Source organism: Vipera berus (genome assembly GCF_964194415.1).
Source record: "Vipera berus genome assembly, chromosome: 4".
In the NCBI taxonomy this organism is placed as follows: domain Eukaryota; kingdom Metazoa; phylum Chordata; class Lepidosauria; order Squamata; family Viperidae; genus Vipera; species Vipera berus.
Window position 1 is genome coordinate 14,163,118 of NC_138206.1, and position 288,358 is coordinate 14,451,475.

The following is a 288,358-nucleotide window of genomic DNA, read 5'->3' on the forward strand; positions in this document are numbered from 1 at the left end:
AGCGTCAGGAGGAAATGGCGGGAAGAAAGAGATAAAATAGAGTGAGCAGAGAAAACGGCTCCTTCAACTTGCTGCAGGCACTCTCAAGATTCAGTAGCTCCTGATGTAAACAGGAGCAGAAGCAAAAAGAAATCCATCAAATAGACCAACAATTTTGTAAGGTACATTTAGCTGGTTGTATGTGGGGTCCCTTGCTACTCTTTTTCCCAGTAGGATGCCTCTGTAATGCTTGATGATGTACCAAATTACTTTTGCCCTGTTGCTCAAATAAATTGAGCAGACATTTGAGGAACTCTTAATTTTACATCTCAACCATCCAGAAACCAGAAACCTTCATGGAACCGATGAACTGAGTTTTGTTTTGTTTTTCTCCCAAGTAAGCAATTTAAAGGGTAAAAGAACAAGAGTGGTGCAAAATATATTCGACACACAAACTACGTCTTACTTTGTTTGCCTGCTTAGGATTCAAGGGTGAGGGGTGACATGATAGCAGTGTTCCAATATCTCAGGGGCTACCACAAAGAAGAGGGAGTCAAGCTATTCTCCAAAGCACCTGAAAGCAGGACAAGAAGCAACAGATGGAAACTAGTCAAGGAGAGAAGCAACCTAGAACTAAGGAGAAACTTCCTGACAGAACAATTAACCAGTGGAACAACCTGCCTCCAGAGGTGGTGAATGCTCCAACACTGGAGGTTTTTAAGAAGAGACTGGACAGCCATTTGCCTGAAATGGTATAAGGTTTCCTACCTGAGCAGGGGGTTGGACTAGATGACCTCCAAGGTCCCTTCCAACTTATTATTATTATTATTATTATTATTATTATTATTATTATTATTATTATTATTATTATTATTATTATTATTATTATTTATGGATAGCAATAGGAATAGCACTTAGCCTTATATACCACTTCATAGTGCTTTACAGCCCTTTCTAAAAGGTTTACAGAGTCAGCCAATATCCCCCAACAATCTGGGTCCTCATTTTACCAACCTCAGAAGGATGGAAAGTTGAGTCAACCTTGATCCAGTGAGAATCGAACTGCAGTCGGCAGTCAGCAGAATTAGCCTGCAATACCACATTTTACCCACTGCGCCACTAACGGCTGAAATTGGAACCAGTAGGAGTTTCTGATAAAATCTCCTTAATTTCAAGATGAAATTTAATTTCAAACAAGCAAATATATTTGACGTACAAGCTATGTCTTACCGCATTCGCCAGCTTAGGACGTAAGTATAGAACTGTAACCAGTCAGAGTTTCTACTAAAAATCTCCTTAATTTCAAGAAAGCTTTGTTAAGTTAATTTCCTCTTTATTGCACCCAGTGGCTTGCAAACAACCATTACCAGATTTTGCCAGATGAAAGACTATGAAGTCACCATCCATCGCATAAACAGGACCATATAGCTGGATCAGAGTCTGTAAAATGTCTCATTCAGGAATCTTCTTATGCATGTCTTTATTTTAAAAAATGTACATTTTGGCTTTTCAACAAAATTATGTGGTGGGCGACTCACCAATGAAAACATTCACAAGGACAGGTTTCATAATGCCACCTTAAAACAGTTTTCAAGTGTTTTCTTGGGTTTTTGTATTGACTCTGTTTGTTCAAGCATTTCATAGGCATTGGAGAGTTATTATGTTTATATCTTATCCTGTTTATTTAAATTCCGCTTTATGATTTTTAGAAATAACTCAAGGTGGTGAACATATCCAACACAAGTTCCTCCTCCCATTTCCCCCACAACTACCCTGTAAGGTGGATTGGGCTGAGAAGGAATGACTGATCCACAGTTAACTAGCTGATTTTCATGGCTAGTTGTTGTTGTTGTTAGCTGCGAAGTCGTGTCCGACCCATCGCGACCCTATGGACAGCATTCCTCCAGGCCTTCCTGTCCTCTACCATCTTCTGGAGTCCATTTAAGCTCACGCCTACTGCTTCAGTGACTCCATCCAGCCACCTCATTCTCTGTCGTCCCCTTCTTCTATTGCCCTCAATCTTTCCCAGCATTAGGCTCTTCTCCAGTGAGTCCTTCCTTCTCATTAGGTGGCCAAAGTACTTGAGTTTTAGCTTCAGGATCTGGCCTTCTAAAGAGCAGTCAGGATTGATCTCCTCTAGGACTGACCGGTTTGATCGCCTTGCGGTCCAAGGGACTCGCAGGAGTCTTCTCCAGCCCCACAGTTCAAAGGCCTCAATTCTTTGGCGCTCAGCCTTTCTTATGGTCCAACTTTCACTGCCATACGTTGCAACTGGGAAGACCATAGCCTTGACTATACGCACTTTTGTTGACAGGGTGATGTCTCTGCTTTTTAGTGTGCTGTCTAGATTTGCCATGGCTTTCCTCCCCAGGAGCAAGCGTCTTTTAATTTCTTGGCTACAGTCCCCATCTGCAGTGATCTTGGAGCCCAGGAAAATAAAATCTGTCACTACCTCCATTTCTTCCCCATCTATTTGCCAGGAATTGAGAGGGCCAGATGCCATGATCTTGGTTTTCTTAATGTTAAGTTTCAACCCAAGTTTTGCACTCTCCTTCTTCACCTGCAACAAGAGGCTCTTTAGTTCTTCTTCACTTTCTGCCATTAGAGTGGTATCATCTGCGTATCTTAGGTTGTTGATATTTCTTCCGGCAATCTTAATTCCAACTTTTGATTCATCTAGCCCTGCCTTTCTCATGATGTGCTCTGCATATAAGTTAAATAGGCAGGGCGACAGTATACAGCCTTGCCGGACTCCTTTCCCAATTTTGAACCAATCAGTGGTTCCGTGTCCAGTTCTCACTGTTGCTTCTTGACCCGCATATAGGTTTCTCAAGAGACAAATAAGATGGTCTGGTACTCCCATCTCTTTAAGAACTTGCCACAGTTTGTTATGATCCACACAATCAAAGGCTTTAGCATAGTCAATGAAGCAGAAGTAGATGTTTTTCTGGAACTCCCTAGCTTTCTCCATGATCCAGCGTATGTTGGCAATTTGATCTCTAGTTCCTCTGCCTCTTCGAAATCCTGCCTGCACTTCTGGTAGTTCTCGATCCACATACTGCTGAAGTCTAGCTTGTAGGATTTTAAGCATGACTTTACTAGCATGAGAAATGAGTGCAATGGTGCGATAGTTTGAACATTCTTTGGCACTGCCTTTCTTTGGAATTGGAATGTAAACTGATCTTTTCCAATCCTGTGGCCATTGTTGAGTTTTCCAAATTTGCTGGCAAATTGAGTGTAGCACTTTTACTGCATTGTCTTTTAAGATTTTGAATAGCTCAGCTGGAATACTGTCACTTCCACTAGCTTTGTTGTTGCTCAGCTTTTCTAAGGCCCACTTCACTTCACATTCTAGGATGTCTGGCTCGAGGTCAGTGACCACCTCATTGTGATTATCAGGGACATTAAGCTCATTCTTGTATAGATCTTCTGTGTAATTTTGCCACCTCTTCTTAATCTCTTCTGCCTCTGTTAGGTCCCTGCCATTTTGGTCCTTTATCATGCCCATTTTTGCATTAAACGTTCCCTTCATTTCTCCAATTTTCTTGAAAAGATCTCTGGTCCTCCCTATTCTATTATTTTCTTCTATTTCTTTGCACTGTTCATTTAAGAAGGCATTCTTATCTCTTCTAGCTATTCTCTGGAATTCTGCATTCAATTGGGTGTATCTTTCTTTTTCTCCCTTGCCTTTCGCTTCCCTCCTTTCCTCAGCTATTTGCAAAGCTTCCTCAGACAGCCATTTTGCTTTCTTGCATTTCTTTTTCTTTGGGATGGTTTTGGTTGCTACCTCTTGTACAATGTCGCGAACCTCTGTCCATAGTTCTTCAGGCACTCTGTCTATCAGATCTAATTCCTTAAATCTATTTGTCACCTCTACTGTATATTCAACAGGGATATGATTTAATTCATACCTGAGTGGCCTAGTGCTTTTCCCTACTTTCTTCAGTTTGAGCCTAAACTTTGCAAGGAGAAGCTCATGGTCTGAGCCACAGTCAGCTCCTGGTCTTGTTTTTACTGACTGTATAGAGCATGGCTAGGCAGGGCTTAAATTCAGTCTTTCTCCTTCTAGCCCAGGGGTAGGCAACCTTGGGTCTTTTATGACTCATGGACTTCAACTCCCAGAATTCCTGAGCCAGCTGGCTCAGGAATTCTGGGAGTTGAAGTCCATGAGTCATAAAAGACCCAAGGTTGCCTACCCCTGTTCTAGCCAAATGCCTTAGCCACTAGATCAGGGTTCTACAAACCTGGCAACTTTAAGACTTGTGGACTTCAACTCCCAGAATTCATGACATGGCTGAGGAATTCTGGCAGTTGAAATCCACAAGTCTTAAAAGTTGCCAGGTTTGGCGATCCCTTCACTAGATCCAACTGGCTTTCCTATCCTATGAGGGTAGGGTGAAGGGATGTTCTGTCTGGAGAAAGGAAGACTGAAGGGACACATGTTAACCATGTATTCCTTTCTCATGACTTCCAGTTAGCTGTTTTGAAGACCATCTATATTTCCCCTGGCTATGGAATGTGGAAGAAAGAACTGAAATTGAAAATAGATATGGTGGAATTGTAGATAGATAGGTAGATAGACAGATAGATAACCTTTATTGTCATTTTTTACTGTGGGCACAATGGCACACATTAAAAATGAAATTTAGTTGCTTGCTCTCAAAGTGTACACATACATAACACACATTTAAGTCTACTACATTCAACATATGTATAGACCTACACCCTTACTGTCATCTTGAATACATAGCGGAAGGAGGAAGCTTTAGAGTTCACAAGGTTAATATTGTATGGGACAAAACTGTGAGTGAATCTGGATGTTCTGCTTCAGATACCACGGAGCCTCCTCCCAGAAGGTAACAAGGAAAACAGGTTGTAAAGAGGATGTGTAGTGTCCCAGACAATCTTGCAGACCCTGCTCAAGCAACACTTATGTGCCACATCCTGGATGGAAGGGAGGGAACTGCCAATGATCTTTTCAGCCATCCTCACCACTCTCCGCACCGCCTTCCGGTCTGAAGCAGTGATGCTTCCAAACCAGACTGTGATGTTTCCAGCGATTGGATTTCAAAATTTTGGGAGATATGCCTGATCTCGATATGCACGTTACTTCATCTTGAGAAACAGCTTTGCAACTTGAGAATCTTTCTACATTTGGCTGGATCTTTCTTATGCTACACTCTGGAGTCTAAATCATATGACGAACAGTTGAGGGAGCTAGGATTGAGGGAACACAATAACTGTCTTCCAGTACTTAAAGAGCTGTCACAAAGAACTGACATCCTCTAGGGCACCAGAGGGCATGATAAGAAGTAATAGGTAATGGAAGCTTGTTAAAGAGAGATCCAGCTTGGAAGTAAGGAGAAATTTTCTGACAGTGAAAGCAATTAATCAATGGAATAGCTTGCCCCCTCGGGTTGTGGATGCTCCATCACTGGAAGTTTTCAAAACTAGACTGGACAGCCATTTGACTGGGGTGATAGAAGAGTCAGACTAGAAGACCTCTGAGGTCCTCTCCTGCCTTATGATTCTACTAAAGGCAAAGGCACTAGCTTTGGCTCAGGTGCACCAATTCCTGGAGATGTCAAGCTGGTGACATACACAGTGGAAACCAAAAGGTTGGACTACATCAATGCATTTTCCCTAGGATAGTTTTTGAAGACTCTGATCACCAGCCCAGGTACTGACTGCCTAAGTGCCACATTAATCCGCCTGTTGAAACTGTTGTCCCTTTCTTATTGCTTTCAGTGTTCAAGTTCAAGGTGTGTTTTCTGTAACGTTAAACTTCATGTAGCTTAGACCAAGAATATGTGCAAGGAACCTTGAATTCCTACAGTCCACCTTTTATATGCGCCACCATGGATACAGTAGGCATTAACACACAATTTTGCTTTTTCCACGATAGGATCTGGATTTTGCAACAACTTAGAACTGGAACTTGGAAAGGCTTATTACTGGTTAGGAAATTATTTAGATACCTATATATACCAAGGAAGAACCAGTTTGGTGTAGTGGTTAAGGCATCAGGGAAGAAACCAGGAGATCATGAGGACTAGTCTTGCCGTGGGCATGAAAGCCAGCTGAGTGACTTTTGGCCAGTCACTTTCTCTCAGCCCTAGGAAGGAGGCAGTGGCAAACCATTTCTGAAAAACCTGGCCAAGAAAACTACAGGAACTTCTCCAAGCAGTCTCTGAAAAGTGGATATGATTGAACAGAAAAATAATTATCAAGTCTTTGCAAAATTGGTTTCCTGGACTTTTAATTTATGTTTTGATACCTTCCATAAATATAGGGAAGCTCCCTACCCTACTGGCAGTCCTCGACTTACAACCACAACTGAGCCCAAAATTTTGGTTGCTAAGTGAGACATTTATTAAGTGAGTTTTACCCCATTTTACGACCTTGCTTGCCTCAGTTGTTAAGTGAATCACTGCAGATGTTAAGTTAGTAACACGGTTGTTAAGTGAATCTGGCTTCCACATTGACTGCTTGTCAAAAGGTCAGAAAAAGGTGATCACATGACCCCGGGTCACTGTAACTGTCATAAGTATGAGTCAGTTACCAAGCATCTGAATTTTGATCACATGACCATGGGGATGCTATAATGGTTGTAAGTGTGAAAACTGATTGTAAGTCACTTTTTTCAGTGTTGTAACTTTGAACAGTCACTAAATGAACTGTTGTAAGTCGAGGACCACTTGAACCTTATGAATGAGTATCAGATACATTTTAAAATAAAAATAAGCAAGTACATGCATTTTAATTTAACCTGGCACATGTATTTTACTTAAAAGCTTCTTGGTTTCTCCTTCTATCTTTTTTAAAGGAAGAAAAACACCACCTAGCGACTTAGAAATAAATAAACAAGGAATCCTGAAAGGTGTCTCAGGTATAATGCAAAGATTATAAATTTAATTCATGCTTTTTCTTGATGGGAACACATTTATATTTCATCGTTTCAGAACTCAAGGAAGCATAAATAGCCAGATACCGGGTGACTTGCTTTCAGAACAAAATGATAAACTGCATTGTCCCTTGCAGTTAGAAACATTTCTGCAGAGCACTCCATACTGATTTATATTAAGTAGGAAAGTCATATTAATCTTGCCTAGGTAGCGCTGATGTCAGAAGGTTATTTGAAATAGAAGGTGAAAAAAGAAAAAAAACCCAGTAAGCTAGGAGACAACAAGGCTGATTAGATTTCAGCCCGAGAAACCAATAATGGCAGAAAGATATCGAAAAGGAAGTAAATTGTCTGTGTGCACGTGAATGATTTAGGATATTTTTCTGCTGTTGGATGGAAAACTATATCAACAGTTGTAACTGGAAATAAAGGATGAAGGGTTAACTGGTTATTGCTTAAAAAAAAGTGGGCTGCTTTATCATCTACCATTTAGATGACACTCAACTTGAAGGGACATATATTATGGGATCACTAGTTGAATCTTGGTGGATTGTTGTTGTTGTTAGCTGTGAAGCCGTATCCAACCCATCGCAACCCCATGGACAATGTTCCTCCAGGACTTCCTGTCCTCTACCATCTTCTGGAGTCCATTTAGGCTCACGCCTACTGCTTCAGTGACTCCATCCAGCCACCTCATTTTCTGTCCCCTTCTCCTCTTGCCCCCAACCTTTCCCAGCATTAGGCTCTTCTCCAGTGAGTCCTTCCTTCTCATTAGGTGGCCAAAGTATTTGAGTTTCAACTTCAGGATCTGGCCTTCTAAAGAGCAGTCAGGGTTGATCTCCTCTAGGACTGACCGGTTTGGTCGTCTTGCAGTCCAAGGGACTCGCAGGAGTCTTCTCCAGCACCATAGTTCAAAGGCCTCAATTCTTTGGCACTCAGGTGCTTTTGGGATGTTCTCTTCTAAGAGTTGGTTGATTACAGGTAATCCTTGACTTATGACCACAATTGAGCCCCAAATTCCCATTGCTAATCAAGTCCATCGTTAAGTGAGTTTTGCCCCATTTTTTCAGCCTTGCCAAACTAAAGCAAACGACCTGCATCCATCAAAATAACCATAAGGGGGAGCTGTCTTGAGCTTCCTTCTCCCAATCAAACTATCTAAACCTATTTGTCTTTTGCTCCACTGGAATGGAGCCCCTCCCTCCTGGGAATCCATACTACATTTCACCTGATATACTGTACAACTGGGCCATGCCAGGTGGTAGAAAATTACTTAGTATGGAGGGGTATCAATGGGAGAGGTCAAAAAGGGCTGCTGCAATGCAAGTGACACAAGTGTAGGATTGTAGCCAACATCTTTTTTTTACCCTTATTTTACCCCTTTCTGTAGATGCTCATGATGGTGATTAAGGAGGTGCAGTGGCACAGCATCTTAAGGACCCTGGATTTGCTGACCAGAAATGGTTGGCACTCCGGTGGTTTGAGCCCTGGTAGCACTGCAGGATGGGGTGAGGTCCTGTCACTTGCCTCTAGTTCCTATTCCGCCCACCTAGAAGTTCGAAAGCATTATTGCAAGTAGATAAATGGGTACCACTACGGTGGGAAAGGCTAGCTGTGTGTGGAGAATGGGAGCTGGCACTGGACCTGTGTGGCTGTGAGGCGAGATCAGCAGAAGAGGCCCTGGAAGATGTCATCAACCTGAACACCACTAGCCAGATGGTGCAAGTTAGTTTGCCTCCCTTGGCGCACCATGGATAAGCATGGAAGTGTGACACCAAACAAACTAACAATTGGGATGTCAGGGCAACTTACATACATATAATATTACAATAACGTTAATATGGGCTAATTACAGAGATATGTTGAGTATTTGAAACAAAACCAAACAGGAAACCCAGGCATGGGGTGGCTTCTGGGATTCTTTTAAACTTGTGGCCATTGGAGGCATCTGTATTTTTATATATATAATGAAATAATTGTTAGAGTCTTTATGAGATGGGCAGTGGTGAAAACGTGATTAATAAATAAATATCTTTGTATGTGTCTTTTTTCTGTTTAGGGAATAATGAGAAGTTTGTATGCCTATTGCCTATGTGAATGGGTGTCTAATCAGGCTGGTACAAATATATTGCCTCTGTGTGTAGCTGTGTGTATTTTTGTGTATTTCTGCTTTCCTCTGGTTGCATCTGGGTACATGTAAATGGTGGAAAGCCTAGGGCTGGTTGCATACTCTGAGCTATAGGGCAGGTTGCATACTCTGAGCTAAGCAGCTAATAGACTGAAACTGACTAAATGATTTGCAAGATATTCCCTGTGTTTTCAGCTCACACATGTTGAACTTTGATGGGCATGTCCATGTTGAAGATACTGTTGTTCTCGTGATATTTCTGTATCATGCTAACTGAAACACTGATTTTCTTTCCATGTGGGACAAGAACCTCAGGCAAAATAAAATAAAAGCATTTTTTTAATGCAATGTGGCTATTGGGCAGTGTTAGAGTATTCAGGCTGCATAACTTTCTGCCGTGTTTAGTAGCAAAGTGAAGGGCTTCTCCACAGTTGAGAACTCTGATGTGATCAGAGCTAATTACAGTTCATTGAGAACGACTGATTATTCAGAGGCAAGATCGCAGAAGCATGTGATCCTACAATGTGGATCAAATCTGATGGAATGCGCATACATGCTTATTACATTGTACTGTTGTGTGTGTGGGGGGGAGGGTGCATTTGAACCAACCAGGAATGACGTTTTGTCCAGATTCAGTCCCTTTTCCAACTCTTCGTTTGCTATTGAGTGGACAGTACAATGTATGCACTTTATATTTCTACTACTGTTCTTCACTGGATAATTTACTGGATAACATTGGCTGAACATGGCAATACCTCCCATAAGTATAACATGGAATTTTAAGAAAGTTGTTGGATATGTCAGATGATATGATAGTAACAGTGTCACTATAAGCCTTTTTGTGTCAAAGGGGCACCTTCCAAGACATCTAACAGTTTGGTCAAGTAAAATTTACAAATCTGAACTCTGAGCGCTTTGCAACTGGTGTTTAATCCTTCAAATTCAAATACACCTTAGTAATGAACAACCATGACTACTGCTAATCATGGATTTAGTGATTTTGATTGGGGAGATGAGTTTGGTATCTGCACGTACATTTATTGCTAAAGTAATAAGTATCTGATGTCTAAAGGTTGAATCATGGCAACAGGACCAAGTGTCAGGATGCACCCCAATCCACGTCTTAAGAAAACAAAAACTCTTGGAGTCAGTTCTAGTCCAAAAGGAATTTTTACTAGGACATGTTTGGTTGTGGAAATACAAGACAGGACCTGGTATTGTTTTACAGATTGAAATTTTATAAAGAGTTCCCGGTTCAACCCCCCCTTCCCTCAACCCCATTTGGTCAGCCCCCCATCATTTACTTCATGTCATCCCTTTCGTGGGAAAAAGGGAACTTTGGATCTTTACGGTTATTGCCTTCTTCCTTTACAGATTCAAATGGATACACAGGCCAGATGCCTTCTTCCCTAACCCTCCCCTTTGTTCCCCCAGTTCAAAAGGTTTCCCTGAAATAACCTAAGGCAGGCTGAATCCACATCCGCTCCTCCTTCCTCGGGAGATGGCAGAATCCAGAGGGGGGGGATAATGTTTTAAACATACATTTATGAATGTGATATAAATGGATTCTGACAGTCCGCTCTCCTTAAAAGAAAGATATGTCCATCTGTAGGGAAAGAAAAGAAAAAAGGGGAAAAAAACATATATAAATGTTAACCCGGTTTGTTAATCTGAGATATTTCATTGCTCATCCAAGCAACTTCATCAGTCAGAGCAAAATTAATTAGGCAGAGTCAGAAAGTGGTTGGAGTGTACCAACTCTTGTCAAACCAATTTCAGGGGCTTCTCTCTAAAATGGGGAGTATCTGATGGTTTTGAGATTTCTGCAAGTCAACTCTTTCTTTATTAAAATAGATGCTAATGTAGGATGAGTGGATTTGCAGAAATATTTTTACACTATCCTTACTCCAAGGCTGACCTCTGTTTGGTACTACTTGTAGTATATGCATGCCATATTTGGCCCAGAAATCTATAACTGCCTTTCTCCAACTTGTTTTTTTTTATAATTCTGGCTGGGAATTTTAGGTGTTGTAGATCCAAGACTCAAGAAGATTCCAGTTTTGGGAAGGTTATATGAAGGAGACCAGAAACCAAGATGACTGGTGCAGCTGATTTTAAGCCACTGTAGTCAGAGAGGACTCTGGGTAATCAAGGTTTCAGATTGTCACTGAAGCTCTTGTGAAGAGCAACAACAACATTATAGCAGTGTTCCAATATTTGAGGGGCTGTCACAGAGAGGAGGGGATCAACCTTTCTAAAGCGCCTGAAGGCCAGACAAGGAATAATGGGTGGAAACTGATCAAGGAGAGATTCAACCTGTAAATAAGGAGAAATTTTCTGACAGTGAGAACAATCAACCAGTGTAATGGGTTGCCTTCAGAGGTTGTAGGAGCTTCATCACTGGAGGCTTTCAAGAAGAGACTGGACCACCATCTGTCAGAAATGGTGTAGGGTCTTCTGCTTGGGTGGGAGATTGGACTAGATGACCTCCAAGGTCCCCTTCAACTATTCTATTCTATTCTATTCTATTCTATTCTATTCTATTCTATTCTATTCTATTCTATTCTATTCTATTCTATTCTATTCTATTCTATTCTATTCTATTCTATTCTATTCTATTCTATTCTATTCTCTCTGAAGTGTTTTTCAGCACAACATGGAAATGCTAGATTTTTCTGCATTCAAAACAGGTAGTCCTCAACTTAGAATAGTTCATTTAGTGACTGAAGTTCCAATGGCACTTTTCTCACTTATTACCATTGCAGCGTCCCCATGATCACATGATCAAAATTCCGATGCTTGGCAACTGGTTCATACTTATGACGGTTGCAGTGTCCCATGGTCATGTCCTGGGCTCTTTTGCGTCCATCGGACAAGCAAAGTCACTGAGGAAGCCAGATTCACTTTACAACCATGTTACTAACTTAACAACTGCAGTGATTCAATTAACAACTGTGGCAAGAAAGGACGTAAAATGGGGCAAAATTCACTTAACAACTATCTCACTTAGTAATAGAAATTTTGGGTGCAAATGTGATCATAAGGTGACGACTACCTATATATGAACTCTACTAAGCTAAAAAAAAAACACCTTATAACAATCTAATCTGCTACGTACTAGAACATGTCCCTTTTTTCTCTTCAACTGAGTCCTCTCCAACTCCTAATTTTAAACTTGATGGTGCTTCAGGTTTGATGGTTTGTTTGGTTGATTCGCTTTTTATTATTATGTTTATTAAATATATAGACCCACCCAGCTCCATCAGACTCTGGGCAGTGTACAGAATAAAATAGCTAAAATAACGCAATGCAGATGATCCAAAAAAAAAAGCATCAGGACAACCCCCCCCCACAAATGTTGACTTATCAGCAGTGCTTTTTTTGTAAAAGAAAAAAGTGCCGGAACTCACACACGTCATACAACCCACCTTGCCTACCCTACAAGGTTCCATCCAAAAAAGGTGCCGGAACTCCGTTCTGAGCGTTCTATGAGAAAAAAAGCCCTGACTTATCAGTCTGGCAGATCCACAGGTGGGCCCTGCACCACTTTTCAAGATACTGGTGTTTTATAAAAGGGATTTCTTTTTCAAAGGACTTTGGTTAAAATTCACTTGAGGGTTCTTAGAATTGCTTGTCATAGGAATGGATCTGCAATATGATTGAATAAGACAACTTCCATATTTCCCCCCCCCCCTTTCTCCCTGAAAAGGAATTTCTGCAAAATAACGTGAAAGACCAAAAGCTATTTACAGAGATGCCTCTGCGTTTTGATAACATTTGTTAGTGATAGAACTTTATTGTGGCTTTAATACAGGTGGCAAGAAATGAGTTGGGCTTCCAAGTGAGATGAATTCAGTTGAACTATGAGCAAACATCTACCTGATCCACCATTTATTCATAGTGAACTTTGCTAAGTTCAGCATATAAGCTGAATTCTGCTGGGTCAGGCCAAAGTTTATTTATTTGTTTGTTTATTTATTTATTTATTGAATTTATTGATCACCACCTTACCACAAAGTAAGCCTGAACATTATATATTTAAAGATAAAATTTTACATGATTGTTGTTGTTAGTTGCGACGTCGTGTCCGGCCCCATGGACAACGTTCCTCCAGGCCTTCCTTTCCTCTACCATCTTCTGGAGTCCATTTAAGCTCACACCAACTGCTTCAGTGACTCCATCCAGCCACCTCATTCTCTGTCGTCCTCTTCTTCTCTTGCCCTCAATCTTTCCCAGCATTAGGCTCTTCTCCAGTGAGTCCTTCCTTCTTATTAGGTGGCCAAAGTATTTGAGTTTCAACTTCAGGATCTGACCTTCTAAAGAGCAGTCAGGGTTGATCTCCTCTAGTTTACATAATAGCTATACACAATAGGAACTAGATGATGAAAAATATACTTAACTCAAACTAAAAGATGGGGTGCGAAGGAGTTGGTGGAGCGGGGAGGGGGAGGTGGAATCTGTTATTAGTCTGTCAACCACCCCAATGTGAAGACCTCCCATTGGAGCTGCAAGCCAACTAGCAAAGCCAGGTCTTTAAGCTCTTTCAGAAGATCAGGAGGGTTGGAGTTGCTGTCAACACTGTCCAATCTTAAGACTTTAGGAAGCTCATGTTGAAGACATGAAGACACCAGTAATTTCTTGCTACTGTTTTCTTGCTACTGGAGATAATATTGCTATCATGACTAGAACCACCATTAGCTTTATTGGTATAAAGGCAGTGGTGGGATTCAGCCGGTTTGCACTGGTTCGGCAGAACCGATACCTAAAAACCGCTTATGATAAATCTGTGTTTTGTGGAACACGTCTGGTTTTCGTTCAACTTCCTTCCAGGTGGGGAAAAAAAAACCCTCCCCAAAAGTCCAAGAGAAGAGTGACAGAAACCACATGGAGACGCAACACCTTCGATCACGTCACAAAAAACTAGGCAGTGCTTCTCGGAGGTTAATTTCAGGAATACGCGCTTCATCTCTCTAGTTTCCTGATTGGAGCATATGGGAAAGTGGGCGGGGCCATCAAGTATTAGCTGGGGTTATGACTGGTTGTTAAATTATTTGAATCCCACCACTGTATAAAGGCTTAGTATTTTAACCTTGGTCCAGCGAAAGCTTGGTCATGGAAGGACAGGATTTTAATGTTAGCTTATAAAAGAATCTCAGGTAGAACTATGCTTTAAGTTGCTGCATGAGACCTAAGTGCTAGTTTAAACAGAAGCCTTTTGTAAAGATTCAGTAAAGTAATAACCTAGGTCAGATGAATGGAAGCTTGCCAGCTGGTGCTAAAGCACAGATAAGAATCGACTTTAATGCCTGCTAGAAATTACAGAAGGCAGAGACAAGATAGAGAGGGTGTGAATTGGATGGAAAGATGTCTTCTGAAAACAATTCTAAGAAGTGTTGCAAAAGGCCCTTTACTAAGAAGTAATGTGACATTTAGTTTACGTCTATGGGCATAAACCGGGGCAAAGGTCCGGAGATGAACAAAAATTCATCATTAGCATACTAAAAACTCAACCCCTAAGTATTGAAATGAGCAATTTAGAGATCATGCTAATAATGTTCTGGAGTATACTAAAAACTCAACCCCTAAGTATTGAAATGAGCAATTTAGAGATCATGCTAATAATGTTCTGGAGTATACTAAAAACTCAACCCCTAAGTATTGAAATGAGCAATTTAGAGATCATGCTAATAATGTTCTGGAGTAAATCATTCTGCATGAGATTTTTGTGTGCAAACATCACGCCCAGGAACTAGTAAATAACCAGTGAGTGAGATTGTAACTTTGTGCTTGTTTGTAAAAAAAAAGAAGAAGAAGAAGCAGCAATGAGTGGAAGCTCCTTAAAAAGAGATCCAATCAGGAACTGAAGAGAAATGTCCTGATCAGTGCTTTTTTTGTAAAAGAAAAAGGTGCCGGAACTCACACATGTCATACAGCCCGCCTTGCCCTACCCTACATGGTTCCATCCAAAAAAGGTGCCGGAACTCCGTTCTGAGCGTTCTATGAAAAAAAAAGCCCTGGTCCTGATAGAGAGAACAATTAATGGAACAGTTTGCCTCCCAGAGTTGGAGGACTTCAAGGAAAGATTAATAATAATAATAATAATAATAGTAATAATAATAATAATAATAATAATAATAATAATAATAATAATAATAATAATAATAATAATAATAATAATAATAATAATAATAATAATTTTATTTGTATACCGCCCTTCTCCCGAAGGACTCAGGGCGGTGAACAGGTTAGACAGCCATTTGTCTGGGGTGCCATCAGGACTCCTGCCTTGGGTTAGGGGGTTGGACTAGAAGACCTCCAAGGACCCTTCCAGCCCTCTTTGATTCCAGGAGACTCCCTCAGCTCACCAATGGTTCACTTTCTAGATTTGATTTCACCCATGGAAAAAGCAGCGAGTTTGTTTGGATTTTTTTTCAAAGGGAAAAAAAGGCACGTAAAACGATGCTAGGATGTTTATCTTTTATACAATAGACAGTTTCAAGCTTCTCTCAGGTCTCTTCACCTGACAAAGATCCATGCTTGCTTTGTGGCTGATTTAGTTTCAGTTTCTTTAAGCGGCGAATGAGTTTCTTCAAGGCTTGATTGAAACGCTGGCTTTGATAAAGCAGACTGCAAAGTCTCTAACTCAACATCTTTCTTGGCTGGTAACTTATAATTAAGGTTGCTATGATAACTGGTGCCTCTGAAGGAGGCTTCAAGTTAGGAGCACGGTTGAGGGGCAGAACTGAGGTTGCCATAGGAACCCAAATCTAAACTCTTAGGCTCTATAACCATTCATCTTGCATTCTTATAATCTTATTTTACTGCAGGAGCCTGTTTGAAGCAATTAATCCAGCCGTTGTGTAAGATACAATCAGGAGTACAAGGCAAATGTTTGGCGGGAAGGAAGGATTATGAACGAAACGCTTTGATTAGGAAAGCTGCACAAAGAGTTACAGTCTGTTCATTTGCTTTTAAAAGAATACTAATTCAAACAAGGAATTATAAGACGATTGCCCTCACAGAAGTACGAAATTTAATACTGGACTGACCTTTTGATTCAAGAAACGTTATTTAGGGAATGATATTAACTCTTGGGTGCTTGTGTAGAAATACTATATGTGCTAACAAAGAGTAATAACTCTCTGTTTTGAAACCTTCTGTGACATTTGTGAGGTTCCTTGATTTACTCATCCTTCTCTATCTTCAGAGAATAGGGCCCATTTATTCTCATTTATGCATTTACTTAATGTCCGAAAAAGAGTTTTAGAGTGAGGCGCTGTCAACATTCTGAGCCAGTGTTTGATTGCTTCTCTCATAGAGATCCATCGGAGGAGTTATTTTTCCTGTAGTTCCCCAGCCTGATCCAGCCCATTTTCAAATTCAATCTTTCTATTGCCAGTATTTCTCTCCTGACCCTCCCCTGCCTCTCACCAAATTATCCTAGAATAGAACAGAACAGAACAGAACAGAACAGAGCTGGAAGGAACCTTGGAGGTCTTCTGGTCCAGCCCCTTGCTCAAGCAGGAGAACCTATACTATCCCAGACAGGTGATTGTCTAGCCTCTTCTTGAAAATCTCTAGTGATTTTCTGAAGGCAAGCTGTTCCACTGGTTAATTGTTAATTGTGAGGAAGTTTTCCCTTAATTCCAGGTTGTTTCTCTCTTTGATCAGTTTCCATCCATTGTTTCTTGTCTGGCCCTCTGGTGCTTTGGAGAATAATTTGACCCCCTCTTCTTTGTGGCAGTCCCTCAAATACTGGAATACTGCTATCCTGTTCTAGTCAGTCTTCAGAGCATTATTCTGTTCATACGTTTATCCCAAATTCCAAAGAAAGGGTTGGAAAGAATAAAAAGAGACACACAAACTCTAATCATTGTGTATAATTTTAGAGCACCGGGTCGCACAGCAATGAGGAACATGAGCCAAATATGGAAAACCAAGGACATTAGCCTGACAACCAAATGTAGGTTAGTCTGCTCCATTGTGTTCCCCCTAGCTACCTACCTACCATGACTCGTTTGAGCTGTGGTGCTGGAGAAGGTCCCTGCATATTCCTTGGACAGTAAAGATGACTAACAAGCAATACTGGAACACATAACAGCAGACATGTCACTCAAAGGCAAAATCACAAAACAGGGTCTCATTTACTTTGGCCGTGTCATGCTGGGGAATTCACTGGGGAAAGCAATTATGTTTGGAAGAGTTAGCAGTAAAAGAAAACCAGGTCATCAAAGAACATGGTGGCTGGACACCATCAAAGCTGACACCAGCCAGAGCATAGTGAAACTCAAAGAAGTAGTGCAAGATGGGAAAATGTGCACTGCCTGGCTCATAGAATCACCAAGAGTCGGACACAACTGAATGGATAACATCATCATCAATTTTAGAGCAGAAATTTCAGAGTTAAGGCACATCTGGAAATAATTCAGAAGAACCACATTCCTGTGTAATGAAACTTTTTGCCTCTGCTGAAGGATATTTTGACATTGTACCTGTTACATGTTCTATGTTTGACTGCAAGATTGCAAATGTCTATTTATAGTGCATTAATGTATTGGATGGTGGTGTTGACTCTCCGTAATCCACATACATTTTCTCCATGATGGCATGTCCCTAGCTTGGTTCATCAGCTCTTCCAATGATGTCCTCATTTGTTGTAACTGAATCCATCTACCTTGCTGCTGGTCTTCCTCTTCTTCTCTTTCTTTCAATCTTTCCCAGCATTACAGCTTTTTCCAGAGAGCTAGATCTTCACAAAGTATGTCCAAATTAGGATAAATCGAGCCTGGTCTTTTTTGCCTCAAGTGACTGTAACACACAGCAAAAAAATCAGATTCAGCCTTTGGTTAGAAAGAGATACATGTTGTTATGTACTGGGCTCATAGTAATACCACGTGGGTTGCTGGAGCAGCTAACGGCTCTCCAGCAACCCAGACTACAAGTCTCCAGTGCCACAATTGGCTATCCCTAGGCGGCAATGGTTGCTTCAAACTATTGGCTGCCGCCTAGGGGCTAGACTATATATTGCGGCTAGTTGCAGCCATTTGCTCAGTACAGATTCTGCGTGAAATAAAATATGAGTTTCCCTGTACTCAGCTACCTTGTCTTCATTCCTGCGCCAAAGAACCCGCTATTTAACACATGTACTCTGCACACAATACAAAAAGTGGCCCAGACTACCACATTAGGAATTCTACTTCACACATCCTATGCTAGATGAACTGTGCTGTTGGTTTGATGGTTTGGTTTTAATGCCTCCCATTTTCAAGAGCAAGAGGGAGAAAATGGCTTTCAGGGTGAATTGTGAGACTGTGAACTGTGCAGTGCTTCAGTTTTGAAGACAAAAATGTCCCTTGGAGCATGCCCAAATGTCCAGATTCTACCTGCCTGCAACTCCTGAAACCAAATCTGTCTACAACTTAAGATTGTTAAGACTTTCCTTGCAATCCAGACACACTGTTAGTTAAGGAGTGTTGGTAGCTGCTTTTGATCTCCTGATGGTTTATGCAGATGCTGGCAACGTGCCATTTTATCGTTGCCAAGGGCCTGATGGATAATGGGAAATGACTTTTTCTTACTGAGAAACTGGCTCATTAGCATGAGGAAATGATCAAATTGCAGAGATGCAAAGAGTCGGTTTAGTAGTCATGGGCTTAGAAAAGATATCTGATGCGTCTGAGGAAGTGAGGTTAACGTCTCCCAGCGGTGAAGAGAGGAGTTAAAAATGGAAGGAAGAAACAGCTCTTGCTGTCTCTCACATGCCTGCAAGGCCTTCCAGCCTCCTTGAAAGAAGCCACAGAATGCTATTAAATGGCACACTGAGGAGAGCTAATAATCTGTTGCTACATTAAACATTATTATTTCCTGTATCTCACCAGTGATTTTTATGAGTATGCCACTGAGCCCACCTACGAGTAAGCGGCGGCTTGGTGAAATACGAGCCATTTCGACCGCAAAGGAAAGGTACTCGGACTACCCTGACAATCCTATTTAGCTTCAATTCATGTAACTGAAACCGGCTGCATCTGGGCCCTGCAAGTACATCCACATGCCCTTGGCTTCGAAGATGGTCAGAACTTGTAGGCTGTTTGTGGCTAGCTTTTGGTGTCGTCGGTGGCAACACTTGCATATCGAGTTTGAGTCTGAAATGATTGTTCTTGTTGCATCATCACCAAAGGAACAGAGGAAACCCCAAAAGTGCTTTTCCAAAAGGCATCTGGACTTTCTTGTTTTTCCCCTTGAAAATGTTTCGCTTCTCCTCCAAGAATCATCCAGGTCCTGGTTGTCCCAACGGTGCTTTTCCAAAAGGCAACTGGATTTTCTTGTGTTCCCCCCCCCCTTGAAAACGTTTTGCTTCTCATCCATGAAGCTCTTCAGTTCTAAAGAAACTTCTTGCATGATAAGCTAAACATTTTCAAGGAAAAAACCCCCTAGAAAATCCAGTTGCCTTTTGGAAAAGCACCGTTGGGACAACCAGGACTTGGATAATTGAGAATCTCCATAGACATTGAACCAAGGAAATTCACAAGAAACTCCCCCCACCCTCACAACCCGCCCCCATCATTGTTTGAAAATAAGATAGTCCTACTGTTTTGCTTGAAGGTGGTACAGCACCATATACTGGGTTGCCGTCTCTAACCTGTTGCCATCCATGCATGTGGGACTTCCCCTTTGCTCATCTAGGTCAATTCTGGAGATGCATTGCAATCAGGGAAAACTGGATAATATTCAGAAATAATAATAATAATAATAATAATAATAATAATAATAATAATAATAATAATAATAATAATAATAATAAGTTGGAAGGGACCTTGGAGGTCATCTAGTCCAACCCCCCTGCTCAGGCAGGAAACCCTATACCATTTCAGGCAAATGGCTGTCCAGTCTCTTCTTAAAAACTTCCAGTGTTGGAGCATTCACCACTTCTGGAGGCAGGTTGTTCCACTGGTTAATTGATGGAGGGAAGCAAAGTTTCATAGTGTATATGTTACCAGTAATGTGTGAAAAGCTGCCATGGTATTGAATGCCTAGGAAATCTATAGAATGCATGACATTTTTAGCTAAAGTATGAAATCTCTGGATTATTTCAATATGCTATATGATTTCCCTGGGCACTGTATACAGGTAATCCTCAGTTTACGGCCACAATTGAGCCCAATATTTTTGTTGCTGAGTGAGACCGATGTCAAGTGAGTTTTGCCCCACTTTACGACCTGTCTTGCCACAGTCGGTTAAGCGAATTACTGCAGTTGTTAAGTTAGTAACATGGTTGTTAAGTGAATCTGGCTTCCCCAGATTGTCAGAAGGCCGCAAAAGGGGATCACGTGATCCCTGGGACACAGCAACCGTCACAAATATGACAAGTTGACAAGAACTATTTAGGCCAAGTATGGGAAAAAAATCATGGAAAGGGTTAAGGTTAAGGTTACAGTTTATTGGAAAGGCGTATATGAAAATGAAAGAAGAAATGCAAAATAAAGTTCCGGACTTTATAACTTTTAAAAACAAGAGAAAAAGACCAGCACTGACCTACTTGTTGTAACAAGGAAGGCTAGAACGGCATTTTAGTGGCAGTATTTTATACTTTGCCGGTTTGCCTTTTGGCATTGCATAGAATGCCTGGGAAATGTGTGAAATATTAAGTGTTTCATACTTTGACGTCCCGTTTTTGGTGTTCTATAGATTTCCTAAGCATGAGGGTGGAGGTTTGTCCTTCAAGCTTGTGGGTTCCTTTCTGAACGTTTTCATTACCAGGCTAGGTAACATCTTCACTGGAATTTTGGGGATGTCAATGTTGGTGTCCTTCTGCTTATATGGGCTTCATAAAATGCCTAATTTCATACACTTATGGTAACATATATATTGTATTCTTCAGGGCTGAAGGCCAGACTTCTGTTATTCCCCCTTAGGAGTGACAGAGGACTTTCCTCTGATTCAAGCTTCTGCTCTGTACTACAAGTAACCCTTGACTTATGACTGAAAATGAGCCCAGAATTAGTCATCATCATCATCATCATCATCATCATCATCATCATCAAGTTGGAAGGGACCTTGGAGGTCATCTAGTCTAACCCCCTGCTCAGGCAGGAAACCTTATACCATTTCAGGCAAATGGCTGTCCAGTCTCTTCTTAAAAACCTCCAGTGTTGGAGCATTCACCACCTCTGGAGGCAGATTGTTCCACTGGTTAATTGTTCTAACTGTCAGGAAGTTTCTCCTTAGTTCTAGGTTGCTTCTCTCCTTGACTAGTTTCCATCCGTTGCTTCTTGTCCTGCTTTCAGGTGCTTTGGAGAATAGCTTGACTCCCTCTTCTTTGTAGCAGCCCCTGAGATATTGGAACACTGCTATCATGTCACCCCTCACTCTTCTCTTCGTTAAACTACACAGTTGCCAGTTGTTAAGTTGGTCATCACCATGCCTGATTTGATAACCATTTTTGTGGTGATTATTATTAGCATTTGTTAAGCAAACCCATTTTCTGCAAACCAGAAGTAAATGCTGGTTTCTGGCAAAAAAAAGAAGAAAAAGTATATAGCACAGTTACATTATTGTAAATGCAGTCCTGGTTTCTGAGCACCCAAAATGTGGTCTTGTGACTGTGAGCAAGGAGGCGCCCATTGCAACTTCGAATCTGGGTTGTAAGTTCCTATTTTGGGGGCATACACCGTAACTTCAAATGGTTGCTAAGCAACTGGTTATACATCAAGGACTATCTGTAGTTTAGTCAACGGTAACTTCACTAAAAGCTCAGAAGATAGAAATTGACAATTTGGATACATTCCTATTTGCTTGCCAGTTGGCTTGCAAATTTTTGGTCAAGCTAGGCCCATTTAAATAATTTCTCCAGATGTACTACTACTGTGAGGATGTCTTCTCCAATGTCATGCTGCCCGAATATATTAGAGATTAAACTCTCGGCATTGGTACCCATGTTGGCTGGGACTTCTGGAAGCTGGAGTCCCAAGATATCTGGAAAGTACCAGGGAAAGGAATGTGGTTCAAATGAAACAGGAATTATCCTCTTTTAACTTTGTTTACAGAAATTTGAAATTTTCACAGTTCAGGTCTTTTAAAAAAAATAATAATTCAGAACATACATTCAGAATATTCACTTTGTCCCAAAGCTCATTCGTTTCTTTCGGATTCCTGACTGTGCTCTCTATCACAGTTCAAGGTCAGTTGCAAGGAAATACAGTATACTCTCCTGCATGCAGAATGTATTTATTTTTCCTTGGCTTGAAAGCACCTAGCTTGCAGACCTCAGATTTTGTTTCTAGCATTTGATTAGATTATCCTACACTTCTGCGAGAGAGGGCACAATGGCTCAGTGATTAAAGACGCTGAGCTTGTCAGCTGGAGAGCTGACAGTCTGGGTTGGAGACAGGATGACCTCCTGTTATTCGCCCAGCTCCTGCCTACCTAACCAGTTCGAAAGCAGGCAAGTGTAAGTAGTTTAATAGGTACCACTTTGATGGGAAGTGTTAAGTCGTGGGCTCTTGGGAGCAGGAATGATGACACCAGGCTGAGTACAGGATAACTCATACTTTTATTCTTGCTGGAACTGTACTGGAACTTAGCTGCAACCAGCCACAATATATAGTCTAGCCCCTAGGCAGCAGCCAATAGGTTTGAACCCACTCAAGCCACCTGGGGCTAGCCAATTGCAGGAGAGGAGACAGCAAGTCTGGAATGCTGGAGAGCCATTAGATGCCCCAGTAACGCACATGGTGTATCACCACAAGCCCAGTACATAACAGGAAGGTAACAGCGTTCCATGTCCCTTTGGCAAATAGCGATGCTGCCCACATGACCACAGAAATTGTCTTTGGACAATGCTGGCTCCCTCAGCCAAGAAACGGAGATAAATATTGCGCCTTAGAGTCGGACATGAGTGACAGGGAAAACCTTTCCCTTTATCTTTACACTTCTGTGAACACAGTGGATAGTTAGTTCTCCTTGCACCCTGAAACCTTGGACCATACCAGGATAATGCATGACATGTTTAAATAAATCTGTAGGTCGAAGTGGTGAAAAAGATACAAAACAGCCTGTTTGATCAGAGGCAAAAGCAGAACAACTGTTTCCATCCCCAAATCAGTGAATGCTTTCCCACTCATTGAAGAAGACCTGTCTCCACCTTTTAACCAGTCATCTCTTGGTAGTCTCACCTTCTGACGTTGATGCTCCACTGGTGATGTCTCCTTCTGTTCACCTTCAATAGGAGGTGAACAAGAGAATGCTCACAGGGACCTAGGTCAGAGCCTAATTAACCAGGATTAGCTCATGTGGGAGATTTGCATGCAAACTCCTTTTCCGCAATCCACACTGTTGCTGAAGAGACAGCTGCCAACGGTATGGTTGTTGCATCATTTATTTCAGTAGACTTCCTAATGGGCGCATTCTGTTTTTTTCCTTATACAATTACTGAGTGGCACAGACTGGTCATGTGAACTCAGTGGGAACAGATTTATCTAGATCAGACACCCCCCCCAAAAAAAAAAACCCCAAAAACTTTACAGAACTAAATACTGGGTTGAGTATTGGATTTTGCAATGGGGCTAACCATATTTACATTTTCTTAGCTACCTTGTGTGTTCATCAAAGCAGAAAAGCAATGTACAAACCAAACAATGAATAAATGGATGAGTTTTTAAAATGCCCCTCTCAATCACCTTAGCCCAAGCTGATGCAGCATGGTCACTTATATTTTGCAGAAAAGGAAATCCATGTTTTCTGAAGGAAAGTGCTGGCTGTGATACCTCTAACATAAAGCCTATCACGCTTCTTTCTTGACTTCGCCTACCTCAAAGTGTTGACGTCAATCTTGAAGATCAGGAAGGCAGAACAGGCATTCTAGGAATGTTTTTTTTTATGGTTGTGTGGTAAAATAAACAAGCTTGAAATATCCAAGTTTCATCCAGGTCTTCAAGGTAGACCAGGCTGGAAAAACAAAGTTGTGTATGCTAATATTATTATCAGGTTACAGTAACAGAATCTTGCAAGTCTGAATGTGTTTCCTTCCACTTTCCTTCATTTTCATGAGAACTAGGGAGGGTCTTGTCTGAGACACGGTCTCAGGTTACAGTTCTCACATGGATTCAGGTTTCTTTTATCTGATTGATATTTTGTCTGTGGCCTTTCCTTTGGTTCTTCAAGGTTAGTCCCTCTCTGTCCCATCCTACACTAAGCAAAACCAAGGTGAGGGTTATGTAGAGCTTCTTTCTCAACCTTCCTTCTTTCTGAGGACTGAATAATACAACTCAGTTAATACAGTGCAATTCAGCAAATACGATCCTTGGTTGTATTAATAGAGGCATAGAATCAAAATCACGTGAAGTATTTTTTTTAGTACCGTTTTATAAAACCTTAGTAAGACCACACCTGGAATATTGCATCCAGCTTTGTTCACCACATTACAAAAAAAGATGTTGAGACTTTGGAAAAAGTGCAGAAAATAGCAAGTAAGATAATTAAAGGCCTGGAGACTAAAACACATGAAGAATGGTTGCAGGAATTGGGTATGGCTAGTCTAGAGAAGGGTATGGCTAGTCTAGAGAAGGTGGCTCAGTGGGTTAGGACGCTGAGCTTGTCGATCAGAAGGTCAGCAGTTTGGTGGGTCGAATCCCGAGTGCCGCATAACAGAGTGAGCGCCTGTTACTTGTTCCAGCTTCTGCCAACCTAGCAGTTCGAAAGCACGTAAAAATGCAAGTAGAAAAATCGGGACCCCTACGGTGGGAAGGTAACAGCGTTCCGTGCGCCTTTGGCGTCTAGTCATGCCGGCCACATGACCACGGAGACGTCCTCGGACAAGCGCTGGCTCTTCGGCTTTGAAACGGAGATGAGCACCGGCCCCTAGAGTCGGAAACGACTAGCATGCATGTGTGCGGGGGAAACTTTATCTTTACCTTTTAGTCTAGAGAAAAGAAGCACTAGGGGTGACATGATAGCACAATTCCAGTATTTGAGGGGCTTCCACATAGAAGAGGGGTTCAAATTATTTTCCAAAGCACCAGGACAAGAAACAATGGATGGAAACTAATCAAGGAGAGAAGCAACCTAAAATTAAGGGGAAACTTCCTATCAGTGAGGACTATTAACTAGTTGAACAGCTTGCCTCCAGAAGTTGTGGCTACAGTACTTCATCACTAGAGGTTTTTAAGAAGAGACTGGACAGCCACTTGTCTGAAATGGTATAGGGTCTCCTACTTGAGCAGGAGTTGGGACTAGATCTCCCAGATCCCTTCCAGCTCTATTCTGAATGAATAAATATTTTCATAAAGTTCCCCTTAATAGTTTACTCTGTTCCCTCTTATTCTCAAAGTTAGCACACCCCTTTTGCTCAGTTACATTTAAAGAGACTTCATTTTGTTTGCTTGCAAATCCTTTTTTTCACATGAAAGCAACTGCTGAGATTGGAGCAATGGGTTAACTAATATGTACGCTCACCCCCAGGAGCTGAACTGGGGGAAAGAGGCATAAAGATGGGGGGGGGTCACCCAAAAATGTATTTTTATAAAAGGACATCATCTGAGCAAGAATCGCCAGCACATGGAGGAGTTTTCTCTCCTTTTCAAAATGCTGCAGGCGCCATATTTTATAACCACCCCCGGCTTGCATTTAATACTTGTACTATCCTCCTAGCAGCAGGCTTGCAAAACAGCATGTCTGTCTCTTGACTGCTATGTAGTCTTTTTCTGCTGCCTCTTCTATAAAACTCTTACCCCATCAAAATTTGCCTCATGAGGCCGAAGTAACCCCTTTCTCTTGCAAAAATAATAACAAAACACAGTGGGATGCATACTAGTCTTGTTATGAGGAGTGCATTGCTTCGCCTTAATCTTTTTACCATAAAGCAAAATGATATTCTAAAAATACAATTAGAAAACTTTGAATTGTGGAAGGGGTAGGTGAAAGGAAGTCAGCCAAAACCGGAGGAGGAAGGAGTATTAGCTATGTTCGCTGCCTTCACTTATTCATAAATATAATAAAGGTGAGATATAAAGAAATCAAATAAAAAATGCAGATAGTCCTCGGCTAACAGCCATTCATTTAGTGACCATTAGCAGTTACAGTAGCATTGAAAAAAACTGACTTATGGTCCATCCTCACACTTGCATCTGTTGTAGCATCTCCACAGTTCTTGGCAATTGGTATGCATTTATGATGGTTGCAGCATCCTAGGGAGTGTGTGTGTGTTATGTGATTGCCATTTGTGACATTCCTAGTTGGCTTCCAAAAACCAAAGTCTGTGGGAAAAGCTGGATTCACTTAACAACTGCAGTGATTCATCTAACAACTGTGGCAAAAGAGGTTGTACAGTGGTACCTTATTATTCATTGTTAATTGGTTCCAGGAGGTGCAATGAGTACCAAAAACAATGAATACCAAACAAATTTTGGAATAATGTAGTCAATCACAAGGCAGCCAACACCAACAGCTTCTAGTCTGTTCATTGAGTGACAAACAAACAATGAGTCCTGGGACAAAATTTTCAGGTCAAAATGCGTTGAGTAGCAAATTTGATGAGTTTTAAAGCAGTTGAGTACCAAGGTACCACCGTGACTCATTTAATAACCATCTTACTTAACAACATAAATTCTGATTGCGGTCATACGTCAAAGATTACCTGTAAATAAAATACAGGTAGTTCTCAATTTATTACCACAATTGAGCCCAAAATTTATGTTGTTAAGCGAGAAACTTGTTAAGTGAGTTTTGCCCCATTTTATAACTTTTCTTGCCACATTTGAATCACTGAAGCTGTTACATTAGTAACATGGTTGTTAAGTGAATCTGGCTTCACCATTGTCTTTGCTTGTCAGAAGGTGGCAAAAGGTCATCACGTGACCTTGGGACACTGCGACTGTCATAAATATGAGCCAGCTGTCAAGCATCCAAATGTAAATCACATGACCATGGGAATACTGCAAAGGACATAAGTGTGAAAAATGGTCATAAGTCACTTTTTTCAGCTCCTTTGTAACTTTGAACAGTCACTAAATAAACTGTAGTAAGTCAAGGACTGCCTGTATAAGAAGGAATCCCACACAATAACTTTGGGTGTGAGGTGGGAGGAAAAGTCAGGGGATCTCATTTGTCATTTGACAGATTCAGATTTGGTGAATTTATTAAAAAATGGATTGTGTAAAGCAGCATAAGATCGAGTTGACTTTCTATTTCTCTCTGCCCTAAATTGGTTGGAGGACTTGAGAAGTCTTGCTTGCCTTCACCACAGTATGTGTTAAAATTAATTACCCCAGCAAGCAGCTGCAGTGCTTCTAACACAAGGGTGTCAACGCACTTCATCTTTCTTAATGGTAGATTCTAGGCTAGGCTGATGCTAGATGAGACCGTTGCCATAAACATGATTTGTGAAGCTCATTAGCAGCTAGGCCTAATTGACTTCCCTTTGCTTTATAGCAATATTAAAAAATAAAGTTCTCACACAATGATAATTTTTCTTGATGTATTCAAGGATGGAACCTCCACAGCTGTAAGTCTGGATTTAAAAACAAGAACAAAGTATAAATGTAGGTCTATGCATATTCTGTCCAGATATGAAGTGAATGTGGACATATTATGGACTACTTGCTGATACAGCAAAAGAGCACAATATTATATAGTCCTACCTTTGTTTATGCTATGGCTTTGTTTTCAACTGGCATTTCCTAGGACTGCTTTTGGTAAGAATGTAAAAGTAATCTGCTAAAACAGACTCTATCTTGGTACGAAGAGCAACATGGATAGAATCTACTAGTATCCATCTCTGTCCTGGTTATTATTATTAGCACATGGCGTTGTTACAGTAGCCAGGAGACCACAATGCTATTTTAGAGTAGTAGTTTGGCTTGCCAAGGTACCAGCCCTGTTATAGGACATGTTTGCACACTTCCCAAGGTGCACCACAGGAGGGCGATATGGCTTCGTACCAAAGAGAAAGATGAGCTGCTCTTTCTGCAGCATCACCCAAGGCCCCCTCCTTTCCAGGAGCTGCCTTGCAAATAGGCAAACAGGAAGCATCAGAACTGTCAGGAATCTGCCTGCCTGTAAAGAGCACCAGCTCGTCTCCCCACTGAAGTGGTACCTATCTATCTACTTGCATAGACCATATTTTTGAACTGTTTCAGGGGTAGGCAACCTTGGCTCTTTTATGACTGGTGGACTTCAACTCCCAGAATTCCTGAGCCAGCCATGCTGAGGGGAAAGAGAGAGGTTTCCAAGCTGAGCCATGCTGGCTCAGGAATTCTGGGAGTTGAAGTCCACGAGTCATAAAAGAGCCAAGGTTGCCTACCCCTGTAGGATAGAAGCTATAGCAAGTAATAGGAGCTCACGCTGCTATGCGGTGCTTGGTCTCAAACTGCCAGATCTGCACCACGCCTCTTCTCTCCTGGTGAAAATCTGAAAAATAACAAGAATAGCAATTCTCTTAAGGTCTGCACGGCTCAACCGTTCTGTTCTCTACCAAGGCTTTAAAAAACAAACAGACTTTTCTAAGTTCCCTGAAACAGGCTGATCACGAGCCTGTTGATACATTATGGTCTTCTTAAAAAAAGTTTTTGTATTCCCTAGCTAGGAATCTATTATTTTCGTTTTTATTTTATCATGATATTGTGTTTTTAACTCCCCTTGTACATTACCCTGAGTCATGAAATGATTAGGTGGCCTTCCAAATCCAATTAAAAAAAAACCAAAGAAAAAGTCTTTGCTTAGGGACAGTGGACCTGAAAAAAAAGAGCGTAAATTTCTGGATGTGGCATAAAAAAAGGAAAGCTACATTAAAAAAAGTTATTATTGCTATTCCTCATTTTGCTTTCCTTGTTGGACCGAGAGCTTTGTTTAGTTGCCTGGGAGTGCTGAGAGTCGTACACAAAAAGTGATCAGCTAGGAAAAATCCTACCCAGTGTTTTTTCATAGAACATACAATGTCAGAATTGGAAAGGACCTTGGAGGTCTTCTAGTCCAACCTCCTGCTCAGGCAGGAGACTTTATATTGTTTCAGACAAGTGGCTGTCCAGACTCTTCTTCAAAGCCTCCAGTGATGGAGGACCCACAACTTAGATAGATAGATAACCTTTATTGTCATTTTTTACTGTGCGCACAGTGGCACACATTAAAAATGAAATTTAGTTGCTTGCTCTCAAAGTGTATGCATATATAACACACATTTAAACATACTATACACAACATATGTATAGACCTACACCCTTACATATAAGTAACATGTAAGTAATTTCTGGAGGCAACAACTTAACAGCCAGCCATCAACACCCCAATCAACATCTAAAAAGCCACACACACAACCAGGCACCATATAAATATCATACACGGAACAGCTCAAAGCACACACTGTGCTAGAGAGAAGTCCCCTGAAGATGGGCTCTGTTGTGTCCGGACGGTCGGCGAGTAACCACGCTGAGACGGACGGCTGTTAACTGGTTTATTCAGGTACACGTGGCCGAACTGCCCTCACCTGCCCCATCGCCTGTATATGTATGCCAGGCGTGCCCGGCGCTGGCCAACCCACAGGCTCAGGTTTCCCGCGCTTGCCCTGGTCACCCAACCCAGTGTCCAGGGATTCCCGCCACGCGGTCGGGCCAATCAGATGGCTGGACAGGTGTGTACCTGACAGGCTCCAGCAGAAGAAGTCCGAAAGCTCAGAAGACTAAACCTCTGGTGCTGGTGACCGACCTAGATTGGATCCTGCAACATTATCCTGGGAAATGTATATTCACCTTCATTTTGTAGGCAAGCTGTTCCACTGGTTAATTGTCCTCACTGTTAGGAAGTTAATTAATTCTCCTTAATTCCAGGTTGCTTCTCTCCTTGCTTAGTTTCCCTCCTGTGTTTCTTGTCTTCTGGTACTTTGGAAAATAGATTGACCCCCTCTTTTTTGTGGCAGCTCCTCAAATACTGGAACATTGCTATCGTGTCACTCCTAGTCCTTCTTTTCACTAGACTAGACAAAGCCAATTCCTGCAACCGTTCTTCATGTGCTTTAGCCTCCAGCCCCCTAAAATATATGAAGAACAGTTGCAGGAATTGGGTTTGTCTACTCCAGATAATTTGAAATTGTTTTCAGTGGTTGATTGTGAAATTTGTTAATGTTCCGACTAATGGAGCCAAACCAATCAGAACTCCGAGGCTTGCAGCTTCCTCAAAGAACATGTTTATTGGATACATAATGTTGGCATGATCAAAAGTGAGACCAACTCTAAAATTCCCACTCAGATTCAAAGTAATTAAATGTAATAATTCCAACCCCCCTACTATTCCATTGATCACACTCCCCAATGAGTGCATTTGGCGGTCTTCTTGACACTCCTTCTCTCTGAGGTCCAACACCTGTGGGAATGAACTTGATTGCCATGGGACCACTCCGTGTTATGTCTAGCAATACGTGCATTCTCCTTCCCCCCTCCTCCCAACCTGTGTGGCAACTGGGAACGAAAAAGATGGCTTCAGCCTGGTTTATTTCAAAAGTTGACAGCAATCCTGTTCTGGAAAAGGCATGGTAGTGCCGTTCAAGAAAAATGGGAAGGCAGTTAAAAAACCTTGGATGGGTCCATATGGCCTGTTGGAAGAAAATTCTATCAGTGGATCCTGTCAGAAATTGTCACTTTAAAGTTCTACCCTGTTTTTTGTCTTAGGCTTCCATAACATCCTATTGTCCTTGCCTTTGATTTAAATTCTCTTCCTTTTAGATATTTTCAATGATTACACCGCACGGGCGAATACAGGTAGTCCTTGACTTACAACAGCTCATTTAGTGACCACTGAAAGTTACAACGGCACTGAGCAAAGTGACTTACGTATGTTTTTCACATGACCATTGCAGCATCCCCATGATCACTACTACTGCTAAGCTTGTAAGCCGCCCTGAGTCTTCGGAGAAGGGCGGGATATAAATGGAATAAAAAATAATAATAAAAAAAAACACGTGATCAAAATTCAGACGCTTCACAACTGACTCCTATTTATGATGGTTGCAGTGTCCTGGGGTCACGTGATCGCCCTTTGTGACCTTCTGACAAGCAAAGTTTAAAACCCATCTCTTTAAACAAGCTGGCCTGGCCTGATGGGACGGGGTGGGATTTTTATAAATGAACTTTAATTTTAATTTGTATTAATTTATGGGCATTGTTTAATCATGTTTTAATTATTTTTAATTTTTGTATCTAGTTTTTATGTATTGCCCTGTTCACCGCCCTGAGTCCTCCGGGAGAAGGGCGGTATATAAATTAAATTAATAAATAAAATAAATAATAATAAAGTCAATGGGGAAGCCAGATTCCCTTAACAACTGTGTTACTAACTTAACAAAGGCAGTGATTCACTTAATAAATGTGGCAAGAAAAGTCGTAAAATGGGGCAAAACTCACTTAACAACTGTCTTGCTTAGCAACAGAAATTTTGGGCTTAATTGTGGTCATAAGTCAAGGACTACTCCTGCGCAGTTTTACAGCAGGACGTTTAGCTTCTAAGGCAGCCTTAAAAAAAAAAGAGCTACGTTTTACGGAATTCTTGCATGGTTGCCTGTGGCTCTTTTCCGATTAACTCGAAATCAACCAGGCCTTGTTGAAAAACGGTATAATTTCAATAGAGAATTTCTGAGGTCCCGATCATTTTATTTAAGCATTAAATTAAAACAATGGAAGCCCTTCCAGGCTGATTCAAATGTATCTCTCTGTTGCTAATCTCTCCGAGTGTTCATTTTTATATTTTATCCTTTGAAACGGACACCCTTCTGTGATGCTTCATTTGAGGTTCAGCACAATTGTCCTTGCTTCAGTAACTTTCATATTAAATTAGAACTCTTAGCATTTGTTCCTCACCCTAAGGGGAATCGATAAAAATCACCTAACGTAATGAAGTTCCCTTCAATAACGGAGAGACTTCATTTGTGGGAATACATCTAATATAGTTAAAATGCACACTGAACTGGCTGCTTCTAGAATGGGGTATCCCAAAGCCCAAACTGCTTTTCCCAATCCATTTAATGAACTTGCGCAGCGGCAAAAAGAACTTGCGCTATATTTTAAAAAAGGCTTGTAGGCATTCATAAAAGCCATGGGAAGTGTGCAGGGGCAATGTTAACAGAAGTCCATTTTTACACCGGCATCCACATCCATACTGTATAAACACCTTCCCTTCCTAATCTCTATTTTTATTTAATCATTGCAGCCGAGCAGGAACCTGTTTCTCTGCCTGGGGCTGCACGTTTCTTTTCCTTTTCTTAAAATGCAGCCTCCGAGGGTTGCAGAAAATATGGGGGTGATCTATTGATGTCATCCGAAAAAGGCAATTGTAGCTTTTTGCGAAGACTGGTGTGCAACTTTTTAAAAGTAGGGGAAAAAAGGTTCATATTATTAAAAGGTCCACACGTATATTCAGTGCTTTTTTTGTAAAAGAAAAAGGTGCCGGAACTCACACATGTCATACAACCCGCCTTGCCTACCCTACAAGGTTCCATCAAAAAAAAAGGTGCCGGAACTCCGTTCTGGGCGTTCTATGAGAAAAAAAGCCCTGCGTATAATTAAGAGCTCCTCCTCCTCCTCCTGTCTGTGGAGATTCTCAGTCATCCAGGCCACAATTGTCTCAAAGGTGCTTTTTCAAAAAAAAAAAAAAAAAGGCAATTGGACTGTTTTTTTTCCTTAAGGAAGAAGAACAAAATGTTTCATTTCTCATCTAAGAAATAATTGTGATGGCGGGGGGGGGGGGAGGCAGATGGAAGGATAGGTACTGACAGTTGAGACCAGATAGAATAGAAGGGTAGAATAGATAGGATAGGTTCTGATAAGATGTGGGAGCGGGATGGAAGGATTGTATTTCTTTGCAGTCATCTGGTTGTTAGTACTCTCTCTGAGAGCCACTTGAGGGTCATCTGTGCCCTCAGGGTCACCTGAATCAGGGTGCAACTGGTTTCTTGGAACAACTGAGAGGGCTGCATTGTAGACTGGAGATACGTGGTGTCATATCCGTCCCCCTTTTTTTGAGGGAGGGTTGTTCAGCTCTAACATAGATTTTATCCTTTCAAGCCAATGATCCTCTCTATCTAAAAATGTGGACCAACACAACACACTGGTACAACACAACATACATATACACTTTAAACCCAAGAATACACTAAGGCAGAAGCTCCCCAAGGATAAAACACTCAGACACAAACTGAGCAATATGATATATGCAGTCCGTTGCGGAGAAACTTGCAGATGTGTGCCTTGGTGAAAGAAAATCCAGTTTTGGTCACCATGATGTAAAAAAGATGTCGAGACTCTAGAAAGGGTACAGAGAAGAGCAACAAAGATGATTGGGGGACTGGAGGCTAAAACATATAGGGAACGGTTGCTGGAATTGGGTATGTCTAGTTTGATGAAGATAAGGACAAGGGGGGACATGATAGCAGTCTTCCAATATCTCAGGGGCCGCCACAAAGAAGAGGGAGCCAAGCTATTCTCCAAAGCCCCAGAAGGCAGGACAAGAAGCAATGGATGGAAACTAATCAAGGAGAGAAGCAACCTAGAACCAAGGAGAAATTTCCTGACAGTTAGAACAATTAACCAGTGGAACAACCTGCCTCCAGAAGCTGTGAATGCTCCAACACTGGAAGTTTTTAAGAAGAGACTGGACAGCCATTTGCCTGAAATGGTATAGGGTTTCCTGCCTGAGCAGGGGGTTGGACTAGATGACCTCCAAGGTCCCTTCCAACAACTTCTTCTTCTTCTTCTTCTTCTTCTTCTTCTTCTTCTTATTATTATTATTATTATTATTATTATTATTATTATTATTATTATTATTATTATTATTATTACTTCCCAAGTACATGGCACAGCATAGGAGATCAGGACAAGATTCAGCAAGATTCATCTGCATTTGAAAAAGGTCACTCTTTTTTGGAGACAGCAAAGTTCACATTTTGGATAGAGGTGATCGCTGGTTTGAAAAAAGGACCATCCAGTCTCAACTGTTAGTACCTATCCTTCCATTCCTCTACCCCACCCGCCATCACAACTGATGAAGTTTCTTGGATGAGAAACAAAACATTTTGTTCTTCGGCTTCAAGGAAAACACAAACTAGTTGCCTTTTGAAAAAGCACCTTTGAGCTCTTCCTCCTCCCCCTCCCCCTCCTCCCCCTCCCCTCCCCTCCCCTCCTCCTCTTTTCCTTTCCTCTTTCCCCTCTCCTTCTCCTTCTCCTCCTCTTCCCCCCTCCTCTTTCCCCCCTCCTCCTCCTCCCACTCTTCCTTGACATTGCAGATGCACCATCAAACTGTGGCAAAATCACGGGGATTCTGGAGAGGATATAGAATGAGGTAGGAGTGTATCATGCTTGTAAGTGTTGACAATCTTCCTGGTATTCAGGCACAAAGGATTACTGGGATGGCATGGCAGTTCTATTTCTTATCCAAAAATATCTTGATTTATGGGAATTACCTAGGTTGTTTTTTTTGTTTTTTTATTTTAATTCCATTTATATCCTGCCCTTCTCCGAAGACTCAGGACGGCTTACAAGCTTAGCAGTAGTCCTATTTTGTTGCAATTAATCTTGAAGCAGTGAAGTAAATCTTAATTATCATAACTTCTTTTTTTTAGAGAGTAGATTTTGCAGAACAGGAGATAAACAGAGAGGGGGTGTTCAAAACTCAAAAGATCACATCTGATATGAACTAAAAAGATTTTCAGCAGATTTGCTTAGCTCACTTATAATACACAAGGGAAAATGAACTAGCAAAAAAAAGAAAGAAAGAAAAACCATTGGCTTTTCTATTTTGTTTTTTATCTGCAGAGAACAAAACTTTTATGCACTTTTATGCACTTTTTCCCTATATACATTTGCTCCAGCATCCACTTAGCCAGATAAAAATCAACTTTTGTGGCATTCTCATTCAATTGGATGGAAAATAAATGGTTTTGATGTTCTTCCTCAAAAGAAGAAAAAAGAGAATGGAGGTGAAATGCTCATGGATGGAGGGGCAGATTCTTGTGAGAGATTTAAAGGCTGCCTGCGCCTGTATTTCATCAATCAACTCTCCAGTTGTTTGCATTATATAGTCATCTTGCCAGTCATCTGTAACCTCCCTGGCTTCTCACATTTCCATTTAATCCCAATAGGAGACATCAGGAGGAAATGTTTACCTAGAGACTGTTTGAGATCGAATGCCAGGCCAAATAGCTTTTGTTTGAGAAACTTTAAAAAAAATATCAGAATACTACTTTAGATTTACACCAAGTCTTGCTTAAGACCTCTACCTCTCTTCAGTTTGACACAAAATTAAGTATTTCGAGGCTATCAGCTTCTCTCTCTCTCATCTCTCTCTCTTTCTCTCTCTCTTATCTCTTTCTCTCATCTCTCTCTCATCTCTCTCTCATCTCTTTCTCTCGTCTCTCTTTTTCTCTCTCTCATCTCTCTCATCTCTCTCTCTCATCTCTCTCTCTCTTTCTCATTTCTCCTCTCTCTCTCTCTCTCATCTCTTTCTCTCATCTCTCTCTCTCTCTCATCTCTCTCTCTCATCTCTCTTTTTCTCTCTCTCATCTCTTTCTCTCATCTCTCATCTCTCTCTCATTCTCTCTCATCTCTCTCTCTCTTTCTCATCTCTCATCTCTCTCTCTCATCTCTTTCTCTCATCTCTCTCTTTTTCTCTCTCTCATCTCTCTCATCTCTCTCTCTCATCTCTTTCTCTCATCTATCTCTCTCATCTCTTTCTCTCATCTCTCATCTCTCTCTCATTCTCTCTCATCTCTCTCTCTCTTTCTCATCTCTCATCTCTCTCTCTCATCTCTTTCTCTCATCTCTCTCTTTTTCTCTCTCTCATTCTCTCTCATCTCTCATCTCTCTTTCTCTTTCTCTTTCTCTTTCTCATCTCTCATCTCTCTCTCATCTCTCTTTTTCATCTCTCTCCTATCTATCTATCTATCTATCTATCTATCTATCTATCTATCTATCTATCTATCTATCTATCTATCTATCTATCTCTAAGCAATGTTGAATTTACCTTATCTTTTATCATCTATGTATTGTGGAATAAATTAGGAAACAATAGAAAGATTCCTATAGGAGCTGTATTCCCTCAGGTTTCTATATCATGAAAAGAACAATAAAAAGGTAAAGGTTTCCCTGGCACTCGTGTCTTACCCTAGGGCAGGGTGCTCAGTTTCTTGGCTGAGGGAACCAGTGTTGTCTGAAGACATTTTCCGTGGTTGTGTGGCCAGCATGGCCATATGCCAAAGGCATACGGAACTCTGTTATCTTCCTACTGAAGCAATGCCTGTTAATGTACTTCCATTTGCATGCATTCGAACTGCTAGGTGGGGAGGAGCTGGGGCAAGTAACAGGAGCTCACCCCATTGCACAGCGCTCGGGTCTCGAACCTGGGCTGTCAGGTCTCAGCTGAATAAGTAACTGCTGAGCCATCCCCAAACCTTAGAGAAATACCTCCCCTCTGCCCATCAGAGATGTGATAAATAGCAGTCAGAACTGCTACTTCATGCCTGTGCTTCGCAATCATTCAGTGCCAGACTGCCATTGGCCCTTGGGGGAGGATGGAAAGTGGGGTAGATGCTTGGGGGAAATTGAAACTGATGCAAAGAAGCATGTCTCTCAGAGATGACTCCTCAAGGCTGTTTCTCTGGGAGAAGAATGCAGCTACAGGAGTGACTGTTTCAAAGACATCTCTTTTAAAACTGATTGGATGAGTGGGGCAGGGTGGGGTGGGGGTGGGAAACCAGCAATGGGAAGGGTCTAGGAGGGAAAACTTAGGTAAAGGTAAAGGTTCCCCCGCACATGTGTGCTAGTCGTTTCCGACTCTAGGGGCCGGTGCTCATCTCTGTTTCAAAGCCGAAGAGCCAGCGCTTGTCCGAGGACGACTCCGTGGTCATGTGGCCGGCATGACTAGATGCCAAAGGCGCACGGAACGCTGTTACCTTCCCACCGGAGTGGCCCCTATTTTTCTACTTGCATTTTTACGTGCTTTCGAACTTATACCACAGTATCTGCTGGCTTTGGTTTACTGCAGATCACTTGACCTTTAGTAAGCTATGCCTTTCCAAATTAATGGAATCAGGGATTGCCTTGCTTAAAGGTTCAAGTTGAGGCAGGACTGACATAAATTCAGCTACAGGTTGAAGCTGGAGATTTGAGCAATCCAGAAGTAAAAAAAGGGCTGCATATCCACTTATGAGTAAGAATAATCAAGTGACAGTGTCTTTCAGGAAAGGAGAATATTTGTAGCTCAGGGTTGAAATGGGGGGGGGGTCCTTGGTGCTCTCCAGCAGTAGCACTGATGGTGTTACCTATTTTGGGTAATGCAACATCTGCAAGAAAACAACCAGGATCAGACAGCACCAAGGACCCTTCTGTGTCTTTCAGCTAAGGCAGTGCTTTCCTAACCTGGCTAAATTACTCAGAATAGAGTAAAAGTGGTTTTCTGTGTGTAATGACATAAGAGCCCATTACCCATCATGACAGGGATATTTCATTTGACTTAAAGATTGCCACATGTACTAAACTATATTTGAAAACCTCTCTAACTATTCCTATTAAAGCAAAAATTGATGAAATTGCCGGTGATAATTTGTTGAAGTGACATAAAGATCATTTAATCGTATTGTTTTTATAATATAGTCCCCTAATTATGACCGCTTATTCATTTGTCTGACATTGTGCAGAATAGTAACCAATCCACATTTAAAAGGCATGGACATTTAACACCTATGCCCATGCCTCTCATACCCATAAAAGGCAATGACAAAAAGCATATGCTTAATGAGGAAGATCTTGTCTGATAAAAGAGATAAGGAGCAAAATATTTCCTCTAAGTTCTGCTGGTCATAAAATCATACATCACACTCACATTTCCTTCACAAAGGACTCAAATCCCTACAAAAATCTTGCTGATGTGTCATTCAGTTACTGTCCCAAAAACTACTTGTATTGTTTTTGGAAATAAGGAGAGAGAGAGAGAGAGAGAGAGACAGAGAGAGAGAGAGACAGAGAGAGAGAGAGAGAGAGAGAGAGAGAGACAGAGAGAGACAGAGAGAGAGACAGAGAGAGAGAGAGAGACAGAGAGAGAGAGAGACAGAGAGAGAGAGAGAGAGAGAGACAGAGAGAGAGAGAGACAGAGAGAGACAGAGACAGAGACAGAGACAGAGACAGAGACAGAGAGACAGAGAGTTCCAGCACCTCATCTTGCATTTTGATTGCTTGCTCTCTTTTCTGGGCTTGGAAGAAAAAGCATCCAGGGAATTTCTCCCAACAATGCAGTGCTGAAGGAAGGGACTTTACAATGGCCCTTGAAGTTTATTAAGGCTTTCTGATAAGTGGTTTTGGGTAATAAAGAGGGGAAAAAAAAGGGAAGCTCTGAATTAAGACATTAAAATGCTGTTCTCCAACTTTTCTGGTTTGCAGACCAGTGGGGGGGGGAGAGGGAGAAGGAAGGGTTACATGTGAGCGGTGTGCATGCGTGTGCACATGCAGCTTGCATTTGCACGAGCGGTGGGCACATGCACCCACTGCTTGCACAAATGGTACGCGCTCACCTGCCACTTCCGCGGCCCGGTTTTGAACAAGCCAAGACCCAGGACTGGGTTGCAGCCTGCAGGTTGGGGATCCCTGCATTAAAAGATATGATCACAGAGTCATAACCTTGGTGGTCTTCTACTCTAATATAGAGGAGAAAAAGAACACGATATCTGTCCTCCTCTCCTTCCTTTCCCCAACATCACCCCCATCCACTTCCTTACCACCACTTTCCCTTCTTCCTTAAGAGGAAAAGGCAGAATGTCTCCTGCAGCTAAGGGAACACGTTAGCCAAGTAATCAAAAGCAAAACAATAGACTGTGATTGCTTTTTCCATTTTGCCAGCTCTTTAGGAAGACAGAAACTCTTGCCAGTCATAAACAGAGACAAAGTGCTCAAACAGTGCTCAGAGGATGCTGCTGGGTTTCTCCTTTTGCCAATGGCTTGTGAGCAATTGCTTTGATAAAGTTTGCAAATGACACAGCCAACCCCCTTTAAGAAAGAAACATCATCGAAAAGATGCTCTCTCTCTCTCTCATTCTTAGGAGCAATGGAGGTAAATAAATACATTAAATAGCCTTCCCCGCCAGCCACCCCCTGCCAACTACGATTTCACCAGATATTGTCTAGTTTGTAAATGTCACTAAATGATTTTTTTTGCCCCTATAGGCCTTGGTTAATTTGGTTTGCCACAACTACCTTTATGACTGTCTCTCACCTGAGAGACAGAGAGTGTCGCACAGTTTATATAAGGAGGTCTTAATCCGACAGTGATTTGAAAGATACTGCTCGTGGTTTTTATACTAGCCATTCCGTCTGCCTGCTCTGACAACTTAAAAGAAGCCAATGCGAGGACAGAAACACCCTCTCCCCATTATAGCAAAGGTCCCCGATTCCTGGGCCCTGGACCAGTACAGGTCTATGGCCCATTGGGGACTGGGCCACCCAAGTGGCAGGCGAGTACATGAAGCATCATTTGCACATGTGTGCGATTTAGGTTGTGCACATGAAACCATTCCCCACCACTACTGAAACGGCTAAAGCCACAGCTGCCACTGGGCCACTGAACCAAAAAGCTTGTGGACTCTTTTACAGGACAGCCCTCCTTTCCGTGGTGTCCGATCCCTGTAGACAGAAAGAAGTTTCTGTAGTGTTTTAATTCCTCTACGATTTATTTGGTACATGCAGCTTTTCAGCTAAAGTCAGACTGAACAAGTAGGTCATAGTAACGTACTAAGAAGGATAACTGACAAAGAGCAGGCGAGAGTGGGATGGGATGAACAAAGCTACGTTCTTGTTATCTTCCCTGAGAACATTCCAAGTAGGAGCCCTCAAGAGCCAAAAATAAGAGAGAGAGAAAAAGCATTCAAACACTGACAATCAACTCTCCCTTGCCTGATCCAGATGTTTCCTTCCACGAGTATATTTATTAGATCCCACCTTTATTACTTTTTATAAGTAACTCAGATGGTGAACATACGTAATACTCCTTCCTCTTTTTATCCTTGTGAGGTGAGTTGGACTGAAAGGGGGTGGCTGGCCCAAACTCACCCTGCTGGCTTTCATGTCTAAGGTGGGACTAGAATTCACAGTCTCCTGGTTTCTATGCCAGCACCTTAACCACTGCACCAAACTGGGCAATTGGTGCTGGCAATTGTTTGAGCAGCCTGCTCTTCCACAACAAGCCACAACTTTTATCCAACTGATGGACATTTCATGTGAAGACCTAGCTCTAAGGCTGGAAAAAGTGGAAGGAAAGAGAAGCAGAAGATGACCAGCAGCAAGTGGATGGTCTTATTTATAGTGGCAATGAGTGCACCATTGGAAGATCTGAAAGGCGAGATTAAGGAAAGATTGTCATGAAAAAACTCTATGTGTTCACTGAGAATCAACACTGAGTGGATGGTATGTAGGCATTCAAAAACCAATCAAAAGAAAATCCAATGCATTTTGGTTATGCAATAACAAGTCTCTCTATCTCTTGCTGGATATGTCCCCACCTTTGAATGTATAGAAATTTGTAATAGGTGCAGAATGGATAGGTCCAATCTTTGTACTCACCATCACATGGCCTTATTTGTGTAGTTCTTCCTTTTGTGTCTTGGATCCAGACATAAAATACATATAAAATAGTGTCATTCTGTCATTCCTTCTATTGTACAGAATGGTTGCTAAACAAGGTATCATTAAGCAAGGTCTACCTGTAAAGCTTTTTTTTTTGACTCCCCATCCACACTCTTAATTTATCTTGTCTGAATTTGACTATCTATAGGTATCTGTCTGTATGTCTCTCTCATATCTATCTATCTATCTATTTATCTATCTATCATCTATCTATCTATCTATCTATCTATCTATCTATCTATCTATCTATCTATCTATCTATCTATCTATCTATCTATCTATCTATCTATCATCTATCATCTATCTATCTATCTATCATCTATCTATCTATCTATCTATCTATCTATCTATCTATCTATCTATCTATCTATCTATCTATCTATCTATCTATCTATCTATCTATCTATCTATCTATTATCTCTGATGGTGAGTTGCAATATCCTTTCATTGCTTTTTTGGATGCTTATCAACCCATAAAAATGGTAAAACATTTTGGATTTTTATTGAAAATTATCTTGTAAATATTGTTCTTTTTTTTAAAAGCATTTAGCTATTGACCATTTAGCAAGACAGCCAGGCTTGGGGTCCCTTTATTTTTTTGTATAAGTAATTCATTATGATGCACCCAGATGAAAGGGGCTATATTATTAGGACCAGAAGTGCTTATTACCACCAGCAGTCACCCAAATGGAAATTGAAGGCAAGATTGAAATAATGGAAACACTTTCCTTGCAGGGTCAATAAATAATCAAAAGCAAGTAATGGCTTTCATTGGAGGTCATGAAAGGTCCAGAGGGAAAGGAAAGGAAACATGGCTGCTGTTTTTTCCTGATAGGGTCAGTATAAAACCACATTGGTTCCCAGCCAATATGTTACACTCAACTAGTTTTTGAAATCATTATCCCCTATTCATTATTAGGATTCTTCATTCATGATCATATCATATCCTCTAATTTATTTCCCCAAATGTGACAATGTACATTGACTGCCCCTGTACTGTCAGAACCAAGTCACTTTTCATGTGCTCTTGTGCATTAGCAAAGTTGGACATTCAGTTCTCTGCAGCCCTTTTCATTTCATTCTATAAATGCTTTGGATTTTTTTTATTGAAAAGTTTTAACATACATTTTATCTTTAACAGTCCCCCCTCCCCCTCCCTTCTCCCTCCCTCCCTACCCCTCTCCCCCTCCCCCCCCCCCGACTTCCCAGAGCTAAGTACAAGGTATAAAAACAAAAAAAAACGATCATAAACATCCATATACTAACAACCATAAACTCTAAAATCTATCACTCTCTGGCTCATATAGGATAATACAAACACTATTAATATTAAGTATATATAGAAAAAAAAGAGAAAAAAGAAAAAAGAAAGGAAGACTTATTCAAATGCTACATGAAACTTTTTAGTCCTATATTTGTTCTGGATATACTCAATCCATTTTCTCCACTCCATAATGTAACGTTCTTGCGAGTGATCTTTCAAATAAGCCGAGATCTTTGCCATCTCTGCCAGGTCAGAAACCTTTAAAGTCCATTCTTCTATAGTCGGCAGTTCCTCCTTCTTCCAATACTGCCCTATTAAGAGTCTTGCTGCCGTAATTAAATTCAACATCAACTTAGTGTCCACAACCGTAGCATCTGTAATTATTCCCAACAAAAAAAGTTGCGGACAAAACTTTATCCTTTGCTTGAAAATCTTCTGCATGTTCCACCAAATTTTTAGCTTTGGATTTTACAGTGTTGGTAATTCATAGCCTTGTCATCCTCGCTTTCAAACTCACTCCATTCGCTTTGTTTCCAGGAAATGAAGTATCCAGCAAGTGGCATTTTCAATAACAACGAGTGTTATTTCTAATAAGCATTTCCAGTGTTTTTATGTGTCATTCCTAGACATATAAGAAATATTATTTCATTTATGGCCAAGACAACTTGTTCCCCAATTTTGCAGTCCTCACCTACTGTGCTTCTGTTTTCTGGTCTCTCCTTCTCCTGAACATCTGTTTGGTGTTCTTTTTTTCCATCTTCTCTTTCCCTTTCCCAAGATCCAGTGACTTAACAGTCTTCCTTTTCTTTTCTTTTTTTTTAAAATGAATCTTTATTTACATTTCGTGTTAAAAACACACCATACACCAACACAGACAAAAAAAAAACATTTACAATATACAAAAAACGAAAAAATCAAAAAATTGAAAACCATTTCAAAAATTTCACATTATATCTACTTCTAAACTAACAATTATATTCCACTCACTAAATCTCCAACTCCAAAGCTTATTCATTAACAAAGACTATATCACTTCATTTTTGACCAACCTCCAAGCCACCCTCATTTCTTTAATCTTTTATCCATCCAAATATACCATTTATTCCATGATAGAAATGCTGGTGTCTCTTCTTTACCCTTCAACTTCTTGGTCAATGTGTCTGCTTCTGCACAATCAAGTATTCTCCTAATTATAACTTCATCCGGCGGGGTATGATTTGCCTTCCAAAATTGAGCATACCCCATCCTTGCCGCCGTTAAGATATGTAAAACCAAATACCATATTTCCTTCTTAATATTTCCAGGCCTGGAGCCAAGCAGATACGTCTCTGGTTTAAGATCAACTAAACACCCTGTGATTTCCTCTATCCATCTTCCTTTTCTGTTAACGCTTTTTATAATGCATATCTCCCTCCTCTTACTTACCTATCTACTATTTAAATTTATAGGCCACTGAAGTCCCAATCACTCTGGACAGCTTGCATGATAAAGCAAAAGGTAATTAAAATGAAAAGAGGACATACCGTAGGTGGTCCTTGACTTATACCAGTTCATTAATGATGGTTTGAAGTTACAACAGCAGTGAAAAAAGCGTCTTATGTGTTGTGATTCAGGGTCAGCCTGTGGGTTCGGCAGTTGGGTCGGACGACGACTCAGAGGAGGACGACGACTCAGAGGAGGAGGGGTGTGTGGAAGATCTTGCTGATGATAGCCCTCAGGCAGGCCCCTCCCACTTGGTCACCATGGAGACCCAGCTGTGTGAGCCTGACAGTGTGGATGAAGATGACCCACAGCTGGCCCTGTTCAAGGACGCCCGACAGGAGGCAGTCAAGTAGGAGCAAGCAGAGGAAGGCTGTGGGACTTCTCGGAAGGAGGCAAAGAGAGGCCACGCCCTGAACTCTTTATAAAGGGAATGTTTGGGGAGGGCTGGTTTGCTGAAAGCAACCGCTCCGATAATGTTTCAAAGCTCCTGTATCTTGGTTTGTGTTTTGTTTTGTTTGTTTTTGTAATAAATTTGGCAGATGTATTCCAGCCTCTTGCCGTCTGTAAAGGGGTTGCCTTTTCTGCAAGGCCAGTAGCAGGCTGGTACAGAACATTATGACTGTTTTTCATCCTTATGACCATTGCAGCATCCTCACGGTCATGTGATCAAAATTCGGACACTTGGCAACTGGCTCATACGTACGACAGTTGCAGTGATCTGGGGTCACGTGATCATCCTTTGTGAGTTTTTGACAAGCAAAGCCAATGGGGAAGGCAGATTCACTTAATAACCGTGTGGCTGACTCAACAACTGCAGTGATTCACTTAACAGCTTAGGTCATGAAATGGGGCAAATCTCACTCAACTGTCTTGCTTATCAACCGAAAGGTTGGGCTCATTTGTGGTCATAAGTCCAAGACCACCTGTAATGAAAATTCTGAAGATCTGGAAGGCACAAACCTAACCTTCCCCCAAATTTCCCAAATCAAAAGCCCATAGGAGCTCAACAGCCAGCCTACACCCCGGACCTGGAAACAGAGCTCTGTTTTCAGATATCTTCAGGACAATGGCAGGGTTGAACCCATATGACTCTCTGAGGGGAGAGAAGGTGAGCTTCATGAGACTGCCCATTCTCAATGGGTAGATTAGCACTGTTGGAGATAGATAGTCCCTCAAATAACCTGACCATAAACCAAGTTATTTGTATGACCTGACACTTTGCTTCTCCTTTCTCAAAGTAAATTATGACTAGGGAGAGTTAGATTCAGGTCCATCATAAGCCATGAAGGCCATTAGGTGGCTTCAGGCAGGTCAAGCCCAGCCCAGCCTATTCTGTAGGTTTTTTGTGGGAAACACTGGAGGCGGCGACACAATGCAGACCGTTTTGACCTCTTGAAGCAAAGGCCAGATATTAATAGCTACTTAAATAAGCTACAAATCAATGTTCCAAGCTTGTTATTCTATATTTTGTACTCACTCTGACGTATTATGAGATCTGCCCCTAATCCATCAGGTCTTTTTCCCTTTCCCCGTTCTTTCCCATGCAGATAGAGACTGGTTTTCACTTCCCAGATTTGTTGGAAGATTGCACCAAAAGGTAAGACAAGAAAAAAAAAGGATGGAAACTAGTCAAGGAGAGAAGCAACTTAGAACTGAGGAGAAACTTCCTGACTGTGAGAACAATCAACCAGTGGAATTGGCTTGCCTTCAGAAGTTGTGCCCCCATCACTGGAGGCTTTTAAGAAGAGACTGTCTAAAGTGGTATAGGGTCTCCTGCTTGAGCAGAGATTTGGACTAGAAGACCTCCAAGGTCCCTTCCAATTCTGTTATTCCTTGTTCATGTTCAGGAGAATCTCAGAGATCTCCTGAATGTGAAGAGATGCCTACCTTGTCTAGGAGTGGAGCTGTCTGGACGTCCCATCTGGGTTCAAGAGCAGAAGGGATAGCAGGTGTAGTAGCAACAAATCAGGGATTATTCTATTGCTTGTCATATTCCCAGCTCCCTTCTTCGCTGATAATTCTCAACCTCACCCTGCCTCAGGTTGCTCTTCTCCTGTGCCATCCACCATTGACACTAGCAGAAATGACCACTCTCCCCCATTCATTAAGTAGCTCATGATGGATTTCACAGGAAGTTCCAGCTTTCTGCCAGGCTCATTAAATTGAACTGGTGCACAGAGGCCATACAGAGGCCACTGCAGACTTGCAGAAACCCCCAAATTACTATTTCCCTTACTTACTTTCCTGAAGTCACTTGAGAACCTTCACCCAGAGTTATGAGGATATCACCTGACAAGGACTCAGAGTTAAACTTCTCATTCCTCTATGGAGTCTAGTTTCTAGAAAAACACATAAAATACAGCCAACATGTTTAGAACAAATCTGCCCATTGCCTTGGAGAATAAAAACAACTTTGCCTGAGGGCTTCCCTCGGAGGCATACCACGTTCAGAAAATGAAAACAGCCTTCTTGCTAATCACCTCAGCACGTGAAGGTACACAAAACAAGACTCCTGGAGTTGACACAAAGATACGGATAGCGGAAAAGGCATTACAGGTAGTCCTTGACTTACAACAGTTTATTAATTGACCGTTCAAAGTTACAATGGCACTGAAAAATGTGACTTGTGACCGTTTTTCACACTTACAACCATTGTAGCATCCCCATGGTCATGATCAAAATTCAGACGCTTGGCAACTGGCTCATATTTATGATGGCTGCCATGTCCCGGGGTCATGTGATCCCTTTTGCGACCTTCTGACAAGCAACATCAAAGGGCAGTGGCGTAGCGTGGGGGGTGCAGGGGGGGCCGGCCGCACCGGGCGCAACATCTGGGGGGGGGGCGCGCTCGCACTCGCAGCTCTCTGCCCCTGCCTGGCTCACTCACTCTCTCTCACTGCAGTGCTGGCTGTGCGAATCCGATCCGAGCCGCCGGGTCGCCGCCCACTGTGGAGGGGGGTGTGTGCCAGGTGTGCGGTGCGGTGCGGAGAGAGAGCGAGGGACTATCTGGGGGAGGGACAGTGCAGCGGCTGCCCAGCGCAGCGCTGAGCACGGGTTAGGGGGCGCGAATTACTTGCCTTGCCCCGGGTGCTGACAACCCACGCTACGCCACTGTCAAAGGGGAAGCCGGATTCACTTAACAACTGTGTTACTAACTTAACATCTGCAGTGATTCTCTTAACCATGGTGGTGGGAAAGGTTATAAAGTGGGGCAAAACTCACTTAACAAATGTCTCACTTAACAACAGAAATTTGGGGGGTCAATTGTCATAAGTCAAGGACTACCTGTATTTTGGCTGCCATCGTCCAAAGCCCTGAAAAATTTTGTCAACTAATACTGGTTCTTTGAAATGGATCTGGAAATGAAGCGTGAGGCAGTGCAAATTGCACAAAACCGGCTTCATAATCACCTGCTCCAGTCATTATTTTTCCTGCAGTATTTTCTACTTAACCCTTTGAGGCCTTGCACACGACCCCCTTATTGTTTTATTTTATTTTATCATTTTTTTTATTTTGGGAAAAAGGGGTTTTCCCCCCATTTGCAAAGCAAACATGAAATTTCAAGGCTCTTTAAGCAGCATCATTTGTCTGAGATGAAGATTTGAAAGAAAATGGAAGGGCTGGCTCAAGAAGGCCAGTGTAGAGGGATGCTGCAGAGTTTTACTTTTCAGAAACTCTTTGCAATTGCTAAAAAAAAGAGAGGAGCAGAGTTTCTACAGAGTTTGAAGTAGGAAATACATGTCAATTACAGTCTAAAGGTTTGGCTCATTTTTTAAAACCAGTCAATGGTCCACTGAAAACAAAAACAATGAGAATACCATCGTGCCAAAATGTACTGGACACAGAATCATAGGTCTGGAAGGGATTTAATCTTTTTCTTTTTCTGCTAACTTATCCTAAAGTGAATCAGGGAAGAAGGGACAAAGCATTGAAAAAGGCTTGCACATCCTAGAATAGAATAGAGCTGGAAGGGACCTTGAAGGTCTTCTAGTCCAGCCTCCTGCTCAAGGAGGAGAACCTATACCATTTTAGATAAGTGACTGCCTGGACTGTCTTCTTAAGAACCTCCAGTGATGAAGCACCCACAAGGTTTGAAGGCAAGGTGTTCCACTGGTTAATTGTCCTCATTGTTAGGAAGTTTCTCTTTAATTTCAGGTTGCTTCTCTCTTTGATCTGTTTCCATCTGTTGTTTCTTCTCTTGCCTTCTGGTGCTTTGGAGAATAATATGACCCCCTCTTCTTTGTGGCAGTCCCTCAAATGCTGGAATACTGGAATCGTCAAAGACTATAAACATGGATGAGCTGTTGGGGAAGAATAGAAGGCTTGGAAGGAGGAAAGACAGACCAGAAGAATGATATTCTCAAAAAAGAATCTGAAATGTTAATACCTGATATGCAAACAGATATTAAAGTGGAACTGTCCCATTTCAATGGTCTAGGTAGGAATCATCCATACTCTCTTTGCAAGTGGCAGGCAGGGTCAAAAAAGTCAAGATGGTGGTTGCTACCTCTCATTTTGTCCTTATAAATAGGGGCAAAGCTTTGATTGCCTGGGGTGATCACCAACTTGACGTTTTTGAACCCTTACACAAGCACTGCAATCTTTTGAGGTTCAGGGACCTCTGTAGGAATAAGAGTCACAATGAAGGGGGCAAAACCCTCCATGAATTTCCTTCTTGTGCATAACTCCACTGTGCTATTTTGGGAGAATTTAGTTATTACTCACCAGCTATTTACATGATGCATGAGATGTCAAATGCTCTTAACAATTAAAAATACATGCTTTTGTAATTGTACTAATAGTAATAAGTGGAGGTTTAGGCTACAACTGCCCCCCCCAACCTGGGTGCTAAAAATAAACAAAGCCTCTCTCCCCATTTCTGCAAACATAATAAGCATTTCAGTAGGATTCCTATAGTATGTGTCCCTATACATAAGACCTACTAGCCAGAAATGCTTTGAGGTTAAGTACAGTTTGGGAAATGTTGACTATACACATATTTTAAAAAGAGGTATTCTTACTACCACTCCCCCCCCCCCCCCATTGTCCTTCATTTTGCTGGAAGCTGCAACTTAGCCTGTTCATAATAATAATAATAATAAAGCCCTAGGGAAAGTGGCTATTAAAATAAATGATGATAGCATTTATGTTGATTTATCTGCTAGGCTCTGAAGTGGTATGCCACTGTGATCTACCTGGTGAATTTTGGGAAAGCTGATTTCAAAATTGCAGGAAATTGCACTAAAGAGTAATCCTATCTCAGCCCTACCAGTTGTTATTTATTCGTGGGTTATCACCCCAAAACTCATTGCAAATGAGGCTCTGGGATTTCACAAATTTGGCAAACCTTAACTCTTATCAGGTGGTCTGGATCTGAAGGTGATTATCAGCAAAATAGAGATTATGCAAACTTGAATCTTTTATCTCTATAGAGATAATCTATATAGGAGGGATTGATGCAATGCTTGTGAAAACGTAAGGCTATTAAAAGGAGAGCAAGAAGACAGAGCTCTTTCATTTGCTCTAGAGTTACCTGAAGTTATGTCACAATAGGTATTAGCACCTTGCTGAATCTGATTGATCTTGTAAGAAGTGAGCAGGCTCAGACAAGGAGCCAATCAGACTTAGATAAGAAGCTACCAGTGAATTTCAAGATTGTGGGTTAGGCTAAGAAGTTTTTGGAAGTTTAGAACTGGCAAGCTAGCAGCATCATTCCTAACTGTATTTTTGCTGACTGCATTGGCAGCAGGGTCTCTCAACTTTGGCAATTTTAAGAAGTATGGACTTCAGCTTCTAGTATTCCCCAGCCATCCTGAGTTTTATGGGACAAATCCAAATATTAGTTTGATTTTATTTATTTATATTCCACCTTTATTATTTTTTACAAATCATTCAAGATGGAAAACATATACAACAGACCTTCCTTTTCCTATTTTCCCCACAGCAACAACCCCGGGAAGTTGCATCACACTTGTGTTAGAACTACAGAGGCACTTCCAAGTTGAAAGGCTTAGCCAATGACATCACCATTGCCCTGTGTGTGTGTGTGTGTTTCTCCAGTTGGGGGGGCTCATTTCATGTCCCTGGCAGGAGATGGAGCAAAGGATGGGAGCTTACCCCACCTGCAATTGCATTGCATCGAATTCGTTGCAACTGTATGCAACAAATTTTCATTTTAATGTATGCCAATTAGTGTACATTCAAAGTGACAATAAAGTTATTATTCTATTGTATCACCCCCAAGCAATGTCGTGCAACAGTTGAGTGGCTTAAAACACAAAGTAAAATATCTAATCCACTTAAAAAAAACAGGCAATATTTAATTTTTGCATCATTATGATTAAATAGCAATAGTTAGAAGCCCCATTCACTAAAGTAAATCAGATACAGCCTGGAATCAATAATGAAGAATCTTGTGGCATTTTTAAATCTAACAAATTTATTATAGCTTCAATGTTTATGATTTTAGGAGGCTATAATCCTTGAAAGTTTGTGTTAGCTAATCTTTAGATTCTTTTACTGTTTCTGGAATAAATCAGAATCACCTTGAATGCTCCCCATTGCACTCCAGAAGCAACTTGTTCAGAAAAACAGGGCATAAACTAAATCATTTTTACCCGTTGCAGTATTTTATTCATGCCCTCTTCAAGTTCATGTAATTTCTTATTTTTAGTCAAGTTTTCCATAGGTGGGAGAAACCTCTCCTAGCTTATTATCCCCATGTTACCCCAGAGATCAGTAAATGCTTAGCTCAGTATTTTTCAACCTTGGCAACTTTGAGATGTGTGGACCACAACTTCCAGAATTGGCTGGGGAATTCTAGGATTTTGAAGTTCACACATTTCAGAGCTGCTGAGGTTAAGAAACACTGGCTTAGCTGCATGACTCGAACTCTCTTTGAAATGTCCTACAGTATTTGTTCTAGGCCTTAAGAGCAATGGTAGTGGGGGAAAAAAAGGAGACAGGTGAATGCATGGAATAATAAAATGTGATCAAAATCCTCTTTCTGACTTGCAGCTTCTGTTTTGTTTTCATTGCTCTTTATTTGCTGCAGTAAAGATGCACAGCAAGTTAACCAGGTCCAGCTTTTCAGCCCAGCCACTGAGACCACAGTGCAAGAAATGAAGTCAAGCACTTAGCTGGGCTATTACTGATGAAGATCTGCTATCCTCAATAGTGCCCGCCTGGCTTCTCCACTCCGTTAGTATCTGCAGATGGAATATCTGACCTCTCACTTGCATGAACCACTCCTGTTATTCTGGGAGATGCGTTCCTTTATCTCTCTCTCCCACACACTCTCTGCTCACCTCTCTTGGTCTTCTGTCTTGTAAAGCAAGCAAGAACTCAACTCACCAAAATGTGTTTGGAGCAGGAAGCAAGCGAGGGGTGGGGACCTTGACTATGAGCCAGCAGTGTGCAGCAGCAGCAAAAAAGCTAATACAATCCTGGGTTGCATAAACAGAGGCATAGAATCAAGATCACGCAAAGATTTAGTATCACTTTATAAAACCCTAGTAAGACCACACCTGGAATACTGCAGCCAGTTTTGGTCACCATATCACAAAAAAGATGTTGAGAGTTTGGAAAAAATTCCAAGAAGAGCAATTAAGATGATCAAAGGCCTGGAGAACTAAAACATACGAAGAACGACTGCAGGACCTGGGTTTGGCTAGTCTAAAGAAAAGAAGAAATAGGGGTGACATGATAGCAGTATTCCAGTATTTGAGAGGCTTCCACAAAGAAGAACGGGTCAAATTATTTTCCAACGCACCAAAGGGCAGGACAAGAAGCAACAGTTGGAAACTGACCAAAGAGAGAAGCAACCTGGAATTAAGGGGAAATTTCCAAACAGTGAGGACAATTAACCAGTGGAACAGCTTGCCTCCAGAAACTGTGGGAGCTCCATCACTGGAGGTTTTTAAGAAGAGACTAGACAGTTATTTATCTGATATGGTATAGATTCTCCTGCTTGAGTAAGGGGCTGGACTAGAAGACCTCCAAGCTCCCTTCCAGCTCTATTCAATTCTATCAGTGGGAAAGTGCCAAAGGGAGGTGACACCTATCTACTTTCAATAATTCTTATGGTTTTCCTCTGAGTGGGGGAATTCTTAACTAGATCTTTTGAAGACCTTTGTTTTTTTGTTCCTTTAACTCTGTTCCTTCTCTTAGATTTCCTTCCCTTTTTCATCAAGATGTATTGGGCAGAGTGGCAAATGCTGATTCATTCTGATGCATTCATTTAATTTTGTGCTGTTTATTTATATGTTAAAAATTACATTTTACATCTGCAACAAAAGCTCAAGGAAACTTTGAGGGTGTCTCCCTTCATTTTATTCCAACAGAAAGAACTTCATAAGGTAGACTAGACTGGGAGAGACCAATTCATCCAACGGCAGGGTAAAATTGGGTGGATTATTCCAGTCTCAGAACATAAGAATAATCAAGTTGGAAGGGACCTTTGGAGGTCTTCAACCCCCTGCTCAAGCAGGAGACCCTATACTATTTTAGACATATAGCTGTCCAGTCTCTTCTTGAAAGCCTCCAGTGATGGAGCAGCACCTACAACTTCTGAAGGCAAGCTGTTCCATTGGTTGAATGCTTTAACCATTAGGAATTTTCTCCTTAGGTTTAGGTTGTTTTTCCCCCCTTGGTTAGTTTTCATCCATTGTTTCTTACCTTGCCTTTCAGCACTTCGGAAAACAGTTTGACCCCCTAGTCTTTGTGGGAGCCCCTCAAATATTGCAACACTACTATCATGTCACTCCTAGTCCTTCCTTTCATGAGACTAGACTATACCCAATTCCTGTAACCCTTCTTCATATGTTTTAGCCTCTGGCCCCCCTAACCATTCTCGTTGCTCTTCTCTGTAATTCTGCGTTTCTATGCACTTTTTGAAGTCCATAGGGTCGTGATGGGTCGGACACGACTTCGCAACTAACAACAACAACAAATGCACTTTTTACATAGCTCTCCTTTGCTAATAAAATTATTTGGCTCTGACTGCCATCCCTTGCAATTACTGTTAGAAATGGGGCTTCAAAAAGAATCAACTCTATGTTCTGAGACTGGAATAATCCACCCAATTTTACCCTGCCATTGGTTGAATTGGTCTCTCCCAGTCTAGTCTACTTAATGAAGTTCTTTCTGTTGGAATAAAATGAAGGGAGACACCCTCAAAGTTTCCTTGGGCTTTTGTTGCAAATGTAAAATGTAATTTTAACATATAAACAAACAACACAAAATTAAATGAATGCATCAGAATGAATCAGCATTTGCCACTCTGCCCAATACATCTTGATTATTGGCAGGTCCCTCCCTTCTATCCAGGACATAGTGTATAAGCACTGCTTGAGCAGGGTCCACAAGATTGTCCGGGACAATCTCTTCATGACCTGTTTTCCTTGTTACCTTCTGGGTGGAGGCTCCATGGCATCCGAAACAGAACATCCAGATTCAGTCACAGTTTTGTTCCGTACTGTATTAACCTTGTGAATTCCTAAGCTTCCTCCTTCCGCTATGTATTCAAGATGGACAGTGATTAATATTTATATGTAGTTATATGTAAGGCTGTATATACGTATGTTGGGTGCTATATACATATTTGTATATAGCATATTTATGTGTGTGTTATGGATGTAGAAGAAACATCAACAACCTAAGATATGCAGATGATACCACTCTAATGGCAGAAAGTGAAGAGGAACTAAAGAGCCTCTTGTTGCGAGTGAAGAAGGAGAGTGCAAAACTTGGGTTGAAACTAAACATTAAGAAAACCAAGATCATGGCATCCGGCCCTCTCAATTCCTGGCAAATAGATGGGGAAGAAATGGAGGTAGTGACAGATTTTATTTTCCTGGGCTCCAAGATCACTGCAGATGGGGACTGTAGCCAAGAAATTAAAAGACGCTTGCTCCTGGGGAGGAAAGCCATGTCAAATCTAGACAGCACACTAAAAAGCAGAGACATCACCCTGTCAACAAAAGTGCGTATAGTCATGGCGATGGTCTTCCCAGTTGCAATGTATGGCAGTGAAAGCTGGACCATAAGAAAGGCTGAGCGCCAAAGAATTGAAGCCTTTGAACTCTGGTGCTGGAGAAGACTCCTGCGAGTCCCTTGGACTGCAAGGCGATCAAACCGGTCAGTCCTAGAGGAGATCAACCCTGACTGCTCTTTAGAAGGCCAGATCCTGAAGCTCAAACTCAAATACTTTGGCCACCTAATGAGAAGGAAGGACTCACTGGAGAAGAGCCTAATGCTGGGAAAGATTGAGGGCAATAGAAGAAAGGGACGACAGAGAATGAGGTGGCTGGATGGAGTCACTGAAGCAGTAGGCATGAGCTTAAATGGACTCCAGAAGATGGTAGAGGACAGGAAGGCCTGGAGGAACATTGTCCATAGGGTCGCGATGGGTCGGACACGACTTCGCAACTAACAACAACATATGTATGTATACACTTTTGAAAGCAAGCAACAGATTTTCATTTTTGATGTGTGCCAGTGTGTTCACAGTAAAAAATGACAATAAAGGTTACCTATCTTACCTTGTGGGAAAAATAGGAGGAGGAAAGTGTGTTATATATGTTCCCTTCCTTGAGTTATTTGTAAAAATAATACAAGTAGGATACAAACCAACAAACAAAAATAAATATCCAGTTGGATTTGGTTGTTGTGTTTGATCTGTGAAATGGCATTTGTTGATCTGAAAAGTGGGTTCACCATCTGTGGGAAAATGCTAGGTGAATGAAGAAGATTTGATAGTTTCAAGAAGCAGAAAATATTCCTTTGTGCTTAAAAAAAGCAACATGTTTTTAAGAAAAGTTAAGATGTTTTGTACAGGATATGTGTTCCTTGTGATGAAGGAGCATTTGGAAATAGATTATCCTCCCTGTCTGTGATTCTAATTGGTCCAGCTTCATTTTATTACATGATTCTACTAAATGTATATATGAATTCTGAGAGAAGTCAGATAGTGGAAGGAAAAGGAGGTTGATGTTGATTTGATTCTTTGATTCATTCTTGATGGTTTGATCATTCAAAGTTACAATGACACTGAAACAAGTGACTTATGACCATTGCCGCCTCCTCATGGTTACATGATCAAAATTCATACTCATATTTATGATGTCTTGGGGTCATGTGATCACCCTTTGAGACGTTTTGACAAGCAAAGTCAATGGGGAAGCCTGATTCACTTAACAACCCTGTTGCTAATCTAACAGCTGAAGTGATTCACTTAACAACTATGGCAGGAAACAACATAAAATGGTGCAAAGTTCACTTAACAACTGTCTCGCTTCACAACAAAAGTTTTGGGTACAAATAGGGTCATGAGTCGAGGACTACCTGCATAGCCTCTTGTGACCCAGGTTCTTATGAAATTCTGCCATGCAGAGCTTAAAAGTTAGAAGACTTTTAAGTCTGAAAGGAAAATGTGTGTGAAGACGGAAGGACAAAATTGTTTCCATTGTTCACATAGACACAGGGGCTTTTCAAGTTATTGAAGTTTAAACACAGCCATCAGAGTAATTTGAATGGTACGGTAACCATTCTTTCTACATTCACTTCCCCCCACTAATAAAGGGAAGAAATTCTAAACTTTAACACTGAGTATTTTTTGCACCACAGGAGGGAAAATTGTGCATCCAGTGGATTCTATTATTTTCAACAATACTAGCAGAACAGAATTGCTAAGAAGAACTCAATTTACCATCCAGTCTGCCAGTTTCTAGGTTGGTGCCTTTAACCACCACACCAAACTGACTCACTCATAGCCTTTAGTTAAGTGAAATATTTTGCAGTAGCTTGCTAGTTCAGTTATATCTGGTAAATGTAGAATGCCAGATAAAGATGATGCATGCCACTGATGATTTATAATCCCCGCAGTGTGTGTGTTTATCTGTGAATGTTATGTATTTATGCACACCCTTATACATATACATATATACATACATGAGGGGTCCTTGGTGCTCTCTGAGCTTGCTTATTTTCTTGCAGATGTTTCATTACCCTAACTAGGTAGCATCATCAGTGCTAGTAAGGAAGCTTGTTACAAGCTGCTAAGCTTGTAAAGCCGCCCTGAGTCTTCGGAGAAGGGCGGGATATAAATGGAATTAAAATAAATAAAAAAAATAAAATAAGGAGTGCTGTTTGCTGTCTGTTTATATTCTGGTGTCTTTGTGGGTGGGGGGGGAGTCTTAGGGATTCTTTCGTTGGGCTGTTTACTAATGGCTCTTTGGCAATTTCTTCATTGGGGTATTGCTTACTTGATTGTTGGTCTGGAGTTGATATATACACACATATACCCATATTACATACCCATACACACACACATACCCACACATGTACATGGACAGAAGTCCACTATAATTGTTGAGGGAAAAATAGGATGAGGAAGGAGTATTGTGTGTATTCACCACCTTGAATTATTAGTAAAAATAATAAAGATGGTGTATACATAATTAAATAAATAATCAGGATTTATTTACTTAGCAGTTTAGCAGTACATTTAAGCAGTAGGGACGCGGTGGCTCAGTGGGTTTGGACGCTGAGCTTGTCGATCAGAAGGTCAGCAGTTTGGCGGGTCGAATCACAAGTGCCACGTAACAGAGTGAGCACCTGTTACTCGTCCCAGCTTCTGCCAATGTAGCATTTCGAAAGCACGTAAAAATGCAAGTAGAAAAATAGGGACCACTACGGTGGGAAGGTAACAGCGCTCCGTGCGCCTTTGGCATCTAGTCATGCCGGCCACATGACCACGGAGACGTCCTCGGACAAGCGCTGGCTCTTCGGCTTTGAAACAGAGATGAGCACCGGCCCCTAGAGTTGGAAACAACTAGCACGCATGTGCAGGGGAACCTTTACCTTTACCTTTAAGCAGTATGTGGCTAAAATGTTCCATGCAAAATCGCAGTAATCTAAGAACAAATTTTAATTTCTATTTTACTCGTTAAATTTTGTCACCTAATCATGCTCCTAATATTTTGAAAATCATAATCGACCTCTTGGCTTTTAGTAATAGTTTTATCTGCCGACACCATAAATACAAATGTCAAATACGGAAGAAAAGGAAATGTAGCTGAGAACTGAACGGTGAACTCTTTGCTGCTCTCTGAGCTTCGTTTCTTGCTTGCGGATCTTACCTTGTTTGGTAATTGGACTGAAAATTATCTGTCTTCTTCAGGGTGTCATCTCTTGGTAGTGGTCATGTACACTAGCACCAAATGGGGACACTAGGGAAAGATACAAAGAATTTTTTTTAATGTACATCATATATTATAGACTTTCTGTTCCCTTAGCAGACAAAGCTAAAATCCTGCCTTGCTCAGAGGAGGTTGTAACTCACCAAAGCACTATTCAACCCCAAATTTAATAACAAGAAAAATGGCTAAGTGTGGCTGTATATACAAACAGGGCCATAATTGTTTTTTCAGACAGAGTAAAAAGATCATAAGTGTATTTTACTGTGTTCCTTAATTGTATCAAAAAATTGGAAATCAGGATTGGATGGTGGATGAGGGAAGCATTAAATGTCTATGGAATCTTTATTGGATAATATTATAAAGAGGAGGTGGCATGATCATTACTTATCTTTAAGAGATTTTGAATTTGTGGTATAAAAATACAGCAGCAGGAAAAGTCCAGAATTACTTTTCAAACTCTCGATTTTTAGGATTGCTGTCAACCTTTGGAAACAGGCTTTGCAAATTTGCATCTTTAGCCTACACAATTTGTCTTTCCTTAACTCAGTGTTTCTCAGTTTTAGCAACATGGGTAAACTTCAATTCCCAGAATTCCTCAGCCCAGCCATGCTGGTTGAGGAATTCTGGGAATTGAAGTCCACAAATCTTAAAGTTCCCAAGATTGACAAATGGTGCATAAGTTCAGACAAGTGGGAATTCCTCATTGAGATGGGGCATAAATTCTAGAACAAGAGTTTTCTTATCTTGCCACAGATCAATCAGCTCTCAAAGGCATATTTTTTTAAAATCCCATTTATATCCCGCCCTTCTCCGAAGACTCAGGGCAGCTTACAATTTAAAGCACAAATCAATGTGCTTAGCAATATTTGCATTGCTAAGATAGTTAATACAGGGGCATCAAATGCAGCTACAGTATAATTTTGAGAGACAACTTAAATTAATAGAATAGAATAGAATAGAATAGAATAGAATAGAATAGAATAGAATAGAATAGAATAGAATAGAATAGAATAGAATAGAATAGAATAGAATAGAATAACAGAGTTGGAAGTGATCTTGTAAGTCATCTAGTCCAACCCCCTGCCCAAGAAGGAGACCCTGCACCATTTCTGACAGATGTCAGTCCAGCCCCTTCTTGAAAGCTTCTAGCGATGAATCTCCCACAACGTCTGAAGGCAATCTGTTCCATTGGTTGATTGTTTCCACTGTCAGAAAATTTCTCCTTATTTCTAGGTTGAATCTCTCCTTGGTCTGTTTCCATCCGTTATTCCTTGTCTGGCCTTCAGGTGCTTTGGAAAATAGGTTGATCCCCCTCCTCTCTGTGACAGCCCCTCAAATATTGGAACACAAAGATCTTCTGCCAATATCTCCTCGAATAGAGAAAGCTTGATTTCAGTTTAGGGATTGGGTTTTTCAGAATTTTTCAGAACGTTTGCAGGGGAATGGAGTTGTGGTTTTCTTGTTCATGTTTTATAACCATAATGGCTGACTGCAAAAAAAAAACCCAAAAGAATTATTACTGGTAATCCTCAACAACTGACATTCTGGTGAAAGAGATGTTCCCTCAGGATGGGCTCCAGCATGAGTCTGACGGCTTGGAAGGCTAAACCACGGGTCCCAGTGACCGACCTAGATTAGATCCTGCAAAATCATCCTGGGATACATATATTTTGCCTTCGTTTGTAATTTGCTTCCTGTCCAAAGTGAGTCACAATCTCTTCTTGTTTTTCTTCATCTTGCGTAATTGTTGGGATGGTTATGACTCAAATAAAGTAGTTACTGACCAGAAATAGTTGGCTGTTGCTTCACACTCTTCTCTGTGTCTCTTGAGAAGAAACTCCTTCCTTTTTTGAGACCCTAAGTCTCCCAACTCACAACAGTGATTTTCCCACCATCTCACAGGTCTTTCTAGGCTTGGCTCAGCCTCATGGGCTTACTGGAAGGCTGAAAAATTAGAACTGCAGATTTTAATAATGGTGACCTCTGCCTGCACTGGGGTGTTGGGATCTATAGCATAATGGTCTTCCTCAGACAAACTGCTCAGGTCAACTTAAACCCTGCATTTCTGTGCAGGTAGCTTGATCACCTCTGTTTTGTGTGAGATTGGGTTCTTTTCTTCTGCAATGTTTCCCAATCTTTTCTGCATGGAAGCTAGCCCTCTTTTGTTCAGCTTGAAGTCTCTCTCTCTCTCTCTCTTTCTTTCTCTCTCTCTCTCTCAAAGGCTGCTTCATTTCAATAATCCTTAAATTATCACAAGGATGTTTCCAAGAGCTGCTTGCAAAGAACAATCAGTCTCAGAGGAGAGCCACGTGTGAACTCACAGGGCATTTTCATTCTGAAAACAAAGGAGAAGCCACGAACAAGGGCAACCTCATACATTTTCAAGAGTGAGTCTGATTATTTTCCCCATGGGACAGGATGAATGTTAGCTGGATCTTAATCCTGCTGATGTTCATCGCATCATGGATCCGTTAAGAGGAAACTAACTGCCAAAATACACTTTCCAGAAGATTGATGACTAAATTCTTTTACATCTCTAAAAGCAAGACAATTGATTGTGAATCATTTTCCCTTGCAGTGTATAGAGATTATCTTCTTTAGCAACCTCTGATTTATTCCTGTTTCCGGATATTGGCTTGCTGATATCTGAATTAATTGGGCATAAAGCTTGCTGATATATGAATTGATTGGGGCATAATTCAAAAGGAAAATAACCTTGTCTTGATGATAGCACTGTCTTTCTAGCAATGTCATGAATACTTGCCAACTTGGCTTCTGTAATAGTATTCCTGTGAGTATTTTTCACTCTATCTTCCCCTGTGTGGTACTCTTCAAATGTGTCAGGTTACCCACACATCACTGCCAACCAGCTTACTTACACTGTCTGGGAAAGATGTTAGTTGTAGATCAGCCCATTTAGATATTATTAAATCAAGGAGAACTGCTTCAGACCCATGGTTTGCATGTACATAAAATGTACTTTGAGCTTTTTAAAGAATACAAATAAAAGCTAAGAGCAACAAAGATGATTAAGGGACTGGAGGTTAAAACTTATGAAAAATGGTTGCAGGGATTGGCTATCGACTAGGGGAGACATGACAACAGTGTTCCAATATTTGAGGGGTTGCCACAAAGAACAGGGAGTCAACCTATTTTCCAAAACACCTGAAGGCAAGAGAAGAAAGAATGGACGGAAACTAGACAAGGAGAAAAGCAACGTAGAGCTAGGAGAAATTTCTTAATGGTGAGAACAATCAAACAGTGGAACTGCTTGCCTTCAGAATTTGTGGATGCTCCATCACTGGAGGTTTTTAAGAAGAGACTGAACAGCTACTTGTCTGAAATAGTATAGGATCTCCTGCTCGAGCAGGGCATTGGACTAGAAGACCTCCAAGGTCCCTTCCAACTTTGTTGTTCTATGTTCTAAACAGATGAGAACTATACAAGTATCTATCAAGGCTGACATTTTCTTTCTGTAACGTTTATGTTTTTTTTCACCTCATGAAGACAATAAGAAGTTGCAAACCATTGTAACTGGCAAGAAACATTCCTGAGATTTAACAAAGGCTCACTGTAATAGAATTTTACAAACAACACATTTTATTTTTACCTCATAGGTACTCAGTGTAATGAAAAACCTAAGAGCCGGCAAATGTAATTGACATTGATAAATAATGCCAATGGATAAGAGAAATTCAGTAGCTCAGAAGATACAGAGGGGAAGATTCACAGATAAAAACACTTGCTGTCAGTTTTTGCCAGTCAAATGCTCTTTTTTTAAAAAAATAATAATAATAAAAAGAAAAAAAAATCCAGAGAAAGAGAAAAAGAGATCTTGCTGTACAAAGGCAAGGTCACAGGAAAAGATACAAGACCCAGGGCATTCTGATGTCGCTCTGAAGAAGAAGATGCTTGAAAGTCTATGGAGATTCTCAGTCATCCAGGTCATGGTTGTCCCAAAGGTGCTTTTTCAAAAGGCAATTGAACTTTTGAGTCAGAACTGAAGAAGCTCCTTGGATGAGAAGTGAAACATCTTCAAATAAAACAAAGTCCAGTTGCCTTTTGAAAAAGCACCTTTAGGACAAAATGCTTGAAAGATATTCTGTAATTCATATTGAAACAAAGCAAGGTGGTATAGGCATCATTCTATGAGATCCTCAGCCTCATGTTCTCAGCTCCTGAAACATCACTAATATTTTAGCTTTGTCAGAGTATGTGCAAAAATGTGACTGAAAGAGACGTGTGCAACTTCCTCTAAGTTTCACATTTATTTTCTATTAATTTCCCCTAGGACTGCCCCAATTTTCCCCAACCTTCTGAAAAAGCTTTGTTCCCTCTAGAGATCTCACTGAAGACTTTAGACTTCTTTTAAAAAGTGCAACCTGTACATGCTAATCCAATCTTGATGGCGAAATGGGTGGCATGTAAATTTAATAAATTTATAAATAAATAAATTGAACTGTCCAATAAAACACGGTTGGATACTCTATCTTGATCTGAAGCCAGAGGCTAGATGACCCTGGCAGTTCCAGCTTAGAATTAGGATTGGGATTTCACTTCCTCAGGTTCAAATGGCTCCATTCATAAAGAGGCATGGATTAATCAAAATAATAGAATAGCTGAATAATAGAGTTGGAAGGGATATTGAAGGTCTTCTAGTCCAACCCCTTGGTCAAGTGGACATCAGATAAGGTCGCAAAATTCCTAAAAGCATGTTTACCTATGTATCATATGTCTGTCTGTCTGTCTGTCTGTCTGTCTGTCTGTCTGTCTGTCTGTCTGTCTATCTATCTATCTATCTATCTATCTATCTATCTATCTATCTATCTATCTATCTATCTATCTATCATCTATCTAATCTCTCTCTCTGTCTTTCCCCCTCTCTCTTCTCTCTCTCTCTGTCTCTCTCATCTGTCATCTATCTAATGTCTCTCTCCTCTTTCCCTCTTGTTCTCATCTATCTTCTCTCTCTCTCATCTATCACATCTCTCTCTTTACTATTTTGCTTGTCTTAGTAGACCCCTTCTGTTGTATTTTTGTAAAGTTTTTAAAATAATAATTAGAAAAACCTTTTCATAAACTGTCAACATGGTATTTAAAAAACCACAAGGGGCCATTGCTTTCAGTTAAGTAATAGGATTCTAGTTACCTTTTTAAAGAAAGTACACAAACTGGCCTGTGCGCCCAGACACACAAACACAAACCCGCTGCAGCTTCCAAATTATATCGATCCACATGTCTTTAATTTATTACAGTGGGAGCTCTGTTCCTTTCAAATGAACCCCTGCTGAGCCCAATCTGCTCACTGACAGGAAATCATTCAGCTGAAAAAGAGAGTGTTTAATATCGCCTCAGGGAAAGTTTGGCTGGGGTGCTTGCTTTAATACATGGTTTTAACACGGGAAGGGACTGAGAAGGGGGTTAGAAAGCACTATTAAGCCACAATGAATCAGAGCTTGACATGGAGAAAAGCAAGATCTGCAGCGAGGCCTTTTTGTTCGATTTCTCCCATGACGTTTTTCTTTTTCTAGGTCTGAGAGCATAATTTGCTCCATGTGACCAGCAATCCAACCTGGGTCTTTTTTTATTTCTTCTTCTATCTCTTTCTCTTGTCCTTATTTGGAGTCCCAGAGAAGTTCTGTGGGATATGAAATGCCACTAAACATACTCCATGACTTTTAGAGCTTGGTCAAACTTTCTTGGAAAAGAACATCTCTTGGGATGTTCATCATCCTTTCTTGCAACGCCAGATAAAAGGGTGGCTGTCTTAGTAAAAGAATGCCTCTTGTTATTTTATGTTCTCTTCATTGCCCCTGTAGACCCAGTGGAGGAAGCGAACAAGCAGGCAGGCTGCCAAGCTCAGTAAGAGGAAGAGAATGTTAAGAAAAAAAAAGATTTTAATAGCTCTGCTTTTTGTGAGCTTGAGTAGAATTTTTGGAAATGGCTGGTTTCCTTTAGGATCGAATGATTTGATCTCCTTGCAGTCCAAGAAATTCTCAAAAGTCTTCTCCAACACCACAATTCAGAAGCATTTATCTTTTCTACATTTATCTAATTCAAGTATCATCTATCTATGATATTCTAGAGAAGTTGATAAACTACTATTCTCTAGGGAACACATCTAATGATGAGGGATACAATGTGAGTTATATAGACCTAAATAATATCAGGAGAGCTACAGCTGCTGACTTCTTTTTTAATCATTTAAAACATAAAATGGGTGGGGAATATGTAGTCTATTGGAAGCTATTATAGCTCTCATAATTCCAATTTCCCTAGGTTAGCTGGGGCCTTGTGTGGAGTTGTATTGCTTTATTCTTTCTCCATTATTCAAATTATCTGGATTTAAATTGATAGATCATCCAATGGTATCCAATTGATGTAAGACCAAATCTGACAAAAAAGCAAAAAAAGAGGAATAAATAGATTTGTAATATCTGAAAGTAAAACTACGAAAAAGCATTTGACTCAGTATTTCAGTGAACAATAATTAATGCATTGCTCAACCATGGTGTAGACCCTGCTAACATAAACTTAACTACAATCAATTTATGAATAAAACAATGGTGACAATTTGCCTCAATGATCCTTGTGCTGGACCAGATTGTAGCTAGCTTAGGAATTAAGAACTGTATGTAAGAACATTTAGCATTTAAAGGGTTAACACTGTTTCCTTAAGAGATGGCTTCTGGGAAATGTAGTCTAGTTGTTAGTTAGTCCTATCTAGTCAGTGGGAGGAGCTTCAAAGTTTATTACAGGACATCCTGGTTACGTGCCAGGTTGATAAAGCCTTTTGTTCTAATCACCATCGTGCACGCATCGATTAGCATCTGTAACAATGCTTAGCTGAGATGGAGAAATCACTCCTTTTTTACACTATGAGAATGAACAAATATGAACATGAATATGTTGCTACGACTGGATGTCTCTGCTGCAAAATGTAAGTCTTTGCTTAGAGTTCCTGGATTATAAATATTTGTTTTACAATGATTTTTGTTGAGTTAAGTTGTCTGGAGTCTGGGACTACAAGTCATTTTAGTTAGAACAAGGTGTACAACAATGCAATACAATATCACCTGTCCTTTTCTCAGCGTGTCTTGAAAAAGTACTTCACAAATTACACTGGGCAAAAGATGGAATAAAAATCAATGGCGCCTATTTAAATCACTTAAGATTTGCAAATGATGTTGTTCTCTTCTCACAAGACCCAGAACAGCTACAAAGACACATACAAGAGCTGCACAAAGCAAGAGAACCATTTGGGTATAAATAAACCTGAAAAGGGCCAGGTTATGTTTAATAAATTCACTAAATAAAGAAAAGAACTATATCTGGAGAATAACTAAACATAGTAGACCACTACATATACCTTGGGCAATGGATCTCAATGGAAGGTGATACAATAAAAGAAATTGAATAGCTTGTTAAATGTGCTTGGCAAGCTTTTGGCAAACTAAGCATAATTTTCAAGAACCACCTCCCCCTATGCCTGAAGAGAAAAGTTTTTGATCAGTATGTGCTATCTGCTCTAACATATGCCGGTGAAACATGGGCACTAACCTCACAATCAATACAAAAGCTACAAGTGGCATAAAGAGCCATGGAAAATCACATGCTTGGCATCACAAGACAAGATAGCAAGACATGGATTAGAGAACAAACAAAAATATATGATGCCATCAAAGAAAAAAAATTGAAAAGGAAATGGACTGGATAGATAGCTAGCTAGATAGTTAGCTAGATGGATGGATGGATGGATAGATAGATGGATAGATAGATAGATAGATAGATAGATAGATAGATAGATAGATAGATAGATAGATAGATAGATAGATAGATAGACTTTATTTTCATTTTTTACTGTGGCCACAATGGCACACATTAAAAATGAAATTTAGTTGCTTGCTCTCAAAGTGTACACATACATAACACACATTTAAACATACTATGTACAACATATGTATAAACCTACACCCTTACATATAATATAAGTAACATATAAATATTAATCACTGTCCATCTTGAATACATAACGGAAGGAGGAAGCTTTAGAGTTCACAAGGTTAATATGTTAATTTATTTCAAATTTTATTTTTAATTTACTGTACAGAGACCTTTAAGTTTTGTTGTTGTTAGCCGCCCTGAGTCCCTCGGGAGATAGGGTGGGATATAAATCCCATAAATAAATAAATAAATAAATAAATAATAAATAAATAAATAAATAAATAAATAAATAAATAAATAAATAAATAAATAAATAATACTGTATGGAACAAAGCTGTGACTGAATCTGGATGTTCTGCTTCAGAAACCACATAGCAAGAAGAACTGATGGCAGGTGGACCAAGGCAGTCATAGAATGAATCCCACTTGATAAAAAGTGTCAATGAAAGAGATCTAAAGCAAGATGGATCAATGACATCACCAAGTATTGCAGGCCCAATTGGCAAAAGAAAGCTCAGGACCGTATAGGTTGGAAACATGCAAAAGAGGCCTTCATCCTGCAGTGGGTAGACAATGGCTAAAATGATGAATTGAAAAAAGATAAAAAATATGTTAATGTAGACAAAAAGTAAAAAGATAAAAAATATGTTATTGTAGACAAAATGTAAATAAATCATGATGATTTGCCTAAATAAATAAATGTTTATTTAGGAAAAAATAAAAGTAGAAATAAATTATGCTGTCAAAAAGGTTCTGTAGCATTAGTGCACACAGAGTGAAGCATAAAGAGGAATGATTAGATGACTGTAATCATGATGATAATGGTTAATAATAGTAACATTCTATTTAACCAGGTATTTCTCCTGACTCTCAATGATTCTGGCTGTTTCACAAAGAGAGAAAAATATCAAATCAATAAAGCACAAACCAAACGATAAAAGAGGGCAAGCTACTATGATAGGCTAAATTATTGACTATTACTACAGGTTAAATCCTATGAAGAATGGCCACAGAAATGACATTATATTAGATATGTGTAGTCTAAGTGGAATTTATTAAAGGAGATGTAATAGCAGTCTTCAAATACTTGAATTGCTGCTGTTGCAGGCAGAGAATGCTGCCTACAGTCATTCAGATAAGACAAAGCATATCCCATAGCTATATAGTAGGTGGAGTCTCCTGAGATTTTTTCACACCTACTGTGTAGCTGCTGGCTATGCCTCCTCTTATCTGGTTGTTCCCAAATCAGCATCTCTTCACTTGGTTTCCCAAGGTCATTTCCACATACCAGTGGAACCAGTGGGGGAAGGCTTTCAGAGAGAGGTCAAAACTTGAAATAAGGAGGAATTTCACTGTGCAAGCTGTTAAGCAGGGGAAAAGCCTGTCTCCTGGAATCATGGGTGCTCCATCCCTGGATTTTTTCAAAGTAAAACAGCCATTCGGGATGATACGATGATTTTGTGTAGTGCAGAGCTTTACACTGGAAGACCTTCAAGATTCCTTTCAATCCAGTTTCAGTGATTCAACCTTTTTAGTGATTTAAAAACAAGAGGAGTTGGATGAGTAATGATTGGAACCACCAATGTAGAATCTGTGGGCACAAATGTGCCTACCTATATAAACTCTCTGGATGCCTGGAAGGCTCTTTTCCTCATACCTTAAATTTTTTGAAAATTAGTATTGGGTTTCCCAGTCTAAGGGCATCCTCAGGGACTCATGGAAAGTTATTTTGGCCACTAAAAATACTGATTAAAAAGTATGACTCTGGCCTTCTAAATTTTGCCCAAAATTGCCATTGTAGGAAGCCTTTAACTTCTCTATAACCCAGCCATCATAGCTAATAGTGAGGGATAACCAGATATATAATTGATGGGAGATGCTTGAACCTCCACAATCCAAAATGTCCTTTAGACTTATAAATCAGTGTTCATTTCTGAGTTTAAAGCTAAGATACAGGCTGGGGAAGATCCAGGTTCAAATGCCATTCAGTCATGAAAGCCACTGAATGACGGTCACTTCACAGTGTTAATGTGAGGATTGCTTTTGGATTGTAAGTGCCGAACAGGGTGCCATAATCTCTGAAGTAGTAAATGGTGACTAGGACAATATGTGATTTAATCTGAATTATGCTAATATTTAATTTTAATTAAGGTTAAAGATGGCTCATACAATTACTTTTTCAATAGATATTTAATAATGTTATCCCTTGTTTCATATCACAAGCTGAACTTAGTAATCACTTTTGGAGTATGCAAAAAATTAGTTTTTCTCAAACAGAACTTCTATGCTTTGCCGTTAGTTTTCACCCACAACCAAAGTTTTTAAGAAAGGGGTTTTGGGAAATGGAGCAGAACTTTGATTACTTCAACTATTCAAATGTTTAGAGATCTTGATTTCTCATTGTGGAGCTACTCCAAATAATTTGCCATATGGATACTGGAGGAATAATCAATATTACATTTGTAGTGAGGCTCTGATGAAACAGGATATTTTGGTTATATCTCAGATGCAAGTTTTGATACATGGAAAACTTATGTGGTTAAAGATATCCACCAAAAAAAGAGATTAGGAATTGTTCCTGTTCGTTTCCAATTAAAATTTTTATAGGCCACTGTAGTACCATTAAATGTTTTGTGGTGAACATTTTCTCACCCACTAAATGATTTTTCCATCTGAATTTATTCTGTGAATAGATCAAACAAGCACAGCAGGAACTTTTCAGAACTGTTTGTTATAGATCTGATTCAGATGGGAAATGAAAAAAAACAAAAACCTGAAGAATAATAATAAAAATGAAAGATGATGTTGCTGCCTTACAGTATTAACTCTGTGGAATAGCAAGAGGGCTTTAGAACTTCAGAAATGGTTTTCTTATGTGTGGTGTCTATTCTCTTTTTGTGCTGGAAATTAAACATGGTGTTTATTCTCTGTGCATCATGGGCTCTGGGTCACTGTGCTGCAGGCCTTCTTTGAATGGTGGACGTAGTAGGCTTATTGGAGTAATGAAAACAGGTAGAGGATCACTCTGGTGGATATTTGGGCAGGAAGAAACATGGGAATGATGGCTAACATGTTTCCTGATCATGAGAAAGGAACCTAGCCCATTTTGATCACAGAAACTCAGCAGCTTTGGCCTGTGTTGGGACTCTGATGGGGCCACTTGAGAATTCAAGGGCTATAGACTAGTCTGCGAAATCAAAGAAGCATATTTAGAGATGACAGTGACAAACTATTTCAATAATGCTGCTAAGGAAGCTTGCACGGATCCAACCACTAGGAATCAAAGACTTAAGGGTATCTTTTTCTTTGGTTAGAATTATACATAGTTTATAGTTTATAGTTTATTAAATTTTTATACCGCCCTTCTCCCGAAGGACTCAGGGCGGTGAACAGGGCATATAATAAAAATACAGAAATACAAAAGTTAAGAGAAAATTAAATTATTGCCCAAATAAAACAGTAAAAAATATACAAATATTAAAACCCTAAGTTAACTCCCCATCAGGCCAGGTCAGCTTGTTCAAATAAATGGGTCTTTAGGCCGCGCCGGGTAATGCCAACCCAGTGCAAAAAGTTAGAGAAGAATATTTTTAGGCTCAAGACCGCACATAGTCAACTTAAAGCCTTTTGTTTAGTGACTGTTCGAAGTTACAATGATACTGAAAATGACTTATGTGACTTATGACCACTTTTCACACTTACAACCGTTGTAGCATCCTTATGGTCATGTGATCAAAATTCGGGCACTTGGCAACTGGTTCATATTTATGATGCTTGCAGTGTCCCGGTGTCATTTTGCTAACTTCTGACAAGCAAAGTCAATGGGGAAGCCAGATCCACTTAACAATCATGTTACTAATTTAACAATTACAGTAATTCACTTAACAACTGTGGCAAGAAAGGTCATAACATGGGGCAAAACTCAATATTGTCTCAATAATGTAAATTTTAGGCTGAATTGTGGTCATAAGTTGAGGACTACCTGCATAGCCATGAAACAGACATGTCTTTCTTTAGAAGAAAGACTATGATCCTGACAAAACTATTAAAGTTAACTGCCACCAAAAAGTTTGTAATGCCAGGCCCATGCTTCTTCTAGCCATAATTTATGAGAGCTGGCCCATGTGAAAGGCTGAATAAAGAAAACTCAATACCTTTGAATTGTGACACTGGAGGAAAATGCTTAAAATATTCAGAAGTTGTGGGTGCCCATTGCTGGAGGCTTTTAAGAAGAGACCAGACAGCCATCTGTCTGAAATGGTATAGGCCTTCCGTCAAGCATGGGGTTGGACTAGAAGACCTCCAATGGTGCCTTCCAACCCTGTTATTCTATATTCTATGTCAAAATTCCCAAACGTTTCCAGCTTTGTGGACCAGTGGGGGGGGGAAGAGGGGATGGTTCCCTGTGAGCAGTTGGCAAGCACATGCGCGCAGCTCCATTTGTGCGAGCGGCATGGATGAATCCCTGCCACTCACTTAAATGGAGCACGTGAGCGCACGCTCACTGAGTATTCATGCAAGTGAGGATCCACATGCATGTGGGCACACTCGCCGGCTGTTTCCGTGGCTCAGTTGCAAATCCCTTAAGGCCCAGTAGGTTGTTCTATGCTATTTATAACTTGGAGAGCCCTACAAAGAAACTTTTTCTCTACAATAAAATTAGGAATTTTTTGTGCAGCAACATCACAGCCAACTCAGTGAACACTACCCAACAATTCCAGAAGCCCACTGATGAATTAAAAAAGATCTTTTTTTAAGCAGCATAAGTATCTCACCCTCACTCTCTCAAACATTCAGTTAATGTATACCAAAGAATCTTTTTGTGGTGAGAAAAGATGATGGTGGGGTTAAACTCTGAATCTTTAACTGTGGGCTTTTAATGTTGCATGCTGCCTGAAGTTACTATGCATGAATTGGGCAGCTATATAAACTGGTTAAACAAAGAAACAAACATTCTTTTAAGAGCTATGGCAAAAATTGGATTGTAAAAATGCAGATGACACTCAATGGAAACGAAGAATTAGAGCAATGTTCCTCAACCTCAGCAACTTTAATATATGTGGACTTCAACTCCCAGAATTCCCCAGTCGCTTTTTGCCCAGAATTCTGGATCTTGAAGTCCTCACATCTTAAAACTGCAGGCATTGGAAAACACTAAATTAAGGTTTTCCTAAAACTGTTTGCTGCCATCTAGAGGCAATCTGGATTTTTGCAGACTAGGTCTTGAAATCTCTTTTTTAAAAGAACTGCCCATACTTTATGTGACGGACTGTAGTTGCATAAATAAAAGTTATGGTGCACAAATTGGTCACCAATTAAGAGCCAAAAACTCAAATTATCACCATGTTATGGGCAGTTTTACCTTTGCTGTCAAATCAGGTTTAAATGGACACACATGGAAGATGTTCAAATAACATGTACAAATGTACTGTTCCACCTGAATGTGTACCAGAATTAAAGTGATGCAGGGAAGGGTTTTAGACATGGTTTGATTTATTTTACTTTTAAAGCATCCATTTTTGAAAACTCTCACAGTAAAATCTGGAATAGTGTAAGGGATCAGTTCTTTTCCTTGAATTTATGTTGCACGTTATGATCAATTCTTTTCTACATAGCTTTTAGTTATTCAGTTATTATTTAATGTTACATCACAGTAAAATGTACACATAGGATAGTGACATCGGAATGCCCTATCTGTGGAGATTCTCAGTCATCCTGGTCATAGTTGCCTCAAAGATGTTTCTTTTCAAAAAGCATCTCTGCCTGAGCTCTCAGGGAGAGCACTAATGATCAGATGACTGCAAAGAAATATGATCCTTCCAACACCCCCATCCTATTAGAACTAATCCTTCCATTGTTCCCACTGTTGTAGTGTGGGCACACTATTTGGCTTTTCCGGGGTCCTGTTTAAAGCACTTCACGGGATCCCACCTTCGTCGCCACTGTTGTAGCATGGGCGACCACATGGAGACAATGAAGAGACAGCATTGTACGTAATGCCTTTATTGATTACAAGCTGGAACTGCGTACCCCCCACCTCTGGTGCCCCTTATAGTTACTGAAACCCCAGGAGCCAACCAACCCGGTTGCCCTGTGTTCCCGCCGGCCAGGTGACACTCAACCCGGTGCCTTATATTTCCCGCCGGCCAGATGACCAATCAGGCCGCCTAACCAATGCCACCTGGTGTTAAGGTGGCATACACAACACCCACTATCCTACCAGAACTGATGAAGCTTCTTGGATAAGAAGTGAAACTTCTTCTTCTTCTTCCTCAAGGAAAAAAACAGTCAAGTTACCTTTTGAAAACAACAACAACAACAACACCTTCGAGACATCAGATCACCTATTAACATTTTTCAAATGTCCCAAACCAGGTTCCCTTGGAGATCATCTGCAGGATAAGCATATCTAATGTTAAGTGTTCAAGAATGAATCTTCTTTTCAGCCCATTCTCCTCAGTTCCCTGTGTGAAGCATATAAACAGTGATGCTCCTGACTGATCAGTTCAGTGGAGACATATATCTGAAGGGAGATGTGTCCCTTACCATAAGCACAATGGGATCCCCTTTCAATACCCTGACTTCTAAAAGCTGCCTGCTGCCTTGTGAACCTATCCAGGCACTTGATGTTATTTTCTAAAGTTTTTCCTTCGATGATATGAATGTCCCCTTTCACAATGTTCAGGCTGGTTTCTATGAGAGAGCTCTCTCATGGTGGGCAGGTGAGGAGTTGTCTCCTGTTCTTGCTCTCCAGGAGATGTGTATTTGTGACCATGTGGCAGTATAGATGTGCCTTTAGTGATGGTCTTAGGTAGAGGACTTCAAACTTGGCCCTTTTATGACTTGTGGACTTCAACTCACAGAATTCCTCAGCCAGCCTGGCTGAGGAATTCTGGGAGTTGAAGTCCACAAATCATAAAAGGGTCAAGTCTGAAGACCCCTGGTCTTAGGGGTGTAGAACTGCTAAGGCCATATTTCAGGGCCTTTTGATGGCATGCTAGAAGAGGTGCCTTGCCAAATATATATGGATCAGGACAAAAATTATCTTGATTAGTTTTAATTATGAATTAATTGCAATTAACTATATAACACACCTCTTTTTTCTCTTTGTTCACATTCTCTCTGGTGCATCAAACATTAAATTTTCTGGTAATTTTTGAAGGAGCCTACAGTTCCATGCGGGGTGGTGGACACCCTTGTATCCTAGAGCAAGATGTTTTCCAGACTTTAAAAGATTCAGTGTATATTCAAACATTTATTAAAGTAAACCTCAAACATGCTCCTGTTGAATGTTGAACATTCATTTGAGCTATTACTTGAGATAACAGCACCATCTATTGAGAAGCTTCTGTAATATTGAGGACTTGCGGCATCAAATAGATCATTTCCATTTGCAGCCATTCTAAATCACACATTTATTGAATCTTACAGATGCTAAGAACAGCTTGGCTGAACTTCAGAATTCTCCGGTGCTGGTAAATTTAAAAAAAGGCACTCGGTTTATTTGTCTTTCCTTCATAATATTCAGCATTTGTCTAAAGGTGCATTGAATATTCCAAAATCTTTACCTCTTTCAAAATCTGAATTGAAGCAATGATAGTCTTTTATTAAAGTTGTAACTGATTTAATTTTGATGCCTCCTCAGCAGCCTACTAGGGGAGAAAGATAGCACTACCAAAGTGGGTTATTTTGCTTTCGTTCTGATTAGAATTGTCAGAACAAACATGATGTTAAATTACAAAATCTGCCCCTTTAAGCCCTATGTGCTACATCACCAGAATAAAAGAGAGAGAGAGAGAGAAAAGAAGAAGAAGAAGATGATGATGAAGAAGAAGAAGAAGAAGAAGAAGAAGAAGAAGAAGAAGAAGAAGAAGAAGAAGAGGAGGAGGAGGAGGAGGAGGAGGAGGAGGAGGAGGAGGTGGAGGAGGTGGAGGAAGTTTGCATCAGGAGAGTGTGAGTTTTGCTCCTTGTTGTTGTCTGGATTTTGCCATCATTTGTTCCTTTTTTTATTATTATTATTATTTATTCAATTTCTATACCGCCCTTCTCCCGAAGGACTCAGGGCGGTTAACAGGGCATATATAAATAACAATACAAAAATTAAAAAGAAATTAAACAAATGCCCAATTAAAATAGGTAAAAGGTAAAGGTAAAGGTTCCCCCGCACATGGGTGCTAGTCGTTTCCGACTCTAGGGGCCGGTGCTCATCTCCGTTTCAAAGCCGAAGAGCCAGCGCCTGTCCGAGGACGTCTCCGTGGTCATGTGGCCGGCATGACCAGACACCAAAGGCGCACGGAACGCTGTTACCTTCCCACCGTAGTGGTCCCTATTTTTCTACTTGCATTTTTACGTGCTTTCGAACTGCTAGGTTGGCAGAAGCTGGGACGAGTAACAGGCGCTCACTCTGCTACGCGGCACTCGGGATTCGACCCGCCAAACTGCCGACCTTCCAATCGACAAGCTCAGCGTCCTAACCCACTGAGCCACCGCGTCCCTTCCAATTAAAATACAATAACAATAAAAACAGTAAAAAACCCATTAAAAAAAACCCCTAACATCCCCCATCAGGCCAGACCAGCTAGTTCAAATAAGTGGGTCTTCAGCCCGCGCCGGAAGGAGCGAAGGTCCGATGCCATCCAGAGCTCAACCGGCAGTTGGTTCCATAACGCCGGAGCGCCCACAGAGAAGGCCCTCCCCCTGGGGGCCACCAGTCGACATTCCCTGACCGGAGGCACCCTGAGGAGGCCCTCTCTGTGGGCACGCACAGGGCGGAGGGGAGTTGACGCCGGCAGCAGGTGGTCCTTTTCCTTTTTACTATTCCATTGTTTCATGGTTTCTATTTTTTTTTCTCCAGAGATGCTGGGAGTCAGGTGATGTAGAAATAAAACAAATAAACAAACCACAATGATGCTTGTTTAGTCTGATATCTGATATCTGTAGATGGTGTGAGGGATGGGAGAGAAGAGAGAAACTGCTTAGAGGCTGTCTTTCTCTTACAACCATTCATTTAGTGACCTTTCAAAGTTAACAAGAGCATTGAAAATAAAAGATTTATGATACATCCTCACACTTATGACCATCACAACATCCCCACAGTTACACCATTAAAATTTGGGTGCTTGCTTGTATTTATGACTCATGAGGTAGCCCAGGGACAAGTGATTACCATTTGCAACCATCTCAGCTAGCTTCTGAGAAGCAAAGTGGAGGAAGCTGGATTCACTTAAATGACCTCATAATTCACTTAACACCTGCAACGATTCATTTAATAACCATGGCAAAAAGGTCATAATTGGATCTGCCTCATTTACCAACTGTCTTGCTTAGCAGCATAAATTCTCATCCCAATTGTGATCATAAGTATTACTTTTGTTTCAACAGAATTCTACTAAGAAATTGTGGCCCTTAGCATTTTTTTAAAAAATTCCTTTTTTTATTTATTAGAAACTAGGTCTTAGTTTTTTGAAGTAGTTTGGGAGGTAAGCTCTCATTTATGGACTCCTTCATGTTGGCCCATTGTACTCTCTCCCCTTTCATGTTCTCATTTTGGGGGTCATGTTGTGGATCTGAAGCCTTTTCTTCCACTTTTTCCTTTTTCCCCCTCCTCTCTCTCGACACTAGAAATGCCTTTTTTGCTCTGCTTGGAAGACAGGAGAACTTCAGTCCCTTTAAGGGTGGAGTTTGGCACTGGATTTCTTCTCCAAGGGCAGCGCAATGACTCAGCAGTCAGTTTGTGATCCGAGCACCATTCATTGGGGCGAGCTCCTGTTACTCTCCCCAGCTCCTGCCAATCTAGCAGTTCAAAATCACGCAAATGCGAGTAGATAAAGAGGTACCACTTTGGTGAGAAGATTACTGTGGTGGGAAGATGTTTGTGCTGGCCACATGATGACAGAAGCATCTCTCAGACAACACAGGACCCCACAGTTGAGAATCAGAGATGATCACTGCCCCTTTGAATCAGTCCCAACTGGACAGGGGAAACCTTTAAAACTTTTTTTTTCTTTTCCAAGGATGAACCACTCCCTTTTTTCTTGCATACTGAATCTTGGGATACTTTTCAGGCACTATAACAGAATGAGAAAATAACAGAGTTAGAAGGGACCTTGGAGGTCTTCTAGTCCAACCCCTGCTCAAGTAAGAAACCCTACACTATTTCAGACAAATGCTTGCCCAATCTTTTCTTAAAAACATCCAGTGATGGAGCACCCACCACTTTTCAAAAGGTGTCAACAAACATTTTTTCAAGACAGCTTCTGCTCCCAACATTACAGGAACTGCCAGAACACGGAGTCAATATCTTAATGAGTCAAGCATATGATTTCAGGACATCGAATATATTAATTCATCCATGCACCATTCTTCCTTTAGATGTATTTAAACCTTTTAAAAGCTAATTGCAATAGTAAGCTTGCTTTAATTTATACATATCTTTAAAGGGTACACTTTGCCTTTCATTTTCTATCTACAGAATTCTCACAACAGGCTGTGTTAATAGAGTAACAATGCTAATTAATTACAAAATCCCACAGCATAAAATTATGGTTGTGATCATCATCATCCTGCATTGTTAAATATGGAGCCATATTAAAGAAAAGTACAGATTAAAATGATATGGTAGCGCATGTGAAAGTACAGTATATCCACAGATAAAAAATAACAGTTTAATATTATAAATGATTAAAGTGAAGGAATTTGTGTGTTTTTCTGTGTGTAAAACTTTGTATTGCATTTAAATATGCATCACTTCCAAACTGTGGCTTTATTATCTGCAGTTCAATAATTTCAGCCTTAACAGGAATGGAATCTTTTGAATAGGACATCTTTTTCAAATGGGAGCCAGTAATTTATCTTCAGGATGCATTGTGTAGCCATAAATTCAATGAACAAATCTTTATCTGCATCTAATCTGTTGGACCATAAGAAAGGCTGAGTGCCAAAGAATTGAGGCCTTTGAACTATGGTGCTGGAAAAGACTCCTGCAAGACCCTTGGACTGCAAGGTGTTCAAACTGGTCAGTCCTAGAGGAGATCAACCCTGACTGCTCTTTAGAAGGCCAGATCCTGAAGTTGAAACTCAAATACTTGGACCACCTAATGAGAAGGAAGGACTCACTGGAGAAGAGCCTAATGCTGGGAAGGATTGAGGGCAATAGAAGAAGGGGACGACAGAGAATGAAGTGGCTGGATGGAGTCACTGAAGCAGTAGGCATGAGCTTAAATGGACTCCAGAAGATGGTAGAGGACAGGAAGGCCTGGAGGAACATTGTCCATAGGGTCGCGATGGGTCGGACACTACTTCGCAACTAACAACAACAATCTGTAGAAAAGTCCTTTTGCATACTTGGGCCCCATAACAGCCTTTGTTTGTATCCAAAGCCTAAACTCATACATCATAGAGTAATTTCAAATGCCTGTCATAACTAAAGATTAAAAAATCCTCATCGTATTCTGGTGAATATTGCTTGCTTTGGAAGTTAAAGAGAATTGAGTTCCAACATATTATATGCTTTTAAATTTTCTCACACCAAGAAACAGAAACATGGCAGTGATGCTTTGAGGAAATTCTAGTCTTCGTACTTAATCATCATAATAATAAACCTCAGAGCTCTGGGGTGTCATTAATGGGAACTTCAAAATAAAAATGTGCTTAAGTTATCAGTGTTAGACAGCAATAACCTAGATGGAAAAATGATAATTTAGAGCTTTGGAGTGTTTGTGCAAATACTGGCTTGCTTTTTATATAATAACAACAACAATAACAACAATAACAACAACAATAATAGAGTTGAAACGGATCTTAGAGGTCATCTAGTTCAACCCCCTGCTCAAGCAGGAAATCCTATATAATTTCAGACAAATGGTTGTCCAGTCTCTTCTTAAAAACTTCCAGTGTTAGAGCATTCACAACTTTTGGGGGCAGGTTGTTCCAATGATTAATTGTTCTAACTGTCAGGAAATTTCTCCTTAGTTCTAGGTTGCTTCTCTCTGATTAGTTTCCATCCATTGCTTCTTGTCCTGCCTCCAGGTGATTTGGAGAATAGCTTGACTCCCTCTTCTTTGTGGCAGCCCCTGAGATATTAGAACACTGATATCATGTCACCCCTAGTCCTTCTCTTCACTAAAGTAGACATACCCAACCATTCTTTATATGTTTTAGCCTCCACTCCCCTAATCATCTTCGTTGCTTTCCTCTGTACTCTTTCTAGAGTCTCAACATCTTTTTTACATCATGGTGGCCAAAACTGGATGCAGTATTCCAAGTGTGGCCTTACCAAGGCATTGTAAAGTGGTATTAGTACTTCACATGATCTTGATTCTATCCCTCTGTTAATGCAGCCTACCACAGTGTTGGCTTTTTTGGCAGTTGCAGCACACTGCTGGCTCATATGTAAGTTATTGTCCACTAGGACTCCGAGATCCCTCCCATAGTTACTACTATTGAGCAAGGTACCACCTATACTATACCTGTGCATTTGGCTTTTCTTGCCTAAATGTAGAACCTTACTTTTTTCACCATTGAATTTCATTTTGTTAGCACCCAATGTTCAAGTCTGTCAAGATCCTTCTGTATCTTAAGCCTATCTTCTGGAGTGTTGGCTATTCCTGTTAGCTTGGTGTTGTCTACAAATTTGATGAGTTCCCCAGCTATCCCCTCATCCAAATCATTGATGAAGATGTTAAAGAGCACTGGGCCCAGAACAGAGCCCTGGGACACCCCACTACACACTTCCCTCCATGCAGATGCAGCTCCATTGAGGACCACACGCTGAATACGGCCTGTCAGCCAGCTACAAATCCATCTGGTGGTGATGCTATCTAACCCACATGTTTCTATTTTATCAAGTAGAAGGTTGTGGTCTACTTTATCAAATGCCTTACTGAAGTCCAAGGCATTTGGTAAAGTAGACCACAACCTACTATTTGATAAGTTAGAAATAATGGGTTAGACAGCATTACTACCAGATGGATTCGTAGCTGGCTGACCAGTGATACTCAGGGTGTGGTTTCTTCAGAACTATTTGTATAAATATAAAATATGAATTAATAGGTAAATGGATTGGTATAGTATAGGTCCCCAATCTCTAAAGAGACAGTTTCTAAAGAAACTTAATTCCTTCCTGTTGGATACCAAGTTGAAGTATTATCCACTAATTCTTGAGCCAGTAGTAAATTGTACTAGCAAAAGGGATCCTTTTCTGCCACAGGCATAATGCTGATAAGTGACACTAACTCTAATTGTGGTGCAGAGGTGACATCAAGACATGAATTTGTAGGGGTTTTCTCCCTGTTTCCTGTCTCTTCCACAAACTGTCAACAGACAGTGGTGAAATAGTGATTGACAGAATAAAAGTCCATAAGATGCAAAATGAAGGTCCTTGTTTTGCTTGAAGCAAACCATGGCACAAACATGTTCTGGAGACTTCTTTTTCTACTTCTGTGTTCCTATGATGTTGTCTTCATCTCATTCCTAACACAAGAGAGAGACAGGTTTAAGTTGTGCTTTGCTGGACTGCTGTTAAAGCAGCATTTTCTCCCATTCTTCCAATCTTGTCTAAAGTCCATCTTAAGATATATACAATATCTGAAGCTATAAAGTCTTGAAATAGAGGCAAGAGACACTGGATTTTGCAATGTCGTGTGGTTGAACGGAGAGACGGACACTTGAGCTGGGTATTGATTCTTTATTGAGGCAGAAATGAAGCTGAAGCAAAGGGGTTACCTGGCGTCTCTTTATACCTGCCCAGGTGAATGGTGACCAATAGATTTGAACCTGGGCTTCCCGCCAGTGCAGGTGGCCAATGGATTTAAACCCTGGCTTCCCGCCAGAGCTGACCATGCCCTGGGGCTGTCAATGACTCGCTCTATTCAGGCTTTCCCGCCAAAAGCGGTTATAGCCTGGAGCTGTCCAGCCCCCTGCTGTGCTGACATTTCCGTGTATGCTTTAAAGGCATACACTACAGATTTTAAAACCGGCAAAGAGATAACAAATTTTATGTAGGTATATTTTCTGCTATAGGAAGGATGCTTAGGTAACCATGGTTCAAAGATTCTAGCAATATCCAATTCATGCTACAGGTACTGATATAACTAGTTTTGAAGCTTTGGTTCTTTGGTACTTTCTGAGATTCTTTTCTTGCAGACATTTCATTACCCAGCTAGGTAATATCATCAGTGCACATCACTTCAGAGAACCGAGGACCCCACAGTTCAACCCTGAGCTGCAAAAATTCTCTCTTCTCTTGGTTTTGAGGTTATCAGACATGACTTCCAATCTGCTTATGAAGGGAACTGAGTTCTCAGTCAAATCAGATGTTACCGTCACTGGGTGCTTTCCACTGTGCCAGCTCCTTGCTTCCTCCTGTGACAGGGATGAGGCCATTTTCAAAGGCACAAGAAAATGGGGACAGTCAAGGCATGACTCAAGAGAAGCAGTCCTGAAGTCTGATTAGCAGAAGCACTGATCTCCTTCCTGGGTAAATATGAAAGGAAGTTGACTGCTACTTCCAACATTTGTATTAATAAAATTTTGATTAATTCTTAATTATTATTATTAGCACATGATGAGAACATGACAGAAGAAAAGTAAACATATATACATACCATAGTCCACATAATTATAAGTAAAACTTCAATGGGAATATGGCAGTGGCCTTATAACCAGATGTCCAGTTCAGCTATCCAGGTGATCGCCTCTAGCGTTGCTTCATTCAGATCTCCTAAGGAACCAGAGAATGCACATTGTGGGCAATCTTGCACAATATGTTTAATAGTTTGCATATCAGCACACAATCGCAATAAGATGGAATAGAATAGAGCTGGAAGGGACCTTGGAGGTCTTCTAGTCCAGCCCCCTGCTCAAGCAGAAGAACCTACGCCATCTCAGACAAGTGACTATTTAGGTTCTTCTTAAAAATCTCCAGTGATGGAGCGCCCACGATTTCTGGAGGCAAGCTGTTCCACGGGTTAATTGTCCTCACTGTCAGGAGGTTTCTCCTTAAATCCAGGTTGCTTCTCTCTTTGATCATTTTCCAACCATTGTTTCTTGTCCTGCCCTCTGGTGTTTTGGTGAATAACGTGACCCCCTCTTCTTGGTGGCAGCCCCTCACATACTGGAATACTGCTATCAGGTCTCCCCTATTTCTTCTTTTCTTTAGACTAGCCAAACCCAAGTCCCGGAGCTGTTTTTCGTATGTTTTAGTCTCCAGGCCTTTAATCATCTTAATTGGTCTTCTCTGAATTTTTTCCAAACTCTCAACATATTTTTTTGTGATATGGTGACCAAAATTGGCTGCAGTATTCCAGGTGTGGTCTTACTAGGGTTTTACAAAGCAGTACTAATACTTCGCATGATCTTGATTCTATGCCTCTGTTTATACAACCCAGGATTGTATAAGCTTTTTGGGTTGCTGCTGCACACTGCTGGCTCATAGTCAAGTGATCGTCCACTAGGACTCCAAAGTCCCTCTCACAGTTACTGTTTTTAAACCTGGTCTTGGCCAGGCTTGTACCTTTGATTTTTCCTGCATAAATGTAAAACTTTGCTTTTCTCCACATTGAAACTCATTTTGTTGGATAGGGCCTACTGTTCAAGTTTGTCAAGATCTTTTTGGATCCTGAGTTTATCTTCTGCAATGTTGGCTACTCCTGCCAGTTTGGTGTCATCTGCAAATTTGATGAGTTCCCCTTCAATTCCCTCATCTAAGTCATTTATGAAGATATTGAAGAGTACTGGGCCTAAGACAGAACCTTGTGGTACCCCGCTGCTTACTTCTCTCCATGTAGATGTAGTGCCATTGAGGACTACTCGCTGAGTATGGTTTGTCAGCCAGCTACAGATCCATCTGGTGGTGATGTTGTCTATTCCAGGGCTTTTCAACCAGTGGTACGAGTACCACCTGTGGTACATTGGCACCTGGCAGGTTGTACAAAACCATCCTAGAAAAGTGGTAGCGGGGGAGGGGAATGAGCTGAACCAGTGGCAGCACCGTACAAGCCTGAGCAAGAGACAGCTGGAGCTGCAGGGCTCAGCAGAAGCCCCAGGATCAGCGCTTCTTCAGGGCTGTCAGGGCTCAGCAGAAGTGCCAGGAACAGTGCCAGTCTCCAGCTGGAGCTCAGCGCTGATCCTGGAGCTTCTGCTGAGCCCAGAAGAAGCGCCGATCAGCTGGAATGTAGCAGCATCTCCAGTGTCTTGTGATTTACATTCAGATGCTTGGCAACTGATTCATATTTATGACGGTCACAGTGTCCTAGGGTCATGTGAAGTGACCAAAACCAGCTGCAACCAGCCAGCAGAGTGGGAGGAATAAAAACCAAACACCCCCCACCCCACCCCCACTGCCAATCCTCAACAGAAATGCTCACAACAATGAAAACCTCGGACAGGAGGAAGAGCGCCGCCGGGCAGGCAGGCAGGTGTCTTGCTCAGCTGTGGCTTGGGGGGGCACTTTTTTCAGTGCCATTGTAACTTTGAACAGTCATTAAGCGAATTGTTGTAAGTCGAGGACTACCTGTACTTCATCACTTTTTTCCTTTTTTTCCTTTTTTTGGTCATCAAGTTTTTGACACCTTGCTAGGCGACTGGTGGTACTCGGATGTTGCCATGTCCTAAAAGTGGTACAATGGGTGAAAAGGTTGAAAAGCCCTGGTCTATTCCATCTTTTTCTAGCTTACCAAGGAGTAGGTTGTGGTCTACTTTATCAAATGCCTTACTGAAATCTAAGTATATTACATCCAGGGCTTTTTTTCTCATAGAACGCTCAGAACGGAGTTCCGGCACCTTTTCTGGATGGAACCTTGTACGGTAGACAAGGTGGGTTGTATGACATGTGTGAGTTCCGGCACCTTTTTCTTTTACAAAAAAAGCACTGATTACATCCACACCATTTCACTGGTCTACTAGTTTAGTCACTTTATCAAGGAATGAAATAAGATTGGTTGAGCACGATTTGTTTTTAACAAACATGGCTATTAGTTATAACTTTGTTTGCTTCTAGTTGTTTGCAGATCTGTTCAGAGATGAATCTTTCCATCCCCACTGATAAAGGACAGAGGCACTTCTTCCAGTGTCACACCTAATTCTGTTCAATTTTGACCAGACAAAACATGGCAGGTCAAAACCAGGTGGTTAGGTAAAGGGATCACTAATGGTCAGGCCACAAGAAGATACCTTGGACCGTCCCTCTCTAGGCATTCTCGGGGTTAAGTTGGGTAAATGAATAGCTGTTTTCCAAGCTGGCCTATGGGATTTCAATCTTGTGATGGGCTGTGCATTGTCTTGGTGAATAGGGAGGGACTTGTTCATTATCTTTGTCCATAGCCAAAATAGATCTCCTTCCTGGGTAAATATAAAAGGAAATCGACTGCTACTTCCAAGATAGATTATGTTGTACTTTTATTTTAATGGTATCTAATTATTTGGAATTTGAACTTCATCAGGATTTCAATGCTGGCATGATTATCCCTACTGGAGGCAATTAGCTGTCACAGAAGAGTGATACTTAATTTTTTTTTATCCTTCAAACTGCTGGAAAGGCTATTATTGTTATTATTTCTGAAAACCTCAGTCTCTTAGAATTACTTCTGTTCTCTATATTGTTGAGTACTGTAGGCCAAGGCACTGATATATTGAGTATTTGACCTTACTGTGGGGGAAAAAATCATTAAATACTGATTGCTAGATTATTTATTTCACAAGTACTCATTTGAGGAGGTTCAATTACGCCTGCAAAATTGATCTGGTGTATAAAGAATGCATTCACTTAATGGATCCACACATTTCTACTAAGTAACATCTATTACACTCTGCTCTGCTCCGTGGTGAAAGTTTAATCATTTTGCCAATTATTTGAGCACAAGAAAGACCTTCGTACTTATAAAAATTAAATATATTTCCTAGAAGATACGTTAGTATGACAGTTATCTAAGAATGATTCATGTTACTGGTGTAAAACCTATCTGCATTAAAAGATGCCCACTACTTGGCCTTGCCATCAGGTTCACAACAAAAGTTATACGTCTTGTTGAAGACTTTGCGTACATCAGATCATAACAAAATTGCTGAGCTTGTAATGCTATGAAGCACCATTAAGTGGAATGCCATTTGCTTCTGAATTTCTTTTGCAGCTCAGCACATTCAGTGTAATTCTGCGGGGATTCTGCTCTAGCAGAGAACGTAAAGCAAAACTCCATGTAAGCTAAAGGCTATGTGGACCTTTGGAGAATCCTCTGAGAACTCCTGCATACAAACATATGGGATTTCAAAGCCTCTTTCCCTCAAGACGTCTTAATAGGGGTAATCCTAATTTCAGGAGGCCCTCAGCAAAATATTCTCCCACTTCAAATGTTAATGGCTTATTTGCTATTTCACTGGGCAAGTTGGAGCTGCCGATTAATTTAAAGAATCTTCGAGGCTATTGGGGATAATTTTGTAGAAAGTCAGCACCCCAACCCTAGAGAAGGAAATATTTTGAGGAATATTAAAAAGGAAAAAAAATAGAAAATCGAGGCTATTGGGGATAATTTTGTAGAAAGTCAGCACCCCCCAACCCTAAAGAAGGAAATATTTTGGGAAATATTAAAAAGGAATAATAGAAAAATCTTACACAGAAACTATCTCCCAGAAACCAATGCCCTCTCTGTACCCCAAGCAGAAATCAGCTTTTAGAAATGCAGATTCGGTAATCCTTTCAGAAAGACTGGAGACAGGAAGCTGATGGGATTAGAAAGACAAAGACCCCAAATAATCTACATCCCCCACCCAAAGTGTAAAGACATGACTTTTAGGACATAATAGGATTAACCCACCACCATTGACACAAGGTTCATGGCACAACCCCCTGGAGCATTTCAATCAGAAAGTATAAAACCCACCCAGTAGTGGGATTCAAATATGTGAACAACCAGTTCTCTGTGTGGATGCCGCTTCTGGAAGTCTGTTTTGGGCCTGGGCAACAAAAAATTAGCTACTGGTTCTGCTGAACTGGTGTGAACTGGCTGAATCCCACCACTGAACCCATCTGTTTCCACTCCATCTTGGTCAGCCACCCCAGAAACATGTGGCTGCTGCTGCTGCTGCTGCTGCTAAACAAACAACAACCTTCTTTCCCAAGCAGTCTCCATTTTGTTTATTCCCAGCTCGGACTGGACCTGATGAAGATTTTTCTTTCAACAATTTAAATGATGAGATCCTGAAAATCTGTGTAGCTCTCACTGTCTAAATCACTTGACTTGCCAATTGATTGTCAACCATTGTTGGGGAAAAAACACCAAGATAACAGAAATGCATGGAGAATATTGTGTCAGCGCTGTGACAACTGAGTTGTTTCAGTTAGCCATAGCAAGTGCAGCTGTGTGAGAATGAAGAACAATGCTAGAAAAACTTTTGGTGGGCTGAAAAGTTGGGAGGAGAGTCCGTGTTTTAGAATAATTGGTGAATGTGATTTATGACAGCCTTTCTGGGGTGGGAATTACAATTTGTTACTTTGCATCAGGGGGAGGGAGCTTTAATCTTGGGTTCACCTATGTAAGTGCCAACACTTTGTTTCTTAAATAAAATGTTCTTTAAGGAAGAAATCTTTGCCTTGAAGACTCTCACAGAGCCGTCCAATTGCATTCCGTATTGGCAGATCCTGCTAGCTGAGATCTTACTCTTGGTGCACCCCAGTTTTCATTTGAACAATCCCCATATTGGTTGGGGTTTCAGGAACATTATTTTTAAAATTGCTGGTGCTGACCTTCTGCGATGTGTGCACATGAATACCCCATTACAGGTAGTCCTCAACTTACAACGACAATTGAGCCCAAAATTTATTTTGCTAAGGGAGAAATTTGTTGAGTGAGTTTTGCCCCATTTTATGACTTTTCTCACCACATTTGCTAAGTGAATCACTGCAGTTCTCAAATTAGTAACACAGTTGCTAAGTGAATCTGTCTTCCCCATTGACTTTGCTTGTCAGAAGGTTGCAAAAGGGGATCACATGACCCCGGGACTCTGCAATTATCATAAATGTGAGTCAGTTGTCAAGCATCTGCATGTAAATCACGTGACCAGAGAGATGCTGCAATGGTCATAAATGTGAAAAAGGGTCATAAGTCACTTTTTTCAGTATCATAACTTCAAAAGGTCACTAAATGAATTGTTGTAAGTTGAGGACTATCTGTTTTTGAACTATCTATATCAAATCCATTCTCCTGTGCAGTTGGTATGATTGTATAATCAAGGTGGTTTGTTTTTTCTTGAAAGTAAAATGGTCACTTCAAATTTTAGTTCTTTAGCTTCTTATCAGGGGCTTCTGGGAGATGTCAAGATGCCAACCCATCACAGTTGACCAGCTCAGGAAACAGAAGGAAGCTTGGAGTCTTGGAATTAAGGAGAAACCTGGAATTAAGGAGAAACTTCCTAACAGTGAGGACAATTAACCAGTGGAACAGCTTGCCTCCAGACGTTGTGGGTGCTTCATCACTGGAGATTTTAAGAACAGACTGGATGCCACTTGTCTGAAATGGTATAAGTTCTCCTACTTGAGCAGGGGGCTGGACTAGACAACCTCCAAGATCCCGTCCAGCTCTGTTCTCATTCTGATTCTTACAGGTATGTACTTCAAGGCACATAAGGTACTACAACAGTTGTTGTTGTTAGCTGCGAAGTCATGTCCGACCCATTGCAACCCTATGGACAACATTCCTCCAGGCCTCCCTCTCATCTACCATCTTCTGGAGTCCATTTAAGCTCACACCTACTGCTTCAGTGACTCCATCCAGCCACCTCATTCTCTGTCGTCCCCTTCTTCTCTTGCCCTCAACCTTTCCCAGCATTAGGCTCTTCTCCAGTGAGTCCTTCCTTCTCATTAGGTGGCCAAAGTATTTGAGTTTTAACTTCAGGATACAACAACAGTAGAGGTACTGTTCTACAACAGTAGAGGTAGTGTATTGTTTAGTGAAGTTGCATTTGAAGTTGCAACGGCAGTGAAAAAAGTGATTTGTGGACATTTTTCATAATTATGACCATTGCAGTATCCCTGTGGTCATGTAATTTACATTCGGATACTTGACAACTGGTTCATATTTATGACAGTTGTAGTGTCTCAGACTCATGTGCTCACATTTTGGAATCCTCTGACAAGCAAAGTAAATGGGGAAGCCAGATTGACTTAACAGCTGTGTTACTAACTGCAGTGATTCACTTAACAACTGTGGCCAGAACTCACTTAACAAATTTCTCACTCAGCAACATAAATGTTAGGCTCAGTTGTGGTCATAAGTCAAGGATTACCTGTAAGATGAAAGCCTGTCTCAAGCTCCTGTCTGCTTCAACTTACACCTGAGTGAAGAAAGAGTTGGTTTGAGTTTCTGTCTCATGCTTTCCATTTTCCCAGGATTCATAGCTATCTGTTTGGGAATATCTCCATATTCGTCCGACATTCCATCCCACTTAAAAACAACAATGTCTGCCACCACCTTGTGCTTTAAGGGCTGAAAAAAGTGTAAAAATAAATATCCATTCCCCCTCACCCTTGCAAAAGGTTTGCTGACATCTGCTTCAGACAGAATGGGCTTGAAAGTGAGAAGTCTCATCTAATGGACTCAGAAACTCTGTACTTTAAGCCCAGTAGTATCAGGTAAAGAATCTTGGGTTATACTGAGGCTAAGTAGTATTTTTGCCTGAATCCATGGAGATGAATGACTAGCTGCTGGACTGATTTGTCATGAGGCCATTTCAGCCATAAATGCCACTTTCTCCATGCAGATAGATGGCTGTGCCTGTTTCAGTGTATGCCACAGAGTCACGAAAAGATAAAAATATCTCAAGCTAAAACGGGACAGGCTGGAGGTCATGACTAGCACAGCTTGCATCACATCAATTTCATATTCCCTACTACATACTGTCAGTTTGCTGTTGAGTTACTACTGCCCCATCTGCTGGGAGCCGTGGTGATCACAATAGGTGCTCTTGGCATCTTGATGTTTCCAGAGCATTCAAGCTGCAGGCCCCCAATTCATTTACAGCTGTTGAGTTTAATGTGTCACTATGAAATTTCTTGCTTGGTGTTTTCAATCCAGAAGAGGAATGGCCTCCACAGAAAAACAACAGGATGAAAGGATTAACAATGATAACTGTACAGCACTTGATGAAATTAAAAGACAGCAACGTCAGTCTGTAGAACAGAGGTCCCCAGCCTTTTGGGTGCCAGGGACTGGTTATGTGGAGAGAGGTTTTTCTGCGTACTGGAGGGTGCATGGTTTTGTTGTGCTGCCTGCATCCAGTGGATGGGGCTTTGCTTGTTTGTGTGGACTGGTTGCTGCATGCCGCAGCCTGGTATTGGTCCACAGACCGGGGGTTGGGGACCCCTGCTGCAGAAGGAGGTGTAATCTGTCTATCTGTGCCTGTAGCAGATGGATAGAAAGATGTACGTAACTCTATATAATTGTTCCAAAAGAAATCTGGTTGCACCTGGGATTGCTGATAGGTAAGTATGTAAGGTATTCCTTGACTTACAACCATTTGTTTAGTGATTATTCAAAGTTTCAGTAGCACTGAAAAAATGACTTATGATCTTTCCTTGCCCTTATGACCGTTGCAATATTCCCATGGTCATGTGATCAAAATTTGGATGCTTGGAACCCCAGCAACCCATTTATGATGGATACAGCATCCCAGGCTCATGCCATCACTATCTGCAACCTTCCCAGCCAGCTTCTGACAAGCAAAGTCAATAGGGGAAACCGGTTTTGCTTAATGGCCATGTGATTCACTTAATGACTGCAGCAATTCTGTCAGACCTGGCCCAGCTTGGTCCCTTAGGAAAGAAATACTCTTGACTCCAAGGTGACTTTTACTAAAAAAAAGCCAAATGGTTACAGTGAGGAAAGCCAGAACTAAAAGTTTGAGTATGAAAATTCTCTAGTTAACTTTCCCGGTCCACCCCCATGTTATCTCCCAATTGTCCCATCATATTCGAAGATGTTTTGGTAACTGTCCCTGCAGTGGTTGGTTAGATGGAGAGGTGTTACCTTCCATTCCCAGGTCCGCAGCCTTGGGATGCCTTGGGGCAGCATGAATATTGCTTTCACTTTACCCCATCTTCGCACAGCTCCCTCCCCCCCAATGGCTTATGACATACTGGCATCTAGGGAAGCATAGGTGTGAGTGGAGGATGGCAGCTCTGACAAGTTCAATTAAGAGCCATGGCAAAATGGTTTGCAAAACTGGGTGCAGCTCCCTTGACCAACTTGCTTAGTAACAGAAATTCTGATGTGGTTACAACCATGTTTTTTACAAAAAAGTGCTTTTTTTGTAAAAGAAAAAGGTGCCGGAACTCACACATGTCATAGGCCCGGGATATTTGCAGGACCGTCTGCTACCAGGGACGACTTCCCATCGCCCAGTGCGCTCACACAGAGAGGGCCTCCTCAGGGTGCCGTCGGCCAGACAATGTCGGCTGGTGACCCCCAGGGGGAGGGCCTTCTCTGTGGGAGCACCAGCCCTTTGGAACCAGCTTCCCCTTGAGCTTCGGATGGCCCCAGACCTCCGGTCCTTTCGCCGCGACCTCAAAACCTTTCTCTTCCATCAGGCTGACCTGGATTGATGATGGGTTTTTAAATATGTTTTAATTTTTAATTGTAGTTAATTTATTTTGGGGCTGTTATTTAATTCGTTTTTAATTTTTGTATTGTTGTTTTTTATTGTTGTAAGCCGCCCTGAGTCCTTTGGGAGATAGGGCGGCATATAAGTCCCAAAAATAAATAAATAAATAAATACAACCCACCTTGCCTATCCTACAAGGTTCCATCCAAAAAAGGTGCCGGAACTCCGTTCTAAGCATTCTATGAGAAAAAAAGCCCTGGTTGTAACTGAGGACTACCACCAGAGAAGAATGGGATGGTGCAGTCCTATGTACTGGGGGCAGAAGAAGAGTGGGTTCTGGTGTTGAAGCTGTAAGAATAATCCCAAATGAATTTTGGAAGTTCCAGTAATGAAGTTTAGAAGCTCGGCCCAAGCGTGACATGGCTAATATTGAAATTTCTGGTGTTATTCTCGATCACCAGCAAAATAATGGCAGTCTGAAAAGGACATCTTTTTAAAAATATGCAAAATAACTTCCTACAGTGTTTGGCATTTCTAAACAAAGTCATGTTAGAGGAGACTTGATGGAGTATATAAAACCATGAATGACACAAAAATGTGAATGTTAAGTATACATAGCTAAAGGAGAATGGCTTAGAATCAGCAGCTTCATAGCAAGAATTGAGGAAAAACCCGAATTTTATTTGAAAAGAGCATCTAATATTGCTGCCTAAACAAGCTAATGGACACATTTCCAAAAAGAATGCATCAACTTATTTCTGCTTCATGTATTCATTCCTAAACCTATTGAGTTATACTGCTGCATTAATGTCTTCTCTTTTTAATTGTGCAAACTCATATTTAAATATGTAGGTATATATATATGAACAACCTGTCTCCAGAAGTTGTGAATGATCCAACACTGGAAGTTTTTAAGAAGAGACTAGACAACCATTTGTCTGAAATGGTATAGGGTTTCCTGCCTGAGCAGGGGATTGGACTAGAAGACCTCCAAGGTCCCTTCCTCCTTCTCCTCCTCCTCCTCCTCCTCCTCCTCCTCCTCCTCCTTTTCCTTCCTTCCTTCTTGTTATTTGCACCTCTCCATATATTTTTTGTTTTTTTAAACTATATCGATCCATAAATGCGTCCCATTTCTAACATAGATTAAAATGCATTTGGGAAGTACTAGGAAATCATATCTAGCCAATTCTGACTGATCTCAAAAAGCCTGTAAAGGGTATTTAGATCTGGCTGATATTATTATTTGTAAGAGAGACCACCATGGAATAGTAATGCTGTAGGTTGGACTACAAAGTCAGCAGTCTAACCCAGAATCGGATAATAGGAAAAACTGCTAGGAAGAAATTTTGATGAAAGCTTTAGATTCTTTGGATGCCTTTATCCTTTGGATGCCTGTGGAATCAATGAAAAACAAAGAGATTCCACCTTAATTGAGGAGGTGTACTGTAGATTAGTTGACTTCACCTTAGAATTTGCAAAGGCTTAAACAGAACAAAATATATGGATTCAGACACATTGATTATGGGCCATCAGGTTGGTGTCCACTTTTAGCAGCCACATAGATAGAATTTTTGTAGTACAGCCTGTCATCCACCTAGCCCTTTGGTTCTTTAAAGGTACACCTATGCTGCTAGAATTGGATCTACAGTATCTATCGCTGGCTATCCTCTTTCTGTCATCTTTCCATTTATCTCAATGCTGTGATTTTTCAAGGAAAATAGATATTCAAGGAGCAGCTTTACTGCAGACCATTTGGTTGTTTCTGTTGCTTAGTGGCAAATATTTTCAGTTTTAGGAAGGAGTGTCTCCAGCCCTACCAAGAGTTATTGCAGATAAAGCTTTTGAATATAAAATTGGAGATCTGTGACAGAACTGTGGCCACCCCATCCTTTGCAAGCTTGACATATCTATCTCTGAAGGAACCAGTTATGACATTGTTCTATGGCTTGGAAACACATCTGTCTATCTCTTTATTCCTCTGTCTCTCAGTGGCATTACTGTTTCAGTTCCCTCTTGTTTATTGTGCAGGATCTTTAGTTGAGACCCCATAATTAAATATACCCCCCCAAAAAAGAAAAAAAGAACAAAGAAAGAAAAGAAAAACAGAGGGTAGAAATCACAACTCTTTAATTTAAAAGGGTATTTCTCCTGTTTCCCTCTGATCTCCTTGATATTTTCTAGTAGCTGCTTAACAACATATTAGAACATAAAATAGGATCAGGATTACTCTATTGGAACACACGAATGGTCATCCAGAGCTGGCATCCTCCCTCTCTGGCTGTGGCCAACACCAGAAGTCTTACAAGGAACTATAAAAGCCTCCCTAATGGGCTCAATTCTGCCAAATTATATATGAGATGATATCTCTGTTTGTCCCCAGCTGGTAATCCCCTTATATCCAAAATGATCAAGGCTGCCAGCCCATGTAATTTTTCTCCAACTGTCTGTAATTGCTAGGCAAATCTTTGTTCATCTAAACATCTAATGTCTCCTTTTTAAAAAAAGCATGTGATTCTAATGTGATCACTTGAAACTCAATATAATCTTATCTTTTGTTTTAGCTTCTTTGGGATGCACATGGATGGCTTCTTCTTTTACCCATTATCCACTGAGGTCCATTTCTGAGGCAGTTGTTGAAACTTCTTGCGAGCTGACAGGGTCAGCTTTGAGCTGGTAGAGAATCAGTTAATGATTTGCTAACATCATTTCCTAAGCCCCATTTTTCCCCCAGAAGGTGCTAGGATTTCATAACTGAGATGTCAATGAGTGCCATGTTGCTGTGGCTATAGAAGTCATGGTAACGTCATTATGTCATGATATTCTTTAGTAGGTTTGGGGAGGTTGACTCAGCCATGGACATCCATAAAGGGGAAACAATTATATCATGGCACATATGACATTGAGTGGTTGGTCAAACACATCTCAATGTCAAATGTGCTATAATATAATTGTTTCCCCTTTATGGATGTCCATGGCTGACTCAACCTCCCCAAACCTACCGAAGACTATCATGACACAAGGATCTTGCCTACCCTTATAGTCCCCTGGCAATTTAAAAACATCATTATGGTCCTGGTTGCATAGAAGTCTTTTAATTTAGAAAGAAAGATAAATAAGATGAAGAAAACATCGAGGTAAACTCCTAATCCAAATTAGGCTGGGATTGTTTACTTAATCTATGGGATATTTCAGGTAGTTTCTGTCAACAATTCTGGACTAACATGATGTTGTGTCCTAGGAATCCTTGGAAGCCATGGTGACATCACATGTATTGTGACAGTTATGGAAATCATGTGAATTACATTTTTATGATTTCAAGATGCATGTGACAGATGATAAACATCAATGTGCCCCTAGCTGATTGTTGGACCTTTCCGATCATTCATATAGATATAATAAGAGAGATATAGGTGAACAGATACACAGATGTATAGATATATATCTTTTAGAGCCTTTACCTCCTAACCTGTATTTAAACATAAAACCTATGCAGCTGCATAGAAAAGCATTCATTTTGCCTACTCAACTGTCAGTATTGGAAACACAGGTATTGAAATGGAACTGAGCATTCCAGAGGTGCTCTGGAAACCCCAAAATTAGTGATTGGAAGGACAGTGCTTCAGTGTTGACTATAGATTGTCTATCCTGCCTCGTATGGAAGCTACTTCAAACCCTTGATCAGGTTGATTACATTTTGTCTTATCTAATACTTTTCTGTGATATCTTTTCAGAGATGTGGTGCCTATAAATATACACAGTATTTCAGACATGGCCTCAACATAATCATTAGATTAAAAAAAAACATAAAGAGCTTGAGTTTGTAGACATAGGATTGTGACAGTTATGTATCATCCCCATAAAGATCACCGTTGAAATTTAACAATTGAATCAAGACATACAAAACATTCTTGCATGCCTCTCCACAACCACATTCAAGCGTTCACATTGCTTCAGTGGAAAGAAACAACTAACTTCTAAAGAAGATTTAGAGGAGGCGAGACTATTGATTTGTTCAGCCCTGTTTACTCTAATGAAGCCACTTTTTAAAGCCCTTTTTCTGAGATAAGCCTATTGATTTTCAAAGAGTGGTTTCTCGTTGTAATAAACTCATCAATATAGCAATATATTGACTTATCATTGTAGCAAGAGGAAAAAAAAGGTGGTTTTATTAAGCAGGGATTTATCTTCATTTTACTTAATTGACAACATTCTGTGTTGGTGGTTTCCTGAGGAGGAGTGAATCTTAGCCCAGGCCAATACTTACCAAGTAGAAGCTATTCACAATAATTGAAAGTAATATATTTTTATTCAACAGTCTATATGTGATGTAATTAAAGGCCCATTAGGCAGATAAACAATAATCTGGATTCAGTTAGGTTCAGTTAACTTCTGTTTTTATGGTGTGTTTAATGACATGTTGTTCTCACCTTCTTATGCACTGCTTTTTTTTAATAGCATGTTGCCAATTTGCAATATATAGTGAACAGCCAAGCCCTGTGGCTCATTTAAAACCAGAATTGCTGACAGTAGAAGAATTACCCATTGCTTGCAAACCAGAAGTGCTAGTTAGCGCTGATCAGTGTAACTGAATTGTTCTTTGTCACCCAGCAATTACACAGATAGAAACAACGTATAAAAATATAATTTTATAAATAAGATAGGATGGACAGAAGGCTCTTACACAATTTTTACTTTATCTTATTATTGCATATTTTGTTTTAAAAGATTCTACAGGGTTTTACTGCAGTCCTAGATGGTATCAACAGAGGGATAACATCATGAGAAGTGATATATGTATACACACACAAACACACGTGTCCAGGGGTCTTCAATCTTGGCCCTTTTATGACTTGTGGACTTCAACTCCCAGAATTCTTTAGCCATGCATGCTGGCTGAGGAATTCTGGGAGTTGAAGTCCACAAGTCATAAAAGGGCCAGGTTTAAAGACTGCTGGACTAGTCCATGGGTGTAAAACTCGCCACGTCATGTGATGTGTCACAATGTATCGCAATTTTTTTTGCATTGCCGGAGCTGGGGTGGGCGTGGCCTCTGCATGATGCAACCAGCTCACAGGCTGGCAGTTTACACCTCTCTACCAGTCTATACTCTATACTGCACAAGTGAGGTCAGACTTGGAATACTGCATCCAGTTCTGGTCATCATGATGCAAAAAATGATGCTGAGTGCAGAAAAGAGCAGCAAAGATAATAAGAGGTCTAGAGACTAAAGTGTATGATGACTGGTTAAGTGAACTAGGTTCGTCAGCCCAGGGTTAGGCAACCTCGGCTCTTTTATGACTCATGGACTTCAACTCCCAGAATTCCTCAGTCAGCTGACTGAGGAATTCTGGGAGTTGAAGTCCATGAGTCATAAAAGAGCCGAGGTTGCCTACCCCTGGTCTAGCCTAACAAAGGGAAGGATTAGGGGTGACATGATAGCTGTCTTCTGGTACTTGTGGGCAGTGGCGTAGCGTGGGTTGTCAGCACCCGGGGCAAGGCAAGTGAGGTCACGGCACCGCCGAAAAGACGCGCCCCGCAGCGGCGTAGACTTTCCAAGAAGAGTCGTGCGCATACGGGATGCTTCCGGGTCCCTCTCGAGGGCGACTGGGCGGGGCTCCGACCTGCAAGAGCCACTGCATTCAAGCTCACACGTGAGCCCCGCTAAATAAAGCCACGCATGCGCACGAAGCTAGGCCAGCCGGCCGGTGGGTCCGTCTTCGCTCGGCCAAGCCTGCCAGGGCGCCTGCGGGGCGCTTGCGGTTGGCCTGAGCCTGGGCGGAGAGTTGGGCGCTTCTATTTATTTTATTCAGTTTATGTGGCCGCCCATCTCACCTGCCGGACTCGTTTCGCTTTCCAAGAAAGAGCAGCTCGAGAGCGGAGCCAAGCTGACTCTGTGCAGCCCTTGGGGCTCCCTGAGCAGCTCAGTGCGAGCACGCACCCCCAGATGTTGCGCCCGGTGCGGCCGCCCCCCCTGCACCCCCCACGCTACGCCACTGCTTGTGGGGCAGTCACAGAGAGGAGGAGGAGGAGGGCAAGATAAGAATAAAGTATGGAAACTTATTAAAGAAGTTTAATAAGTTTAATAATCAGGAACATAGGGGAAATTTCCTGACAGTGAGAACAATTAATCAATGGAGTTGATTCCCGGAGTTGTGGGTGCTCCATCGCTGGAGGTGTTCAAGGAGAGATTGGACAGCTATTTATCCAGGATGCAATAAAGACTCCTGCCTTGGGTTGGAGGTTGGACTAAAAGAATTCCAAGGTCCCTTTTAACTCAGTTATTGTGTTATTTAAAAAAAAAGAAAAAGAAAATGGAAGATGACTTTATTAGGTCAGCTTCTTAAAGACCTTTGGAAATCTATTGTAGCAAAATCAACCAAACTATGAACTGAACTGGATTTAAGGAAACAAGCTATAGAATGCCTTGAAACCTCTGAATACAAAAGCGAACACTGCTATCCTGTACACAAGACGATGGCACATGCAGTACAGCTAAGCTGCCATTGACAGTCTTACCATACAGCCCGTGTAGTGTGATGTGAAGGTGAGATGTAGTGAAATCCCAGCTGTAATACTGTGGACTATTGAGCATGAAAGTGAACGTGCATTTTAGGAACTAAAGGATGTAATGTAGCAGATCCTTGTGGAGCAAAAATCAATATTTGCTCTATATTTACAAATACAGACTTGGAAGCATACTGACTGAATGGGCTAAGATAAATCTGAGCTAATTTATTTCCCATTGCAGGTGGATTAGAATTAGGTTTAATTAAACACATTAAGAACATCATTCTCCACTTCTTTTACCTCAAAAAGTACAACATGGAAGGTTCTTTTGGAGGGAACTGGGGAGTACAGAAATGCTGGCTGGGGAATTCTGGGAGTTGAAGTCCACCCACCTTCAAGCTGCCAGGGTTGACTAATGCTGGTTTAAATGCAGCCAAAATGATGGAGTCACATGAAAGTGATCTTTTAAAAGACGAAGCTCTCTTTCCCTGCTATTAGTTTAGTCCTTGAGGTCCCTAGGAGGTAGATTATTGCAGGTGGGAGCAGGTGAGCAAGCAGGCATGTGTTGCTTTCTTAAACGATCATTTAAAGGAGTGTTCCTGGCTGATTGAATTTTTATAACAGTGTAGGATGCTGATGAGAGTTCTGGCACTGTTCAATGAGATTGACAAAGGCTGAAAATATTTCTCTATATTACCTTCACAAGAGGCAATACATGTGTCCACTGTTATAAAGCCATTATAACTAAATATATAATGGCCTCTGCAATGCTAACTTTCCAAATGTTAAGCTATAAATGCCTTCTCTGGGGACATTTAAGCATTGACCTGCTGTCTTTGGCCAGAAATGAACTTTGGTCAATGCTCCACTTGTGAATATTTAATGCAAAGGTTGCAGAGACTTACACAACCTGCCAAGTACCAAATATACAGTATCTCATCCTTGGCTACCTTCCCTTTCCCAAGGTCTAGAAACTTGGACTTGAATTTTGAGCAAACAGGGGGAAAAAAACTAAAAATTCATGCTATGAAGTGTGTGTGTGTATGTGTGTGTATGTATGTATATGTATACATATGTATGTAGAGAGAGAGTACTTTTCTATTAGTGCTAGAAGCCCTGGTGAAATAGTGATTGGAATGCAGTATTGCAGGCTAACTCTGCCTACAGCCAGCAGTTCAATCCAGACCAAGTCAAGGCTGACTCAGTCTTCCATCCTTCTGAGGTTGGTAAAATGAGGATCTAGATTGTTGGGGGCAATGTGCTGACTGAAATGTGTTTGAATATTAGTAGCTTGGGATGGTAGTTGGGCTTTTGGTTTGATCACTGTCTAACCCACTATTTCTAACTTATCAAATAGTAGGTTGTGGTCTACTTTACTAAATGCCTTGGACTTCAGTAAGGCATTTGATAAAGTAGACCACAACCTTCTACTTGATAAGATAGAAAAATGTGGGTTAGATAGCATCACCGCCAGATGGATTCATAGCTGGCTGACCGGCCGTATTCAGCATGTGTTCCTCAATGGAACTGCATCTACATGGAGGGAAGTGTGTAGTGGGGTGCCCCAGGGCTCTGTTCTGGGCCCAGTGCTCTTCAACATCTTCATCAATGTTTTGGATTAGGGGATAGGTAGGGTACTTATCAAATTTGCAGACAACACCAAGCTAGCAGGAATAGCCAACACTCCAGAAGATAGGCTTAAGATACAGAAGGATCTTGACAGACTTGAACATTGGGTGCTAACAAAATGAAATTCAATGGTGAAAAAATTAAGGTTCTACATTTAGGCAAGAAAAACCAAATGTACAGGTATAGTATAGGTGGTACCTTGCTCAATAGTAACAACTGTGAGAGAGATCTTGGAGTCCTAGTAGACAATCACTTAAATATGAGCCAGCAGTGTGCTGCAGCTGCCAAAAAAAGTTAACACTGTGCTAGGCTGCATTAACACAGGGATAGAATCAAGACCATGTGCAGTGTTAATACCACTTTACAATGCCTTGGTAAGGCCACACTTGGAATACCGCATCCAGTTTTGGTTACCACGATGTAAAAAAGATGTTGAGACTCTAGAAAGAGTACAGAGAAAAGCAACAAAGATTATTAGGGGACTGGAGGCTAAAACATATAAGGGATGGTTGCTGGAATTGGGAATGTCTAGTTTAATGAAGAGAACTACGAGGGGAGACATGATAGCAGTGTTCCAATATCTCAGGGGTTGCTACAAAGAAGGGGGGGGGGGAAATCAAGCTATTCTCCAAAGCACCTGAAGGCAGGACAAGAAGCAACGGATGGAAACTAACCAAAGAGAGAAGCAACCTAGAACTAAGGAGAAATTTCCTGACAGTTAGAAACATTAATCATTGGAACAACCTGCCTCCAGAAGTTGTGACTGCTCCAACACTGGAAGTTTTTAAGAAGATACTGGACAGCCATTTGTCTGTAATGGTATAGGGTTTCCTGCCTGAGCAGGGGGTTGGACTAGATGACTCCAAGGTCCCTTCCAACTTTATTATTATTATTATTGTTATAGACATACCCAGTTCCTGCAATCATTCTTCATATGTTTAGCCTCTAGTCCCATAATCATCTTTATTGGTTCTCTGCATTCTTTCTAGAGTCTCAATATCTTTTTTATATTGTGGTGACCAAAACTGGATGCAGTATTCCAAGTGTGGTCTTACCAAAGCATTATTTTGTTGTGCCTGATGTGAAGTTAGATACAACCATATTGTTATTTTTTTAAAATTACTGGATAGGTGTATGCAGACACATCCACTAGAAGGATTATTTACCAACAACAAAAGTGATACCTTATTTTCTTCACTTTTTAAGCAACTCATCCTCATATCATTTTCCTAGTAATGCCCCAGGAATCATAATGGATGGTACAAAATATAACATTTTTTTAAAAAAAATGTAAATACATTTTCTGTTTTATTGATTCATTGGAAAAGACTTGATGTCAGGAAGTTCTAATAGACTTCTCAAACTAAGAATTAATCCATTTTTCTGGTCAGATTCTTTAACTAGGATTTTCACATTTGTTACATCATAGGAACATCAAATCAATCCTGAGTGATTTTTTGTATTACTACATATAATTTAGAAAGTGACGGATGATTCCTTGTGCTGGAATTTGTTTCACAAACTTCAGTGGCCCGCTAAGGATTCAGAAATGGTTTGCTTGCTGTAATAATTGAGACAAAAATATCCACCATGTAGAGATTCTCTCCCTGCCTCCAGGCATTTCCTCTGAAAGATATTACAACTTTTGTAGATAAAATTAGAGTAGCTCAGTTTGTACAGTATGTGTGCGTGGACTCTCTCTTTCTCTCTCTTTCTTACACACACACACACACACACACACACACACACACAGAGAGAGAGAGAGAGAGAGAGAGAGAGAGAGAGAGAGAGAGAGAGAGAGAGAGAGAGAGAGAGAGAGAGAGAAAGAGAAAGAGAGTCTTTTAATGCACACAGAATAATTGTGTTTCCACTTGCCTTGCAAAAAGAAATATGACTGATTGGGAAGCTGATTGCCTTTGGCTGTCACAGACTCTCTCTCTTGTGAAATTACAGACTTCAGAGAACTCTTGAAAGAATGAAAATCTAAGCACAGCGCTTCATCAGGATTTGCTTTGATTTGCTGAATTTCTCTCAGCTGATATGCCATTTTGAACAGTTGGAAAATCTGCGCTGTTGCAGGAATGAAATATTTCCAAGGATAAAAGTTTAAGACATTTTTTTTAAAAAAAGAAATATGTGGCTAATCCTAAACTTTGGTGTTAATCCCTGTTTATAAGCAGGGATTAACACCAGACAAATGCAGGCAGTCCTTGACTTAGGACACAATTCAGCCCCAAATTTCCATTGCTAAGTGAGATAGTTGTCATGGGAGTTTTGCCCCATTAGCCTTTCTTGCCACAGTTGTTAAGGGAATCACTGGCACTCTTAAGTTAGTAATATGTTTGTAAAGTGAATCTGGCTTCCCCATTAACTTTACTTGTCAGAAGGTCACAAAAGGTGATCACACTGCGACCATCCCAAATATGAGTCAGTTACCAAGTGTCTGAGTTTTGATCATGTGACCACAAGGATGCGGCAATGGTCATAGGTGTGAAATAGTCATAAGTCGCTTTTTTCAGTGCCGTTGTAACTTCAAAGGGTCACTAAACAAACAGTTGTAAATTGAGGATAATCTGTTGTCCAGCAGAAAACAATATCAAGAAACCACAGAGAAAATCACATTCCCACAAACTCTGGCAGGGCAAGCTACTATATATAAATGGGAAGCAAACACCACACTCATCAGCACGGATAAGATTATTTTATTTTATTTTATTTATTTTAATTCCATTTATATCCCGCCCTTCTCCGAAGACTCAGGGCGGCTTACAAGCTTAGCAGTAGCCTTCATTCTATGTATATGCCCGCTTATTAGGGCTTTCACACACACACCCAAGCGGCATTATTACAAAGTCAGCTTATTGCCCCCAACAATCTGGGTCCTCATTTTACCTACCTCGGAAGGATGGAAGGCTGAGTCAACCTTGAGCCTGGTGGGATGCGAACCTGCACTAATTGCAGGCAGCTGGTGTTACTTAAGGAGGCATTAGCCCACTGCTCCACCAAGGCTCTAGATTACCTAGTCTAGATTACCTAGTCAGGCAATGAAACAAGTGCAAGTAAGCAACCAGAGTCAGAGAGCACCAAGGACTCTTCAAACCCAACTTAAATAGCCAGTTACCTGGTACTCAACATACTCTTAAAACTTCCTGATGTAGTTGTTCTCACTTCCCTTTAACAGCAAAAACAAATAACCAAAGCACATTTCTGTACGAAGCCTGCACTTTAACTGTTTGGGGGTGTTTTAAGGAATTGTACAGTATTGCTGATAGATTCTATTGAGTAGAGTAGAGTAGAGTAGAGTAGAGTAGAGTAGAGTAGAGTAGAGTAGAGTAGAGTAGAGGTAAAGGTAAAGGTAAAGGTAAAGGTTCCCCCACACATGCGTGCTAGTCGTTTCCAACTCTAGGGGCCGGTGCTCATCTCCGTTTCAAAGCCGAAGAGCCAGCGCTTGTCTGAGGACGTCTCCGTGGTCATGTGGCCGGCATGACTAGACGCCAAAGGCGCACGGAACGCTGTTACCTTCCCACCGTAGTGGTCCCTATTTTTCTACTTGCATTTTTAGGTGCTTTCGAACTGCTAGGTTGGCAGAAGCTGGGATGAGTAACAGGCGCTCACTCTGTTACGGCACTCGGGATTCGACCTGCCAAACTGCCGACCTTCTGATTGACAAGCTCAGTGTCCTAACCCACTGAGCCACTGCTTAGAGTAGAGTAAAAACTTTATTGTCACTTTAAATGTACACTAATCAGCATACATTAAAATGAAATTTTGTTGCATTCAGCTCTCAAAAAACCCCTATTATGCACATACCCACATACATACACATATATGACACAGAAAATCATCACAATCTAGTTCGAATGTATACATGTACATGGCGAAAAAAACAAGAATCCTGTGAATTTATAAGATGGATGGCATAAGGAAGAAAGCTAGTAGTTCTGCTATACTTTGAAACCTCCTCCCAGAGGGGAGCAACAGAAACAGACCATGAAGTGGGTGTGTGGAGTCTCTAACAATGCTTTGAGCTCTAAGCACATAGCGCTTGTAGGCAGTATTCAGAATAATGGGAAGCGAGCTTCCTATACTTTTCTCAGTTGTCCTTACCACTCTCTGTATGGACCTTTTATCTGAGGTACAGCTACCAAACAGTGATAGAGTTTGTTAACAACGCTCTCCATCGTGCCTCTGTAAAAAATGGCCGGGACAGAAGGAGAAAGATGTGTTCTCCTCATCTGATGCAAGAAATGCAAATGCCAATTTGCACGCTTCACTGAAGATAATGTATGAAGAGACCAAGCCAGTTTGTTAATTATCTGGACCCCCAGGTAATTAATGCTATTGACCACCTCCACAGCTGCAGCCTTGATACAAATTGGAATATGACTATGCTGGCTCTTTTCTAAAATCAACAATGATCTCCTTTGTTTTATTAACATTTAAAACCAGGGTATTTTTATTGTACCAGTCCACCAAAGCCTTCAATTAGTTGCTAATTTAATGGGTGTTTTATAATCTTGTACCAATGTAGTCTAAACTGCATTTTATCAGTTAAAACAAATTTGTTAAAAATAAATAAGACAAGAGGGGCAGGGAAGACTTTCATCCACTGATGTGTAAAATATGTTGTAGATAAAACACATAGCAGCCGAGTTCCAGTATTTCTTGTGATTTTTATTTCACTTCCTGGCCAGCCTCGAAGGACTGATAACTACCATCGCTTCTTCACAGAGTCAAACTATATAGCCTGAAAACTTTAAGTGACTGAATCCACCACACTAGTCTGTAGTAAATGAAGACAACCTCTAAGGATTTAATAGTAAATAATTCACTTAGGACTGAAGGAAGCAAGGACTGAAAAACAAGACAGATTGATATTCCTAAAGTAACAGGAAGGAATAATTAAATGCAACCCTTTAACCAGAATGCATGAAATGTTATTCTGGTCTGTAACTGTAATGGAAGATTGATTGATTGATGGATAAATGAAATTTAAACTACATTTAGTTTCAAATTAAATGTAAATGGAATGGAATAAAATTTAGATTTTGATGGTTAACTAGGCCACCTATTTTGTTTAGAAGATGGGCATTATGTGTCACCCCAAAACCAGATGGAGCTTCCTGCCTAAAAAATATTGCAGGTTGATCTCATCCACTTTGTGGTTTGCGACTGACTTGTTAGTATAAACAAACATAAAAGGGAGGAAATCAAGCATAAGAAAGTATTTGAAAAAATTGGTTTTAAAATGACTATTTTAACTATGTTTACATGGCCATTAATTTTATGATCTGGAGGTCATTTATGAAACTTGCAGAAGTGAAATTCAGTTTGTGAATGTAAGATGCAGTGGCATTTTCACCGGACTGAATCCCTATTCCTTGTATTTTTAACAGAAAGCTTAACTTTGCCCTTGTAAAAAAGACAAGATGTCCTTTTGTAAGCTTAGCTAACCAAGATCATGGCAGCTGACCACTTAATTGCAGTGAATATAATTGTATATCAGGAAAAAAAAACTTTAAGCCTAGTCCAGTGAAATATAAGGTGATAGACCACCAGAATTAATCAAATAAACCAGGAAAATTGATGAAATCTGAAGTTCCTAGCTTACAAATCCCGATCCACTTGGAAGAAAAATGATGCCTAATATTAAAAGAATAAATGGCCAGTCATCTACAAGCATCCATAGTCTATTGTTGATGCCTTCTTTCAATATAAAGAACTTAAATTGAACAAGGACAGTGTTTGGAAGAAATGGGGGAGAGAGAGAGAGAGAGAGAGAGAGAGAGAGAGAGAGAGAGAGAGAGAGAGAGAGAGAGAGAGAGAGAGAGATTCTTATAGCAAGCATTATATCATTTTGACTGTCTATTTGCTACTCAAGAATTTCTACATTACTGATACATTCAACACATTCCTGAATGTGATAAGAATGAAAACTGTGCTATGGCTAGCAGGTGGAGATGAGCTGAAATGTATTCTGTCAACTGCTGCACAATCTTCTCCTTGCTGTAAGATATAATTTAGGTCCTCAGTAGCTGTCTCATCATGTCACCTCTGACTCCATTCTCATCTCAAGCGTAAAACAGATCAATCAACAAAGTAGCAAGAGTGGAAGTGCCAAGCTAATTGCTGGATGAACACTCTCTTGGTCAATCTACTTCTTTATACTATGCACTTCATTAGGATACTTCCATAACTGTCCAACAAAGTCAGTGCTTTTCTCTGGAATAAAGATACCTTTTTTAGTGAAAAGGATGCATCAAAATGAGAATCGTAACTTTTATATGGAAGTTTTCCTGAGTTTGGTACTTGCATGAAAGAAAAAAAAAAGCTTTATTTAGGAAGTAACAGGATGATAGGAAAGCTGGAATTACTTTAGTCTTTCTATAGCTAAGAACATTGTGCTCTCCTCTATTATGGCATAAATCAGGCAAGCAGTATATTGGTAAGAGCCAGAAGAGAAAAAAGCAATGGAATCGCAAGAGGAAGTGATAAAAATAAGTGTTATTCTGATAAGAATATCAGTTCAACCTATAGTAAGCATGTAATACCAAGACAAGCAAATTAGTCTTTTATACAAGGATAAGAGATAGAAATGCAGAATCCCTCTGCTAAAAAGTCTTGACATCCATAGTCTAGTGTTCAAGAAAGTTATAGGTGCAGAAATCAAGTTCAGTTCCAACTTTATCACAATAAATGGAATAAATATGAACACAACATTGTCAGTACAAAAATCATGTGCAAAGCTCATGAATTTGTCCACCCCAATTGAACAATTTGTCCTATAGCATAGGGCCACATGGAAATATCTGCAGTTGTTCCATTGAAGGTACGTAAGTTTCACTGAATTTCTTTAGCTCGGTATTAAATTGGCACACATTCCTCTATCTTAAAGCAGCACCTTCACTGTTTGCTGGACATCAAGAAACCTTTCTTAGTGCAACTAGCACCAAGAATATTGGGCAATTCAACACTTCCCCCACAGCATTGCAAAGTTCTCTGTTTGAATGGCATCCAGGTAGGAAAACCCCCCGAAAAATGTCCTTTAGTCTTTCCTGTTTAACTCATTTGTACAATACATTTCATCTGAAAGGACTTCTCTTCCCTCACCTACTCTTCTACTTTGGCTTTTTCTGTGAATGGCTGTACTTGTGAATGGTGGTACTTTTCTGAATGGAAGGCTGATTGTACTTGTCATCCTTTGACATTAGCTGTAGCAGAATATTCCTCATAATTTTTCTCTCCTGTTGAAATTCCCATTGAAGATGTAATCCTGACCTCATCCATGCCCTCTTCAGAAGAGGCTCTTAATGACAACTCATCAAAGTCCTACAGAACATAAAAACTGGAGGGGGGGGGAAGCTGTCAGTTTGGGGGCAATTACACAATGCCTTTCTAATGGCATTGTGTATATGTGGGAAGGGAAGAAAAAAGGTCATTATCATGAAGCCAAGGATATCCTTGAAATTTTCTGCTCTTTGTTCTGCTGTTCTGAAGATCAGAATGACAATGATAATTTTCAGGACAACAATGCTTGAATATCCATTGATGACTTCACGGTAGACTTCTAATGTGATGCATGAGGCTCAGTGTGATTGGTCAAGAGGCAGACTGAAAAGAGGTCTCCTATTTTGAGGTCCATCTTATAACAATGTCTAAAAATCAGATGATCAGAAGTAGAGATATGATGTGCAGCTCTGTGCAACAATTGTTGAGAGATGTTAAGCAAAACTCCTAATCCAAGGCAGCAGGTTTCCATATTGTTTTTTTTTCTTATCTAAAATTACACTTTGCAGGATAGAAATTCAATCAGGTAAATGTTGCTCTTGAAAACCATAGAATAGATGAGCAATGTGAAATGCTTCCTTTGATGATCCACACAGCACTGAATGGAATAATAGTCTAGCTTGAGATATTTGGTTCAATGGTTAAGACACCAGGCTAGAAAGCAGAAGACCTTGAATTCAAATCTTGCTTTAGCTATGAAAGCCAATTGGGTGACCTTGGGCCAGTCACTCTCTTTGAGCCCAACTCAACTTACAGGGTTGTTTCTATGGGAAAACCACGAGGAAGATGTTTTGGATATGTTCACCACCTTGAGTTATTTGTAAAAATAATAAAGTTGGGATACAAATTTAAAAACTAAAACACTTCTCTTAGAATTGACCACCTGACTCCTGCCTGGTCTGTTTATTTTACTTATTTATTCATTACATTTATAAAACCACCCATCTCATACATGTGGCACTGGGGGAACACATATAATGAAACAATCAATTAAAAACAAAGCCATTAAAAACCATGAAAACAAGTAAAAAGCCATAGATAAAATATAGCAATGTGGTCTAAAAAAGCATGATTGAACATAGAAGAGATGCAGAAGGCAATGTACTTGACTTGAAAGGTTTACATATATCTAACCAACATAGGCTTTAATTTTAGAACAGTTATTTGCTTTTGGCCGATCAATCTTGTGGTCCTCTTCAATACCTTTAACTGATATTGCAGGAAGGAGAAAAAATTTGCTACTTCGTTAGGAAGAAGATTTTGAATACTTTGAATGGGAAAAATGTGAAGGTTTGGCAACGTTTGTCCATACTACTTAGACTCAACCTGGGGTAAGTTACTGAAATAAAGTACTTCTCTAGGAAGTAGTAGAATATATACTGCCAAAGGGGGGGGGGAAGGGTAATTCAGCCAGATTTGTGTGCTACCTTGTTGGACTTTTGTGTGCTACCTTGTTGGACCTATACCTTGTTGGACTTTTCTCTGAAGAACAGAAACTGACCAGGATCTTGGATAAAGATTATTCCTAGTTATGCAAACAGAGGCCAGGACTCAACCTCTGGCATTTTATGAGGTATGTATCCTGTTGGGGTCCTACAGACATCCTGAAAAGGTTTCTTCTACAGGTAGTCCTTAACTTACAACCATTTGTTTAATGATCATTTGAAGTTACAACAGCACTGAAAAAAGTAACTCGTGACCATTTTTCACACTTACAACCATTGTAACATCCCCATGGTCACGTGAGCAAAATCCAGATGTTTGGCAACCATCATGTATTTATGAGGGTTGCAGCAATGATGGGATTCAGGCGGTTCGCACCACTTCGGCAGAACTGGTAGCTAATTTTTTTGTTGCTCAGGCCTAGAATGGACTTCCAGAAGCAGCATCCACCCAGAGAACCGGTTGTTCACATATTTGAATCCCACCACTGGGTTGCAGTATCCTGGGGTCATGGAAAAGTCAAATTCACTTAACAACTATGTTACTAATTTAACAAATGCAGTGATTGACTTTACAACTGTGGTAAAAAAAATCGTAAAATGGGGCAAAACTCAGTTAACAACTGTGTTGCTTAGCAACATAAATTTTGGGTTCAGTTGTGGTCATAAAGGGAGGACTACTTGTATTTGGGAAGGCTGATGCCTTTCGCTAATTTCAACCTTGGTGTGAAAAGTATTTTGCTAATTTCAACCTTGGGGCTAAATCTATTTAAATTTGATCTCTAATCTTTTGCTGGAATTTGGATGAAAGGTCAAAGAAAGAGAGGTGGGTGAAAGGTTGGATGGTGGAGAGTTTGATATTCTTCCTACAATACCAAATGCCAGAACCTCCCTACCTCTTGCAAACTAATTAAGACTTATATCTGCTCAGCCAAGTGTTAATGATTATTTATTTATTTATTTATTTATTTATTTATTCATTCATTCATTCATTCATTCATTCATTCATTCATTCATTTATTTTAGCATCTGGAGATGTTACATTAGCCAAGAGACTACCAATGCTAATGCGAAGTAGTAGTTTGCTTGTTTGCAAGCTCTGTTTGGTTCACGCTTGCATATTTCCCAAGGTGCACCACAGGAGGGTGAACTAGCTCCACACCAGAAAGAAAGATGAGTGTCATCTGAGGCCCTCTCCCTCCACCGAAGCTGCCTCACAAATTGGCATCACAACTGGGAAGGTACAACACTGGAAGGGTTCCAACAGTCCACACGAAGCACCGGCTCATCTGCCTATTGAAGTGGTACCTATTTCTCTACTTACACAGAACATTCTTTCGAACTGCTAGGTGGGCAGAAGCTGAAGTGAGTGATGGGAGCTCACTATGTCATGCAGTGGTGGGACTTGAACTGCTGGAGCAAAGACCTTCTCCAGGGTCATTAAGCCACTGAGCCACTGCACCTCTTGTTAATGATCTGTGGGCTGCCTATTAGAAATGGAGTTGATTTTGTTGCTTTCTGTTTTTAGGGTTTGTATCTTTTTGTCTTCCAAACTACCCTGACTCCCATGGAAACAGACAGCAGAGAAAATCAATTAATAAGCAAAGAACTATAACATTAATTATGCAATAAAGTTTTTTTTTATATACAGGCTCTTCTTGCAGGGGAAGCGGTATGGCTGTGAGTGTTTTTAAGGGAAGATTCTAGGTTTGGAAAACTGTTGAGAAGAAAAAAAAATGGAAAAGGCTTAAAATGGAAGTACCGTAAAGGCAAAACTAATGTCATTATATCTCAGAGTAATTTGCAATGGAGCTTTTTGCAGTAGCCAATTTATTTTGCCTTGATGTAATCATTTGACTGCATTAGATACCGGGAGGAAATCTGCCAGGAAGAAAAGACAGAAATATTTTTTTCCCCCTCTTAGAAGTGTTTTGGTAAAATAAATAAATAAATATCTCTCAGCATATCCACATTTAATGATCCTGAGGTTAAGTGTGGGAAATTGCAAATAAGGTCTATTTGTCTGGAGATCGAGTTGACTTAGAGACATTTAGGAAGCATGCTAAAACTTGCTGAAATTAAAATAATTGGGTAAAGCACCGTGGAAGATACTAAGCTCTTTTTATTTTATTTCCTGTCATCGGAACACAGCTTTAATTGGCTACAGTGCACCTGAATTAAGCCAATAAAAAGTATCATTGATTATTACCTCTACATGATGATAATGGCGACCATCTTTTTTTATTGTATTGGCAGACAAAATTGCATTTCCTCTTAGCTCAGGTCACTTAACATCCAAATGAGCATTTGTTAATGGACCAGGTCATTAGCAGCCACTTTCTTGGCCCTGGTCGAATGCCCTTTTAAACGTATATTGAATATTCAGCCTCATTCCTTGTGCCATCTCAATCGGAGGGCAGGTGATTTTTTTTGATGGATGCCTCTTCATCCGGTAGGCAGCCTTGCAGGACTGTGGAGAGGAAACGGCTGATTTCTAACTGGGGCCAGTTAATTACCCTGAGAGAGAAGCTGGTTCATTATGGCAATAGAAATGAGATAAAACATGGAGGAAGGACAGCAGCAGGTCAGAAAAGCAGGGCTCCAAGCTTCATTATTTTCTGAGGCTTGTTTGATGGATACCGAATCCTTCTTGTAGAATCAAAGTCAGGCTGAAGGGGAACAGAAGAATGCCTGTATTCTTCATAGACTGCCATGTCTGGTAATCAGATCTCAGTTTTGCATGGTGTAGACCTAGGTGAAAAAACCCCATGTTTCCTATCCACATGATCCAAATGGGATGTCAAAGAAATGACAGAGAAACACAGAAATTGCTTTTTCCAGAAGAAACCTTTTTTCCCCTGTTGCTCAAATAACTTGCCAAATTAGCATTTCAGACTAAACGTTAGAGGATTGCTTCTCGCTCTGATGTGCTTGCATTGTGAGTTGTATGTTGGGAAGCATTCAGACAGCGTGTGCCTTACCCGAAACCTAAAGCAACATACTGTATAACATACCTGGCGCCCAACTGTGTGGCAATGGCCCTGCCTGAGCTGCTCGACACTCTCTCAGCCTTGGCAGTGAAGTTTCCCAAACTTATAGTTCTGGGTGACTTCAACCTGCCTTCCCTGGGAGAGTCGTCAGAGTTAGCTCGGGAGTTCATGGCTTCCATGACGGCCATGGACCTGACCCAAGTAATTCAGGGCCTGACTCATGGGGCGGGTCACACCCTTGACCTGATTTTTCTATCTGGACAATGGTTGGATGATTTGGGAGGGGGCTCGCCAACTGCTGTCCCCCTGTCATGGTCCGATCATTATCTCCTGCGGCTGGTCTTCCATTGTGCCACGCCTCACTGCCGGGCTGTGGAACCGACCAGGTGGTTCCATCCCAGGTGCCTAATGGACCCAGAATGGTTCCAGATGGTGCTTGGGTCCTTACCTGTCTCCCTCACTCACAGCCCGGTAGATGCCTTGGTGGATGCCTGGGAAAGGGCGGCCACGGAGGCACTCGACCGTGTTGTACCCTTGCGACCCCAGACTCGGCACAGATCCCGCTGGGCCCCATGGTTTTCTGTGGAGCTCCGGGAGATGAAGCGTCGGAGACGGGGTCTAGACAGCGGTTGGAGGTCCACCTGGTCTGAATCTGACCGATTGCGACCAAGAGCCTTTACAAGGTCTTATCTCGCTGTGATGAGGACGGTGAAGTCTAATTACTTCGCTGCCCTCATCGCATCCGTAGATAATCGCCCAGCCGCCCTGTTTAGGGTGACTCACTCTCTCCTTAATCAGGAGACGAGGGAGGAACCCTTACAGGGATGGGCTGAGGAGTTTAGTCATCATCTGGTGGACAAAATCGCTCAGATCCGGACCGGTTTGGACTCTGACTGGGCAGTCTGGCATGGAGGAATCAAGCGGTCTTGAGCATGTTATCTGGACTGAGTTCGACCCTGTTTCCCCCGATGACATGGACAGGATCATGAAGAGACTGAGTTCCACCACCTGTTTACTGGATCTGTGCCCCTCCTGGCTGGTCTATGCGGCTCGGGAGGGGACACGAGGCTGGTTCCAGGCAGTAATATCTGCTTCCTTGAAGGAGGGTATCTTTCCCACCGCTTTGAAGGAGGCGGTGGTGAGGCCCCTCCTCAAGAAGCCTGCCCTGGACCCGGCTGTTTTAAATAACTATCGTCCAGTCTCCAACCTTCACTTTTTGGTGAAGGTTGTTGAGAGTGTGGTGGCGCATCAGTTCCCTCTGTTCCTGGAGGAAACAGATTATCTTGACCCGTATCAATCGGGTTTCAGGCCCGGGTACAGCACGGAGATGGCATTGGTCGCACTGGTGAATGATCTCTGGTGGGCTCGGGACAGGGGATGTTCCTCTGTCCTAGTCCTTTTAGATCTCTCAGCGGCTTTCGATACCATCGACCATGGTATCCTACTGCGGCGTCTCAGGGGATTAGGAGTGGGAGGCACTGTTTTACGGTGGTTCTCCTCCTACCTCCTGGGCCGCTCACAGTTGGTGTTGACGGGAGGGCAGAGGTCCACCCTGAGGTCTCTCATTTGCGGAGTCCCCCAGGGGTCGGTTCTCTCTCCCCTCCTGTTCAACATCTACATGAAACCGCTGGGCGAGCTCATTTGTGGTTTCGGGGTGGGGTATCATCAGTACGCTGATGCTACCCAACTTTTTCTCTCCACCCCGAACCAACCCAGTGATGCACTCGACGTGATGTCCTGTTGCCTGGAAGCAGTCCGGGTTTGGATGGGGAGAAACAGGCTTCATCTCAATCCTGCCAAGACTGAGTGGCTGTGCATACCGGCATCTCGGATAAACCAGGTTGTTCCACCACTATTGATGGGGGTTGAGGTGTTACCCCCCGTTGATAGGGCTTGCAACTTGGGCATCCTCTTGGATTCACGGCTCAATTTTGAAGACCATATAGGAGCCGTGACCAGGGGGGCTTTTGCCCAGCTTCGTCTGGTGCACCAGTTGCGGCCCTATCTGGACCGAGATGCCCTACGCACAGTCACCCATGCGCTCGTGACCTCCCGGCTAGACTACTGCAATGCTCTCTACATGGGGTTGCCCTTGAGGACCACTCAGAGGCTTCAACTGGTGCAGAATGCAGCTGCGCGAGTTGTTATGGGAGTTTCCCGATACTCCCGTGTAACACCTCTTCTCCGTGAGCTGCATTGGCATCCGGTTGCCCTCCGGGTGAGATTCAAGGTGCTGGTAATGACCTATAAAGCTCTACATGGCTTGGGTCCAGATTATCTAAGGGAACACCTGCTTCCGGCATCAACTTCCCATCGTCCTGTGCGCTCCCACAGGGAGGGCCTTGTTAGGGTACCGCCGGTCAAGGAATGCCGGCGGGTTATTCCCAGGGGAAGGGCGTTCTCTGTGGGCGTGCCGGCCCTTTGGAACCAACTTCCCACGGAGCTTAGGACTGCCCCCGACCTTCGCTCATTTCGCAGGGACTTGAAAACCTGGTTTTTTGAGCTGTCTGGCCCAGACTGAGGGGTTTTAATTATTTATTAATGGGGTTTTAGTTTAAATTCAGGGACTTAATTTAATCTTAGTTTTAATCGATTTTAACTTTGTATGTTATGTATTTTTAATTTTTCCCTGTAAACCGCCCTGAGTCCTACGGGAATAGGGCGGTATACAAATTTAAATAATAAATAAATAAATAAATATTGTGGGATTGCTGTTCAAGATTTTTTTAGAAAAGATACACTAACCCTACACTCTGTTGTCCTCTACTCCCCAAAACTGACTATAAAAGGTTTACTCTGAGCTTTTGTGCAGTGGTAAAATTTGGAATGCAATGTCTTATTTTGGACACACAGATGGCAGAAGAGAAACAATATGTAAGAATGGCTAACCTGTGCATTTCGATTGCTCTGTTTTTCATTTTTGCAAGCATGCAAAGTTCAGTTTCTTTCTCTTTATAATTTTGAGAGCACATTTAATTCATTGAACATATGTTAAAAATCATTTGCTTTTTGGGGCACATTTGGGGCACATTACTACAAAGATAGGCCTTTTTTATTTCTTTGTTGTCTAAAATGTTATATTTTGCAAACAATTTTCCCAACTAGTATATTATATATTCACATTGGGTCCCAATTCCATCTATTTTTTTAATTAGGAGTGTCTCCTCATCATCATTTTTAAGTAAGTCACCTCCCAATTAGATTTCTGCAATGTGCTATACATGGAGATTGCAACTTGTCTCTAATTTAGTGGGTTGGCTAATAATGGATATGATACATGATACTACAGCATATATATATATGTCTACTGGGGCTAGTGCACCTGATGTTATATGGCACAACATATGTATGTATTTATATGTGATGTATGTATATGTGGTATATGTATAAGTAGGTGGTATATTATATGGGGCTAGTGCACCTGACATTATATGGCACAACATTTGTATGTATTTATATGTGATGTATGTATATGTGGTATATGTATACGTAGGTAGTATATTATATAAGTAGGTGGTATATTATATGGGGCTAGTGCACCTGATGTTATATGGCACAACATATGTATGTATTTATATGTGATGTATGTATATGTGGTATATGTATAAGTAGGTGGTATATGTATAAGTAGGTGGTATGTTATATGTAGGTGATACATATAACCAGGGCTTTTTTTGTCATAGAACGCTCAGAACGGAGTTCCGGCACCTTTTTTGGATGGAACCTTGTAGGGTAGGCAAGGTGGGTTGTATGACATTTGTGAGTTCCGGCACCTTTTTCTTTTACAAAAAAAGCACTGCATATAACATACCACCTACTTATACATATACCACCTACTTATACATATACCACATATACATACATCACATATAAATACATACATATATTGTGCCATATAACATCAGGTGCACTAGCTCCAGTAGACTTCTGAATGCAATTCAAATCCTAGTTGTAACTAAAACAACATTGGAGATTTGCCTGCTTTCTGTGCATCACTTTTACTCAGGACAGCAGCATTAAAGCAGAGGCAACGTGGCTTTCAATGTCATGCTGTCTTTCTTAGAAACTACTCATTTTCTCTCGCCAATTCTTTTTCTGTCATTATCTTTTCTCTCCCTCCAAAGCCACAAATGTGAAGTAGGGACAAATAACGCTTAACTTATGCTTCCAAAATAGCTTTTACTGCAACATGGAACACTTGCATCTAGCCCCTTGTAATTCTCTTACACGAAACAATTGGAATGGAAAGTATCCACCTAAGTCATGAGTTCCAACCTTCTGCACAGTAGAGAAATCCAAAAATAAAGCAAGTGACAACAGTGTCTAACTTTTGCTTGAAGACCTAATGTGAATTGGAGGGGCACAACCTCTCTGAACAACTGATTCGATTGATAAATTGCTTTTACGTTAGGAAGGTTCCCCTGTTCCAGTTTTCAATCATAATTAGCTTTTCTGTACTTCACAGTCTATCAGTCCATGTTTTTATGTTAGAAAGAATGGAGAAGAGGTGTTGACTTGCAGCTGAAGAAGAAGGATTTAATAGAGAGGTTCAGAGTCAAAACAGAGTTGGGGAATGTCTTGAAATTTTAGACGTGATGTGGAATCTTTCTGGTGATATAAGAAGAAGTGGAAAGTTTAAGTACAGCTACTTCTCAAGCGTTCAGCAATAATTGAGCCAGGAATTATAGTCATAAGTCCTTGCAGTTGTAAGTCAAGGCATCAATGTGACCAGAAGTTAATTTTCCACTATTTTTCACAATTAAGCAAATGCTGCAGTTGTTAACCAAGCCCACTCTCTTATATGGGCATTTTGTGCTAATAACTGGCAAAAAATGCACAAATTGTGGTTAAGCAACAGCAGAACCTGCAACTGGTAAAAAAGCTCACCTGCCCAACATGTGTGTGACTGTGAGGTGACAGCATGACCATTTACAATGGTTGGAGGTGCTTTACAGGCCATAAAGCACCTCTACTGTGGCCATCGTTAATGCTGAAGATAAAATGACTGGTTGTTAAAGGAGGACTATAGTAATGAGGAATTAGATCTGATTAAGGAATTCGATCTGATAGACAGAGTGCCTGAAGAACTATGGACAGAGGTTCGCAACATTGTACAACAGGTAGCAACCAAAACCATCCCAAAGAAAAAGAAATGCAAGAAAGCAAAATGGCTGTCTGAGGAAGCTTTGCAAATAGCTGAGGAAAGGAGGGAAGCGAAAGGCAAGGGAGAAAAAGAAAGATATGCCCAATTAAATGCAGAATTCCAAAGAATAGCTAGAAGAGATAAGAATGCCTTCTTAAATGAACAATGCAAAGAAATAGAAGAAAACAATAGAATAGGGAGGACCAGAGATCTTTTCAAGAAAATTGGAGAGATGAAAGGAACGTTTCATGCAAAAATGGGCATGATAAAGGACCAAAACGGCAGGGACCTAACAGAAGCAGAAGAGATTAAGAAGAGGTGGCAAAATTACACAGAAGAACTATACAAGAATGAGCTTAACGTCCCTGACAATCACAATGAGGTGGTCACTGACCTCGAGCCAGACATCCTAGAATGTGAAGTGAAGTGGGCCTTAGAAAAGCTGAGCAACAACAAAGCTAGTGGAGGTGACAGTATTCCAGCTGAGCTATTCAAATCTTAAAAGACGATGCAGTAAAAGTGCTACACTCAATTTGCCAGCAAATTTGGAAAACTCAACAGTGGCCACAGGATTGGAAAAGATCAGTTTACATTCCAATTCCAAAGAAAGGCAGTGCCAAAGAATGTTCAAACTATCGCACCATTGCACTCATTTCTCATGCTAGTAAAGTTATGCTTAAAATCCTACAAGCTAGACTCCAGCAGTATGTGGATCGAGAACTACCAGAAGTACAGGCAGGATTTCGAAGAGGCAGAGGAACTAGAGATCAAATTGCTAACATACGCTGGATCATGGAGAAAGCTAGAGAGTTCCAGAAAAACATCTACTTCTGCTTCATTGACTATGCTAAAGCCTTTGATTGTGTGGATCATAACAAACTGTGGCAAACTGGCAAAAGAGCCTTGGTGGAGCAGTGGGCTAATGCCTCCTTAAGTAACACCAGCTGCCTGCAATTATTGCAGGTTTGCATCCCACCAGGCTCAAGGTTGACTCAGCCTTCCATCCTTCCGAGGTAGGTAAAATGAGGACCCAGATTGTTGGGGGCAATAAGCTGACTTTGTAAAAATGCCACTGGGGGGGGGGCAAAAGCCCTAATAAGCAGGCATATACATAGAATGAAGGCTATTGCTAAGCACATTTGATTTGTGCTTAGATTGTAAGCCGCCCTGAGTCTTTGGAGAAGGGCGGGATATAAATGGGATTAAAAAAAAAGTCCTTAAAGAGATGGGCATACCAGACCATCTTATTTGTCTCTTGAGAAACCTATATGCGGGCCAAGAAGCAACAGTGAGAACTGGACATGGAATCACTGATTGGTTCAAAATTGGGAAAGGAGTCCGGCAAGGCTGTATACTGTCGCCTTGCCTATTTAACTTATATGCAGAGCACATCATGAGAAAGGCAGGGCTAGATGAATCAAAAGTTGGAATTAAGATTTCCGGAAGAAACATCAACAACCTAAGATATGCAGATGATACCACTCTAATGGCAGAAAGTGAAGAGGAACTAAAGAGCCTCTTGTTGCGAGTGAAGAAGAAGAGTGCAAAACTTGGGTTGAAACTAAACATTAAGAAAACCAAGATCATGGCATCTGGCCCTCTCAATTCCTGGCAAATAGATGGGGAAGAAATGGAGGTAGTGACAGATTTTATTTTCCTGGGCTCCAAGATCACTGCAGATGGGGACTGTAGCCAAGAAATTAAAAGACGCTTGCTCCTGGGGAGGAAAGCCATGGCAAATCTAGACAGCACACTAAAAAGCAGAGACATCACCCTGTCAACAAAAGTACGTATAGTCAAGGCTATGGTCTTCCCAGTTGCAATGTATGGCAGTGAAAGCTGGACCATAAGAAAGGCTGAGCGCCAAAGAATTGAAGCCTTTGAACTATGGTGCTGGAGAAGACTCCTGCGAGTCCCTTGGACTGCAATGCGATCAAACTGGTCAGTCCTAGAGGAGATCAACCCTGACTGCTCTTTAGAAGGCCAGATCCTGAAACTAAAACTCAAATACTTTGGCCACCTAATGAGAAGGAAGGACTCACTGGAGAAGAGCCTAATGCTGGGAAAGATTGAGGGCAATAGAAGAAGGGGATGACAGAGAATGAGGTGGCTGGATGGAGTCACTGAAGCAGTAGGCATGAGCTTAAATGGACTCCAGAAGATGGTAGAGGACAGGAAGGCCTGGAGGAACATTGTCCATGGGGTCGCGATGGGTCGGACACGACTTCGCAACTAACAACAACAACATAGTAATGAGGAAATCTAATTTTTTTTGTTATCAAAGTGATGAGTTGAACCATCTACAGCAGGTTGGACAACTATGGCCCCTTTATGACCTGTGGGCTTCAAGTCCCAGAATTCCTGAGCCAGCCATGCTGTTTCAGGAATTCTGGGAGTTGAAGTCCACAGGTCGTAAAGGGCCATAGTTGCCTATCCCTGATCTGTATCAATCTTCCTTAAATGATTTTCTATAGGTGTGTGCAGAAAATTCTAGAACTCTCAGCCAACTTGTCACTTGCGCTCAGAGGTCTACTGTTCAGAGGTCTGTTGGTGTAAAAATGTAATAAATAATTATGCCCAGCCCAGCATAGCCATCCACACAAATACAGCCCAAGATTTAGAAACAGATCTTTCCAAGTCTAACTATATCCTTAATATTCACACACACATACATACATACTGAACAGTGGAAAATTAACTGTGCTGTTTTACAGGTGTTCCCACACTGTCTTCTATTAAAAATCCTCCCTTTAAAATTATTAGGCATTTCACTGAGAAAATGGTGTGCTTTCTTCTCTCCTCCCCACCAGTGGCTAAATCAGTCATACTGTTTAATTCATTTCCTGTAATTGTGTCATAACTGTTATTCACCCATCCCATCCATTCATATATAGCAGGTAAAATACATCCCACTGTTTTTAACAGTCTACTTCATTTCTGTTCAGCTGCAGCTTTGATTCCTTGCTGAACAATTCAATGGTTAATCTGCTGGAATAATTAGAGTTCTTTCTTAGGACTACCATTTCTCTGCTCTGTTCTAAATGCATGAGGTGTCTTGGAAGTTATTGATGTAGGTGAGAGATTATTAAGGTGTGCCAACTGGCTTTGTAGAAGCGGTACCTGAAGAAAACCATAGCCACATGTAGCTGCTTTGTGTTATGGATTGGTCGGCTGTATGAACAGATGGGGGTTGTGTCTAGGCAATTGTGGCATCCCTTTTTTGAAATCTCATGCATTCAGAAGAAGGTAGCCCAGTCATGCTCACCATCTTGAGTCTTTTGTCTATCTTCTGCAGATGTCCCTCTTTGAGTGACATTGGAAACTGGCAATGTTACTTTATTAGATTTGCATTTTGCCTTTTACTCAGAAGATAAAGGAAGTGTGGGTAATACTCCATCCTCCTGTTTTCTCTCACAGTACAACCCTGAGCAGTAGGTTGGGATGAGAAAGGGAATTGGTCCAAAGCCATCCAATGTGAACGTGAACTTAAATCTGGGTCTTCACCAGTCCAACATCTTAACCACTATTACTCCAGCAGCTTTCTAAATTACAGAGCATGCTGGAGATTACTCTCATCAGTGGTTTGCTAATCACAAAAGATCTGGCATCTTGAGTGTGATCTGTAATAGATGGTTATTTTCCCTACATCTTCTAACTCTGCAGGATGCTTTTCATCACTTCAGAATGGTGAGAGTAGACGGAAATACCTTAACCATCAGGTTCAACCTGCAGTTTAGTGCAAGAATCAAAATTAAAACATTTGAAACAGACGGCTTTCTTGCCTCTGCTTGAGAATATCTAATGAAGCATAACCCATCTTTTCTCTCTATAATCGCTTATCAATTTGCTTTTAATGTTTGGCAGTTGTTTCTAATGTTCAACCAAGTTCTGCCTTCCTGTAATTTAAATGCTTTGTTCTATTGTTCTACTTTAGATCAGCATACAGTAGCCTAGTGGTGAAGATGCTCACCTCCCGCTTGGAAAGTTGAGAGTTCAAACCTAGGTAACAGCACATGTTTCTCTCCTAGGGAGTTAAGGGAAAAAAAATCTGTTGTGAACTCCACATAGATGTCAACAAGGGCATTTGGCCACTAAACGCTCAGCTTCATCCAGTCCTTTATGCATAATGCATAAAAATTACCACTGGTTTGATTTTAAAATTATACTTCAGTTATTATAATTATACTACTTTCAACACATTATATGAAGATGCAGCTCTCTGGAGAAGGGTCTAATGCTTCTGGGAAAGATGGAAGGACAGTTGTTGTTGTTAGTTGCGAAGTCGTGTCCGACCCATCGCGACCCTATGGACAATGTTCCTCCAGGCCTTCCTGTCCTCTACCATCTTCTGGAGTCCATTTAAGCTCACGCCTACTGCTTCAGTGACTCCATCCAGCCACCTCATTCTCTGTCGTCCCCTTCTTCTATTGCCCTCAATCTTTCCCAGCATTAGGCTCTTCTCCAGTGAGTCCTTCCTTCTCATTAGGTGGCCAAAGTATTTGAGTTTTAGCTTCAGGATCTGGCCTTCTAAAGAGCAGTCAGGGTTGATCTCCTCTAGGACTGACCGGTTTGATCGCCTTGCATGGAAGGACAGAGAAGAGGACAAATAGCAAGGTGGATAGACTTAGTTATAGTGGTGTTGAGGGTAACACTGAAGACCTGGAAGATCAAGTGAGGAGCACTTTAGATCATGAGAGATGATGATGGACATAAAAATGGAGATAAAAATCTATATGGTCGCTAAGTATCAAGACCAACTTGATTGACATAATCAATCCAGTCTAAAATAGTGTCCTTTTTATGCAGTGACATGACACTGATGAGTTGATTATTATCAATTTCAATATATTCTCTTCCTGGATAAAATCATTCTGAATTTCCTGATTGCTTTGCCTTCAGTTAAATGTGTAAATGTTCTAAGTAGTACAAAAGTACCAGAAGAGAGAGAACTCAAGGATTACCATATTTGGACCATAATAATCCGGATGAAGGCCGTGGTCTTTCCTAACATCTAGATATTTGGAGTCCAAGTATGGTAAACCAAGATAATGGCTGGCCAGTACTTAATCCAGTTCCTTACTTTTTCTCCTTGTCTATTTTAACCTCTAGTCGAGTTTTCTGCTGGAGTAAAGTTCACAAGATGTTGGGCCATGCAGCGTTCAGCCAGCCACCTCCAAAGCTTCCTTGTTGTCCAAAGACTGGATAAGTTAGTGAAATCAAATTGACTTTGCTCTTTTGGTTTTCTGTCAATGACTGGTAGAAATGTCATTGAATTATAAACAGACTTATTTCAAGAATATACTTACGTTTTCTGGGGCTCTTGGAAACTCTAATAAGAAGAATAAAATAATGTGAAGTTATATATTCACTGTTTAATGAATAGTCAGCAGTGAAGAAATAACAAGAATTCACGAACCATTGCCTTAGGCCAATACAGTTACTTCTATTTTCATGACTATCCTGAAAGTTCTTCTTGCTATTTTGGGAAAGTAATAAAACTAATACATCCCTTTTATAATATTAAAAACAGTGATAGTTAAAAAGTGACGTTTTAACTTATGTATTTACCTAAGAAAAATACAAGTCTCTCTGTTGCTTTGACAGCACGTATATTAGGACTGTGCATAGTTTAAAAATGATTAGAAAGATTTCACCGGAGCACAGCATCCTGCTGTTATTCATTCAATCAGCCATGTCTTTTTTCAGATTTCCAGACAAGACTGAAAACGATGTAGTTGCTTTAAGAGCTTCCTTATTATAACATTTATCATGAATCCTGCTGAAGTATATTGGTTAAAAATTTTGAACGTTCCCATTACTGCCTTCTGAAAACACACCAGATTTACTTAAGAGTATAAATTGATAAATGACGGACATGTAGCCAGTTATTCAGGCAGCCTTTAATAGGAGGAAATAATCCCACATTGTACAATAATGCCTTCTTCTGGGTTTCCAAGATTCCATTCCTTGTATTCTAATTTACTTTTTTCTTTCTTTTTTCCAGGTAGTTTACTTCTTAGCAAGAAAGATTGCTGCCAGCACGAGCATAAAAGATTAATCAGAAATGCAAAGTAAAAGAGATATTTTAGAGAAAAGTCAGTAATGTAAAATCTAAGAGTACTTAAGTACTAGTACGTGACTGCACACCTGTCTGTTTATCTAGCAAATAAACACATGCACAGAATTCATGGTTTGGAAGTTATTCAGGAGGAGTACTTCAGACCTCATGTGAGTGCAAGGACAATACTTCCCAGCTCTTCATTAAAGCAACTCTGTCCTTTTCTAGGGTTCCACTTGAGCCTGAAAAAGATGATGTAGAATAATGTATAACTGAATCCAGGCCTCACCATATTCTTCCTAGCACAGTGATGGCAAAACCTTTTAGAGACCAAGTGCCCAAACTGCAAACCAAAACCCACTTATGTATCGTCGGGTGCCGGGTGGGCGTGGCCCATTGGGTGGGTGTGGCCCATTGGGTGGGCGTGGATGTGGTGGTAACGGCCGATTGGGTGGGACTAAAAAGTTCAATCAATCAATTCCAACTTTGCGAGATCTTTTTTTTTCCTGCGAGAAGTTGAAATTGATTGATTGATTGAACCTTTTTTTTTTTTGCACATGGCGGCAGAGGCCTAAAGTGAAAAGGTTTTATAAAACCCAGCTGAAGGCCCAGGACTGGGGCAACGGCACGCATGCCCACAGAGAGGGCTCTGCGTGCCACCTGTGGCACACGTGCCATAGGTTCACCACCACGGTCCTAGCATATTGATTAACAGGAGGATTGGATAGCTGCTGGATGCCAAGAATGGGCTGTTATGGGACTCTGTGGGGCACTTCTGCCAGATGTTCTTGCTGTCTGGACCTCTGTTGGCATTTTTGCTGGGGATTTGTCTGCAGAATGCTTTTTCTGCTGTCTGGTTCCTTCTACATTAGTGACTTTCTTTCTTTGTGGGACATTGGGGATATGGACTGTGGGTGATGGCCCAGGAGGGGTAACAGTAGAGTGGCAGGCTACTGTGTATTGCCTCCCACATGAAGGTTACTTTGCCTGTGATTCCCATCTGCTTCTGCCTGTTTTTAAATGTTTCATTGATGTTTTCTTTGTGGGAGAGCCAGGGAAGAATTGGTGGTGGGTGAAGATGGGGAGCCCTCTTCTAGCAGGTGAAAGCAGCCAGGGAGGGAACTTGAAGGTGTTGAATACATTGCTGTGCATGTGTGTGGGTATTTGTGTGTGCACTCATCCTTTGTAGTGGGTGGAGAAATGATGGCTACCTACCCTATTGGTGCTGGTGAAGCTATAATGCCTTAAGGTGCTTGGTTTCTCCTCAGGGATGGGCTGAGAAGGACACTGATAAGTTCCTAGGCCTGAGTCTTGGGGGGAGGGCTGGTTTTTAGGGATGGAGCTTCCATTGTGGAGTGTGTGTGAAGGTACACACATCATGGTGGTTGTTGAGCCCTCAGGGAACTAGGAACCATTGTCTTTAAATGGTTTTAATGACCATTGAACTTGATCTCCTTAGCCCTGATGCCTTGTCAGCTAACCTGCAGTTGCTCTGGCTTTGGATTGCTGCTTCTGAATGGCAGGTTTCACCTGCAAGAGGCTCTCCCTTATTCATGATTTAATCCTTGGTGAGAGGAACAACCTCATGTATTATTGAGACCTGTCTGGGCTCAGTTAACTATTTAGATTACCTTGCTAGGCTCCAAACATGGGACAAATCTTTATTTCCTGTTTCGGCCTAACCGAAGGCCATCCACAGGCAGTAGTCACAACAGTGACAGCTCATATTTGTGTATATATAGTTTTTTTAAAAAAATGATTATTGTACCCTGCCCAGAGTCACTTCTTTTGAGATGGGTGGCTGTATAAATTTGATTAATACATATTACACTAATAATACATTAAATTATTATTTAAAAATAACAAATTAATAATAAATTAGTGCAGATAATTATTTTCTCAGGAGCAACATCCTGTGTCATGCAAATAATGGTTCTGCAAACTATTTCATTATCTAGAATGTCCTGTAGGGTGGTGGCAAGAATTTTGAATTTCTACACCTGATTAGAAACCCAAGGAAGTGTGGCAAGATTATCTTTCCCACCTGATGGGGAACTGCAGATGTTGAGCTGACCAAGTGATTGCACATGAAATATAAACTCAGTCAGACTTTGTGTTTCATTGAATGAGGGGAAATGTACTGTCTGCATATTCCATCATATCTTCTAATAGCATTGCAGCCATTATTTTGCACTGAAGGAAATGTGTGAAGGAGAAGCATGTTGCACATAATACTGGGGACTCAGTTTGTAATTAAAACCCCGCTAGGTGTTACTAGATCTGGACTGCAGAAATCTAGATGCCATTTAAATGCAAGACAATAATTACAATCATTTCTATCTCTTTGCTGCTATCTAGTGGTCATCTGGATTTTTGCAGCTCAGATCTGATAGCCTTAATCTCTGCTCTACCATGGTTCTAAATTGTATAGAGGTTTTAATTACATAAAGTTCTTTTACGATTTCAGATCATCTTTTTGAATACCTGAAGAGCAAAAGAGATTCCGGCCAGAGAGATGCAACAGACAGAGCATCCATCAGAGTTTAGAAGTCACAATACTGAAGCCATTGAAGACATAAAAAATAGATTACTTTAAAAGATAGGACATACTTGTCGGATCTTAATACTTTTTAAGAGATCAGAATACTCAGCTTGGTTTCCTAGATCTTCTTCAGGGTCTTGCTGAATGCAAGTGATAAGGGACTCAATCACTCTCTGTATGATATTAAAGTGAGAAAATATGACAGAAGCATCAACATTAGATGCCGAAAGGTCTAAATCAGTTCACTGTCTTTTTTTCTAATCTAGAAGAAAGATGCTGAAAAACGAATCCTGCCACCAGGACTCTGACACAGTAACAAATGGCAAAGCTTTCGAGCATGTTGCAAGAAGCTGGAATAATTTGCAAATTATTATTGAGGAAATCCCTACGGGCTTCGGTGCAGTGTATGTCAGAATCAGGGGGAAAATGGCAAACGGAGCTGTCAAAGTTAGCACCGTATAAATCAAAGAAGATAGCGTTATTTTATATAAAGCAGTCAGACTGTACCTAGTGTGCAATAAACCTAACAAACATCACAGCTTCCAAGTCGTGCAAGTGCCCACAAGGGTATGATTGGAAGGAGACATATTTGATCCCTGAAGGGATTGATTAAGGAACCTGCAGGTTTTATTCATTTTTCCAGGCTAAGAGTGGAAAGTTTTATAGACTACATTTATTCAAACATACCTATCATAACATGGGATGTCTCTGGTGATTCATTGTGACTGAAATCCGGTTGAAATAGACTACAGACTCCAATTGGTTCATAAATGAGGACTTGGGGTAGTATTGATGGTCTAATGCTGTATCAGATGGGAATTCTGAAAGCTGATATTCTAATAAATTTGACTGGAAAAGATTGAATTAGTCTACTGGAGTAATCAAGCACTTCTCACAGTAACTGGCAGAGACTGAATTCCTCATGTATTAGTTGGGTTCACATAAAGGCTAAATCCTAACCTCCTCCCCCACCTCCCGTCATCACCATATTCACATAATAGATGATGTCCAGCAGTGTCTTCAGGGGAAGTCAAAATAGTGCTTCCAATATTGAAGCATTAGAGGCAGCTCCAGAGAAATGGGGTACAGCGACACAGTTAAACAGGGGAGCTTGTCCTGAGTTGGAAATGTCTACATGCTGATTCTAGGGTGACACTTGAGGTGTGTGTGTAGGTAGGTAGGTCACCTATGATGTTTATTCTTGTGAACATGCAGTTCCCCTGGGAGACCTAATTTAATTAACTCTATTGTGTTTGCAGACCTTATCCTTTGATATGTGGATTAGGTCTGGGTAACTTATTTGGGCGTCTGAGGGAAGTTTGAGTAAAAGATTTTCCCCCATTTGCTATTTTTACTGGATTAATTTAGCTTCAGCTTGACTGTCAATTATCTAGCGGAGACACCGATTCTCAGTCCTTAGAACATAGGACTGCGTAGCTTGAGAGAAGATGGAAACAGTATAAAGAATAAAATATATTTTGATATAAAACTTCTCACGAGCCCCAATATCAAATGCACAAAAGAGGCATGGCTTTAACCATTTGTCCAAATAAGCCACCTTGTAAATTAGCTGATAGGTGGGTTTGGAGAAGGTACTAAGATCATGTTCCTGTAACCTCCAACTTGTAAACTACCCAACCTCATTTTAGCTCTGTCTAGTGTGGTTATGTGAATCTGTTCAAGTCATTGGCTTCCTCTGAAGTCTATCAAACAGCACAACAGGCTGCTGTCTGCTTGCAGAGGTGGGATTAGCTTTCTCATCTCCCCCTCTATCTAATACAAAATGCTGCTTTATTTACAAATGAGAATTTTCAGTTATGTAATGGATGCTTGATTTCCTGTAATCGGCTGTCTATTCCTAGAGGTGTAGAAATCAGCAGTGCACGGATATTCACTTTTTTAATGTGCTTAATGTTTGCTTTTAATATTTGAAGGGGGAAATTAATGAAAGAGATACACAGCAGGAAAAAACCCCGATGAAGTGGATCTAAGCCAACAAACACCATAATTAAATCTTGCTATGCTTTGTTTACTTGGGAATATGAATATATTATTATCAAAGATTAGCTGTAATCATTGATATCTTGTGGCTTGTACCTTGGTACGTTTCGGTTGAAAAAACCTAACGCTTAAAATGCACAATGTGGTTTTTGCCTCCTAGATGCTTGGATCCTATTATTAGCTTACAGAAAATAGAATTTTAAGGGTTTATAATATTTGCTGTGATCTGAAGCATTTTTCCTTAGAAACACATCTCTAAATGTTCATGGATATTCATCGCAAGCCAGCATTTTAGAGATTGCCACAATCTCTGGACTGGCATAATACTGCTTTTTTATTTTTTATTTCAGAGTGAATGGCCACTGTTCATTCCACCTATAAAATCAAGATAAACCAACTCAACCAAACCTAACCAAAATTTTCTCAAAATTTCTTCTACCCCCTCCAAATCTTCGTGTTTCAAGTGAAAAGCTTCACTGTGTCTTATTATAATTTTTGTGTGTGCAAAGAGATATAAATCATTGGTATTCAATGCCATATACTATTTTTCTACCCATTTCACTTCCTCCTTCATTCCCTTTGGATTTTGTTATCTTTCCCATCATTACTCTTTTTTGTTTTGTTTTCTTGTTTTGATGTTTTTAATAGTTTGTAAAATGCCCAGAGTCATTGGAAGTCAAGTGCCATATACTATGCAAACAAACTAACTCCCTATACGGGGGGGGGGGGGCATGAGATAATGTAATACCTGCATCTCTCTGCTTTGAGAGCTTAAGGCACTGTTTTCCCAACCTTGAGCACTTGAAGAGGTGTGAACATCAACTCCCAGAATTCCACAACTAGCATGGCTTAAGACAGGGGTGGGGATGGATTTCTGGGAGATGGATTTCCGGAAGTTGAAGTTCACAGATTGTAAAAGGGCGACAGTTCCCCACCTTTGGCTTAAGGGAAAGTAGACTTTATACACTGCTCTGATAGTGCTTTGAGACAGAGAGAGAGAGAGAAAGAGAGAGAGAGAGAGAGAGAGAGAGAGAGAGAGAGAGAGAGAGAAGGGAAGCACACATGCCTCTCTCTGTCTCTCTCTCTCTGCAAATGGAACAGGAGGACTGGAGCCACAGCAGAAGGCTGAAAGAGCTGCGTGTGGCTCCAGAGCCGCAGGTTGCCGACCCATGTTCTGTAGCATAAGGTTCATACAGTCAGTGGCGTAGCGTGGGTTGTCAGCACCTGGGGCAAGGCAAGTAATTTGCGCCCCCTAACCCGTGGATTTTAGCACTCGTGTCTGCCGCAGGGAGCCCCGCATCCTGGGCGTCCGCCGCACCCCCCACCCATGCCTCCCCCGGGAAAAGGGGGAAGGTCCGGCATCCCCTCCCTCACGTGCGGCAGAAGCGCCGGGACCCGAGGCCGTGCCAGGAGTTGGGCGGCGCAGCGGAGCCTCCGCTTCGGAGCCGGCAGGGGGGGGCGGCTGGGGGCACCGCCGTCCCTTTCTTACCTCTGATGCCTGGAAGAGAGCGGGACCCGCCAGCGCAGCTGCCCGTCTCGCTCAGGTACGCACCGCAGCTGGCCGGGGCTTCCGCCGGGGGCGCATCCGGGCGTGGGGAGCGAGGGAGGGGGCCGGCACGATGCCCCGTGAGCTTGGCAGCCCTTGGCCGGAGCTGCGGCTGAGCCTGGAGCCGCACCAGCCCGCACCTGCTACCCCGGGAGAGCTCGGCTCGCTCCTCTGACCCCCCTCCCGCCACCGCTGCCCCCTCAGCCACGTGCGCCGGGCCGCCACCGCGGGGGCCGCTCTAGCGCGGAGAGGGGGAGGCCGGTCCCCGTTCAGCCCGCCAGCCCCGGGAGAGCCCCGCGCGAGCGCCTCGCCAGCTGCTGAACTCTGGCTTTTGAGCAGGAGCGACCTTGCCCTGCTTGCCCTTGCCCGGCGCCGGGAGCAGCCGCCGCCGACCGCCCCGCTTTTTGCAAGCCCCGCTACGCCGCCGCCACCTGCCGCGGGGTGAGGGAGTCGGGGCCGCACCGGCGGGCGCTTCTCTGGCAGTGGGGCATGCTGGTGCCCTGCACTGCGCTGCGTCTGCGGGGGCCGCCCTGGGAAAGGTGGAAGTGCAGCTGTGGTCTGGGATGGCTCCGAGCCCTGTCTGGCCGGCTTTGTGCCTCCGTCCCCCAAGAGTAGCTGGTTGTGAGTTGCTGCTTCCCCGAGTGCGCCTCAGCCCCGGATCCCCCCCGCGGGACTCCAGCCGCGCGAAGGGCGCTTCGGCGCATCTTCCATCCCTCCCGAGTGCGAGCGCGCCCCCCCAGATGTTGCGCCCGGTGCGGCCGGCCCCCCCTGCACCCCCCACGCTACGCCACTGCATACAGTACTGATAGCAACAATCACAGGTGTCATTGGATGGGTTTCCTAGGAAAGCTTGTATCTTCTTCCTATTTTAATTGGAGTTAAAGAAGCTTGCCCGCTACTTAAACTTTGTCCCCAAGTGGAAGACTATGAATCATCTACCAAAGTTCAGTCACGATTATTTCCTATATTATTCCAATAAAACTCAAAGCTAATCTCAGAATGAACTTGCCTTTTGGTGAGAGTGAGCTAAATTATAATCCCATCCACAGCCCTCCACCATTTTTCACGCCACATCCAATTATTATAATCTCAGAATGAACTTGCCTTTTGGTGAGAGTGAGCTAAATTATAATCCCATCCACAGCCCTCCACCATTTTTCACGCCACATCCAATTATTATAATACAGTAGAAGTATGTTTTGAACAATACAGTTCAAGTCCCACAGATTAAATCCCAATTATTTCAGCGGAACTCATTCTCTAAAAACAGAAATTGGATTATAGTGTAAATGACCTAACAGTTTGGTCATTAATTTTGCATTAATTTCTTTTGCTATTAATTCCACATTAATAACACAGCAAAATATATTTCTGCAGGGAGAAGGTAATGATATTCTAGTTCAAATGTATCCAAGAGAGTCTCTTTTAAGCTTTATTGCCATCTTCCTTCTCAACCCCTTTAGTCTTTGTCCTCTGGAAATCCCTACACCAAGTTCTTCGAAGGGAAGCAGGGCACTCATGAAAAATAATGGTACTTTGCTCATTTCCATCAGTGCATGTATTATTTACTGTTTTGAAACACCAAGCATCATTGGAGACTACGCCAGGGTGTGATGTCTAAGATGGAAGGCAGCCTAGCACTTCTCTGACTGAAGCTGATTTAAAAGTCCTGATCTTCGGACTTCCGGTGGCTCCGCGGCGACGGAGACAGCCTTCCCGGGCTGCCCGCGGCTCAGCTGAGTGTTTTTTTCGCCCGAAACAGCGCCGATCAGCTGATCGGGCGAAATTGAAGCCCCCTCCTCGGGAGAAGAGGAGGGGGTGAGGCCCCAGGTAGGGGTAGAGTTCTCCGGGGCCGCCTGAGCTTGGGCGGCTGAAGGATTGAACTCCCCCGAAGCCTGGGTTGCTCCCAGCTGGCCGGCGTCTCTGCTCCGGATTTCTTGGAGCAGAGCCAGGCGTCTGCGACCACCCCTGCCTGAAGGAAGGACTATGGATTAAAAGGAGCAGGCAGAGTGGTACAAGAGGGAAAGGTGAAGAGGATTATTTTATTTTACTCTCGAGCTTGATGGACTTTTTAAACTAAGTGAAAGTGCGTCACAATTGAAAGTAAAAGATGGCGGCTAAACCTCCCCCTAAAACTCTTCGGAGTGGTGGATCTTCTCCGGTGCAACAATCTTCATTACAGGCGTTGCATCCTCCTGATGTATTGACACCGAAGGACTTACGAGATGCTTTGGATAAACTTTTGGAATCAATTAATCAATCAATGGGTGATAAATTTGCACAGATGGAGGAGAAATTGGAGAAACTGGAGGAGAGAATAGAAGAGAGGATGGAACAGAAGCTCAGCGTGATGAAGGTAGACATTTTGTCTTCAGTGCATAAAGTGGCGGAATGTGTGGATGATTTGGATGAAAAAGTGGATGATTTGACTCAAAAGAATGCTATACTAGAAGCAAAAGTACGGGAGAATGAAGATTTAAGAGATAAAATGGAAAGGGAATTAAGTCTTGCTCAATATTACCAGATGCAGTTTGCTGTTAGAATCAGAGGCTTAAAAGAGAATATTAAGGAAGATTTAAAGCAGCTGATTTCTGAGGCTCTCGAAGTGGTATTGAATCAGCCAGCATCTGAAATAAGAGGAGCTATGGATAAAGTGTTCCGTGTGAATTCATGGATTGCTAGACAGAGAAAGCTGCCTAGAGATGTGGTGGTCTACTTTGCAAAAAGAGAAATTAGAGATGAAGTTATACAAGCTGCCTATGATGCTAAAGTTGTGATTGCTGATCAAGAAGTCTTGGTTTTAAAAGAAATTCCTCCAAAGATTTTAAGGAAAAGGAAAGACTTCACATTTCTTGTGCAAGAGCTTAAGCAACGAGATATAAGGTTCAGATGGGAGATTCCAGATGGGCTGATGGTGATGTATGAAGGCAAAAGGTACCGGCTGATTACTGTGAAGCAAGCGCGTGATTTCTATAATAACGTTTTAAAAGCAACCTCATTAACACTTCTGGAAGCTGCAAAGGGATCTGGAGAGGGAGAACATCAAGAGGTTGAAGTAGAGGAAAACGGTGCTGGAGGAGATCAAGCTATAGCTTCTTTGGATGATCCTAGAGAGCAAAGGGTAACGCGTGCTGCTTTAAAACGAGCAAAGAAAATAAAAGAACAAGACCAGCAAAAGTCTTCGGAATCTTCACAACGTACTCATAGCCAAGCAGTGGGAGGAGCACGGCCTAAAGAAGATAGTCCTATCAAAGCAGTGCTTCAAGAGCTTTGGGAGGATATGCATGGCAACTAAATTTTTGACTTGGAACGTTAATGGACTAAATTCACCACAGAAGAGAAAGAAAGTTTTTCAATATTTAAAACAATTCAAGATAGATGTTATATGTTTGCAAGAAACGCATATTAGGGCTATGGACCCAAAGCTTTTATTGAACTCAAGACTGGGTACGCACTTTGTTGCCTCTGCAATGAATAAGAAAAATGGAGTGGTTGTTTATATTAAAAGTGCCATAACAGCGGACTTAATTGAAGCAGACAAGCATGGAAGATATGTACTGATAGACTTGTTGCTAGAAGGCAAAAAGACGCTTTTAGTTGGACTGTACGCCCCTAATCAACAACAACAACAGGCTGACTTTTTTAGTTTACTTCATACAAAGCTTACCCAGTTGGATTATAAATCTTTTATTTTTATGGGGGACTGGAATGGTGTTTTGGATGTACAGATGGATAAGGCTGGAGCTTTTAAGCGCATTCCAAGTCATGCTAGACTGCCTAAATCTTTTTTTGAAATGAAGGATGACTTGGAACTGCGAGATATTTGGCGTGAGAGACACTTGCAGGAAAAGGATTATACTTTTTATTCTGATAGACATCAATCTTTTTCGAGGATTGATTTTATTTTGGTGACTAATGACTTTTTTTTGAGGACTAAAAAGGTGAAGATTTGTGCAAGAACTATCTCTGATCATAGTCCAGTTTGGTTAGAGATTGATAAGGAGAAAAGAGACAGGCGCTCGTGGCGCGTAAATGAGAATTTGTTTAGAAATCAGAGAAATGTGGAAGAATGTAAACAGCGGATGAAGGATTTTTTTGAAACTAATATGAACAAAGGTACCTCTATGGATATGGTGTGGGATGCTAGCAAGGCCTACATGAGAGGGGTGTTGATATATATGAATAATAAACATAGACGTGCTGTGGAAGTTAGGAGGAAAGAACTGGAGAATGAAATAAAGGAAAAAGAAAAGGCTTTGATTTTGAACTCAAAGGATGTCAAAACTAAGGAGGCTATTAAATTGTTAAGAGGACAATTTGATAAATTAATGGCTGACCAAGTGGCAACCAATTTGCGGTTTGCCAGGCATAATACTTTTTGCAACGCTAATAAACCAGGAAGATGGTTAGCTTATAGATTGAGGAAAAAACAAAGGGCTTCTAATATAGACAAGATTGAGCATAAAGGAAGGGTTGTGTTTCAACAGGACCTTATTAAGGACGCTTTTGTGGATTTTTATTCTAAATTATATGCTAAGGAGAAAATTAATGAAAAAGACATTGATATATATTTGGAAAATGCTAGCATTCCGGTTCTTACGCAAGTACAAAAAGAAGGGATTAATCAATTGATTACAGAAGAGGAAATTGTTATAGCAATTAAGGAATTGAAGGTGGATAAAGCACCAGGTACGGATGGTTTGACTGCGGCCTATTACAAAAATCTACAAATAGAGATGATAAAACCGTTAAAGGAACTGTTCCAGACAATCCAGAGGGGGGGAAAGGTGCCACCGTCTTGGAGAACAGCTTTTATTTCCTTGATTCCGAAGGAAGACCAAGATGCTACTCAAGTTTAAAATTATAGACCGATATCGCTTTTAAATACAGATTACAAGATATTTGCTAAGGTTTTGGCTAATAGATTGATGAGGGTTCTGCAACAGGTGATTCATGGGGACCAAACGGGGTTTATTAGTGGTAGGCAAATGAAAAATAATGTGAGGCATATAGTTGATGTGTTAGAGTTTTTGGAAAGGAACAACCAGATCTCTGCGGCGCTAATTTTCTTAGATGCTGAAAAAGCTTTTGATCAATTGAATTGGCAATTTTTGTTAAAAGTTTTAGACAAAATGGATTTTGGGGAAAAATTTTTGCAACCGATTAGGGCATTATATCAAAAACAAACTGCCCGAATTATAGTTAATAATAGCTTGACAGAAGCATGTAATATTGAGAAGGGCACAAGGCAAGGCTGTCCGTTATCGCCCTTGTTATTTGTGTTAACATTAGAGATATTATTGGTTAAAATACGGAATTCAGAAAAAATTAAGGGGATACAAATTAGAGATCAGGATTATAGATTGAGAGCATTCGCAGATGATCTGGTTGTTACAGTGACCCAGCCAGAGAACTCTGTTGTGGACCTGATGGAGATAATAACACAATATGGGAAGGTTTCTGGATTTAAAGTTAATACACAGAAAACCAAAATTTTGGTCAGAAATATGACAGTTTCGCAAAAGGCTCTTTTAGAAGGACTAACTGGATTTGAGATTGTTAAAAGGGTTAAATATTTGGGGGTGTTTTTGTCGCCCTCTAATACAAAGTTATATAAAAATAATTATGAAAAACTATGGGGGAAAATTCAAAAAGAATTGGAGAATTGGGAAAAATTGCAATTGTCTTTGTTGGGACGGATTGCAGCAGTGAAAATGAATGTCCTGCCTAAATTTTTATTTCTATTTCAAATGATACCGATTCTTAAGAAAGATTCTAATTTGGAGGAATGGCAGCGAGGTATCAATAAATTTGTGTGGGCAGGGAAAAAGCCACGAGTTAAACTTAAGATTATGCAGGATACTCGTGAGAGAGGTGGGCTTAAAATGCCCAATCTTAAACTATATTATGAAGCTGCTGCATTAGTAGGAATAAGTGATTGGATTAATTTGACACAGAAGAGATTATTAAATCTTGAGGGCCATGATTTGTTGTTTGGCTGGCATGCATATTTGTTGTATGACAAGAAGGTAGACAATGTGTTTAGAGTGCATATTTTAAGACAGGCATTGCTGAGAGTTTGGAAGAAGTACAGACATAAGCTAGATTGCAAGATACCACTGTGGGCAATTCCAAAACATGCAATAGAAAATATACATGCTGGTTTCAAACATGATGTGACTACGTACAAGGAGATCCTAAGTTTGGAAAGAAATGTATGGTGTTTGAAATCATATAGTCTCTTGCGAGAAGAGAAGGTTGTTCAAAACTGGTTCCAATATACTCAGTTACGGGCCAGGTGGAAAGAAGATCAGAAAAATGGTTTTACAATGACTGATGAAAATTTGATAAAGCAAATTAGAAATCAGGGACCGGCACATATTAAACGGATATATCTTGCATTGATAGAAATTGACTCAGAAACAGAACTTGTTAAAGACTGTATGATAAAATGGGCCCAGAATATTCAAGAAGTTATTACAATGGACACGTGGGAAAAGATCTGGGTGAGGAACGTAAAATTTACACAAGCTCAAAATTTAAGAGAAAACTTTTACAAAATGTTTTATAGATGGCATTTAGATCCCAAAAAGCTCGCAAGTATGTATCCGAATTATCAGCCTAAATGTTGGAGGTGCGGTGATGAAGATGCAACATATTTTCATATATGGTGGACATGTAAAAAGGTTAAGGCCTTTTGGATAAAAGTTTGGTGGAACATGCGGAAGATTTTTAAACAGAGGATAAAGTTTTGTCCGCAACTTTTTTTGTTGGGAATAATTACAGATGCTACAGTTGTGGACACTAAGTTGATGTTGAATTTAATTACGGCAGCAAGACTCTTGATAGGTCAGTATTGGAAGAAAGAGGAATTGCCGTCTATAGAAGAGTGGACTTTAAAGGTTTCCGACCTGGCAGAGATGGCGAAGATTTCGGCCTATTTGAAAGATCACTCGCAAGAACGCTATATTATGGAATGGAGAAAATGGATTGAGTTTATCCAGAATAAGTATAGGGTTAAGAAATTTTATGTAGCATTTGAATAAGTCTTCTTTCTTTTTTCTTCTCCCTTTTTTTTCTTTTTTTCTTTTAGTTTTTTTATATATATATATTTAATATTACTAAGGTTTGTTTTATCCTATATAAGCTAGAGAGTGATGGATTTTAGAGCTTATAGTTGTTAGTATATGATTGTTTATGATTGGTTTTCTTTTATATATACCTTGTATTTAGCTCTGGGAAGTCGGGGGGGAGGGGGGGAGGGGGGAGAGGTAGGGGGGGAGGGTGAAGGGAGGGGGAGGGGGGGTTTTAAAGAAAAATTGTATGTTAAAACTTTTCAATAAAAAAAAAGTCCTGATCTTCCTACTCTGATATTTAACAGAATAACAGAGTTGGAAGAGACACTGAAGGTCTTCTAGTCTAACCCCCTGCTCAAGCGGGAAACCCTATACCAATTCAGACAGATGGTTGTCCAATCTCTTCTTAAAAAACCTCCAGTGTTAGAGCACCCACAACGTCTGGAGGCAAGTCATTCAACTGATTAATTGTTCCATCTGTCAAGAAATTTCTCCTTAGTTCTAGGTTGCTTCTCTCCTTGATTAGTTTCCATCCGTTGCTTCTTATCCTGCCTTCAGATGCTTTGGAGAATAGCTTGACTCCCTCTTCTTTGTGGCAGCCCCTGAGATACTGGAACACTGCTATCACATCACCCCAGTCCTTCTATTCATTAAACTAGAACTTACCCAATTCCTGCAACAGTTCTTCCTATGTTTTAACCCCCAGTCCCCTAATTATCTTTGTTCCTCTTCTCTGTGCTCTTTCAAGAATTTCAACATCTTTTTTATATCGTGGCAACCAAAACTGGATACAATATTCCAAGGCAGTATAAAAAGTTTCCCCAGTACTCTAAAGAGAGAGCAAATGAATTAAATCTCTTGCCAAGCTTTGCCTCCATAATCTCTCCCCCCCACCCCCCCACTATACTTCCAAAGTTTGTACCCTGCAAAGAAATTGCAAATAAGCAAAAGCTCAACCACATCAGCTTTCACACTGCATCCGGGTCCTTCCTACGTGGTGCATTTGTGTTCTGCACTATATTAATATTTGGATAATAGGATTGATCCTCATCACATCAGCATATCTTGTCAGGTTCTCACTTCATAAACTTTCCTAGATTGTAAGGAAAACACTCACATCTTCTAACATGTAATGCTGAAATGGCAAGACTTTTTAAACTCTGGGAGCAGCTTTATATTTTCAGAAGGTGGGATAACGATATGAGTTCATCGTGGTTTGTATAGAAAAGGACTGTCAAAAGCAGCCTTTTGTTAGAGGTGTAATAAGGATAATGCTTCTTAAAAACACATGGTGTCCTATAACTACTAAAAAAGGTAGTCGATTACATAAATATGATTGTATGACAAAAGCTCAAATTCTCAAGGGATATTATTGTCTTAAATGAGAGTGGCATGGTGGCCTAGAGGTGAAGATGCTTGCCTCCCACTCAGATGGTTGAGAGTTCAATTCCAGGCAGCGACATATGTTTCTCTATCAGGGTGCAAAGAGAAAATACCGGTATCTGCTGTTAACTCCCATGTAGGCATCAGGAAGGGCATCTGGCCTATAAGACGCTCCGCTCCATTCAGTTGCCCTGACTTCACCCTTAATAAAGGGTTATAAACAGGGTCATAAACAGAAAAAAAGTCTTAAATGATATATTTAGTGCATGGAATTTGACAATTGTACAAAATAGATGGGTTCTTTATAGCATTGGAAAGAAATTTATAGCCCCTTTCACTCAATGGATTGAAGACTCGATTTTTTCAGCCTGATAACTTAGGAGGGTCTCTCCTAAACCTCTTGTTCTGCTCAATATGCAGCTGATGGATGTGCTCTTTCATCTGACTGTTCCTTAGGCAGCAGTTCTTTGCCTGATTTTTCAAGATCATTCCCACATACTATTTCCAAGTGTTGTTTTTTACTTGTAACTTTATGTATGATTCTTCTTTGTTTTTATATTGAAAAAAATGGATATCATATCTCAATAAGATATGTATGTACAGGAAAAAACTTATTGAATGTACAGGAGACAAAACATGAAATCAAAATAAAGTAATCAAAAACATGAACAGACTTCTGGCAAGGAAAGGCATTACACAGTCAATTTGTACAAAAGATCTAGGGGAAAGTGGATAAAGATAAACTTGGCAATGTCTTAAACTTGGAATATTAAAAAAAAAGAGAGAGAGAAACCAAAGTCTTCATTTTGGCTGCTCAAAAGCAAGCTGTTTGAACTAATTTTCAACAGAATTGAAAAAAAAATCATCAAATGATTGTCCCAAAGGTGCTTTTTCAGGAGTCAACTGGACTTTCTTGTTTTTGTTTGAAGACATTTCACTTCTCATCCAAGAAGCTTCTTCAGCTCTGACTAGATCAGACATGTCAAAGTCGCAACGTCATGTGACATCAAACGATGTATCAGATCTTTTCCCCCATTGCCGGCAATGGGGTGGGCACGGTTTTCTAGTGACGCATCCGGCCTGCGGGCCGGCAGTTTGACATCCCTGGACTAGATTGTGGGGAATGGAAGGATTTATATTCCTTGACAGACTCATCCCCAACAGCCTTCTCCTGTCTTCAACCATGAAGGGACACAGGGCAGAAAATATCCTGCAGCCAAGAAGGCTCTACACACACCTGCATTGCCCACATATCCCCGAGGACACAGGCAAACCTCCAAATGTCTTCAACAACTCTCTGAAAGAATGTGATAATCTCCACAGACGTTCATCAAATGATTCTAAGTGCAAATTCTGCAAAGAAGCAAAAGAAATAGTGCTCATATATTCTGTAGTTAAACAAATAACCAGATTAAAATATTGTAGGATATCTGAATACAAACCGATAAAGTCTTAGCTCATAGCATACCAGGCTTTAAAAGGTAAAGGTAAAGTTTCCCCTGCACATGTGTGCTAGTCGTTTCCAACTCTAGGGGCCGGTGCTCATCTCCGTTTCAAAGCCGAAGAGCCAGCGCTTGTCCGAGGACGTCTCCGTGGTCATGTGGCCGGCATGACTAGATGCCAAAGGCGCCCGGAACGCTGTTACCTTCCCACCGTAGTGGTCCCTATTTTTCTACTTGCATTTTTACGTGCTTTCAAACTGCTAGGTTGGCAGAAGCTGGGAGAAGTAACAGGCGCTCACTCTGTTACGCGGCACTCAGGATTCGACCCGCCAAACTGCCGACCATCTGATTGACAAGCTCAGCATCCTAACCCACTGAGCCACCGCGTCCCACATATACCAGGCTTTACTGTGGTTGAAAAGAAGAAAGTGTGGATAATTGATGTGGCAATACCACCAGCTAGAAGAATAGAAGACAAAGCATTGGAGGAACATCACCAAGTGCCAAGTTCAGATAATTGTTGAAAGCTGAAAGTTTATAGAACAAAATGGTTATGAGGGACTCACAGAGTACCATTCCCAAAAGTCTAGGACAGCACTTAGAAAATCTGTGCATTGACAAAATTTCCATCTGTCAGTTGCAAAAGGCCAGATTGCTTGCCTTTGCACATACATTACAACAGTGGTGAGATTTAAATATGTGAACAAGCGGTTCTCTTTGTGGATGCCACTTCCAGAAGTCCATTCTGGGCCTGGGCAACAAACAATTAACTACTGGTTCTGCTGATCTGGTGTGAACTTCCTAATCCCACCATTGCATTACACCGATATATTACAATATCCTAGGTTCTTGGGAAAAACTTGATGTGTATGAAGGCCAATCCCAGCTAAAGAACTAGCAGTTGTGCTTTTGTGATCTTTTGTAAAAAATAACATAAGTAAAATGCCAACTCCAGTCTAAACATCTGGTTGACTGTGCAACAAATCATAATAGAGTCCCAGCAAGTTTGGGATAGTATCATTTCCTGTGTACTGGATATTCCTGGATAATCACAGTTGGATTATTGACTGCCAGAATGCATGGAATCTTAGAGGATGTATCAATGTGGAAGTTAAACAAGAACTGAATTATCTCCCTCCAGATAAATCAGAATGACAATAACTTCCTGGTATTACTAAATTCAGGGCCATAAAATGCTTAAGTTACAAAATGATGCTATCCACACATCCCTCACTCCCTTTCATTTAAATAATGATCGAATAAATTGGTATTAATGAGATGCTTAGCAACTCAGTATTCACTCAATCACTCCTCTTTAAATCATGAAGGCTTGAAACATTATCTTGTCTTGTTAGGAGTCCTGACTGCCAACATTTTGTTGGGAAGGGTTTGGAGTCGTGTCTGTGAGGAAACTACAGTAGGTAAGAATCCTTAGGACTTAACAGATCAGCTCTAGAAAAGATTGATTCTACTTTAAGTAATCAGGTGTAGGAAACGTAGAGTATTCCACATCTTGCTGAATTGCAACTCCCATCATCCTGGTCCCAAAAGTGCACTGAAGATGTTACCCAGTTCAATAATGAAACATCTGCTAGAAAACAACCAAACTCAGAGCAGCAAGGAATTCACAATTTCTCTTATGCTAGATGATTTAGAACATCACCTGCACACAAGTCAACCAATGGAACCATACTTTAGAACTTTATTGCTTTATAAGTAAGGGATTCAAATTCCCAATTTACTTTGACATATACAAAAGAACTGGAATTTTATATATGAAGCTGCTGATTGGGAAGAGGGAAGAATAATGAGCAGGAAAAATGTAATCTATACATATGGCTGGTTTCCCTCTTTATGGAGTTCTACATTTTCAACTGTGTGTAAGCTTTAAATACATGTAATAGTTACATTGGATTACATTGTGTTCATGTAAGTTCCCCTGCACATGCTCCATCAGAGTGCATTTTCAAATTCTTTAAAGAATGCAAGTACTAAAGTTAGAAAAGAAAACAACATGGGCACAATTAGGAAGTTCAAGCATGACTATTGATCTAACTGCAATGTCTTAGCTTCACTTTTAGCCATAGCTTTCCTGTATTAAAAGCTGCAATATTTGAAAGCTGTTGGAATAAAAATATGGCTTTGATTCTTGCACTCATAATAACCTTGCCCTTTGAGATAATGCCAGTTTGAAAAAAGAAGCTAAATCTATTTGGGGGAGGAAAGGACAAATTTAATCGAAGTATTAATGCTTCAGATCATTCTATTGCCAATCAAGTGTTTTTTAAAATATTACTTATTGTTTTATCATAAAAAGTAAAATAGAAAATAGAAAAACAAACAAAATGAAACAAAACAAAAGCATGCATTCAACACGAGCAACAGCAAAAAAGAAAAAAAATAGTGTACAAAAAAAGAGGAAAAAGTGATCAAATAAATTGTTGAAGGAAAAGTCTTCATCAGGGTCCAGTCCAAGCCAGGAATAAACAACATGGAGACTGCTTTAGAAAGAAGGTTGTAGTTTATTGAAGAAGAGAGCCAGACAGAAAGATGGCTCTGGAAGAAAACAGAAGGAACATATGTAGGGAGTGGGTTTCTATACTCTCTGGGGCTCTTGAGGTTTTCCTTTTCCTGTTTGAGGCTTTGTATTTCCTGTGTCAAGTACTTTGACCTGAGTGTGCCCCTTTGGCATCCATGGGTTAATCCTATTGTGTCCTGTTTGAGTGGGCTATGTAGATTTTAGGTGTCTTTATCTTCCTAAGCTTCTAGTTTAGGAATCCACTCCTTCCTGAATGGATTATTACATCTGAATTTCTACAGAGCTGGCTTCTGCTTGGGGGAGGAGACTTGGGGCTATTAAGAAAAACTGGGGATGCTTTTCTGCCTCTTTAAGATCCTTTGAGGAAATATAATATTCTACCCTTTTAATATTTCCCCACAAAATCTAACATTTAACAGGTAGGATCCACCTTGGCTGAGTGCTGAAAAAAAAGAAAGAAAAAGCAGTAAATTCTCTGCCCTCTTTTTTGCAGGCAGCTGTTTCACTTTTAGTTTCTTTGCTGACCCATCGGAAGGCCAGGACTGCAGCTGTTAAGCATGGGTGCCTTGCATAATGACCACAATGACTTATGACTGAAATAGCCAGCTCCATTACAGTTGTAAATTGAGGACTAGCTGTATTTGATTAAACATCTCTTAATTTCAGCATTACAATTCTAAGTTGAAGACTGCCTGTTTTGATTAAAGGAGGGGTGTCAAACTCACGATATCACGTGACGTGTTGTGACGTATCGCAACTTTTTCTCCATTGCCAGCAATGGAGTGATGCATCCAGCCCACAGGCCAGCAGATTGACACCCCGGATTAAAGCATCTCTCAATTTTACAGCATTATCCAGATGCAATAGCAGAACTGAAACCTCCATGGTCACAGTTGCTTTGGATTATTGTAAAAGTGGATTTTGGTTTTTTACTTATTTAATTTACTCACTGTCAATAACCAGCAAGATGTTTTTTTCTATTTACAAGAACTCTGGAATAAAGAGTTGGACTATCCCATGTTAATAAATCAACAACTTCAGGCCTTAAAGAATATAGCTGTCTCTTAATACTGAATAAGTGTTTGAAAGCTACTGCAAGCTGTAAGAGACAGCAGCAGATAATGCTAGAATAAGTTAAAAGAAGAGCAATAATTTTGAATCCTTGCTGGCCAAATATGTAGGAAAGTGTATGTTTGTGTATTTGTATGTAAGGAACAGCAATATTTTTGAACCTTCGCTAGCAAAATAAGTAGGAAAGTGTATGTCTGTGTGTGCATGTATGTGCACGGTGTTCATTGCATTATATCTGCAATAGTTGACAAACTATTGCATTATGTAGGGGAATTTAAGAGATAAAAGCTTTTGTGTGTGGGTATTGTTTTTAAGGAGCCCTTTCAGTCAGACAGAAACCGGAGAAGTAAATAACTAAAAGTACTCAAACTACTGACAAATGCACAGTGATTTTCTTTTCCTTGTTACTTAACAATGTTCTTAGATACTACTTGTTACTTAGCATCATAAAGTTTTTCCAAGGGTAAGGAGGCATGTTGAACAAGCCTATGTCTTTTCGTACAGTAAAGGCCAGATATTTGAATACTGATTTTCACCTTTTTTCAAAATATGAATCATTTAACTGACACTTTGCAAAATACATTTAATGGTACCTAATCTACTGTCTCCCGGGGTGTGAATACAAACAGCACAATAAAGTTAGTCTTTTAACTTAACACCACATTTTAAGGATACTGCCACAAAGAAGAGGGGGTCAACCTATTCTCCAAAGCACCTGAAAGCAGGACAAGAAGCAATGGGTAGAAACTAATCGAGGAGAGAAGCAACCTAGAACTAAGGAGAAACTTCCTGACAGTTAGAACAATTAACCAGTGGAACAACCTGCCTCCAGAAGTTGTGAATGCTCCAACACTGGAAGTTTTTAAGAAGAGACTGGACAGCCATTTGTCTGATATGGTATAGGGCCGAGGTGGCGAACCTATGGCACCCGTGCCACAGGTGGCACACAGAGCCCTCTTTGTGGGCATGCGCATTGTCGCCCCAGTCCTAGGCCTTCAGCTGGTTTTTATAAAACCTTTTCACTTTAGGCTTCCACCGCCGTGTGCAAAAAAAAAAGTTCAATCAATCAATCAATTTCAATTTCTCACGGGGAAAAAAAAGATCTCGCAAAGTTAGAATTGATAGATTGAACTTTTTAGTCCCACCCAGTCTACCATTACCACCAATGCCATGCCCCCTAATAGGCCACGCCCACCCAATGGGCAATGCCCACCCAGCTCCCGAAGATATATAAGTGGGTTTTGGGTTGCAGTTTGGGCGCTCGGTCTCTAAAAGGTTCACCATCACTGGTATAGGGTTTCCTGCCTGAGCAGGGGATTGGACTAGATGACCTCCAAAGTCCCTTCTAACTCTGTTATTCTGTTCTGTTCTGTTCTGTGTACTACTGACACTATACCTCACCATATGCTATGCTATCACCAAGCCATCTTTGTAAGCTTCAGTAAGTAACCTGGGAGCAGTTACAGACAAAAGGTACATTTTTAGGCTATTTTGCACCATTTCTAAGAATTTCTTCTATAGTGCTGATTGGGGAATGTATGCATCTCTCTCTCCAGCTGAGAATCCTCAGCATACATTCACAAAAGCTGAAATTGGTAGAAAACTAGGATTCTTTGGGAGAAGCCAAGTTTAGAAGACTAAACGAAGTTCATGGTTTGTTCCAGTATCTGAAGGGTTGCTACAAAGAAGAGGGAGTCAACCCATTTTCCAAAGCACCTGTAGGCAGGACAAGAAGCAATGGATGGAAAATAATCAAGGAGAGAAACAACCTAGAAATAAGGAGAACAAATAAGGACAAATAACCAGTGGAACACTGGAGGTTTTTAAGAAGAGATTTGTCTGAGCAGGGGGTTGGACTAAAACAGGGGTCCCCATCCCCCAGGCTGCGGTCCTCTAGTGGCCTTTGGCCCATTCAGAACCAGGCCAGAGAAGTGGCAGGTGAATGCACACACATAGCTCCATTTGCACAAGTGGTGGGCAATCATGCTTGCAGCTTGCGCAAATGGAGGTTGTGTGTGCACAGTTGCCCACCACTCAGCCCCTCTATCCCCACCCCTGCCGGTCCGCCAAGCTGGAAAGGTTGGAGAACACTGGACTAGAAGACCTCCAGGTTCCCTTCCAACTCTGTAATTCTGTTGTTTTCTTATTCTGATGCTTGGCAGATATCAAACCATCATAAACTCTTGTGATATATTTTATATGTCTACAGGAACATTATATAGAATTGCTGGCTGCTTTCTAGACTGCTGGCTCTATAGGGTAGTTTTGATTTTTTTTCCATACACAAAGGAAAATTTCTTTTTAGATGAGAAACATGTATAAGACAAAAAAAGTTATCAGGCTGCCTCCTAATTGTTGTGTCTAAGTCTAACCACACCTTATATTTATATATTTATATTTATATTTATATTTAGTAAATTTATATACCGCCCTTCTCCCGAAGGACTCAGGGCAATAAATATCAAAATACGAAATACAAAAGTTAAAAAACATTAAATAATTATTCCCGATGTAATACATTAGTTAAAATCCATATTAAAACCCCAGACCCCAAACCCATCAGACCAGGCCGGCTTGTTCAAATAAATAAGTTTTTAGATCACGTCGGAAGGAGCGAAGGTCGGGGGCCATCCGGAGCTCAACCAGTAAGCGGTTCCACAGGTCTGGTGCACCCACAGAGAACACCCTTCCCCTGGGGGTCACCAGTCGACATTCTCTGATCGGTGGCACCCTGAGGAGGCCCTCTCTGTGGGAGCGCACTGGATGGAGGGAGGTTGACGCCGGCAGCAGGTGTTGCCGTAGGTAATCCAGACCCATGCCATGTAGGGCTTTATAGGTCATCACCAGCACCTTGAATCTCACCTGGAGGGCAACTGGAAGCCAATGCAGCTCACGGAGCAGAGGTGTAACATGGGAGTATCGGGAGACCCCCAACACAACTCGCGTGGCTGCATTCTGCACCAGCTGAAGCCTCCGAGTGGTCCTCAAGGGCAGCCCCATGTAGAGAGCATTGCAGTAGTCTAAACGAGAGGTCACGAGCACATGAGTGACTGTACGCAAGGCATCCCGGTCCAGATAGGGCCGCAACTGGCGCACTAGGCGAACCTGGGCGAAGGCCCCCCTAGTCACAGCTCCTATATGATCTTCTAAGGAGAGCTGTGAATCTAGGACGACCCCCAAGTTGCGAGCCCTATCTACGGGGGGTAATAACTCACCCCCCATAGTAAGAGGTGGAATAATCTGAATTTCCTGAGATGCCGGCACGCACAGCCACTCAGTCTTGTCAGGGTTGAGCCGAAGCCTTAAGAAGAATATGAATTAAATGGAATGGCTTCAGAAAGATTGACAAGGGTAATCAGGTGCCTGGAAATGAAATCCTACAAGCAGACATGTTCGGCTTTAAGAAAAGTAAGTGGGATATGATAACACTTTTCAAGGACTTGAAAAGTGCTATATACTGTAAGGTTATGACCACCCAGAGTAAAGAATATGGAATGAGAGTTATGAACTGCAGAAAGGCAGAATCTAATTGAATGTTAACAACAATTTCCTAATGGTGATAGCATGAAGCAGTTGTCTTGGGAGTGGTGTGTTCTCCTTCACTGAATATATTCAAGGGGAAGCTAGACTGTTATCTGTCAGAGCTGTTGTAATTTGGATTTCTGAACTGAACAGATGGTTTAATTTGATGGTCTAAAAAGCCCTTTGCAATTCTGTGACCTGGGAAAAATAGATGCTAAATTCAATGCGAATGTAACAATACTGTTTTAGCAAGGTCAGCACAGCAAAAGCAGTTTAGCAATAGCACTTAGACCAGAGGTTCCCAACGTTTGGGCACCAGGGACTGGTTCTGTGGAGTGAGGTTTTTCCACGGGCCAGATTGTGTGTGGTTTTGTGTGCTGCCTGCGTCCTGCAGATGGGGGGGGTTGCTTGTTTGCATGGCCCGGTTGCTGGCATGCCACAGCTCAGTACCGGTCCACATACCGGGGGCTAGGGATCCCTGACTTAGACCTATATAATGTTTCATAGTGCTTTACAGCTCTCTCTGGGTGGTTTACAATGATAAATATTGCCCCCAACAATCTGGGTCATCATTTTACTGACCTCAGAAGTACGGAAGGCGAGTCAACCTTGAGTTGGTCAGGATTGAACTGCAGGCAATGGGCAGAGTCAGCCTGAAATACTGCATTCTAACCAATGTGTCACCATGGCATGAGAAACCAATTACAATATTTGTGGATTATTATAAGAAACAGACTTCACTAGTTATTATTTCCTAGTTTATTTATTTATTTATTTTATTTTAATTCCATTTATATCCCGCCCTTCTCCGAAGACTCAGGGCGGCTTACAAGTTTAATCATCATTTCCAAGAAGCTCATCTGCTATATTTGTCAGAAGACCTTCTAACCAGAATCTGGTTATTGCTCTTAGCAACAACAACAACAAAAATAAAGTAGACATTTGGCAAGATTCTGTTGGCGAAGTCTTCCACAAATGTATAGCATTTGTTTCTCTGCTGAATTCACCTGTAATAGAAGTCAATCCTTGGTTCTTATTCCTAGTAATAAACACGGTGCTTCTGCCCAGTTCCTTGAACAATTTATATGGCTGGCCGTGTTGCTGCTACAAGTCTGTTAGTGGCTAATGTAAATTAAAATTAACCCCTTCCACACACAATTTAGAAAAAAAAAACAGCAACCATGATAACATCAATACAGCACAGCTGAGATCTTGCATTGAGCAACTATAACACTAGGCTCACCTAATTAATCATCTGGACCAGTGCTTGGTGCAATCCAAAGGAGGGAATAGATTTGTTCGCTATTTCTCTGGATGCAAGACCAGAGCAAAGGGTTGAACCTACAAGGAAGAAAATTCAGGTTAAGATATTAGGAACAATTTCCTGATCATACAGCTAGTCCTCATCTTACAACCACAACTGGGACTAGACCAGCCTTTGGATACGACTACCTTTCTGCAGACGAAACATACCCAGAACCTTAGGATCTTCTATGATTTGGGAGTACTTTTGAAGTAAGACAAGTTTTCTGTTCCACAACTTCCCATCTGTGTCTTATGGAGATTCTCAGTTCTGAACTGAAGAAGCTTCTTGGATTAGAAGTGAAATGTCTTCAAGGAAAAACAAAATCCAATTGCCTTTTGAGAAAGCACTTTTGGGATAGCTTTCCATCATTCTGAAGATTCATTATCTACACCTTATGATCAGGTCTAGAGGGAGCACTTACTGGTGTGTGAAGTCAGCTCCCCAGAGAAGGAAATATTAAAAGGGCAGGAAAATGTATTTCCTAAAAGGATCTTAAAGAGACAGAAAAAGCATGCCCAGGTTTTCTTAATAGCCCCAAGTCTCCCTCCCCCAAGCGGAAACCAACTCTATAGAAATGCAGATGTAAACCATTCAGGAAGGTTGAAGCTAAGAAGACTTCACTTCTAAAATCTACATACCCCTGCCCCAGGGAGGTGGGCTGGGACAGACAACCAGCAAGAATCCTAGAGTGGCACACCTAGGCTCAGGACAAAATATGTGACAAAGGAAATACAAAGCTTGAAACAGGAAATAACTCCAGACAATAGAGTCCAGGGGGTATAAAAACCCACTACCCACATGTGCTCACCCCTTCTTTTCCTGTTGGATCCATCTTTCTGTCTGTCTTTCCTCTGCAATATACTACAACCTTCTTCCCAAAGCAGTTGCCATGTTTATTCCCCGCTTGGAGGAACCATGATGGAGACTTTTCTTCCTACAATTGGAAGGAAGGAAGTTACAGACCAATGGAAAGTTGATGGTGTAGTGCAGAGGTGTCAAACTGCTGGCCCACGGCTGGATGCATCATAGCAAAACCGTGCCCACCCTATTGCCCACAGTGGAAAAAAAGTCATGATATGTCACGACACGTCACGTGATGTTGCGAGTTTGACACCCCTGGTGTAGTGGAAGTAGGAGCTTCACAGTCTTATCTCCTTTGTAACTAACTTTAAGGACACCATATTCTATCCTTGTGACTTTCGCTGGCATTCTTCTTTGAAAGAATTCACCATAGTAAATTGTCTTTCATCAAGCTAAATAAGAACACAGAGAAAAACTAGGATGGGGCTAAAAAAAGATGCCTTTGAGTAGAACTCAGTTTCTGATTGCGTGATTGAGGGATTCTTGGTAGCATTATAAAAGTGGTTTGCCATTGTATTCTTAGCACCATTTTTAGATAACATTAAAATATTAAAAGGGAAGATTTGATTTTTAGTTATATGCTTTAGTTATATGTAGAGCGATAGCACACTGATATAAAAAGATTTACAAAATGGTGGAGGGGTAGAGGAATATTTAGAAAATCAGTAGAGATACATAGAAGAAAGCTATATTCTATCCCATTTTAAAATATGAGGTTAGGGGATTGTATTGCATCCTATATTTTCGAACTCAGCATATTGGATGGCAGATCCCCCACCCCCAAATCAAATTTTCAAACCAGGAATTATGAATTTTAGTGACATTTTTCATTTTAATATATACTGCTGTTCATATTTTTAGATAAAGCCTTTGTTCTTAATTGAATAGCCTCAAGCTGAAGTAATATACATGTTCATTTATCTTCTATGGTTATTGATATAAAATTACTGAAAGCTAAGCTTTTCAGCCAATCTCGTCTTTTGTACTTGGGCCTGCAATGCTATTCATTTACAACAATAAGACAAAAAGGAAATCATTAATGAGGTTACTTGTTTATATTCCAGGCTGAATAGTGTCAATATCTTTCCCCATGAAATATGGCCTTAATTTTGTTGAACTGAAACCCTGATGGTGTTTTACAGTCAATTAGCTTTTAGTGTGATTGCTGCTTGCTGCATAAACTAGCAGATTGTCTTGACTGTGTTGACCAATATGAGAAGAATTTGGGCTGAGTTTTATGCAGTGATTTTCAAATTGTGATCTGAGGTTTTCCACTTCTGTTTGTGTGCCATGTCAACTGGACAGAATCTGCTCAGCACTTCCCAGCCTGTTTCTTCATTTCTTCATGTCTCTCGAATGGCCTGGTGGCCCAGTGGTGGAACTCTCACTTCACAATCAGGATGCTGTGAGTTCAGTCCTAGAGAGTGGCGGATATTTCTCTGGATGCAAAGAAAAAATATCTGCTGTGAGCTCCGTGTAGTCATCAGGGAGGGCATCCGGCCAGTAAACTCTCAGCTCCATTCAGTCGCCCTGACTCCACCCTGTTGAAAGGGATTACAGGATCATTAGAAGAAGAAAAAAAATGAACATGTCTCTAGTGCAGTTAGTATTTGTGCACTACGATTCAGTGGTGATCAAACAACTGAAAAGGCAACAAGTGAGTAGGAAATACAGTGATGGATTTCTATAAATGGGATTTCATTGGGCTGAAGAGACACTTGTTTCTAGATGTCTGAGTCATATCTTATGAAACTTTGTCAAAGGTGCTATGAAGGTTGAAATATAAGGCATGAAGTTCATAAAACAATTCAAAGACTAAATACAAAGTAAATGTGATACATATGATTTCTGTTTCTTTGTATGAAACTTTAGCTGGAATGAAACTTAAGGAAGTTCGGTAGGGAAATCAATTAAGAATATATTAGCTGGGAAAGACATTCTCAGATTGTTACTAAATATGTTTAGCCCCCAAATGTGCAAGAATGTTAAATTTTAGTTATCTCTTCCTTTCACCCGAAAAGCAAGATGATATTCACTTAGTGGTAACTAATTTTCCTAACATCTCCATTTCATTTATCTTATACAGTTCCTCTCTAATGGTGTTGTCAGCCCTAATCTTGTACAGAGAAATATGGAGGTTCTGTTAGGAAGACAAGGTTGATATTATTGGCAGTAGTTAAGTGTTGCAGTTAATGGAATAGTCCCTGAGATCTATCTTTCTTTCTTTCTTTCTTTCTTTCTTTCTTTCTTTCTTTCTTTCTTTCTTTCTTTCTTTCTTTCTTTCTTTCTTTCTTTCTTTCTTTCTCTCTCTCTCTCTCTCTCTCTCTCTCTCTCTCTCTCTCTCTCTCTCTCTCTTCTTTCTTTCTTTCTTTCTCTCTCCCTCCCTCCCTCCTTCCCTCCCTTTTCCCTCCCTCCCTCCCTTCATCTATCTATCTATCTATCTATCTATCTATCTATCTATCTATCTATCTATCTATCTATCTATCTATCTATCATCTATCTATTGCAACACCTGAAGAAAAAATGAACCAGCTCTAATCAGAAACTAATTCTATTGATTGATTGATTGATTAAATTTATATGCCGCCCTTCTCCCCAAGAACTCAGGGCAGCTCACAACAATAAAAATTAAAAAACATAAAGTACAAAATTTTAAAAAAGAATTAAACAATGGATGTAATAAATAAATGACAATTTAACCCAATAAAATCAAATTTAAAACCATAGTCAGTCCAGGCCCGCTTGTTGAAACATCCATGTCTTCCAGTCACGGCGGAAGGACCGAAGGTCAGGGGCCATCCGCAGCTCTGAAGGCAGTTCATTCCAGAGGGTCAGCGTGCCCACAGAGAAGGCTCGCCCCCTGGGGGTCGCCAGCCGGCATTGCCTAGCCAGTGGAACCCTGAGGAGGCCGACTCTGTGGGAGCAAACCGGGTGGTGTGAGGTTTACAATGGCAGCAGGTGGTCTCGCAAGTACCCCAGGCCTAAGCCATGTAGGGCTTTAAAGGTAATTACCAGCACCTTGAATCGCACCCAGAGGGCAACTGGAAGCCAATGCAGCTCACGCAGGAGTGGTGTAACATGGGAGTATCGAGATCCTCCCATAAGCATCTGCGCGGCCACATTTTGCACCAGCTGAAGCCTCTGGGTACACTTCAAGGGCAGTCCCATGTAATCCAGGCAAGAAGTGACAAGGGCGTGGGTGACCATGCATAGGGCATCTTGGTCCAAAAAGGGGCACAACTGGTGCACCAGGTGAACCTGTGCAAAGGGCCCCCTGCTCACAGCAGTTAGATGATCTTCCAAGTTAAGCCGTGAATCCAGGAGGACACCCAAGTTGCAGACCCTTTCTGAGGGGGGAAGTACCTCTGAGAGGTCAAGTAGGACCAGGACAGAGGAGCAACCCCTGTCCCGGGCCTGCCAGAGATCATCTACCAGTGCGACCAATGCCGTTTCTGTGCTGTAACCGGGCCTGAAACTGGACTGGTATTGAAATTCTGTTAGGAAAAAACACCTTTGTCTCACTCACTGTTCACTGTTATTGGCCTTGTGGAAGGTTAATTGGTTGGGGACTCCACATATCTCAAGAGACATACTGTTACACAATATAGAGTCTCTTTATGGTTCCTACCCCCTTCACTTTGTGTCCCCTTCAGGATGAGCCAGTCAGGAAATATGGTCCTGTGAATCATTGGGAATCAAGTCAAAGGTTTTTTTATTTTTTTAATCCCATTTATATCCCGTCCTTCTCCGAAGACTCAGGGCGGCTTACAATCTAAAGCACAAATCAATGTGCTTAGCAATCGCCTTCATTCTATGTATATGCCTGCTTATTAGGGCTTTCACCCCCCCGAAGCGGCATTATTACAAAGTCAGCTTATTGCCCCCAACAATCTGGGTCCTCATTTTACCTACCTCGGAAGGATGCAAGGCTGAGTCAACCTGGTGGGACGCGAACCTGCACTAATTGCAGGCAGCTGGTGTTACTTAAGGAGGCATTAGCCCACTGCTCCACCAAGGCAAAGTTAATGCAATGGATTCCATACACAGGTTGAGATACAATTCATATTTATCCCATCAGAGATTTCTTTACACATTGTATATCAAGATCATTCCATGCATACTAAAAATAATATAAATACAACAGGGATTTATTAACAAAGTTATTAAGTTGGAAAAATGAATGGGTGGCTTATACGGTCCCATGATTAATGACCCTCCCATAGATACAATAGCAGGCATTAGCTTCCCCAAAGTGTAACTTTCTTTTGAAGCTACCAGACCTTAAACAAAATACGTGATCAATAATGTTTTGTTTGCTACATGATGCATCATTAATTCCACAGGGATTACTTTAAAATATTTAAACTGATAAATAAAAGTAGGAAAACAACAGCTAAGGATCCCATACACATAAAACCTTAATTTTACAAAAAGCAAGGGAAAAGTCATAGACACAGATAAAAGAAAAGTACCTCATCATTTATATTTAGGTTCAGAACTCTTACTGGTGAGTCACTACATTTTTTTTCTACATTTCATGCTTTTACCTTGCTGAAATTTAAATTAAATATCTGAAACAAATTCCATCGAGCTTAAACTGCTACACTGTAAGTGTAAAACTCAAGGATAAGTGCTTCAGATTTCAAGCCAATTGCTTTAAAAGCATTGTAAGGGGTAAGCAACGTCTGAAAAATAGGTAATTTGCTTTGAATTAGAGTACAACATATCGCTGTTAAAAACAATTTTTTTTTCAGATGAGACCAAATATCATTACACCATGATTTTATTTAGCAGGTACAGCTCTGAGTTGTTTTGATTGCTATCACATGCAGTGGGTGCTGACAGTTGTGTTTTAGGACAACATAGAATACTATCTAAGCAGGAAATAAAAAGACAAAAATAATTTTACTGCTCTTCCTTGTTACTCCTTTTTTTCTTAAAGAAAAAAATAGCTATTTCATTTATTCTATTGAGATAAAACTTTTTAAAAAAGTGAATGTAATCAATTGCATATTAAAGTAGCTTCTTTTAAATTTCTATTATTCACTAGCCTGTTAATAAAACAAGCTTGCTCCAAAACTCAACAAAGCTTAAAATAAGATAGTGAAATGTATGAAAATCATTTTCAAAGAACAGAGTATAGTAAAATAATAGTCTTCTAACATATGTATTGCTTGGTTTATACTTGATAAATTTACTAATTGCTTAGTTATCTCTGTGTTGCTCTATGACCATAATATAGATTTGATTTGATTAGTTATCCCACATTTAAATCAAAGGTCTGCTGTTCCTCTTCAGCTGCATCCATAGTTATCGCTTGTCCCATTATTTGAACTGGCTGGTAAGTGTTTTTAAAGGATAGAGGAGACCCTTCTGAGGTAATTCTGAGGTAATTCCTTCTGAGGTAATTCCTGATCCATTGTCAATCCTCCCAGGTAAACCAGACAGGAAATATGAACAGATGAGTTAATTCACCTTTATTGTAAGATTAGATTTATAGAATCTTGCAAGTCTGAAAACACCATTACTTTTAACTGCCTTACTTTAGGAACAATCTTTTTAAAGTTTTTTTCTTTGCTCATTAAACAGTTGTGGGCTCCTCTCTCTTTCATCTGATTGTTCCTTAGACAGCATCACTTCCCTTCATCCCTCAAAGTGATCCCCACATACAGAACAGTCATTAGCTTCCTCAATATCATCAGCAAGATATACGGAAAACACTTTGAAGTTATGCTCCTGGATTAGATGGACTCAGATAATATATTGGTTGAGGAACAAACTGGATTTAGAACAAGTCATTCCATCTCTGACCATGCTCTAATTCTAATTCTTCTAAAGCATGGGCTTCATTCTAGGCAGATGTCATAGACTTTGGAGCAGCTTTCCATCTGGTTTTTAAATCCAACATGTGGCACAAATTCTACAATACTTCTGTAGGCAGAAGACTGCTATTAATACTTAATATAATCTATGATAAAAACACCATAAATGTTACATGTAGTTCCCAAGGACATTATGCCAACAAGGCCCTTGTTAGCGGAGGCTCTATTCTTGTTCCACTGTTGTTCAAATACTATGCAAGTATTTGAAAATTGTATCATCATCTACTCTGATTGCAATTATGACTTAGTCTGCCATTTGTACCACTTTTAGGATATGGCAACATCCGAGTACCACCAGTCGCCTAGCAAGGTGTCAAAAACTTCATGACCAAAAAAAAGGAAAAAAGTGATGAAGTACAGGTAGTCCTCAACTTACAACAGTTTCCTTAGTGACTGTTCGAAGTTACAATGACACTGAAAAAAGTGCCCCCCCAAGCCACAGCCGAGCAAGACACCTGCCTGCCCTCCCGGTGGCACTCTTCCTCCTTTCTGAGGTTTGTGAGCATTTCTGTTGAGGATTGGCAGTGGGGGTGGAGTGGGGGGTGTTTGGTTTTTATTCCTATTTACTGCTAAGCTTGTAAACCGCCCTGAGTCTTCGGAGAAGGGCGGGATATAAATGGAATTAAAATAAAATAAAATAAAATAAAACAAATTCCCCCCTGTCTGCTGGGTGGTTGCAGCAGGTTTTGGTCACTTCACATGACCCTGGGACACTGTGACCATCATAAATATGAATCAGTTGCCAAGCATCTGAATGTAAATCACAAGACCCTGGAGATGCTGCAACATTCCAGCTGATCGGTGCTTCTTCAGGGCTTAGCAGAATCGCCAGGAGCAGCGCTGAGCTCCAGCTGGAGCCTGGCGCTGATCCTGGCGCTTCCGCTGAGCCCTGACAGCCCTGCAGCTCCAGCCATCTCTCGCTCAGGCTTGTGCGGTGCTGCCACCAGTTCACCTCATTCCCCTCCCCTGCCACCACTTTTCTAGGATGGTCACGTACCACCTGCCAGGTGCCAAAGTACCACAGGTGGTACCCATACCCATACCACTGGTTGAAAAGCCCTGGCTTAGACATCATCATACGTATTGAAAAGAAGACCCAGAATTTTGATCAACCACAACATTATCTTGACATTTCCTGACTAATGATGCTCCCTTAGCTATTTTTTTTTAATTCATGGCAACCTCTCTCTCTCTCTCTTCCCCCCCTCAAATAATCTGCAGGACAATATTGCTGGTGACCACAGTTCCCTTTGTATTGTCCTTCTGTTGTGCAAAGAGGTATTTCCTTTTGTTCATTCCATTTCAGACTGCCTCTGAATTTGCTGTTGTCTTAACCAACCCAGTGATGCCCTCATCGTGATGTCCCGTTGCCTGGAGGCAGTTCAGGTTTGGATGGGAAGAAACAGGCTTCGACTCAATCCTGCCAAGACTGAGTGGCTGTACATACCGGCATCTCGGGTGAATCATTTTGGCCATCATTAACGATGGGGGATGAGGTGTTACCCCCTGTTGATAGGGCTCGTAACTTGGGCATTCTCCTGGATTCACGGCTCAGTTTGGAAGATCATATAGGAGTTGTGATCAGGGGGGCTTTTGCCCAGATTCATCTGGTGCGCCAGTTGTGACCCTATTTGGACCGAGATGCCCTACGCACAGTCACTCATGTGCTCGTTACCTCCCGGTTAGACTACCGCAATGCTCTCTACATGAGGCTGCCCTTGAGGACCACTCGGAGGCTTCAGCTGGTGCAAAATGCAGCTGCGCAAGTAGTAATGGGAGTTTCCTGATACTCTCATGTAACACCTCTTCTCCGTGAGCTGCACTGGCTTCCAATTCTCCTCCGGGTGAGATTCAAGGTGCTGGTGATGACCTATAAAGCCCTAAATGGCATGGGTCCGGATTATCTTAGGGAGCACCTGCTGCCAGCATCAGCCTCCCAGCGTCCTGTGCGTTCCCACAGGGAGGACCTCCTTAGGGTTCCGCCAGTTAGGGAATGCCAACGGATGGTTCCAAGGGGGAGGGCATTCTCTGTGGGCGCGCCTGCCCTATGGAACGAACTGCCGGTAGAACTTCGGACTGCCCCAGACCTTCGCTCGTTTTGCCGGGACCTTAAAACTTGGTTGTTTGATCTTGCTGGCCTGGACTGAGGGGGTTTTAATTTAATTTTAATTTTAATATTTAATTTTAATGTTAATTTGATTTTAATTTTTAATTTTAATTTGTTTAATTGTGGGCTAGTCTTATTTAATTCTATTTTAAAGTGTACTTATTTGTATTGTTTTAACTCACCCTGTAAACCTCCCTGAGTCCTTCGGGAATAGGGCGGTATATAAAATCAATTAAATAAATAAATAAATAAACTTTGGGTCATACAGTTTGTCACTTGGCTTCTTATTTTGACAAGGAGATTTCCATGGATTTTGTTTATACTTGTTGACTCTGAAGGAAATCTTGATTTTATTGTAATAGGAACAGGAAACAGTACATAAAAATGGAGAAGTTGCCTTGGTTTCTGAAACTGAGTATTTCTTCTGTTTCCAGCAGAAAGTATCATAACAAGCATCTTGAGGAAAAGCAGTCCCTATGACACACTCAGTCAAGAAGATCAGCCAACTGGTTTTCTTCTCTTATTTTCTACGACAGGCTGCATTGTGAATAAACAGAAGACTTCTATTTCCAGGCTGCGTAATTAACCTGCCATCTTTCACAAGAGATATATCCCTTCAGGGGAAAAAAATAAACTACAGTTGAAGGAAATAAAGGCCTGATCATCAATTAAAAAACTAGATTCCTGACAAAGCTTCTGTTCTTGATTGTGCCTTCTGTGGCACAGAGGTGCTTCCCTGCAATAAAGCAAGGTGCTCTGCTGAACCTCCAGCCAGTACATCACTGATCACAAACAGGCTTTAGAGTGCAATAAAAGGGAAAAAAAACCAAAGCAAAACACTGAGCAACGCCTACGCTTTTCCCCAAAATTTGATGCATTAGAGAATTACAGGAGGATGAAACAAACCAACCAACAAAAAACAATTCTTATCATATGTGCTGAAGCATATTCTTTACATTGGATTTGTTGTCAAGTTTGTAAGAGGTGGCATGCAAATACAGAATAGCAGAGTCGGAAGGGACCTCGGAGGTGTTCCAGTCCAAGCCCCTGCTCAGGCAGAAAACTCTATATCATTTTGGGCAAATGGCTGTCCAATGTCTTTTTAAAATCCTCCCATAATAGAGCATTCACATTCGCAAGTCAGTCCAATGATTAATTGTCCTGTCAGGAAATTTCTCCTTAGTTCTAGGTTGCTTTTCTCTTTGATTGTTGTTGTTGTTGTTAGTTGCGAAGTTGTGTCCGACCCATCGCGACCCTATGGACAATGTTCCTCCAGGCCTTCCTGTCCTCTACCATCTTCTGGAGTCCATTTAAGCTCACGCCTACTGCTTCAGTGACTCCATCCAGCCACCTCCTTCTCTGTCGTCCCCTTCTTCTCTTGCCCTCAACCTTTCCCAGCATTAGGCTCTTCTCCAGTGAGTCCTTCCTTCTCATTAGGTGGCCAAAGTATTTGAGTTTTAGCTTCAGGATCTGGCCTTCTAAAGAGCAGTCAGGGTGGATCTCCTCTAGGACTGACTGGTTTGATCGCTTTGCAGTCCAAGGGACTCGCAGGAGTCTTCTCCAGCACCATAGTTCAAAAAGCCTCAATTCTTTGGGGCTCAGCCTTTCTTATGGTCCAACTTTCACTGCCATACATTGCAACTGGGAAGACCATAGCCTTGACTATACGCACTTTTGTTGACAGGGTGATGTCTCTGCTTTTTAGTGTGCTGTCTAGATTTGTCATGGCTTTCCTCCCGAGGAGCAAGCATCTTTTAATTTCTTGGCTACAGTCCCCATCTCTTTGATTAGTTTCCATCATTGCTTCTTGTCCTGCCTTCTTTGGAGAATAGGTTGACCCCCTCTTCTTTGTGGCAGCCGCAGCCCATTAGACTACTATCATGTCACCCCTAATTCTTCTTTTCATTAAACTAGACACACCCAACTCCTGCAACCGTTCTTCATATGTTTTAGCCTCCAGTCCCCTAATCATCTTTGTTGCTCTTCTCTGTATTCTGTCTAGAGTGCCAAATATTGTTGTAACCAAAACTGGATGCAATATTCCAAGTGTGGTCTTATTGAGGCACTATAAAATGGTATGATTTTGTTGTGCCTGATGTGAAGTTAGATAGAATCATAATGTGATTTTTTTTATTACCTGGATAAGTGTATGCAGACCCAGATTGTTTTGCACCATTTTACGACCTTTCATGCCACAGTTACAGTGAATCATTGCAATTGTTTAGTTAGTAAAATGGTTTTTAGGTGAATCTGGCTTCCCCATTGACTTTGCTTGTCGGAAGTTTGCAAAAAGTGATCATGTGTCCCTGGGATACTGCAAGTATCATAAATATGAACCAGTTGCCAAGCATCTGAATTTTGATCATGTGACCCCTGGGGATGCTGCCATGGTCGTAAGTGTGAAAAACTGTCCTAAGTTGTTGTAACTTCAAATGAATGATTGTAAGTCGAAGACAATCTGTAATTAAATGGACTCTGAATACTTTGGAATATTGACAATCTGAGAATTTTTCTAAGGAGAAAATAAAAATAAATTACCTTATAGAGAGGTCATTTCCCCCCATTTTACAAAGAAAATGTATTATTATTTATTGTTTTTATCACAGAGAGAAAAATGCAAAACAATAAAACAAACAAACAAAATGAAACAAAACAAAAGCATACGTTCAACCCTAACAACAACCAAAAAGAAAAAAAAAATAGTGGAAAGAAAATGTGGAAGCTGATGACTCCATAGCAATTTCAGGATTTGAGTGACAAACCTTTTTGAATACCCCAGCTTGGGGCAGGCTGATCTAATTGGGCATTTAGCTTAGAAAAGATGAATTAAGCAATTTTAATATAAAATAATAAATTAAATCATTGGGTTTGCATTGCTGGATAATTGCCATGGCCATTTAGAATAGTTATATGAGATTTGGGATGCCTAAATCCTTAGAGCTCTGAGCACATACATTCTTTTGCTGCTGTTGTTTTTTTAATCCATAAATAGCAATTGGCAAATGCTTAGCACAGCTGCATTATTGCCTATAAATGGCAAATTAACAGACTAATATTCTGGGTAAATGAACTAAACTGCACCGATATAGTTTTTCATCTGATAACAAATTTAACTGGTTTTTTTTAGTAATGAGAGAAGTTTCTAAATGGCCGAAAGGCATATTTAAAATGTATTTGATTTGGCATCTCCCCCCCCCCACTTCCCCAACTAACATATTAAAAATATCATGAAAACAGCAGAAGTGAGACTTGCAAAGTGAATTTTGGTTTGGCATAAGCATTTTAATCAATCCATGCACTGTTCTTTTGGGAAAAACTTTGAAACATGCTCACTTTGAATCTAGGCTGAAGTTCATCATTGTAACTTTACATTTGAATAGTGTTTGATCAGTGATTGATAATATTTCTAAATCAACTTTGAAGAAATATAGAGAACAAATTTACAAATGTACCCAAAACAAAATAAAGAACGAATATCAAACCATACCTGATACTGTGTCACACAAGAGGGAAATCAGGAGATCCAGGCATTTCAAATATGTATAATGATTTATTGTGAATGTTCTTTACAAGAATTTGAATTACGTACGGTCAAGGGAAATTAGCGGGAGTTAAGAATAGAAAGGAATTCAAATGAGTTGGACTTAGATATCTTGTAGTCATGAAGGGACTCATGACTGATGACACGTTTGACCCCTCCTTCAGGCTCAGCCTGGTCACCTCCTAAAGTTTATTAATTTACAAAATTGAACCTATAAACCATTCCTATTGAAGCAAACTTTGAGTGGCTTGTATCTTAATCGTTGTAAAATGAGCTAAAACATACAGTACATATGGCAGTTATATAGCAGAGTGTAAAATAACGATATCTAGGAACTTAGTTTAACCACTGTGTGGGAATCTAGTTCAGTCAAACAAGGTAGATTTCTGTTTCTAGAGGAAACCTATCATCATCAAATCTTTTTACAGCTATAGACTTATATAGGAAGGGTGAAATACAAACAATAACTTAAAAGTTAACAAAATATAAAAATGCACAAAGTTAAAGAACATTTTAAAAATTAAAAAGTATATATAAAAATAAAAAACGTAAAGAAATTGTACAATGGGATAAAAGCACTAACTAAATACAAAAAAAATTCCCATAAAAATTATATATTGTTGTAGTCATTAACTAACTAAATCTGTTATAATGCAAATACTTACCTGGCAAGGGAGCTACCTTGAACATGAGGAAATATATCATCCAGGCCAGATGAAATGGGTTACATGTCTGTTTTCCTTACTGCTTTGTTGTTCTTGTTCAGGTTTTAGTTGCTGCTGTTGACTATCAACCTTCACCATCACTGACATCATTTTTATTAAAGCAATTAAGCAGTCCAAACATGGTTGAGCAGTGTCGGCATATGAAACATAGAACTGAATGCCAAAGTGCTACTAAGTCCATAGCAAAACTTTACCTTTCATTTCTAGCCCAAAACAATGAAGGACAATTTAAGAACCATTTCAACCAAGTGTAGTATACTGTGATTTGGTGTAATTCCAGCCACACTTCCTTTCATTAACGAAAGTCAGGAAATAGTAGGGTTATTTGTACAATAGCAAGATTGCCTTACACATGTAATCAGCAAAGGACTTTCCAATAAATAAAAAAATAGACGCAGTCTGCTTTGCTCCCTGTATTTATGCTATTCTTATGGTACTCACTTCTTATAATGGGTTTCATTGTGTCCTTTGAATAGCGATTGTTAGAAGTAATGGCTTAAAACTTCCACAAGTGAAATCCAACAAGCAATGATCTCTTGGTTAAATTTTCAATATTGGTGAAATAAAAGACTAGGTACTAGAGTGACCTATTTCTGCTGTGAGATGATATTCATTAGAGATGTTAGAAAAACACCTCCCCATCCTCCAGCAAATCCAGTTGCTTTGAGTTTTGAACTTTAAAAAATTTGAGGTTACGTTTTAAGCAGAGGCAATAAATTACAAGGTACAAAGGACTTTTAAAGTGGTAAAAGCTTAATAAATATAACACTATACATATTTATTTATTTATTTATTTATTTATTAATGGGATTTATATCCCGCCCTATCTCCTGAAGGACTCAGGGCGGCTAACAACAAAACATATAATAAGTACAGAAATTAAGATAAAAATAAAATTAAAATCATCTGTGCAATAAATTAAAATTAAAAATTAAAAATAAATTAAAAATTGTAAATATAATTAAAATGCCTGTCAGTCCAGGTCAGCCAGGTGGAAAAGGAGTGTTTTGAGGCCGTGGCAAAAGGACAGGAGATTTTGGGCCATCCGAAGCTCAGGGGGGAGCTGATTCCATAGGACTGGCGCTCCCACAGAGCGTGGTAGCATTATCACTGATAGCAGTGTAGGTGCAAAACCTGCGGAAGAATTATGTTTTCTTCCTATTTCTTCAGGCTGGTGAGCAGTAAAAGAAGCAAGAATTAACATTTATTTTTATTTTTTTAAATTTTTTTATTTTAATTCCATTTATATCCCGCCCTTCTCCGAAGACTCAGGGCGGCTTACAAGCTTAGCAGTAGCCTTCATTCTATGTATATGCCTGCTTATTAGGGCTTTCACACCCCCCCAAGTGGCATTATTACAAAGTCAGCTTAATTGCCCCCAACAATCTGGGTCCTCATTTTACCTACCTCGGAAGGATAGAAGGCTGAGTCAACCTTGAGCCTGGTGGGATGCGAACCTGCACTAATTGCAGGCAGCTGGTGTTACTTAAGGAGGCATTAGCCCACTGCTCCACCAAGGCTTTCTTTGCTTTTGCTAAATGTAGTCTACTCAATACCCTGCATGAAAATAAATTATTGTGAACATCATTCTATAAGTCTTGTCCGTTAAGAACCAGTGCCTGACCTTAATTCTCTTTTTTCCCTTTGCCTTTCCTATTTCTTTGTGTGCTTTCTCAGACAGAACTCTGGAACTATTTTATTATTGTTCCTTACAAACCTCTCCAGAAGCAATAGGGAGAAAGCAGAGCCGATTGTCAGAATCCATTTATATCACATTTCATAAATGTATGGTTAGAATATTGTGCTTATTCTCAGGATTCTGCCATCTCTCCGAGGGGTGGGGGAAGAGGATGGTTATTCAGATTGTAGTAGGCTGTTTTCAAAGACCAGGAAAGCTTTTGATCTGGGGGGAACAGGGGGAGAGAGAGAGAGATCTGGGTTGCATCTCCATTTGAAACTGAAAGGAAGAAAGCAATAGCAATAAACACAAGTTTTCCTTTTCCCACGAAAGGGCCTGACACCTAAGTAAATGATGTGAGCCTGACCAAATGGATTTGAGGGGAGGGGGTTGAACCGGGAATGCTTTATATAGTATTGAAATGTAACTCAATGTCAGATCCCGTCTTGTATTGCCACAACCGATCTCATCCTAGTAAACTTTTCCTTTTGGACAAACTTGGATCCAAGAGTTCTTATTTCCTAAGATGTGGATTGAGGTGGGTCCAGACAGCTGCTTAACTCATTCTTTGCATCAGTCTTCACACAAAAAGAAATTATAGCACCACATACAAAAAAAATACTGTGAAAGACAAGCTAGAAACAAAAATTAAAATAAGCAAGAAAACGGTAATAGAACACCTATCTGACCTTGACAAATATAAATCACCAGGACCCGACAGTTTACATCCCAGAGTTCTGAAGGAGCTGACAGATGTTATCTCAGAACCATTGAATCATATCTTTCAAAAATCCTGGAGCACCGGGGATGTACCTGAGGATTGGAAAGGGCTGATGTGGTTCCCATCTTCAAAAAAGGAAAAAAAACAACAAACCAGACCCAGTGAACTACAGGCCAATCAGTCTAACATCAATACCTGGGAAGATCTTGGGAAAGATAATAAAAAAAAAACAGATTTGTGAACAACTAGAAGCACACAAAGTTATAAATGGTGGCCAGCATGGGTTTGTTAAAAACAGATCATACCAAACCAATCTTATTTCATTCTTTGATAAAGTGACCAAATTAGTAGACCAGTGAAAAGCTGTGGACATAGTAAACTTGGATTTCAGTAAGACATTCAACAAAGTAGACCACAATCTACTGCTTGGTAAGCTAGAAAAAGGTGCAATAGATAACACCATGACCAGATGAATTTGTAGCTGGCTGACAAACTGTACTCAACGAGTAATCCTCAATGGTAGTACATCAACATGGAGAGAAGTAAGCAGTGGGGTACCACAAGATTCTGTCTTAGGCCAGTACTCTTCAATATCATCATCAATGACTTAGATGAGGAAATAGAACTCATCAAATTTGCAGATGACACTAAACTGGCAGGAATAGCCAACACCCCAGAAGACAAGCTCAAGATCCAAAAAGATCTTGACAAACTTGAACAATGGGCCCCACTATCCAACAAAATGAGTGTTATGGCCCCAACCCCCATGCCTGTCCTAACCGAGGAAGAGGACTCTGAGGATGATGGGGAGGAACTGGCAAGGCCTCCCTCTCCGGGGCCATCCTCTCTGGAAAGGCCTCTGTCTCCATCTGTAGGCCAAGAGGAACAGCCTGGGAGTAGCCAGGCTGGGAGGGAGCTCGAGCAGGTGCAGCAAATACAGTCTAATGAAGATGACTCATGGCTAGACCCTCGAGAAAGACTCAGGGCCAAGTGTTTGCAGCAATGTAGGTCTAGTAGGAGGGCCAGGGAGTAGCTGAGTCATTGAGCCACACCCCATAAGGTACAAAAGGGGGTGTGGCTGCTCTCAGAACTTTGTGATGAACAATTTAATTCACCACAGCTTCTGGTCACGTCTGTCGGATTTCTCTACCTGTGTGAACCCTGGTCTGGATTTCGTGCCTACGCTTCTTCATCTCTGCTTTCCGGTTTGTTTGTCTGGACTTTCTTGGAATTTCTTGTTGGCAGTTATCTCATGTCAGTGAACGTTTGAGATAACTAGCCTATTTTGGCTGACTGTGGGTAGCTTGCTGCCAAGACTTTATCGGACAGCAATTATATTGTGGTATAAAGACTTAACCCTTTTGTTTTGTACCTGCTTGTCTGTTTGTTTGTACCTTGAGGGAGAGGGAACAGAACAACGAGTTTTAATGTGGAGAAAAGCAAAGTTTTACATTTAGGCAGGAAAAAAATCAAACATATAAGTACAGATTAGGTGAGACCTGGCTTAAAAACAGTAACTGTTAGAGGGACCTTGGAGTCCTAGTGAACGATCACTTTGACTACAAGCCATCAATGTGCAGCAGCAGCCAAAAAAGCTAATACAATCCTGGATTGTATAAACAGAGGCATAGAATCAAGATCACACAAAGTATTAGTACCGCTTTATTAAAACTCAAGTGAGACCACACCTGGAATACTGCAACCAATTTTGGTCACCATAGTACAAAAAAGATGTTGAGAGTTTGGAAAAAGTTCAGAGAAGAGCAAATAAGATGAACAAAGGCCTGGAGATGAGAACATATGAAGAACGGCTGCAGGACTTGGGCTTGGTTAGTCTAAAGAAAAGAAGAAATAGGGGTGACATGATAGCAGTATTCCAGTATTTGAGAGGCTGCCACAAAGAAAAGGGGGTCAAATTATTCTCCAAAGCACCAGAGGCCAGGACAAGAAACAATAGTTGGAAACTGATCAAAGAGAGAAGCAACCTGGAATTAAGGAGAAAGTTCCTAACAGTGAGGACGATTAACTAGTGGGATGGCTTGCCCTCAGAAATCGTGCATGCTTCATCACAGGAGCTTTTTAAGAAGAGACTGGACAATAACTTGTCTGCGATGGGGGCCTGGACTAGAAGACCTCCAAGGTCCCTTCCAGCTTGATTCTATGCTCTATCTATCTGTAAGCTCTCCCCAGCTGCCATAATCATTGAATTGGGAGGAACATAGAGGAAATCAAATTCAGTCCCCCACCTACAGCTGTATTTTCTACTATACTATCCCCGATAGAAGACAATCCATTCATTTTTTTGAAAACCTTTAGTGACGAGAAGGTTTACCATTCCACGTGGTAACTTATTTCATTGATTTACAGCTCTTACTGTGAAGACGTTCTTCTAATTCAGGCATGTCAAATGCGTCACACCGAAACTGCGCCCACCCCATTGCCATCAATGGGGAAAAAATCCCGATACATCACGTGATGTCAAGTGACATCACGGGTTTGACATGTTTATTCTAATGTATTATCTTAGAGCCATGGTGGCGCAGTGGTTAGAATGTAGTATTGTAGGTTAATTCTGCTGACTGCCAGCAGTTTGATTCTCCAGAAGGTTGACTCAGCCTTCTATCTTCTGAAATGGATATAATGATGACCCAGATTATTGGGGAAAATATGCTGATTCTGTAAACCACTTAGAGAGGGCTGTAAAGCAGTATGAAGTCTCTATAAGTCTAAGTGCTATTGCTATCTGAAGCTACATCCTTGGAATCCCATTAGTTCAAGTCTTACCCTGTGGAACAATGAGAAAAAGTTTGAAACCTCAATGACATGACAGCCCTTCAGATATTTGATGACAGCTATCATTTCTCCTCTCAGCTTTCTTTTCTGCAAGCTCCCTAAGTCTTTTAACTGTTCCTCATAGGACTTGGTCCTTTCACCATGTTCCTTGGACTTACTCCAGTTTATCAATCTATTTTCTAAACTGGGCTGTAAGAAACACAATACTCTAAATGAGGCCTAACATAGGTAGAGTACAAGGTTAAAATTACTTCTTGTGATCTGGACTTTATGATGCTCTTGAGATTCTTCTGCATAAGACTGTTGGGTCATGTTGAGCTTCTGATTCACCTAGTTCTCCTAAGCCACATATTATATCTGCACATCTCGAGTTAGATTTTCCCCATCCTGTTCCTGTTTCTTTTGAGGGTTTCCCCCCCCCTAGTTCCCTAAAATTTCTCTGTGTTAAATTTTATCCTATATGTTTATGCCCAACATTCTAGCCTAAGTCTTTTGATTCCCCCCACCCCCTTTCTTCCATTGTATTAGCCACTGCTCCTAGCTTCATCTGCAAATTTTGTAAGCATTCTTTCATCCATATAATTTAGGCAAACATTGTATGGCACCAGGCCCAAGACAGAACCCTGTGGCACCCCTTCCCTACAGTATTTAGATAGATTTGTTGTCATTTATAACTAATCATTTAAGTCCAATTCTTGAGCCAACTGTAGATGTATCTAATGACTGAGTAGTCAAACCCACATGTCACCATTTTGATAATCAGGATGCTAGGGAAATTTTTATCAAAAACTTTACTGAATTCAAGATATACTATATCCTTGATTCCCTTGGATTCCCCAATCAAGGGTATTTCCCAATCAACTAGGCTAGTAAAACTATCATAAAAGGAGTGCTACATATTTGGTGTAAATTCATTTTGGCTGTTATTAATTAAGGAATTCTTATCTAAGTGTTTAAAGACTTGCTGTTTGCTAATCCGCTCAAGGATTTTGACCTGTTCTATGACCTTTTGATCAGAGATTGTGGTAGAGGTGCTTGAAATAATAAATCTATTCAAGAAAAATGGTTAAGTATAAAGTCTTGTAATTGCAAAATTGATTCACCAAATCAACCTCTTTCAATGCTGACACTATGTTGACGATCACCATGTTTTAAAAAATTTTTGGTCCAAATGTAGTGGAAAGCTCTCTTTTCTCTTTTGTAAGAATAAACAACATATTTCTTTAAAATGACCAGATTGCTATTTGGAAAGATTTCACACATTACATACACACACTGCTATTTGATTTAAAGCTGCTTTGCATCATATCACATTCCTAAAGAAAATGATAGAATAATGAAATACTTGAAAAACCAGACACATTATTTATATAACATACATAAATGCAATCTGTTCACAGATTTGGAATGCTGATATACAGTGAAGTAATATTTATTTCATAGTTATACTTTTATATTGTCAGGACAAATGTTTTCAGGTCCTTTGTTTTACAACCCCCTCTTACAAAATGTAAAACAACTTCTGATAAAGCTCCACTCAAAAAATTAGTGTGGGGATGAGTGAACGTTCCTTTCTTGTCTGTGGTAGTCAAGGAGAAGTAGGAGAAACTTAGTGAACCAATCAGAAATGCAATCTGTAACAATATAAATGGTATCTAATAAGCAGATAAATGAGGAATGATGTGGGGAAAAACTCCAAGCAAGGAACGTTTGAACTTAGCTGCAAAACAGTATTCATTCCTTTCTGAACTTTTGCATATATTTGCCACTTAATGTTGTCTAACGTTCATCAGAGTCCTACTGACACAGGTAGTCCTTGACATACAACAGTAATGGAATCTGCTCATTGCAATTGTATGTCATGTTGGCCATAAAATGAGTTGGCCACACGACCAACTCAATTTTATAAACTTTTTTGCAGCGGTCGTTAAGCAAATGTGATGGTTAAGTGAATGTGGTGATTGGTAGGCAAAAATGGTGGTCATAAAGTGAATGTGGTGATCATTAAGCAAACCAATGATTTGCTATGGATGCAGTTTTGCTGAAAACTGGGCAAAACAGTCATAAAATGCACCACTATGACCCCAGGTTGTTGCTAATAATGACCAGTCATGTGAGCGCACATGGGGGCTGACCACTGAAACATCAGAACTGGATCGTAACTAGCCCCAAGATAGATCTTGTTAACTTTGAATGTTTATTATGTGACTGGTCATAAGTTAAGAACTATCTGTATATAAAAGAAGTCCAAGAAAATAGTTGACAGCAAAATTAGCCAACATATAATCTTCTTGGAAGAAGTAACCACATCTCTAGTTCAATTAATTCAGTTAAAGTAAGAAGGAGAACCAGAATGTGTATGAAAGCATCCTTAAACAATCCGAGCTGATTTGGACTAGTTTTCCTTATACACTTCTCAAAAGCTTTGAGTCATCTCATGTTACTGAAATTCTCCTTGTACCAGGAGGAGTCTGCTGGTTCTGTCCAGAATGGAGAAAACAGTACTGCATCATCATTCTACCCCAAGTTCCATTCATTTTGGAAGTGTGTAACAGGGGATAGGGCTAGTGTCACAGTGCTGTTTTTATCCATCTAGTCCATGGGTAGGCAATCTTGGGTCTTTTATGACTCGTGGACTTGAACTACCAGAATTCCTGAGCCAGCCATGCTGGCTCAGGAATTCTGGGAGTTCAGGTCCATGAGACATAAAAGAGCCAAGGTTGTTTACCCATGGTCTAGTCCTCCACGAGTGTTGCTGCACCACACAGACTGCAGAAGCACATCAATGAATTTCTGAAAATCTCCACAAAAAAGTCATTTATGCCTATCAGACTGGAAATTCTTTTAAAAAAAGAATTTTTGAAACTTAGGGGTTTTAAGACCTAGCTCTAAGATCAGCCACATTTTCCCCCGTCTCTCTTTTTTCTTAACCAACTTGCTGGTTCAAAAGCGTGACGTCCAATTTATCTTCTGTTGGCTTGATAGCTGGCCCTTGTGGAGTTTGGACCTTTAAAAAAAGTTTCTTGGAGGAGAAGCGAAACATCTTCAAAGAAAAGTCCAGTTGTCTCATGAAAAAACAGCTTTGGGATGCCCTTAAAAAGAACAAACTCAGTATTATACATAAAATTGTACTAGACCTTTTCCAGCAATTGACTGAATAGATGAGAGCTTCAAAATAGAGAACAGGCTGAACCAAATATTCTTGTTTCCTAATTTCCTTGGCCTTCATACCTTCAGTTGGAAAGAGGAAGGATTGTGGACCTGTGTTGTTAGTATTCCAGATCTAGAGGAAAGCTGTATTCACAAGAAAGTACAATTCCTGCAAGTCCTTTCAGTCTCAATGAGTTGTGGTAGGACTCTTCCAATTTTTGAACATATTCAGAAGAAAGACTGAAGAAGGTTACTATCAAACCAGCTCCATAAATAGCTTTAGGTATGTGTAATGAGGGACACAGTGACTCAGTGGGTTAGGACGCTGAGCTTGTTGATCAGAAGGTTGGCAGTTTGGCGGGTTGAATCCCGAGTGCCGCGTAGCAGAGTGAGCGCCTGTTACTCGTCCCAGCTTCTGCCAACCTAGCAGTTCGAAAGCATATAAAAATGCAAGTAGAAAAATAGGGACCACTGTGGTGGGAAGGTAACAGCGTTCCATGCGCCTTTGGCGTCTAGTCATGCCGGCCACATGACCATGGAGACGTCCTCGGACAAGTGCTGGCTCTTCAGCTTTGAAACGGAGATGAGCACCAGCCCCTAGAGTCGGAAACGACTAGCACACATGTGCGGGGGAACCTTTACCTTTACATTATGTGTAATGAAAGACCCTTTCTGAAGTCATGCTCATTGGACATATTCATCTAGTAGAATGATTTGTCACCGCCTTTTTCCAGGATTTGTTTTTTTAAAAAAACTTTCTGGTTTAATTTTGGAATCTCTATTGGTTCCCTACTGAAATATTAGCCACCTCTGTCTTGTTTATATTCTTTCAGAATCAGCTTTAAATAAACATAGGGGCACAGCATCTTCAGCAATTTTCTTGTTATAAATGAACTAGAATGTTATTTGTCAACATTTGTGTGCTTTCTGCTACCGGATCTGATAACTGATGACCTTCTATCATAAGGCGAGAAAAGAAAGAAGAATCAGTGGCCTGTTCAAACCACGTTTTGTTGAAACTAGCTTCAAAGTGTGTAGAAGGAAGGAAGGAAGGAAGGAAGGAAGGAAGGAAGGAAGGAAGGAAGGAAGGAAGGAAGGAAGGAAGGAAGGAAGGAAGGAAGGAAATGGTTTAACTCAAATCCTTTGGAAAACAATATTGTGATCTCACTATTCAGGTATCATGAGCCGTGGTGGTGTAGTGGTTAAAATGCAGTATTGCAGGCTAATTCTGCCGACTGCCAGCAGTTCAATTCTAACCAGCTCAAGTTTGACTCAATCTATTATCCTTCTGAGGTCAGAAAAATTAGTACTCAGCTTGTTGGGGCAATATGTTGACTCTGTAAACCACTTAGAGAGGGGCGTAAAGCACTATGGAATAGTATATAAGTGCTATTGCTATTAAGTGATCAACTTCCCTTCCCCCTCCTCCATTTTCTCCTTTTTTCTCTGGTTGTTATTCCATCTTCTGTGCTGAATTACTTCCACTCCTAGCACTCACCTCTGTAGGCCAACAGTTTTCAGGCAGTGGAGTGTATTATGCTCCTCTATTTTAATCATTACTTGGCAAAGCTACACATATTTACTTATTTCTTCCTCATAACTTATCCTTCTCTGCCTGTCCCTCTCATTTTACTTCATTTTCTTTGCAACCCCTCCTCCAATCTGTCAGCATCTTTTAGAAATTATTTGCAGAGAAATCAACATTTTCCATCCCTGAACTTTACCAATAAACACAGTAGCTCCAAAATACTTTAAAGGGACTGTTGGAAAAAAAATTCACCTCATGTTGTAATTGAAATGCACAGCAAGCAAAAAGATAATTTGGTTTGGGCACAAGGAGCTATAAACACTTGAATAATCTCTTCAATGAACATAGTTAAAAGTCAGTGATTTATATCCACATGCTACAAACCTATATTGGTTTTATACTAGTTCTATACTAAGACTCCTCCGAAGAATTTTGGCAATGGCACTTGGTAGGACGTTGATAAATTCTCCTTTAGGAGCAATGTTGCTAAGGCTCCTTAAAGAGAAGAATTAATGTTAAAATTGTTTATGTTTTTTAAGAAAATAATAACTCTGCTAGATGCAGCCAGCCTGTTTTTATAGTGCATATATATATATTATGTACTTTTATTCTTAATGGGTGCATTATATGTTTTGAGTTACAAGATTTCTTCCAAAAAGATTTGATATGGACTAGTATTCTGCTTTCTTTGACTTCATAAATGTACTGGAGAAGAGGTACTTGATATCTCTGAATATTAGTTCAATTTGAAAGTATATCCTTGATGTCAATTGGCATAATTTATGTAATGATGTTGCTATGCAAATGAGGTAAATTGTTGCAAATGTGACAAAACTGAAGACAAATTTAACATAAATTTAACTGCCTAATGCAAACTACCAATATGTCCATTATTTCAATTGAGCGTCCATCATATCTGGATCCATTAGAGTGAGTTTTTTTCTGCAATAAAGATTGCTTCTCTGAGAGTTTTCCAAAACTTCTCAGATGTTTCCTCTTTTTTATTATTGGAAAATAAATGGTAAGTTATTACTTGTTAGAAGATTATCAGACTTTTGAATATATAGTCTTTGGACAACAGATTCTATTGTGAGGTCTTTGGTGCTTTCTGAACTTTGTTTTTTTCTTGCAAATGCTTCATTACTCTAGAACATTTGAATGTCCAGGGTATGCTGCTCCGAAGGACTGTGTTCTGTACCAGCCTGCTACCAGCCCTGCAGAAAAGGCAGGAACAACCCCTTTTACAAGAAGGCAAGAGGCTGGAACTAAGCCTGCCAAATTTATGGATACAAAAGCAAACAAGACACGAACCATGAAACAGGAGCTATTCAAGCTGTTGCCTTCAGCAAACCAGCCCTCCCACGCATTCCCCTTTTATACAGTTCAGGGCATGGCTTCTCTCTGCCTCCTTCCGTGGTGCCTCTTTGCCTTCCTCTGTTTACTCCTGATTGACTGCCTCCTGCGTCGGGCGTCCTTGAACAGGGCCAGCTGTGGGTCATCTTCATCCACGCTGTCAGGCTCACACAGCTGGGTCTGCGTCGTGACCAGGTGGGAGGGGCCTGGCTGAGGGCTCTCATCAGCAAGCTCTCCAACCCCCTCAGCAAGCTCTTCAACACCCCCCTCCTCCTCTGAGTCGTCCGACCCAACTGCCGAACCCACAGGCTGACCCTGAATCACAACAGACTGGCATTGTGACAGAGAAATAGTAACCCTCAGATAGATGCATTCTCCAAGGTTTAATGGCGTGTCTAATCAAATGCCTGCACTCATACTGGAGGCAGCATTTCCAATATTGCTTTAAAAAAGAAAACAGAAGTTTCCAGGGCTTCTGTTTTATCATCTAAGCCTTTCAGAGAGCTCAAGTCAGAGGTCCAGCAAGGGCATCGTGATATTCTTAGACAATGAAGAGCTTTCCAACTTCCAACCTCAAACTGAAGATGTCTTCACCTTGATTCTAGCAATTAAAAGATTTAACCTGAGGCTTCCAATAGCAGGTAGCTTCTGAGTTGGAGGCATTACCTGGGTTGCAAAGTCTTGCATTAAAGGCCTGATATTTGACCCAGTGAATAGATTTATGTATATAAAAGCTATTTCTTTGTGGGTGGGAAAGAAGCAGAGCAGAAAAATAAGTTTTAATTCTTATGCCCAATGGAAGTAAATAGCACGAACACAAATATTCACAGTGGACACAATTATGCCAATTAGCATTGGAAGAAAATGAGAAAACAGAAAATGAAACCCGTATAAAAGCAACAAATATAAGAATAGCTAAACTGGAATTTAATTAGAATGTTTCTAAATAGCCTTTGGGAAAGGGGTGAGAAATGCTTTAAAAATTAGGCCTTCATATTCTGTGACATCTTTCTGAAGCATTTCTATCCAGAGTATCTGACAAAAAGTAACCCAAAACATGTAGGTATGTTTGTATATTTATATCATCTCTCTCTTTCTTTTTCTCTTTCTCTTTTTCTTTCTCTTTCCCTTTCTTTCTCTCTCTCCCTCTCTCTCTCTCCCTCTCCCTCTCTACCTCTATCTCTATCATCATCATCTCTATCTCTCTTTTTTCTCTCTCATCTCTCTCTCTCTCTCTCTCTCTCATTTATATCTATACATCTACATCCATATCTATCTATATCTATCTACGGTATGCCTATACATGTAATTTTTCCTTTGTTTTGTTAAAAATGGAAAGAAAAGGTATATTTTTAATAACAAATCAGATTTTTTTTAAAAAAAAACTATTGACAACTAACTACATTTTGTCTTATAGTAGCTATCATGTGTTACAAGCTACTATTTATTACAGAAAGAGACGCTGTCTTTGCTGGTACAGAGATCTGATGTTAGAATTTCAGCTGGAGGAAATTGGAACATCAACATCCACGGCACTGTGAGAATATCAGTATTGTTGTGTATCTCCATATTGTTTAACAGCTTGAAGGAAGAGGAAAAAAAGGGAGGGGGGGAGGGAGAACTCTGTATATTTGAAATTATTCTAAATTAATTTCCAGAAGAATTAGCGAAAAGGGGAGTTTTACAAAGTAAAAATGGTTTATAAAGTCATACCACATCAGGCCTGTAAAATAGGATAGGCTTGATATTGTGTGATTTTAATCACGTAAGCAGAGGCTTTTTCTTCAACTGCTCATTCAGAGCATTGTGTTTTCTCAGATATAAAGGGAACCACACTTAAAGGAAGAATCCGTAAGCTTAAAAGATATGAGAGTAAATCTCTTGATTACTGTAATATCCTTTGATTGGCTCCATCAAATCTCACAATATCTAAGTACTAGGGACATGGTTATTGAGCAATAAGCTTCTCTAAATATCATCAAGCATTATTTACAGTGTGGGCTCTATTCTTCCTCTCAGGGTAATTAGCAAAGGATTATCTTGAAAATCGATTTTCTGAGCCACAAATGTAGATCCGTCTGCCATGCTTTTCCCTTTGACCTTACAATGATGTTATTTGAGCTATAATATAGAAGTTTTTTTTTTTAAAAAAAAAGACAACACAAACAACTTAAATTATATATTGTAGGCTTTTTTCTCCAGAACATTAATATATGCTGATGTAGATTTATTATCTTTTGCATACCAAATAAGAAATTCTGCTGAAAATGAACTTCAGTACAGAGGGTTTTTAAAGATTTGTTTCCTATGTGTCTAGTACCTTTGGTAATAATACACAAACATTGATTCAACAATATCACAAATTTAGAATTTTGTTGTTATTGAGTTAATAATCAAAGGACAAATAATAGTTGGGTTCATGATCTCTTCACAACATCTGTCTACTTCAGCCTTTCATGTTCTCCAGTTCTCTTGATTTCCCTATTGTGTTACTCATGATTGATTGCTTTTTTCTTGAAAATCTCTGGCAGGAAAAAGAAGAACAAAATATTGAACTGTTATTGTAGTTTCAAAGTTTAGTATATGGCACATTCCTGATTTGTTTCTCTATTGGTTTATGTGAAAATCCTAGGAAAACTGAAATCAGCAGGTTATACGGTAAAAAGGTAAAGGTAAAGGTTCCCCCGCACATGCGTGCTAGTCATTTCCGACTCCAGGGGCTGGTGCTCATCTCCGTTTCAAAGCCAAAGAGCCAGCGCTTGTCCGAGGATGTCTCCGTGGTCATGTGGCCGGCATGACTAGACGCCAAAGGCGCACAGAACGCTGTTACCTTCCCACCATAGTGGTCCCTATTTTTCTACTTGCATTTTTACGTGCTTTCGAACTGCTAGGTTGGCAGAAGCTGGGACGAGTAACAGGCGCTCACTCTGTTATGCGGCACTCGGGATTCGACCCGCCAAACTGCCGACCTTCTGATCGACAAGCTCAGCATCTTAACCCACTGAGCCACCGCGTCACTGTTTTAAAAAGTGTGACATTCATACCATTGGCTATCAAAAGAGGTAGCCTCTTTTGATAGCCAATGGAGCAGGATGTTGCAGGGTACAAGTCTAAACACTTTTAGATTTAGTTAGTTCTTGTAGTTGGCATACTCATGGAGAAATGTATATATTTCAGACTTGCTATGTAGTAGCATCAATAATATATAACATATTGACGACTTAAGACAACTTTGGTTGACTTCCAAAAGCTAAGCAGAATTTGACATGCTTAGTATTTGAATGGGAAATCTAGGAATTTCCAAGATAATGGACTCCATTTTGGGACTTCCCCCCCATAAAATGGGTGACAGGGTGTTTCAGTGGTTAAGACCCTGGGGTTGTCAGCTGGCAAGCCGGCAGCCCACGCTTGAGTTAGGGTTAGGGTGAGCTCCTATCCTTGCCCAAGCTCCTGCCAACCTAGCATTTTGAAAACATGCAAATGAGAATAGATAATAGGTACCACTTCAGTGGGAAGGTAACAGTGCTCTGTGATATCATACAGGTCAAGAAATGTCTTTGGACAGCTCTGGCTCAATGGCCTTGAAACGGAAAGGAGCACTATATCCTACAGTCGGCAACGACTAGCAGAGTAAAATCCGCAGGACTCCTCCCCATAAAATCAATCAGAGAAAGCCAATGGCCATAGTGCTTTCCAAAAAACCTGCATGAAAATGTTCACATAATCTCTGGAAATCCAACTGAATGGTCAATTTACATAGCAATGTAGGATAATTGTATACAATATATATTTTTTTATTCTGCCTCTACATTCATTCTGTCATTCCAACTAGAAGTTAAATGAAGAAGCCACTTCTAATGGAAGCCACACATAAGTGGAAAGTTGGAATCACACTTCCATCTCAAATCCTCCCTACTCACTACCTGGGCCAACTATTTTGAGATGTCAAAGATATGCAGCTCTTCACAGTGTCTCATAACCATATAGTTGACTAGTTACTCTTGGTATAAGACAATGCATTGGGCAAAAACAACCAATGTGAGTCCAGGAAATGGCATCAAAGCACATACTCTGTTCTCTTCTGTTTTTCTGTACATGTTCCATACTGCAGATCATCTCATGCAGGATTTTGTATACATTCTTAGTTGCACTACATGCATTCCTTAATCTTTTCTTGCTGCACGATCCTATGATTTCGTAATACCATGCATCCATGCCAAGTGTTTTGCACGAAAACAAGTAGCCACAATGGCTTCAGATTCTGAATTATGTAAAATTTATGATCCCATTAACAGGTTGAGCATTCTGCTGCTTTATTTGCTATTGATTATGGATAGCTAGTTTTTAGTTGCATGCAACATTCATCTGTAGTTTTATTGAAAGCTGCCTTCTGAATAAGGTAACTAAAGAAGTGCAGTTTCCTTTTTAATTACGGCCTCCATGTTGCCTGTAATGAATGTGAACTGGCATATGGTGCACTTTTACAAAGGTGATTTGAAACAGCTTTCAAATGTAATTGATGTTAGAGAGCTGCATGGCTGGGATCTGGCCCAGGTATTTTTGACAGCCATATCCATCATGTAAAAGCCAGAAAGGAGAAAACAGCATTAAGGAAGAATAACAACCTCCAAATAAAACAATCATCTCTTCACAACTTTGTTACAAAAAAATGGGCAAAAGCCAGAACTGGAAATTAGTGGGATGGAAATTAATTGGAGGGATTGATAAAGGCTGTAAATCAAATGTATTTATAAGCCATTTACCTTGTCAGGGAAAAAAAAGATTGAATTGTGATTGACAAAGGAAGGCAACTAATTTAGCACGCTGTAGCTTTGAAAGGAGAGGTTTGTTATTGAGAAGAAAGCATGTGGTTTACTAAAAGAAAAAGCTCCTGGAACTCAAAAGAAAAATGAAAACAGACAATCAAAGGGTGTAAGAATGCCACTGGCCTCCCGCAGCATCATGACTGACAGTTTACCTTGCTCTCTTTACATTTATGGTCACTTTCCTAAGGCCATATCTATTGCAGTTCATATTTTGCAGACTTGCTGTACGTACACATGTGATGTGCAACTCAGAAGCATACAGTAAATGCATAGGGGCTGCCTCATCATATAAGGGCACCAACCACTCCGCTGCCTCCCCTTCCAGGTTCGAAGAAATAGCATTCGCAAGCGATCCATCATCAGGATGGATGTCTACCTCCATATCTTTCTAAAGAATTCCACACCTGGGTCAGAAAGTAAGCCAACTTCTCCGGTTGGCTGTCAAACATGACATTAAAAGCAAGAGGCTGTTAATCCTCCCACACCAGTACATCTCCAGGTGGTAGGTCAGTACCCGGTGGTGCTGCCTGAGCTCCTCTCCTTTCAGCTGCCCGATGGTCAGGTGGTGTCCCAAGACTCATTTGGGCTAACAGCTGCTGGGATGCGGTTTCAGGCCAACCTCTGCTGTGCAGTCCCTGACATCCCTGACCAGCCTGAAGCCACTGGCTGTTGGGGGAGGGTTGGTGATGGTGTAGCAAGTGGGTGAGAAGGACTCACAACTGACCACTTCAGTGGGGCAGCTCTTCAAACCCCCAATCCCTTGAACCTCTCTCTTAGTTGCTCCATGGAAGGGCTGCAAACACACACAGGAAGCCTCTACTCCACTGGTTCTCCCCGTTCTGCTGCCCTCTTAATTGCTTTCATTAGCCAAGCCTCTGATGAAATAAAAAAAAATGCAGCTTCTGTTGCCTTCCTGAGGCCACTCGCCCATGTAGTTCTTGGTGTCAGGCAAGGTGCCTCCATGTGCCTCCAGCAGTAAGTGGTGGCTCTATCGATCCAGCTTTCCGGTTTTGACTAGCCCTGGTCGACGAGTCTGCCTCTCCCATCTGGATTACAGCCAACAACCACAGGAGGGGAACTCCCCTCTGTTGCCCCTCTCCATCTGTTCTTTTGTCCACTTCAGGTCTCACAATGTCCCAGCACTCCTGGGAAGAACCCCAGATAGGCTGTTAGAGAGAGTTAGTTAATCTCAACATCCAGCTCAAGAATCCAAATAAAACTCCAGGTGTGGTTCATTCCATCCCTGAAAATCTTACTGTTTATTGAATACACAGCATGGTAATGTTGAAGAAAAACTAACTCTGAGGTTCCAATACCAATCCATAGTCTTAAACAATAATTTTCCCAGCCAAACTCCTAATGTCTTATGCAATCCATATAAGCAAGTTCACTTTGTTATGGGAACTGTCTGCTTCAAATCCACACCTGTTATAGTGTCCTTGAAAAAGTTTCAGGCTCTCACAGTCTTCAGTGGAATCATAGAAGTTTTGTTTCGCCATCTATCCCACTTGAAGTTAACACCTCCCCCCCTTACTCTAAAGACAAGTTGAAACACAGAGGCATGTAGCTGCCAAAGTTTCATTCCTGACAGCAAGTCTTAATGCAAACACAATTTTCACTTTATGAGGGACAGGAATTCTATCCTCCTTTTCTTGATCAACTGATTTTATGAATGCCTAAAATGAGTGATTGAGCAAACAAGAAAGGCATCCTGGCAAATGAGAAGCTATTTTTTTCCATGTGTTCTGTTTAGAACATTGAGGACAAGACCACTGATTTAGACCAAGTGCTCATTCGGTTTGGCATTCAGTGTCACACAGTGATCACTTAGATGGATGTGCCCTGCTAATAATCCAGGCTTCTCTATTTGTGTACATTTAGAAGGTGTTGTACATCAATTAAGACTATCATCTAAATGAATGGACACCTAAAATATAATAGCAGTATTTTTGTACTTTATTTGCTCATTGTTTAAATAAGATCTTTGTCCTCTGGAAAAAAAAGTGAAAGAAGATAATTTCAAAGCTACTACGGTATGATTGTTGGCCGAGCATGGACAAAAATAGCCAGAGAAATGATTGAAGCCTGGGAAATTGGTTCCTTGTCAGTCAATAGGAGTACTGATTTACCACCAGCCTATCAAGTACTTAGGGATTGGGGGTATGGTGGCACAAGGAAACAACAATTAAGCACTTAATAGCCAGCCATCAACACCCTAATTAACAACTAGAAGCTACACACAACTCGGAACCTTATAAATACTATGTGTTGAATAACCTAATGCACATATTCTGGAAAGGGAGAAATTCCCTGAGGATGGGCTTAGCATGAGCCTGAAAGCTTGGAAGAATAAACTGTTGGTCTCTATGACTGACTCAGACTGGAACCTGCAAAAAAGTTAGCACTCAAGGGTGCTTTTCATTAGAAATAAGAGAAGCTTGCTTTTAAAATAATAGAACATAGAAAACTTAACTTATGCATCTTTCTCCTGATATTTCATTCAAATACTGTATGAAGAATAACAAACTTTACATTGAAATGTATCAACTCAATTCAGAAGAATACACACGGAGGAAGAGCTGGAGAAAGATGAGTTCCTAAACCACTTCTCCCTGATCAAGTTGTGAACCTACCTACAGACTGACTTATAAGAATCATGGACCCTTGTTGACTGGATTGCACTGTAATGTTTGCACAACAAAGAGAGGGGGGATGTTTTAGAAAATGAGATGGAGCAGAAATCCCATCAGTGGAAATTGCCTCATTGTTGACCCTTTCTCCCTCAATACAACATACTATCACCTCCATTCAGTAAGGCTCCCGAAGACATGTTGTAGCTGTGAGTGCTGAGAATGGAGATTGTAGTGCATCAGTTCCACCTTCTTTATCTCTCTCTCTATTCCTCAAGATGTAATAACAACAATAAGACTTTTGAGAAGATGGCTTCATCTATCTTACTCTGGCTGATTCTGAAAAAAATAAGTAGGTCCATTGGAAATGAACAGGAAATCCCAGGACTCCATCCAATAATAATAATAATAATAATAATAATAATAATAATAATAATAATAATAATAATAATAATAATAATAATAATAATAATAATAATAATAATAATAATAATAATAATAATAACAATAATAATAATAATAAAAAATATTGCCCAGAGGAAGTCAATGGCAAACATCTGGCAAAATTTCCATAGAATTGCCAAACGTTTGAATCTCTTTGTGGACCAGGGCCTGAGGATGACTTTTAACGTTACCTTTGACTATTCATAAATACATGCTTATATCTGAAAATTGGTGCACTGTTCGCAAAGTGCATTCAGACTGATCATTTATTTGCTGAGGCATCTTCTCATTTGAAACATACTTCAGGATTTCTCAAAGATGGTAGGCAGAGATCCAGTCAGACCATCAAGAAATCCCTTTGGTACCCCAGGCTATCATCTCTTTGATCCCGAAGAGCTGAACTTCTCCCAGAATATTATCTGATGTCACAATCAGCCTCAAGCTACAATTTTATATTCCAAATTGCCTTATCGGATTACGCTTTTTATTTGGAGAAGGCTAAGCCTAAAGAGGAGTTGAAGCCCAGATGTACTGTATATCTCTACAATTGGGCATATAATTTTTTTAATTAAATACAATGTTTAATGCCATGCTTGCCTTATTACTAAAAAAAAAATACTAGAGGGAGGGCAGTGTAGTTTATTCTTACCATGAATTATAGTTGGGTTGGGACAGGTTTTACAGAAAATAAAGCCCGTCAAAGAACTTCTCTTTTACATAATAAAACTGATGAATAAGTAAAATCTAGAATTTAAAATATTTCTTAGCACTGATATTTCACAGGATGACTTTCTGTCCTGTTGCTTTCACATCCATGTGTTATCTCTAAGTAATGTAACATCTGCTACCTCAATGAAATCAGATAATCTACTTCACACAATGCTTATGTTTAGCTCTGCAGTTTTTCTCCCCCGAATATGTACTTGTAAAAGGAAAAAAAAACCTCCTTTCCATTTTTAATCTATTTTTCAAAGAGGTAATTATTCCATGTACAGCAATTTTAGCAGAACTTCTGCATGTTGTATTTTTTCTTAGTTAAATAACCCTGCAGCATTTGTTTCCTAAAGTGTTTTAAGAACTGACATTTTAGCTCTTCTTGGGAAATCAGAATAGGATTCTGCAGGTAATTCTCAATCATTCCCAAATTTTAATTTAAAAATACTGTATATCTTTCCCCACATAATCTGATGAACTTTGTTAATACTGCACTACCAACCAAACCAAAATGTATAAAAATCCTTCACATTTAAAATTCTGCTTATCTTTTGTTTTGCCCTCTAACCTGGAGATGCATTTCTAAATCCTCAGTTTGCAAAGTGTTTCCCCTTTGTCTAGCTTATTTTATTTTGAATTTCTTCTATTTTGCTCTAGTCCACTAAAGCCCAGTACTAAATTGGTGCCAGATAAGGGTCAATGGAATTCAAGAGGTGTTGGAATTTGACCATTTATGGCAATGTAAGTGTCAAGGTTCCCGATGAATGAGACAAATCAAACAAATTGCTGGCATGTTATTTATCTAAAAAGTCTTAGTAATGAAACGAAACATCGGCACTCATGGAGGGATGCCAGAATCTGAAATCTCCTCCCCCCAAACCTATCCTAACACACACACACAATCCCACCCTTATCTACACGTCATAAATCACATTATCCAATTAGTTTCACATATGAGGTCTCTCCTCCCATTCTGTACACCTTCTTATCTTCTCAAAATAGACATTAGAAAAATTCTCTCCCTTCAAGATTCAAAGTGAAGCAGTTTAAACAAAAGGCTGTCTCTTACATTGTGGGTGCAAAAAACATGTCAATGTTTGCAGCATTGACATCAAGGACTCTAGGCTGATGACACACTTAAACTCTGCCCCCCCCCCCCAGTTCTGCCTGCTCTTCTCCTACAAGTTTGGACCTTTGAAGCTATTTAGGTTGTACTGAGATAAAATACCTTCTCCTGGTATGTGGCCTCTATGTGGCCTATATATAAGGCAGCATATTAAGTATACAAGCTACTGAGAACAAATTGATTGCAATAATTAAATGCAAACACCAAACAATAAATAAATAAAATAAAATAATCAGATGAAGTAGGAACAGTCATTTTGAGTTTCTGAATGCATATTGACATCATTTTCATAAAATGCCTGCCACGCTCAGGAACTGCTCATTCAAAAAATGGCTGCCACCATGATGGGCATATCTAGTCACAAAATGACAACCTGACAAGGCTCAACTGGGAAGGTTATCTGTTCTTTCACCCGGGCTTACTGTATCTGCCAACCATTTTAATTTTAATTGACTGATTAGAGAGCTTAGATGAGATTCAGAGTAAAGGTGGCTGATGCTGAATTCAGTAGATCACTACACTGAATTTTATACAACCTCATTTGCCACAAAAGGAGAAAAAACCACCTTCACCATATGACTATGGCCTGTAGCGTTTCTCACAAAGAATTCATAATTTTTGCCTGTTTTTTTCTACTGGCCCATCTTTTCTTTTTAATTTACAAGAATCTTTAAAAATCGGTTTTTGGTAGTACATGAAGAAAGAGTTTAAAGGCACATTATAGCCTATGGGCACCACATTGCCTACCTTGGGATAGCATCCCACCCCAATCGTGCTATCTTACTCATGAAGAAATAAGTCCCACCAAGATAAATTGAGCTTCTGTTGAGCATTGGAGCATTATTCAGCATGCATGCTGCTCAGCCTAACAATTGGTAGATACTGAATTGTTAGCATGAGTCGTGGAACAGTTCACCTAGTGGGAAAGGGAAGACATAAGTTGTATGTATGTATGTATGTATGTATGTATGTATGCATGTATGTATGTATAAATATTAATATACACATAAGCACTATCAACTGCCCCAAAAGCTGCAGAAGATTTGCATTGTGGGGCGAACTTGCCTCTCATCTTTTTTTGGTAATGCATTTTAAAGTCACAATGAGAAATATAGCAGCTATAGTTTGACAGTCCCTTTGTGGAAGAGCAATCTTGACTTGCTTACCTTGCCATTTTCAGAATGTAAGCCAGCACTGAGTGTGGAGAATGTGCTTGATGCACATAATAGTTTCAGCAAGCATTTGAATAAATATAGTCAAACATCTCCCACAATTTGCAGGTGTGACTCACAGGGGAAGTTGTTAGTCTGAAGACTATCAGTCTCTACAACTACATATTAAATATTAATTTTATCCTGTGTTCTTGAGGGTTGTTTCTTTTTTTTATTGACTGACTGACAATTGGGAGGAGGGGGGGATTGTCATTAAACCCAGGATTATCACTGGAAAACAAAGGTTTAGACCAGTGATGGCAAACCTTTTAGAGACCAAGTGCCCAAACTGCAACCCAAAACCCACTTATTTATTGCAAAGTGCCAACACAGCAATTTAATCTGAATACTGAGGTTTTCGTTTATAAAAAAAGAACAACTCATACATTAACATCTTTTGTCTTAAAAGAAAAAACACAATAACAAAGCTTTCAATTCCAACAACTTTTTACTGAAAGGTAAAAGTTTGCCTTTGGCATGCTTTTGAACAATTAATGTGATTTTTGCTGTTGTATGCATGCTTATAATTTGTCTAACTTTGGCTTATACTTTGTAAGTTAACATGTGCAGCACTCAGGTCATTTGTTAATCTGTTTCTGGTATCAGATTTGATATAATTCAAAGCTGAAAACAGTGCGCTTGTCCGGAAGCTTGTTTTGGCTAGGAAGAGGCTTGGGAAATGGCTTTTTCCTGTGAAAACATACCCAAAGAGTGAGGTGTGCATGCCCACAGAGAGGGCTCCGAGTGCCCCCTCCGGCATGTGTGCCATAGGTTCGCCACCACTGGTTTAGACTCTTTCATTTTGCAACCAATGATTAGGAGAAAGCCTTGTTTTGTTTTCTGAGACTCCACAACCAGGAAAGAATAAAATGTCTGGACAGTGTAGAAATCAGTTGCCTATAAACAATTTGTTTGCTTATGTTTTTTGTCTTTATTGATTTATAGAGAAATCTCTGCAAATTGCAAAAGTTTGTCCATGTTTAATTGTCCCCCGAATGACTGGCAGAAAAAGAAAACCCACAGTAACAAAACTAACAAAAGGGTGTGGTGTTCAAGATGGCCTTTTTATCCTTCTTCCCCATCACATTTTAGCTCTTGAGAAATTACTGCCCTTTATAGAATGAATATGATTGGAGGATGAGGAAGAATAAGTAGGTTTTCCTCTCACTTTGTCAATAATGTAAATAGTCATAATGTATGCTAACTAATAATGGAAGCTTATTAGTGATTGTAACCAATCAAGAAGCATGTGGGCTTGCATGGTTAAGATTCTGGGGTGGAATGAGCAAGCCCATGTTTGAGAACCAAGTGCTGCTATGAGGCAGGGTTGAGCACCCTACCTTTGCTCCAGCTCCTGCTGTGGACCTGAAATGAGCCACCAACTGGATGTCCCCAGGCAATGGTGATGTCACTGGCAAATTCTTGACACAAGTGCTATGCTATCAAAGTAGCCAAATAATAATAATAATAATAATAATAATAATAATAATAATAATAATAATAATAATAATAATAATAATAATAATAATAATAATGGAAAAGAAAGGAAACTCCCACTGAAGAAGAAATAAATAAAATTTTATCCTGCACCAAAATGGACAGGTTAACTCTAGAGATTAAAAATAAAACTGAAACAGAGTATTACGAAATTTGGCAAAATTTGTACAAGTGTTTAGAGATAAGGAGGATGCTGAGATGACTATTGATTGATTAGTTGATAACGTAAGGACTTCTTATTAGCACCTATATCAGGACACAACTGAAAGATATGTAAATATAATGTGGATGACTGAAAGACAGTTTACTAAAAAATTTACAGATGTTATATGTACAGTTTGTTATACTCTGTCCTGTCATAGAATGTATTTTAAGTTTCTGTTTTTCTTTCTGTAACATAAGGTAATACTAATAGCAGTGTTATAGCCAGGGAAGTTGAATCATGTCCACTTTTGTTTTTAAATGTACATTTAATAAAAATTTCTAATAAAAAAGTAACCAATAAAAACTCATGGTGTTTAGAAATATTGGCAAATGGTGTCTTTTGTAAAACATGGATTTGGCTCAGAATATATTTCAAATATTGCATTAAAAAAAAGATTACTGTCTCCTTGTCTATGTTGCTGTTGTTGTTGTTGCAAGAGCCACTGGGAACAATCTTCCCTGAAGATAATGGGACCAGAACTACTAATTTCTTAGTAGCTGTTTTTCATCCTTCCTCTGTCTTCTCCAATTTATTTATTTCAATTATTTTATTTACTAAGCTTGCTTCCTTCCAATTTGGTTTAATGTCAGTTTAAATCAGACTCTGAAAATGTCTTGTACCTAGCGACAAGTGCTAATTATGTCACTCAGGCATACAGAAGGTTAAGCGAAAAAGCACAGATGAACCAAAGATAGCCAACTTTATAGTTTTAAATCTGTTTCACTAAACTCAGTAGTATAGTCCATCATTTTATCTGTATAAACGAAATATTTTGCATTTTATACGTGCTGTTCAAGAAAATAGTTGCATAGGACTTGTTGGGATTTTTTTTTTTTACTTTAAGTGGAAATTGCTATTTTTTTCCTTGATGTTTCATAATTTCAAACAGTATTAGCTTTTTTGCCTTGAAACTTTGATTTCATTTATGCTCACAAAGGTGGAATGGTATAATAGTATGTAGAAATGACTTTGGGAGACATCCTCAGACTAAACAAGGTCAGATAAGCTGCAGTTGAACCCCACAGAAGAAATGGGAGAATGGCAAACACCTCACAAGGGATCCTCTCTAATTTTTTGGACTGTAAAGGTAAAGAAGGAGAGATATACTATCAGACATCAATGAATTTGATGGCAGAGACTTCCCTGGGTGCATTGATAATGGATGAAAATTAAGGATGGAGAAAACATTTTTAAAGTCTTTTTTTTTTACCAAGCTGCTTTCTCTTCTGTAATGTAATAATACATACTGAACGCTGCAGAGCTGAAGCAAAATTACTATTTTGGAAAGCTTTCCAAAGCAATTCTTCCAATTGACATTTTAAAGGAAGCTTTTTTTGTTGGCTCCAACCTTTACAATACCATATGTCTTTCTCATTCCCTATTGTTTGATTTATGGGGTTATCAAATCATTGTGCTGTGTGTGCAGATTTTTCTGGTTGTAATAATTGCTGTTTGTACGCAGTATCTTCCGGGTTCTGTAGGACACTACTCAAGATGGTGGCAGGTTTTTTAAAAAATTATATCATACTCATAAATCTATTGAGCTTTGTTTTTGAAATCAGTAAGAATTATAATTTAAAAAAAATCTGAGATACAAATGGAAGTTTCAGAAACCTGCAACTCTACCACTTCTTATTCTAGGGATTTTGAATTAGTTTTCTTAATAATATCAGGATCAAAAGACTTCATACAAACTAGTTTTAGATTTCTTGAAAATATCTACCTGTTCAGAGTTAGAAACTGCATACTGATATGCATTGGGTTTGTTCTAATAGAATTCTTATTATAATCATAAAAATGGTGACACTTATCAAGAAATGAAGTCTCCCATAAAGGACCATCTGGTTCACTCATTTTTTTCCATTGTAGAGTTTAATTAAGAAACAAATTTTTAAATGGATAAAGCTTAAATCAGGGGTGGCCTGGCGCATTAAAATAACAATGCATTCAACCTCGTATTAAAACATTGGAACAGACTTGTTGGATGAGACCTAAGTCCATCTTAGTTTAGCAATTTGTTTCTCATAGTGGCTATCATAGTGATGATAAGACATAAAACCAGTAAAAAGCCAATAAAAACAGTACTGATGACAAGTAAAAACTCCTGCAGACCAAACACAGACTGGGCTCCATTAACATTCTGGCCCTAAGGCCTGAGGAATGTGTCACTTCCTAAAGGCCTCTGAAAGGCCAACAAGGTTGGAGTATCTTGAACCTCAGTCTGAAGCTGTTTTTTGATAGAGCAGGTGCAGTGACAAGGAAGACATACCTTCCTAGACCCCATAAGATGATACTATTCCCACAGGAAAGACCTGGGGCATACTTAAGATGTTGAGAGTTTGGAAAAAAAATCAGAGAAGAGCATCTAAGATGATCAAAGTCCTGGAGACTAAAACATACAAAGAATGGTTGTGGGCAGTGGTGGGATTCAGCCGGTTCACATCACTTCAGCAGAACTGTTAGCTAATTTTTTGTTCCCCAGGCCCAGAACAGACTTCTGGAAGCAGCATCCACACAGAGAACTGTTTGTTCACATATTTGAATCCCACCACTGGTTAGAGGTGACAAAAAGATGCATCACTTTGTCCTATCTTCCATGGTGTACATTTAATGTGAAAAGACCTTGTATCCCACTTAAGTTGTTTCTTATTGCCTCATTGCTATAGATATCTCCAGTTGAGAAACACCGGTGCAGGTAGGCTTCATGAACTCATTATGACTCTGGCACCAACTGTATATTTTTCTGATGTGAAGAGTCAGGATGAGCTATTTAATTATTGAGACACCTTGGCTCCTGAAAATATTGCTAAACCATGAGGCAGAGGGGTTAACTTTAATATCTGGGGTTCTCAATTATGTCTTCAATATAGTTTGGTTCTATCTTGATGAGGGAAAGCCCATTTTTTTTTCTGAGAATGAACTGTTTATAGTGTACAGGTATTGTGTTAAATAATCCTCCTCCTCCGTTTATAAGAAAGATTTTCCAAAGTTATCCCTTTGGGGCGTTAGGTGAAATAACAAATATATTAACTAGACAAGTGGCTTCTCCAAAGCCCAAAATAGCAGTGTTATGTGAGTAGAAAGACCAGTTAGAGGCAGTGGTGGGATTTAGCCAGTTCACACCAGTTCCGCAGAACGGGTAGCTAATTTTTTGTTCCCCAGGCCCAGAACAGACTTCTGGAAGCAGCATCCACACAGAGAACACCAATGCTTTTTAGTAAAAACAAGCCTTTCAGATACCCACATTTTAATTCCTGCCTCCTCTGTATCTCTGCTTCTACATGTGCACATTGTTTTCACACTATAGAATAGCACATTTGTCCAAGTTAAGTTATGATAGTTTCTCTCGCACTAGGAAGTGAATAAAAAGTTGCGATTCATCTTGTTTTATCAAAATGTACATGAATGAATTTGATTAGGTCCTTTGAGAGATCAAGCACAGAAAAAATACTGTAAAAAGCAAATAATTGGGGATCAGGGGAGCTGAGATGCCTTGCTGAGTTCTCCTCTTAATACTCTCCATGTGTCACTGTTAAAGAATTTCTCACTTTACAGCTTGTACTGCATGACTTCTCTCGATAGTCAGGAGTGCATCCATGGCATCTAATAAATACAAGAATGGGAATAGTTACTACAGCAAGGTAAATCAGATGCTAAATTTCAACCAAATTTCATTTTTAATGTGTGCCATTGTGCCCACAATAAAACATGACAATAAAGGTTATCTATCCTCTCTCTCTCTTTCTCTCTCATCCATCCTTCTATCCTCCTCTATTTATTTATCTTCCACTATACAATTACCATAGGGATGCGGTGGCTCAGTGGGTTAGGATGCTGAGCTTGTCGATCAGAAGGTTGGCAGTTTGGCGGGTCGAATCCCGAGTGCCGCGTAACAGAGTGAGCGCCTGTTACTCGTCCCAGCTTCTGCCAACCTAGCAGTTCGAAAGCACGTAAAAATGCAAGTAGAAAAATAGGGACCACTCCAGTGGGAAGGTAACAGCGTTCCGTGCGCCTTTGGCGTCTAGTCATGCCGGCCACATGACCACGGAGACGTCCTCGGACAAGCGCTGGCTCTTTGGTTTTGAAACGGAGATGAACACCGGCCCCTAGAGTTGGAAAACGACTAGCATGCATGTGCGGGGGAAGCTTTACCTTTATACAATTACCAGATAAATTGGTGTGACCTTCATTTGATATGTTTTAGCTTCATTTAAAATTATATTCTTAAGAACAATTTGGATGTTATGAATGTTACTGGACCAGATAGAATTGGAATTCTGAAGTGCTCCCTGTAATCTGAACCCTCCTTTATACTTCTGGTGAAATGAGACAATATCTTAGAGGCTGGGACTGGTCTTCAAACTTAATAAATCAGAATTCTAGAAACTTTGAGTTAACACAAAGGGGATTATGATGCTGGGCTGTAGGACCATCTGCACTGGTCTCACCCCTTTGGTGCAGAGAGATAAGGTTTTCATTACCTGTTTCCTCGGCTAGTATGCATGCACACATGTACAATGTGCTTCCCCGTATAAGAAGAGCCTACCAAGAATGCACAATCTATTATGTCCTGCAACAATGACTATAGCTGGTAGCACAGTCTGTAGTTGAAAATAAGGAAGTACAATACAGAGATCCACAAGAAAGGAGCTATAATCTACATGGCAGGGATAAGACTGAATAGACCTTGGTTTCCAGCATAAGAGGCTAGAACAAATGGTTTCCCTAGCCTAAACTGAAGATTTTTGATGATGATGATAATAAATAATAAATAATAATAATAATAATAATAATAATAATAATAATAATAATAATAATAATAATAATAATAATAATAATAATAATAATAATAATAATAAGTTGGAAGGGACCTTGGAGGTCATCTAGTCCAAACCCCTGCTAAGGCAGGAAACCCTATACCATTTCAGACAAATGGCTGTCCAGTCTCTTCTTAAAAACTTCCAGTGTTGGAGCATTCACCACTTCTGGAGGCAGGTTGTTCCACTGATTAATTGTTCTAACTGTCAGGAAGTTTCTCCTTAGTTCTAGGTTGCATCTCTCCTTGACTAGTTTCCAGATATCTCTACCAAGGTATCTACTTTCTTATTCTTGAACTGCCACAGCTCCAGCATTTGGAATTTAGAATGGAATAGAGCTGGAAGGGTCCTTGGAGGTCTCCTAGTCCAGCCCCCTGCTGAAGCAGGAGAACCTACACCATCTCAGGCAAGTGACTATCCAGTTTCTTCTTGAAAACCTCCACTGATGGAGCGCCCATGATTTCTGGAGGCAAGCTGTTCCACTGGTTAATTGTCCTCACTGTTAGAAACTTTCTCCTTAATTCCAGCTTGCTTCTCTCTTTGATTAGTTTCCAACTATTGTTTCTTGTCCTGCCTTCTGGTGCTTTAGTGAATAATGTGACCCCCTCTTCTTTGTGGCAGCCCCTCAAATACTGGCATACTGCTATCATGTCACCCCTATTTCTTCTTTTCTTTAGACTAGCCAAACCCAAATTCTGCAACTGTTCTTCATATGTCTTAGTCTCTAGACCTTTGACCATCTTAGTTGCTCTTCTCTGAACTTTTTCCTTTGAACTCTGAATTTGTTCTTCTATTTTTCAATCATAGTTTTATTTAAGAATCATGGGCTATGGGTCAGAGCCACGGACAAGCTGATATATTTGTAGGAGATACAGGAGTCTGAGCTAAGCATTTTCTACTCTCTCTGACCTTAGGTGATCTACTGGATTGTATCCTCACCTTCAGACACCTTTTCACCAAGGAAAAAGTGGAAATATTTAGTGTGCACCTGACTATGTCACACCCTATAATTCCCTACAATTTCTTTTCCAGCAGATAAAAATGTGGTTTTTATAACTTGATGATAAATATATTATCCTTCATTCTTTCTTATGTTCCAGTACACATTACAACTTGGGACAGCTTTATTTCTTTATATGGTCATGTAAAGCCCCCTCTGTCTAGCCCTTAGTGACCAGATGGACTTATTATTTTGCTAGTCACAATAAAGAAACTTTGCCTTTATTTTCTTCCAGGATGCTTCTTTGACCATCCATCTGGTGGTCTCCCAACCAACGATTAACCAAGTTTGACTCCCTTTAACGTTTGACGGTCAGCTAATATCAGCTATTCCACTAATGGTTCTTTATAAATTAACGATAGATAACAGCTTTCCATTTCTTTACAGCAACATTGAGATATTGCTTCTTGGGAATAATAAGTGGCATGGTGTTAATCTGCAGAATGTAAAAAAGTCAGCTCCTCATTCACTGAAAAAAAGGTCATTGAGTGGCTGTATATGTGACTATATACAGTAGCTATTTAAGTTTTGGAAATATAACGCCTAGCTTATGTTTTTCTGGATCCAGGAGATGGCGCTTTGAGCAAGTTTTACTAACTTCATCCCAGTTCAGAACGATGAACAAATGAAATTAGTTTGTGATTTCTTCCTGAGGCCAGGCAAGCTTAAGCCCTAAACAAAAGAAGAAATGAAGAAACTTGACAGATACAATCCTCTACCTCCCTAATGCTTTATTTGTTTGTTTGTTTGCAAGCAAGGCTACTTTGGTTTGTGAGTCAGGATTGTGGCTGTAGCCATTATCCACCAAAGAGATGATTTTTCAGTGAGGAGGATGCCAGATGTCATTTTTTGAACTGGAAGAAACCGCTTCGTTTTAACCCCCCCCCCCCCGTTCCTGTGCAAGGTTTAAAAGCGTATGCTGCATTTTCTAGTTTACTTAAGTCTAGAAGATTTTCATGGCTAAGTCACAATCGTTATCCAACAAGGAGAGAGAACTTTTGGAGGACTGGGAACAGACTTAATTTGGAGTTTCAAAAGCTTTCTGTAAATACTTTCACAAAATGACTGCCTGTGGGGGAGGGGTAGTTTCCTAATCACAGAAATGTTTACCCCTCTAGGCATCACCAGTCAGAAAAGAAAAGAAGGGAAGAGCAGAGCAGAGAAAGGAGGAAAGAAAAGAAAAAAGAGAGAGAAGAGAAGAGAAGAGAAGAGAAGAGAAGAGAAGAGAAGAGAAGAGAAGAGAAGAGAAGAGAAGAGAAGAGAAGAGAAGAGAAGAGAAGCGAAGAGAAGAGAAAAGAAAAGAAAAGAAAAAAAAGAAAAGAAAAGAAAAGAAAAGAAAAGAAAAAAGAAAAGAAAAGAAAAGAAAAGAAAAAAGAAAAGAAAAGAAAAAAGAAAAGAAAAGAAAAAGAAAAGAAAAGAAAAGAAAAGAAAAGAAAAGAAAAGAAAAGCTGGTTATATTTCTCCATCATTGTATAACCTTTTCAGGAAATGTTTTATTTCTCCAGTTTATCAAGGCAGCTCAGCCCTGGCCATTTTCATTTTCTTCTTCTGGTTCTGATATTTATCTGGCAGAGATGTAGCTATTTTATGGTGACTACATATATCTGCTTAACTGGGAATCTGCGACTGCATTGAATTTAGTGAGCTGATGGAGTATGGCTATCAATTTAACAATTCTTAGTTAAAAAAGAATAGCTTATTTTAAATTTTATTTGGCAAGACTATATGTAATGAAGCAAAAAAATGCACATCCTAGAAGTATTAGGCAAAGGTTGTATTGTACTATAGACATTATTTTAAAGGATGAAAAGATTTTTAAAAGATGAAAATAAAAATACAAAAGTGCATTTAGTTTTGAATCGAATCGAATCGAATCGAATCGAATAGAATAGAATAGAATAGAATAGAATAGAGGTGGAAGGGACCTTGGAGGTCTTCTAGTCCAGCCCCCTGCTCAAGCAGGAGAACCTATACCATCTCAGACAGGTGATTGTCTAGTCTCTTAAAAATTTCCAGGGATGGAGCACCCATGATTTCTGAAGGCTAGCTGTGTTGATTGTCCTCACAGTTAGGAACTTTCTCCTTAATTCCAGGTTGCTTCTCTCCTTGATCAGTTTCCCACCATTGTTTCTTGTCCTTCCCTCTGGATCTCTGGTGAACAACCTGATATCCTCTGCCTTGTGGCAGCCCCTCAGATACTGGAACACTGCCTAAGCATAAGACATTATTTTTCTCAGCACCGAATTACATTTTATTGGATAGGGCCCAGTGCTCAATGCTGTCAAGATCCTTCTGAATCCTGAGTCTATCTTCCAAAGTGTTAGCAATTCCCACCAGTTTGGAGTCATCTGCAGATCTGATGAGTTCCCTTCTATCCCCTCATTTAGTCTACGTTTGAAGATGTTGAAGAGCAATGAGCCTGACAGTCCTTCTCAAGTACTTCCATTGTCTATCACTGTAGCAGGACAGTGTTCCTAGGAGAGATCAGTGAAAAACTCTGGGTGTATACACCAAGAGAATATTCTCAGCAGAATCATACAAGGCATGAACTGTCCAACTAAAGCAAGCAGGCACTTATATCAAACAACAGTTCCCTTCGTCCTGTGCACTCCCACAGGGAGGGCCTTCTCAGGGTGCCGCCGGCAAAGGATTGCTGGAGGGCGACACCCAGGGGGAAGGCCTTCTCTGTGGGCACGCCTGCCCTTTGGAACCAGTTACCCGTAGAGCTCAGGACTGCCCCAGATTTTCGTTCGTTCCGCCGGGACCTGAAGACCTGACTCTTTGAGCCTTCCGGCCAGGACTGAGAACTTTTAATTTGTAACCTATTGTAATTGGGTTTTTTAATTAGAGTTAAGGGTTTTAGATTTTAATTAAGGATAATTTAATTTATTTTAATTTGTTATTAACTTCTGTATTGTTATATTGTTTTAATCGCCTTGTGAACTGCCCTGGGTCCTATGGGAGAAGGGCGGTATATAAGTTTAAATAATAAATAAATAAATAAATAAATAAATACTGGAAGATGGTGGCCATAGTTGACAGTGGCCAAGTGACAGTAGCCAAGGCGCTGTGGGAGAAAGAAAGGATAATTCACTCCTGTATTCTATCAAGAAAACTACCCTGAATAGGCAAATATAAAGTAATTTATGATATAGGCCTTTCAGGTTAGATGGCACTCATAGTAGTACCGAAGAAGAATTGAGGAACTTTTAAGTGTGATAGATGTTTATGATTGAAACATAAACATTACGATTGAATGAAGTCATTTCATTCAATGTCGTAAAAGTCTTTAAGTCCATAGATCTAGAACTAGCAAAACACCTAGTTTAGCCAAATGCACTAAGTTTGAAATATCCTGAATCATGGACCTCATCAACCTCTGCCTCCCTACCTACTTTGGACAACATGGGATTTTCAGGAATCATAGCAGATACTTATGCAATCATTAACATCTTCAAAGGAATAAAATTCAGAAGAAAAGAAGAAAACAATATTATATTAACCTTCTTGGATATTCTCATCAGCAGAGGAAAAGATGGTAAATTAGAGATACAAATCTAAGTGCTCCATTACCAAAGTAATTATTCAGATGAGTATAAACACATTGCAGCAACCTAGAACACAAGAAGAATAGATACAGACTGCCTATACAACATCTTATTAAAAAAGGGATACCGCCACAACTTTATCAAAAAATGCCTGACCGCTCAACCCACTATAGCACAACCAACACAAACTATAAAAAGGATAACATCACACAAACAACAAGCAGACTACTAGGATCATGCAACACCACTGTAGCACACAACCAACTAAAACCCTCTAAAACATCTTAAGTGAACCAAAAGATCCAGAAGCCCAAGAAGAAAAAACAGAAATCATCTAAACATACACTGAAGGACTGTGATAGCCACTATGTAGGATAGACTGGTAGAAGATTACCAGAGTGCACCCAACCAAGTAGTAACCAGAAGACATGATGGAAACTCCTTAATCTCAAGTATAGATTCCACAGTATTTTCAGCTGGGAAACTGTGAGCACCTTAGACCAAGCTGAACCAAAAACACAAGAAAAATCCTGGAACCTTGGCATTCAGGCAAATCAGCCATCAATAGATACATAGAAATATATATTTACACAACATTCAAAACAGAACAAACAGCAGCCAACACCCAGATAAGCAGGGATTAACACCAGACAAACAAGCAAGCAAGCAGAAAACAATACTCTACCCAAGGAACACCCAAGGAGAAAGCTACAACCCTCACTAATACTGTTGCTACGATATATAACTTCAGCTACTGTATATAAATGGGGAGCAATTCTCACTGATGAAATAAGCTAATTGGGCAACAAAATATATGCAAGCAAGTTCAGGGAGCACCAAGAACCCCATAATATTAATTAGGCTTTAGACATCTTTTAATGTCATTATTATCTAAGTCACTAAGGTAGCACAGAGGACAATGATAAGGATTATGGACAAGTTCAATAACATCTACAAACAAGATATACTACTTATTGTGGGGGACTAGAACTGCAAAGCTGAAAAAAATAGGAATAAAAATGTAGCTGGACAATATGGATCAGAAAACAGAAATGAAGCAGAATGACATATCAATTTCTGTCAGTTCAATGATTTTTTCAATGCTTCTTCAAAGAACCAAAGTAATGCACAGGTACAGTGGCTAGTTATTACCAGATGTCATACACAAAGAATTCCAATTGACTATGTCAATGAACTCAGAGCTTTTAAAAGTAAAGATGCAGACAGGAGCTTATCTTGTACTGCTCAGGTGAAACTTCCTAGCCGAGATAAAGTAGAAGAACAAAGCCGGCTAATATGAACTTGAACTATTTTCAAGTTGAACATCAGAAATCACTTTGAAAACTTGAACCTCATTGAAAGAGAACCAGAGAAGCTGTGGAAAGAAGTAAAATAAGTTGTTAAGGATGAACGTGAAAAGACCAAAGCCAGAAGAAACCAAGCTAGATGTCAGAAGAAATGGTGGAAATTTACAAAAAAAGAAAAAAAAGAAAAAAAAAGCTAGATGAAGAAAGGCAAAGATATCAAGAAGGAACTTAACAAGAATTTAAGAGGCCTGTTAAAAGACACAAGACGACAGCGATGGTTGTAAAGACATTAAAAAAAGAAAACAGGCAGGAAAATACAAGGAAAGTTTTGAACTGAAGAGGCTCCAGCCTCAACCTTTCCACTGCTATAGGATGGCAGGGGAGACATTCTTGTAAATAGGGAATAGGGAATGCTGGCCATCTCTGTTTCTTAGCAGAGGGAGCCAGCTTTGTCCAAGGATGCTCCCATGGTCATGTGGCCAGCATGGTTATATGCCAAAGGAGCATGGAATGTTTTTTACCTTCTCACCAAAGTGGTATTATTTATCTGCTTCCATTTGCATGCTTTCGAACTGCTAAGTGGGCAGTAAGAAACGGGATCACACCCCATTGCACAGCTGCCAGCTGCTCGCCTCCATATTCCATATAATATTACTCTATTTTTTCAATTTTAATTGTTTCTATATTTATAATTAGGGGACGCGGTGGCTCAGTGGGTTAGGAGGCTGAGCTTGTCGATCAGAAGGTAGGCAGTTTGGCGGGTCGAATCCCGAGTGCCGCGTAACAGAGTGAGCACCTGTTACTCGTCCCAGCTTCTGCCAACCTAGCAGTTCAAAAGCACGTAAAAATGCAAGTAGAAAAATAGGGACCACTACGGTGGGAAGGTAACAGCGTTCCGTGTGCCCTTGGCGTCTAGTCATGCCGGCCACATGACCATGGAGACATCCTTGGACAAGTGCTGGCTCTTGGCTTTGAAATGGAGATGAGCACTGGCCCCTAGAGTTGGAAACGACTAGCATGCATGTGCGGGGGAACCTTTACCTTTACCTTTATATTTATAATTGTTTTTATATTTCATTTTTTATTTCATTGTAAGCCCTCCAGAGTCATTCTGCACAGTGAGATGAGTGGCATATAAATGTAATAGATACATAAATAAATGATACATATATGCATACAAGAATATATGTATTATATGACATATAATAGTGATTCTCAACCTATGGTCTGCAGACCCCTGGGGGGCGGGCACAATGCCATCACAGGGGGTCCATAAAGGCTTGAAAAAAATGTTATGATTTAAATGTTAACTCTTGGGGGTCCGTGCCACAAAAGGTATTTAAAGGGGGTTTGTGATGAAGAAAAGGCTGAGAACTACTGACGTATAATATTTAATACATACAGTAGTTTCTATGTGTACCCAAACTATATTGGATAGGAAATTTTAAAATAATGTTCAAACCTTAGCTTGAAGTTTCTCATAGAATGCTCAGAATGGCGTTTCAGAACCTTTTTTTTTGCAAAACAACAACAAAACAACAACAACAACAACCCAGCTCCCTTATTGGTTTTCCTAAGCCTATTGCAGGGCTAGCAATCTTGGCTCTTTTTTATGACTCGTGGACTTCAATTCCCAGAAATCCTGAGCCAGCCATGCTGAAGGGAAAGGGAGAACTTTCCAAACTGAGCCATGCTGGCTCAGGAATTCTGGGAGTTGAAGTCCTTAAGTCATAAAAGAGCCTGCACTAGAGGAGGACATTAAAATTATTTACAGGATTACTTCTTTAGGAACTACACTTTTAGAATTTAAAACAGCTAATTCAGAAAAGCCAACAGGAAAACCTCACATTTTTCATCTGCTTCTGTCTTTTGGAAGGTAAAATTAGGTAACAAAATAATCTATTTCTTATGTTAACATCTCTGCAATGAAATCAAAGGTAACAGGAAAGAAATGAGGAACACTTTTCTCAATGTAATATGTCTAATTTAGCTGATTCTAGAAAAAAAATAGTATCTTTTGTACACTCTTGAAAACTATTTTGAATCTAAACAATTCTTAAGAATGAAATATTCTTAATTTGGACTTTACTTTTACTGTTTGGACTGTTGTGTGTTTTGAAAAATAGATTGTTTAAAATCTAGTTATGTTGCACTTCAGTCTTTAAATAATTAACCTAGTATATACATAACAATATATGATGTTTTCCCTGGTGAGCTTAACATCAGTAAAAACATTTATTAAAAAGGCTAAAATAATTTCTGGGGGAATTATCTGTATAGTAAAATTTTGGACAAGCAGTGATCATGTTACATATGTGCATAAGCGTAGTCAGTAGCATATGCCTTTTTAAAAATATCAAACATGCAAAGAAACAAAAATAAGTCCAAAATATCTGTATTACATCCAGAAATGCCAACTTTGCAACCAATATTTCTCATCCATAACTATGGCACCTTAAGGATACCTGCATACATGCAAATGTTTCTCTGGGATCAGTAACGCAACAGGGATTGCTTTTTTCTTCCAGTAACATATACCTAAAACCAGTTTATTGCATTTGGCAATTATGCTAAAAAAATCTCATTCATTTAATTTGAAATCAAGTAAAAATTGATTTAAATTATTTTATTAAAACAAATTAATGGCAATTCTTTTATAAAAAGTTGTCTCAAACAAAATGAGTTTGACATGCCTGCTCTAGATAGTTGAATGCTCCAAAATAAATTCTAGACCAGGCCTGTACATGCAGCCTCCCAAGCACCCTTAGATAGAGCACAGACCTTTTTTTAAAGTAATAAAATCACCACCACTGCCCTGAAAGTCATGTTGCCTAGTGCCTCCATGGCTTACCATGACCACAAGCTCCAACACTGTAGATGCTCCTCTAGTCACCAAATCATTGATTAGCCCACCAGCATTCCTTTGCAGACCACAAAGATTTTTAATTTATCAGTGTGGGCTTTTCCTTTCTACAAGTTAATAATAATAATTAATAATAATAATAAGTTGGAAGGGACCTTGGAGGTCATCTAGTCCCAACCCCTGCTCAGGCAGGAAACCCTATATCATTTCAGACAAATGGCTGGCCAGTCTCTTCTTAAAAACTTCCAGTGTTGGAGCATTCACCACCTCTGGAGGCAGGTTTTTCCACTGGTTAGTTGTTCTAACTGTCAGGAAACTTCTCCTTAGTTCTATGTTGCTACTCTCCATGACTAGTTTCCATCCGTTGCTTCTTGTCCTGCCTCCTGGTGCTTTGGAGAAGAGCTTGACTCCCTCTTCTTTGGGGCAGCCCCTGAGATATTGGAACACTGCTATCATGTCACCCCTCACCTTCTCTTCGAATCCGACCGATTGCGACTAAGAACCCATATTAGGTCTTATCTCGCTGCGATAAGGGTGGCGAGGTCTAATCACTTTGCTACCCTTATCGCGTCCGCAGATAATCGCCCGGCCGCTCTGTTTAGGGTGACTCGCTCCCTCCTTAATCAGGAGGTGAGGGAGGAACCCTTGCAGGGTCGTGCCGAGGAGTTTAACAATTATCTGTCGGACAAAATCACTCGGTTTCGGACCGGTGTGGACTCCGACTGGGCAGAGTCTGGCGATCAGGACGCGGGTGGTCTTGTCGATATCACTTGGGAGGAGTTTGATTCTGTGACTCCGGAGGAAGTGGACAGGATTATGGGGAGACTGAGCTCCACCACATGTTTATTGGACCCGTGCCCTTCCTGGCTGGTTTATGCAGCCCGGGAGAGGACACGCAGCTGGTTCCAGGCAGTTATATCAGCTTCTTTGAGTGAGGGTAGTTTCCCTGCCATCTTGAAAGAGGCGGTGGTGAGGCCCCTCCTCAAGAAGCCTGCCTTGGACCCAGCTGTATTGAACAACTTTCGTCCGGTCTCCAACCTTCGCTTTCTTGCGAAGGTTGTTGAGAGTGTGGTGGCGCATCAGCTCCCTTTGGTCCTGGATGAAGCGGATTATCTAGACCCGTACCAATCGGGTTTCAGGCCCGGGCACAGCACGGAGACGGCATTGGTCGCGCTGGTGAATGATCTCTGGAGGGCTCGGGACAGGGGTCATTCCTCTGTTCTAGTCCTATTAGACCTCTCAGCGGCTTTCGATACCATCGACCATGGTATCCTGCTGCGGCGTCTCAGAGGATTGGGAGTGGGAGGCACGGTTTTACAGTGGTTCTCCTCCTATCTCCAGGGACGCTCGCAGTCGGTGTTGACAGGAGGGCAGAGGTCGACCGCGAGGTCTCTCGTTTGTGGAGTTCCTCAGGGGTCGGTCCTCTCGCCTCTCCTGTTTAACATCTATATGAAACCGCTGGGTGAGATCATTCGTGGCTTTGGAGTTGGGTATCATCAGTACGCTGATGATACCCAGCTTTTTCTTTCTACCCCAAACCACCCCAGTGATGCCCTCAACGTGATGTCCCGTTGCCTGGAGGCGGTTCGGGTCTGGATGGGGAGGAACAGACTTCAACTCAACCCCGACAAGACCGAGTGGCTTTGCATACCTTCATCCCGGGTCTATTCGGATATTCCATCTCTTTCTATGGGGGGTGAATTATTACCCACCGTAGATAGGGCTCGCAACTTGGGAGTCCTCCTAGATTCGCGGCTTACCTTGGAAGATCACATGGTGGCCGTGACTAGGGGGGCTTTCGCCCAGGTTCGCCTGGTGCGCCAGTTGCGGCCCTATCTAAGCCGGGATGATTTATGCACGGTCACTCACGCGCTCGTGACCTCTCGTCTAGACTACTGCAACGCTCTCTACATGGGGCTTCCCTTGAGGACCACCCGGAGGCTCCAACTGGTACAGAATGCAGCCGCGAGAGTTGTGTTGGGAGTCTCCCGATACTCCCACGTGACACCTCTGCTCTGTGAGCTGCATTGGTTGCCAGTTGTCTTCCGGGTGAGATTCAAGGTGCTAGTAATGGTGTTCAAAGCCCTCCATGGCATGGGGCCGGAGTACCTCAGGGAACATCTGCTGCCGGCATCAAGCTCCCTGCGCCCTGTGCGTTCCCACAGAGAGGGCCTCCTCAGGGTGCCACCGGTCAGAGAATGCCGTCTGGTGGCCCCCAGGGGGAGATCCTTCTCTGTGGGCGCCCCGGAGCTATGGAACCAGTTACCGGTTGAGCTCCGGACGGCGCCCGAATCTGCGCTCCTTTCGCCGCGATCTGAAAACATACTTGTTCGAGCAAGCCGGCCTGGCCTGAGGGGGGATTCGTGGGGTTTTTTATCATTCTTATTGGGGTTTTTACTATGTATCAATTGTATTTTAATCGGGCATGCATTTAATTATCTTTTAATTTTTGTAAATTTCTGTGTTTTATTCTTGCCCTGTACACCGCCCTGAGTCCTTCGGGAGAAGGGCGGTATAGAAATGATAATAAATTAAATTAAAATTAAATTAAACTACACATAACCAATTCCAGCAACCGTTCCCTATATGTTTTAGCCTCCAGTCCCCCAATCATCTTTGTTGCTCTTCTCTGTACCCTTTCTAGAGACTCAACATCTTTTTTACATCGTGGTGACCAAAACTGGATGTATTATTCCAGGTGTGGCCTTACCAAGGCATTGTAAAGTGGTATTAGTACTTCACGTGATCTTGATTCTATCCCTCTGTTAATGCAGCCTAGCACTGTGTTGGCTTTTTTGGCAGCTGCAGCACACTGCTGGCTCATATTGAAGTGATTGTCCACTAGGACTCTGAGATCTCTCTCACAGTTACTACTGTTGAGCAAGGTACCACCTATACTATACCTGTGCATTTGATTTTTTCCTGCCTAAATGTAGAACCTTACTTTTTTCACAATTAAATTTCATTTTGTTAGATAGTGCCCAGTGTTCGAGTCTGTCCAGATCCTCCTGTATCTTAAGCCTATCTTCTGGAGTATTGGCTATTCCTGCCAGCTTGGTGTTGTCTGCAAATTTGATGAGTTCCCCATCTATCCCCTCATCCAAATCGTTGATGAAGATGTTGAAGAGCTGCACAGACCTCTTCTAGATTTTCCTCTTGCCTTTCCGAGTTAACTCCTTGGTCTGTCATTGACCAAGAGTTGACTTTGTAGGGAAGCATATTATCATTTGATGTATATTTAACATATGTTCTACCTTTATTTACCAATTATATAATATTTGTATGCAATCCACATGGCGAGGTTTGGGGAAACTTACAATAGAAAATATATATATTTTTTTAAAATCATAAGATTAAAACATCGCCTGGCCCGTACCGCCTCCGCTGCCCGCATTGCACAGCCCCGCCATATAGAGTGGGCTCTCCTGCTCCCACAGCACCAGCCACGCCGGCTCCGACCCCAGGGAGGAAAGCCTGCCGCCAACACCCTTCGCACCTGTGACTGCAGCAGTGCCGCCCCCACACCTCCCCTGCCTCCTGCGCCCGCCAAGATGAGAGTTCCGCCACCTTTTTTTTTTTTTAGAAAAAAAGCACTGGAAATAGCTAAAAACCTGTCTTTGAAAGATGTGTTAAAAAAGCATTTGTGCTACAGAAAAGAGAGCTTTTTATCATAGTCTATCAGGAAAATAATACATATTCTATGCTTGAGGATACTTAAGTAAATGTATGTATAAAGGACTTGATATTCTCCAACTAAATGCTGAGTTATCTCAGCGTTTTGTCTTTAATGTCACTGGCATTCAATATGGAGATGACAGGATTTTTTTTTGCATTTCCAATTTCTCCACATACAATCTCAATTGCTTACAGAACTATCTGCTCCTATTTCCTACCATCTGTAAACCTTGCTATTTTAGAGCTCTGGTGAAGAAATACATGCAGTATGTTTCTTTTTGCCTAGATTTAGATATGTGTATATAAGAGACCAGGATACGACACCCTAGTTAGAATACAGCCCAGAGAAAATGATATTTGAGGCTGTGGAAATTACTGATGAACTCCTTTGGATTGCCTTATGGCAGGGGTCTTCAAACTTGGCCCTTTTATGACTTGTGGAGTTCAACTCCCAGAATTCATCAGCCAATGTGCCTGGCAATTCTGGGAGTTGAAGTCCACAAGTCATAAAAGGGCCAGGTCTGAAGACCCCTGCCTTATGATATCTCAGCCCCATCACAAATACTAGTCTAAGACCATTAAACAATAGAATCCACAGCATAAGAATATGGAGATGCTCACCAGTGAAGATGGCATTAGAAGAGAACTATTGGAGAAATGGGCTACCTCTCACTTCTAGTCTTGGTAGCTGTATGTTCCTGAATCATAGGCTGTACACATTAAATGATCACTCTTATCTACAGACCCGTCATATCCAGGACATTAACTATTTCAACTTTTCTCCTCAGGATGCCGCTATAGGGTATTGCATGACAAAACAACTAGACACAAAGATAGTTTCTTTCCCCATGTCTTCACTTTGCTAAACACCTAACTCCCACAGGACTGTCTTATGCCTAAAGTTATTTATCCATGTTTGTAGGCTGTATTGCTATTATCCTTGCCACATTCTCATTTTCTCATCTTTCTCACCTCTTATCTTTCCTGCTACCATCTCCTACTGGTATATTGTGATTTATCAATTATTGTTTGTATCTTATGATTTATGATTGTATCTTATGAATTATGATCTATGACTTAGCACTTTTTTGTTTGTATGTACACTCTTATGCACCAGAGACAAATTCCTTGTGTGTCTAATCATGCTTGGCCAATAAATTCTGTTCTATTCTTTTTGTAGAACAACAGTGGACTATGTTGCTTTCTAGACACTTGGGAATTTCCCAGATACATCTGATTGGCCACTGTGAGACCTCTGAATATGCTATTATAAAATCAAATTAGATACAATGAGATGTGATTTAGTGATTAAGCCATTGCGACATGAGATATATCATAAGATGGAGAATATTTAATTAATTAACCATTTAGCTACATCTTGAAGTGATATAATCCAGGAAAAATTTTGCCTTTTCATTCTACTGATTGATATATAGCCTTAAACCTTACAATTTCAACAGAAGAAATTTCAAGCAGGTGCTTAATTTTTGTAGGCAAATTAGAGCCAGTTAATTTAAACATAAAACCTAATATTTAAATAAACAGAAGAAGATTTAAACAGTTTTTACAAAACTCTATCAATTTTCACTGTTGCTAGGTTACAAAATAATTAAATGTGAAAGAGAAAAAAGAAGGGCACATTGTTTGTTTGTTGAAGAGCCATAAAGTCAAATAATTTAAATTTTGTTGGATGATATTTCCCAGAGATTCACCATTGGGAGTCATTGACTGAAATAACAACTTTATGTAATATTTTTTTAGAAACCTCCTGAATTTTAGGAAATATTATAAATAAACTATCTAGAATGGAACTGGTAAAGAAGGAGGAGGAAGAGCTGTAATAGGAAAGAAAAATTAGGTTTATTTTTCCCTTAGTAGTTTTGAACAAACACATTTTATATTCAAGAAGACATTGATAAATATATAGGCCATTGCAATACTGATATCTAACATTCTCAGTAGCAATAAACAATCCAAGGGTAAATAAATACCAATTATTTTATCTTTGATGCATTATCTGCTGCTCTGTGTTTACACGTTGGACAATGTATAGTAATACGGAAAAGACATACTGAGGATTATTAAAAGTAGTTATTGTACTTCAAAATGATAACTAGGAACAAAGCTGTGCCAAAATTCCTGCCACTATCCTGGTCCTCTATGAGAATCATGCAAGCATTTTCAGGGAATAATCTTTGCATGTAGAACTGTTTTTGTGTTTCTACACATATTAATGGCAGTGGAAATCTCTAGCAATGTTTACTCTTTCAATTTCATATAATCATAGAATTTGTTAGAGACCTTGAGGCCCTATAGCAGAGGTGTCAAACTCGCGACGTCATGTGACATGTCACGACGTATCGTGACTTTTTTGCCATTGACGGTAATGGGGTGGGTAACTAACTTTACCACTTTTTTGAATAATATTAGATATCTTTACCAGTATTTCTCAATCTTGGCAACTTTAAAACAGGTGGTCTTCATGGTGCCTGGGGAATTTTGCATTGTTAGGTATAATAAATTATTACCCAAGAACATAGAATTGCATTTCGTAGAATTCAGATCAGCACCCCAGAGTTGTAGTCATACATATGTAGGGCTTTCACTTCAACTAATCTTGATGGTGTTGAATCACATCTGCAATTCATAGTTGTGATACTGTGGATCTTAGTAATCAGAGTCTGATAACTTCAAGGCTCTAAGATCCCCACTTTAGGAGGACACGAGTTTCTCCCCGTAGTTGCGATCTCTGTGTTGCCCAGTGTTACTAAAAGCATTGAGTTTTCCTGGAGAAGGTCCATAATCCTTCCAGTGCTAAATATAAATACAAAATAAGAGTTGAAAAGGACCTTGGAGGTCTTCTAGTCCAACTCCCTGCTTAAGCTAAACTATTTACAACCTTCCCAGTTGGCTTCAGAAAAGTAAAGTCAATGGGAAAAAACAGATTTACTTAATGACATGATTCACTTAAAGAGCTGCAATGGTTTGTTTAACAACCTTGGGAAAAGAGGTCGTAAAATCAGGCCGAATTCATTACACAGAATGAAACCATTCTGTGTAATGGCAATAATGAACACTATTGTGAGAAATAGACTCCTAGAGATTATTCTGAGTTTTGCTGCAAGGGTTGTTTTAGGTCTTTTAGATCAAGTTTCTGAGCAGGGTTTTAATTCTTATCTAAAAGCTGGGAAGCCCTTCATTAGCTCACAGAGGTCTTGTTAGAGCAAATGAATTGAAAAGAACTTAAAATTGCTTAGCTAGCTTTCGAGATTGGTGTCTTGCTACAAATATGCCAGATCTTTTGGTCTTTTGGGAAGAACAGTTCTGTTCATTGTCGCTTCTGGGCACCATGAGACTGACCCGTAGTCTTTCTTGACAGTGTTTTTATGAGTTACACATTGCTTTTTGACGTGAGATGCCATTGGACTAAGCAAAAAAGCTGTGTTTCCCCTTGGATACAGTTTGAAGCCATTTATATTCTCTTTGCAAACACAGAGTTTTAATCATATCAATAATTTACCCATCTCCACAAAACCCAGTCTATCTCTATCTGTGTGTCTTTCAGAAAGATTTCACTCCATATAGCTCTTTAAATCCCATCAGGGGATTCCAGTTATCCCCACTGCAGCTGCAGGATTGTATGTTTGATCAGCATGATGTCATTGTAAAGCCAGTATGTAGAATACAAAACTGTATGATAGCTTGGGTTTAAGGAGTCAGATACTCTGCAGGAGAGTAGCAAATTCTCCTTGCCTATGAGGCTCTATCAACAGGTTGAGTGCCTTGAGGAATTCATACTGTATGTGGGAATTCATACTGTATGTGGGAGAAAGGTAGCAATGGCAAAAGAAACTTATATATTCAACATATTTGAGCTGAGACTTATATTTTGAGCCATACCCCACAAATGTTCAAACATTTTTCAGAAATATTTTATGGCTTGATCTGGCTTTCTTAAGCTCTCCCAGTTGACCTTTATAGGCATTGAATCAAAACTTGGTGGCATTAAAATCAATGGGGCCAGATTTACTCTGCCACTACCATTTGTTGGAACTAACTGGTAGCTCTGAATAGGAATAACTCATGAATTGATTCTTCTAAGGCACAGGAGTCAAACTGGTGGACCACACAGGCCACACCCACCCTGTCTCCGCAAAGGCAAAAAGCGTCATGATACATCACGATAGGTCACATGACACAATCGAGTTTGACACCCGAGTTCTAAGCCATACTTGATTTGGTAGGACTCTTATAGAGCAAATGATTAAAGTATAACAGCCCACATAAGAAAATTATTACGATATAATTGCATTCCTTGCATGAATATTTATTGATTTCATTTGATGGGTGGATTAGCATAGGGGTAAATTGAAATAAAGCATAATAGATATAGAAATACTCCTGCTCACCTTTTGATTTAAACTAAGACTGAGCAGAAGGTTCAACATATTTGCCACTGCTGAACATGTCTTTAGCCAGTAATTATTCTTATGATCAGCTCAAACCATTTATCTGTATTTTGAACCAAGAACGTCATCGTGATTCAGTTAACTAATAACTCTGTTAACACCTCTCTCCTCAGCTCCTCATAATATGATGGACTGTATTAATTTGAAATTCCCATCAGCACGCTTAGTTCTGGGACCTTCAAAACCATGGGCACCGGATTGTGCCAGTTCTGAATTAATTCATTTATGACATAAATTGCTCCCAGGCGTTATCTAGATACTGTACTTGTTATACTGTTGTTCCTTTGCTTATGGAACCTCATTGCTATTTAAACCTGCTATTTTAACTAGCTACAGTTGCTGCTACATTCACTGAAGTGATAGGGATCAGTCAGTCTCTGGGATCTGTTGTGAACAGGAAATGAAAAAGCCGTTGTTGGTTGTTGGTTGTGAAACATGTTATTTAGTAAATGAAGGCCTTAATTACCAAGTGGTTATCTATTGACAAAATGTGTTTTCTAGTTTGAAAATCAAAGGTGGTAAATATCCAGTGTAGTATTAATTGTGGTTGGAGTTGGGCTTGTAATTTTTTTTTCTTTCCTAGCTGTGTCTAATGTGCAAATTTAGGTTCTCTTTCTGGGTTAAAGTAAAGGTAAAGGTTCCCCCGCACATGCGTGCTAGTCGTTTCCAACTCTAGGGGCCGGTGCTCATCTCCGTTTCAAAGCCGAAGAGCCAGCGCTTGTCCGAGGACGTCTCCGTGGTCATGTGGCCGGCATGACTAGACGCCAAAGGCGCACAGAATGCTGTTACCTTCCCACCGGAGTGGTCCCTATTTTTCTACTTGCATTTTTCCGTGCTTTCGAACTGCTAGGTGGGCAGAAGCTGGGACGAGTAACAGGCGCTCACTCTGCTACGCGGCACTCGGGATTCGACCCGCCAAACTGCCGACCTTCTGATTGACAAGCTCAGCGTCCTAACCCACTGAGCTACCGCGTTTCTGGGTTAGTATTTGATTAAATGAGAAAGTTGTTGTTGTTATTATTATTAAAATTGTACTAATTTAAAACTTCATTGGACCATTGTTCTAAAGTGACAGATATTGTTGAATTATACGTTGGCCTTTCTTCTTCTTCTTCTTCTTCTTCTCCTTCTCCTTCTCCTTCTCCTTCTCCTTCTCCTTCTCCTTCTCCTTCTCCTTCTCCTTCTCCTTCTCCTTCTCCTTCTCCTTCTCCTTCTCCTTCTCCTTCTCCTTCTCCTTCTTCTTCTTCTTCTTCTTCTTCTTCTTCTTCTTCTTCTTCTTCTTCTTCTTCTTCTTCTTCTTCTTCTTCTTCTTCTTCTTCTTCTTCTTCTTCTTCTTCTTCTTCTTCTTCTTCTCCTTCTTCTTCTTCTTCTCCTTCTCCTTCTCCTTCTCCTTCTCCTCCTCCTCCTCCTCTTAGTGTCAAGAAGGTCAACACAGCCACACTTTCAATTAAAGTTCCAGCTGTTTTGTGCATAGGAAATAGGTGGAGCTTCGCTTGTACTGTTACTGCCCCATCTTAACTTTTTGTTTTAACCACCCCTTTTGATATCCCTGATGTGAACCAAGTTAGACAAGTCCTGCATATATTTGCATTTACTCCCAGAAAGAAAAAAAATAGCTTTGGTTGAACATCCAATCACAGCTTTGGATAGGAAAACATCTATGCAAATGGAGTAGGATCTCAAAATAAATATTGAAAAAAGAATAAAACATTAATTGGTTCAGAGTATGAACAAAAACGGAATAAACGCTGGCACATATGTGATCCATATAATGAATTAGAAAAAAAAAATCAGGATCAGACAGAAAAGGGAAAATGAATACAATCAAGGCTTTTATTTTCAGAGCTCTATTATTATTGCAGCAAACTTATCTTTCGGGCTGTATGCAGTCTGTTGGCCCAGCCAATGACATACACACTTTGGCTTTGATTAAACTTAGCTGGACAAACCCAGACATTTCTCAGCAAAATTATAGAAGTTTGTGCTGTAACCTATTTATTTTGCTTCTTTCTCCAAGTATATGTATTTGAAAAGAAAAGAGGGCTGTGGGAGGGAGAACATTTTGATTTCTTTTCTATCAACTTTGCTTAAAAGCTTGGTTCAAACTGTCATAATCTTCCCCAGTTTGTGTTCCAATTTGAAGAGTACCAATTAAGGCCTTTCAGTGACGGGTCCCAGTAGGGGAAAGAGCATTAAGAAGCACATCAGAAAACAAGGCTCTAGGAAAGTCAGTTTTAACGGTGCCACATCTCCACTCCCCTGGGGGGGAAAGTCTCTGTGCAGACAGTTCTGATTCTTTTTCTTACCTGGTCCTTATTGAGTAAAAGTGAGGGGGAACTTGCTGACCACAAAATGCGGGCCAATTAAGATCTGCAGGGTTTATGATGATAGACTCACGGGGATTGCTTTATTCTTTTTTTACTGTGGTAATTTCCTATAGCCCACTGTTTTTCCCCCCTCTTTTATCCAACAGAAGTCTTACAAATTACCTCCCCATCAATGCTGAATGCCTGGATTGCTTGCTTGCCAACTCTCCCCTCTTGGCTGGTACAGTCAGTCAGGGCAAATAGAAAATCTGGTTGCAAAAAATAAAATAAAAATAAAAATAAAATAAAATAATCTGCCTAGAAAATACTACTTTGCTCAACAGGAAAAACCTGAAGCAAAGCAAATTGTTCCAACTTAGCACTGGCATCACCACAAATCGGATGCTACTACAGCTGCCATAACCATTGTAGTTTCATGTCTGCCTGTGTCCCACTATTTGGCTAGTAGTTGGCACAAGTTGATGGGTGTTGTCTCTTGCACCTACTTGTGACATGATGGAATGTGAACTAGAGCAGAGGTCCTCCACCTTGGCAACTTTAAGACTTGTGGACTTCAACTCTGGGAGTTGAAGTCCACAAGTCTTAAAGTTGCTAAGGTGGAGGACCCCTGAACTAGAGAATGCCCATGGTCAAGGTTTTTTTTCTTAGTGTTGAATTTTCAAGAATTTAGTTTTAAATTTTTTCCAGAACAATATCTAACTGTTCCCACAATGGACAAATGGCTGCAAAAGTTGACGGAGCTAGCGGAGATGGCTAAATTGACTACTTTGACTAAAGAAAAGAACATAATTAATTTTGCTTCTACTTGGAAACCATTTTCAGACTCTGTGCTTGAGGTGGAAAAAATGAAACTCTGATTTTGGATTTTGCTATAAAAGTACAAAGTTGAGGTGTTATACTATCACTTTATTCTAATGCTTTATTCCATTCTGCCCTGCACTTTTTTCCTTCCCTTTCCCCCACTTATATTCCTATTATTTTTTTTTTTGTATTTTGTATTTTATATAATCTTTTGATAAACTAATAAAATTTTGAAGTTCCAAATGAAGACCTTTCTTATCCAGAACATGCCCCATTTTGAGATTTTTTTTAAGACTTCCCACCCAAAATGAAACATTTTAACTTATCTCCAAGTACCTGAATTTTTTAAAAAATGTACTATGGCTGCAGCGCAAAACAGCATTTTATTTTCAAGACTTGCTCCAGAGCTGAAATTACATTTTATCTAGAACAACACTTTATTTTCAAACATCATTTAAGTGCTACATAAATGAAAATTTATGTAGCACGTACCTTATTTCTGTGACTGGCTTCAGAGTTAAATTTATGTTGGTTAAACTTATGTTTGTTTCTTATTTTAAAATGTTAACTGCTTGAAGGCTACATGTCAGATCTTGCTTACCTAGCTCTTGTATGTTATTTTTCAACATCTTATTATTCCATTTTGCTGAAATAAAAATCCAAGAAAAAATATTGGAAAATTATATTCAGAACCTCCCATTTGCAATGGAGAGGGGATTTATAAAACCATCTGGAAAAGGATACCCATCTGATTTTTTAAACATGTTTCTGCAACATCTCGACATCCCCAGATATAAAGAGGCTTATAATTACAGTCAAGCATGGGACATCAAAATAATTTAACATTCTCTTGAGTGCTGATCAGCTGTTTGCCCAATTCACACACCCTAATGGAAAACAACTTTTGTCATCATTTTTTACTGCAATTTGTGGCTTAATTTGCCTTTTGCTACAAATAGTACCCTTATATTTGATCAAGCAAAATGTTTTCAAGAAGTAGGAAGAGATATCCATGAAAATTTCAGAAAACTAGTCCCTTTATCCACTATGTTGAAAAAGAATGTATGGAAGCCATCCAAAGGTATGATCAAGAGATTCTGGTCATTAACATCTCATAAAAAAGACATCTGCAGGATATGTGCGTTTTAGTAGGAGACTGAGGTTATAAAGTTCTGAAACTTTGGGAAGGAGTTGTTGAAGTTGGCAAATGAAGAGGAACAGATTACTAGGAGTAGTTTGTGATGCTGCTTGGTCCATTTTTGGTGATGGAGAATATCTGTGGACTCTGATGTCAAATCAAAGGTTACTGAAGGGAATCCTAAGTTTTGATAGTCCCAAAAGTGCTTTTCCAAAAGGCAACTGGATTTTCTTGGTTTTTTTTAAATTTGAAACCATTTTGCTTCTCATCCAAGAAACATCTTCAGTTCTAATGATGGGGAATGCAGGGATTTATATACTGTCATCTAGTTGTTAGTACTCTAAGGATCAGTTGTTAGAACTTTGAGAGTTGTTGAGGACACTTGGGGGTTTATCTGTAGACTTTAGGTCACCTGAATCAGAGCACAAACCGGCATGGAACCTTCTTTGGACTGCTGAAAGGATTGTATTGTAGATAGGTGGTGTCATATCTGTAATGTACTGGGCCTGTACCACGTGTCTTTGAATGCTGTTTGAGATTGCTTAACCAGGGAGTTGGGTAATGGTTGCTGGCTCCTCAGACAAGCAGTCTCCAGGACCGCCATTGGTTGGCTCTAGGGCAGCAATAGGCTCCTTCAACCCTATTGGCCACCGCCTAGTGGCCAGCAGTATAAATAGCTGCGTAGAAGCCTTGGTTAACAATTCAGTTCCTGCATTCAATAAAGGATGTTCCTGCCTGAACTCTCTTGTCTTGTCTCCTGCTTGCAACAAAGAACCCAGTACACAACAATATCCATAGACATCTCCCTTTGGTAGAACGAAGATACCGGCCAGTTGACTGGCTTACTGTGATTCTACACACTCTGGGAGTAAAATGTTAATCTGGCTTCAGCCTGGTTTGTGACTATCTATGCAGATTGTGGTGAATGAGTGTTGTGGCTGGAATTTTCTCATCACTAGGAACATGACAGATTGGAGAGAAGGGTGGCAGAAATGGAGAAATACGAGGCACGATGGCAAAGAGCAATGGAGGGAGAAGTTGTGCTATTTTTTTTAATGGTTGTTTTTAGTCTGGCCTGTCTTGTTGTGTTTCATTTATGCTTTTAATAGTTTTAATCTAGTATTGTATTTTGTAAGAATGGGTGGCTATGCTAAATTTAATTAATTAACTAACAGCAATAATAATAATTTTCTTTAAAATCGTTGCATTTTCTCTGCCCTTTCAAGCATTCACTAAACAGTGACCATGCGTATTCATTTTGGGGTCTCCAAATAACCCAATGATATTCTTCTACGTTCTCTCATCTATTCCTGCCAAACCACAATTTTATTTATTGAAACATTTCACAGTTTTCTCTAAAATTTAAAAAAAAACAGAAAAACCCCTTCCATTATAATTATTTACTAGATGGTGGTGTGCTACTGTTAATTTCTGAATTTCCACTTTCGTACACACTCAGAGCAACCTAGACTGCATCTTTTCATACTTCCTGACATACAGTATATTTTAGGCCTTTCATTCATAATTAAATCTATACTTTCCTTCCAAGCACATATTTACTTTCTTTAGATCCTTTTATTCGTATCTCACCAGCTCAGAGGCATATGGTGTACATTGATACTCTGAGGGTTGGGGGGTGAGCTAAAAAAAAAAAGAATTGTTTCGTACTGCAGCATGCACAAATATTAAAGAAATAATGGCCCTAATTCTGATCCTGACGTGTTGGCATGCATGAGATAACAGGAAGTAGAACCATTAAGACTAGAGTACTATTTTATTAGAATTAAACTAGCAGATTAATATTACAACTGGGAATCAGATTTTTTGCGCAGTATACTTGTTTATAGCAAAGATGATTGGTAATGATTCAGTTCTTCTGCTAAATCAGCAAAACAGTTACTCTGACAAAGATACATCAAGATACATCAAGAATTTGAAATGCATTTGCAAACATTTCACTTCATTGACATTTTTCTTTGGAGAGCATGTGCTGTTCCTTCTGCCAATTTTAGCTCATGCAGATGTTGTGGAATTAGTGCTCTTTTCACATCTAGTTATATTCTTAAGGGAAGACTACGAAAAATATCTAGGAATATTTTGACCAGGAATTTCACTTACCACTACTTGAATCCCACCATTCATACCTCCAGATGAGCTAGAAGGGGCATGGGTGCACTTACAAATAGTGGAACTCAATCTACCAAGAACTCTATCCATTTCTATCATTTCTACAAGGTCAGAGAAGTGCCTGTGATGATTAGGAGAAGGCGTTACCCAAGCCATCCCACTAGCCTGTCTCCAAATGGCAATAATATTTTTTTCCTGTAATTGTTGTTGTTAGCTGCGAAGTCGTGTCCGACCCATCACGACCCTATGGACAACGTTCCTCCAGGCCTTCCTGTCCTCTACCATCTTCTGGAGTCCCTTTAAGCTCATGCCTACTGCCTCAGTGACTCCATCCAGCCACCTCATTCTCTGTCATCCCCTTCTTCTATTGCCCTCAATCTTTCCCAGCATTAGGCTCTTCTCCAGTGAGTCCTTCTTTCTCATTAGGTGGCCAAAGGATTTGAGTTTTAGCTTCAGGATCTGGCCTTCTAAAGAGCAGTCAGGATTGATCTCCTCTAGGACTGACCAGTTTGATCGCCTTGCAGTCCAAGGGACTTGCAGGAGTCTTCTCCAGCACCAAAGTTCAAAGGCTTCAATTCTTTGGTGTTCAGCCTTTCTTATGGTCCAACTTTCACTGCCATACATTGCAACTGGAAAGACCATAGCCTTGACTATATGCGCTTTTGTTGAAAGGCTGATGTCTCTGCTTTTTAGTGTGCTGTCTAGATTTGCCATGGCTTTCCTCCCGAGGAGCAAGCGTCTTTTAATTTCTTGGCTACAGTCCCCATCTGCAGTGATCTTGGAGCCCAGGAAAATAAAATCTGTCACAAATTTGTCAAAGTGCCCATATATAACTGGTCAAGATGACTCTGAACAGCTTACAAATTTGGATTAATTAAACAGTTCTTTAATTCTCCATTGATTGCCTGGTGATTTCTATTAAATTTCCAGATTGGGACATGAATAGAGAAAAGGTAGGAATTTGATCTTTCTGACAACAAGAAATGGGGAATCCCACAGAGAGCCACTAGATGAGAATCTGTACGTGTAAGAAGCACGGAGCCCCGATGGTGCAGTGGTTAGAATGCAGTATTGTGGGCAAACTCTGTCCACTGTCTGAAGTTCAATCATGATGGGCTCCAGGTTGACTCAGCCATCCATCATTTCAGAGTCAGTGAAATGAGGATCCAGACTGTGGGGGGGGGCAATATGCTGATATTGTAAACCTCCCAGGAAGTGCTATGAAGTCTACTGCTATTGCTATGGAGACTTCAGGTAGCCTTTGTAGCTCTTCTTGATCCAACATAACCTTGAACGCTTGTCGATCAGAAGGCCGGCAGTTTGGCGGGTCGAATCCTGGGTGCCGCATAACAGAGTGAGCACCTGTTACTCGTCCCAGCTTCTGCCAACCTAGCAGTTCGAAAGCACGTAAAAAGGCAAGTAGAAAAATAGGGACCACTACGGTGGGAAGGTAACAGCTTTCTGTGCGCCTTTGGCGTCTAGTCATACTGGCCACATGACCACGGAGACGTCCTCGGACAAGCGCTGGCTGTTCGGCTTTGAAACGGAGATGAGCACCGGCCCCTAGAGTTGGAAACGACTAGCACGCATGTGCGGGGGAACCTTTTATGATTGACAGCATTTGCTGTATTTTACATAACGCTTGCTAGACACATCTCTTCACATTCTTTACTATGGTGGGTTTTCAAACAGTATAGTATTGTCAGAAATACATGACTCCAATATTTTTCTTGATCCAATGTTTAAAGCATTATTCCTTCTCTTTACTGTATTCAGCTATGTGACCAGCCTGTATTATAAATTCTGTTGTTTGTGTAAATCTGACACATTTTTGGCTTTCCATTTTGAGTACCTACATCTATATCTGCTGTAAAGTGAAGCTGGATGACATATGAGTCTCTCTCTCTCTCTCTCTCTTTCTCTATGCTTCAAAAGCATCTATCACTTATACTTTCTCAGATGTTGTTCTTTAAAACATGCTAGGAGATGCCTTAATATAAGAATGTATTTTGGAAAATGATGTGCTGTAAACAAGAAATAAATTGTTTGTACACTTACCACACTGAATTCTGTCATGTAAATATAAGGTGGTGACCCACTTATAAATCCAGAATAGAAAATACAATACACTGAATTGCTGTTGATGTTGTTTTGTTCTACCTCTATCAATCAGAACTGATAGAGCTGGGTCATTATTGTTCTCCATAGATATACCTCTGTACTGAATGACACTTAAACTGTACTCAGAAGCTATTTACAGAATAATATGAAAGGAAGTAAAATCAGTTTACAAAATGTGTCTTTAATGAAAATAGTCTCAAGTCAGAATCAGTACCTGGAATTTTGATTTGGAATAAACTTGGATAAGCAACTCTGTTTTTAGAATTTACTGGAAGTTTCTTCTTTAGGTAAGTTTGGCTCTTTTTATTTATAGCTATGTCCTAAGAATTGATTTCAATTCAAAATAACCAAATGATTGTTTCTTTTTATGCTCCTTGCCATTTCCAGACTGATAGTGTTCATGTTTGCATTTCTTTACAAGCAATTGAATACATTTTCATAGTAGCATAATTGTTGGTGTAAAGCTTAGTTTCATTATAGTGGATTCTTTACAGACGTGAGCTGATTAAGGCATGAGTGACTGGGAGAAGGGAGTCCAAGACCACCAAGATCTCAAGAAGGATCATGTCAAATGCAGGAAAATCAGGAAGTCCCAGCAGTTTCAATGAATATATAGGTGTATTGCAAGTTGAAGCTCTCTACAAGAATCTGAACTACTAACGGTGAAAACAAATTGCTGGTAGATAAGAGACAATGGAATTCAAGATGGGCTGGACTTGTGGGCATGAAGGGACTTGAGACTGATAACACATTTGACCCCACCCTCTGGCTCAGCCTGATCATCCATATTACATGGACGTCTCCATACTACATCCATGTCTGAAATTTGAATGGGAAGGATCCAATAATCCACTTCATCCAGAGCTTTCTAAAGCCACAGTCCAAACATATTTTGAATTAGCTTCTTAGAAAGTAAGCAAAAGATGTCTAGAAACCTGGCTCAAAAACAGCAACTGTGAGAGGGACCTTAGAGTCCTAGTATATGATCACTTGACTATGAGCCAGCAGTGTGCAGCAGTAGCCAAAAAAGCTAATACAATCCTGGGTTGTATAAACAGAGGCATAGAATCAAGATCACATGAAGTATTAGTACTGCTTTATAAAACCCTAGTGAGGCCACACCTGGAATACTGCAACCAATTTTGGTCACCATAGTACAAAAAAGATGTTGAGACCTTGGAAAAAGTTCAGAGAAGAGCAACTAAAATGATTAAAGGCCTGGAGACTAAAACACATGAAGAATGGCTGCAGGACTTGTGTTTGGCTAGTGTAAAAAAGAAGAAGAAATAGGGGTGATATGATAGCAGTATTCCAGTATTTGAGGGGCTGCCACAAAGAAGAGGGGGTCAAATTATTCTCCAAAGCACCAAAGGGCCAGACAAGAAACAATGGTTGGAAACTGACCAAAGAGAGACGCAACCTGGAATTAAGGAGAAAGTTCCTACCAGTGAGGACAATTAACCAGGGAAACAGCTTGCCTCCAGAAATCGTGGGCAAGGTTTTTAAGAAGAGACTGGACAGTCACTTGTCTGAGATGGTATAGGTCAGGGGTGTCAAACTTGCAACGTCACGTGACGTGTCACAACACATTGCAACTTTTTTTCCATTGCCAGCAATAGGGTGGGTATGTTTTTGCCATGACACATCTGGCAGCTTGACATCCCTGGTTTAAGGTTGTCCTGCTTGAGCAGGGGGCTGGACTAGAAGACCTCCAAGGTCCCTTCCCACTTTATTCTATTCTATTCTATTCTATTCTATTCTATTCTATTCTATTCTATTCTATTCTATTCTATTCTATTCTATTCTATTCTATTCTATTCTATTCTATTCTATTCTTTTCTATTCTATTCTATTCTATTCTATTCTATTCTATTCTATTCTATTCTATTCTATTCTATTCTATTCTATTCTATTCTATTCTATTCTATTCTATTCTATTCTATTCTATTCTATTCTATTCTATTTTATCCCTGGTTTTTACTCACACAAAAATTATGCATAATTTAAGATTCTATCCTTCATGCAAGAATAGACAGATCCACATTTGGGTTCAGTTTCCAAAATTCAGGCATTGTAAAACTAATTGTTCTGAAGACATTTAATCCCAGCTTCTTTACGTATAAAATGTAGATAAAAGTTTCTTTTTTTTTTTTTTTTTATTGAAAAGTTTTAAAAATACAGTTTTCCTTTAAAAAACCCCCTTCCCCCTCCCTACCTCCCCTCCCTACCTCCCCCCTTCCCCCCCCTCCCCCCCTCCCTCCTCCCCCCCACCTCCCCCTAACCCCCCTCCCCCCCCGGACTTCCCAGAGCTAAATACAAGGTATATATATATAAAAAGGCAATCATAAACAACCATATACTAACAACTATAAATTCTAAAATCCATCACTCTCTAACTTATATAGGATCAAACAAAACTTAGCATTATTAAATATATATAGAAGACAAAATAAAAAAAGAAAAAAGAAAACGAAAGAAGACTTATTCAAATGCTAGATAAAACTTCTTAACCCTATACTTATTCTGGATAAACTCAATCCATTTTCTCCATTCCATAATATAATGTTCTTGCGAGTAATCTTTCAAATAGGCCGAAATCTTCGCCATCTCTGCCAAGTCGGAAACCTTTAAAATCCACTCTTGTATAGTCGGCAGTTCCTCTTTCTTCCAATATTGACCTATCAAAAGTCTTGCTGCCGTAACTAAATTCAGCATCAACTTAGAGTCCACAACTGTAGCGTCAACAATTATTCCCAACAAAAAAAATTGCGGACAAAACTTTATCCTCCGTTTAAAAATCTTCTGCATATTCCACCAGACTTTTATCCAAAAAGCCTTGACCTTTTTACATGTCCACCATATGTGAAAATATGTTGCCTCTTCATCACCACACCTCCAACATTTAGGCTGATAATTCGGATACATACTTGCAAGCTTTTTAGGATCTAGATGCCATCTATAAAACATTTTGTAAAAGTTCTCTCTTAAACTTTGAGCTTGAGTGAATTTTACATTCCTCACCCAGATCTTTTCCCACGTGTCCATTGTAATAACTTCCTGAATGTTTTTGGAATGTTTCTTTTACGATCATTAGATTGTTGCTATTCTGACTGGTGAACCAAGTTTCAGAAAATAATATTTTATCATTATCGGATATAGAAATTGCTCTTATTGCTTGGCTCCTGCTTTTGGTAACCTTAGCCCTACCCTCCAAGAAGAGGAAAAATAGATTCCAGAATGTAAAAACATGAGACAGAGATGCAGAAATACTTTGGACCACAACTTTGTAAAATCAAAATCTTTATTTGACAATAATGTAAGCACATTAAACAAACAAACAAAAAAATAATTCAAAAGATGGCCAGATATAAATGGGATTTTAAAAAAAAAGAAGTTGGTAGAATTTTTCATATTAAAAGGATAGAATGATATCATCAGCCTCACTCAGTGAGGAATACTGCAAAAGCATTGATTCAAGACCTTATTAAGCTAATAGATCTTAATCTTTTTGACATTTCATCCATCTCCTGAGCGATAAATGAATATAAACTCATCTGAGACTGTGTTTCCAAGGCAGAAACTTCCCCAAGATTCAAGATTCCTCCTGGATCTGGAACAATGATGTAAAAAAATCCCAATAGCAATTAGTGATGATAATTTGAGAATTCTTGAACTACGGCATTGTCAAATAGGTGGAAACGTTTCCTGCCCTTCTTAATATTGAGTGAAATGTAGCTGATAGATCTGAATGCACTTGTGTCTCCTTTGGGCCTTGGGATGTATAATTTTTCAGTCTTGTGAATATCAAGGTCTTCAGGATTCTTCAGGTGGTTATATCAACGCCATGTAGGGCCCACTTACAAATTCAAAGACCCACTTAAAAATCTCTGAAGAATATGAGGAGAAGAAGAAACGGAGGTCAGATCAGACATGTATAGCATAAACGTAAAATGTTATCAGAAAATTCAAGGTAGATTTGTATATCATGTATATATGTATTTATCTCAGCAGAAATACTCTGTAAAATAAAAAAAATGCTTTATTTTAGTCAATGACCAGTTTATAACGGTGTTACAAAATTCTGCCATGCAGATTTAACACAAGCTAATCAGGGAGAGAAGCAACCTAGAACTAAGGAGAAATTTCCTAAAAGTGAGAACAATTAACCAGTGGAACTGCTTGCCTCCAGAAGTTGTGGGTGCTCCAACACTGGAGGTTTATAAGAAGAGACTGGACAACCACTGTCTGAGATTGTATAGGGTCTCCTGCTTGACCAGGGGGTTGGACTAGAAGACTTCCAAAGTCCCTTCCAACTCTGTTATTCTGTTAACTCTATTAAAAAATATTTTGATTCAGTATAAAATAATCACCCTTAAAGCTTCCTAAGATGGCAATCAGAGGGTCCTATACTTTAGAATAAAATATGGGCAAAAATAATGTCTTGCAAAATTCCTTTAACATAATACAAGTCTCCATAAAAAGAGGTTGAAATGGCATTCAATAAACCTACAGCCATATGTCCAACTGATACAGAGAAGAAATAGATGCTTAGCTATCATTTAATAGCAAAGATACTTTGGTTTGAGAGGATGGGGTTTCAACTCTGATCCTCTTGAGCAGGAGTCCCCAACCTTGGCAACTTTAAGATCTGTGCACTTCAACTCCCTGAATTCCCCAGCCTAGCATCTGTTATTTTTTTGGTAAGAGAATTCCTCCCAAACCTCCTTTATAATTGTCATTTCATATGCCTTTAGGTTTAACATAAATATATTTTTACATCATCTTATTCTGATCAAACCCGTTGATGTTGCATTCCCTTTTAATTTCTAGTTTGACCCAGAGCAACTCTATGGTTGATAGTTGCCATTTTGGTAGTATTGAAATAAAGATACGAGACAATAAGGATAGTTTTGCATTAATTTCTACTTTTGAACTCATTAATGGCATGCCAAATTCTGCTTTGCAATTTTTAAAAGCTTTCTTTCTCTGGTTTCTGTTCTTTTATTTTTGGGTTGTTTGAGACTTTAAATTTCTCTTGATCGTGCTTTTGAGCCGACTTTATTGTTGGAGAGGATGGAAGATCTACTGCTGGTGACAATTTCAGGTACATATCTCTTTCCATTACATGAAGCCTCCCTAACTGTCTACACTTCTCAGTCTGCAAAGATCCTGTTGCAGATGTCATTCCATTATGTGTTCACCTGGGATTTAATGGGAGGTAGGGAGACCGTGAATTGTTGGAGAGATGATTGGACAGCGCAAAACAGAATATTCCCTCAGCTGCCTCTTCATTAAACAGAGGTAAAAATGCAATATTCCAGCACCGATATTTTATATAAGGAAAAGAGACAATTGAGCTGGTATTAGTTTCCTAGTTACCCAGATGTATTTCAAGGGACCCATATTTAGCAAAACAACCTCCAGGTCTCTCTCTTTCAGACTCTGATTAAATGATGGTCTGCACTTAAGAGGCATTAAGTCAGAATACATCTCCTCTCATGACTCCCAGCTTGCCATTCTATCAGACTTAATTGAAAGTGATCTAATGTCAGATGCTTGACTATTTATTGTCAGCAAAACAAATAATGCACTACACCGCAGGGAATCACATGAGTCTGAAGGTAAAGGTTAAAGTGTTTCTTTCAACACCCCTGTCAGCTAATGCTGGAAATCAAATATTTATCCTCATCTGCCAAGGGGAATGTATTAGTTATCTTTTCTCTAAGAAAACATACTAGGTGAGCCATGTATTTATTTGTTGTTTTTTTAAAACCATCCCAAAATACATTCTTTAGATTTTTTTTCTTTTATTCTTCTAACTGGTGAACAAAGAGGGCATAACTTCCCATTTTAGAAAGCAATGGTAGGCAAAACTGGAGCAACGAGGACGCTGCATGCAAGCTCATATTGCTTGAGGCTATCATTAATGGTAGAATAATATAAAATAGATTTACAAAAGTATACATCGTATATGTTCGGCATGTAGATGCTGTATGTTGTCACACAACTCTACAGTGCTGTGAATGGTATAGTTTATTATTATGGTTAGTGGACCTGCAAAACTAGGCTAAACCAAACAGTAAATGCAATAAAAGATATGGATGTAAGAATTTATAACACAGTTCATAAAATGTAACAGAACAAAAAACCCTATCTTGTGAGAGAGCCCTTTCACAAGCAAGTGGCTTTCTCATTGTAAATAGCCATAGAGTCATACAGAGAAACTTTGCCACAAATACAATCACCCTTAGAATTCCCCCCCCCCAGCAAATATTTAACTCGATTTCCACTGAATATCAAAATGGTTCTCTTTGAAAATGCAGGTAATAGAAGTGTTATCTATGGCTTCAATGTAAAAATAACAACTATTATTAATTATAAAGAAAATTAATTAACTAATTATAATCAATTAACCAATTATTAATTAAGTATTAATTAAAAATAAATAATTAATTATAAAGAATAATTACTATTATTCTCCTCATCTTTCCTATTACCTATCCTTATCTTCTTATGACTATAACTGTTCCTTGTATCTTACAATTTATATTGTTTTATTTAGTATTCTAGTATGATTTATGTTGTTTGCTTAGCTAGTATTCTATGACTATCACTAAGTGTTGCATCTTATGATTTATGATGAATGTATTTTTATGTTGTTTATGATCATGATTTATCACTATTACTTGTATGTACACTGAGAGCTTATGCACCGGAGACAAATCCCTTGTGTGTCCAACCACACTTGGCCAATAAAGTATAAAGAAAGAAAAAAAATACACTGCTAAGTAAGCTGTATTAGTTACCAGTTTATTTCTGGGCCCAGTTCGAGGTGCTGGTTTTGATCTATTAATGGCATGGCATCAAGTTGTCTGAGGGAACACTTCTCCCCAATTAAATCTGCTAGTGCCTACCAAGTCAATCAGAAAGAGCATCCTGTCAGCTTAGAAACTATATTAGATTAGATAACTAACCTTTATTGTCATTTTTTTCCTGTAGACACAATGGCACACATTAAAAATGAAATTTAGTTGCTTCCTCTCAAAGTGAACACATACATAACACACATTTAAAATGTACTATATACAACATATGTATGGACCTACAACCTTACATCTAAGTAACATCAGTGTTTTTTTTTCTAAAAAAAAAGGTGCCGGAATTCAGAGGTGCTGTCACTGGGAGCGATGCCAGTGTCTTGCCACGGCGTCGCCACCCGTCCTTTGCACCCCTGCCCCTGCGGCTCAGAGCCACATGCCGCGGGGATTCTCCTCCCCACAGTTTCCATGCCGTGGCCCATGCTGAGCCCCCCACCCAGAGCTGCTCTGAACCCCGACCCAGAGCTGTGTTCCTCGTGGCAATGGTCTCCGGCACCAAGCAGCTGATGGCCTCCGGCACCGGCACTCTTTCTTTCCTTCCCAAAAATTGTGTTAATGAGTCCTCTCTAAGCTCTGCTGATCAGCTTGTCCTGGATTGTTTTGCCGCAAAATGGAACAGTTTGCAAGATGTAGTTGAGACAGCCCATCTCATTTTAGATATATCACATATAATTGATGATTGTAATTAGTTGTGTGTGCACGTTCAGCAAGTGTGATGTATTTGTGCTGGCATTTCTAGGCCTCTTTCCAACCACACCCAGAAAAATTTGTAACAAACATTGGAATTCTCAAGGCCATGTTTGGTATTTCCCAGCAATCTGTCACTGGAAGGAAAAAGCAATCCCTGCTGCATTACTGATCCCAGAGAAGCATTTGCATGTATGCAGGTATCCTTAGGGTGCCATAGTTATGGATGAGAAATATTGGTTGCAAAGTTGGCATTTCTGGATGTAACACAGATATTTTGGACTTATTTTTGTTTCTTTGCATGTTTGATATTTTTAAAAAGGCATATGCTACTGACTACGCTTATGCACATATGTAACATCTTTTGCTAGAATACATGACCACTGCTTGTCCAGAATGTGAAAAGTGAAAGATTGTGACTAAACAAAATTTTAATGTACAGATAATACCACCAGAAATTATTTTAGTCTTTTTAATAAATGTGGTTATTGATATTAAGCTCAGCATGGAAAACATCATATATTGTTATGCATATACTAGGTTAATTATTTAAAGACTGAAGTGCAACATAACTAGATTCTAAATGATCTATTTTTCAAAACACACAACAGTCCAAACAGTAAAATTAAAGTCCAAATTAAGAATATTTCATTCTTAAGAATTGTTTAATTTAAAGTGGTTTAGTTGTAATAGATGGTTATAGATTCAAAATAGTTTTCAAGAGTGTACAAAAGATACTATTTTTTTTCTTAAAAAAAGTAAAGGTAAAGGTTCCCCCGCACATGCATGCTAGTCATTTCCAACTCTAGGGGCTGGTGCTCATCTCCGTTTCAAAGCCGAAGAGCCAGCGCTTGTCCGAGGACGTCTCTGTGGTCATGTGTCCAGCATGACTAGATGCCAAAGGCGCACGGAGCGCTGTTACCTTCCCACCGGAGTGGTCCCTATTTTTCTACTTGCATTTTTACGTGCTTTCGAACTGCTAGGTTGGCAGAAGTTGGGACGAGTAACAGGCACTCTGTTACGCAGCACTCGGGATTCGACCCACCAAACTGTAATTTAGCATCAGCTAAATTAGGCATATTACATTGAGAAAAATGTTTCTCATTTCTTTCCTGTTACCTTTATTGATTTCATTGCAGAGATGTTAACATAGGAAATAGATTATTTTGTTATCTAATTTTACCTTCCAAAAGACAGAAGCAGATGAAAAATGTGAGGTTCTTTCCTGTTGGCTTTTTTGAATTAGCTGTTTTAGATTCTAAAAGTTTAGTTCCTAAAGAAGTAACCTTGTAAATAATTTTAATGTCCTCCTCTAGTGCAGGGTAGGCAAACTTGGCTCTTTTATGACTCAAGGAATTCAACTCCCAGAATTCCTGAGCCAGCATGGCTCAGCTTGGAAACCTCTCTCTTTCCCCTCAGCGTGGCTGGCTCAGGATTTCTGGCAGTTGAAGTCCATGAGTAATGAAAAAGAGCCAAGATTGCCTACTCCTAAAGCCAATAGAGGGAGCTTTTTTTTCTTTCAAAAAAAAAAAGGTGCTGGAATGCCATTCTGAGCCTTCTATGAGAAAAAAAGCCCTGAGTAACATATAAATATTGATCACTTTCCATCTTGAATACATAACGGAAGGAGGAAGCTTTAGAGTTCACAAGGTTGATACTGTATGGAACAAAGCTGTGACTAAATCTGGATGTTCTGCTTCGGATACCACAGAGCCTCCTCCCAGAAGGTAACAAGGAAAACAAGTTGTGAAGAGGATGTGTCGTGTCCCAGACAATCTTGCAGACTCTGCTCAAGCAACGCTTATGTGCTATGTCCTGGATCGGAGGGAGGGAACTGCCAATAATCTTTTCAGCCATCCTCACCACTCTCTGCACTGCCTTCCTGTCTGAAGCAGTGATGCTTCTAAACCAGACTGTGATGCTGTATGACAGGAGGCTCTCGATCGTCCCTCTGTAGAAAGTGGTAAGGACAGGGGAACTGTATGAACTTGAGAAATAAATAAATAAATAAGAATGATATCATTTTCACAATGGAAACAATGGTACAAGAAAATGCAGTTCAAAATTTCAGGTTGGATTTCAGTTTAAAATAAAGAAATCAGTTTAATCAAAAACTGTATCAATTAAATTCAATGGATCAAGTTGTAGCAATTGCTTTGCATCATTTCAACTATTTCATTGACTTTTGTTCATAGCAAAGATACTTTTCCCCTGATTTGAACTGGCATTTGGAATCTTGTCATTGTAATTTAATCATTCAGATGTGGAATTTAAATAAAATCCTTGATTCATTGAAAGATTTGAATCAGATTTTCAATAATTACATAAGAAGATGCCAACTTCCCCTTTTTATTTTTTTAAGTGAAGCCTATATAACCATCTGCTAAAGATGCTGTAAACTGCATTCTGGAAATGGATAAAGGGCTAAAATCAGTGCCCTAAATAGCCACTGCAATTCCAACTGTATTTCTGTATCAAGATGGAAGATCACCGTATTCAAGTCTTGAATGCATTCTAAATCCAGTCTTACAGTCCTCTTGAGTTCCTCCAAGAATTAATGGTCCTAACATAACAGTAAATTGTTCCATTTGTTTCAATTTTTCTCAGGTGTACCTGGACATTTTTTTAACATATAGAGGAAGGATGAGTGAAGATTGCAGAAACAAATCAACTGTATATTCGGGGAGACATATTTTTTGTGTTCATGTGGTAAAATATTTGTGGTAATTCCCAGGGGAAATATACTTTGCTCCCTCACATCCAATGTGAGGCAGTTCAAGGAAGAATGCCATTATCCAAGATTGAGCATATTTTCATCTATCTTCCTCACCTCACCTCATTTGAGCTCTAACATTGATTATTATTTGGTCTAACTGAAGCTCCTTGGAAATCAGAGCTGAACATGAGATTGCCTAGATTTCAGCAGTGTGTAAGTTAAAATATAGCTACTAGCCAAAAAGCCTTTCCAATTTAAGCAGGCAAGATGGATGTAGGTTGTGGAGCAAAGGCCCTTTGTGGTAATTTACAGAAGTGTGATTGCTATGGTAGTATGGACAGCTGATGGTGAAAAACATCTCTGCTCTACTGTTCCAGCTCCATTACTGAGGTGGATTGAATATTGCGAAGGCAGTTCTTAGAGATTGGATTTTTAATCAATTTAAATGTCTGAAACTTCAATGTAGTCAATTCTGTTCAGATTGTGGGAAATAAACATGGACAGATATGTCATTGCAAACTCCCACACGTATTTAAGTATGAAATATAGTATAAATTATATTCCCTCTCTCTCAAAACTGTCTGTCTGTCTATCTGTCTGTCTATCTATCTATCTATCTATCTATCTATCTATCTATCTATCTATCTATCTATCCATCCATCCATCTATCTATCATCTCTCTCATATATGGCAGAATAATAGCTTATGTGATTATGTCACATAGATTATTATACTATTGGGGGTCTGATTATACCTACTTGGTATAATAGTTGAGGTCTATCAGCCATATGTTAAACAGGTGTCAAGCACAGGAAATCAAGAGTCCAGGCAGTTCAAATGAATATATAGATCTATTGTATGCTTACGTTGTCTACAAGAATCTGAACTACTAATGGTCAAAGCAAATTGCGGGAGATAAGAATCACAATGGAATTCAAGGTGGGCCAGACTTAGATTGTAAATGTGAAGGAACTTAAAACTGATGACAAGTTTGATCCCTCCCTCAGGCTAGCCTGGTCATCTCCTATGAGTCAATTGATGCACTAGATAAATCTGAGCAATCCTACAACCCATTTGCTTTTTGGCTGAATTGTCAATGGCATAACAGGCCAATATATGCTTCTTTAGAAGGGATCTAAATGATGGATCCATGATGGCTTGAACAATAACAAGAGATAAATTGGTGGAAAAAATGAAAGGGGCAAGAAAGATCAAAAGCAGACTGAGCCCTTTAAAACTGAACAGTTAAATAGAATTTGCTTACTTAGTTAAAGATCTTTTGTGACTTGCAGTTAAACAAAAGATAATGCTTTCAATACTGTTTATAAAGATAATGCTTTCAATATTGATAATGTTTATGAAGATAATGCTTTCAATACTGTTCTGGTTCTTGTTAAGAATTTATTTTCTCATTATATAAATCAGAATGATAATAATAATTTCATTTGTTAAGCTCATATGCCAGTTGACCCTCAATGATTCTAAGCAGTTCGGAACAATCAAACAAAGAAATTGTAATAAAAATCGATAGAAGTGAAAGGATAAAAATAAAGAATGGCAATGACAGAAGAGAATATTTATAGCTCAGGGTTGAACTGTGGGGTCCTTGGTGCTCTCTGAGCTTGGTAGTTTTCTTGCAGACCATTCATTACCAAAGTAGATAACATAATTTTTTTTATTTATTAGATTTGTTTACCACCCATGTCACATCAAGTGCAGCGATGATGGTATCAAGCACCAAGGACCCCATAAAAGATAGCAAGTGTGATAAGATAAAAGAGCCTTGGTGGAGCAGTGGGCTAATGCCTCCTTAAGTAACACCAGCTGCCTGCAATTGATGCAGGTTCGAGTCCCACCAGGCTCAAGGTTGACTCAGCCTTCCATCCTTCCGAGGTAGGTAAAATGAGGACCCAGATTGTTGGGGGCAATTAAGCTGACTTTGTAATAATGCCGCTTGGGGTGTGTGTGAAAGCCCTAATAAGCAGGCATATACATAGAATGAAGGCTACTGCTAAGCTTGTAAGCCGCCCTGAGTCTTCGGGGAAGGGCGGGATATAAATGGAATTTTTTTAAAAAAGTTACTCTCCCTCCCCAAATTCTAACTTTCTGCTCCTTTTCCTCCCTTTCCCCCCCTCTCCTTGTACCTTCCTGTTTAGTGTAGTAACTTCTCTCCCCGTGATCTGATACTGCTTTCTATGCTGCTGCCATCTTGAGAAGATTGACAACCTTTACTCCAAAGTCAATTCAACAACCTTTACTCCAAAGTCAATAGTAACAAGCAATTTTAATCAGTAATTGATTCAAAAATAACCGAAACCTTGTGGATACCTCTAGATATTGACCTTTAAACAATTTTGTTTTTTAAAAAAATAAACATTATTTTGATGTCCAATGCCTATTTGGAATACCAGTCTTGGTTCTTGTAGGCATTTATATTATTGATTGAGAGGAGTTGAATTTCCTTTTGTAAGCTCTATTACCAAGGAAACCTGGCAAGCTTACTGCGATGAATGCATGTATGGAAGTTTAATCTTTCACTAACATGCACGCTTCTTTAATCATTCATGAATACAAACATTTCTTCACCTAACTTTTCTCTTTTTTATCATATAATAGCATCTGTATGGTAAAGGATAGGCTTAGAAAGCTACATTTGTGACTACATTGAGTTTCTGTTTTTCAGTATGGGAGAGTAAAAGATTCCAGATTATCACCAAGGATATATTATATATTAAAGTCTAAATATCAATGCTGCCAAATAGGAAAAAAAGAATAAAACATGGGGATGTCAAATGAATTCAAAAGCTCATTTTCATTTCAAACAGTTCTCTGTAGAAGACTGTCCATATCATCCACCAAGGAAGCAAGACAAATAAATATGCCAATTTCTAAGACTGAGCAAAAATGAGCTGGAGTATTCAGATTTTCAGTGAGTTTTACAAGATTAGAATAATGCATAGTGAAAGGTCTTGTGTCTTCTGTCTCCATTCTTTACATTTTTCATCTTACAGAGAATAAATGTGCAATCAGCTATTGAAAAGAAATCCTAGCGATTTGGGTAACAAAACCTGATAACATTCTTGAATGCTTGCACATACAGGATCATTGATAAAAGAACAGAAAAATAATCTATTTCTGTTGTGTGTGGAGGAAGAGATTGGCAACAGTCTCCTCTACAAGTAATTCTAGGCTATATGTTTATGCTTCAATTCATCACCTATGACAGACATACTTAAGAAGGGTAAAGGAGTTCCTGCAGATTTCACTCCACTAGGGGGTGGTGCTTATCTCTGTTTCAAGGACATTGATCCAGCACTGTCCAAAGACATTTCTGCAGCCATGTGGCCAGGATGATGTCGTGGAGTCCTGTTGCCTTCCCACCATAGTGGTACCTATTTATCTACTCGCATTTTCGTGCTTTCAAACCGCTAGGTTGGTAGGAGCTGAGGTGAGGATGTGAGCTCACTCTGTCATGTGGAGCTCGGGTCTCAAACCTGGGCTGATGGTTTTCCAGCTGATAAGCCCAGCATCTTAACCGCTGAGCTACTGCACCTCCCAAGACATATTTAAACATGATGTTATAACAGCTGGCATATTGAAATAGATGAGCAACTATTAATGTAGTTTTCAAATTGTCCAACATTTAAACATAGAAATGCCTACATATCTTAGGGAAGTGTTTACATGTGCAAGATATGAGCAGCTGGATACAATGGTTAAATATGGAAGATTTAACCACGTTAACCACAGTTGCATTTGCAGAACTCCAGAGATAGAAGACCTAACATATATATTACTTGGATGTCAATTGTATAAGAAAGAGAGAGATCACTATCTTGAACCTCATATTAGACAAACAACCTACTGAGACCCTTATATCAAAACAACATATTTCATAAGTGGTCAGAATTCAAAAATATGTCCCTTTATCTGAATAAACCAGTTTGGTTGAAATCTGCAGACGTGACTCTGATCAGGGAAACTGTAGGGGTGGAAGAAATATGATTCACATTCTTTATTTTATTCTTTTTATTTAATTTGTTTTGATTCCATTTTACATATGTATTATTAATGTTCTATATTTGATATATTTTATATTCTATATTCTGTATGGCCTATTGGCTAATCAACAATAAAGTTACTAATTCAAGTTTTTTTATTCATGCCAGAAGCAACTACAAATTATAAACATATAACTTTTAACACTGAGTGAATAAAATAGGTGTAAAATAGGATACAGAAATATAGGACATGTAAAAATATGTAAGATAAACAGGATTAAAACTAAATGACATTCACCCAGTATTGGGCCATGCTGAAGGTATTTTTTGTCACCAGCATGATGTCTTCCTCTGTACATGTTGATGGACATAATCTGCACCACAGCATGTGTGCGATGAGTTGTTCTTCTCCACTAATTCAAGTTACATGGTATTATAAAGGCGGAAGAGTATTAGTTGAGTACTACTACTAGCTGCATCAGATTGGAAAGTGTTAAGTACAAGGGAGATCAATAGAATAGAATTCTTTATTGGCCAAGTGTGATTGGACACACAAGGAATTTGTCTTCGGTGCATAAGCTCTCAGTGTACTGTACATAAAAGCTATAAGTGATAAATCACGATCGTAGTCATCACGAAAATACATTCATCATAAATCATAAGATACAACAATAATAGTCATAGGATACTAAAAAAGCAATCAACATAAATCATACTAGGAAACTAAATAAAACAATATAAATCGTAAAATACAAGCAACAAAGTTATAGTCATAAGGAGATAAGTAATAGGAAAGATGAGAAGAATAACAGTAATGCAGCCTTACTAAATAGTTTGACAGTGTTGTGGGAATTAGTTGTTTAGCAGAGTGATGACATGGGGGGAAAACTGTCCTTGTGTCTAGTTGTTCTGGTGTGCAATGCCCTATAGTGTTGTTTTGAGGGTAGAAGTTGAAACAATTTATGTCCAGGATGTCAGGGATCTGTAGATATTTTCATAGCCCTCTTTTTGGCTCATGCAATATACAGGTCCTCAATAGCTGGTAGCAATTGTTTTTTCTGCAGTCCCAATTATTCGTTGAAGTCTGTGTCTGTCTTGTTTGGTTGCAGAGCCAAACCAGACAGTTATAGAGACAGAAGAAAAATAAGGAAAGTGATTGTGCTCACTTTCTCATGGAGGGATGGAGGGACAAAGAAGCAGGGAACCCATCAATTAGGAACAATGGTTAAGAATATCAAACCATCCCTGTGACCAAAGCAGATGAAGAAGCTGAAATTCAGAAAGAGCTTCCTTAAATCAGTTTAATTTCCATTTGATTTATACACAGGAGTGGGGCAATTTAAGGCTACAATGAAGAAAACACTTCAGTTCACTGCAGAGTCCTTCCTGATTTTAAAGACTCACTGAAAGCTAAATAAGCAGCTACGTAGATCCACACTTAACATTTTATGGAAGATTAGGACGTTTTCAACCGAGCAGTTTAATGTGTAAAATGGACTGGGAAGAGTTTATCAATTGAAGTCAAGGCTCTCAGGTAGGGGGTTCATAAAAGAAACTGTGTGGTGCCGATCAAGAATTAGTTACATATAACAATGAAATTGCCTTGGGTGTGATTGCACTTTGTCATAACCTGTATCTTTGCAAAAACATATGTGCTAATATTGATTTCTTGCTAGATTAAGATGAAGCCGGATTGCTTTTATGTAATGATAGAACTGTACAGAAGATTGACTCTGTCTTTCCATTTGTGGTGCAATTAAATTTTCTGTGCAGGTCAAAGATGAATGGGTTGATATGCTGAGCTGGATAATGCTTTCCATAACGTTCCATGCTCTCCATCTCTGGTTTAGCAAATAGAACATTTGTTAAAGTACTTTTCTCATTTGAAAAGGTAAATGTAGTCATAGAACATAGAACAATAGAGATGGAAGGAACCTTAGAGGTCTTCTAGTCAAACCCCTTGCTTGAGCAGAAGATCCTGTATCATTTCAGACAAATGGTTGTCCAGTCTCCTTTTGAAAGCCTTTAGTGATGGAGCACCCACATTAACGTACAAGACAGACCTTGACGTACAACTGTAAAGGAGCCTGCCCATTACTATCATATGTCATAATGGTCATAAAATGTGTCAGACATGTGACCAACCCAATTTTATGACATTTTTGCCACTGTCGTTATGTGAAGCCATGTTCCCAAAGGAGCTTTTCCAAAGCGCAAAATGTCTTTCTTGGCTTTTTTTTTCTTTGAAAACATTTCGCTTCTCATCCAAGAAGCTTCTTCAGTTCTGAACTGAAGAACTAAAGGAGTTTCTTGATGAGAAGTAAAATGTTTTCAAGGAAAAAAAACAACTAAGAAAGTCCAATTGCCTTTTAAAAAGGCACCTTTCGGCCAACCGTGATCTGAATAATTGAGAATCTCCATGGACATAAGCAAACCAATGGTTTGCTGTGTGGTTTTGCTGAAAACTGGAAGTGCTGGTTTTAAGCAAAAACATTGTAAACTGTGGTTACATGATACTACAAATGGCCATTAATGTGGCTGTGTTTCAAAGCACCCAAAGCTGAATCACATTACTGCAGAGGCTCGACTGTCAGAACTTTTTTTTAAATGTTTTATTGATTTTTTACAATAACAATCTTTAGTGCTTGGTAAACGTGTTGTCTGAGTTCATATATTTAACAACAATCAATAATAATTAATTTCTATGTTTTCATAATCAACATACTAATTAGAAATACCTTTTCTTGATCTTCTCTTCTTCCAACAGTATTCTACTTTTACCAACATTGAGCAAGAATAGTTCTTAGTACTTTCAATACATACAAAGTTGAATATAAACACTTTTCTAGTATTTAACAATAACAGCAGTAACATCTTTTCTAATCATCTTATTTTACAGGTGCATTTGCAAAAAATCATCTTATGTAAATCGCTATAAGTCCTGTTTTCAGAACTTTTATTTAAGCTTAGTTTTCCCTTAGTATTCAAAGCATTTCTTCTCAGTTATAATTTTATCAAAATTGATTACATTTAAATATCCAAAACATTCCATACATTTAAATCATCCCAATAATTTTACATTTCCCATATCATACAAAAAATATTATACTATTTATAAATCACATCTCTCTTACTGTAGAACTCCTTCATATCCAAAATTTGACAATTCTTTTAACCAGGGCTTTTTTTCTCATAGAACGCTCAGAATGGAGTTCCGGCACCTTTTTTGGATGGAACCTTGTAGGGTAGGCAAGGTGGGTTGTATGACATGTGTGAGTTCCGGCACCTTTTTCTTTTACAAAAAAAGCACTGCTTTTAACCATATTCAGACAAATGTTTGGTCATATGGTACTCCATCTGGTATGTCAAGTCATCTCTCTTGAGTCTGGCTCTTGCCTGTTCTTATTTAAGCTTAGTTTCCCTTCAGTATTCTGAACGTTTCTTATCAGTTATAATTTTCTCCAAGTTGATTACATTTGAATATCCAAAACATTTCATTCATTTAAATTGTGCCATCATTTTTACATTTCCCATACCATAAAGAAATATTATACTACTTATGAATCACATCTCTCTTACTGTAGAACCCATTCATACCCCAAATTTAACTATTATTTTAACCATATTCAAGCAAGTGTTTAGTCATGTAGTATTCCATCTGGTAGGTCACAGGTGTCAAACTCGCTGCGTCACATGATGTGTCATGACGTATCATGACTTTTTTTGCATTGCTGAACCTGGGGTGGGCTCGACCTCCGTATGATGCAACTGGCCCATATGCCAGCAGTTTGACACCCCTGTGGTAGGTCAAATCAACTCTCTTGAGTCTGGCTCTCATCTTCTTCTTTTGCCTGGCAGCTTTCCAAGTCAGTGTATTCAGCTTGTCATGGGGTTCTTCCTGTATTTTTATAGGTGTTGTTAAGAATGGGAAAGACAAATTGAGTAAGGTGCTTTTGAGGGGGAGTTCTGCCCATTTATATTTGTTAAGAAGCTTTCACTTTCCTTCTCCATCTATTTCTCTTTTCATTTCTTGTCTCCCAAACTCTAGTGATTCTCCTGACAGCTCCATTTTATCCATTTTATAAAATCTTCTTTCTTATCTTCAGCTTTATTTTGAAGTCCTGAAAGATAAAATGTCTTTTCCATTTCCAATATTATAGCAAAATCTTGCAGATTTTTCTTTGTTTGTGTTAAGGACCCTTGGTGGAGCAGTGGGCTAATGCCTCCTTAAGTAACACCAGCTGCCTGCAATTAGTGCAGGTTCGCATCCCACCAGGCTCAAGGTTGACTCAGCCTTCCATCCTTCCGAGGTAGGTAAAATGAGGACCCAGATTGTTGGAGGCAATAAGCTGACTTTGTAATAATGCTGCTTGGGGGGGGGGGCGAAAGCCCTAATAAGCAGGCATATACATAGAATGAAGGCTATTGCTAAGCACATTGATTTGTGCTTAGATTGTAAGCCGCCCCGAGTCTTCGGAGAAGGGCGGGATAGAAATGGGATTTTAAAAAAAGTTGCAATTTTCTTCATTTGACACCTCCATCTTTAGGTCACTTTCCTCTGGTTTTTGTTCTATTATCTGATTTATTTATTCATTCTTTGTCACCATTTTCTGAGAATTTTTTAATTTTGAGCTTAGGTCAAGGATGTGCTCATTTATATAATCAAAGTTATTTTTAATCTCATTATGATTTGAATCAATTGTCATTTGGATTACTTGCAACATAGCATACATTTTCTCCTGGAAAATATTTGTCTTGTCTTGGAGTATTACTCCTGCAGATCTCTGATGTTCCAGACTGGGGATTTTAGAAAAGAATATTGCATGTGGTTTCTTACCACTTTTAGTTGTATATGCAACCTCCATTTTTACCAAACCAACCAGTCTTAAATTCCAAACACTATAGCCTTATATGTTTCTTATCTTTATGAACACTCCAAAATGCTCAACCACTTAAAAACAATCTGGTAATTTCCCCCCTAGAAGAATAGCCAAAAAGTCAAAGTTTTTCTTTCTCTGCTAACTATTCTTAAACTTAAATATCACAGCTCAGTAAGTGTTTATAATCCAAGAAGGTCAGCAGTTTTCATAACAATTGAATTTCTCATTCTGCAATAGATAGCCCAGTGTATTTTCTTTCATCTATTCCCAGCTGTTCTCTGTTTAGCTACGAGTCACTGAGGATCAAAGGGATAAATTGTGCTCTGTTTCTGGACATCTTGCCAATTTCTGAGGCAGGGCAGCTGTAGTTCTATACTCTGTTCCACCACTAGATGTTAGTAACTGTTTATTTTCAAACTTTTAAAATGAAAAGATTATTTTCTTATAATTTCATCAATATTCTTTTAAATGGAAAATCTTAACAATTTCCATAGTTGTCAGTTTTATTCAGATTATAGCTTTACATCAGTCCATTTCAATGTATTTCTGTCCCACATAAAAATTAAATCGCCACTTCCGTCTATGGAAAGATGGAGTTATAATCCCCTTCCTTCTCACTTTCGGAGGATTTTTTGCTTCTTGGAGATCTTTTCCAGGAAATCAGTTTCAAAATAGAAAAGAGAAGATCAATATTCTCACCCAGCTCCAACACGCTGTTCATAGTTGTTCTTGGTGCTTTTGGACTTTGGATGCCAATAGCTTGAGCTAGTCACTGGAATGCAGCTAGCCTTTCTCCTGTTGGGTTGGAGGGCTTCCCCCAGATCAAACAGATCAACTGCCATCTTTCTGTGATTGACAGGGGCCCCCTCCTTCTTTGTCACCTCTCTGGATTGACTTTAGACCCATTTGGGGTCCCTAGGCAGGGCAAAACCAGCCTTGGGGTGCAGAGCTCCACAATCACTTGGTCGTATTGCTGCAATGCAAAGCCAGAAGTTGACTGTCAGAACTTTGAATCAAGGTTGTAAGTTCCTTTTTCAGGTTGGTTGTAATTATGAACGGCTGCTAAGTGACCAGTCTTAAGTCAAGGACTGCCTGTAGTGCGGGATGTCACTGGAAAAGATGAGTGAAGAATGCCAAGCATGTATGCTAAGAGTATAGAATCCCATCATGGTGCTGCCCAGCTAAAGCTAGCAGGCCCTTACATTGGGCAGCAAAATATGGAAAAGTGGGTTATCATTTTTATGATAATACCAGAGGCATAATTTTGTGCTATGATGAACTATTTCTGTATTTTGCAAAGAAAACAACACAGATAAAAAATTCAAAGTCATAGATGATATAGTTCCAGAGGATAGAGCCCTCAGGTTGAATGGCACTCAACATGCTATTCAGTAAAAGCTCCAGTTATTCCAGAGTATGAATGTAATTTATGATTTGACTAGATTGAGGCTTTCAGGATGTTTAGTTATTGATGTTGTCATGTAGGAAAAGAGCATCTGAAGATGCAAAGGCAGAATTACAGTGAGAACATGGAATGTAAGAACCATGAATATGGGAATGAGGCATCATTTCCTGATAATTATTTCAGCTTGTGATTGGAGGCTTGTACAAATCAGTTTCTCTGTTCTTAAAAAAGATGCCTTTTATTTATTTTAATATTGATCTGAGTGAGTGCTTTCAAGTTGAGTAATTGAGAAGGGTTCCACACATAAAGAGGCAGATCGTGTTTGCCACTTCAGGCGTAATGGATGGGCATACAATTGCTTTTTTTTAAAAAAAAAGTTTGATAACCTGATCATCTGAATTCAGTTTATTCAAAGGGAATTGGGGTCACAAGTGGGAAGCCAAAGAAAGAAACTCTTGTCTTGAGAGTCCTTGATATTAAATAGAATTTCTGAGCATTTAGTAATTACAGTTAATGATAAGATGTGAAGTATGAGGGTTTTCTTTTATGAATTCCAAAGACTCTTTTATTTCCATTGCTTCATCATTTAATTCAGTCCATCACAAGACTGAAATCCTGTAGGCCAACATGGAAAATACAATTCACTTAACATCTACCCAGTTTAACCCAAAGAATGCTTGGATTGCTAAATTGCAAATCCAATTATGAGGCCACTGCTGTACTCATAAAAGTTTTGTATATAGCAATAGCACTTAGACTTATATACCACCTCCTAGTGTTTTACAGCACTGTCTGGGTGATTTATAATGTCAGCATATTGCCCCCAACAATCTGGATCCTCATTTTATCAACCCAGGAAGGAAGGAAGGAAGGAAGGAAGGAAGGAAGAAAGGAAGGAAGGAAGGAAGGAAGGAAGGAAGGAAGGAAGGAAGGAAGGAAGGAAGGAAGGAAGGAAGGAAGGCTGAGTCAACCTCAAACTCATCAGGATTGAATTCCAGACTGTGGACAGATTTAACCTGAAATACTGCATTCTAGCCACTGCTATATAATTATGTTGATTATGCATATGTGTTTACTTTGTCATGTTCGCATCATATGCTAAATAAAAATCATTTAAGTCTGATTTCTAAATATTTGTGCAAGAAGCCTGAAATCCCACGTGGAAAGGCTTCCCATATTTGACTATAACATTTTATTTGGACTAGTGTTCATATCATTCACAATCCTGCCTTTGAGCTGATTCAAAATTCAGCAAGTCACATTAGCTGCATCGATAAAAAGAGAAAGACCATTCAAAATTCCTCTTGGTCTGCCTATCACCCCCAAATACGAGTGTTTAAAATGTTGGATTTAGACTTGGGAGATCCAAATAGAATAGAGCTGGAAGGGTCCTTGGAGGTCTTCTAGTCCAACCCCCTGCTCAAGCAGGAGACACTATACCATTTCAGATAGGTGGCTGTCCAATCTTTCCTTAAAAACGTGCAGTGATGAAGCACCTACAGCTTCTGAAGGCAAGCTGTTCCACTGGTTAATTGTCCTCACTGTCAGGAAGTTTCTCCTTAATTCCAGATTGCTTCTCTCCTTGATTAGTTTCCATCCATTGCTTCTTGTCTTGTCTTCTGGTGTGTTGGAAAATAAGCTGACTCCCTTTTCTTTATGGCAGCCCCTCAAACACTAGAATAATGCTATTAGGTCACCCCTAGTCCTTTTTTTCCTCTAGACTGGCCATTCCCAAATTCTGCAACCATTCTTCATTTGTTTTTGTCTGCAGGCTCTTAACATCTTAGTTGCTCTTCTTAGAACCTTTTCAATTGCTAAGCAAGGAGTCACACCCAATTGTACAGTATTTTTTTTTGCTACAGTTGTTAGGTGAGTCACTGCAGTTGTTAAGCAAATCCTGCATCTGTTTCTGGCTTCTCCAATTGACTTTGCTTGTTCAAAGCTGGCTGGGAAAGTCGCAAATGGCAATCCCAAGACTCCAGGATGCTTCAAGCATCATAATTACCAAGCACATGAAATTTGATCATGGGATTGTGGGGATACTCTGATGGCTGTAAGTGTGAAGAGCAGTCATAAGTCAGTTTTCTTAGTGCCATTGTAACTTCAAACAGTCACTAAATGAATTGTAATTTGAGGACTATTTGTACTCATGGATGCAAACCATGGTGAGAAGTCTAGATTGCAGGAGACAAATTAGTGTAAAATGAGGAATGAGTGGTGTATTATATGTGATTATCAACACTGTTCAAAGTAAGGAACGCGTGTCAGCTCCTTTTGACAGCTGACAGCCGCACACGTGGTTTCCGCTGACAGCTCCACACGCGGCTACAGTTGACAGCTGAGTTGACAGCTGCACACATGGTCCGCGCGGATTGGGTAGAGCTAAAATGGCGGGGAGCATTCGAGGGCAGGGATTGGCTAGCCTCCAGCTGGCATCCCTATATAAGGGGGAGATTGTCCCCTACTTGTTCGTTCCTGTGAGGCAAATAAAAAGAGCTGTTTGAATTGAAACCTGCTGTCCTCCTTCTTATTGGGAACCCGCCGCGAACAAAACAAGTGGGACAATGAAAGACACAACAGTCACATATACCACCCCTTGGCCAGCTTATAACTCAAAGTATTCCACTTCATGCAAGCCCAAATATACTGTATAAGATGGGCAAACTGCAGCATGTGGTTCCTCAAGTTTTTTTGTGTGGCCCTGGCTGAATTTCATTTTATAAGGGAATAGGAGCCAAATACAATATGTTTAATATCCTTGTGATACATCCCAAAAGAGAGCAACATTGATTACATTCCCTGATGATCAATCAAAATCAATGATAGAGGAAAATCCAACACAAATATATAAAATGCAAATAAGATTCAGCTTAAAAGGACTATGACAGATAGGAGACATCGTGACTGGAATCAACATGATTGATGAGGAAAGCAGCAAAATATGACATTCTTGCTAGCTAGCTATGTTTACGACCGTTCTGAAAATGAATATATGAAATATGGTACGTTACAGGTTTTGATGATGCTCATCTGGAAAAGCCAATTTGGATCATAAAGGAGGAACAGAAGAGGATTCAATTCATCTCCCTTTCCTGTTATAAAGATAACTCAATACTCTAAAGTCCTTTGTCTCCTGAAAGGCAATTATCCTAGGAGCTAAGCAAAAAAATAAATTAAAAAAAATCCTTTTTTTCTTGCAGACATACAATATAAGATTTTTAGATTTATTGAGATTTTTATACCGCCCTTCTCCCTAAGGGACTCAGGGCGGTTCACAGGGCATAAATATAAACAACAGTACAAACATTAAAAGATAATTAAATTAATGCCCAAGTTAAAACCAGAATAATAAAACAAACCTATAAAAAACCCAAGTACCCCCATCAGGCCAGACCCGCTAGTTCAAATAAATGGGTCTTCAACCCGCGACGGAAGGATCGGAGGTCTGATGCCATCCGGAGCTCAACCGGCAGTTGGTTCCATAACGCCGGAGCACCCACAGAGAAGGCCCTCCCCCTGGGGGCCACCAGTCGACATTCCCTGACAGGAGGCACCCTGAGGAGGCCCTCTCTGTGGGCGCGCACAGGGCGGAGGGGAGTCGACGCCGGCAGCAGGTGGTCCTCGAGGTATCGCGGACCCATGCCATGTAGGGACTTAAAGATCATAACCAAAACCTTGAACCTTACCCGGAAGACAACTGGTAACCAATGCAGCTCACGGAGCAAAGGTGTAACATGGGAGTACCGGGAAACTCCCAAGACAACTCTCGCGGCCGCATTCTGTACCAGTTGGAGCCTCCGAGTAGTCTTCAAGGGAAGTCCCATGTAGAGAGCGTTACAGTAGTCTAGGCGAGAGGTCACGAGCGCATGAGTGACTGTACACAAGGCCTCCCGGTCCAGATAGGGCCGCAACTGGCGCACCAGGCGAACCTGGGCAAAAGCCCCCCTAGTCACGGCCACTATGTGATCCTCCAAAGTGAGTCGTGAATCTAGGAGGACTCCCAAGTTGCGAGCCCTATCCACGGGGGGTAAGAGCTCACCCCCCATAGAAAGAGGTGGAACATCCCAGGTGTCTCGGGAAGCCGGAATGTACAGCCACTCAGTCTTGTCAGGGTTGAGTTGAAGTCTGTTCCTCCCCATCCAGACCCGAACCACCTCCAGGCAACGGGACATCACAGCGAGGGCATCACTGGGGTGGTTTGGGGTCGAAATAAAAAGTTGGGTATCATCAGCATATTGATGATACCCAACTCCAAAACCACGAATGATCTCACCCAGCGGTTTCATATAGATGTTGAACAGGAGAGGCGAGAGGACCGACCCCTGAGGAACTCCACAAGCGAGAGTCCTAGGGGTCGACCTCTGCCCCCCTGCCAACACCGACTGCGAGCGTCCCAGGAGATAGGAGGAGAACCACTGAAAAACCGTGCCTCCCACTCCCAATCCCCTGAGACGCTGCAGCAGGATACCATGGTCGATGGTATCGAAAGCCGCCGAGAGGTCTAATAGGACTAGGACAGAGGAATACCCCCTATCCCGAGCCCTCCAGAGATCATTCACCAGAGCGACCAATGCCGTCTCCGTGCTGTGCCCGGGCCTGAAACCCGATTGGTAAGGGTCCAGATAATCCGCTTCATCCAGAGTCACAACAGAAAAGGCCAAAGGGATATAAAATGTTCTCAAATTTGTAAATGATCCTACCAATTGAGAAAGTATGATGGACTAACATTCTCAATAAATCCAGTATACGTGTAATTCAACTGTCTTTATAATTTTCAACTGCTTTGCTAATGTAAGGCCAAAGTCCACAGACCCTGGTCTCAAGAGTGTCAAATCACTTTAAAGCCTTCTTTTTTTTTTTTGAAAAATCATTCACTTTTCAAAATTCCTCCCATTCCAAATGGAGGGTAAGACACACAAATGAGAATCACTCCCAATGCCGCCATTACCATGCAAGGTTTTAAAAAGTGAAGTTCCATGAAATGAGTATAAGAAAGAAAAAGGAAATTAAGGACGATTAATTTTTTTACTGAAAAACTTGGCAATGTCTTCCTGTAGTTTTCTGATAGCAATTTCATTCTGTGGTCAGATCAGGTTCCAAGATTTCAGCCCTTTGTAATTCAGTTTAAAATTATTTATTATTTTATTGAAATTTATTTAATTAGCAAGATTTGTCAGACTTCTGGGGGTATTATGGCCCTTTATCAACTTGAAATTTAAATCTGGGGTTTCCAACCTTGGCAACTTTATGACTTGTGGACTTCAACTCCCAGATTTCCTCAGTCAGCATAGCAAAGGTGGCTGAGGCATTCTGGGAGTTGAAGTCCACAAGTCATAAAGTTGTCAAGGTTGGAGACACCTATTTTAAATCACAGTTAAACCAATGAAGAAAACCACTACGAGGGCAGCTGTATAATATGTTTTAACCTATTGTGGAAGTTAATCCTGGCTAGAGGTCATCTCTAGGTTGTATACAATCCCCACATTCCAATTTTTGAAAAAAAATGAGGAGTGCTATTTAATCATGGTGGTCAAAAACTGATGGCACAATTTTCCATACTTTTAGAGTGAGGAATAGATGGGTTCTTTTATTATAAGCCCTAAAGTAGGCATATGGCACTTAAAACCCCCAAATTCATTGCAGAAAACAGCCTTATCCATGTGGGTTGCAATTCCAGAGAACTTAACAGTAAGAGTGGTTTTGGCTACCAAAATATCAGCAAAATATTCTATCATTGCTGTATGGTAAATCATTATGGAAATGATAGTAATTCCCTCCCTCTCCTTTGTATAAATATGCTCAGAATAGTTAGTTGCAATCTATCGTCTTAGATGCATGCAATCTTAAACACATGTGGCTGTGAGTATGTGTGATCCACCAACAGTTTTTTGGCAATTATTATAGAAAATTGGATGACCTATCATTTTTTATATGATCCAACAGTACCACCTAATGGATTGAGTAAATCAAGAGGTCTGAACAGATGGAAAGAGTTGGTTTATTTTCTCAACTAACCTTTTTCATAAAATCATTTTTTCATAATGGCATAACTGGAGGAAACCAGCCAGCTCTTTATTTTCATGACCCCAGAGACATTAGGAAGACAGGTTCAGCTACTAGATGATTTTCTGATTTGCTAGCTAAATCGAGGACCCCCGAGATAGAAAATGTTATGCTTGATGGGACAAAGCAAATCAATTGCCTCGAAGGAGTTGGCTTTCATGTCTTGTGCAAATTTTATAAAACCAAAGGACAATATTCAAGAAGAAGAAAATAGCAAAGAGAATCTGTCTAACGGCATCCATACAAAAAGCTGTGATCATCTCTGTCCTACCATCCTCTCTGTGGTGAATTCTGAGCATGTATTAAATTTCAAGATCTTTCTCCAATCCATGCATGTTTATGGCTAAGACAAACGTAAGAAATGTACAATTTTTATAATAGCAGTATACAGCTGGGCGGTGCTAGAGAGAGAGACATCTCCAAAAATTAAGATAGTATTATTATTATTATTATTATTATTATTATTATTATTATTATTATTATTATTATTATTATTATTATTATTATCCCCACTGCCCACTGACTCTGGACAGCTTACAACATCTTGAAAGAACAAACTAAAACAATTGAAAGGTTAAAAACATTAAAAGCATTAAGGATTATATATTACAACATTAAAAGTTAACAAAAAAAACTAGATAAAAAGAGACCAATACTTAAAAAGGTTGGAAGTGGGATCTTCTCGTAATCTAGTAATCATCTCCATACCCTTACTGGGGCCCAAAGCGAGTTAGGAGAGCCAGGTTTTCATGCCCTTTCAGAAGGCCAAGACGATGAGAGCAGATAACACCTCTAGGAGCACAAAGTTTCAAAGGATGGGAGCCACCACAGAAAAGGTGGCTTCTAGACCCCACCAGGCAAATTTCCTTGGCTGATAGGTTCACAGAATGCCCCTTCTGTTCTGGGGTAGGTCAATCCCATTTAGGTGAGATGGTTCCTTAGGTAACCTGAACCCATACCATAAAGGACTTTAGAAGTGAGAACTACAGGGCTTTTTTTCTCATAGAACGCTCAGAATGGAGTTCCGGCACCTTTTTTGGATGGAACCTTGTAGGGTAGGCAAGGTGGGTTGTATGACATGTGTGAGATCTGGCACCTTTTTCTTTTACAAAAAAAACACTGGAGAACTAACACCTTGACTTATAGCCAGTGTCCAGTGCAGTTTGCCCAACAGTGGTGTTACTTGGGCCCCTAGAGGTCTCCATGTTGATGAATTCTTTGTCCACTGTAGTTTCTGAATAGTCTTCAAGGATAGCTCCATGCTCAGCAGATTGCAGTAGTCTAAATATTTAACATGATCCGAGAAAGAAGTTATCCGTTACATGACAAAAGAGTAATCACATCAAAACTATTTAATTTAATCAAAATTAACTATCAATGAAATCAAATTTAGTTTTTGTCACATTGATTTCCTCTGACTGTGACACCCACAAGCCAAGAGTAGCCTCACTTACAGCAGTTCTTCATAATTGCCGTTTTGAAATATGGGGCCAAAGAACCTGGTGAATTTTGGAGCACTGTGATGGATGAAAATGAAGAGGGGTTTATAGCCTAATTTCACATACACTGGTCTCAATCCAATGAGATAAACAGGACATTCATGAACTGTAAACATCACAGCTGTCTTTTGGGAGGAAAAAAGAAAAGAAAACAAATCCTTCAAAATGTAAGAATTGCCCTATACTCATTTGCTTTTAGTCAGGCTGGCTTGTAAAGCGGTCCTCCTCTTTTGAATCTGTTCCCTAGAAGGTGACCACATCAACCAGGGAGGGGGGGGCATTGTCAAGAATGATAATTTTTTGGTGCCATCAAATCTGCACAGATGCCAGCACAATTTAACAGGTGCTCCAGTTGTACAAAAGCCAGCAGCTGATTTCCCTGATGAACTGTGAACCGCCAAACCACTTTCACTGACCTTGATCAGAATAGGCCTCGGAGAGGAAAATGTTAGCACTTTGAAGGAATGCCTCTTTCCAGTGCCTTCACCTGCATGTTGGAGAACTTTAGTCATCCATTCTGCCAGAGATCAAAAAGCAGGAGAAAAATAAGAAAAGAAAGGATGTTAAGTAGTGAATAATATAACATGGAGTTTAATAAACAGCTGATGAAAACCACAGTTGGCAAAACAAGCTAGAGAAACGATGGGAATGACAACTTTTACATGAAAAAAACCCAACCCCTTGACTTTCCATTTGAAAGAGAAATATCTATAGCAGGGGTATCCTACCTTGGCAATTTTAAGACCCTTGGACTTCAATTCCCAGAATTTCCCTGCCAGCATGGGAGTTGAAGTCTACAGGTCATAAAGTTGCCAAGGTTGGACACCCCTGATCTACAGCATTCATTAACTGGAGCCAGGACAACCCAAAATTTGCCTCCTGTGGCTGTCAAGGTTATGACTAAGGATCCCAACAAAGTAAACACACCAGAGTCGTTTAGATCTCTAATGCAAAACTTTATTGGGTACAACATACCAGCACTAAAGAATTGAAAACCAGCTCTGGCAATATGGTGGGAAAAAGATAATTAAAAGAATAAATATTTCCCTCCCCTCCCTGTCAGTTCAGGTCACATTGTCCAATTAACCCTCAGGCGGTTGTTATGAGAAGATCGTCTCTGTTCGCCACAACATCTCTTTGATGACCTTGGTTCCCATCCGGATAAAATCCACCTGTCCATTCCAAACCTTCCCCCCCCCCTTGCAACTGTAGGTAAGCTGGAAGCAGCATGGTGGTCCTAACGCAAGCAATCTTCGTACCTTGACAGAGGCATTTTCCAGGGATTGGGGTTTAGCTCCAGAAAATTAGAACTGTACATTCACTCAATTCATATCTCTTCTGTTTTTTTTATCAAGTGCTATTTGTTTGTTTGAGCAATTCCTTTCTTTCTTATCCCTCCCCCCCTTTGCTGAGGTATTCTTTATTCCTGCTCACAGTAGTAATAACAGAAGGATCTGTTCCTTGTCAGACCAAAAATGAAAACAGTAGCCTCTATTTTCTTTCCTGACTGCTTCTGGAAGTGAACCAAAGCAAGACCATTTTAGGAGGCACTTCTTGATAAAGCTGTACCCTCCTGAACATTTCACAGATGGACTAACATAAAAGGAACCTAATTTACTATTCAAGATATCTGTCAATCTACAATTTGTTTCTTTTATCACAGATGCAACACTTACCCTTACCACGCATGAAAACCATTCAATCTGTTCCCTAGAAGGTGACCACATCAACCAGGGAGGGGGGGGCATTGTCAAGAATGATAATTTTTTGGTGCCATCAAATCTGCACAGATGCCAGCACAATTTAACAGGTGCTCCAGTTGTACAAAAGCCAGCAGCTGATTTCCCTGATGAACTGTGAACCGCCAAACCACTTTCACTGACCTTGATCAGAATAGGCCTCGGAGAGGAAAATGTTAGCACTTTGAAGGAATGCCTCTTTCCAGTGCCTTCACCTGCATGTTGGAGAACTTTAGTCATCCATTCTGCCAGAGATCAAAAAGCAGGAGAAAAATAAGAAAAGAAAGGATGTTAAGTAGTGAATAATATAACATGGAGTTTAATAAACAGCTGATGAAAACCACAGTTGGCAAAACAAGCTAGAGAAACGATGGGAATGACAACTTTTACATGAAAAAAACCCAACCCCTTGACTTTCCATTTGAAAGAGAAATATCTATAGCAGGGGTATCCTACCTTGGCAATTTTAAGACCCTTGGACTTCAATTCCCAGAATTTCCCTGCCAGCATGGGAGTTGAAGTCTACAGGTCATAAAGTTGCCAAGGTTGGACACCCCTGATCTACAGCATTCATTAACTGGAGCCAGGACAACCCAAAATTTGCCTCCTGTGGCTGTCAAGGTTATGACTAAGGATCCCAACAAAGTAAACACACCAGAGTCGTTTAGATCTCTAATGCAAAACTTTATTGGGTACAACATACCAGCACTAAAGAATTGAAAACCAGCTCTGGCAATATGGTGGGAAAAAGATAATTAAAAGAATAAATATTTCCCTCCCCTCCCTGTCAGTTCAGGTCACATTGTCCAATTAACCCTCAGGCGGTTGTTATGAGAAGATCGTCTCTGTTCGCCACAACATCTCTTTGATGACCTTGGTTCCCATCCGGATAAAATCCACCTGTCCATTCCAAACCTTCCCCCCCCCCTTGCAACTGTAGGTAAGCTGGAAGCAGCATGGTGGTCCTAACGCAAGCAATCTTCGTACCTTGACAGAGGCATTTTCCAGGGATTGGGGTTTAGCTCCAGAAAATTAGAACTGTACATTCACTCAATTCATATCTCTTCTGTTTTTTTTATCAAGTGCTATTTGTTTGTTTGAGCAATTCCTTTCTTTCTTATCCCTCCCCCCCTTTGCTGAGGTATTCTTTATTCCTGCTCACAGTAGTAATAACAGAAGGATCTGTTCCTTGTCAGACCAAAAATGAAAACAGTAGCCTCTATTTTCTTTCCTGACTGCTTCTGGAAGTGAACCAAAGCAAGACCATTTTAGGAGGCACTTCTTGATAAAGCTGTACCCTCCTGAACATTTCACAGATGGACTAACATAAAAGGAACCTAATTTACTATTCAAGATATCTGTCAATCTACAATTTGTTTCTTTTATCACAGATGCAACACTTACCCTTACCACGCATGAAAACCATTCAATGGTGCCTTTATCTTCATTTTTTATTTTAATTATTTGGAATTTTAGCACAAGAAGATTCAACAACACTGGCTGGTATTATTCCACTTGGTGCTAACTGAACCCCTAGGTGGGTGTTGTACCTTTGCTTTTTTATAAGTCATTTGGGGGTAAGGGGATAAGGAAAAAGAACAGGAATCAACCAGGATCCTAAAATCACTACAGTCACTTTGTGACCTTCTGAATCTGGGTCAGATTGACAATATTGAGTTTTTATGATCTTCCCTGCTTGGATTTGATGTATGGAGTTCTTGTAAGTGTTCAGCTCAGTGTTTGGAATTTTTAGAGACAGTTTGGATGTTAAATTCATGAGAATATTGGACACCCTTAATTCTATTCATACTCTTCCAGTGATTTAGAAAGTGAAACTGCAACAATCAGTCAAAGATTGCACCAGACTTTGATCTCACAATTTCCTGGTTTCTAGCCTTGTGCCTTAATCACAAGACCAAAATGGCTTATTTCTCTTTAAACCATCCCTTCAAACAGATTCAGTCAGTCAACCAGTCATTCCAAATTAGATAATCTCTTAAAGTAGGATTTATGGCCATCCTAGATGAGCATTTGAATGAATTGTGTTGCAATCTTTGAAACAATGTCATGTATCACCCCTTTATCTAGGAAGATGTCAAGAAAGCAAGTCAGAGAAACAAAGCTGGAAGATTTCAAAATTGTGTCAGATGCTTTGCAGTTTCATTTCTTCCCTTTTTCTTCAGTCTTATTATGTACCGCTCAGGTCCATGCTGAGCAAGAAAACACAGGAAAATTATCACAGTATGGTCATGCAGATTTTGATTTACAGTAACTGTGTAATCTATACAATGGCTGAGTCACTCACTTTATCAAGGGGGTACAACAGCTTTTCTTGATTTCCTTCATTTGCTCAGCAATATTCCACAACAGGCTGATATATTATACTTTGTTCTTTGTGTTTTCCCCCAGGGGAAGGTAATCTAATTTTTATTGTTCCTCTATTTTTTTAAGAATAAAAAATAGCTTTTAAAATGTCCTTTCCCCAGTAAGCTGAATGCTGTGAACAGCGTGTCAAGAAGCAAAAATGCACCCCTGCAAGAAAGTTTTTGATTTTAGATGGTTGCTGGTTTCTGTTCAGCCAAAACACATTTAAGAAAGAAAAAGAAAATGTAGGAGAAAGAGGTAAGGTAGCAAATATAGCTCCTTGATGCCTCAGGAAATGACTGTATGAACTGCTACTTCATTATGGATCTTTTGAGAAAGACTCCCGTGCTAAAGAAGGAAGAACTGGACATCTTCTTGTCTAATAACAAAACTAAACAAAAACACAAAACAACATTTACTATGGAATTATGAAGTTCTCTATTTCTTCAGATCTCAAAACTCAGGCTATCGGGTGTGGTCCTTTCTTTGTACTATGTACTGAATACAAGATCCCGACATAACTGCTAATATTTAATGATAATAAATACGAACCAATGATCGTTAATTCTGCTGCATGGCATACATCAGAAGAATTTACAGAGTGAGGTCAACCCTCATTAAAAGGACCAAACCAAACTCGCCGGAACCTTTTCTGTGAAGTTAAAATCCGGCTTGCTAATCCATTTTACTTTCTTCCTCCAGGTATATTTTGACTTTCCGAACAATCTTAGCCAAAGAGATACAGGTTGTCCTTAACCTATGAGCCTCAAATTTCTATTGCTAAGCAAGTCACTTGTTAAGTGAATGGTACCTCATTTTGCGACCTTTTTGGCCATAAGTATTAAGAGAATCACTGCAGTTGCTAAGTGAATCATGCCGTCATAAGTGAATCTGGCTTCCCCCATTGACTTTGCTTGTCAGAAGCTGGCTGGGAAGGTTGCAAATAGCACGGGACAGTGCAACTGTCATAAATTCATGCCAGTTGCCAAGCAACCAGATTTTGAACCCATAACCATTGGGGATGCTGCAATGGTGGTAAGTGTGAAAAACAGTCATAAGTCACTTTTTTTTCAGCACTGTGTAACTTTGAACAATCACTAAACAAATGATTGTAAGTTGAGGACCACCTTCATCATGTTTAATCCATATTATCCTAATATTATCCTATATTAACCTGAATGCTGAAAGCTAATACATCAATGAGGAGAATTGCTTCATCACTCAGAATCATTTGTGAGATGGGTGGCTATAAAAATCAATCAATCAATCAATCAATCAATCAATCAATCAATCAATCAAACGAACAAACAAACTTGATTAGTTTCTTGGTGACATTTTGTTATTGTTAGACAGCATATTTATTTCTATGAAAGGGAACACTGACTTTCTCGGTTTCTCACTGCCAGTGCTTTTTTTGTAAAAAAAAAAAAAAAGACACCAGAACTCACACATGTCATACAACCCACCTTACCTACCCTACAAAGTTCCATCCAAAAAAGGTACCGGAACTCCGTTCTGAGCATTTTATGACAAAAAAAAGCCCTGTTCACTGCCCATCCAAAATGGGTACACGTCCATGATTTCTTTTAACACATGACTTCATCATTTCATCGTAAGCAAAAAAGGCCACCAGCTCCTGTCTGCCCTCAATTTACTTGAGAAGGCAAATGTGACATTACTTCAATTTATCAAAGAGCATTTAGCTGTCCATCATTCCACTGTGTTGTCTCTGAAAGGTACAGCTGAAAGAGGGCAAAAGGAAATCTCAATTGATTGATTGAATCTGATCTTTTGGGGAAGATAGTAACATTTTTTTTACTTCTGCTCCCCCCCCCCCATATATGGCTGTATTTATTCAAGTACATTTCCAGGAGAAAATGCTTTTAACCTCGGATTATGCTTGACAGATCTAGCTGGAGGGAAATATTATATATTAGTTTTCTAATCATGTTGCTGGATGAAAGGGGAATAGTAGGAAGAATTAAACATATGTGTCACAGGTGATTTTCTAATCCAAGCAATGTGATACATGCAGTACAATGCAGTGAGACATATACAGATCTGTACAGTGGAGAAATATAACAACCACTTCACAAATGCATGGCACAACACAGGAGAACAAACCCATCAGGACAAGATTCAGCAACCCATCCACATTTGAAAGACAAAGGTCACTCTTTTGAAGACAGCAAAGTCCACATTACAGTATGGACAGAGATGACCGCTGGTTTGAAAGAGGAGTCAAAGAGGCCATCTACATTAAGACTGAACAGCCCATTCTCAACAGAGGGGGAGGGGTATGATACCATCTATCTCCTGTTTGCAACACAGTCCTTTCAGCAGTTCCACAACCATTTGCACTATTCAGGTGACAGTGAGGGAATAGATAAACTTCCAAGTGGCCTCAGTAATTCTCAGAAAGATAACAACAACAACAACAACAACACTGATAAAGTTGGAAGGGACCTTGGAGGTCATCTAGTCCAACCCCCTGCTCAGGCAGGAAACCCTACACCATTTCAGACAAATGGCTGTCCAGTCTGTTCTTAAAAACGTCCAGTGTTGGAGCATTCACAGCTTCTGGAGGCAGGTTGTTCCACCGATTAATTGTTCTCACTGTCAAGAAATTTCTCCTTAGTTCTAGGTTGCTTCTCTCCTTGGTTAGTTTCCATCCATTGCTTCTTGTCCTGCCTTCAGGTGCTTTGGAGAATAGCTTGTCTCCCTCTTCTTTGTAGTAACCCCTGTGATATTGGAACACTGCTATCATGTCATACCTCATCCTTCTCTTCATTAAACTAGACCAGGGGTAGGCAACCTTGGCTCTTTTCTGACTTGTGGACTTCAACTCCCATGGCTGGCTCAGGAATTCTGGGAGTTGAAGTCCACGAGTCATAAAAGAGCCAAGGTTGCCTACCCCTGAACTAGACATACCCAATTCAAGCAACCATTCCTTATATATTTTAGCCTCCAGTCCCCTAATCATAAAGAGTCTAACAACCATTCTCCACCATTCAGTTAGACCTGAAGAAGTTTCTTGGATGAGGAGAGCATCTTCAAGGAAAAAGAAGTTGCCTTTTGAAAAAGCACATTTGGAACAACCCTGATCTGGATGACTGAGAATCTCCATAGACATTTTAATTCAGGATTTCTCAACCTAAGAAACTTTGAGATATGTGAATTTCAATTCTCAGAATACCTTAGCCAATTTTAAGATTGAGAAACACAGTTCTAATCATACACAAGTTCACATACAGCTACACATATCAACTCAACAAACAAACAACCAACAGGAAGACTTTTGTTCCTAAATGAACAGTTCTATTTCACTGTTTATTGTGGTCATATTGTGCTACAGATTTCCCCTGCAAATTAATAAATATGCTTTATGGTGTTTGCTTAAGTTCTATAGATATTCTCTTGAAAGATTTTTTATTTCAAAATGTGCTGTGATTAGGTGGCTAATGTAATTGCTTTTTATTACAGGTCAACTGGTATGATTCCATTGCTAATAATGGAGAGAACTACATTAAGATAAAGCTGATGGAGGGAAAATCATTATTGCTGATTAACATAAAGATCACTTATTTTCTAACATGTATGACAGATAAATATGCTAGCAAAATTCCATTCATTTCAGCACTACTGAGACTATTGTGTTTTTATTTTTCAGATTGCACATAGAAAATAGGAACAGGTAAAATATATGTGAAAATCATGTTTTTCATAAAAAAAATATATTCTGACCTTCTCACTTTTCTTGTCACCCACCTTGTAAGATTGTGGTATCTTTTGGTCACCAAGCTGCATATTCACTATTAGTACTCTGCCTCGATGAAATGTATTATTTATGTATACTTGAATGAGACTGTAATTTGGGAACAAGTGAGGAAAAATTGCATTCCTAAGTAGGAGATCTTAATTCGAGCACATGAAGGAACATATGCTAAGGGCTGTAACTTCCCAGCAAGGTTCCTTGGAATTTGTGACCTTTCAGAAATCTGGCAGATTTTCAGTATAAGGAATATATCTCACTGATCAGAATGGAAAAACCTTGGAAAAAATGATGCAGGAAATCTAAAGGGATGGCGAATGGGAAATAAAACAGATTCCTTCAGAAGGTAAAGAAGATCCTTCAGAAGATGAATCCAAAATCATTAGCTTTTGGTCCCTGTACCCTGCATCCTATCTCATAAACCTCAGATGACAGCTGTAGCCACCTGATTCCAAAGAGGAGACTTTGGAATCCTCTTTTGAAGGACCTTCTCCATCTTCTGAAGAAATCAACAGCAATCAAACAACAAGACTGACTTTGATTCAGGACTTGATGATAACACACCCATAAAAATATTGCCTGTGCTGCTTTCAGTGAAGTCATTTATGATTCAGTGATTCACAAACTAGGGAGAAATGCACACATTTGACAATAATATGATAGAAAGGAGACTGGGCAAATCCCAATGACATGATGTGAATACCTTTTATTTTATATTTATTTATTTATTTATTGAGTTTATATACCGCCCTATTCCCATAGGACTCAGGGCGGTTTACAAGGCAATTAAAACATAAAATACAAAAATTAAAATCAGTTAAAACAATTAATTAAATTTAAGCCCTAAAAATTAAAAGCTAAAATCCAATTAAAAATTAAAAACCCCTCAGTCTGGTCCAGACAGCTCAAAGAGCCAGGTTTTCAGGTCCCGGTGAAATGAACGAAGGTCGGGGGCCGTCCTAAGTTCCGTGGGTAGTTGGTTCCATAGGGCCGGTGCAGCCACAGAGAACGCCCTCCCTCTGGGAATAGCCCCCCGACATTCCTTAACTGGCGGTACCCTGAGAAGGCCCTCCCTGTGGAAGTGCACAGGACGATGGGAGGTTGATGCCGGCAGCAGGTGTTCCCTTAGATAGTCCGGACCCAAGCCATATGCAATTCTTAGTAAGAATTTTGGTTATAATTGTAAAATGCAATACAAACTCAAAGAGAACTGAAAGAAATGAAAAGTGCAAGAAAAAAAATACATATAAAATAAAATAAAATGACATGATGTGATGTGAATTATCAAAATAACACAGTAGTGTTTTTACTTTGATCCCTTAAATGAGACTTGATTGGGAGAACATCCTAATGGATAATGCCCCATGATAACCAATCCGCACCAGTTTCAGGCAGAAATAAAACCATTTGTCCGAAATGGTATAGGGTTTCCTGCCTGAACAGGGGGTTGGACTAGAAGACCTCCAAGGTTGTTGTTGTTGTTGTTGTTATTATTATTATTATTATTATTATTATTATTATTATTATTATTGTTGTTGTTGTTGTTGTTGTTGTTGCTGTTGTTGTTGTTGTGTTGCTGTTGTTATTGTTATTGCTATTATTATAAAATAATCTATCAATAACATTTTATGTAAATAGAAATGATCTTCTCAGAAGGAAAACAATCGATTAGTTCCTTGAATGATATATATAGTAATTATGAAATTATATCCTCACCCCAATACAGACTTTCATGGTACATTAACAGTTAAACTGCAGAATAACAGACAGAACCTGGGGCAGAGTCAAGACAGTAATTAGCCTAGAATCATTACATTCCCACAAATAGTCTACTGTATGTCCAACATCTCTTGATTTCCACTGATGCTTATATAGTGCCAATTTAGTGCTGATCCTTAACTAGACTGACTAGATTCTTGTCTATTGGCATGAACAATAAATCAGCTTAATGGTAACTAAAAGTGTGGCTCTAATTCTTTGTGCTTGACATAAATCCTGATATGACTTTTAGACATCAGATCCTCTCTTGGTGCAGGCAGTAGAGAGAATAAATAATCAAATGGGTCAAGGAACTAGAGAAACATATTGGCATCCTACTCACTAAATTTAGAACCTCTTGACTCTGTTAAAACTGGAGTTCATGTTAAGTGAAAAGATCCTGTATAATAATTATGGTTTACTTTAAATTAAGAAAGTGCTAGTATATCAGATGCTTTTTTCTAGATGTTGTTATTACTGGTGAGAAGAAACAAGTGACCTGGGCACTGAGTCATCAAAATTATTTTTAAGGAGAAAACAACATGAACTTGAGTGGATTTATCATGGGTATCAAACTCACCATATTGTGACTTTTTTCACATTGCTGGAGCTGGGGTGGGCGTGGCCTCCACATGATGCAACCAGCCTGTGGGCCAGCAGTTTGACACCCTTGGTATATCTAAAATATTAGTTAGTATTCAAACTACTGCCTAAAAGAAGTTTGATGAGATGATGATTTAGATTTACTACAGCCATCTCACTCCAAAGGACTCTGGGTGGTTTTAATAAATTATAAGTCTTAATAATGAAATGATATTAAGTCTTTTTATTCATTTTTCCATTTATGGATTTTCTTATTTATTCAGTCAGTTAATCTGGTTTTGATAAAGTGTCTCATGGTTAAAGAATCAATGTATTTTCAGTGCTGCTGCAGAATTCAGAGGCTTAAAGCCCATTATCATAAGAAGACATAAGAATCATAAGAACACATGTTACAGCTAGGGAAGAACTCAAACCGATGATTCAATTTATTAGGAAATGAATGAATTCATATTAAACACAAGAGAGAAAAACACGATGATAGGACCTCTTCCAACAGTAGAGCAGGTTGCAAGGTTCTCTAAAGTAGGGGGTCACCAACCTTGGCAACTTTAAGACTTGTGGAGTTCAACTTCCAAAATGCCTCAACTAGCCATGCTGGTGAGGGAACTGTGGGATTGAAGTCCACAAGTCTTAAATTTGCCAAGGTTGGAGACCCCTGCTCTAAACTTTGCAAAAGAATTCCAAAAATCAACACTTGGATGGTCAATGATGTCAGAAGTTGCCCTATGTAGGTATTTAGATAGTGAGTTCAAACATGCCTTAAGCCACAAAAAGTGAACAAGTTATAAGTTAAGGACAACCTGTATCTCTTTTGCTAAGATTGTTCTGAAAGCCAAAATATACCTGGAGGAAGAAAGTAAAATGGATTAGCAAGCCTGATTTTAACTTCACAGAAAAGGTTTCGGTGAATTGGTTTGGTCCTTTTAATGAAGGTTGAGCTCACTCTGGAAAATTCTTTTGATGTCTGTCATGCAGCAGAATTAATGATCATTTTTAAAAAGCATCTTTACAGAATAGAATAGAATAGAATAGAATAGAATAGAATAGAATAGAATAGAATAGAATAGAATAGAATAGAATAGAATAGAATAGAATAGAATAGAATAGAATAGAATAGAATAGAATAGAATAGAATAGAATAGAATAGAGCTGGAAGGGACCTTGGAGGTCTTGTAGTCCAGCCCCCTGTTCAAGCAGGAGAACCTAAACCAGTGGTGGTGAACCTACGGCATGGGTGCCAGAGGCGGCACTCAGAGCCCTCTCTGTGGGCACCCATGCCATGCCTCAGAGGTGGCAACTGTCCCTCTTCAACCAGCCACCTGCTAACTTGCCAAGGCCCCACATGGTTAGATGTATCCCAGCATGGCTGGTTTCCCTCCCCCCCCATCCCGTCCCTCCTGGCCTTGCATGCTCTCCTTTTCCCAGGCATGACCCACTGCATCACCTCCTCAGCTGTCAGCCAGTCATCCATCTCGGAGGTGGCTTCTTTGAACTGCTGGCGATGGGCTGCGGAGCCCCAGAGTGTGATGGTCGAGGGGCCGTGGCTGCTGATGGACACCATTGGCCCCCATGCGCTCGCTGGCCTCTGTGTAGAAGGGCTGATGGTGTCAGGCAGCAGCCGCCCCAGCCCTTGCCTTTCCCCATGGCAATGGCATCCCCACCCTGCCTCACCTTATCCCACAGGATGAGCCTCCTGCCTACCGCCACACCTACCAGAGACCCCCTGGATCTCCCCCAACCCTGCCCACCCCCCACAGGTGTCCCTCCCCACGGGTGACATTGAGGGGACCACATCCACCTTGGCCACACCCACCCAATCTTCCATGACCACCACAGCCACACCCACCCAGTAGGCCATGTCCACCTGGCACCCAGTGATAAATAAGTGGGTTTTGGGTTGCAGTTTGGGAACTCGGTCTCTAAAAGGTTCGCCATCACTGACCTATACCATCTCAGACAGGTGATTGTCTAGTATCTTTTTAAAAATCTCCAGTGATGGAGCACCCACAATTTCTGGAGGCAAGCTGTTCCACTGGTTAATTGTCCTGACTGTCAGGAAGTTTCTACTCAATTCCAGGTTGCTTCTCTCTTTGATCAGTTTCCAACCATTGTTTCTCATCCTTCCCTCTGGTGGTCTGGTGAACAAAATGACCCCCTCTTCCTTGTGACAGCCCCTCAGATACTGGAACGCTGCTATCACGTCTCCCCTATCTTTTCTTTAGACTAGCCAAACCCAAGTCCTTCAGCCAGTGGTAGGATTCAAATATGTGAACAACTGGTTCTCTGTGTGGATGCCGCTTCCAGAAGTCCTTTCTGGGCCTGGGCAACAAAAAATTAGCTAATAGTTCTGCTGAAGTGATGCGAACCGGCTGAATCCCACCACTGCCCACAACCATTCTTTGTATGTTTTAGTCTCCAGGACTTTGATTATCTTAGTTGCTCTTCTCTGATTTTTTTTTTCCAAACTCTCAACATCTTTTTTTGTGATATGGTGACCAAAATTGGCTGCAATATTCCAGGTGTGGTCTTACTAGGGTTTTATAATGCGGTACTAATACTAATAGTATACTTGAATAAACCTCAAGTTATATTTTTGTTAAATGAACTGACTGGTGTGCTCTGATCAAGATATAGGGACTGACTGGGAATGCGTTGGGCACAAGCAAAATTACCCACATGAATTTTCCAACCGTTCGGCGGGCAATTCTGTAGAGATGTTCTTCTGGATGGGAGAGAGTTATGGGGAGGCTGTATGTGTTTGGACCTTTTCTGACCGACTGGGATTATTGTTTTGAAGGGCAAAGAGAAAAGGAAGAGCAACAAAGAAAGATGACAAAAAAGAAGAGGGGGGAAAAGCAATTTGCCTGAAGCAAGCCTGCAAGCGTGGGCACTATAATGCACATAGATTCCCTTATGTTCTATTTTTCTTTCACACAAAAATGGGATCATAAAGAAAAAGAATCCAACACTGTGACTTTTATTACAAGTAAGAAGCATCTCTCTCTCTCCTCTCTCTCTCTCTCTCTCTCTCTCTCTCTCTCTCTCTCTCTCTCACACACACACACACACACACACACACACAGAGAGAGAGAGAGAGAGAGAGAGAGAGAGAGAGAGAGAGAGAGAGAGAGAGAGAGAGAGAGAGAGCCCTCATAGCCTTTATTTACCTAACCGTCCTGGCAAATGAGATTTGCTCTCCCAATCTGCAACATTTTTAATATGAATTAATATTCTTCCTCAACGTATAATGCAGTTAATGAAAGTTTAAAGGGATCTATAACTGTGTATTAAGTCAGGACACTGTAATTTTGCTTGGCACTCTGTAGGAGAAAAAAAAATCTTAATTTTTCTTGCCACAATTTCGTGAAAGATTTGCTTTTGGAACACTGTTAAGAGAAAATGCGGAGAAGGGGCAGAGAAGAAGAGCGATGGAAGAATAGACATGTGAACATCCGCCCTGGCACTACACAATCATCTCTCCACCAATCTCCTTTTTTTTTTTTGCTTTCCTTGCTTCAATTAAATCTCCAGGAAAGAATTCAGCAGCAAGCATCTCTCATGTGTTTGGTGTAGTACATCTAATGGAAGCAAGACCAAACATTATGGTTAGTTATAAAACAGAATAACAGAAAAACAGAGTTGGAAGGGACCTTGACGTTTTTCTAGCCCAACCCCCTGCTCGAACAGGAAATCCTATACCATTTCAGACAAATGGTTGTCTAATCTCTTCTTAAAAACTTCCAGTGTTGGAGCATTCACAGTCATTTCACTGATTAATTGTTCTGTCCGGAAATTTCTCCTAATTTCTAGGTTGGTTCTCTCCTTGATTAGTTTCCATCCATTGCTTCTTGTCCTGCCTTCATGTGCTTTGGAGAATAGGTTGATCCTTCCAGGAGCATGTATAATCCTCTTTTAAAGGCTATAAACACTATACACCTGGGCTATAGAGGAGAATATTTGTAGATCAGGTTGAAATGAGGGATCCTTTGTGCTCTCTGAGCTTTGGTAGTTCTCTTGCAGATGTTTCATTACCTAAACTAGATAACATCAGTGCTCATCAGCACTGATTATGTTACCTAGTTTGGGTAATGAAACATCTGCAAGACAACAATTAAGCCCAGAAAGTACCAAGGATCCCTCATCCTTAGTGGACTTATGGCCAAATATATTTCTTTGTAGAGAGCAAGGTAGATGACCTTGATGGAAACATATGCAAAAACTATTATCTCGGCAAAACATAGAGTAATGAGATAGAATTTGGAACTGGCTCAAGCTCTGATTCACTGTAGTATAAGACAGTGTTTCTCAACCTCAGCAACCTTAAGATGTATGGACTTCAACTCCTAGAAACATTGAGAAACATTGGTATAAGATGAGAGAGAGGAGTTTGCAGTCAGACCTGCAAGTTTCTGTTATTTCTATGGAGTTGATTTTCTGCTCTGGTCTATGTATTGTAGATGGGTTTGATTTCTTCTAGAGCAGACATGTCAAACGTGTGACATCACGTGACGTCGCGCGATGTATCGGAACTTTTTCCCCATTGACGGCAATGGGGTGGGCGCAGTTTCCTCATGATGTGTCTGGCCCACAGGCTAGCAGTTTAACACCCCAGTTCTAGAGTTTGGCAGAGCTCACAATTGTAGGCCAAGAAACCAATTCTCACTTCCCAGATTAAAAAGTGAACTAAAATGCAATTATCCTTTGAATAAGCATGACTCTGAATTTTGCATTGGACTTCTCAACTTAAAGAACATATAGCAAATTATGAATATGCAAGAAAGACTTTGGCTCAATATTATTTTAGTCAAGCACATTCTGCACCTTCTGTCTGGCATAACACTGTTATTAAATGTAGTATCTCTGGGTTGAGTAATCTTTCTTTACTGTCTAAAATTAGACGGCCTTCACTGTGGTTTCATGGTAAGTATTGTCACCTCACACAAAATAGTGTTTGAGGCACATTCAGAGAATCTTAAGGTGAATAGAGCTTAGCTATTATCACTGCGATATTGCAGGGAAAGGTGACTTAGATCTTTTAGCCCATTTTTGTAGCTTTTATAGGCTTTTTTTTTTAATGAGATGGGGTACTCTGTGAATGCCAAATTAGTGTGTCAGGCCTTCCAAAATGTTAACAACTATTTTATTCCCACCATGCAAAAATTATACTGCCAACTAGAATTGATTTTCTGCCAAACTGCAACAGCACAAGCTTCAGAAGCTCTGGGACTACAAAATGGAATTGGGAATTAAATCTAGGCTGTTGGTCATAAATTGCTCAGTCGTGGGGTCTTTCTGTGTGCAGAAACTAAAGCCTTCTCTCTCCTGTTTCATTTTTGTTTGTTTGTAAGTGTGTGTGCATGTGCAATTCCTGATCTTCTTCTCACTGGTGGCAATTTTTGGTAAGTAAAAATAAATAAATCACCTTAGTGGTTTAAAGCTAGGCTTAGGAAGGAAACATTGAAAAAGGAAATAAAATCCACTGAAATAATGTCTGGGAATTTATTTCATTTGTTTATTATACTTATATGTCACCTATCTCACTATTATCTGACTATGAATGGCTGGGATGTGTACTTTCTGATTAGACCGCAGCCACATCCTCTTGCCCTCAAAATCTGTAGTCCTTGACACATTTTTTTTAAAAAAACCTTTAAGTTGTTTTCTCTCCAAACAAGATTGGTGTACACTAGATGTGGGTGATCTGTACCACTTTAACTACATGTGGTCTTTGAGCCCCTTTTCTGAAGCTCTTAAAATCCTTTTAACCATAAACAGTGGAACATAATCAGCCCTGTAGAGTAAGCCCAGGGCAACAAAACCAAGCTGACCTCGAAGATCTTGAGAAAAGCGAAGTAACATGATGGAAAGTCCCGATGCATATTTGATTCTTCCTTTATCCAGGGGAATTTTTGCAACAAAGCGTATTATTTTCAGGCACAGAACCGGATCAACATGAAGAGAAGGGTGAGGGTGACATGATAGCAGTGTTCCAATATCTCAGGGGCTGCCACAAAGAAGAGGGAGCCAAGCTATTCTCCAAAGCACCTGAAAGCAGGACAAGAAGCAACAGATGGAAACTAGTCAAGGAGAGAAGCAACCTAGAACTAAGGAGAAACTTCCTGACAGTTAGAACAACTAACCAGTGGAACAACCTGCCTCCAGAAGTGGTGAATGCTCCAACACTGGAAGTTTTTAAGAAGAGACTGGACAGCCATTTGTCTGAAATGGTATAGGGTTTCCTGCCTTTGCAGGGGGTTGGACTAGATGACCTCCAAGGTCCCTTCCAACTTCTTCTTCTTCTTCTTCTTCTTCTTCTTCTTCTTCTTCTTCTTCTTCTTCTTCTTCTTCTTCTTCTTCTTCTTCTTCTTCTTCTTCTTATTATTATTATTATTATTATTATTATTATTATTATTATTATTATTATTATTATTATTATTATTATTATTATTATTAACAAATTTCCTTTGCTGCTTTTATACCTGGGTATGACCTTTGTGGAATTTTGTCCTAAAGAATTTGTACTTAATTACATGTAACTGAAACAGTCATTCTTCTCCGGTGACCCTCACCTTTTTCTCTTTCATCATTCAACTCCCATATGCTGAATGGAATGGAAGCTGGTGCAGGCAAAGACCTGTCTATTGAGACATCTGAAAAGTATGTTGGGTATTGCTAGATGGTGTTACATAGCCCAATAAACAATAGAATAAGCCATTAGAGCCTCTTGAAGATCAACAGGAAAGATGCAAGCAAATAAAATGCAAGCTAATTAGCTAGTGAGCAAACGACCTAATTCCACAATGTTTAAAAGGTTGGATTACAAACATTAATGCACCTGACCTGTATACAAATGGGAATAAGCTACTAGAGATATAAAGCAAATGACTGTGAAGGTGAAAGAAATGTTCCTGTACGTACCAAATATATTCAGCCGTACATCAGGGCAATTGTTTTAACAATCTGGAGATGAGATTGCTATCCAGTTAATAGGTAAGTGGAATTGCTTTCCATGCTGTATACATTTTATCTGCCAACGATTCATGAAGTTCAGAGGTAAATCATCCAGCAATACACAGAAAACATTAAAACTGAACTCACCATCCCAGTGAATGGGATGATGTTCCTTGGCTAATATAAATGAAGCTTTCTCAACCTGAAGCTTTCTCAACCTGTGGTCTCACCAATCTAGTTGAACTGCCTACTAAAGTTAGGGCATGTATAATTCATGCATAAACAAAGGGTTTCTCAAGGGCTTAGACATCATAAAAGGAGAGCCAGGGCAGTATTTTTGATAGGGCTTTTTCAGGCCAACAAATTTTTATTGAAAGGCATAAGGGTTTGTGAGATGAAACTCAATTCTTTTGATCCGTAGCCCAAGGGTTCAGAACTAAACTTGAAAATTAGATGATTGAAGACGTTGTTCATTTATTGGTGGGAGTTTGTCAACATTTAGAATTTGAGATTTCAAGAAAACTAGCTGACTTTGCCTGATCTAGATGGCTAAGCTGTGTTGACCTTGGTTAGCCTGTGGATAAGGAACCAACTGTGAAATCTATGCAGCAGACTAGATGAGGAAGTTGGAAAAAGTCCCAGAAGAAGTCTTAGTAGACAATCACTTCAATATGAGCCAGCCGTGTGCTGCAGCTGCCAAAAAAGCCAACACAGTGCTAGGCTGCATTAACAGAGGGATAGAATCAAGATCAAGTGAAGTACTAATACCACTTTACAATGCCTTCGTAAGGCCACACCTGGAATACTGCATTCAGTTTTGGTCATCATGATGTAAAAAAGATGTTGAGACTCTGGAAAGAGTACAGAGAAGAGCAACAAAGATGATTAGGGGGCTGGAGGCTAAAACATATAGGCAACGGTTGCTGGAATTGGTTATGTGTAGTTTAATGAAGAGAAGGGTGAGGGGTGACATGATAGCAGTGTTCCAATATCTCAGGGGCTACCACAAAGAAGAGGGAGTCAAGCTATTCTCCAAAGCACCTGAAAGCAGGACAAGAAGTAATGGATGGAAACTAGTCAAGGAGAGAAGCAACCTAGAACTAAGGAGAAACTTCCTGACAGTTAGAACAATTAACCAGTGGAACAACCTGCCTCCAGAGGTGGTGAATGCTCCAACACTGGAAGTTTTTAAGAAGAGACTGGACAGCCATTTGTCTGAAATGGTATAGGGTTTCCTGCCTGAGCAGAGGGTTGGACTAGATGACCTCCAAGGTCCCTTCCAACTTTATTATTATTATTATTAAAGAAGGCATTTAAAAATCACTGCCATATTGCTGCCAACAAAACAACATGTCCATGTCCATTTAGTCCTCTAGAATCAAGCTTGACTTGAGAGAGACTTCATATTCAGGCACTGATAAGTTTGCCTGCCAAGGCTAATTAAAAGATTCAACTTGTATCCATGGGTATTTAAACTTGTTGATGACATTGAATTAAGACTGCCAGCTCTTTTATATTATTGCCAGGCATTTCTCTCTTAGCAGGAATTTTGGTAGGCAAAACAACATTGTCTCTCCACATTAGGAAAAGCCATATTTATTGAATTTGTTAATGAGGAAGAATTCCACACATTTCTTGATAAATATAATCCCTGAGCAGGGGGTTGGACTAGATGACCTCCAAGGTCCCTTCCAACTTTATATTATTATTATTATTATTATTATTATTATTATTATTATTATTATTATTATTATTATTATTATTATTATTATTATTAATTATTAATTTAAACAAAATTATTTGAAAGGGTAAAACCCAACAGATACTCTGACCTCTGTTAGAAATAGGATTAAATTTAATAAATTCCTTCGCAATTACCAGACATAGATCAGCCTCTGCTGATTCAATTCTTTGAAAAAAAAAATTGTCTTTATGAAAGTTTGGAGCTTGTTGTGTGAATATATCATTAGACCAAGCTGATTTAGCCCTGCCCCATACAAATCTCACAAATTTTGATCACAGTTATTACTGTTATTCCTTTGTGGGAATTCTAAAGGCATATTATGCCATACAGAAATAATGTTCCTGAAGACCTCTTTGGAAACATCACAGTTCTTATCAACACACAATATCAGACAAAATCTTGAAACAGGAAAGATTTGAAACAATAGTGAATCTTCTCCGCAAAATGACCATTCTGTCACCATCACTCCCAAGAGCAAAGGATAAACTTGTCCAGGGAGTTGATAAGAACTCAGAGGATTCTGGATGCTCAGATCTCTTTTGCTTTGGCTAAAACCAATGTTTGAGATTCCATCAACTGAAAGATTTTGGGGAAAGAGATTGAATTCATGGAAAAATAAAAAAGAGGCAATAATGACTCACTAAGGTGGTTACTGATGCTTGCTTCAAGTTTACCAAGAACAAAAAATGGTAAAGCTTCCATATTTTTAGAGTTCTATGGTCTAATGAATCCAATGCGGTCTATATGAATATTACTACAGTATATCTGGCAGAAATCAAATACTTTATTTTGTAGTAAGACCCTAACACCAACTATAGAGCATGCAGGTGGTAATATCATGAATTTGAATGCTGCCAATTGGACATCATAAATTCTGCTTTGTATTAAGGCTTTTAATATAAATATATCAGGCCATCTGTCTATCAACTGAAATAAAAATGGGACTTCCAGAAAGATAATTATTCCAAATGTACAAATAAATCTACAAACAGAATGGATGAAGAACAAATTCACTGTTCTTAGTATGGCTAAGTGAAAGTCAGAACAGATTCAGAACAATGCTGTCATTTGATCTGAAATGAGAAATTCATGCTAGAAAATACTTAGATGAAACTGAATTAAAGCAATTCACCAAGTTTAATGTCCAAAATTCCTACATTACAATATGAGAGGCTGATCAGCAATTATAGAAAGCACTGAATTGCAGGTATGGAAGCTAGAAGGAGCCCTGATGGCGCAATGGTTAAAATGCAGTATTGCAGGCTGACTCTGCTTACTGCCAGCAGTTCGATCCTGACTGGCTCAAGGTTGACTCAGTCTTCCATCCTTCCAAGGTCAGTAAAATAAGGACCCAGATTATTGGGAGAAATATGCTGACATTGTAAACTGCTCAGAGAGTCCTGCAAAGCACTATAGAACGATATATAAGTCTAAATGCTATTGCTGTGCTGTTGCTAAAAGTGATGCAATTATTTTCTGAATTGAAGGGGAGAACTACTTTCTCACACTGCCATATCACATGCTGGATAACTTTGTTTATGATATAGTGAAATGAAGAGTGAAATATGGAGTGGTCTGTAAAGTAAGAAATGAAGCTATGATAATATTCAGTGGCAAGGAAATGCCAAAATCTAGAAAATCCAAAAGAAGTCTGTCCATAGAATTATATGTCCTCAATCCTTTGGTCTTTCCAAATTCTGCTGCAGTCTTCATTATAATCACACACAAAACATTTGTTCTGGTGTGCAACTTTTCTTAATATGTACGTGTTCTATGTATCTTGGAGTCCTAGAGGACAGTCACTTAAATATGAGCCAACAGTGTGCGGTAGCAGCCAAAAAAGTCAACGCAACCCTAGGCTGTATTAACAGAGGGATAGAATCAAGATCACATGAAATATTAGTACTGCTTTGTTAAAGGCTTAGTAAGACCACACTTAGAATATTGCATCCAGTTTTGGTGACCATATTATAAAAAAAATGTAGAGACTCTGGAAAAATCGCAGAAAAGAGAAATTATTATGATTAGAGGGCTGGAGGCTAAAACATATGAAGAACCAGCTCAGAAATTGGGTATGTCTAGTTTAATGAAGAGAAGAGTGAGGGGTGACATGATAGCAGTATTCCAATATTTCGGGCTGCCACAAAGAAGAGGGAGTCAAGCTATTCTCCAAAGCACCTGAAGGCAAGACAAGAATCAATGGTTGGAAACTAATCAAGGAGAGAAGCAACCTAGAACTAAGGAGAAATTTTCTAATAGTGAGAACAATTAACCAGTGGAATGGCTTCTCTCCAGAAATTTCATTTGAAGGCTTTTAAGAAGAGACTGGACAGCTATTTGTCTGGAACAGTGGAGGATCTCCTACTTGAGAAGGAGTAGGACTAGGAGACCTCCAAGGTCCCTTCCAACTCTGACATTCTATTATTCTGTTACCTTATGTTAAACTTTTCCAAATGCATACATTTAAAGGCAAATTTAAAGGTGAAAAATGTTTAGAGATGCTAATAGAATAACATGCTTGTTCATGCTGAGATGGATTCAATTTTCTTCCAATTTGGTTGTTAGTAAAATTAGCAAAAAAGCAAAGGCACTTGATTTAAACATTTCAAAACTGAGAGAAATAAAACACAAAGATGTCTCTTCTTTTAGCCGTGTAACAGCCTTCTCCTCATAGTGCTTTGACACGACTTTAAATGTATTTCTTGCAGTTTTCTTGGCAAAGATTTTTGGGAAGTTTTTTGCCATTGGCTCCTTCCTATGGATGAGAGACACTTTGGCCTAATGTTACCCCATTTGCTTTACACCTAAGATGGGTCTAGAACTCACGATCTCCCAGTTTCTAGCCTGACCCCATGACCACTATGCCAAATTCTTTTAAACACAAGACAATGAAAATAAAGGAAACAAAGTTGTAAGAACAAAGATAAAGAGAAATATCTTGATGAGCCCCAATGATCGGAGGGCAGAGCTATTAATAGCAAGGAAGGGCAGGGGTAAGATGCTACAGTTCAATCTTTACTGAGTTATAAACACTTAATAAATCTTGAGATGTATAAATAGGAAAAATTCAAATCATGGGTGTTTTCAGTCAGAAAAAGGTCAGACTTAATTTCTTAAATGCCTCTTAAATGGTGTGTGTGGGGAAAAATCCAATAATGTTGAAGATGTATTAGAATAACCATGGGACACATATAAGAATGTATCTATAATTTAAATGCAAAGGTGATTAGGGTTGACAAAAGGGGTCCTTGGTGCTCTCTGAGCTGGGGCTGTTTTCTTGCTTACGTTTCATTATTTATTTATTTTATTTTATTTTAATTCCATTTATATCCCGCCCTTCTCCGAAGACTCAGGGCGGCTGACAAGCTTAGCAGTAGCCTTCATTCTATGTATATTCCTGCTTACCCAAACTAGGTAACATCATCAGTGCTAGTAAGGAGTGCAGTGTGTTGTTGTCAGTTTATATTCTAGTGGCTTGTCTGTCAGTGTTGGTGTGTGTGTGTGTTACTCTATGCCAAATCCCAGGGCAAAACGTGTAGATTTATTTTCCACAGCACTGAAGGATAAGAAAAGAATCAGTAGATGGAGGCTTATCAGAGAAAGATCCAAACTTCAAACAATTAATAATTTTCTGACTGTGAGAGCTATGAAGAAGTGGAAGTGCCCGTCTCCTAAAGTTGTGGTGTTCCATCACTGGAGGTTTTCATGAGAAAAATGGACAACCATCTCTTAAGGATGGTATGAGGATTCCTGGAATGGGCAGGGCTTGGACTAGATGACTTCTAGGTCCTTTCCAATCTTATAATTTTGAGATGAGGGGAAATGCTCTTGTCTCAGGAGCTCTATTGAAATTATACAGTGTTGATGGGAATGATCTAAAGGGCAATTATAGCTCACTTCATCAAGACACTGTTACAAATGATTGGGACTAGTAAACTTTTAAAGTCCTAGGGGGTCTTGTTAGTGAGGTGAACTGTGAGATTGAAGAATATATTTATAATTTAAATGCAAGGGTGTATTGGGCATACTCTTGAAATAAAAATAAGGAAATGAAAAATCCTAAATAAGCCATTTTGTCCAACTTCATTGTTCATTGTAATATTTTCATAAGTGTGCTGACTGACAAGATCATTTTTAAAGACATAATAATTTTTTAGCTACTGAAAATTCCTGAGGGAAAAATTAAAATTATCTAAGTAAACCAAAGAAATTAGAAATAGAAGACAGCCTTGTTCTCTTGCTTTTCCCAGACACATTTACTGCAAATTACATAACTTTTAGATCTGTTTTCCCACTTAACCATCCCTACAGACGTTTGTGTAGTGGTATAGTTAGATAACTAAATAGAAGAGAAGTCAGTTGTAAATTGGATTGTTTTTTCCCAGCAACCAAATTAACTCTTAAACATTTTTTTAAAAAAATACATCTCTCACCCATATTGTTTATTTACTGCATGCATAAACATGCTTATGTAGAGGCATGTTAAAATGCCTACCATTGAATTCACAGAATTAGATATTGAGATCTACTGTACGTTAATGTGAAAATTTAAGTGTCCTCAAGATGTTTTAAGATTGCAAATCTCACTATTCATGGCTGCTCAAAGTAAGAATATATTTTGGAACCTATTGTGTGAAAATTATGGACATATATATTTAGGAAAGGTTGAAACTGAGGTCATGAAGTGTTTATATTGACTATTCATTAGTATATCTTTGGTGGGGAGAAACCAACGAAGCAAGACTGGTTTTCTGAGAGTAGAAGGAAACCAGAATCTTAAAATGCCCACAGTACAATCCCTGTGTGCAGTATGATTTACAAAGTTGTACATAGCAGCAGAGATGGGGAAAATGTCATGTGATTAGACACAAAATAGGGAATATTTCTCCAATTTTTTTTTTAAAAAGTAATGCTTTTCTTCATTCCTTACCCTTTGGGCCTTCTGGAAGAGCCTTGAAACTGGACTGTGTTGGTTGGCTTGAAGCTCCAGTGAGGCCACTCCATCTTGGAGGTGGCTGGTGGACAAGGTTCCATCTCTGTACTGTTTGCCTTCTTAGTTTAGTTTTTTATTTGATTCTTATTAATTTTAATGTTCTTATATTTATGGCTTCATTGTACTGTAAGCTGCCCAAAATAACTTTGGACAGTGAGATGGGTGACATATAAATGATAAAATAAAATAAAATAAAATAAAATAATAAAATAAAATAAAATAATAAAATAATAAAATAAAATAAAATAAAATAAAATAAAATAATAAAATAAAATAATAAAATAAATAAAATAAAATAAAATAAAATAATAAAATAAAATAATAAAATAAAATAAAATAAAATAAAATAAAATAATAAAATAATAAAATAAAATAATAAAATAATAAAGAGTGCTACCATTGCCTGCAGTTTGCAAGCTCCCCATCCTATTTTAATCTGCTTTAAGCTGTAAGGGAGACTTTTTCAACCCCAGGTAGAAAAGCCAAGGTATTCCTGAGTTATAGCTCTTCTCTTTCATCCTCTGAAAGGAAAATATCTGAGGTACAAAATTCTCCCTTGGGTGGTCCAGTTTGACCCCTCAAATCATGTACATGGCCCTTAGAGCCCTTTCCAAAATTGCTTTCTAATTATAATTCTTCAAGCAAGGGGGATATTGCTTATAAAACCAAACATTATCCCTCATGAAGGGAGCAAAAGAAAAAGGCAAAATTATTCTTATAATTATAAAACAATTCATTCATTGGTATCCTTCAGTCTTGAGAGACTATGGTATCGTGCTCTGGTAAGAGGCCCTAAAGCAGCGTCTGGTGTGGCTGAAAAGGCCAATTCGAGAGTGGCAGTCCCTTCCACACTGAGGGCAGATACAATCTGTCCCCTGTCCAACCCTCAGATTTCGCTGGTTCCGGAACTGCCTCTTTGCCTCAGCCTGCCGCACAAGTGTCTCTTCGAATTGGAGAAGGCCATGCTGCGTCTTTAGCCTCCAAGCTGAGCGATCAGAGGTCAAGGTTTCCCAGCTGTTAATGTCCAAGGCCTTTAGATCCCTCTTGCAGATATCCTTATATCGCAACTCTGGTCTCCCTCTGAGGCGCTTTCCCTGCACTAATTCTCCATACAGGAGATCTTTCGGAATCCGACCATCAGCCATTATCACGACATGCCCAAGCCAGCCTAGATGTCACTGTTTCAATAGTGTATACATGCTAGAAATTCCAGCACATTCCAGGACTGCGCTATTTGGAACTTTGTCATGCCAGGTGATGCCAAGAATACGTGGGAGACGGCGCATATGAAAGGTGTTTAACTTTCTCTCCTGCCATTGCGTAAAGGGTCCAAAACTCACTGCAGTACAAGAGTGTGCTCAGGACGCAGGCTTTATAGACCTGAATCTTTGTATGTTCTGTCAGCTTCTTATTAAGCCACACTCTCTTTGTAAGTCTGGAAAATGTGGTGGCCACTTTACCAATACATTTATTCAGCTCAGTATCTAAAGAGAGAGTGTCAGAGTTGTTGAGCCGAGGTACACAAAGGTCATGGATGACCTCCAGTTCTTGTGCAGAGATTGTAATACAGGGAGGTGAATCCACGTCCTGACCCATGACTTGTGTTTCTGACAAAATGTGATCCACTGGAGGAGTAATACCTCCCTAAAAAACCTTGGTCCAGTTGGCCCGGCTGGTAGCACCTCGTAAGGGCCCCTTTCCAGGGTTACAGGAGAAGACGGTCAATGGTTTTTGAAGATGGAAGAGGGCTCTATGCCCCAACGGCAGATAAAACGGCAGAACCATCTTCTAGGAGAAGGGAAACTCTGATAAAACAATTATAACTAAAAAAATAAATGGAAACAAATTGTCCAGTGTTTGGGAATAGTGATTAAGACATCAGGCTAGAAGTCAAGAGACTATGAGTTCCAATCCCGCCTAGGCCATGAAGCCAACTGGGTGATCCTGGGCCAATCACTCTAAGCCCAGTTATCAGTTTAATAGATACCTACAGTTATTTTAAGAATAAAAACAGAAAACAGAAGATTTAAAAAAAACTACCCAAATTGATTCACTTTCTATTCTATCCATAATATATTGAACCTTTCAACTAATATGTTTGAAATCTTCCTCGTATTTGCATAATTACTGTTTCCATAAATCTCCTTGATATATTCTTCCATACGATTTGCTCAAGCACATTTTGTAACTGACAAGTCATCTTTGCAAAAATCCCCCATTTGTCTTCTTCCAAATATTAAGGAATTTCTCTTGCAAGGCTGCTTCATTAGATTTCCTTGTTGGGTTTCCTGCTGTGATGATTAAAGTTGCAGGATGCAACACGCTTCGTCTCCGGTGTCTTTCGTCTTATTCTTTTCTCCTTAAGAAAATGCCAATGAGGATCTCGCAGCCGTTTCTCTTAGATCAACCTATTTTTTATCATAACCATTCTTCCTTGCCAATTAAAGCTGCTCATTATTTTCCCTCAACCTTCTTTCTGGAATTACAAATAAGCTTTTCTTGGGAATTTCACAAAGAACTGCTGTTGCAGATGCATTTATCCTTTGCAATTTTTTCCCAAAGTAATTACATCCGGTTCTACTCCCAGGACAATAATTTGTACTACACAGAAACATTCTAATTACTCCCAGTGTAATCATCCACCATTTGAACCAGTTTAGCAATTCCCATGTTTTATGCTGGCAGTTGTAACTGTCTCATACTCCTTTAGAGACCACAACTCTGCTATTTCTCATGCTATCTCCCAAGTTATGCCAAAATAAACTGGTATAGACAGATCAACCTTATCTGGACCTGCATCCTAGAATGGGGAAGCATTTTCAGAGTCACAAGTTGGTTACACCAAAACTATCAAAGGAGGTGAACATAGGTGGCCCTCGATTTTCAAAAGTCTATTTAGTGACTGTTCGCAGTTAGAACAGAACTGAAAAAAATCTCCATTTTTCACACTTATGACCATTGCAGCATCTCCATGGTCACATGATCAAAAATTCAGATGCTTGGCAACTGACTCATATTATTGATGGCTGCAGTGTCCTGGCATCATGTGATCCCCTTTTGACAAGCAAAGTCAATGGGAAGCCAGATTCCCTTAACAGCTGTGTTATTAACTGAACAACCAGAATGATTCACTTAACAAGTAGGGCAAGAAAGATCTTAAAATGGGACAAAACTCCCTTAACATCTGTCTTGCTTAGCAATGGAAATTTTGGGCTCAGTTGTGGTCATATGTCAAGGACTACCTGTATGCTAACTGATCAGCTGAATGAATATCAAACAATAATTGTAGTTTTGTGATATATACACAAAATGTAGGTAGTCCTTGGCTTACAACCATTCATTTAGTGACCATTTGAAGTTACAATGGCACTAAAAAAAGTGACTTACTACCTATACTTGAACTTATGACCATTGCTAGATTTCCATGGTCACATCATCAAAATTTGAGTGCTTGGCAACTGGAATGTAATTGCAGCATCCTGGGTACATGTGATTGCCATTGGCCAGCTTCTGACAAACAAAGTCAACCAGGTAAGCTAAATTCACTGCAGTGATTTGCTTAACAACCATGGCCAAAAGAATCATAGAATGGAGTGCAGCTTGCTAAACATCTGGCTTGCTTAGCAATGTAAATTGCGGTCCCAAATGTGATTGTAAGTTGAGGACTATCTGTAGGTAGTAAAACAGAAACCAAGGAGGTTGAGATTGTGTGAAGGCAGTGAAGTTTGAACAGCTACAGCTGGGTTTCATTGCTGGTCTATAATTTTAGGAGGAGAATGGTTATTCCAATAAAGCACAACTGTGCTGGAGCTCGTGGCAAAATCTGCAAGATTATGCTTTTGTGGTTGAGGAACAGAAGAAGTAGCATGTAAGTCACCTTCATTTTGAAGTTAATGGGAGGGGTATCTTCTGAAGCTGGGAAAATGCCTAAGACGGCCCTCCCTGAAATGAGAACCACTATGATTTAAGTGCTTCTGGCTTTTCTTTAAGTGATACTGGGTTTTTGAACTAGGGGACATAATAATGAACCTGAATTCATTCAGAACCAAGATAATTTCCTGTTTCTGAGAATTCTCCAAAGAATCATCAGCCTTCTCAGGAACAATTTGCCCCTCTCACAGTCTTCTGTAAAGTAATCATTTTCAATTTGCCACCAAGTCTTACCCACCTGATTTAACATTTACTCTCAGGCTTTTTGTGAACATTTTAATTGATGGCTTTCCGTAATGATATGTGTCAAGCTCTTCTGAGACCGCCAACAATTTCATAAAGCTATCCATTATGTCTAAAGAAAATGTATGTTTTGAACTTTTTTGTTCATGTTATGTATTTAAATAGACATGGGTATACTTATTAACTGATAATTAAGTGATAATCAGTTGAATAATTGGTAAAGCAACCCAGGTCCTCAATATTTTCATTGCTCCAACTTCTTCCTGTCCATTCCAGATATCCTTTGCTGCCCTACCTGACTTATTTAAGAGCTGCGGTGGTGTAGTGATAGTATGCAGTATTGCAGACTAACTCTGTCCATAGCCAGGAGTTCGATCCTGACCGGCTCAAGGTTGATTCAGCTTTCCATCCTTTTGAGGTTAGTAAAATGAAGACCCAGATTATTGGGAGCAATATGCTGACCCTGTAAACTACTCAGAGTGCTGTAAAGCTCTATGGAGCAATATGTAAATCTAAGTGCTATTGCTACATTTTATTGTTTGTACTGAAAGGAAAACTAATCAAATGATTGCCTCTTTGAGCATCCAGAAGTGACTAGGGAGAATAGAGGATCTTTTAAATCCTTAACTCTTCTCAGTTCAAGACAACTTATGCCCCATTTTAGTTTAGTTTTTAGCTGAAAGGGAGAAGTATCATGTTGGATATCTTCGCGGATGCTGGCCTTCTTCATCTGAGTCTAAAGAGAAAATGTGATCAATCCTTCGCTTCTGTAATCTGGCTGTAAAAATAATACAACTTTATTCTGATTTACTTTAAGGCTTAATGACCATAAAGCCAGACAGCTAAGCTTTATTTCATTGGTGAAAATCTAATCTGTGTTCTTCCTGAACATTGCTTTCAGTAGGATATATATTATACAGGTTAATAAAAAAACACCCCTTCATGGATTACTGCCTTGTCGTGGTGAAGGGGCTTGCGTACTTCAATGAAGCTATGAGCTATGCCGTGCAGGGCCACCCAAGATGGACAGGTCATAGCAGAGAATTCTGACAAAACGTGATCCACTGAAAATGGCAACCCACTCCAGTATCTTTGCCATGAAAACCCCATGGACAGCACCAAAAGGAAAAAAGATATGACGCTGGAAGATGAGCCCCTCAGGTCGGAAGGCATCCAATATGCGACTGGGGAAGAGCAGAGGGCTAATACTAGTAGTGCCAGAAAGAATGAAGTGACTGGGCCAAAGCTGAAAGGACGCTCAGCTGTGGATGTGTCTGGTGGTGAAAGGAAAGTCCGATGCTGTAAAGATTTTTTCTCCATAGGAACCTGGAATGTAAGATCCATGAATCAAGGAAAGCTGGACATGATCAAACAAGAGATGACAAGACTGAACATCGACATCTTAGGAATCAGCCAACTAAAATGACAGGAATGGGTGAATTCAGATGACCATCAGGTATACTACTGTGGGCAAGAATCCCTCAGAAGAAATGGAGTAGCCTTCATAGTCAATAAAAGAGTAGGAAAAGCAATACTGGGAAACAATCCCCAAAATGACAAGGTAAACCATTCAATATCACAGTAGTCCAAGTCTATGCCCCAACCACAGGTGCTGAAGAGGATGAAATTGACCGGTTCTATGAAGCCCTACAGCACCTTATAGAACTAACACCCAAAAATGATGTCCTTATCATCATGGGAGATTGGAATGCTAAAGTAGGAAGCCAAAAGATAACCGGAATAACAGGCAAGTTTGGCCTTGGAGTACAAAATGAAGCAGGGCACAGACTGATAGAATTTTGTCAAGAGAATACAATGGTCATAGCAAACACTTTTTTTCCAACAACCCAAGAGACGGCTCTACACATGGACATCACCAGACGGTCAACATAGAAATCAGATTGACTATGTGCTCTGCAGACAAAGATGGAGAAGCTCTATACAGTCAGTAAAAACAAGACCAGGAGCTGACTGTGGCTCAGATCATGAGCTTCTTGTTGCAAAATTTAGGCTTAAACTGAAGAAAGTAGGGAAAAGCACTAGGCCACTCAGGTATGAACTAAATCATATCCCTGATGAATATACAGTAGAGGTGACAAATAGATTTAAGGAATTAGATCTGATATACAGAGTGCCTGAAGAACTATGGATGGAGGTTCGCAACATTGTACAAGAAATAGCAACTAAAACCATCCCAAAGAAAAAGAAATGCAAGAAAGCAAAATGGCTGTCTGAGGAAGCTTTGCAAATAGCTGAGGACAGGAGGGGAGCGAAAGGCAAGGGAGAAAAAGAAAGATACACCCAATTGAATGCAGAATTCCAGAGAATAGCTAGAAGAGATAAGAATGCCTTCTTAAATGAACAGTGCATAGAAATAGAAGAAAAGAATAGAATAGGGAGGACCAGAGATCTTTTCCAGAAAATTGGAGAGATGACAGGAACGTTTAATGCAAAAATGGGCATGATAAAGGACCAAAACGGCAGGGACCTAACAGAGGCAGAAGAGATTAAAAAGAGGTGGCAAAATTATACAGAAGAACTATACAAGAATGAGCTTAACGTCCCTGATAACCACGATGAGGTGGTCACTGACCTCAAGCCAGACATCCTAAAATGTGAAGTGAAGTGGGCCTTAGGAAAGCTGAGCAACAAAGCTAGTGGAGGTGACAGTATTCCAGCTGAGCTATTCAAAATCTTAAAAGACGATGCAGTAAAAGTGCTACACTCAATTTGCCAGCAAATTTGGAAAACTCAACAGTGGTCACAGGATTGGAAAAGATCAGTTTACATTCCAATTCCAAAGAAAGGCAGTGCCAAAGAATGTTCAAACTATCGCACCATTGCACTCATTTCACATGTTAGTAAAGTTATGCTTAAAATCCTACAAGCTAGACTCCAGCAATATGTGGATCAAGAACTACCAGAACTACAGGCAGGATTTCGAAGAGGCAGAGGAACTAGAGATCAAATTGCCATCATACGCTGGATCATGGAGAAAGCTAGGGAGTTCCAGAAAAACATCTACTTCTGCTTCATTGACTATGCTAAAGCCTTTGATTGTGTGGATCATAACAAACTGTGGCAAGTTCTTAAAGAGATGGGAGTACCAGACCATCTTATTTGTCTCTTGAGAAACCTATATGCGGGCCAAGAAGCAACAGTGAGAACTGGACATGGAACCACTGATTGGTTCAAAATTGGGAAAGGAGTCCAGTAAGGCTGTGTACTGTCGCCTTGCCTATTTAACTTATATGCAGAGCACATCATGAGAAAGGCAGGGCTAGATGAATCAAAAGTTGGAATTAAGATTGCTGGGAGAAATATCAACAACCTAAGATATGCAGATGATACCACTCTAATGGCAGAAAGTGAAGAGGAACTAAAGAACCTTTTGTTGAGAGTGAAGAAGGAGAGTGTAAAAGTTGGGTTGAAACTAAACATTAAGTAAACCAAGATCATGGCATCTGGCCCTCTCAATTCCTGGCAAATAGATGCGGAAGAAATGGAGGTAGTGACAGATTTTATTTTCCTGGGCTCCAAGATCACCACAGATGGGGACTGCAGCCAAGAAATTAAAAGACGCTTGCTCCTAGGGAGGAAAGTCATGGCAAATTTAGACAGCACACTAAAAAGCAGAGACATCACCCTGTCAACAAAAGTGCATATAGTCAAGGCTATTGGTCTTCCCAGTTGCAATGTATGGCTGTGAAAGTTAGACCATAAGAAAGGCTGAGCACCAAAGAATTGAAGCCTTTGAACTATGGTGCTGGAGAAGACTCCTGCAAGTCCTAGTGGAGATCAACCCTGACTGCTCTTTATAAGGCCAGATCCTGAAGTTGAAACTCAAATACTTTGGCCACCTAATGAGAAGGAAGGACTCACTGGAGAAGAGCCTAATGCTGGGAAAGGTTGAGGGCAAGAGAAGAATGGGACAACAGAGAATGAGGTAGTTGGATGGAGTCACTGAAGCAGTAGGCGTGAGCCTAAATGGACTTCAGAATATGGTAGAGGACAGGAAGGCCTGGAGGAACGTTGTCCATGGGGTCGTGATGGGTTGGACACGACTTTGCGACTAACAACAACAAATAAAAAACATAATTGTTTTACTATAGAGAACATTTGTTGTTCTTGATGGGCACTGTAGCAGCCATATCAACAAGCAACTAAACAGTGTTTGAAATAAAAAGCTTATGTATGTGTCTGTGGAACTCTATAGAAGATATAGATTTGAAATCAATATATCTTTTCCCAGAATAAAAAGAAAGGGACAAGATCAATAAGCCATATATTAAAATACATACCATCTCTGTTATTTGCTAAATTAAACCACATCAACCATTTTCCTTAACTTTTGAACTGCCCCAAAGATCCAGGTTGCTCAAATCCAATTTGCTTGGACAATACAACTGTTAATTTTTAGTATAGTCATCAGAATTAGAGCTAGCTCTTGTCAGTTTTAATATATTTTCTCTGTTAAAAATCTTTAAAGTAAACATTGGCATAAATCTTAACCACAAAAGGAACAATTACTGTTCTTTTGTTGGTACATTTGTGCATCTGTGTGTGTCTGGTATAGTTTTATAAGGGACGTTATAAGAGTAGGAAGGGGCAAGATCTAGGATAAGATCAAGACTGAGCAACTTGGGGAACTCCAGATGTTTGAGACCTCCCAAATGGATAACTACATTTATTATTTGCTATGGGTCCTGATGATCAGAGTTTGTGAAATGCAACAGAAACCTCTGAATTAGATCATAGTATGCACATGTGTATGTATGTATGTGTATATATCCATATCCATATTCATATATGCATGCCAGCCTTCCTGCCTGCCTGCCTGCCTGCCTGCCTGCCTGCCTGCCTGCCTGCCTGCCTATCTATCTATCTATCTATCTATCTATCTATCTATCTATCTATCTATCTATCTATCTATCTATCTATCTATCTATCATCCATCCATCCTTTTTCTCTCTCTCTCTTTCTCTCTCTCTCTATCCATCTATTTCTATCTCTATCTATCTCTATATCAGTATCTCTCTCTCTCTCCATCTCTCTCTCTCTACCTCTCTCTCTCTCTCTCTCTCTCTCTCTCTCCCTACCTATCTACATGCCCATACATATATATTCATGCCATACCATCTGTTCATGTCTTACATTTACTACTTCTGCATAGCTGCACAAGAATGCACCAGTTATGGGAAGTGTGAAATGATAATTGATGCACTTAGAAATGTTGGGTGATTCTAACACTGCAGAATGCTAATAGAGATGGCACCAGAAGCGTCAGCTCTGGAAGGAAATATTTGTTTTCCATTTAAATGCCAGCTATTTCTCAGCTGCAATATGATATTAAAGACAAAGACCTTGTACTTCAAAAGCAGACAATCTTACAGCAATCAGAGACAACAGAGTGCCTGGCTTAACATAAAAAATGTTAATGTATATATTACGATATGAAAGTATCATATAAATATTGATCCTGCAATATATTCTTACAGAACAATGATTGAAGCAAAGGAGAAAGAAATGCAAAGAAATGCTATTTATTTATTTATTTATTTATTTATTTATTTATTTATTTATTTATTTATTTATTTATTTATTTATTTATTTATTTATTTATTTATTTATTTAAAACAATTCAAGATGAACATATTTAACACACATATTTATGTATGTGTAATAACATACCTATATGAATTGTTTGGATGTGTCTCAAATTATACGAGTGGGTGGAATACATTTTTGTTTTGAAACATGGCCATATTTATCTTTTTCTTCAATTTCAATGAACCCATTTTTAATATGATCTCACCCACAGAAAACCACGTGTGTCCTTCAGACTTGTGAAAGTTGTAAACCCAGATGATAAAAGGAAATTGAGATATTTGAATAAGTAAGCCCTGCAAGAATCTATCGACAGAGGAAATGATGAGGAAAGGTCCTTGGTGCTCTCTGAGCTTGGTTGTTTTCTTGCAGATGTTTCATTATCTCAACTAGGTAACTAGGACTCCTTAATAGCATTGATAATGTTATCCAGTTTAGGTAATGAAATGTCTGCAAGAAAACAACCAAGCTCAGAGAATAACAATGATCCCTCATTTTAACCGTGAGGTACAAATATTCTCCTTTGGAGGAAATAATTTCTGAATAGTTGATGCATAACCAGAAAAGAAGAAAGAAGCCAGCTGAAATATATCCAGTGATGAGACCATACTTTTTATAGGAATACTCAATTCAGTGTACTGACTGAATAAACCCATTTAGATTTGCATTTCAGAAGTTGTATCTGAAAATGTCAAAATCTAAGCTGATGTCAACTAGTGACACTGTACTGTGTTTCTTTGGGTGAATTCATGCAACACACTTAAATTAGTATTCAAATTAATCCCTTTTCTTGGCTTCTGCAGCACATATATAAATTAACTGGAAATGTTAAGTACATATAGCATGCTAAGTGTCAGCCAGATCTCCAGCATTTTTTCAAAGCTTGCTTGCTCTTGGCTGCCATAGAAACAGGTAGGTAAGGTTTAGGTATTTGGGGTGGGAAGTGTGACTCCTGGGAATTGGAAGGGAGGATTTTACTCATGAGCTATGGCACCGCTGAGTAAGTTAATTTATACTTCCCCAAGGCCAATCATCCTGGGACTCCAGAGGCAAGAAATACCTGCAGAGAAACATAATATCTTACTGGACGTTGATTGAACTCTCTTTGCTGGACCCTGGGGAGGGGGGAGGGATTTGGGATTATTTGCTACGTGTAACCTGAGCTCAGTTTTGCCTCAGATTTTGCTTGCTTTCATTGCTATCAGTACTTTCTTAGTAAAAATACGTCTTCTCTAAATCAAAGGAGTTGGGGGTTTTCTTTCTCAGGATTTGAATGGAAGCAGTCCTGACACTAAGTCACAAGAAAGTTAGCCCACTATAAAAGAGAGCCAGTTTGGTCTAGAGCAGGGGTCTCTAAACATGGCAACTTTAAGACCTGTGGACTTCAACTCCTAGAATTCCCCAGCCAGAATGGCTAGCTGAGGAATTCTGGGAGTTGAAGTCCATAAGTCTTAAAGTTGCCAGGTGTTATGTTAACGTTAACATAATAATAATAAAGTACAGGGCTGAGGTAAAAGCCGCAGCAGCTTTTGACAGCTGTCAAAAGCTGCCGGACAGAACTACGCAGGCGCCCTCCGTCTGACAGCTCTCGGCTGTCAGAATCACCTGGCAACAGCACGCGCTACCGATGACAGCTCCGAGCTGTCAAACTCAGCCGGCTCGGATTGGCGAAGCAGACGGCGCGGGAAACCGGCTCAGCCCTGATTGGACAATACGTTGACAGCTGCTAGTATAAATAAGAGCGTTGCTCTTCTGTTGTTTGCCTGGTTCTTAATAAAGTTAAGTTTACTTAACTTTGCTGTCTCGCCTGCTCTCTCTAAAGCACTGGCGACGAAGGTGGGATGCCTGCTTGCATAGCTGAAGTCACCGCCTAAGGGGAGAAGAGATTTCTTCCCTTAGCTTGAGCTAGTCACTCGCTGAAGTCACTAGGAAGCCTAGCTTCCACACAATGCAAGCAGCAGCACCCACGACCGAGGCAGACAGCATGACGAACCATGGCCACATTCGCGAGTTCAACACTCGCCACCCAGAATGCTGGGAATCTCATCTAGGCCAGGTAGAAGGGTACCTGGTGGTGAAGAAGATAACGGATGACCGGGCGAAGGTAGCCGCCCTCCTCTGGCTCAGCGGGCCCGCCGTCTACGACGCCGCTGTGGGGCTCTTCAGTCCAGAACCCATCGCAACAATCTCCTACGCTGAACTCACCGAGGGGCTGAGTAAACACTTCATGCCCACTAAGTCAGAGCTTTTCTGGAGGGTAAATTTCGCCCGACGAGTACAGCTTCCTGACGAGCCCGCTAATGACTTTATAACCCGGGTCAGACACGCCGCACGGCGATGTCGGTTCCCCGATTTAGAGGACCGAATCTGGGACCAAATTGTCATAGGGCTTAAAGATGAGCGGCTGAGGAGGAAGCTGATCGCCAAACCCACTCTGACGCTGGCTGAAGTGGCGATGGAAGTCATCGCCTACGAAGACAGCCACGGTGACAACCAACGTTCTCCTGATAGCGGGCCCAGTGGGTCCGTGCACCAGGAGGACGGCGCTTTCAGCGGTCCAGAAGATGACATCTCCATGGACATCGATGCCGTGCAGCGGCGATTCGAGAGACTCAGGCTGCAACGCAACAACCGAGGGGCCCCTTCCAACAACCACAAGAGTACCAGCTACCAGCCGAACAGGGCTAAATGTGCCAGCTGCGGCGGAAGCCACCCGAGAGCATCGTGCCGGTTCCGCAGTGCCAAGTGCCATGGATGCGGAAAAACAGGTCACCTCAAAGCCGTGTGCCGTAGCCAGAGTCGAGAAAATCTACATGAATTGGAGGTGACGTCTGCAGGTACGAACCAACCCACACCCAGGGACAGGCACAAATCCAAACCCCTAGTACAAAATGTGAAGGGAAAAGTGAGGGAGCGCACGGTCCACAGCACCCTTAAGCCCAAAGTCAAGGTGGACGTCCTAATTCACGGAATTCCCTGTGAGATGGAAGTGGACTCTGGGTCCTCCGTCTCTCTCATTTCTTGGCAAACTTACAGGGACATTTGTAACCGCAGCCGAAAACGGCCTGCCCTACGCCCCACTAAACTCCGCCTAGCGGATTTTCAAAAAACGCCCATTAAACTCCGGGGAAAGGCCTCCATCCCAACGGAGTTTAAGCAATTTAAGGGACCCCTTACTATACTAGTTACCCAGGAAAACAGGACCAGCCTGCTAGGGCTGGACTGGTTCGAGGCACTAGGGATAGCGCTGACAGGCATCAACGCCACTCAGCTGTCAAACTTAGAATCCGTCTGCCTTCAATTCGCGGACGTTTTTGACAGCTCACTAGGGAAATACACAGGACCCCCAGTATCATTAAAACTAAACCCGAATGTAATGCCTGTCAGAATCAAGGCTAGAAGAGTTCCCTTCGCCTTGAGAGAAAAAATAGAAAATGAACTACATCGGCTAATTAACTTAGGGGTCTTGGAACCAGTGGAAGGGGCCGAATGGGAAACACCCATAGTGACCCCAATTAAGCCCAATGGCCAAATCAGATTATGTGCTGATTATAAGGCGACCCTAAACCGCGCATTAAACGCCCATGCCTACCCGGTCCCGGCTGTCAAAGACATCCTCGCGGCCATTAAGTCAGGCGCCATTTTTGCTAAGTTAGACTTGGCGCAGGCGTATTTACAGCTGCCTGTCACCCCTGACACCGCCTTAGCGCAGACAATTGTCACGCACAAGGGAGCGTTTAAAAAACCGCCTTCAATTTGGCATCTCTGCAGCCCCAGGGATATTCCAAGAAATCATGGAAAAAACACTAAAAGGGATCCCTGGGGTCTGCCCATATTTCGACGACATCCTAATTGCAGGGGAATCAGAAAGCGACTTAGCGGACAAACTAACAAAGGTGCTCCTTAGGTTCAGGAAGGCTGGCCTCAAATTACGAAGAGACAAATGCTCCATAGGGGTGCCATCAACGGAGTTCCTAGGGTTTAAAATTGACGCAAATGGGATTCACCCCACTGAATCAAAAATAAAAGCCATCAAAACAGCACCCACCCCCAAAAATAAACAGGAACTGCAAGCCTTTCTTGGTTTAGTTAATTTCTACCATACCTTCCTGCCCCACAAAGCCTCCATCGCTGAACCCCTCCACAGGCTGTTAGACAAAGGCAAACCCTGGATTTGGTCACCTCAGCACGAAAAAAGTTTTAAACTTCTAAAAAACTTACTGACCAGCAACGCTACGGTGGCACTGTTCAACGAACAGCTACCCTTATGTCTGGCTTGTGATGCCTCTCCCTACGGCATTGGAGCAGTCCTAAGCCACTTAACTAAGGAGGGAACTCAAACCCCCGTAGCGTTCTATTCCAGAACGCTGTCAAAACCTGAGCGCAATTACGCTCAAATTGATAAAGAGGCTTTAGCCATAGTTGCTAGCGTAAAAAAGTTTCATGACTACCTATATGGTCGTCAATTTACCATTTTTACGGACCATAAGCCCCTATTAGGAATCTTTACAGTAAACAAACAGACACCCCAAATATTATCTCCCCGCATCCTTAGATGGTCTACCTTTCTGTCAGCCTATTCATTCACGTTAGAATACAAACCAGGGAAAAGCATGGGTCATGCAGACGGGCTTAGCAGACTTCCCCAACCTGTAATTGACCTGGACCCTGCACCAGCTGGAAAGATACTAGCTATTTCCAAACTGCCAGAATGCCCATTATCAGTAAAGGACATTTCTGCAGCCACAGCTGCAGACAAAATCCTGGGCAGTCTTAGGCTACGTCACGTCAGGCTGGCAATCCACACCCCCAGACCCAGAATTCCAACCTTATATTTTGAAGCAAAAAGAATTATCCTCCCATCAGGGATGTTTATTATGGGGCAGCAGGGTAGTAATACCAGAAAAGCACAGATTAAAAGTGTTGGAAAGCCTCCACGAAGGTCACCCGGGCACGGTCAAAATGAAAGCTTTGGCCAGAAGCTACGTCTGGTGGCCGGGATTAGACAAACAAATAGAATCACATGTAGCTGGGTGCTATCCCTGCCAACTTGTCAGAGCAGCCCAGCCCCAAGCTCCCATACACAGATGGGAAACAACCAAGACACCCTGGTCACGCATACACATAGACTTTGCGGGTCCATTCCAGGGACAAACATTCCTCATAGTCATGGATAGCTATTCTAGATGGCTAGAGATGGCCCCAGTTACAAACACAACTTCTGCAGCCACAATACAAGTTTTAAGGGGGTTGTTTGCCACACATGGGCTTCCGGATGTATTAGTCTCCGATAACGGCCCCCAATTTACTTCCTACGAATTCCAGAGTTTCACAACGGCGAACTCTATTAGGCACACCACCACGGCTCCGTTTCACCCATCCACGAACGGCTTGGCTGAGGTGATGGTGAAATCAACCAAAGAGGCACTGCGGAAAATCATCACCGGCAACTGGCACCGCAGACTTGCTCAATTCCTTTTATCACAACACACCACCCCCTGCACAACTACAGGGAAGTCTCCAGCAGAACTTCGCTGGGGCAAGAGACTAACTACCAGACTGGACCGTTTACATCCTGACAGATCCCCACCAGACCCAGAGCTGCCCCTCCGGTACAGAACTCTCAGCACCGGGCAAGCTGTCCGGGCCAGGAACTACGGAGGGGGCAATAAGTGGACACAGGGGGTCGTCATAGAACAAACGGGTCCCCTATCATACGTCATTGACACAGGAAATAATTCCCATATCCGCAGACACATTGACCAACTACGGCGTTGCATCCCACAAAATATGGGGGAAAGGGGGAACCTTGAAACGCAACCTGAACCGCCGCTGCAGGCAACTGCGAACCAAGACACCCCTGAACAAATGACACCACAACAAAACCCCGCACAACATGACTTCTGTCCGCAAGGAAACCCCGAAGCAAGAGAATCAAGCCCCCCGCCCCCCGAGCCAGATTCCAACACATACGAAGAAAAGGAACAAACGGAAGAAACAATTCCCCGACGTTCCGAAAGAATAAAAAGACCCCCCACCTATTTGGAAGACTTCGAATGGGGCAATCCCAAAAAGAAACAATCGGGGAAACGGCAACTCAATCAGAGGGAGGGGTAAGGGGTGTTATGTATTGACATGATATTAACGTTAACATAATAATAATAAAGTACAGGGCTGAGGTAAAAGCCGCGGCAGCTTTTGACAGCTGTCAAAAGCTGCCGGACAGAACTACGCAGGCGCCCTCCGTCTGACAGCTCTCGGCTGTCAGAATCACCTGGCAACAGCACGCGCTACCGATGACAGCTCCGAGCTGTCAAACTCAGCCGGCTCGGATTGGCGAAGCAGACGGCGCGGGAAACCGGCTCAGCCCTGATTGGACAATACGTTGACAGCTGCTAGTATAAATAAGAGCGTTGCTCTTCTGTTGTTTGCCTGGTTCTTAATAAAGTTAAGTTTACTTAACTTTGCTGTCTCGCCTGCTCTCTCTAAAGCACCAAGTGTGGAGACCCTTGGTCTAAAGGTAAAGTCTAGAAAATGGGAAATCATAAATTCCAGTCCTGTCTTAGCCATGAAAGCCAATAGGTGACCTTAGGCCAGTTCCTCTCCCTTAGACAAACCCACCTCACAGGTTGTTGTTGTGGGGAAAATGGGAGGAGGAATGTATATTGGATTTTTTTTCCACCTTGAGTAATTTGTAAAATAATAAAAGCGGGATACAAATAAATGAATTAATAAATAAAATAAAACAAAACAAAAATTGACTGTTGCACCAATGTAATCACTAAATCCCCTTCATGGATTACTGCCTTGTCGTGGCGAAGGGGCTTGCGTAATTCAATGAAGCTATGAGCTATGCCGTGCAGGGCCACCCAAGACGGACAGGTCATAGCGGAGAGTTCTGACAAAACGTGATCCACTGGAGAAGGAAATGGCAAACCACTCCAGTATCTTTGCCATGAAAACCCTATGGACAGTACCAAAAGGCAAAACGATATGACGCTGGAAGATGAGCCCCTCAGGTCGGAAGGCGTCCAATATGCTACTGGGGAAGAGCAGAGGGATAGTACTAGTAGCGCCAGAAAGAATGAAGCGACTGGGCCAAAGCCGAAAGGACGCTCAGCTGTGGATGTGTCTGGTGGTGAAAGGAAAGTCCGATGCTGTAAAGATTTTTTCTCCATAGGAACCTGGAATGTAAGATCCATGAATCAAGGAAAGCTGGACGTGGTCAAACAAGAGATGATAAGACTAAACATCGACATCTTAGGTATCAGTGAACTAAAATGGACAGGAATGGGTGAATTTAATTCAGATGACCATCAGGTATACTACTGCGGGCAAGAATCCCTCAGAAGAAATGGAGTAGCCTTCATAGTCAATAAAAGAATAGGAAAAGCAATACTGGGATACAATCCTCAAAATGACAGAATGATCTCAGTTCGAATCCAAGGCAAACCATTCAATATCACAGTAGTCCAAGTCTATGCCCCAACCACCGGTGCTGAAGAGGATGAAATTGACCGGTTCTATGAAGCCCTACAGCACCTTATAGAACTAACACCCAAAAATGATGTCCTTATCATCATGGGGGATTGGAATGCTAAAGTAGGAAGCCAAAAGATAACTGGAATAACAGGCAAGTTTGGCCTTGGAGTACAAAATGAAGCAGGGCACAGGCTGATAGAATTTTGTCAAGAGAATACGATGGTCATAGCAAACACTCTTTTCCAACAACCCAAGAGACGGCTTTACACATGGACATCACCAGACGGTCAACACAGAAATCAGATTGACTATATGCTCTGCAGCCAAAGATGGAGAAGCTCTATACAGTCAGTAAAAACAAGACCAGGAGCTGACTGTGGCTCAGACCATGAGCTTCTTGTTGCAAAGTTTAGGCTTAAATTAAAGAAAGTAGGGAAAAGCGCTAGGCCAGTCAGGTATGAACTAAATCATATCCCTGTTGAATATACAGTAGAGGTGACAAATAGATTTAAGGAATTAGATCTGCTAGACAGAGTGCCTGAAGAACTATGGACAGAGGTTCGCAACATTGTACAAGAGGTAGCAACCAAAACCATCCCAAAGAAAAAGAAATGCAAGAAAGCAAAATGGCTGTCTGAGGAAGCTTTGCAAATAGCTGAGGAAAGGAGGGAAGCGAAAGGCAAGGGAGAAAAAGAAAGATATGCCCAATTAAATGCAGAATTCCAAAGAATAGCTAGAAGAGATAAGAATGCCTTCTTAAATGAACAATGCAAAGAAATAGAAGAAAACAATAGAATAGGGAGGACCAGAGATCTTTTCAAGAAAATTGGAGAGATGAAAGGAACGTTTCATGCAAAAATGGGCATGATAAAGGACCAAAATGGCAGGGACCTAACAGAGGCAGAAGGGATTAAGAAGAGGTGGCAAAATTACACAGAAGAACTATACAAGAATGAGCTTAACGTCCCTGATAATCACAATGAGGTGGTCACTGACCTCGAGCCAGACATCCTAGAATGTGAAGTGAAGTGGGCCTTAGAAAAGCTGAGCAACAACAAAGCTAGTGGAGGTGACAGTATTCCAGCTGAGCTATTCAAAATCTTAAAAGACGATGCAGTAAAAGTGCTACACTCAATTTGCCAGCAAATTTGGAAAACTCAACAGTGGCCACAGGATTGGAAAAGATCAGTTTACATTCCAATTCCAAAGAAAGGCAGTGCCAAAGAATGTTCAAACTATCGCACCATTGCACTCATTTCTCATGCTAGTAAAGTTATGCTTAAAATTCTACAAGCTAGACTCCAGCAGTATGTGGATCAAGAACTACCAGAAGTACAGGCAGGATTTCGAAGAGGCAGAGGAACTAGAGATCAAATTGCTAACATACGCTGGATCATGGAGAAAGCTAGAGAGTTCCAGAAAAACATCTACTTCTGCTTCATTGACTATGCTAAAGCCTTTGATTGTGTGGATCATAACAAACTCTGGCAAGTCCTTAAAGAGATGGGCATACCAGACCATCTTATTTGTCTCTTGAGAAATCTATATGCGGGCCAAGAAGCAACAGTGAGAACTGGACACGGAACCACTGATTGGTTCAAAATTGGGAAAGGAGTCCGGCAAGGCTGTATACTGTCGCCTTGCCTATTTAATTTAACTTATATGCAGAGCACATCATGAGAAAGGCAGGGCTAGATGAATCAAAAGTTGGAATTAAGATTGCCGGAAGAAACATCAACAACCTAAGATATGCAGATGATACCACTCTAATGGCAGAAAGTGAAGAAGAACTAAAGAGCCTCTTGTTGCGGGTGAAGAAGGAGAGTGCAAAAGTTGGGTTGAAACTAAACATTAAGAAAACCAAGATCATGGCATCTGGCCCTCTCAATTCCTGGCAAATAGATGGGGAAGAAATGGAGGTAGTGACAGATTTTATTTTCCTGGGCTCCAAGATCACTGCAGATGGGGACTGTAGCCAAGAAATTAAAAGACGCTTGCTCCTTGGGAGGAAAGCCATGGCAAATCTAGACAGCACACTAAAAAGCAGAGACATCACCCTGTCAACAAAAGTGCGTATAGTCAAAGCTATGGTCTTCCCAGTTGCAATGTATGGCAGTGAAAGTTGGACCATAAGAAAGGCTGAGCGCCAAAGAATTGAGGCCTTTGAACTATGGTCCTGGAGAAGACTCCTTCGAGTCCCTTGGACTGCAAGGCGATCAAACCGGTCAGTCCTAGAGGAGATCAACCCTGACTGCTCTTTAGAAGGCCAGATCCTGAAGCTAAAACTCAAATACTTTGGCCACCTAATGAGAAGGAAGGACTCACTGGAGAAGAGCCTCATGCTGGGAAAGATTGAGGGCAATAGAAGAAGGGGACGACAGAGAATGAGGTGGCTGGATGGAGTCACTGAAGCAGTAGGCGTGAGCCTAGATGGACTCCAGAAGATGGTAGAGGACAGGAAGGCCTGGAGGAACATTGTCCATAGGGTTGCGATGGGTCGGACACGACTTCGCAACTAACAACAACAACAATCACTAAATAGTTCACTGATTCCAATAAAGACACTGTGAGAGCTAAGACCAAGGAAATTTTAGGTAAAATAAATAACTCCCCATATGAATTGTAATAAAACAGCACAGGGAAAAATAGATAATATATTTACGTTGCTATGACTTACAGAAGTTGGAGCTGCTGCTCATCACTGTTTGTGTACTGAGCTGGGCATTTGTATTGCCTGAACAAAGCTTTCATCTTTAGCTATTAAGGGAAGTTTCCCAGGATGATAAATCAAGAAAGGGATTCTGGAGTAATGGTAGAAATTTTAGTGAAAATATGAGCTCAGCATGTGGGGAATTTTATGCTTGAAATAATTAGACAAAGGGGTGAAAAATAAAACTGCCAGTGTAGTTGTAGTGTTATATAAATCTTTTGTGCAATCAAACTTGAAACATGGGTACCATTCTGGCCATCACAGTTCCAAAAGAATATTGTAGACTTGGATAGGATTCAGAAAATGAAAATTAGAATTACTGGCACTTCAGAGCAGCTTGGCTACAAAGAAAGGCTACAGCATTTGGAGCTTTTTAGCCTGGAGCAAACATAGGAAATGGTCAAAATGATAGGGAGGAATAAAATTATGTGAAAATGGGAACATAGCAAAATTTGACACAAAAAGTTAAAAATAAGGTCCATACATACTGCATGCACACCGATATTGCTACCAAGGCGCTTCTGGGTTGAAAGGATTAGCTGGTGACATCACAATTACCTGGGGATGCCTGAGGGGGCTCCTTTCACGTTATTTTTCCACAGAAGTGGTACCTATTTATCTACTTGCATTTGCATGCTTTCAAACTGGTAGGTTGGCAGGAGCTGGGACAAACTGACAAGAACTCATCCCATCACACAGCTCATGCTCTTGGGTTTCAAACTGCTGAGCTGTCAACCTCTCAATGGTCTTCTGACTCATTGTTCTAATCACGTGAGCCACTCTGGCCCCTTGAAATTATATATAGGGAGATTCAGGATCAAGGGAAGTAATTTTTTTACAAAAATGCACACAGTTAAAGTAGATAGAGTCAATGAAAGAGTAAACACCGGGTAGAGTAATGGTCACCAATTTAATTGTTTCTTTAAAAAACACTGGACAAACTAATGGAAGATTGGTCTATGAATCCTGCACAACCATTCACAAAATTGAAGCTTTTACACAGGCTCCCCCCCAAAAAAACCAACAACAACAAAGCTCTAGGAGCTGGGTTGTATTGTACCTTAGTATGGAGCATTGCAATATCTTCTCACTCTTTGGAGTCAAGGATAAATGTGGCTAAAACCTCTCTCTTTGCTGAATTTGACAAAATGGTAGTCATCAAAAACATTTAATATTGTTCAAGAGAGTGATCTTGATTTGATACCCAATCAGATGTCATAGCTTTTAGGCTCTCTTCAACAAGATCTCTTTGAAAAGAAGTTCCTCTTAAAAGTAACCCTCATAACTGTTTGTGACACATGCTTGTTTATATTTTCTGCATTCTTCCTCTATCAAGTCAGTTTGGAATCTCTAACTCTTAACTGATCCCTGACACTTGATGAGAATTACATTGTCTCCAAGGAGTGAAGTGGTTCATCAGGTCATACCACACTAGACAACCATCTAGTGTCTCTTCAATTATGTAGCACATGTTTCAATATTCTAACTTCTGGGAAGAGAGCTTTTACTCTTATGTGATGCTAGTAAAGGGTTGAGGTTTTTTGGCTGAAAATAGTTGGACAATGGATGGCATAAAAAGCTGGAAAAGAATGACTTTTTGGTTTGATCCACCAGGGTTCTCATTATGCTCCTCTTATGAGCATGTTCTAAATTATTGCACAGTTATAGAGTGTGGAAAATGCCCTTGCTTTATAGCCTATGGTGCATCATTTATGTACAAATGGCAGGTTGCGCTAAACTTGGAAGAATTCAAAAGTTTTTGCAATTAGAAGGAAATGTTTTAAGAAAAAAAAATCTTAATGGGTGGGGGTAGTGATTAAACCTAAAGAAACCTGAGACACACAATGGGTGCTAAGCAGACTTGGTGACTGAGCTGAGAGTTCAGTGTTTGAGAATGTGTTGAATAATTAAAGTGAAGGAAGGAATGGAATACCTGGAGTTTGAAAAGGAAATTTCTATTCCAAGAAGAAGATGAGGAGCAGCAAACTGACTGGACGCAGTTACAGGAGTGATGAAGATGTTCTTTTCCAAAAGAACAGGCTTGGGGAAAGAACTAGGGATGACATGATAACAGTATTCCAACATCTAAAGGGCTGCCACAAAGAATCGTGTGTGTGTGTGTGTGTGTGTGTGTGTCAACCAATTCTCCTAAGTACCTGAAGGCAGGACAAGAAGCAATGCAATGGAAACTAATCAAGGAGAGAAGCAACCTAAACATAGGAGAAATTTCCTGACAGTGAGAACAATAAACCAGTGGAATGGTTTATCTCCAGAAGTTGTGGATGCTCCATCACTGGAGGTTTTAAAGAAGAGATTGGACAGCCATTTGTGTAGAATGATATAGGTTCTCCTGCCTGACCAGGGCATTGTAAGACCTCCAAGGTCCCTTCCATCTATCTTATTCTTCCTGAGATGTAAACATTCTCTTCTACTGGGATTGATAATCAGGGTGAAAAACTATCTATTTGGCTGCTAGGAGTTGTAAACAACTTGTTAATACACAATCAGTTGATCAATCAATCAATCATTGGTTGATATTGAGCATCAGTCCAACGTGCTAAGCTGTGCTGGAGTCAAATAATCTACATGAGATAGCTATCCAGCCCCCACTTGAACATGGCCAAAGGAGCCCACCCATATCCTGGATAAATGTAGAACAGGCAGAGCCTGAGGGTGAGGTCAAGAGAGTAATCAGCCTAGAATCGTTACTCACAAGCACTCCAAATCCAATCTCTGTTGAATTCCATTAATCCTTATCTAGCAGCAATTTAGTGCTGACTATTCATTGACTAGATTATTGTGTATAGGCATGAGCAATCAATCAGCTTGACTAGAACTTAACATGTGGTCTTGATTCTTTGAGCTTGGCATTAATTGGATGATGGAACCAGTTTCCAAGAGAAGTTGAGTTTGAGTGGAAATTGCAAAGCCATCTGTTGATGATACTTCAGTATGTATTCCTTCACTAAGCAGGGGATTGGATTCAAAAGCTAAATATCCCTTCCAACTCCAGAATATTCCAAATAAGTGTAATCCAAGCAAAATTTGAAGAGGGTTTCTCATGTCCTTTGCCAGAAAAGTTTTGGAGGATCATTTTAAATTGTGCAGAGTACTCATATATATAATTCTAGGGCTGGAAGGGACCTTGGAAGTCTTCTAGTCCAACCCCCTGCCCAAGTCAAGAAACTCTATCCCTTTTCAGACAAACAGTTGTCCAATCTCTTCTTAAAGACCTCCAGTGATGAAGCACCCACAGCTTCTGGAGGCAAGCCATTCCAGTGATTAATTGTTCTCACTGACAGGAAATGTCTCCTTAATTCTAGGTTGGATCTCCTTCTAATGAGTAGGATAAACTTCTTATAAAACTCTAACCTATGCCCATATTGCTTTCCAATTTCTGAGTTAGAGACAGCATGATATCTTTTATATGTTGACTGCCAGCCTCATCTGTAATTATGCTGTTACTTCCAATGTAAAAATATCATTGGAGATGATCATCAACATCTGTGAATACTGAGCCATTTTGAATAGAGCCTCCTTTGTGAGTCTGCAAAACATTTACATGTTAAAGTCCCATTCTGTTTTGTGTCTGGTAATTTTGCATCACTGGAAGCAGGCAAGCAAAGAGGAGAAAGATTTCATATTGGCAGGGTATCCATCTGGTGCTGATGCTAATACTGCTTTCTGTTACGATAATGGCAAATAGATGTGTGGTGCCACAACTACAGCAGAATAACAGCCCATTTAATATTTTGTACCATTCCGGGTACAAAAAAAATTACAATGATCATTTGTTTTTGTTCTGTTCTGACTGAGTTTCAATTACAGTTAATGGTTTTTAGAAAAGACTTTATCCCGTAAATGCAACCAGATGGCCCATCTTGCTCAGTGTTTGATTAAATTGATGCTGCCCAGCCATTACATGTTCCTAAGTGTAAGGTATTATGTATGCCTTGTCAGAGTTCCCTGCCTGGGACATATTGAACCCCAGGTCCCAAACCCCAAATCCTGAATTACATATATCCAGTAATTCCAGGGTAAGGTTGTTATTGTGGTTATTGTTCAGTCATTAAGTTGTGTCTGACTTTTCCCAACTCTCTTCTCCAGTCTGGGTCCCTGTAGATGGTGTTGAACTCCATCCAACACAGAGCATCATGTCCAACACTTTGAGATGAGGGAGTTTTATTCCAAAACATTTGTAGGGATTCTAGAGATTTAGAAAAGCTACTGAAGGCTTATCCTTCCTTCTTGTTGTTGTTCTGTCACTAAGTGATGTCCAACTCTTCATGACCCTATGGACCATAGCACGCCAGGCCCTCCTATCCTCTATTGGCTTCCAGAATTTGCCTAAATTCATGTTAATTGCATCAATGACACTATCTAATCATCTCATCCTCTGCCATCCCCTTTTCCTTTTGCCTTCCATCTTTCCCAATATCATGGTCTTTGTTATGTATGCAGGCACCTGCATAGCAACAGCCACCAGGGGGCGTTAGCCTGAACAGTTTTGGCGGGAAACCCAGTTTCGGCAGGAAACCTAGGGCCAACCCCATTGGCTGTCCGCTTACCTGGGTCTCTTCCTTGCGTTGGACCCACTACACAATAGTGGCGACGAGGGTGGGATTGCTGCCGACAAGGAGCTGAAGTCACTGGGGGAACGCTCCGCGAGCTGAAGGAAAAGGCATTTTCCTTCCTTCTTCCCCCCCACGACCGCCAGCCGACCGGACCACACTGGTCATCGCATCTGCGACTCGAGACCCGAACCAATGCCACGATGGCAAGAGCCGGACAACCCCGTGAATTCGACACCCACCACCCCGAGACATGGGCCCGTTACCTGGCTCATGCCGAACTGTACATGCAGTTCAATCAGATCTTGGAGGATGGCACGAAGGCAGCGGCCCTACTCTGCATCGGGGGACCAGCACTCCTGGAGATCACCGCAAACCTGTTCGCCCCGGAGGCCATCAACACCGTCGCATACCGGGACCTTGTGGCCAAGCTCAACACCCACTTCAGGCCCCAGCGCTCCAAAGTGGCCGCGAGGTTGCAGTTCGAAAAAAGGGACTAGCGCCCTGACGAGTCCGGTGCCGAATTCCTTGCTGCCCTACGGGAAGCCGCTGTCGCCTGCAAGTTTTCGAACTTGGAGGAGCGGCTATGAGACCGGTTGATTTGCGGCCTACGAGACAGGCGGCTGCAAGAGCGCCTGTTCGAGAGAGAAGAGGTTTCGCTCCAGGAAGCCGAAGACGCCATCCTGGCCCATGAAGCGGCCTGCGGGGCCGTCCAAGCAGTCCAGGAGACCCGGGCCAGCAGCCAGGCGGCCAGCATCCACTGGCAGGTCGCCACAGCCAAGGACGACCAGAGCATCGACCTCCTCCAGCGGAGGTCGACCCCCGACCATCGAGTCAGATGCCCAGACAAGCCCAGGCCTCCCAGCAACACCGGCAACCCTCAGAAGTGTGCAGGGTGTGGTGGGAACCATGTGCGCAGCCTCTGTAAGTTCCGGTCGGCCACTTGTCGGGCCTGCAAGAAAACAGGCCA